General features: G+C 43.2%; 6 protein-coding genes across 6 annotated transcripts; 4 read left to right on the top strand and 2 right to left on the bottom strand.

The window, feature by feature from the left end:
• Positions 1-14193: 14193 nt before the first annotated feature.
• LOC306744313 (C-type lectin domain family 10 member A-like) lies at positions 14194-24933 on the bottom strand (the record flags this gene model as incomplete). The annotated part of the gene is made up of 8 exons (XM_079226931.1): positions 14194-14470; positions 14668-14771; positions 16852-16991; positions 17191-17358; positions 18064-18243; positions 18568-18669; positions 24481-24648; positions 24924-24933. The coding sequence occupies 8 exons, from the start codon at positions 24931-24933 to the stop codon at positions 14323-14325; spliced, it is 1020 nt and encodes a 339-aa protein (XP_079083057.1). The 3' UTR covers positions 14194-14322.
• A 16119-nt stretch (positions 24934-41052) lies between these two features.
• On the bottom strand, positions 41053-43324 carry LOC306744117 (CD209 antigen-like protein A; the record flags this gene model as incomplete). The annotated part of the gene is made up of 5 exons (XM_079226702.1): positions 41053-41160; positions 41364-41506; positions 41704-41871; positions 43081-43182; positions 43252-43324. The coding sequence occupies 5 exons, from the start codon at positions 43322-43324 to the stop codon at positions 41053-41055; spliced, it is 594 nt and encodes a 197-aa protein (XP_079082828.1).
• An 8057-nt stretch (positions 43325-51381) lies between these two features.
• On the top strand, positions 51382-57503 carry vtcn1 (V-set domain containing T cell activation inhibitor 1; the record flags this gene model as incomplete). The annotated part of the gene is made up of 5 exons (XM_079223611.1): positions 51382-51413; positions 52106-52170; positions 54737-55096; positions 56283-56534; positions 56628-57503. 5 exons carry the CDS (start codon positions 51382-51384, stop codon positions 56738-56740), a joined length of 822 nt encoding a protein of 273 aa, XP_079079737.1. The 3' UTR covers positions 56741-57503.
• A 903-nt stretch (positions 57504-58406) lies between these two features.
• Positions 58407-68638, top strand: trim45 (tripartite motif containing 45). The gene is made up of 8 exons (XM_079219563.1): positions 58407-58965; positions 60414-60702; positions 60806-60951; positions 62093-62409; positions 64941-65070; positions 65178-65292; positions 66801-66927; positions 67943-68638. The coding sequence occupies exons 1-8, from the start codon at positions 58511-58513 to the stop codon at positions 68095-68097; spliced, it is 1734 nt and encodes a 577-aa protein (XP_079075689.1). The 5' UTR covers positions 58407-58510; the 3' UTR covers positions 68098-68638.
• Positions 68639-82652: 14014 nt separating this feature from the next.
• Positions 82653-179975, top strand: man1a2 (mannosidase, alpha, class 1A, member 2; the record flags this gene model as incomplete). Its single annotated transcript, XM_079216370.1, has 13 exons — positions 82653-82966; positions 103030-103288; positions 118976-119072; positions 136975-137093; positions 143859-143939; positions 161227-161321; positions 164019-164142; positions 164620-164713; positions 173354-173469; positions 174442-174661; positions 176493-176665; positions 178640-178755; positions 179840-179975. 13 exons carry the CDS (start codon positions 82653-82655, stop codon positions 179973-179975), a joined length of 1944 nt encoding a protein of 647 aa, XP_079072496.1.
• Positions 179976-196186: 16211 nt separating this feature from the next.
• tent5c (terminal nucleotidyltransferase 5C) lies at positions 196187-198211 on the top strand. Its single transcript, XM_079228086.1, has one exon. The coding sequence runs from the start codon at positions 196251-196253 to the stop codon at positions 197403-197405; it is 1155 nt and encodes a 384-aa protein (XP_079084212.1). The 5' UTR covers positions 196187-196250; the 3' UTR covers positions 197406-198211.
• The last annotated feature ends 31622 nt before the right edge of the window (positions 198212-229833 follow it).

Raw genomic sequence — 229833 nt, 5'->3', positions numbered from 1 at the left:
GGCTGTTGTTCAGCAGGTCTCTCTCTTCAGACACGGAGGTCAGCTTGTCTTCCGCGGCCCGGAGACACTCCGTCAGGTTGTCTTTGATGCTGGAGAGTTCTGCAGCTGAGTCGTGGTCTGGAATAAATTAAGATAATAACACCTGATGTGTTCACTGGTCTAAAAGAAGCAAAGTAGCTCAAACCAGTATGAAGAGAAAACATCCAAAACACACATCCAGGTGTTTATTTTTTCTGTAGATTTCTCCTAAATTCACCAAAAGTTACCATTAGATAATACTACCTAGTTTGCATATTTAAACATAACAAACCTTTTTAGGCCCACGGCGCCCATTATCGGACAAGGAAATAAAAAAATAAGTGACGTTTCCTAGAGTATCTCCGGAACCACAACATTGATTAACTTCAGTTACATTGCTGAAATGCAGTAAAGCCTTGTGGGAAGAATTAAATGAAAATAATAGATGAAAACTTAACGTTAAGTTAATATAATTACATAAACCCCGTAACCTCGGCGTCATTTCCGGGTGGCGGCCGTAACGTTTACTAGATCGTTAATAGGTACACTTTACAAAGTCGGATTTCAATAAAAGACACCTCTTCGTAACCCTACGAGCTGGTAGGAGTCTAATAAAGCAATAGGAATCCTTGTATCTGTATCCTTGTATATTAGTACCTCTAAGATCCAAATGCAGCCGGACTGTCCCCCTCCTCCCCCTACTCTCCTTCGACTTTTACGACTCTGCAGGCTTCCGTGATCGGGGAGGTTTCTTAGAACGCGTTACACGTCTTAAGCAGAAATGTACAACTAACAAGCACTCACTCAGTTTGGACAAACGCTGAAGTCGGTCCATCTCTTCAGTCAGCTGAGTGAGGCTGGAGTTCAGCAGGTCTCTCTCTTCAGACACGGAGGTCAGCTTGTCTTCAGCGGCCCGGAGACACTCCGTCAGGTTGTCTTTGATGCTGGAGAGTTCTGCAGCTGATCCACGCGCTGAGTTGTGGTCTGGAAAAAATTACGATAATAACACCTCATGTGTTCATACTGGTTTGAGCTACTTTGCTTCTTTTAGACCAGTGGAGAGGAAACATCAAAAACACACATCCAGGTGTTTATTTTACTACTACTAAATTCACCAAAAGTTACCATGAGATAATAATGCCTCGTTTGCATATTTAAACATAACATGTAAGAATAATGCAAGAAATAATTGTGTTGAAAAATGAAGATTTGACACATCCAAACACTGTTGTGCTTCACAGACAACAAGCAAAAGGAAACAAACGACAAGAGTCAAGCAGAGGAAGGACGGATGGAGACCAGACTCACGGTGGACACCGAGGCCGACGAGTCCGGCCAGCAGGAAAACACTCAGCAGCCCCAGAGAGACAACAGCAGCTCCATGAGATCTGCTCTCTGAGCTGCTGGGACCTGAACACAGAGAACACAGTAAAGTACACCAACAGGGATCAGATGAAGACGCAGACTCATCATGCTTACCTGTGTGAGGCGTTGAAAGCCTGCAGGCATCCTCAGACTCATTATATTCAACGCTGGAATATAATCTTTCCATCGCTCTCGAGGATGCCAACAATTTCAGCGTCAGGGTCAGCGTTGCAGCACCAACTACATATAAATGAAGAAACTCTTGGTGGGGAGGATTTATTTCCGTTTGCCTCATCAAAAAGAGGAAGTCACGACTTTCAGATTCATCTGAATTTTCCACATCATTGGAAAAACAACTTGACTCACAGTACCCCAATCTTCATCCGTCCCCTCGTGTCTTAACGTAGGCCGGGAAACCCATCTCCGCATCAACATCCCATCGTCGGCATAAAATGACTGTGCCATTTTCTCATCTAGCTCAGTCGCTGCCTCAAAACATTCAGCGAGGCTAGCATCGGCTTTCTGCGCTTCGATCAGTTACTCATGTGTCGCAGGCAACGGTGACAGAGTCACTGTGGAAGAGGTTAGGCCTTGTTCAGGAGGTGCAGAGTCAAGAAGATCGAGGGTCAACTTGTCTTCGGCGAGCCTAGAGTCAGCCAGGTTACGCTTCAGGTACTAGCTCATAAGTCCTAAGTATTGCATTTTTTATTTTATTGTACCTAAGACTGTCTTCAATGGAAAGGGCTGCACATGCCTCTTGTGCCTTACCAACCAACTTGCATTGAAGTACCGTAAAAGTCGGGTTACAAGCCGCTCTTATCTCCGGTCAGTGTCCCGCTGTAGCAAGCTAGGAGCAGCGCTAGCATGAGCACCAGGTGGCTACAGCGGCGAGCAAACGGGGACACTGACCGAAGGTAGTAGTGACGCGTAACCCGACTTTTACGGTAGTAGAGCAATGTTTTTGCTAGCATCGAATGCTAAGGGAGTTGTAACTGGCTTGGTGGAACAGGGTGTTCAATCGTCTCCTTTTGAGGCTGTAACTCAAGCTGGCGGATTTTTATCGCTGCGTCAGCTTCAAGCTTACGGCAGCTCCACTGGAATTCTAGTTCCTCCTTACGTGCCCTGTCTTTTGCTTCAAGTTCAAGACGAGCTAAGCGCACTCTAAAGTGAGCACCCTTTCCTACAAAGTAGGATTGTTCACAAAGTCTTCCACACTAAACAGAGCCATATCCTGGACGAGTACCCACTTATGTTATGGCTTGCCTAGGGTGCCTCGGGGTACACAGGCCTAACACACATGTAAAGGGACAATAGCCTTGGCAAAGGTGGAACAAGGAAGGGAAACAACAAGGCGGGTGAGATTTGTAGGCACCAATAAATATAATTTATTGACAACTTTATTAGGTAAGAAATAGGGATGGGCGGATGAAGCCTTGTGAAGCATTGAGGCTTTCTTCCTATTTGTACCGAAAATTATTCGAAGCTTCGGGGCTTCACTTTGAAGAAGAACAGCGACATCTGGTGGCCGACTGGAGTCAAAGCAACCGTTTAACAGTGTGACCGAAGCACTAGAATAACACCATGAAGGAAGTGTTGATTTCATGTTTTTTTTAAGTGCTTCACGGACAACAAGCAAAAGGAAACAAATGACAAGAGTCAAGCAGAGCAAGGACGGATGGAGACCAGACTCACGGTGGACTCACACACAAACACTGCAGTACAACCTGAGACCAGCAGAGCGACAGCATCATCACAGCATCACTTCCTGCCACAGTCAGACTGATGGCAAAACAAAACTGTGAATAGGAACAGCACTCAGGACTAACCTATTTATTTATTTATCACTAATAAAAATAAAAAACTCCTTGTATGTATGACCACATTTGCACATACATACAGTGTCTTCATATTTCATATTTTGTATAGTGTTCTCATATTTTATATTTTATCTCAGTGTTTTCATATTTTCATATTTTATATTTTGACTCAGTGTTTTTATACATCATATTTTATATTTTGTATAGTGTTCTCATATTTTATATTTGTCTCTTTCCTGTATAGTGTCTTGTTCTTATTTGTATTTCTTCTTCTAAAACTGTTGACTTGGAGAGCACTGCGAAAAAGATTCCAATGAGTCTGGGCTGTTGGTCTCGGCACAAATGGCCAAATAAAGACCTTGAACTTGAGTCCGGCCAGCAGGAAAACACTCAGCAGCCCCAGAGAAACAACAGCAGCTCCATGAGATCTGCTCTCTGAGCTGCTGGGACCTGAGCACAGAGAATACAGTAAAGTATTCAGCTCCATCACTCTCACCTGTTAGACACACCCACCTCATCACTCTTACATGTTAGCCACACCCACCTCATCACTCTCACCTGCTAGCCAAACCCACCTCATCACTCTCACCTGTTAGCCACACCCACCTCATCACTCTTACCTGTTAGCCACACCCACCTCATCACTCCTACCTGTTAGCCACACCCACCTCATCACTCTCACTTGTTAGCTACAGCCACCTCATCACTCTCACCTGTTAGCCACACCCACCTCATCACTCTCACCTGTTAGCCACACCCACCTCATCACTCCTACCTGTTAGCCACACCCACCTCATCACTCCTACCTGTTAGCCACACCCACCTCATCACTCTCACCTGTTAGCCACACCCACCCACATGTTCATAGAGCTTGGTGCGTTGGTGAATGTGAGAAAAAATGACAAGTCCTCTGAATGTGAAATAAAGCATCTATACTTTATTACCCTATAAGTGCATTTCACATACAGGATCCAGACACATTTTAAAGATCCAGCTTCCCGCCCTAAAGCATTCCCTGCTGACAATGTTTTTTCCCCAGGTTGAATTTTTATTGAGAAGATGTCGGCCATATTGTCTGATTGTTTTTGTTGCTGCTGTTTACATTCCTCATGATGCCAAATTTAAAAAATAAGCGACAGGAATGCACTACTGTTTTGGGGTTTGTTGTTTCAGAAACAAGCTACAACTAGAGTGTTGTTGTTTGTTGTGCATCCCTGCATGCATAATGACAATAAATCATCCTTGAACTTTTAAATATTAAGCCAGCTTTTCACAGATCCAACGCTTTGAGTTATCACACCGCACATCATTCCAGTTTTCTTCTGCGTACCATGAATCGATCATTTCAACACAGTCCTCTTCACCGTACTGTGGATGTCCTCCCCCGTTGTCAGGTTGACCGTCCCAGTACCTAGGAGGGGATTGAGCTGTTGAATTTAAGCTTTTTTTTAGCATTTAATGCAGTTTAAAGTCTTTCTCGTGAACTAAAAATGTGGATTCATGTCTTCCAAATAAATTAGTTTAATTATCTGTGTGGTGCAGCAACACATGCAAGTAAATGATTCGGTAGCACTTTATAATAATATATAGCATTAGTAAAGCATGAGTGAACACTTAATTATCATTTATAAAGCATTGTTCCAACATTATCACTCATTAGTATGCAATTCATAAACAGTTGTAAATGTTTTATTCTTGATTAACAAGCTTGACTATCATGCATTTCATGATTGGGTTTTTATACTTTATAAATGATGGATTCCCCATTTGTAAATTAAGTAATATATATATATATATATATATATATATATATATATATATATATATATATATATATATATATATATATATATTGCAAAACAATTATTAAGGACTTATAGATGATGCACTTATGATTAACATGTGCTTTTAAAATGTGTTTTAATAATGCAATTCATGATTAATTCAGGTAGTTACTAGTCGATAGTTAAGTATTAGTTAAGTATGTTCTGTGACCTCATCTAAAGTGAGAACTATCTATGCTTTACAACGCATTTATAAATGACATTGAAAGGCCAGCAGTGCCTCAAAGCTAACAAAAGTCTCAGTTCTTCTCAACAGACAAAGGAATTAAACACAACACAAAGTGAAAAAGAACATTAATACGATGGTGATGGGGCGATGCCCGTCAGTGCACGAGTGGCGAGTATGTTTCTTAGTTTGTATGTGCCAGCAAACTATGAAACATACTCAACACTCGTGCCACTGTATGTCAGACTGTAGAGAAACATAATTTCAGGTCTTTTGTATGTTTACACAAATAGAAGAAGTGACAATATGACTGACTTTGACTTTGACTTTGACTGACGGGCATCGCCACCATCATATTAATGTTCTTTATCACTATGTTGTGTCTATTTCCCTTTTCTGTGGAGAAGATAACTGAGACTTTTGTTAGCTTTGAGGCACTGCTTATAAATACTTTGTAAAGCACAGATAGTCCTCACTTTAGTTGGGGGTCACAGAACATACTTAACTAATACTTAACTAACGAGTAGTAACTACCTGAATGACTCATAAATTGCAGTATTAAAACACGTTTATAAAGTGCATATCTAAATCATTATATGTATAAACAAATGCATGAATAAATGACAATTTCAATATTTCTTTTATCAGTTACGAACACTTTATAAATGATTTTATTAATCAATAAGTCATTAATACATAATTTACAAATTCGGAATCCATCATTTATAAAATTTGAAAACCCAATAATGAAACGCATAATAGTCAAGCTTATTAATCAAAAATAAAACATTTATAATCGTTTATGAATTGCATACTAATGAGTTACTCTAATGGATGATTTCATGTTGCAGCAATGCTTTATAAATGAAGAATTAAGTGTTTACTCATGCTTTTCTAATGCTAAATAGCGTGTAGTTATTATAAAGTGCTACCAATGTTTCAGTTAAGTCAGCTTTTGATAATAATTATTGAGAGTTTTACTAAAACTAATACTAGTAGGTGCAGCAGCAGTTGTGTGTCTTACGCCTGAGTCAGTGGAGTTCCATCAATCCATTTCCAGCTGCCCTCGTCGACTCCGTCATGCAAACCAATCCAAGTGCGCTGCTTGATGATGCTTGAGAGGAATTTCTGTTCAAGAAACAAGGACAGAAAATCTGATTCCTGCATACAGGCAGAAATTATGGTCTGTTTGACTTTAAATGACCATAATTTAATAAATGAAAAATTCTCTCTCCTGATCACCAGAGGAGTCGCCCCCTGGTGGTCAGGAGAGAGAATGCAGCTTTAACACATGAAAATAAAATATAAATACAGATAGAATGTCACACTACCTGTTCTTCAAGCGAGTCAATGACCACCAGATCTGCTCCTTTGTCTTTGCAGTCCTCTCTGCTCTGTTCCCAGGAGTCAGACCGTGAAGAGAGAAAATAACAGGAACTACTGAGCGTCTTCCATCCTGCAGGACACGTTTTCTCTGTAAAAATGCAGAAAAACAAAAAAAAGATTAAAGACCCACGCCCTTAAAATGAAGAAGTTGTGTTTTGTTGACTTCTAACTTCAGTTGACCGCTGAACTCTTGACCTGTGGAGCTCCTCCTTTAACATCACTTTAATTGAACTTCCTGTTCTACATCTCACTGTACAAGAATCAGCAGGACTAACAAGCACTCACTCGGTTTGGACAAACGCTGAAGTCGGTCCATCTCTTCAGTCAGCTGAGTGAGGCTGGAGTTCAGCAGGTCTCTCTCTTCAGACACGGAGGTCAGCTTGTCTTCAGCGGCCCGGAGACACTCCGTCAGGTTGTCTTTGATGCTGGAGAGTTCTGCAGCTGAGTCGTGGTCTGGAATAAATTAAGATAATAACACCTGATGTGTTCACTGGTCTAAAAGAAGCAAAGTAGCTCAAACCAGTATGGAGAGAAAACATCCAAAACACACATCCAGGTGTTTATTTTTTCTGTAGATTTCTCCTAAATTCACCAAAATTTCACCGACTCCTCCAGGAACTCCTCCAGGAACTCCTCCTGTATCTCCGCAAAACGGATACCGTTTCCGCCATCCACCATGGAAATAACCACTAGTTCTGCTTTATACTTGTTGTGTAAATTCCACATACGTCGGAACATCAAACTTTTGCAGTCACTGTCCTCAGCTCTGGAAGTCCCTACCTGAAGATCTGAGGTGGGGATGGAAAACAGGTCTAGCAGTGAGCGCTCTCCCAACACCTCCACGCCGTGAGCTAACTTAGCTCGGGAGCTAGCAGTGCAAGCTAAGTTAGCTCTATGGAGGTGGGAGCCAGCGGAGAGCCAAGCGGGGGGGAAAACAAACAGAAAAAGAGGAGATTACATCATGGAGGAGGGTCATATTAGCAAGGACCCAGAGAAGGTTAAAGCGGTCTCCGAGAGGCCGGTTTCCCATAACCGGAAAAAGCTCCAGCAGTTCCTCGGTTTTGCAAATTTCTACCGTCGGTTCATTTGGAACTTCAGCCAGACGGCATCACCCCTAACCAGACTTATTTCCTCAAAGGTGAACTTTGCCTGATACACCCCTTTAACACCCTCAAGGAACTGTTCACTTCAGCCCCCATCCTTGTCCAACTCGACGAGACCCGCCAGTTCGTGGTCGAGGTGGACGCCTCCGACACCGGAATAGGAGCAGTATTGTCCCAACGCTCAGCCACTGACTCTAGGCTTCATCCATGCGCTTTTTTCTCCCGCCGCCTTTCCCTGGCCGAGCGGAACTATGATGTGGGCAACCGGGAGTTACTGGCCGTCAAGCTGGCTCTGGAGGGAGGAGTGGAGACGTTGGTTGGAGGGGTGAGTCCACCCATTGATCGTATGGACCGAACACCGAAATCTTGAGTACATCCATTCCGCCCGGTGACTCAACTCCCTGTTTTTTGCCCGTTTCAATTTCTCTATCACTTACCGCCCGACGCCCTCTCTCGTCAGTTTTCCTCACCCTGTCCCTGACACGATTGTTCCATCCGCCTGTGTCCTAGGAGTCCTCACCTGGGAGATTGAGTCTGCAGTACAGGAGGCTCAGCAGACCAAGCCAGATCCTGGAGGTGGTCCTCCTGGGCGACCGATTTGTCCCCCTTTCCGTCCGTTCCCGTGTTCTGCAATGGGCTCACGACTCCCGACTCTCAGGCCACCCTGGAATAAGACGCACTATTAACTGGCTCCGGTGCTCCTTCTGGTGGCCCTCTCTGGACAATGACACCCGAGCTTACATTCTAGCCTGTACCACTTGTGCGCGTAACAAGGCCTCGCACAGAGAGATCGGTCTATTACGGCCTCTGCCTATCCCCCACACATCTTGGTCACATATGGCCTTGGACTTTGTCACTGGATTCCCTCCCTCCGAGAACAATGCAGTCATCCTGACTATCGTGGACCGTTTTTCGAAAGCGGCTTACTTCATTCCCCTTCCGAAGCTCCCATCTGCCCGCGAGATCGCAGACTTGTTGGTCCAGCATGTTTTTAGGCTCCACGGCATTCCCTGTGGACATTGTTTCCCGATCGGGGTCCCCAGTTTACCTCTCAAGCATGGAAGGCATACTGCCGCAGCCTCGGTGCCACCGCTATCATCTCATCCGGCTTTCATCCTCAAACCAATGAGCAAACCGAGAGGCTTAACCAGGAGCTAGAAGCCATGCTCCGTTGTTTAACGGCGGCCAATCCATCCTCCTGGAGTCTTCACCTAGCCTGCAATGAGTATTTACACAACAGCCATACCTCCACGGCAACGGGCCTCTCTCCCACCGAGGCCTCCATTGGCTACCAACCTCCCCTTCTACCGAGCCAAGAGGTCGAGATTTCTGTCATGTCTGTCCAGAGCTACCATCGACGATGCAGGAAAGTCTGGAAACAGACTTGTGAAGGTCTACTTCGGTCTTCCGAACAGAACAAGCGTCTGGCTGACCGCCGTCGCGCACCTGCTCCAACCTATCTCCCCGGCCAACAAGTCTGGCTTTCCACCAAGGACATAGATTTACACACTGAATCCAAGAAACTCTCCCCCAGATACATTGGCCCATTCCCCAAAGTTTCCGTTATCAACCCTGTCTCGGTGAAGCTCAAGCTCCCGCAATCTTTGAAGATCCATCCTGTTTTTCATGTTCGTTTTTACCTTCCTACCAGTGTCGAGCCTCGGGTTTCACCTGCGAGAAGAGCTCCTCCCGCTCGTTCCACGGAGATCAGCGGTGAGGCCTGAAGACCCTGCCTGCCAGTCTGCCCGTTGTAAAAAGCCACTTTCCGGCTTGGACCAGTGAGGAGTTTGTGGCCATTCAACAGCCACTTTCCAGCTCGGACTGGTACGGAGTACGCGAACGTTTAACAGCCACCTTCTGGCCCGGAGCAGAGCGTGGGCGCGCGCTTCCTTTTAACAGACAGTTTGCTGCCGTTCTCGTCAGCCGCTTGTAGGAGCGCGGGTACCTACCCCTAATTGACATTCCACCTGCTTGCTGACTGTTAGTGTCTGCACCCGGGCCTTGTTGTTTTTCCTGTTCTCATCCATGCAATGAATCACTGGTCTAAGAAAGGCTGTCCTGTCGCTGCATTTAGGTCCTTGAATGCACCACATCATAACAGCTTCAATTGATTGAATTTCTGATGATGAATAATACATACATACTGATCCGCCCATACACATATTCAAACTCCTAGTTATATGGTAATCCACACATACATGTATATACACATAGTACATGATATATACGCGCATCCAGTACATCTATCCTCATAAGTATACATTAATTTGTATACTACTGCCAGCAGTTACATTTAAATGAATATAATCTGATTGATTGGGGAGATGACGCACTTTAAATTAGCCGATACATTTTCCCAACACTGACGCATTTAACTTGTCTGATATTTTGCCATTATGTCTAGCCTTCGCAGCGGTGACAGTGTTAAGCTGCGTTCACATCAAAAGCGTTGCAAAAAAGTTGTGAATATTTTTAGTGTGAACGCAGCATTAGACTTTGCCATGATTAAGGTTTTGACTTCCTCGTATGCGTTCATGATCATCTCCTGCTCATCAGCGGAGAAAAAAGTGGCTTGTCCTTTGAGTTTATTTGCCATTGTTGCGTTAGAAGATCATGAAATTCTGTGTTTTGATTTTTTTCTCCTTCTGAAGCAGACGGGCAATTATCCAGATGACTGACGTCTGGTTTGAATTAACGAGACCGTTTGAGCACGAATCAGCCTTGGAGAAACCGAGATAGCCTGATGTCAATCATCGCGGTAATTTAAGATGTATAATAGGACATTTGATCAACTTTGTTGAACCACGTACGAGGAATGGTGCCCAGTGACGTGAGCCAGCTAGTAGGTCAAGGTAACGTCAACCACGTTAAGTTTAATTTGAAAGGACACTGTTCATGTAACAAGTGTATAGATGGCTTGAAACAGGCTAGATGGCGGCGCGCATGTACATTGTTTCGTCCTGTGTGTTTTGTGTGTACTTGTTTGTGCATCAGAGGCTCATATACAATAAGAGCAAGCTAAACTCACTGACATTAGAGGAAAGTGTAAAGTCCACATCCCTGAAATATTGGACTCTATCCCACCGGAGATCCTGCGTCTGGGAGGGCCCGGAGACATTGCCTTCATCCCACCCAGGAGATGCGGCGGCAAAGAACGCAGAAGCGGGGCAAGAGGAGCGGCCTGCAGGCTAGGCTACGAGCTAGCCCCAACCGACCAACTCTTCTGCGTCTTTTCCTGGCAAACTCCCGGTCACTTGTCAACAAGATCAACGAAATGAGGCTAAGGATTATGTCGCACAACATGAGCAGCTGTGTGATGGTAACCGAAGAGACTTGGCTGGACAGTACCGTTCCCAGCGAAGCCGGAAGAGCAGAGGAGGAGGTGTGTGCATATACGTTAACAACGACTGGTGTACAGTTACGGACATCATTGGGAAACACTGCTCCCCGGACCTAGAATACCTGGCTGTGAAATGCAGACCGTTTTACTTGCCAAGGGAACTTTCTGCCATCCTGATCACCGGCGTTTACATCCCACCACATGCTAATGCAAAGCTATCTCTGGAGGAGCTACACAGCACTGTTAGCAACCAGCTAAACGCTCATCCGGAGGGAGCTGTGATTGTGGCGGGAGACTTCAACCATCACGCAGAACTAAAAACAGTGCTGCCCAAGTTCCATAGAAATGTTTTAGATCAGGTGTACACCAACACCAGCATACAAAGCTGCACCATCTCCACACCTCGACTTATCAGACCACCTCTCTCTGAAAATGACTCCATCATATAAACCAATAATACGCAAAACGAGGACCAGTCGTCAAAACCATTCAAGTATGGTGCGAGGATGCTGCTTCTGCACAGAGACAGTGATGACCACCAAAACCTTCAAAGTGTTCCCAAATCAAAAACCCTGGCTGGACAGGAAAATGCTGCTACTGCTTGGAGCAAGAGACGCCGCTTTCAGGTCTGGTGACATACAAGACTACAAAAGTGCCCGGAGGGACCTGAAGAAGCGCATCAGGGAGGCCAAGCGCAGATACAAACAACGCATTGAGAGACACTTTGAGAACAGCGACCCCCGGAGCATGTGGAGAGGTATTAAAACCTTGACTGAGTACAAGAGCAGCACCACACAGATCAGTCAGGACAGAGACCTCCCCGACACCCTGAACCGATTCACCCACTTTGACAGACAGCACAGCGGAGCAACAGCTGACGAGACCCAGCCCAAGGAGGAGGAGCAGACACTCTTCCTCCAGCACCACCAGGTGAGGTCTGCTCTGAGGAGCATTGACATCACCAAGGCAGCGGGGCCAGACAAAGTGTCGGGCCGCACACTGAAGACCTGTGCCGACCAGCTGGCAGGGGTGTTCACTAATATCTTCAACCTCTCCCTGCAACAAGCTGTAGTTCCCACCTGCCTTAAAGCCACCACCATTGTCCCTGTCCCGAAAAAGGCCGCAGTCACCTGCCTCAACGACTAACGGCCAGTCGCCCTGACCCCAGTCATCACCAAGTGCTTCGAGAGGATGATACAATCACACATCAAGAACATCCTCCCAGCGGATCCAACAACCACCATCCTGAACACTGGTGCACCGCAGGGCTGTGTGCTCAGCCCGGCCCTCTTCACCCAGGACTGCCCGCCCATCTATTCCTCCAACACAATAGTAAAGTTCGCAGACGACACCACTGTGGTGGGACTCATGTCCATCAACGACGAGACACACAACAGACAGGAGGTCCAACATCTGGCTGAGTGGTGCTCCGACAACAACCTGGTCCTGAACACCACCAAGACCAAGGAAGTGATAGTGGACTTCAGGAGATCCAAGAGGACCACACCCTCTCCACTCTACATAAGTGGGGAGGAGGTGGTGGACAGCATCAAATTCCTGGGACTCCACACCCGGGTGGTTAGACCAGCACAGAGGGTTTCTCTGAAGGAGAGTTTTTGAAAGAATGTATGGTAGAAACAGCAGGTCTCTTATGTCCAGAGAGCAAAAACAAATTTGAAAAATTGAGTTTATCACGCAGAACAGTGACTCGGCGTGTAGAACAAATTGATGAAGATTTAACCAGCGAGTTGAACAAAAAAGCTGAGTCATTTACGTTATATTCTCACACCGCCCCCTGCCGGCCTCGCTGTCGTCCAGTGTAGAGCCACGGGACTCACACCGCCCACACAAACAATCTCCATCCATCTGATACTGGCCCGGCCCATCTGTCAAATTTTTTAATTCAATGTGGCCATGAGCCAAAAAGTTTGCCCACCCCTGGCCTAACGGCTTACTTCAGAGTGTGTGTGCTCACAACCTAGCAGCACGAAATACATTTGTATTCATGCATACTATGTTTGATAAACCACGGCTGCAGCTAAAGAAAATAGGTTGCCAGCAGCCGAGGAAATCTTTGGTTGACAACACAGCAGCCCAGACGTATTACTCATGTTCAAAGCCGTTATAAAGAAGTTTGAGATCCTGAATGAAATGAAATATGATGTCTGAATGCTAGCAGTAAATAATGAATACAATAATTTCTGTATTTATTTGACCAGGGTCGGTCGGTTTCTGTCACTTTCACCAGCCGTCTTGATGGCGGCCTGAACTACTGCAACCTCTCCAACCTGCTGACAGGTGAGTGTAAGACCGGCCCACTTCTTACACAACACGCCCCTTTGTGAGCATGAAATATTTGCACGCATCTCATTTCCCTCCGTTCTGTGTTTTGTGAATGAACGTTTGGATTCTAGCGAGCGGACTCGACGTCTCTCCGGGCTTCATGGAGATGGACAACGAGTGGGCGTGCCTCGGCTACTCGCTCTCCACCTGCAAGGCCTGACGAGCTCAGAGGATGGAATTACTCCCTGACATCTGGATTATGTTCATTTACCATTATTTAAACAGCTGTAATTCATAAAACATCACGTTCATGATTCCTGCACCCACCTCAAAAGCTACACCGCTCTCACCTGTTAGCCACACCCACCTCATCCGCTCCATCACTCTCACCTGTTAGCCACACCCACCTCAAAAGCTACACCACTCTCACCTGTTAGCCACACCCACCTTATCTGCGCCATCACTCTCACCTGTTAGCCACACCCACCTTATCTGCTCCATCACTCTCACCTGTTAGCCACACCCACCTCAAAAGCTACCTGACTCTCACCTGTTAGCCACACCCACCTCATCTGCTCCATCACACTCATCTGTTAGTCACATGTTCATAGAGCTAGGTGCGTTGGTGAATCTGAGAATAAAGTGACAAGTCCTATGAATGTAAAATAAAGCATCTATACTTTATTACCCTATAAGTGCATTTCACATACAGGATTCAGACACATTTTAAATACAGCTTCCCGCCCTAAAGCATTCCCTGCTGACAATGCTTTTCCCCAGGTTGAATTTTATGTGAATTTTATGGGAAGACGTCGGCCATATTGTCTGATTCTTTATGTTGCTGCTGTTTACATTCCTCATGATGCCAAATTAAAAAAATAAACGACAGGAATGCACTACTGTTTTGGGGTTTGTTGTTTCAGAAACGAGCTACAACTGGATTTCGTTGTGCATCCCTGTGTTGCTTAATGACAATAAGTCATCCTTGAACCTTGAAATATTAAGCCAGATTTTCACAGATCCACGGCTTTAAATCACTACACCGCACATCATTCCAGTTTCCTCCTGCGAAATCTACAAGTTCAGCACAGTCCTCTTCACCCCACTGTGGATCTCCTCCTCCGTTATCAGGTTGAGAGTCCCAGTACCTAGAAGGGAATTGAGCTGGTGAATTTTCACAGAATTTAAAGTCTTTCCAGTGAACAAAAAATGTGGATTCATATCTTCCAACCAAATTAGTTTATTTGTCCGTGTAGTGCAGCAACACATGCAAGTAAATGATTCAGTTATTGAGAGTTTTACTAAAACTAATACTAGTAGGTGCAGCAGTAGTTGTGTGTCTTACGCCTGAGTCAGTGGAGTTCCATCAATCCATTTCCAGCTGCCCTCGTCGACTCTGTCATGCAAACCAATCCAAGTGCGCTGCTTGATGATGCTTGAGAGGAATTTCTGTTCAAGATAAAAGGACAAAGTCTGTATTTATATTAATTTTGAAACATTAATATAATTAATATTGTCCTTGGTGACTTTAACAAAGGAAACCTCAGGCCTGCGTCATGGTCTGTTTGACTCTAAATGACCATAATGTACTAAATGAACATCATGCTGTATTGAAGAAGACTTGAAACTAGAGATTGAGACATAAACTCATGTTTACAATGTTTACTGAGGGAATACATCAAGAGAAGTAGAGTCATTTATATAGACTTCTATACAACCAGAGGAGTCACCCCCTGGTGGTCAGGAGAGAGAATGCAGCTTTAACACATGAAGCATATACTTCTATACAACCAGAGGAGTCGCCCCCTGGTGGTCAATCGAGAGAATACAAGTGTAAGACACATCTGCATTTGGGATTACTTTGGGTAAGAAACACAACAACAACAACAACAACAAATATATATATATATATATATATATATATATATATATATATATATATATATATATATATATATATATATATATATGTGCAGTGCATCTGGAAAATATTCACAGCACTTCACTTTGACCACTTTGATTTTGTAATGTTACAGCCTTTTTCCAAAATGGATTAAATTATTTTTTTCCCTCAACATTCTACACACAACACCACATAATGACAAGTGAAAAAAGTGTTTGGGAATTTTTTGCAAATCTATTAAAAATAAAGAAAGAAAATATAACATGTACATAAGTATTCACAGCCTTTGTTCAATACTTTGTTGAAGCACCTTTGGCAGCAATTACAGCCTCAATTCTTCTTGAGTGTGATGCTACAAGCTTGGCAAACCTATTTCTGGGCAGTTTCTCCCATTCTTCTTTGCAGAACCTCTCAAATTCCATCAGGTTGGATGGGGAGCGTCGGTGCACAGCCGTTTTCAGATCTCTCCAGAGATATTAAATCGGGTTCAAGTCAGGGCTCTGGTTGGGCCACTCAAGGACATCCACAGAGTTGTCCCAAAGCCACTCCTTTGTTGTCTTGGCTGTGTGCTTCAGGTCGTTGTCCTGTTGGAAGATGAAACATCGCCACAGTCTGAGGTCCAGAGCGTCTGGAGCAGGTTTTCATGGAGGATGTTTTTTTTGGCAAACTCCAGGCGGGCTGTCATGTGCTTTTCACCGAGGAGTGGCTTCCGTCTGGCCGCTCTACCAAACAGGCCTGATTTGTGGCGTGCTGCAAAGATGGTTGTCCTTCTGGAAGGTTCTCCTCTCTTCATAGAGCAACGCTGGAGCTCTGTCAGAGTGACCATCGGGGTCTTGGTCGCCTCCCGGACTAAGGCCCTTCTCCCCCGATCGCTCAGTTTGGCTGGGCGGCCAACTCTAGGAAGAGTCCTGGTGGTTCCAAACTTCTTCCATGTACGGATGATGGAGGCCACTGTGCTCTTTGGAACCTTCATTGCTGCAGACATTTTTATGTACCTTTCGCCAGATCTGTGCCTCGATACAATTCTGTCTCGGAGGTCTCCAGACAATTCGTTGGACTTCATGGCTTTTTTTGTGCTCTGACATGCACTGTCAACTGTGGGACCTGATATAGACAGGTGTGTGCCTTTCTAAATCATGTCAAAGCAACTGGATTTAGCACAAGTGGACTCCAATCAAGTTGTAGAAACATCTCAAGGATGAACAGTGGAAACAGGATGCACCTGAGCTACATTTTGAGTGTCATGGCAAAGGCTGTGAATACTTATGTAAAATGTTATATTTTCGTTCTTTATTTTTAATAGATTTGCAAAGATTTCCTCAAAACATTTTTCACTTTGTCATTATGGGGTGTTGTGTGTAGAATGTTGAGGAAAAAAATGAATTTAATCCATTTTGGAATAAGGCTGTAACATAACAAAATGTGGAATAAGTTAAACGCTGTGAATACTTTCCGGATGCACTGGATAGATAGATAGATAGATAGATAGATAGATAGATAGATAGATAGATAGATAGATAGATAGATAGATAGATAGATAGATAGATAGATAGATAGATAGATAGATAGATAGATAGATAGATAGATAGATAGATAGATAGATAGATAGATAGAATGTCACACTACCTGTTCTTCAAGCGAGTCAATGACCACCAGATCTGCTCCTTTGTCTCTGCAGTCCTCTCTGCTCTGTTCCCAGGAGTCAGACCGTGAAGAGAGAAAATAACAGGAACTACTGAGCGTCTTCCATCCTGCAGGACACGTCTCTAAAATTGCAGCACCCAAAAAAGATTAAAGATTAAAGACCCACGCCCTTAAAATGAAGAAGTTGTGTTTTGTTGACTTCTAACTTCAGTTGACCGCTGAACTTTTGACCTGTGGAGCTCCTCCTTTAACATCACTTTAATTGAACTTCCTGTTCTACATCTCACTGTACAAGAATCAGCAGGACTAACAAGCACTCACTCGGTTTGGACAAACGCTGAAGTCGGTCCATCTCTTCAGTCAGCTGAGTGAGGCTGGAGTTCAGCAGGTCTCTCTCTTCAGACACGGAGGTCAGCTTGTCTTCAGCGGCCCGGAGACACTCCGTCAGGTTGTCTTTGATGCTGGAGAGTTCTGCAGCTGAGTCGTGGTCTGGAATAAATTAAGATAATAACACCTGATGTGTTCACTGGTCTAAAAGAAGCAAAGTAGCTCAAACCAGTATGGAGAGAAAACATCCAAAACACACATCCAGGTGTTTATATTTTCTGTAGATTTCTCCTAAATTCACCAAAAGTTACCAGTAGATAATACTACCTAGTTTGCATATTTAAACATAACAAACCTTTTTAGGCCCACGGCGCCCATTATCGGACAAGGAAATAAAAAAATAAGTGACGTTTCCTAGAGTATCTCCGGAACCACAACATTGATTAACTTCAGTTACATTGCTGAAATGCAGTAAAGCCTTGTGGGAAGAGTTAGATGAAAATAATAGATGAAAACTTAACGTTAAGTTAATATAATTACATAAACCCCGTAACCTCGGCGTCATTTCCGGGTGGCGGCCGTAACGTTTACTAGATCATTAATAGGTACACTTTACAAAGTCGGATTTCAATAAAAGACACCTCTTCGTAACCCTACGAGCTGGTAGGAGTCTAATAAAGCAAAAGGAATCCTTGTATCTGTATCCTTGTATATTAGTACCTCTAAGATCCAAATGCAGCCGGACTGTCCCCCTCTTCCCCCTACTCTCCTTCGACTTTTACGACTCTGCAGGCTTCCGTGATCGGGGAGGTTTCTTAGAACGCGTTACACGTCTTAAGCAGAAATGTACAACTAACAAGCACTCACTCAGTTTGGACAAACGCTGAAGTCGGTCCATCTCTTCAGTCAGCTGAGTGAGGCTGGAGTTCAGCAGGTCTCTCTCTTCAGACACGGAGGTCAGCTTGTCTTCAGCGGCCCGGAGACACTCCGTCAGGTTGTCTTTGATGCTGGAGAGTTCTGCAGCTGATCCACGCGCTGAGTGGTGGTCTGGAAAAGATTACGATAATAACACCTCATGTGTTCATACTGGTTTGAGCTACTTTGCTTCTTTTAGACCAGTGGAGAGGAAACATCAAAAACACACATCCAGGTGTTTATTTTACTACTACTAAATTCACCAAAAGTTACCATGAGATAATAATGCCTCGTTTGCATATTTAAACATAACATGTAAGAATAATGCAAGAAATAATTGTGTTGAAAAATGAAGATTTGACACATCCAAACACTGTTATGCTTCACAGACAACAAGCAAAAGGAAACAAACGACAAGAGTCAAGCAGAGGAAGGACGGATGGAGATCAGACTCACGGTGGACACCGAGGCCGACGAGTCCGGCCAGCAGGAAAACACTCAGCAGCCCCAGAGAGACAACAGCAGCTCCATGAGATCTGCTCTCTGAGCTGCTGGGACCTGAACACAGAGAACACAGTAAAGTACACCAACAGGGATCAGATGAAGACGCAGACTCATCATGCTTACCTGTGTGAGGCGTTGAAAGCCTGCAGGCATCCTCAGACTCATTATATTCAACGCTGGAATATAATCTTTCCATCGCTCTCGAGGATGCCAACAATTTCAGCGTCAGGGTCAGCGTTGCAGCACCAACTACATATAAATGAAGAAACTCTTGGTGGGGAGGATTTATTTCCGTTTGCCTCATTAAAAAGAGGAAGTCACGACTTTCAGATTCATCTGAATTTTCCACATCATTGGAAAAACAACTTGACTCACAGTACCCCAATCTTCATCCGTCCCCTCGTGTCTTAACGTAGGCCGGGAAACCCATCTCCGCATCAACATCCCATCGTCGGCATAAAATGACTGTGCCATTTTCTCATCTAGCTCAGTCGCTGCCTCAAAACATTCAGCGAGGCTAGCATCGGCTTTCTGCGCTTCGATCAGTTACTCACGTGTCGCAGGCAACGGTGACAGAGTCACTGTGGAAGAGGTTAGGCCTTGTTCAGGAGGTGCAGAGTCAAGAAGATCGAGGGTCAACTTGTCTTCGGCGAGCCTAGAGTCAGCCAGGTTACGCTTCAGGTACTAGCTCATAAGTCCTAAGTATTGCATTTTTTATTTTATTGTACCTAAGACTGTCTTCAATGGAAAGGGCTGCACATGCCTCTTGTGCCTTACCAACCAACTTGCATTGAAGTACCGTACAAGTCGGGTTACAAGCCGCTCTTATCTCCGGTCAGTGTCCCGCTGTAGCAAGCTAGGAGCAGCGCTAGCATGAGCGCCAGCTGGCTACAGCGGCGAGCAAACGGGGACACTGACCGAAGGTAGTCGTGACGCGTAACCCGACTTTTACGGTAGTAGAGCAATGTTTTTGCTAGCATCGAATGCTAAGGGAGTTGTAACTGGCTTGGTGGAACAGGGTGTTCAATCGTCTCCTTTTGAGGCTGTAACTCAAGCTGGCGGATTTTTATCGCTGCGTCAGCTTCAAGCTTACGGCAGCTCCACTGGAATTCTAGTTCCTCCTTACGTGCCCTGTCTTTTGCCTCAAGTTCAAGACGAGCTAAGCGCACTCTTAAGTGAGCACCCTTTCCTACAAAGTAGGATTGTTCACAAAGTCTTCCACACTAAACAGAGCCATATCCTGGACGAGTACCCACTTATGTTATGGCTTGCCTAGGGTGCCTCGGGGTACACAGGCCTAACACACATGTAAAGGGACAATAGCCTTGGCAAAGGTGGAACAAGGAAGGGAAACAACAAGGCGGGTGAGATTTGTAGGCACCAATAAATATAATTTATTGACAACTTTATTAGGTAAGAAATAGGGATGGGCGGATGAAGCCTTGTGAAGCATTGAGGCTTTCTTCCTATTTGTACCGAAAATTATTCGAAGCTTCGGGGCTTCACTTTGAAGAAGAACAGCGACATCTGGTGGCCGACTGGAGTCAAAGCAACCGTTTAACAGTGTGACCGAAGCACTAGAATAACACCATGAAGGAAGTGTTGATTTCATGTTTTTTTTAAGTGCTTCACGGACAACAAGCAAAAGGAAACAAATGACAAGAGTCAAGCAGAGGAAGGACGGATGGAGACCAGACTCACGGTGGACTCAGACACAAACACTGCAGTACAACCTGAGACCAGCAGAGCGACAGCATCATCACAGCATCACTTCCTGCCACAGTCAGACTGATGGCAAAACAAAACTGTGAATAGGAACAGCACTCAGGACTAACCTATTTATTTATTTATCACTAATAAAAATAAAAAACTCCTTGTATGTATGACCACATTTGCACATACATACAGTGTCTTCATATTTCATATTTTGTATAGTGTTCTCATATTTTATATTTTATCTCAGTGTTTTCATATTTTCATATTTTATATTTTGACTCAGTGTTTTTATACATCATATTTTATATTTTGTATAGTGTTCTCATATTTTATATTTGTCTCTTTCCTGTATAGTGTCTTGTTCTTATTTGTATTTCTTCTTCTAAAACTGTTGACTTGGAGAGCACTGCGAAAAAGATTCCAATGAGTCTGGGCTGTTGGTCTCGGCACAAATGGCCAAATAAAGACCTTGAACTTGAGTCCGGCCAGCAGGAAAACACTCAGCAGCCCCAGAGAAACAACAGCAGCTCCATGAGATCTGCTCTCTGAGCTGCTGGGACCTGAACACAGAGAATACAGTAAAGTATTCAGCTCCATCACTCTCACCTGTTAGACACACCCACCTCATCACTCTTACCTGTTAGCCACACCCACCTCATCACTCTCACCTGCTAGCCAAACCCACCTCATCACTCTCACCTGTTAGCCACACCCACCTCATCACTCTCACCTGTTAGCCACACCCACCTCATCACTCTTACCTGTTAGCCACACCCACCTCATCACTCTCACCTGTTAGCCACACCCACCTCATCACTCTTACCTGTTAGCCACACCCACCTCATCACTCTTACCTGTTAGCCACACCCACCTCATCACTCTCACCTGTTAGCCACACCCACCTCATCACTCTTACCTGTTAGCCACACCCACCTCATCACTCTTACCTGTTAGCCACACCCACCTCATCACTCTCACCTGATAGCCACACCCACCTCATCACTCTTACCTGTTAGCCACACCCACCTCATCACTCCTACCTGTTAGCCACACCCACCTCATCACTCTCACTTGTTAGCTACAGCCACCTCATCACTCTCACCTGTTAGCTACAGCCACCTCATCACTCTCACCTGTTAGCCACACCCACCTCATCACTCTCACCTGTTAGCCACACCCACCTCATCACTCTCACCTGTTAGCCACACCCACCTCATCACTCTCACCTGTTAGCCACACCCACCTCATCACTCCTACCTGTTAGCCACACCCACCTCATCACTCCTACCTGTTAGCCACACCCACCTCATCACTCTCACCTGTTAGCCACACCCACCCACATGTTCATAGAGCTTGGTGCGTTGGTGAATGTGAGAAAAAATGACAAGTCCTCTGAATGTGAAATAAAGCATCTATACTTTATTACCCTATAAGTGCATTTCACATACAGGATCCAGACACATTTTAAAGATCCAGCTTCCCGCCCTAAAGCATTCCCTGCTGACAATGTTTTTTCCCCAGGTTGAATTTTTATTGAGAAGATGTCGGCCATATTGTCTGATTGTTTTTGTTGCTGCTGTTTACATTCCTCATGATGCCAAATTTAAAAAATAAGCGACAGGAATGCACTACTGTTTTGGGGTTTGTTGTTTCAGAAACAAGCTACAACTAGAGTGTTGTTGTTTGTTGTGCATCCCTGCATGCATAATGACAATAAATCATCCTTGAACTTTTAAATATTAAGCCAGCTTTTCACAGATCCAACGCTTTGAGTTATCACACCGCACATCATTCCAGTTTTCTTCTGCGTACCATGAATCGATCATTTCAACACAGTCCTCTTCACCGTACTGTGGATGTCCTCCCCCGTTGTCAGGTTGACCGTCCCAGTACCTAGGAGGGGATTGAGCTGTTGAATTTAAGCTTTTTTTTAGCATTTAATGCAGTTTAAAGTCTTTCTCGTGAACTAAAAATGTGGATTCATGTCTTCCAAATAAATTAGTTTAATTATCTGTGTGGTGCAGCAACACATGCAAGTAAATGATTCGGTAGCACTTTATAATAATATATAGCATTAGTAAAGCATGAGTGAACACTTAATTATCATTTATAAAGCATTGTTCCAACATTATCACTCATTAGTATGCAATTCATAAACAGTTGTAAATGTTTTATTCTTGATTAACAAGCTTGACTATCATGCATTTCATGATTGGGTTTTTATACTTTATAAATGATGGATTCCCCATTTGTAAATTAAGTAATATATATATATATATATATATATATATATATATATATATATATATATATATATATATTGCAAAACAATTATTAAGGACTTATAGATGATGCACTTATGATTAACATGTGCTTTTAAAATGTGTTTTAATAATGCAATTCATGATTAATTCAGGTAGTTACTAGTCGATAGTTAAGTATTAGTTAAGTATATTCTGTGACCTCATCTAAAGTGAGAACTATCTATGCTTTACAACGCATTTATAAATGACATTGAAAGGCCAGCAGTGCCTCAAAGCTAACAAAAGTCTCAGTTCTTCTCAACAGACAAAGGAATTAAACACAACACAAAGTGATAAAGAACATTAATACGATGGTGATGGGGCGATGCCCGTCAGTGCACGAGTGGCGAGTATGTTTCTTAGTTTGTATGTGCCAGCAAACTATGAAACATACTCAACACTCGTGCCACTGTATGTCAGACTGTAGAGAAACATAATTTCAGGTCTTTTGTATGTTTACACAAATAGAAGAAGTGACAATATGACTGACTTTGACTTTGACTTTGACTGACGGGCATCGCCACCATCATATTAATGTTCTTTATCACTATGTTGTGTCTATTTCCCTTTTCTGTGGAGAAGATAACTGAGACTTTTGTTAGCTTTGAGGCACTGCTTATAAATACTTTGTAAAGCACAGATAGTCCTCACTTTAGTTGGGGGTCACAGAACATACTTAACTAATACTTAACTAACGAGTAGTAACTACCAGAATGACTCATAAATTGCAGTATTAAAACACGTTTATAAAGTGCATATCTAAATCATTATATGTATAAACAAATGCATGAATAAATGACAATTTCAATATTTCTTTTATCAGTTACGAACACTTTATAAATGATTTTATTAATCAATAAGTCATTAATACATAATTTACAAATTCGGAATCCATCATTTATAAAATTTGAAAACCCAATAATGAAACGCATAATAGTCAAGCTTATTAATCAAAAATAAAACATTTATAATCGTTTATGAATTGCATACTAATGAGTTACTCTAATGGATGATTTCATGTTGCAGCAATGCTTTATAAATGAAGAATTAAGTGTTTACTCATGCTTTTCTAATGCTAAATAGCGTGTAGTTATTATAAAGTGCTACCAATGTTTCAGTTAAGTCAGCTTTTGATAATAATTATTGAGAGTTTTACTAAAACTAATACTAGTAGGTGCAGCAGCAGTTGTGTGTCTTACGCCTGAGTCAGTGGAGTTCCATCAATCCATTTCCAGCTGCCCTCGTCGACTCCGTCATGCAAACCAATCCAAGTGCGCTGCTTGATGATGCTTGAGAGGAATTTCTGTTCAAGAAACAAGGACAGAAAATCTGATTCCTGCATACAGGCAGAAATTATGGTCTGTTTGATTTTAAATGACCATAATTTAATAAATGAAAAATTCTCTCTCCTGATCACCAGAGGAGTCGCCCCCTGGTGGTCAGGAGAGAGAATGCAGCTTTAACACATGAAAATAAAATATAAATACAGATAGAATGTCACACTACCTGTTCTTCAAGCGAGTCAATGACCACCAGATCTGCTCCTTTGTCTCTGCAGTCCTCTCTGCTCTGTTCCCAGGAGTCAGACCGTGAAGAGAGAAAATAACAGGAACTACTGAGCGTCTTCCATCCTGCAGGACACGTTTTCTCTGTAAAAATGCAGAAAAACAAAAAAAAGATTAAAGACCCACGCCCTTAAAATGAAGAAGTTGTGTTTTGTTGACTTCTAACTTCAGTTGACCGCTGAACTCTTGACCTGTGGAGCTCCTCCTTTAACATCACTTTAATTGAACTTCCTGTTCTACATCTCACTGTACAAGAATCAGCAGGACTAACAAGCACTCACTCGGTTTGGACAAACGCTGAAGTCGGTCCATCTCTTCAGTCAGCTGAGTGAGGCTGGAGTTCAGCAGGTCTCTTTCTTCAGACACGGAGGTCAGCTTGTCTTCAGCGGCCCGGAGACACTCCGTCAGGTTGTCTTTGATGCTGGAGAGTTCTGCAGCTGAGTCGTGGTCTGGAATAAATTAAGATAATAACACCTGATGTGTTCACTGGTCTAAAAGAAGCAAAGTAGCTCGAACCAGTATGGAGAGAAAACATCCAAAACACACATCCAGGTGTTTATTTTTTCTGTAGATTTCTCCTAAATTCACCAAAATTTCACCGACTCCTCCAGGAACTCCTCCAGGAACTCCTCCTGTATCTCCGCAAAACGGATACCGTTTCCGCCATCCACCATGGAAATAACCACTAGTTCTGCTTTATACTTGTTGTGTAAATTCCACATACGTCGGAACATCAAACTTTTGCAGTCACTGTCCTCAGCTCTGGAAGTCCCTACCTGAAGATCTGAGATGGGGATGGAAAACAGGTCTAGCAGTGAGCGCTCTCCCAACACCTCCACGCCGTGAGCTAACTTAGCTCGGGAGCTAGCAGTGCAAGCTAAGTTAGCTCTATGGAGGTGGGAGCCAGCGGAGAGCCAAGCGGGGGGGGAAACAAACAGAAAAAGAGGAGATTACATCATGGAGGAGGGTCATATTAGCAAGGACCCAGAGAAGGTTAAAGCGGTCTCCGAGAGGCCGGTTTCCCATAACCGGAAAAAGCTCCAGCAGTTCCTCGGTTTTGCAAATTTCTACCGTCGGTTCATTTGGAACTTCAGCCAGACGGCATCACCCCTAACCAGACTTATTTCCTCAAAGGTGAACTTTGCCTGATACACCCCTTTAACACCCTCAAGGAACTGTTCACTTCAGCCCCCATCCTTGTCCAACTCGACGAGACCCGCCAGTTCGTGGTCGAGGTGGACGCCTCCGACACCGGAATAGGAGCAGTATTGTCCCAACGCTCAGCCACTGACTCTAGGCTTCATCCATGCGCTTTTTTCTCCCGCCGCCTTTCCCTGGCCGAGCGGAACTATGATGTGGGCAACCGGGAGTTACTGGCCGTTAAGCTGGCTCTGGAGGGAGGAGTGGAGACGTTGGTTGGAGGGGTGAGTCCACCCATTGATCGTATGGACCGAACACCGAAATCTTGAGTACATCCATTCCGCCCGGTGACTCAACTCCCTGTTTTTTGCCCGTTTCAATTTCTCTATCACTTACCGCCCGACGCCCTCTCTCGTCAGTTTTCCTCACCCTGTCCCTGACACGATTGTTCCATCCGCCTGTGTCCTAGGAGTCCTCACCTGGGAGATTGAGTCTGCAGTACAGGAGGCTCAGCAGACCAAGCCAGATCCTGGAGGTGGTCCTCCTGGGCGACCGATTTGTCCCCCTTTCCGTCCGTTCCCGTGTTCTGCAATGGGCTCACGACTCCCGACTCTCAGGCCACCCTGGAATAAGACGCACTATTAACTGGCTCCGGTGCTCCTTCTGGTGGCCCTCTCTGGACAATGACACCCGAGCTTACATTCTAGCCTGTACCACTTGTGCGCGTAACAAGGCCTCGCACAGAGAGATCGGTCTATTACGGCCTCTGCCTATCCCCCACAGATCTTGGTCACATATGGCCTTGGACTTTGTCACTGGATTCCCTCCCTCCGAGAACAATGCAGTCATCCTGACTATCGTGGACCGTTTTTCGAAAGCGGCTTACTTCATTCCCCTTCCGAAGCTCCCATCTGCCCGCGAGATCGCAGACTTGTTGGTCCAGCATGTTTTTAGGCTCCACGGCATTCCCTGTGGACATTGTTTCCCGATCGGGGTCCCCAGTTTACCTCTCAAGCATGGAAGGCATACTGCCGCAGCCTCGGTGCCACCGCTATCATCTCATCCGGCTTTCATCCTCAAACCAATGAGCAAACCGAGAGGCTTAACCAGGAGCTAGAAGCCATGCTCCGTTGTTTAACGGCGGCCAATCCATCCTCCTGGAGTCTTCACCTAGCCTGCAATGAGTATTTACACAACAGCCATACCTCCACGGCAACGGGCCTCTCTCCCACCGAGGCCTCCATTGGCTACCAACCTCCCCTTCTACCGAGCCAAGAGGTCGAGATTTCTGTCCCGTCTGTCCAGAGCTACCATCGACGATGCAGGAAAGTCTGGAAACAGACTTGTGAAGGTCTACTTCGGTCTTCCGAACAGAACAAGCGTCTGGCTGACCGCCGTCGCGCACCTGCTCCAACCTATCTCCCCGGCCAACAAGTCTGGCTTTCCACCAAGGACATAGATTTACACACTGAATCCAAGAAACTCTCCCCCAGATACATTGGCCCATTCCCCAAAGTTTCCGTTATCAACCCTGTCTCGGTGAAGCTCAAGCTCCCGCAATCTTTGAAGATCCATCCTGTTTTTCATGTTCGTTTTTACCTTCCTACCAGTGTCGAGCCTCGGGTTTCACCTGCGAGAAGAGCTCCTCCCGCTCGTTCCACGGAGATCAGCGGTGAGGCCTGAAGACCCTGCCTGCCAGTCTGCCCGTTGTAAAAAGCCACTTTCCGGCTTGGACCAGTGAGGAGTTTGTGGCCATTCAACAGCCACTTTCCAGCTCGGACTGGTACGGAGTACGCGAACGTTTAACAGCCACCTTCTGGCCCGGAGCAGAGCGTGGGCGCGCGCTTCCTTTTAACAGACAGTTTGCTGCCGTTCTCGTCAGCCGCTTGTAGGAGCGCGGGTACCTACCCCTAATTGACATTCCACCTGCTTGCTGACTGTTAGTGTCTGCACCCGGGCCTTGTTGTTTTTCCTGTTCTCATCCATGCAATGAATCACTGGTCTAAGAAAGGCTGTCCTGTCGCTGCATTTAGGTCCTTGAATGCACCACATCATAACAGCTTCAATTGATTGAATTTCTGATGATGAATAATACATACATACTGATCCGCCCATACACATATTCAAACTCCTAGTTATATGGTAATCCACACATACATGTATATACACATAGTACATGATATATACGCGCATCCAGTACATCTATCCTCATAAGTATACATTAATTTGTATACTACTGCCAGCAGTTACATTTAAATGAATATAATCTGATTGATTGGGGAGATGACGCACTTTAAATTAGCCGATACATTTTCCCAACACTGACGCATTTAACTTGTCTGATATTTTGCCATTATGTCTAGCCTTCGCAGCGGTGACGGTGTTAAGCTGCGTTCACATCAAAAGCGTTGCAAAAAAGTTGTGAATATTTTTAGTGTGAACGCAGCATTAGACTTTGCCATGATTAAGGTTTTGACTTCCTCGTATGCGTTCATGATCATCTCCTGCTCATCAGCGGAGAAAAAAGTGGCTTGTCCTTTGAGTTTATTTGCCATTGTTGCGTTAGAAGATCATGAAATTCTGTGTTTTGATTTTTTTCTCCTTCTGAAGCAGACGGGCAATTATCCAGATGACTGACGTCTGGTTTGAATTAACGAGACCGTTTGAGCACGAATCAGCCTTGGAGAAACCGAGATAGCCTGATGTCAATCATCGCGGTAATTTAAGATGTATAATAGGACATTTGATCAACTTTGTTGAACCACGTACGAGGAATGGTGCCCAGTGACGTGAGCCAGCTAGTAGGTCAAGGTAACGTCAACCACGTTAAGTTTAATTTGAAAGGACACTGTTCATGTAACAAGTGTATAGATGGCTTGAAACAGGCTAGATGGCGGCGCGCATGTACATTGTTTCGTCCTGTGTGTTTTGTGTGTACTTGTTTGTGCATCAGAGGCTCATATACAATAAGAGCAAGCTAAACTCACTGACATTAGAGGAAAGTGTAAAGTCCACATCCCTGAAATATTGGACTCTATCCCACCGGAGATCCTGCGTCTGGGAGGGCCCGGAGACATTGCCTTCATCCCACCAAGGAGATGCGGCGGCAAAGAACGCAGAAGCGGGGCAAGAGGAGCGGCCTGCAGGCTAGGCTACGAGCTAGCCCCAACCGACCAACTCTTCTGCGTCTTTTCCTGGCAAACTCCCGGTCACTCGTCAACAAGATCAACGAAATGAGGCTAAGGATTATGTCGCACAACATGAGCAGCTGTGTGATGGTAACCGAAGAGACTTGGCTGGACAGTACCGTTCCCAGCGAAGCCGGAAGAGCAGAGGAGGAGGTGTGTGCATATACGTTAACAACGACTGGTGTACAGTTACGGACATCATTGGGAAACACTGCTCCCCGGACCTAGAATACCTGGCTGTGAAATGCAGACCGTTTTACTTGCCAAGGGAACTTTCTGCCATCCTGATCACCGGCGTTTACATCCCACCACATGCTAATGCAAAGCTATCTCTGGAGGAGCTACACAGCACTGTTAGCAACCAGCTAAACGCTCATCCGGAGGGAGCTGTGATTGTGGCAGGAGACTTCAACCATCACGCAGAACTAAAAACAGTGCTGCCCAAGTTCCATAGAAATGTTTTAGATCAGGTGTACACCAACACCAGCATACAAAGCTGCACCATCTCCACACCTCGACTTATCAGACCACCTCTCTCTGAAAATGACTCCATCATATAAACCAATAATACGCGAAACGAGGACCAGTCGTCAAAACCATTCAAGTATGGTGCGAGGATGCTGCTTCTGCACAGAGACAGTGATGACCACCAAAACCTTCAAAGTGTTCCCAAATCAAAAACCCTGGCTGGACAGGAAAATGCTGCTACTGCTTGGAGCAAGAGACGCCGCTTTCAGGTCTGGTGACATACAAGACTACAAAAGTGCCCGGAGGGACCTGAAGAAGCGCATCAGGGAGGCCAAGCGCAGATACAAACAACGGATTGAGAGACACTTTGAGAACAGCGACCCCCGGAGCATGTGGAGAGGTATTAAAACCTTGACTGAGTACAAGAGCAGCACCACACAGATCAGTCAGGACAGTGACCTCCCCGACACCCTGAACCGATTCACCCACTTTGACAGACAGCACAGCGGAGCAACAGCTGACGAGACCCAGCCCAAGAAGGAGGAGCAGACACTCTTCCTCCAGCACCACCAGGTGAGGTCTGCTCTGAGGAGCATTGACATCACCAAGGCAGCGGGGCCAGACAAAGTGTCGGGCCGCACACTGAAGACCTGTGCCGACCAGCTGGCAGGGGTGTTCACTAATATCTTCAACCTCTCCCTGCAACAAGCTGTAGTTCCCACCTGCCTTAAAGCCACCACCATTGTCCCTGTCCCGAAAAAGGCCGCAGTCACCTGCCTCAACGACTAACGGCCAGTCGCCCTGACCCCAGTCATCACCAAGTGCTTCGAGAGGATGATACAATCACACATCAAGAACATCCTCCCAGCGGATCCAACAACCACCATCCTGAACACTGGTGCACCGCAGGGCTGTGTGCTCAGCCCGGCCCTCTTCACCCAGGACTGCCCGCCCATCTATTCCTCCAACACAATAGTAAAGTTCGCAGACGACACCACTGTGGTGGGACTCATGTCCATCAACGACGAGACACACAACAGACAGGAGGTCCAACATCTGGCTGAGTGGTGCTCCGACAACAACCTGGTCCTGAACACCACCAAGACCAAGGAAGTGATAGTGGACTTCAGGAGATCCAAGAGGACCACACCCTCTCCACTCTACATAAGTGGGGAGGAGGTGGTGGACAGCATCAAATTCCTGGGACTCCACACCCGGGTGGTTAGACCAGCACAGAGGGTTTCTCTGAAGGAGAGTTTTTGAAAGAATGTATGGTAGAAACAGCAGGTCTCTTATGTCCAGAGAGCAAAAACAAATTTGAAAAATTGAGTTTATCACGCAGAACAGTGACTCGGCGTGTAGAACAAATTGATGAAGATTTAACCAGCGAGTTGAACAAAAAAGCTGAGTCATTTACGTTATATTCTCACACCGCCCCCTGCCGGCCTCGCTGTCGTCCAGTGTAGAGCCACGGGACTCACACCGCCCACACAAACACTCTCCATCCATCTGATACTGGCCCGGCCCATCTGTCAAATTTTTTAATTCAATGTGGCCATGAGCCAAAAAGTTTGCCCACCCCTGGCCTAACGGCTTACTTCAGAGTGTGTGTGCTCACAACCTAGCAGCACGAAATACATTTGTATTCATGCATACTATGTTTGATAAACCACGGCTGCAGCTAAAGAAAATAGGTTGCCAGCAGCCGAGGAAATCTTTGGTTGACAACACAGCAGCCCAGACGTATTACTCATGTTCAAAGCCGTTATAAAGAAGTTTGAGATCCTGAATGAAATGAAATATGATGTCTGAATGCTAGCAGTAAATAATGAATACAATAATTTCTGTATTTATTTGACCAGGGTCGGTCGGTTTCTGTCACTTTCACCAGCCGTCTTGATGGCGGCCTGAACTACTGCAACCTCTCCAACCTGCTGACAGGTGAGTGTAAGACCGGCCCACTTCTTACACAACACGCCCCTTTGTGAGCATGAAATATTTGCACGCATCTCATTTCCCTCCGTTCTGTGTTTTGTGAATGAACGTTTGGATTCTAGCGAGCGGACTCGACGTCTCTCCGGGCTTCATGGAGATGGACAACGAGTGGGCGTGCCTCGGCTACTCGCTCTCCACCTGCAAGGCCTGACGAGCTCAGAGGATGGAATTACTCCCTGACATCTGGATTACGTTCATTTACCATTATTTAAACAGCTGTAATTCATAAAACATCACGTTCATGATTCCTGCACCCACCTCAAAAGCTACACCGCTCTCACCTGTTAGCCACACCCACCTCATCCGCTCCATCACTCTCACCTGTTAGCCACACCCACCTCAAAAGCTACACCACTCTCACCTGTTAGCCACACCCACCTTATCTGCGCCATCACTCTCACCTGTTAGCCACACCCACCTTATCTGCTCCATCACTCTCACCTGTTAGCCACACCCACCTCAAAAGCTCCATGACTCTCACCTGTTAGCCACACCCACCTCAAAAGCTCCATCACTCTCACCTGTTAGCCACACCCACCTCAAAAGCTCCATCACTCTCACCTGTTAGCCACACCCACCTTATCTGCTCCATCACTCTCACCTGTTAGCCACACCCACCTCAAAAGCTACCTGACTCTCACCTGTTAGCCACACCCACCTCATCTGCTCCATCACACTCATCTGTTAGTCACATGTTCATAGAGCTTGGTGCGTTGGTGAATTTGAGAATAAAGTGACAAGTCCTATGAATGTAAAATAAAGCATCTATACTTTATTACCCTATAAGTGCATTTCACATACAGGATTCAGACACATTTTAAATACAGCTTCCCGCCCTAAAGCATTCCCTGCTGACAATGCTTTTCCCCAGATTGAATTTTATGTGAATTTTATGGGAAGACGTCGGCCATATTGTCTGATTCTTTATGTTGCTGCTGTTTACATTCCTCATGATGCCAAATTAAAAAAATAAACGACAGGAATGCACTACTGTTTTGGGGTTTGTTGTTTCAGAAACGAGCTACAACTGGATTTCGTTGTGCATCCCTGTGTTGCTTAATGACAATAAGTCATCCTTGAACCTTGAAATATTAAGCCAGATTTTCACAGATCCACGGCTTTGAGTCACTACACCGCACATCATTCCAGTTTCCTCCTGCGAAATCTACAAGTTCAGCACAGTCCTCTTCACCCCACTGTGGATCTCCTCCTCCGTTATCAGGTTGAGAGCCCCAGTACCTAGAAGGGAATTGAGCTGGTGAATTTTCACAGAATTTAAAGTCTTTCCAGTGAACAAAAAATGTGGATTCATATCTTCCAACCAAATTAGTTTATTTGTCCGTGTAGTGCAGCAACACATGCAAGTAAATGATTCAGTTATTGAGAGTTTTACTAAAACTAATACTAGTAGGTGCAGCAGTAGTTGTGTGTCTTACGCCTGAGTCAGTGGAGTTCCATCAATCCATTTCCAGCTGCCCTCGTCGACTCTGTCATGCAAACCAATCCAAGTGCGCTGCTTGATGATGCTTGAGAGGAATTTCTGTTCAAGATAAAAGGACAAAGTCTGTATTTATATTAATTTTGAAACATTAATATAATTAATATTGTCCTTGGTGACTTTAACAAAGGAAACCTCAGGCCTGCGTCATGGTCTGTTTGACTCTAAATGACCATAATGTACTAAATGAACATCATGCTGTATTGAAGAAGACTTGAAACTAGAGATTGAGACATAAACTCATGTTTACAATGTTTACTGAGGGAATACATCAAGAGAAGTAGAGTCATTTATATAGACTTCTATACAACCAGAAGAGTCACCCCCTGGTGGTCAGGAGAGAGAATGCAGCTTTAACACATGAAGCATATACTTCTATACAACCAGAGGAGTCGCCCCCTGGTGGTCAATCGAGAGAATACAAGTGTAAGACACATCTGCATTTGGGATTACTTTGGGTAAGAAACACAACAACAACAACAACAACAACAACAACAAATATATATATATATATATATATATATATATATATATATATATATATATATATATATATATATATATATATATATATATGTGCAGTGCATCTGGAAAATATTCACAGCACTTCACTTTGACCACTTTGATTTTGTAATGTTACAGCCTTTTTCCAAAAAAAAGCCACTCCTTTGTTGTCTTGGCTGTGTGCTTCAGGTCGTTGTCCTGTTGGAAGATGAAACATCGCCACAGTCTGAGGTCCAGAGCGTCTGGAGCAGGTTTTCATGGAGGATGTTTTTTTTGGCAAACTCCAGACGGGCTGTCATGTGCTTTTCACCGAGGAGTGGCTTCCGTCTGGCCGCTCTACCAAACAGGCCTGATTTGTGGCGTGCTGCAAAGATGGTTGTCCTTCTGGAAGGTTCTCCTCTCTTCATAGAGCAACGCTGGAGCTCTGTCAGAGTGACCATCGGGGTCTTGGTCGCCTCCCGGACTAAGGCCCTTCTCCCCCGATCGCTCAGTTTGGCTGGGCGGCCAACTCTAGGAAGAGTCCTGGTGGTTCCAAACTTCTTCCATGTACGGATGATGGAGGCCACTGTGCTCTTTGGAACCTTCATTGCTGCAGACATTTTTATGTACCTTTCGCCAGATCTGTGCCTCGATACAATTCTGTCTCGGAGGTCTCCAGACAATTCGTTGGACTTCATGGCTTTTTTTGTGCTCTGACATGCACTGTCAACTGTGGGACCTGATATAGACAGGTGTGTGCCTTTCTAAATCATGTCAAAGCAACTGGATTTAGCACAAGTGGACTCCAATCAAGTTGTAGAAACATCTCAAGGATGAACAGTGGAAACAGGATGCACCTGAGCTACATTTTGAGTGTCATGGCAAAGGCTGTGAATACTTATGTAAAATGTTATATTTCCGTTCTTTATTTTTAATAGATTTGCAAAGATTTCCTCAAAAAAAATTTCACTTTGTCATTATGGGGTGTTGTGTGTAGAATGTTGAGGAAAAAAATGAATTTAATCCATTTTGGAATAAGGCTGTAACATAACAAAATGTGGAATAAGTTAAACGCTGTGAATACTTTCCGGATGCACTGGATAGATAGATAGATAGATAGATAGATAGATAGATAGATAGATAGATAGATAGATAGATAGATAGATAGACAGATAGACAGATAGATAGATAGATAGATAGATAGATAGATAGATAGATAGATAGATAGATAGATAGATAGATAGATAGACAGATAGACAGATAGATAGATAGATAGATAGATAGATAGATAGATAGATAGATAGATAGATAGATAGATAGATAGATAGATAGATAGATAGATAGATAGAATGTCACACTACCTGTTCTTCAAGCGAGTCAATGACCACCAGATCTGCTCCTTTGTCTCTGCAGTCCTCTCTGCTCTGTTCCCAGGAGTCAGACCGTGAAGAGAGAAAATAACAGGAACTACTGAGCGTCTTCCATCCTGCAGGACACGTCTCTAAAATTGCAGCACCCAAAAAAGATTAAAGATTAAAGACCCACGCCCTTAAAATGAAGAAGTTGTGTTTTGTTGACTTCCTGCTTTGACCGCTGAACTCTTGAGCTGTGGAGCTTCTCCTTTAACATCACTTTACTTGAACTTCCTGTTCTACATCTCACTGTACAAGAATCAGCAGGACTAACAAGCACTGACTCAGCTTGGACCAACGCTGAAGTCGGTCCATCTCTTCAGTCAGCTGAGTGAGGCTGGAGTTCAGCAGGTCTCTCTCTTCAGACACGGAGGTCAGCTTGTCTTCCGCGGCCCGGAGACACTCCGTCAGGTTGTCTTTGATGCTGGAGAGTTCTGCAGCTGAGTCGTGGTCTGGAATAAATTAAGACAATAACACTTCATATAACATAACATAACAATTTAGAAAATATGTAATGCAAGAAATAATTCTCTTGAAAAATGAAGATATGACAAATCCCAACACTGTTTCTTTCCAAGAACGTCCCATCATCTTTTCCATTTAATATGATGATACTGAGCAAATGTACTGAGCAACCTGAATTAAAATGAGAACCATTTGTTTGCCAGGTATGTTACACATACGAAGATATTGTCTTGGTGGGTGGTGCAGACATTAGACAAACATCAATCAACACAGTGCAATAGATACATATTACATTTACAATAGAATATACAATAAAGTGCAAAGATAACAGAAACATGGTTCAGGTCCAGTTTAAAGTTGGCAGATGCCGAAGCTCTTGATCAGCCAGAGAGGTTCATCTACATGATGCTCCCGGATGGAAATATTCATTTTCATAACAAATATATTTACAGAAGAATTACCCCAAGAAGGAAGTGTTTCATTTAATTTTGTCTTTAGTGCTTCACGGACAACAAGCAAAAGGAAACAAACGACAAGAGTCAAGCAGAGGAAGGACGGATGGAGACCAGACTCACGGTGGACACCGAGGCCGACGAGTCCGGCCAGCAGGAAAACACTCAGCAGCCCCAGAGAGACAACAGCAGCTCCATGACATCTGCTCTCTGAGCTGCTGGGACCTGAACACAGAGAACACAGTAAAGTACACCAACAGGGATCAGATGAAGACGCAGACTCATCATGCTTACCTGTGTGAGGCGTTGAAGGCCTGCAGGAAACTTGAGACTTGTCATATTCAACGTTGGCATAGATTTCCTCCATCTTCCATGAAGACGGCCAGCTATTAAACGATGAACGTGTTTTTAGTTTCAACTTCTAAATGTATGACCCTCTGAGGAAGTCAGGAGTTTCAGAAGTGCTGAAAGTAGTTTCTAGAATCCTCTTCCACAATATTATCATGTATATTCATATCCGTCTGCTTTCCTTCTATTCTCTTCAATTTAATCCACTTCAAAAGGGGCTTTATTGTTATGGGAAATATACATTTACAGTCACAGAAAGTGTGAAATACAAAGAAATAAAGAACATCAATCTACAAAAAAACTGAATTCAGAAATGTGTGACCAGATCTATGTAGCATTGCACCATTGTAATCCATCTATATATACATACATCCATACACGTATATATACACGTATATACATATATATGGCAGCTATTTCCCAGATGTTAAGCTCTGCAGCATCAACTACATGAAAATGAGGAAACGCTTGTTGGATATAATTTATTTTGTCTCATAGCTTCTAAAAATATTCCAGCAAATCTCCAACCTGCTGACAGGTGAGTGTAAGACCGGCCCACTTCTCAGCTGTGAATACTTATGTACATGTTATATTTCCGTTCTTTATTTTTTATAGATTTGCAAATATTTCCCCAAGACGTTTTTTACTTTGTCATTATGGGGTGTTGTGTGTAGAATGTTGAGGAAAAAAATTAATTTAATCCATTTTGGAATAAGGCTGTAACATAACAAAATGTGGAATAAGTTAAACGCTGTGAATACTTTCCGGATGCACTGGATAGATAGATAGATAGATAGATAGATAGATAGATAGATAGATAGATAGATAGATAGATAGATAGATAGATAGATAGATAGATAGATAGATAGATTTTTTACTTTGTCATTATGGGGTGTTGTGTGTAGAATGTTGAGGAAAAAAATGAATTTAATCCATTTTGGAATAAGGCTGTAACATAACAAAATGTGGAATAAGTTAAGCGCTGTAAATACTTTCCGGATGCACTGGATGGATGGATGGATGGATGGATGGATGGATGGATGGATGGATGGATAGATAGATCTGCTCCTTTGTCTTTGCAGTCCTCTCTGCTCTGTTCCCAGGAGTCAGACCGTGAAGAGAGAAAATAACAGGAACTACTGAGCGTCTTCCATCCTGCAAGACACGTCTCTAAAATTGCAGCACCCAAAAAAGATTAAAGATTAAAGACCCACGCCCTTAAAATGAAGAAGTTGTGTTTTGTTGACTTCCTGCTTTGACCGCTGAACTCTTGAGCTGTGGAGCTCCTCCTTTAACATCACTTTACTTGAACTTCCTGTTCTACATCTCACTGTACAAGACTCAGCAGGACTAACAAGCACTGACTCAGCTTGGACCAACGCTGAAGTCGGTCCATCTCTTCAGTCAGCTGAGTGAGGCTGGAGTTCAGCAGGTCTCTCTCTTCAGACACGGAGGTCAGCTTGTCTTCCGCGGCCCGGAGACACTCCGTCAGGTTGTCTTTGATGCTGGAGAGTTCTGCAGCTGATCCACGCGCTGAGTGGTGGTCTGGAAAAAATTAAGATAATAACACCTCAGATAACACCACACAACATTTCAGAAAATATGTAATGCAAGAAATAATTCTCTTGAAAAATGAAGATATGACAAATCCAAACACTCTTTCTTTCCAAGAACAGCCCATCATCTTTTCCATTTAATATGATGATAGTGAGCAAATGTAATGAGCAACTGGACTAAAATGGTTCAGGTCCAGTTTAAAGTTGGCAGATGTCGAAGCTCTTGAGAAATATTAATTTTCATAACAAATATAGTTACACAAGAATAACACCATGAAGGAAGTGTTGATTTCATGTTTTTTTTAAGTGCTTCACGGACAACAAGCAAAAGGAAACAAATGACAAGAGTCAAGTAGAGGAAGGACGGATGGAGACCAGACTCACGGTGGACTCAGACACAAACACTGCAGTACAACCTGAGACCAGCAGAGCGACAGCATCATCACAGCATCACTTCCTGCCACAGTCAGACTGATGGCAAAACAAAACTGTGAATAGGAACAGCACTCAGGACTAACCTATTTATTTATTTATCACTAATAAAAATAAAAAACTCCTTGTATGTATGACCACATTTGCACATACATACAGTGTCTTCATATTTCACATTTTGTATAGTGTTCTCATATTTTATATTTTATCTCAGTGTTTTCATATTTTCATATTTTATATTTTGACTCAGTGTTTTTATACATCATATTTTATATTTTGTATAGTGTTCTCATATTTTATATTTGTCTCTTTCCTGTATAGTGTCTTGTTCTTATTTGTATTTCTTCTTCTAAAACTGTTGACTTGGAGAGCACTGCGAAAAAGATTCCAATGAGTCTGGGCTGTTGGTCTCGGCACAAATGGCCAAATAAAGACCTTGAACTTGAGTCCGGCCAGCAGGAAAACACTCAGCAGCCCCAGAGAAACAACAGCAGCTCCATGAGATCTGCTCTCTGAGCTGCTGGGACCTGAACACAGAGAATACAGTAAAGTATTCAGCTCCATCACTCTCACCTGTTAGACACACCCACCTCATCACTCTTACATGTTAGCCACACCCACCTCATCACTCTCACCTGCTAGCCACACCCACCTCATCACTCTCACCTGTTAGCCACACCCACCTCATCACTCTCACCTGTTAGCCACACCCACCTCATCACTCTTACCTGTTAGCCACACCCACCTCATCACTCTCACCTGTTAGCCACACCCACCTCATCACTCTTACCTGTTAGCCACACCCACCTCATCACTCTTACCTGTTAGCCACACCCACCTCATCACTCTCACCTGTTAGCCACACCCACCTCATCACTCTTACCTGTTAGCCACACCCACCTCATCACTCTTACCTGTTAGCCACACCCACCTCATCACTCTCACCTGTTAGCCACACCCACCTCATCACTCTTACCTGTTAGCCACACCCACCTCATCACTCCTACCTGTTAGCCACACCCACCTCATCACTCTCACTTGTTAGCTACAGCCACCTCATCACTCTCACCTGTTAGCTACAGCCACCTCATCACTCTCACCTGTTAGCCACACCCACCTCATCACTCTCACCTGTTAGCCACACCCACCTCATCACTCTCACCTGTTAGCCACACCCACCTCATCACTCCTACCTGTTAGCCACACCCACCTCATCACTCCTACCTGTTAGCCACACCCACCTCATCACTCTCACCTGTTAGCCACACCCACCCACATGTTCATAGAGCTTGGTGCGTTGGTGAATGTGAGAAAAAATGACAAGTCCTCTGAATGTGAAATAAAGCATCTATACTTTATTACCCTATAAGTGCATTTCACATACAGGATCCAGACACATTTTAAAGATCCAGCTTCCCGCCCTAAAGCATTCCCTGCTGACAATGTTTTTTCCCCAGGTTGAATTTTTATTGAGAAGATGTCGGCCATATTGTCTGATTGTTTTTGTTGCTGCTGTTTACATTCCTCATGATGCCAAATTTAAAAAATAAGCGACAGGAATGCACTACTGTTTTGGGGTTTGTTGTTTCAGAAACAAGCTACAACTGGAGTGTTGTTGTTTGTTGTGCATCCCTGCATGCATAATGACAATAAATCATCCTTGAACTTTTAAATATTAAGCCAGCTTTTCACAGATCCAACGCTTTGAGTTATCACACCGCACATCATTCCAGTTTTCTTCTGCGTACCATGAATCGATCATTTCAACACAGTCCTCTTCACCGTACTGTGGATGTCCTCCCCCGTTGTCAGGTTGACCGTCCCAGTACCTAGGAGGGGATTGAGCTGTTGAATTTAAGCTTTTTTTTAGCATTTAATGCAGTTTAAAGTCTTTCTCGTGAACTAAAAATGTGGATTCATGTCTTCCAAATAAATTAGTTTAATTATCTGTGTGGTGCAGCAACACATGCAAGTAAATGATTCGGTCGCACTTTATAATAATATATAGCATTAGTAAAGCATGAGTGAACACTTAATTATCATTTATAAAGCATTGTTCCAACATTATCACTCATTAGTATGCAATTCATAAACAGTTGTAAATGTTTTATTCTTGATTAACAAGCTTGACTATCATGCATTTCATGATTGGGTTTTTATACTTTATAAATGATGGATTCCCCATTTGTAAATTAAGTAATATATATATATATATATATATATATATATATATATATATTGCAAAACAATTATTAAGGACTTATAGATGATGCACTTATGATTAACATGTGCTTTTAAAATGTGTTTTAATAATGCAATTCATGATTAATTCAGGTAGTTACTAGTCGATAGTTAAGTATTAGTTAAGTATATTCTGTGACCTCATCTAAAGTGAGAACTATCTATGCTTTACAACGCATTTATAAATGACATTGAAAGGCCAGCAGTGCCTCAAAGCTAACAAAAGTCTCAGTTCTTCTCAACAGACAAAGGAATTAAACACAACACAAAGTGATAAAGAACATTAATACGATGGTGATGGGGCGATGCCCGTCAGTGCACGAGTGGCGAGTATGTTTCTTAGTTTGTATGTGCCAGCAAACTATGAAACATACTCAACACTCGTGCCACTGTATGTCAGACTGTAGAGAAACATAATTTCAGGTCTTTTGTATGTTTACACAAATAGAAGAAGTGACAATATGACTGACTTTGACTTTGACTTTGACTGACGGGCATCGCCACCATCATATTAATGTTCTTTATCACTATGTTGTGTCTATTTCCCTTTTCTGTGGAGAAGATAACTGAGACTTTTGTTAGCTTTGAGGCACTGCTTATAAATACTTTGTAAAGCACAGATAGTCCTCACTTTAGTTGGGGGTCACAGAACATACTTAACTAATACTTAACTAACGAGTAGTAACTACCAGAATGACTCATAAATTGCAGTATTAAAACACGTTTATAAAGTGCATATCTAAATCATTATATGTATAAACAAATGCATGAATAAATGACAATTTCAATATTTCTTTTATCAGTTACGAACACTTTATAAATGATTTTATTAATCAATAAGTCATTAATACATAATTTACAAATTCGGAATCCATCATTTATAAAATTTGAAAACCCAATAATGAAACGCATAATAGTCAAGCTTATTAATCAAAAATAAAACATTTATAATCGTTTATGAATTGCATACTAATGAGTTACTCTAATGGATGATTTCATGTTGCAGCAATGCTTTATAAATGAAGAATTAAGTGTTTACTCATGCTTTTCTAATGCTAAATAGCGTGTAGTTATTATAAAGTGCTACCAATGTTTCAGTTAAGTCAGCTTTTGATAATAATTATTGAGAGTTTTACTAAAACTAATACTAGTAGGTGCAGCAGCAGTTGTGTGTCTTACGCCTGAGTCAGTGGAGTTCCATCAATCCATTTCCAGCTGCCCTCGTCGACTCCGTCATGCAAACCAATCCAAGTGCGCTGCTTGATGATGCTTGAGAGGAATTTCTGTTCAAGAAACAAGGACAGAAAATCTGATTCCTGCATACAGGCAGAAATTATGGTCTGTTTGATTTTAAATGACCATAATTTAATAAATGAAAAATTCTCTCTCCTGATCACCAGAGGAGTCGCCCCCTGGTGGTCAGGAGAGAGAATGCAGCTTTAACACATGAAAATAAAATATAAATACAGATAGAATGTCACACTACCTGTTCTTCAAGCGAGTCAATGACCACCAGATCTGCTCCTTTGTCTTTGCAGTCCTCTCTGCTCTGTTCCCAGGAGTCAGACCGTGAAGAGAGAAAATAACAGGAACTACTGAGCGTCTTCCATCCTGCAGGACACGTTTTCTCTGTAAAAATGCAGAAAAACAAAAAAAAGATTAAAGACCCACGCCCTTAAAATGAAGAAGTTGTGTTTTGTTGACTTCTAACTTCAGTTGACCGCTGAACTCTTGACCTGTGGAGCTCCTCCTTTAACATCACTTTACTTGAACTTCCTGTTCTACATCTCACTGTACAAGAATCAGCAGGACTAACAAGCACTCACTCGGTTTGGACAAACGCTGAAGTCGGTCCATCTCTTCAGTCAGCTGAGTGAGGCTGGAGTTCAGCAGGTCTCTTTCTTCAGACACGGAGGTCAGCTTGTCTTCAGCGGCCCGGAGACACTCCGTCAGGTTGTCTTTGATGCTGGAGAGTTCTGCAGCTGAGTCGTGGTCTGGAATAAATTAAGATAATAACACCTGATGTGTTCACTGGTCTAAAAGAAGCAAAGTAGCTCAAACCAGTATGGAGAGAAAACATCCAAAACACACATCCAGGTGTTTATTTTTTCTGTAGATTTCTCCTAAATTCACCAAAAGTTACCATTAGATAATAATACCTAGTTTGCATATTTAAACATAACAAACCTTTTTAGGCCCACGGCGCCCATTATCGGACAAGGAAATAAAAAAATAAGTGACGTTTCCTAGAGTATCTCCGGAACCACAACATTGATTAACTTCAGTTACATTGCTGAAATGCAGTAAAGCCTTGTGGGAAGAATTAAATGAAAATAATAGATGAAAACTTAACGTTAAGTTAATATAATTACATAAACCCCGTAACCTCGGCGTCATTTCCGGGTGGCGGCCGTAACGTTTACTAGATCGTTAATAGGTACACTTTACAAAGTCGGATTTCAATAAAAGACACCTCTTCGTAACCCTACGAGCTGGTAGGAGTCTAATAAAGCAAAAGGAATCCTTGTATCTGTATCCTTGTATATTAGTACCTCTAAGATCCAAATGCAGCCGGACTGTCCCCCTCTTCCCCCTACTCTCCTTCGACTTTTACGACTCTGCAGGCTTCCGTGATCGGGGAGGTTTCTTAGAACGCGTTACACGTCTTAAGCAGAAATGTACAACTAACAAGCACTCACTCAGTTTGGACAAACGCTGAAGTCGGTCCATCTCTTCAGTCAGCTGAGTGAGGCTGGAGTTCAGCAGGTCTCTCTCTTCAGACACGGAGGTCAGCTTGTCTTCAGCGGCCCGGAGACACTCCGTCAGGTTGTCTTTGATGCTGGAGAGTTCTGCAGCTGATCCACGCGCTGAGTGGTGGTCTGGAAAAGATTACGATAATAACACCTCATGTGTTCATACTGGTTTGAGCTACTTTGCTTCTTTTAGACCAGTGGAGAGGAAACATCAAAAACACACATCCAGGTGTTTATTTTACTACTACTAAATTCACCAAAAGTTACCATGAGATAATAATGCCTCGTTTGCATATTTAAACATAACATGTAAGAATAATGCAAGAAATAATTGTGTTGAAAAATGAAGATTTGACACATCCAAACACTGTTGTGCTTCACAGACAACAAGCAAAAGGAAACAAACGACAAGAGTCAAGCAGAGGAAGGACGGATGGAGATCAGACTCACGGTGGACACCGAGGCCGACGAGTCCGGCCAGCAGGAAAACACTCAGCAGCCCCAGAGAGACAACAGCAGCTCCATGAGATCTGCTCTCTGAGCTGCTGGGACCTGAACACAGAGAACACAGTAAAGTACACCAACAGGGATCAGATGAAGACGCAGACTCATCATGCTTACCTGTGTGAGGCGTTGAAAGCCTGCAGGCATCCTCAGACTCATTATATTCAACGCTGGAATATAATCTTTCCATCGCTCTCGAGGATGCCAACAATTTCAGCGTCAGGGTCAGCGTTGCAGCACCAACTACATATAAATGAAGAAACTCTTGGTGGGGAGGATTTATTTCCGTTTGCCTCATCAAAAAGAGGAAGTCACGACTTTCAGATTCATCTGAATTTTCCACATCATTGGAAAAACAACTTGACTCACAGTACCCCAATCTTCATCCGTCCCCTCGTGTCTTAACGTAGGCCGGGAAACCCATCTCCGCATCAACATCCCATCGTCGGCATAAAATGACTGTGCCATTTTCTCATCTAGCTCAGTCGCTGCCTCAAAACATTCAGCGAGGCTAGCATCGGCTTTCTGCGCTTCGATCAGTTACTCACGTGTCGCAGGCAACGGTGACAGAGTCACTGTGGGAGAGGTTAGGCCCTGTTCAGGAGGTGCAGAGTCAAGAAGATCGAGGGTCAACTTGTCTTCGGCGAGCCTAGAGTCAGCCAGGTTACGCTTCAGGTACTAGCTCATAAGTCCTAAGTATTGCACTTTTTATTTTATTGTACTTGAAGACTGTCTTCAATGGAAAGGGCTGCACATGCCTCTTGTGCCTTACCAACCAACTTGCATTGAAGTACCGTAAAAGTCGGGTTACAAGCCGCTCTTATCTCCGGTCAGTGTCCCGCTGTAGCAAGCTAGGAGCAGCGCTAGCATGAGCACCAGCTGGCTACAGCGGCGAGCAAACGGGGACACTGACCGAAGGTAGTCGTGACGCGTAACCCGACTTTTACGGTAGTAGAGCAATGTTTTTGCTAGCATCGAATGCTAAGGGAGTTGTAACTGGCTTGGTGGAACAGGGTGTTCAATCGTCTCCTTTTGAGGCTGTAACTCAAGCTGGCGGATTTTTATCGCTGCGTCAGCTTCAAGCTTACGGCAGCTCCACTGGAATTCTAGTTCCTCCTTACGTGCCCTGTCTTTTGCCTCAAGTTCAAGACGAGCTAAGCGCACTCTTAAGTGAGCACCCTTTCCTACAAAGTAGGATTGTTCACAAAGTCTTCCACACTAAACAGAGCCATATCCTGGACGAGTCCCCACTTATGTTATGGCTTGCCTAGGGTGCCTCGGGGTACACAGGCCTAACACACATGTAAAGGGACAATAGCCTTGGCAAAGGTGGAACAAGGAAGGGAAACAACAAGGCGGGTGAGATGTGTAGGCACCAATAAATATAATTTATTGACAACTTTATTAGGTAAGAAATAGGGATGGGCGGATGAAGCCTTGTGAAGCATTGAGGCTTTCTTCCTATTTGTACCGAAAATGATTCGAAGCTTCGGGGCTTCACTTTGAAGAAGAACAGCGACATCTGGTGGCCGACTGGAGTCAAAGCAGCCGTTTAACAGTGTGACCGAAGCACTAGAACACCTCAAAGTTTCAATCTCACATTTCTGCAGTACAAGTCAATTAAAGCTGCGTGTTCATTCACGGATTTGATGTTATATACAACCATTATCGATGTTGCTTCTGTTGTTTTTACACTGGTCAATCATATGAAAAGAGGTGTTCATGATGGATTCAATCCTCTCCACACAGAACGGAAAGGTTATTTTGCATGTGTGTAACCCACTAGACTATAGATAGACATGTATGATACATTTCTGTATGTTACTATGGCTCTAATCTTTTATACCAACAGAGTTATAAATAGTATTTGTCCTTTACAGCTCAGTTTAGTGAGGTAGGATTTCATAGAAGTGGCATTGGAACGTGCTTATGAACTCACAATTATCGCCATCTCCTCTCTCAAACATTCATTAGACCGACACAAGCTTTGGAGCTCTGGTGTTGTTTGCCCATCTCTAGTAACAAAAAAAGCAACTAACATGGAAGCAAAAGGCCAAAACAACAAACAAAACCGCCCACACACAAAGTATTTCTTGCCTATCGTAGCAAAAAGGAAAAACAATACTGACCTCCCTGTCTAGCCACAAAACAGGTGAAAACAGAAATGTCAGAGAAGCCCTACACAGCTTCCCCCAAAATGATACGAACGGTAGCCTGCACTCAGGCACCATACAACCCCAGGTCCGACCGCTCGCAGCTCAGAGAGGAAGAGAGAGAGAGGATTTAGCCTCCATACTTGCATCTTTGGCACTTGCTCTTGTCTGTTTTTTTTAAGTTTCATTGTTTTCTGCAGAGAAGCCGTTACTGCAGAATGGAGGATGTTCAGTTGTGCACAAAAGAAATATGATGAGATATTGTACACTCACACACAATCACACACATGTCAAACAGTCGTGTCACGAGACGAGTCTCAAGTCAATGTGTGTGTGAGCGACTGGAGTCCAAGTCACAAGCTCGAGTCCCTATCTTTGCCACAAATTGAAGAGATCAAACTTTTGCCATTCATCAACTTTCTAGTTGTTGAGATATTTCAACAAAGGATGCGTCCACGAACGTCTGAACCAAAAGTTGTGCTGATCCGTGTTGTTGTGACTGAGAAAAGATTCACCTGCTGGTGGCGCTAGAGGACGAGATAATCACCAGAGAGGAGAAGAGAAAGAACTATAAGAGAATGATACAATAAACAATAAAAAATAAAAAGAAGAATGATCAGCCCAAAATCCATTTAATAATTTTAATTTCCACTTTGAACCTCAAAAGTCAACCTCATGGTGGCGCTAGAGGAAACACAAAAACAGAATAAGCAGCATTTTTTTCATTTAACCTTAAGATATCATACACATTGTATTTTAATGAATAAATAAAGTTCAACGTTCTGCATTCATCATCTTGGATATTACACGTAATATTAAAACTAAATGTTGTTTTGGTCGGACTCGCCATAGAAACAGTCTGCTGACAGCTCTTTGGTGGAATGTCCTTGAATACCAACAGATGGTGCAACGCTCCTTCTAATCTCCACTCGGGAGGCTTCAACTTCAAATACACCAGAGGTCAACTTCCTGCGTGAGCAGCTGTGCTGTGTTTTCCTACCGTTCTGCCTCGCGGACTGAAACACAAGCACACAGCAGTTCTACAGCCGGTCACACTAAGTGTTGGAAACATTTACGACTCCGTCAAAGAAAAAAGAAACCCGTCTTAGTTCCTGTTATATTAAAACATGTAATAAAACATTTTAAAAAGATACTCAAGTCAGACAATCAAACTTAATGAAAATGCAAAAGTGTGCAGATGCTATTTTTCATTTTTTTAAGGCTTGATTTCATGGACATGCACATATTTCATGTGCTGCCTGATTGATTTAATCCAGCTTTTTGGCCCCTTGAAAACACAACACTACACTATTTTAACATTACATTTTTTTTTAAATGTACATCGTATCAGCAGACACAAAGCAAACATCAGCATCATCCATTAGAGTTGTGTTTGTCACTGCCTCATGACTTTTAGTGAAATATAAAAAATAAAAATATTCTTCATGAATCCTCGTGCTCTGCAGATGTACCTGGGTTTAGAGTGTACCTGGGCTCTGAATGTAGCTGGGCTAACGTCTCTGCTCCTGATTGTGGATCCTCGTGCTCTGCAGAGTCCACCCCCTCTTGTGAATGCACCTGAGCTAATGTTTCTGCTCCTGCTTGTGGATCCATGTGCTCTGCAGAGTCCACCCCCTCTTGTGAATGCACCTGAGCTAATGTTTCTGCTCCTGCTTGTGGATCCATGTGCTCTGCAGAGTCCACCCCCTCTTGTGAATGCACCTGAGCTAATGTTTTTGCTCCTGCTTGTGGATCCATGTGCTCTGCAGAGTCCACCCCCTCTTGTGAATGTACCTGGGCTAACGTCTCTGCTCCTGCTTGTGGATCCATGTGCTCTGCAGAGTCCACCCCCTCTTGTGAATGTACCTGGGCTAACGTCTCTGCTCCTGCTTGTGGATCCATGTGCTCTGCAGAGTCCACCCCCTCTTGTGAATGTACCTGGGTTAACGTCTCTGCTCCTGCTTGTGGATCCTCATGCTCTGCAGAGTCCACCCCCTCTTGTGAATGTACCTGGGTAAACGTCTCTGCTCCGTAGAAATCCGAGGCAGAAACCTGACGCCAAACATTCTGAATGTCATTTTCGACACTGTCGCTGACATCATAAGGAAGCGACTGCTCGTGGATGTGGATAGCGAGGAGGGAGGGCGCACAGATTGCCTCGGCTCTCTGTGAAGCTATTTTTGTCAGCTCGTCTTCTAAACGGATGTGCACTTGCTCTTCAAGAAGATCTTCATAAATCACTTTGTAGTAGGGTTGACTGTACCGCTCCAATAGCTTCCAGCGTTTGCATCTACTACGGAAGAGTTCACATAAAAGCCAAAGAACAAAGACCCCACAGATTACACAGAAGCCATATTCCTGTAAAACAGGAAACAAAGAGTCAACATTAATTTTAGAATTCGAGGAACACAAAGCTCAATATAATTGTTTTGGTTTGAAAGTGTTAATACTTACAAGTGATGTTGACTTATAAACGGATTTAACTAAGTTTTCTTTGTCGCTTAGTTTGTCTTTGCAAGGAATTCCCATGTGAGAGGAGTTTTGGTTTGTCATCAGGCAAAAGAACCAATCTCCATCAATCAAAACAATGGCTATCCACACGGCTGACAGACTGAAATAGCTGATCACCAACTTAAGCATCGAGCAGAAGATGTTCGTTTGACAAAGTCTTTGCCATCTGGAAATAACCCTCCTTCCGCGGAAAGACTCAATGGTGGTGACCACCCCGGTGAGGATCAGTGGAGGGATCAGCATGTACAGCACGCCATTCGGATGGATATTTGTATCTGATGTGCACGAGCAAACAAAATCGATGTCCAATACGTACTGCAGGATGTAGATGAGAACGATCAGCAGGAGCGTACTCACAGCATTAGTTATTCGTTCAAAGAGTTTTGGAAGAAAGTCATGACTAAAGTGAGTCATGACGGCGGAAACATAACGGGTCGAGTGTGAGATGCTGAGTTGAACGGCTGCTCCGGTTGAAGTATCTTCTCACTCTCAGACGTTCAGTCAGGTGATGCTCTCTCTTCCACCGACGGAGTGAAAAGGTGTCAACCAGATGAACAAAAATAAAATCGTTCATGTCCTTATACCATCAGGAAGAGGCAGTGATTGACCACTTCGCACTTTCATAATGATGGTACAGTTTGCTTTCACTTCCCAAATAACTGATGAGGATTTTCCCAGACATATGTCTTTTGGGAATATAAAGGATTTTGACACATCCAACTTTTTGTGTTTTTTTGCGGTATTTTTTGTATTTGGGGGTAAAAAAAGTTCAAAGAAATCAAGTAGCATTGGTAAAAGTAAAACTGACACCACCTGCATCAAGTGTGACGCATACATCTATAAAGACCAGCCGTGATCATGCTGCAGCTCCTAATGTGAAATATATTGAGAAAAAAAAAACTGCAAAAGTGCCCCATTGGTATAACAAATATGATGATGTGCCCTCTAGAGTGACCTTCCAGTGGAGAAAACTTGAGAGAATGCCTTTTAGGATGCCCTTCCACTGGAAACAGTGTGATAAAGTGCCATCTATGGTGCCCTTCCAAAATGTGTTTAAGTGCCCCCACCGGTACCTTCCAGTGAAGGAAACGTGATAAAGGGGCATCTTTGGTTCCCTTCCGGTGGAGCTGATGTGATAAAATGTCTTTTTGGATACCTTTCCATTGGAGAAAACTTGATGAAGTGCCTATTAAAGATCCTCTTCCAGTAGATAAAACGTGATTAAGTGCCATCTATGATGCCCATCCAGTGGAGAAAGCTTGATAAAGTGCCTTTTAAGATCTCCTTCCAGTGGAGAAAACTTGGTAAAGTGCCCTTTAAGATCTTCTTCCAGTGGAGAGAATGTGATTAAGTGCCATCTATGATGCCCATCCAGAGGAGAAAACTTGGTAAAGTGCCCTTTAAGCTCTCCTTCGAGTGGAGAAAATTTGATATAGGGCCATCTATGGTGACCATCTAGTGGAGAAAACATTATAGAGTGCCTTTTAAGATCTCCTTACAGTGGAGAAAACATGATAAAGGGCTGTTTAAGATCCCCTTCCAGTGGAGAAAACTTGATAAATGGCCTTTTAATATCTCCTTCCAGTGGAGAAAATGTGATTAAGTGCCATCTATGATGCCCATCCAGTGGAGAAAACTTGGTAAAGTGCCTTTTAAGATCTCCTTCGAGTGGAGAAAACTTGATAAAGGGCCTTTTAAGATCCCCGTCCAGTGGAGAAAATGTGATTAAGGGCCATCTATGATGCCCATCCAGTGGAGAAAACTTGATAAAGGGCCTTTTAAGATCCCTTTCTAGTGGAGAAAACGTGATAGAGTGCCTTTTAAGATCCCCTTCCAGTGGAGAACACTTAATTAAGTGCCCTTTAAGGTGGCCTTGACATTTAGAAGACAGGATGCAGTGCCATACAGCTGCCCTATAGCACCTTCTGTGGCTGGTGCCCTTTTTATTTGTTCTGCCTCTCAGACAGCCACAGTCAATGTATTTCCAGCAAAATACCTTTTAGCCATTAATATCTATGTACGCATTTGCAGTTTTGTAAACACATGTCCCACCTGCGTGTACCTGAGATTTTCTCATAGGTTTCTCGTAAACAAGTCATAATCTTGCAAATCTTGTTCATTTCTTAAGATATGAGGACAAAAATCCCCTCAGTTTCATTTTTATTTATTTCACATTCTAACACTCTACACCTATAAAGGTCAACGTGTAGGAAAAAAATGAACAGTTGAAAAATGTAATTGAAAACAAAACCAACTGACAAAAGTTGTACAATTATTGATTTCCCATGAGACTGTGTATGAGTTTACTTCTGTAAAGGCTTTATGGGAAATTAGCTTTGTGTCTGTGTGTTTGGGATTTAAGGGAACTGAAATAAATATATTTTGTTGTGTTGTATGAAGTTAATGTAGTTTTGCATCACAACATCTGACACTTGTTGGTTGGCAGAATGTTTGAGTGGTAATTGAGGGTTTGTTCACAGTGATCTCTCTCATGATGGTGGTTGTTTCACTTCTCTCCATTGTCGTGTAAAATGTTCATTATTAGGGTTCTGCAAGTCAAACTAGACTGTATTGAGTTTAAAATACTTTATTTCATATACAACATCCAAAAACTCTCTAATACATTTGTGTCCACGTGACTTTTGATCATTAAAGTCATTTTTTTATTGATTTACCAGGACATCTCTTTGGTGAAATAAATCGTGGAACCTAGGTTGTTAGAGGTAATGGACCTTCATTTTGACCATCTTAATTGTGTAATTTCCTCTATGTAATTTTATGTTCTTGTGGCATTGGACAAATACTGTATGTGGTGGGACAAGAATGTCATGATGTTTACAGGAGTAACATGCTCACATTTAAATAAGTTGACCGAACCAGCTTTTTATCACTTAAGAAACATCGCCAAAATGCAGCGATTCCTATCATGAAAAGATTTTTTTTAAATGATTCATGCTTTTATTTCAGACAGATTCGCTTATTGTGATTTTTTTTTTTTTTTTTTTTTTTACATTTTTAGTGTTTTATTGTATTGTCTACCTGCACTTTGAGCTACTTCTCTTTTGTGAGAAGTGCTCTATATTTGAAGTTATTATTATTATATTGGGTTTCACTGAGGAGTTTATATGTCAAATGCATGCTGTGGCTGAGGCTTTCCACCATGACACATTGAAATTGACTCCACCTTGAGTAAATTGTTGGAGGAAACTCGTCATTCTTTTGGCATTATGTTTATACTGCCTAGCTTCACAAAATGGTAGCTAAAACTACAGTAAATAACAACCTCACCCATTTCATAGTTGCACTAAAGTTTGCACTTCCAATGCATTTCCTGTGACGACACATTAACAAGCATGCAGCACACACCTTAAAGGTAATATTGACTCATGGCGTGGCCTTTAAAGCGCTGTGAAGGAGGCCGACCAGCACGCACCCGTCCTGAGGGAGCAGAACACGTCCGTGAGCGGCACTGTGGAGCTTTTCTGGAGGAATGGCGGGACTGGACCTCTGACTTCAGCGGTGGGATCGGATCGCCTGTTCTTTTTTCTTTTTTTAGAGAGAGCGGTGGTTTCCGGCTGCAGACATGGCGACCATCGGGCAGATCGTCTTCGGCAGGTGTGGCCTAGAGGTTTGAACGCTGATGGTGATTCAGTCTGAAGGCGTTAAGGTCCCAGCGGTTGTGGAAGTAACTCAGTACTGTGGTTAGGTGGTACTTTTAGGTACTTTTCTTGAATATTTCACAGGGCAACAGCTAGAGATACTGGTTTATTTCAACAAAGTGGCAGTTGATTTATAAAACATTTTAATTTCAGGCCCGAAGAGGTGAAATTATCCAATATTTCACCAAAGAAAAGGTAAAGAATGTCCCCAGAGGTTTATTGTGTGATCCTTTGCAGGGGCCAGTCTCTCAGGTTGGGAACCACAGGACTAAACTACCAAACTTCATGTCACAATCTAATAAAAATGTAATCTAAAATCATATATATTTGGTCATAGGTGTTTTTTCTGCAGAACTTTTGGTGCTTTAAATACATTTTGCTCATAATACTTCTGTTCTTTTATTGCAAAACTCCTTTTAATTGTTGTGTTGATACTTTTACTGAAGTAAATGAAGAGCAAACACACTTCTTTCCCCAGTGCGGATGTTTACAGCAGACAACGCTTCTTATCTTGGTTGCTGTGAAGTTGATCCACATGTTGATTTTAGCTGCTCGTCGGTCTGCTGACGCTTTCCCGTGTGTGTGTGTGTGTGTGTGTGTGTGTGTGTGTGTGTGTGTGTGTGTGTGTGTGTGTCTCTTTGCGTGCAGCATGATTACCCTCATCATCATATTCGGGGCGGCCATCATCCTCATCTTGGCCTTGTCCTTCTCAGGTAAGACCAGACGGGTTCCTGGTGAGATCCGGTCAGACTGCTTGTCTGGTTTATTGGCAGAACGTATTATATTATTATTAGTGTATAAACTCCTGAGAATCGTTGTGTTTGCTTAGAAAGAGACATCAAGGCAAGTTGGCACTCTGAGTTTCTTTTGTTCTTTTGAAAGAAAAGTGCGTTTAAAAATTAAATATATTATTATTATTATATTATTAAGTTTATAGAGCACATTTCTTCAACAAGGCGAATCAAAGTGCTTCACATAAAACCACTAAAAGTATCAAAACATAATGCAGAAGAAAAGAAGATTTAAGAACAATTAAGAACATTCGTCATTATTGCTTTTTTAATCGTTTGTTTATGTTTGGGTGTAATTTATTATCACACTGCAACGCTGAGCTCCTCCAACTACACACAAATACACACACACACACAGACACACACACAGATACAAAGACAGACACAGACACAAAGACACACAGACACACAAAGACAAAAACACACAGACACATAGACACACACACACAAATACCACAGACACAACAAGACAAAGACACACAGACACACACACACACAAATATACACACAGACACAACAAGACAAAGACACACAGACACACACACACAAATATACACACAGACACAACAAGACAAAGACACACAGACACACACACACAAATATACACACAGACACAACAACACAAAGACACAAATACCACAGACACAACAAGACAAAGACACACAGACACACACACACACAAATATACACACAGACACAACAAGACAAAGACACACAGACACACACACACAAATATACACACAGACACAACAAGACAAAGACACACAGACACACACACACAAATATACACACAGACACAACAACACAAAGACACAAATACCACAGACACAACAAGACAAAGACACACAGACACACACACAAATATACACACAGACACAACAACACAAAGACACATAGACACACAGACACAGAGACACACACACAGAGACAAAGACACACAGAGACACACACAAAGACACAAATACACACAGACACAACAACGCACAGACGCACAGAATATTAATGAATAATGAATGAATACATATTATATGTACATATATATACACTCACCTAAAGGATTATTAGGAACATTTCTCATTAATGCAATTATCTAATCAACCAATCACATGGCAGTTGCTTCAATGCATTTAGGGGTGTGGTCCTGGTCAAGACAATCTCCTGAACTCCAAACTGAATGTCAGAATGTGAAAGAAAGGTGATTTAAGCATTTAAGCGTGGCATGGTTGTTGGTGCCAGTCGGGCCGGTCTGACTATTTCACAATCTGCTCAGTTACTGGGATTTTCACGCACAACCATTTCTAGGGTTTACAAAGAATGGTGTGAAAAGGGAAAAACATCCAGTATGCGTCAGTCCTGTGGGCGAAAATGCCTTGTTGATGCTAGAGGTCAGAGGAGCACGGGCCGACTGATTCAAGCTGATAGAAGAGCAACTTTGACTGAAATAACCACTCGTTACAACCGAGGTGTGCAGCAAAGCATTTGTGAATCCACAACACACACAACCTTGAGGCGGATGGGCTACAGCAGCAGAAGACCCCACCGGGTACCACTCATCTCCATTACAAATAGGAACAAGAGGCTACAATTTGCAAGAGCTCACCAAAATTGGACAGTTGAAGACGGAAAAATGTTGCCTGGTCTGATGAGTCTCGATTTCTGTTGAGAGATTCAGATGGTAGAGTCAGAATTTGGCGTAAACAGAATGAGAACATGGATCCACCATGCCTTGTTACCACTGTGCAGGCTGGTGGTGGTGGTGGTGGTGGTGTAATGGTGTGGGGGATGTTTTCTTGGCACACTTTAGGCCCCTTAGTGCCAATTGGGCATGGTTTAAATGCCACGGCCTACCTGAGCATTGTTTCTGACCATGTCCATCCCTTTATGGCCACCATGTACCCATCCTCTGATGGCTACTTCCAGCAGGATAATGCACCATGTCACAAAGCTTGAATCATTTCTAATTGGTTTCTTGAACATGACAATGAGTTCACTGTACTAAAATGGCCCCCACAGTCACCAGATCTCAACCCAATAGAGCATCTTTGGGATGTGGTGGAACGGGAGCTTTGTGCCCTGGATGTGCATCCCACAAATCTCCATCAACTGCAAGATGCCATCCTATCAGTATTGGCCAACATTTCTAAAGAATGCTTTCAGCACCTTGTTGAATCAATGCCACGTAGAATTAAGGCAGTTCTGAAGGCGAAAGGGGGTCAAACACAGTATTAGTATGGTGTTCCTAATAATCCTTTAGCTGAGTGTATACATCCTTACCTGAAGGCGACCGTACTTTGCTTTGAAAGTGAGGGCTGAGCGGAGGGATATTTAGTTGGTTGCAATCTGCCACCTCACCACTAGATGGCACTAAATCTCCTTTAAAAGATCTCACATTTCCACCAAAAGAGGGCCTAGAATAGCGTAACGCTCACCTCAAAGCGGATCACGCGTCCTCCATCGTGCGTTCGATAACTCGGTGCCGGTCCCACAGGACAGGCGTCCGAGGTGTCGAGCAACAACGTGACGCCCATCGCCAACCTCGGCGAGGACGAGCTGCTCAGCTGCTACCTGAACGCGGAGAACCAACCGGCCCGGATCACGGCCGTGTCGGTCACCTGGGCGAAGGCGGGGCTGACGGGACCCGTTTACCGGTACCGGGACGGAGCTCCGGCTCTCGCCGACCAGGACCCGCAGTTCAAAGGCAGGACCCAGCTCTTCCCAGAGGCTCTGGTGACGGGGAACGCCTCTCTGCTGCTGAGGAGCGTGAGGCAGAGCGACGGGGGCGAGTACACCTGCAGCATCGAATCCTCTGGCGGCGGCGGGGAGGTCAAGGTTCAGCTCAAAACCGCAGGTAGATAAATGACTCGCCTTTCCAGTTTCACTGTGTGTTTGCTTTGACAGCGAATTAGCATTTACAAGCAGACATGAGGACACATGTATAACTTCAGCTATCATTAATAAACACTTAGATCTGATGTGTACAACTGCATTTTAGTGTGTTTTTATCAAATATTGATGTACTTCTAATTAATAAGAACCAAGACTGAGCGGTTGTTATATAAAACTGTAAAATCATAGCTTGTTTTATGAAAAAAAAAAGCCCAAAACTGCTGTATTTGGATGTATTGAACACCATAAGTAATATACGGGTGAAATATATGGTTTGGTACATGAACACAATTCAAATGTCACAAATGCAAATGTTCTAGACCTCACCTGTATGTTCCCTGTTCTAAACCCTCTCTTTGTTCTGCTTCATTTTATCAAAGTCAACCTTTGCAGAGAGAATGTTCACATATTGTGTTATGATTTGGGTTAGAGAATGTTCACATATTGTGTTATGATTTGGGTTAGAGAATGTTCACATATTGAGCTATGATTTGGGTTAGAGAATGTTCACATATTGAGCTATGATTTAGGTTAGAGAATGTTCACATACTGAGCTATGATTTGGGTTAGAGAATGTTCACATATTGTGTTATGATTTGGGTTAGAGAATGTTCACATATTGAGCTATGATTTAGGTTAGAGAATGTTCACATATTGAGCTATGATTTGGGTTAGAGAATGTTCACATATTGAGCTATGATTTGGGTTAGAGAATGTTCACATATTGAGCTCTGATTTGGGTTAGAGAATGTTCACATATTGAGCTATGATTTGGGTTAGAGAATGTTCACATATTGAGCTCTGATTTGGGTTAGAGTTGGACCTTACAGCTGCATCATTTCAAATAAATAATCATCCTGAAAGTGATTTTTTTTACTGGCGGACCTGAAACCTTTAAATTTTTTTCTGTGTGTCATCTTCATTTACTCTTAACCAGTAACATATGAACTGATATTTACACATCTGAACACAATCTCACATGTGTACCTTTTATTATAACACCAACATTATTCAAATAGCCCTAGTGGTTGGAGAGATACACCCTTTTTAGTTTGGGGATGCAATTTTCGAGGAAAGGGCCTAAAAATAGGTTATTTAACACTTCATTTATTTCCCTGTTTTATGACCCTTTGCTGTTATTGTCTCAGCCTTCTCGGTCCCCACGTTTACGTTCACTAACGGCGTCCTGGCGGCCGAGGCCCCCCGGTGGTTCCCCAAACCTAACGTGACGTGGTCGGACTTCGCCGGGACCGTCCTGAGCGGCAGCACCAGCTCCGTCCTGAACTCCGTGGGCACGTTCAGCATCGTCAGCACGCTGCAGCCGGTCAACGTCAGCGACACGTACAGCTGCAGCATCCACAACGACCTGGTGACCGCCAACTCCAGGGTCACCGTGACAGGTAGGCTGAGGTCAAAGGTCAAATCCAAACACCTCAAATGAAATTAACAACTGATTATATATATATGTATATACTATTTATCTTATTTTGCAGGTTCTGGTGTTACAGGGAACACATACTTCACCTTCAGCTCTGCATCTTCCCCGCTGGCGTCAACACAGCTGAGCATTACGGCCTGTGTCCTCTGCATCTATTGTCTCACCTAATTACACACACACACACACACACACACACATACACGCATGCACACACATACACACACACACGCACGCACACACACACACACACGCACACACATACACACGCACGCACGCACACACATACACACACGCACGCACACACACACACACGCACGCACACACACACACACACACGCACGCACACACATACACACACACGCACGCACACACACACACACGCACGCACACACACACACACACACACACACACACACATACACACGCACAGGCGCGCACACACATACATACGCACGCACACACGCACGCAAACACGCACACACACACGCACACACATACACACGCACAGGCGCGCACACACACATACATACGCACACACACACGCACACAAACACGCACACACACATACATACGCAAACGCACACACACAGACACACACAGGCACACAGACACACACACGCACACACACACACACACACACACACAGACACACACATGCACACACACACACACAGGCACACACACACACAGACACACACACGCACGCAAACACACAGACACAAACACACACACACACACACACACACACACACACAGACACACACACGCACATGCACATGCATACACACACACCATCTGCTTAATTTATTATAGTGGGCGTTATTATAGTGTAACTGAATTTTCTCATTTAAACTTTTCTATTTTTAAGTTCTCAGATAAAATATATAAATATATATATATAATATTATAATTATTTATACTGGCTGTACAACATAAAATAGGATGAATTGTCACATATGTGTAGAAACTGCAGAAAAATAATATCATAAGTATTTGAAACAATAGATTACATTTCAACGTGTACAATCATCTTATGAAATAAGTATTCTACCGTTTTTGTATTACTGAGTTAATTAATAAATACATTGTTCTGAAGTGGATTTATTTCAAAAGTTGTGATGTCAATGGAGAAAATGGAGCTTTACAAAACATATACAGTACATAGCAATTAATATATAAATATACATTGTATAAATAATAGGAATTACTAATAGGTGCAGGTGTGCATAGATAGATAGATAGATAGATAGATAGATAGATAGATAGATAGATAGATAGATAGATACTTTATTCAAACCCAGAGGTACATTTTTTAGTAGCAGCAAGCACAGTTACATAGTAAACATACAAATATTAAGTATGAAAAATACTCTATATATACAATACAATAAAATTGCAGAGCGTGTTCAATTTAAGAAAATTAAATACTATAGAAAGTGCAAAAATGCAAAGTCTCTAGTGTATATCAAGTATGTACAGTTAAATATAAGCATATACAGTGACAACAACAACAACAACAAAAGCGGTGCTGTGGTTATTGATGTTGATGTAGATAAAATGTTCATATTCATCAGTTTAAACATCTGCCATCATAACTATTATTACCATGAACTGTGTGGCTCTGTCCTACCGGTAGAGGGCGACACTCAGAGCCCCAGACGGGCAGTAAAGAGTCCTGGGACGTCTTTGGACCCGCCCCTCGATGGGTCGAGAGAGGCTTCCTGTTGGTCCAGTGGGGAGGGAGGTGTCTGTCATATGTCCGAGGGAGCCTGAACACAGCCAGCTCCTCCCGAGGAAACTTGAGACTTCCCGGTGGGTTTTGAGGTGTAATTAGTGTGTGTGTTGTGTTCACCGTGGTGCTGGTTCTCTCGGGCCTGACGGGTTCGTGGAGCTCGGTGGGTCTCGCGCTCGGTCGTTGTGGCACCAGAAAGTCTCCAAATGTCAGAGGAGTCAAAGTTGAGCTCGGCGCAGCGAAACGGGGTCCCGGAGAACCCGAGGGCGGTGTGTAACGGGTGCAAGCGCCTGTACCGCGACCCCAAGATCCTGCCGTGTCTGCACACCTTCTGCTCGGACTGCATCGGCCAGCTGGAGCCCTTCTCGGTGGCCTCGCGCAAGGGTCCGGGTCCGGGGAGCGGCGCGCGCGCAGAGGCGCTGGACGCAGACCGAGCCGCCGCCGTCACGGTGCTCTGCCCGGACTGCGACTCCGAGGTGGAGCTCCCCGCGTCGGGACCGGGGGGCCTGAGCACCGACCACCTGGCGCTGGACCAGGTGTTCCTGCGGACCCTGCAGACGGACGGCCCGCTGGGGTGCGACCTGTGCGGCGAAGGAGGCGCCGAGAGCCGCTGCGACGTCTGCTGCGTCAACCTGTGCGGCTTCTGCTGCCAGGCGCACAGGTCTATATGAATATGTTATATTATATTATGTTATGTTATATTATAATGTCAGGCGCACAGGTCTATGATTATGTTATATTATGTTATGTTATGTTATATTATAATGTCAGGCGCACAGGTCTATGATTATGTTATATTATGTTATGTTATGTTATATTATAATGTCAGGCGCACAGGTCTATATGAATATGTTATATTATGTTATGTTATATTATAATGTCAGGCGCACAGGTATATATTATTATGTTATATTATGTTATGTTATATTATAATGTCAGGCGCACAGGTATATATTATTATGTTGTATTATATTATGTTATGTTATATTATAATGTCAGGCGCACAGGTCTATGATTATGTTATATTATATTATGTTATGTTATATTATAGTGTCAGGCGCACAGGTATTTATTATTTTGTTATATTATGTTATGTTATATTATAGTGTCAGGCGCACAATTACTATATTATATTATTATTATTATTATATTATATTCTGCTGCCAGGCGCACAGTTACTATATTATATTATTATTATTATTATTATTATTATTATTATTATTATTATTATTATATTATATTCTGCTGCCAGGCGCACAGGTTGGGTAGACTATTGTATTATATAGTATTATGTTATGTTATATTATATAGTGCCAGGCGCACATGTAGGCTATTATAATATAATAATAGATAATATAATATAATACATTATAGTGTCAGGGCGGCGCACATGTAGGCTGTTGTATTATATATTATGTTATGTTATATTATAGTGTAGTATATTATATTATGCTGCCAGGCGCACATGTAGGCTATTGTATTATATATTATTATGTTATATTATATTCTGCTGCCAGGCGCACATAGTATAGTATAGTGTCAGGGCGGCGCACATGTAGGCTGTTGTTATATTATGTTATAGTATAGTATTGTATAGTATATTATATTCTGCTGCCAGGTGCACAGCAAGGGTCATTTCTAGTCGTCTATTCTAGTCTATAATATTATATTATATTCTAGTGCCAGGCGTACAGTTATGTTCACTAGTCTTCTATTATAGTATATTCTATTGCATGAGGTTGCCAGGTCCGCAGGCAGAATCTGTTCTCGTCTCTTTTCATTCTTCATTGCATATTCTGTTGCTTTCTGTTGTCTCATGGCCAACTGAAGCTTGATAATCTACTGATATAAACTTGAAGCCACTATACTGTTCTAATGTGTTTTATTCTGAGCTGTCACACTAACAGACTAACAAAGGCGAACTCTTATTTTATTCCCTCCTATTCTCCGCTCCTATCTTTTGTCCAGCTCCGAGGTAAGTTCTCTTCCACATCTCATTATTCTGTATATTTCACGTTGTCGTCTCGTCTCCTGCCGTATTCGTCTGATCTCCAGCCGTATTCTCCGCCAGGTGTGACGTCGCCCCTTTTCCTCTGTTTCTCTCTGCAGGCGGCAGAAGCGAACGGCGTCTCACTCCGTCCAGCGTCTGGAGGAGCTGAGGTCCGGAGGTCGCCTGCGCCGCCCGGTCCTCTGCTCGCTGCACCCCGGCCAGGAGCTCCGGCTCTTCTGCCCGGCCTGCGACCTGCCCGTCTGCCTGGAGTGCGCCGCCACGCTGCACCGCGACCACGGCTGCTGCCCCACCCGGGACGTCATCGGTCGCCACGGGGGCCGCATCCGAGAGCTGGTGGCGGGGGGCCTGCGACCTCGCATGGAGCGCCTGAGGGAGTCGCTGCAGAAGGTCTCATTTAGACTTCCAGTTGCAGGTCCACTTCATGTCGCTTTAGGGGAAGATACAAATCCAGTATTTTCTAACAAAATCTTCTCTGTCCGCTCTGCTACAGGTGGATGTTTCCCAGGAGGCGTTGCAGTCCCGCGTGGACGCGACAGCGGGCGCGGTGAGGGTGTTTGCTGCAGGGTACGCCAGCGCTGTGGAGACGCACTGCCTCTCTCTGCTGCGCCGCCTGGAAGAGCTCCGAGTGCAGCGCAGGTAACACAGCCGGCATGCTCACGGGAAGATGATGCAGTATAGATTATTATTTAAACAACGCAGCAGTATTAAGCATTTTACGGAATAATCTTTTAAGTTAAAGATACTACCTCATAGTGGGACTACTATTCCTAACCTTCAACAGGAAAAAAGGAAAGGATGGAGAATTCTGAATATTGTCATATTCCACTATTATATATATATATATATATATATATATATATATTATTTTAATGTTTTATTTAATTATTTTAATTGTAATTTAGTACTATTATTTTATTACTATTATTATTAATTTATTTATTTTAATTATTATTATTTTATTATTTTACTCTTTTAATCTATTTTATTATTTTACTCTTATTCTTTTATTATTGTAATCTATTTTATAATTTTACTCTTTTATTATTTTACTCTTTTAATCTTATTATTTTATTCTTTTAATCTCTTATTTTACTTTTTTATTATTATACTCTTTTAATCTATCTACTCTTTTATTATTTTACTATTTTAATCTATTATTTTACTCTTTTATTATTTTACTCTTTTAATCTATTTTATTATTTTGCTCTTTTATTATTTTATTTTAATCTATTATTTTATTATTTGACTCTTTTAACCTATTTTATTATTTTACTTTTTGTTATTTTACTCTTTTAATCTATTTTATTATTTTACTCTTATTCTTTTATTATTGTAATCTATTTTATAATTTTACTCTTTTATTATTTTACTCTTTTAATCTTATTATTTTATTCTTTTAATCTCTTATTTTACTTTTTTATTATTATACTCTTTTAATCTATCTACTCTTTTATTATTTTACTATTTTAATCTATTATTTTACTCTTTTATTATTTTACTCTTTTAATCTATTTTATTATTTTGCTCTTTTATTATTTTATTTTAATCTATTATTTTATTATTTGACTCTTTTAACCTATTTTATTATTTTACTTTTTGTTATTTTACTCTTTTAATCTATTTTTTAATTTTACTCTTTTATTATTTTATTTTCATCTATTATTTTATAATTTTACTCTTTCATTATTTTACTCTTAATCTATTATTTTATTATTTTACTCTTTTAATCTATTTTTTTTATATCATTTAATAATTTTATTATTGATTTGTCCTACAGGAACCAGCTCCACCTGCAGGGGGCGCAGCTGCAGCAGGCTCTGCTGGACGTGGGCGGCGCCGTGGAGTTTGCGGAGCGGCTGCTGAGCTGCGGCTCGGACGCCGAGATCCTGAGCGCCAAAGGAGTGACCCTGAGGAGGCTGACCGGCCTGGCGGAGACGGGCTACGACCCACACCCGGCTAACGTCGCCCCCGACGACGGCGGCGGCATCCGCTTCATGGCCGGCGAGCCGGCGGGCGACGTGGAGGGATACCCGCTGGTCGGGGTGATCCACTCCAAGACGCTGGACCTCAGCAAGTGCACCACGGAAGGGGAAGGTAGACCTCAGCTTCTCCTCACAAAATACATATCCTAGAGAATACACCATATACTAGAGAAATACCCTCAAAGAGACATATTATTACTGCAAAGATACTCAAATACCCTCAAAGAGACACAACATTACTACAGAGAGACTCAAATAAACTCAAAGAGACACAACATTACTACAGAGAGACATAAACAACCATAAAAACACAAAACTAATACAAATAGACAGAAAATGACAAAAAAAATGACCACAAAGAGACAAAATGACAACTACTACAAATAGAAAGAAGATTACCAAGAAAAAAGACTAAATGACTACAAGGAGACACATAACGACTACACATAGTCAGCTTCTCCTCATGTTCCTACATCCCTGCAGATGAAAGTGTCTTCAAATGTGAATCATGCGTTCCAAAGCTGCCGGTGTATCATTCATCCAGAGCACCAATTATTGTAGATATTTATTTTCTATTTAGTCAAGAATGCCAGAACTATTTCCAGAGCTGCTGGCGGGGTCTCTGGAGAAGTTAAAGACTGTTGTTAACCTTCCCGGTGCTTCGGCTCAAAGAGGGAAAGAATTCCTGCGAGGCCGAAGGAATGTGGAGGCGACCCGACAGGCCTGAAGGCAGCGGGACGTCTACACTCACACAGACACACAAACAGGGGGAGGGGGAGGGGAACGCCTCCGGGTGACGGAGCACCAAAAAATCCGTAGAAAAGATGGCGGCCGGCTCCGTGACAATGGACCCGCTCTGTACATCAGCCTCTTTTCCACGGCAGAGAAAGGCCAGATGTGTGTGTCCAGGATGGCGATTAGAGAAGCAGAAGCCCCGCAGGCTTACCGGCGATTATCCGCCTCCTCTCCGTGTGATCGGAGGCTTTAGGAGTGGTGGAATTGCACCGGCTGAGTCCGTAACGCCGACAGCTGCCTGGAGCTCGGCTTAGCGGGCACATCGGTGAATTCACCGATAATCCACGCGCATTAGAAGGGGCAGACGGGCTGTCCGGATGAAGGTCGCCGAGGTCGCAGCAGGAGGTTTTAGCGGCGCAGTGGAAGTTATGACTGCACTCAGTCCTCCATCACACACACAGGTGTACAAGGAGGAGAAACAGAAGTAGAAGGAGTTTGATCAGCGACGGCATCCAATCAGATCTCCCTGCTGCTCCTGGGAAAACAACTAAGTCCAAAGCGACGTAAATCGCTGACATGAACACAAACAACAACAACGCCACTGATGAATATCCTCAGTTAGCAAGTTAACACAACACTAAGTATTGAAGCCCAGCTGGACCCGAGTCACTGGGGGTTGTTTTACAGACTCAAATAACCTCAGAGACACAACATTACTACAGAGAGAGTAAACGACTACAAAAAGACAGAAAATTACCACAAAAAAAAGACTAGAATTACTACAAAGAGACAAAAACGACCACTAAAAGACCCCAAACTACTGCAAATAGACAGAACATGACCCAAAAAAATACAATATAACTACAAAGAGACACAAAACTACTACAAATAGACCCAAAACTACTACAAAGAGACAGACAATTACCTAAAAAAATTACAAAATTGCCTAAAAAAAAGAAAATATTTCTACAAAGAGACACTAAACGACCACAAAAAGACACAACTACTTCAAATAGACAGATAAAATGACAAAATTATGGAAGCCCGTTTCCGCCACAAAAAGAAACACATTTGAGAAACACATGCAACAGCTACATTAATAGCAATGCTATTATTTGTTGAGCTAAAACGTCAACAGTGACGCTTGCATATCGTTTGCATGGTTAGACCGGCGAGGGGATGAAGAGACCTGTGAAGACAGCGCAGATAACAGGAAGGAGAAAAGCCAACGTCACTGAAGCACATGCGCACTTACTATCTCATAATTTCGACTTTTTATCTCATTTTTATGACTTTTTATCTCATTATTATGACTTTTTATCTCATAATTATGACTTTTTATCTCATAATTTCGACTTTATTATCTCATTATTATGACTTTTTATCTCATTATTATGACTTTTTATCTCATAATTATGACTTTCTATCTCATAATTATGACTTTTTATCTCATTATTATGACTTTTTATCTCATAATTTCGACTTTATTATCTCATAATTATGACTTTTTATCTCAGAATTATGACTTTCTATCTCATAATTACGACTTTTTATCTCATTATTATGACTTTTTATCTCATAATTATGACTTTCTATCTCATAATTATGACTTTTTATCTCAATATTATGACTTTTTATCTCATAATTATGACTTTCTATCTCATAATTATGACTTTTTATCTCAATATTATGACTTTATTATCTCATGATTATGAGATATGATAATTTTTTTTTTTTTTGTTGTTTTTTTTTTATTTGAGCGGAAACGGGCTTCCATACAAAAATGACTACAAAGAGAGACAAAACAGCGGTGAGACGGTGGGAGACGAAGCGGTCTGAGTGATGCTTGAGCTGAAGTACTGTATGTGTTTGTATCTGCCTGTGACCTTTGACCCCTCCGGCTCACAGGGCTCCAGAGGGCCGTGGAGGGCCAGCAGGGCCACTTCACCCTGGTGTGCCGAGACTCTGCCGGGGAGCAGGTGGAGCGTGGCGGAGAGCACGTCCTGGTCAGCATCGTCCACAAGGAGGCCGAGAACTGGTGAGAGTGTTGGAACAGTGGAAAGGCCGAACAATTTGTTTTTATTTGTATTTGTTGTCCTGCTGGTCCTCTGAGTTCTTGTCTCTGATGTCGTTTCTGTCCTTCAGCACGTTGGAGACGACGGTGGACGATAACAGAGACGGATCCTACAGAGTTACATACACACCTGGAGAGACGGGAGCTTACTCAGTGTGGGTCTGTGTCCGAGCGCAGCACGTCAAGGTACCACGCCAAATATATATCAATATATATATCTATATCTATATCTATATATATATATATATATATATATATATATATATATATATATATATCCCTGCGTATGTAAATAATGATGTGCTGCAGCTGTGCAGCCTCACATTAAATCAACGTGGACAAAATTCTCTTCAGGCAAAACAAACAGGCTGCTTATGACATCACTGATCACATTATATTTAATAATAAATACATTCATAAATAAATATGGCTTTGTAATATATATAAATATATAATGATTTTTTTTATAAATGGATGTTTTTCAAAGGACTACTTTAAAAAAAAAAAAAAGTATTGTGAATGTATTCTTTAAATCCCGGGTGATCATGGGAAGTAATAGTCCGGAATTCGATGAGGTATAATTAAAAAGTATTTAATAAAAGGTTCATCACAAAAACAGCTTATGCATTCTCGCTTGAGGCCTTCTCTTGCTCACAGATTCAGTCTGTCCCCCAGTTACCTGCCGCCTCTGTGGTTCAAGAGCCCCTTCCAGTCTTGCGTGTTAGTTTATCTCAATTACAGAGCTTAAGCTCACTCATTGGTTAGTTCTACGGCATGCGATTGGCTAAAAGTCCCACAGGGGCGGAGTCTCTCTTTGGCGCAGGTTTTGAAAATGGCTCCATAACATTCATGTTTTCCGGTACCTGAAGTCCTCACTCCGCCCTCCTGTGTTTACTAACGCAATATTTGACCTAGAAGGAGTTGTTATTCAGTTCTATATGTTACAACTGATGAGACTACAGCTTTCAGTCATCCTTCCACAGACTCTTTACCTCCCCCCACTGTGCCTGATAAGAACAGTCGAGATTCCCCAGACCACAGGTGGGCCAGTCCCCTTTGTTCTTAAAACCAAATGCTCCATGGTAAAACCCCCAACCACATTATATGTGTAAATTACCATGTGACCCTCAGCATACTAGTGGCTCTGTGACCTGATAAACAATCATTCATCCTAAGCATTGCAATGTACACATGGACATCACTACACAGTAATAAAAATGACCTTAATATGCATACAATTACAAATCCCTCATAATAATATCCCTTATTAATTATCATATTTCATGCATTGTAATCTACACATAAACATCTCATTTTTCATAGATGTGCAAGTCCACATGTGACAAAGTAAGCTTAAAAAAACACGACAGTATGCATCCACAATTCCACATTTATTTGTTTTCGGGGACTTTTATTTTCCTTTTTTACAGATGTGGTGATATATTCATTTATCACCTCACTTATTTATTTCATAGGCATTTTTTGCATTTATTTCTTTAATATTGAATAGAATGTCACTCCTTAATATTTGCCTCCTGGGATGCTAGAAAAGTAAAAGACCGTTTGAGCTCCCGAACTGCAGTTAATGTTTTGGTTTACAGACACACACACACACACACACACGCACACACACACACACACACGCACACACACACACACACACCCCGGCTGACCATCCCCGTCCCGTCCTGCAGGGTTCTCCGTTCCTGCTGCAGGTGAAGAGGAGGCTGAGGCGTCACGGCGGGACGTTCCACTGCTGCTCGTTCTGCTCCAGCGGAGGAGCCAAAGAGGCTCGCTGTGGCTGCACAGGAACCATGCCAGGTACTGAAGAGGGCTCCACCAATAGGAGGGCTTAGTTCATTAAGAGGGCTCCACCAATAGGAGGGCTTTAATTAAGAGGGCTCCACCAATAGGAGGGCTTAGTTCATTAAGAGGGCTCCACCAATAGGAGGGCTTTAATTAAGAGGGCTCCACCAATAGGAGGGCTTTAATTAAGAGGGCTCCACCAATAGGAGGGCTTTAATTAAGAGGGCTCCACCAATAGGAGGGCTTTAATTAAGAGGGCTCCACCAATAGGAGGGCTTTAATTAAGAGGGCTCCACCAATAGGAGGGCTTAGTTCATTAAGAGGGCTCCACCAATAGGAGGGCTTTAATTAAGAGGGCTCCACCAATAGGAGGGCTTAGTTCATTAAGAGGGCTCCACCAATAGGAGGGCTTTAATTAAGAGGGGTGTTTTGAGGGTTTAGTTATCAAGCAATAATCTGATCTTTTTCCTGTCTGTCTGCTCTTCTATCTGTCTGTCTGTTCTTTTGTCTGTCTGTTCTTCTCCGTGTCTCCCTGTCCTTCTCCCTCCCTGTCTGTCTGTCTGTCTGTCCCTCTCCCTGTCTGTCCTTCTCCCTGTCTGTCTGTCTGTCTGTCTGTCTGTCTGTCCTTCTCCCTGTCTGTCTGTCTGTCTGTCTGTCTGTCTGTCCTTCTCCCTGCCTGTCCTTCTCCCTGTCTGTCTGTCCTTCTCCCTGTCTGTCTATCCTTCTCCCTGTCTGTCTGTCCTTCTCCCTGTCTGTCTATCCTTCTCCCTGTCTGTCTGTCCTTCTCCCTGTCTGTCTGTCTGTCTGTCTGTCTGTCCTTCTCCCTGTCTGTCTGTCCTTCTCCCTGCCTGTCCTTCTCCCTGTCTGTCCTTCTCCCTGTCTGTCCTTCTCCCTGTCTGTCTGTCCTTCTCCCTGTCTGTCCTTCTCCCTGTCTGTCCTTCTCCCTGCCTGTCCTTCTCCCTGTCTGTCCTTCTCCCTGTCTGTCCTTCTCCCTGTCTGTCCTTCTCCCTGCCTGTCTGTCCGTCTGCAGGCGGGTTCTTGGGTTGTGGTCACAGTCACAGAGGACACCCCGGTAAGCCTCACTGGTCGTGTTGCGGCAGCACAGAGGAGCGGTCTGAGTGTTTGCCTCCCAGCGTGCTGGCTGCCGTCTCTCCCCGAGGACACCTGCGCACCTGTGAGCTCTGAGGAGGCGAGGAGACGAGGAGATGAGGAGGCGAGGAGATGAGGAGGCGAGGAGACAAGGAGACTCTCTAGGTCGGGCGCCGTGACTTAGTGTGAGCTTTCAGCGAAAAGCTCTGACTTTCACTGTTCACAATTTAAAAACATGTTAACCAACATCCGTCGTGTTCATCACTACCAAATATTAATTATTTGACAGAATGTTGACCTTTTTGTTTTTCATGATGACACTGTTTTTGTTTTTTTTAAACAAACAAATGGAGATAGATCTGTTTATTAATATCTTCTGGTCTCAAGCTGATATTTTAAACCTTAAAGCTGCTGTCGATTTCAAAAGGTGCTGAAATCAATGTGTTATATCTTTTCATGTCAAACCTGTTTAAATAGAAACATTTAGGATCACAGAACTGCTCATTACTTTTGTATTTTTATATTTTTCAGTCAAGGAGAATATATATATTTTGTAATGTAAGTGCCTAAAAAACTATTGTAATGCTGAAATATATAAACAACTATACTTAATATTCCACACTGACCGCTGTTGTACACTGGAGAAGATATTATCATTAAAGATGATCACCTGCACTCATCTGAGAACCTTTACGGAGACGTTGAAGCCTAATAAACACTGTTCATGGAACTGTATGAAAGGAATACTTGTATATCAATTTCTCCCATAATATCCATCTCATGATGACTACAAAACATCATGAATGTACAACTTTCCTCTAAATGTAAATGAATTCATGATTTATTTTCCAGAAGAACTCAAATTGAAATGATGTTTATTTTTACAAAAGGATTACATGCAATGATTTTCCTTCCATCTTTCATACATATGTAAATATAAAACGCTTTGAGAGATTTCAGCGAGTAAATTAAAACATTTCTCTCATTTCTCTCTAGAAAAGACACTTTTCTTTGTTTGAGAGAAAAACATTATTTTCCTCAAGAATTCCAGGTGACTGATGTGCAAAACGATATGATCCATTTAAATGGATTTTTATTAAATAATACTATTTTTAGAAAAGAAGATACACACTATGAATGTCTTCATTTTGCTGTTGAAGCTGATTATTAATGTGAATTATTTTTCCTCTAGCCATTACAACCCTTCATTTCCATGTAGCCAGTTTTTCATAAATATGGAGATATGTAAGTGAATAAATTAAAACCCCGGTAGAAATCACACTGGCATTAATTTACTGACGTAACTCGTCCAGTATTTTGCATAAATCATGATTTATTGAGCGTGACATTCTCTCTTTAAACCACCGGGCAGCAGCAGAGAGCTGCTCTTTATTCTTTAATTCAACACTCGTGTCCTTCTCCTGCACTTCTTCCTACAAATCATTCATAATCGTCGTTCTCACGGCCGCGCCGAGCAAAGAGGCTGCTGATGAATTCTGCATCGTCATGGAGACAGAAAAAAAAAAAAGCATCTTAAGCGGCTCGAGATCGACTCTTAATATGAATGTTTGATGAACGGGGACCTGCTCCACTCAAAGAATCCATCGCTGAGGAAGTTACATCATCAGCGGTGTGGCACTGCTTAGTCACACACACACACACACACACACACACACACACACACACGAGGGCAGACGGGGGTTAAAGATGATGGAGTGGTTTAAAACCTGCCTTTAGTATTGATTTCTCCCTCCCTCCTTTCAGTGAAGTCAATCCAGCGGGAATCACACACACACACACACACACACACACACACACACACACACACGTCAGCTGTGACGCCAGACCTCAGAAGCCCCTGAGCTCTCGACTAAAAGCACCTCGTCGATGTGATATTGTCTCACAGGCGTCTTTTGTTTTTAATCTTTTTACATTACTGCTTCTTGTTGTTTTTTTAATTATGCAAACAGAAAACCAAAAGGAAAGCGAAGCGTGTGACAGCATCTTTTAAGTAGAGAGGATCTTCGCCAGGTGTGTCTGCAAACCACCACGATTAGCTCAAACTATCGGATGCGTTGCAGATCTAACACAACGACAATTCTCAATTTCTTCCCTGAAATTTGTTCTAGAAACAGATTTTGTCTGCTGAGGTGAACGAACAGGACAGGACGTGTGTTGCAGTAACCGCGACTTTACGCTTCAAGTCTATCTTTTTGTATGTGCAGAAGTCGGGTTGATGGCCAACACCTGGCCAACACACGGAATACCTGTTGGTGTTTCTCAAAGTCCAGGAAGGATCCTTCACCGTCGAAACATTTCAAGGACACGTCATTGAATCTCGTCAAAGGACTCTTCCGAATGTCCGAGGTCCTTCGAGTCCGACCCGTGGCCACGAATGGCAAACAGGGGAAATATGCTCATCAACTTTTGGTATTTCACCTCAAAAGTCCACCGAAGTCTGTTTCCGGACCAATGTAGAGCCAGATTTTTCTCTGCATTTTTAAAAAATGTAATTAATAGGTCGTTTTAAAAAGGGTCAGACATCCTTCATCCTCTCTGAGCTGCAAGAGAGCAGCACGACTTCCATCATCATCAAGACCACACACACACACACACGCACACACACACACACACACACACACACGCACACACACACACACACGCTGTACATTGAAGGTCATCTGAAATGCTCTGACGAGATGAACATGCTGCTACAGAACTCCCGTTGGAGGTTCCCTGTGTGTCGAGTTGTGAATAATTCATCTTGATTTGTTAAAATGAGCGTGGTGTCAATAATTCATGAGCGTCACAGAATCTAGTTTCCAGAGCGAGTTATGTAACAAAGGTAGCAAAACCCACCAGACACCAAGAGCTCCCAAGCTTCTATAGATATGATATATTACTGCTGATCAGTGCTGGAAGGATACCGAGTACAAAGGTACTTATATACATGTGTGTAAAAACAATTCAATCATTGTAGTATGTTATTGTTTGACTACTCCATACTTTTAAAAGTTTTAAGTACATTTTCCTGAATAAACTTTTCATGCAGGATTATTTTATTTTCATTTTATTGTATTGGTTTCTTTGGTAGGAACAGTGCACATTAATAAAACATCACGGCAAATGCGCCAAAAGGCTATTTTTCATCCCTAGTTCCTGGACAGAGGATACAAAAATCCCCCGAAAAAAACTGAATAGAAGATTAAAATTACAAAGTTCTGCATCATTTATACTTTTTAAGCATGCAGCAACAATAATATTAGAAGAGAGAATATTCCGGGACATTCAGGACACCCTTATACTGCATTACTAAGTATATGCAACATAGAGGCTCATAAAACAACTCATGCAAATACATTAAGGATGGTTATATTAAATAGAAACATGGACGAGAGACAAAACAATGCTGCATTGTCAGACACTAAAAAATAAACATAAAAAGCATGAAGAGTGTGCAAAATATATGCATCAGTCTGACACAGCAGAACTACCAAAAAAAAGACATGCAGGTGAATGAGGATCAAAAGACACGAAAAGAAAACACATGCCTGCTGTTTTGGACGCATTTCCTAAAAGGTATTTAGTTAATTTGCAACTTGTGTCATATTGCTCCCATCTAAGTAAATTACAGCGTCATCTGCATACATTTGGATGTTGCTGTAAGGACATGCTTATGAAAGATCATTGATATACAAAGAAAATACCAGTGGGCCCAGGATATATCCCTGTGGGACACCTGTGGAGGGCAGCTGATGGATAGTCCTGTACTTGGACACACTGGGATGTGTTGAGCGAATATGATTTAATCCATTTAAGTGTACCTGAAGAAACATTGTAGCTGGGTAACTTAGACATGAGAATGCTATGATTGACAGCTCCAACAGCGCCCCCTTTGTCCAATAGAAATCAGTTAAATAATCGTCTCTGATGGCGATTTGCATTGGGTTGAGGGCAAAATAACTGCTATTTAAATAGCAGATAATTAGCTCAACTACTTGTCATGGAGTATTGTGGAGGTGGTGTTAGTACTTTCACTAAAGTAAAGACTCTGAATACTTCCTCCACTGCTGCTGACACTGAAATGCCTTTAAAACACCAGCGGTTATGTCTTCAGAATGAGTGTGTTTTTACATGCTCGGCTGTGATCAACAGACTGCAGGTCTTTCAGGTTGAACACTGTGTAACCTGATTATAGACGGAGAGGTTAGGCCTCAGTCATGACAGTAATAAACTTACAGGGCTCTAAATGGAGCCTAACCAGCTCCCACTGGAAAATAGTGGAGTTGGTAAAAGCCAATGAAACCTGTTTGTTTGGAGCGGCTGTCTTTGAGTTCAAGGACGCTCTGCCGATGGAGCGAAATGAATCCATATCCAGCGTTTAAAAAAAGATGACAGCTGCGTGAAATTGGCGGAGATGCTTTGTATGCAACAGGAAAGGCATTTTAGAAGCACTTGTTATTTTGGAAAGAGCACATTTATTGCTGAGCAATAAAGTGCAATCCTTAAAACACAGCGTCAGAAGCAACCTTCACCTCGGCCGTGAATTCAGATTTTAACATTTCAATTTGACATAAATGTTGTGAAAATGCCTGGGGACAACAACACAGACACTTGTCATCAATCAGTGCCGCTGCTGTGTGTCTTTTATTTGTAGCTGTACTGTGGCTTGTGTATTGACGCAACACAAGCTACAATTCATTTAGTTTTGGTTACTGTGATAAAGGTTTCATTCTTTTCTGTCACATTTTCAATTATTAAGCTTTCAAACCTATTTACAAAGTCAACATTTTAAAGAATCATCAGGAGTTGTCAAGCATAAAGAAACAAAACTTAATAAACTACAAACAACATAAATCCATTAAAGTAATACGCTGTGAACTAAAATGCCAGGTGGGTTTTTAGTGGCACTGACCTCGTTTCACACGTTGAAGCTAAAACACTGAAACACTAAAACACTCACTGCCTTTGAGCCTCGACTGGGAAGCTTTTAGCAGCAGTCGGACGAGGACCCGAGGAGCCTTAGTGCAGGTAGAAGACGGGGTTAAAAGATCAGAATTGTCAGAATGAGCCAAACCACAGAGGGTTTAACAGTTCTACAAAGAGCCTTATCGTGTTGCACAGAGGATAAGAACCCTTCTCTAATGCTGTTACTAATTATGACTTCATTCAGTCTATAATAAACATATCTCTCTTACATCCAGGTTTCCTAAGTGATTACTTTATGTCACATTTACCTCAAAAGTTCAACAAAGAGACTGTTTTGCTGCCAAAACCTACATTTTTAAGTGAATAAAAAATTATACAAATATAGAAAATACACTTTTAAGTGTCTGGAGTTGAACTATTTTTATTTTGCATAAAAAAGCCAAAATGAATCTTGATTGGTAAAGGAACTAAAAATGTAAACAAGTAAAAAGTACAATATTTCTAAATGTAGTGTAGTTTCTTTTAACTTAAAGCATTAATCCTTCAGATTTTAGTTCTGGTTGTTTTAAAATTTCTATTTGGGTTAAAAGTTTGGAATTATGCTCAGAGCATATCAGTTTGGAGTATTATATAAACATATATAATGACATTAACAGTTTACACTTTGTGTTTGTCTGCAAAGGAGAAAAACTGTATTTCTTGTGTTTTGCTGTGCAGCGAAATGTGAAGCAATCTGCATTTAATTGTGCAACCCTGTTGTAGAATGACAATAAAATAACCTTATAACCTCAAGTACAGAGTCAATGCATTACTGGATTTCAACAAAATGATGAATATTTGATGGAATGCAAAGTGAACTCGCTGACTCACTTAAAACAACTCCAAAAAAGTGCAAGTAAACAAAAAGTCCGGCAGGTAAACGAGATGAAGTGTAATTTGCCGCTCCACCTTCGCCGCCTGTAGAGCCAAACATCACTGACAGCGGGATCACTTTATGCTTTTTAAAGACGTTGGGAAGGTGACATCATGGGTGAGGATGTGTCCTCCGATGGATCTGTATCGGTTTCCAATACAACGGGAGTGATGGATCACACCGGCTTGGAGCCCAAAACAGCAACGCGAAGAACACAATGATGCAATGAGAGGATTTGTGTGCAGGGACTTGGAGCGATCAATACACTGCAGATCAAAGACGGAGGCGAGCAAACTGATCGGGAAGGGAGGATGTCTGTGCTGCTGAATTCATTGCCCTCCGTCTGATGTATATGTGTAATGAATGCTGCATTTTGGGGTTTCTTTCACCTGAATCTCTGCATGTTTCTCTCCGTTTTATTTCAGGGCGGAGGTGTGCAGGCAAAGACACTTTGAGGTGTCTCGCCTTCACACTTTGCATTGGAGGAGTTTCATTGCATAATGACAAACCTACTCTCAGTTTAATTTCGCTTGTAACCGAATCAGGGACGTTCTGGAGCTGTGAGACGATAAAACTGCACCAAATGTACAAAGTTTCTTCAGCTTTTACGCCTTCATCAATACTTTGGAAAGAAGCATGTGTACAAAATGATGCACAAGACATCTAGCATTGTTCATTCAATGCTACATTTCAGTGAAATGTACTCTTTGACTACATCTCCAGTTCATAAAGGCCCCGTTAGAACTCTTTAATGTGCTGCGAGTCGTGACAGCCAACAGTCTCAGTGTTGTGTTTCCTGGTGGTGAACGATTCAAAGCTGATTTAGATGCAGAGAAGCACTCTGGTATCTGGAGGATACAAGCCGGGCCTCAGTAAAACTAATCAGTATGAAACTAAATTATAATCAGAGGAAACTTACAGCACTAATCAACGAGATCTGGAGAACAAACTCAATAAGTGTTCGCTGACCGTTTACAGGACCGACGGACAAACTCTGACAAGAAGATTCATTAATTACAAATTACACAAAGACGTTGTAGAAGCAGAGGAAAACTCCAGATGACAAAAGAATGACTTTCTCTCTTCCATCAACTTTTCATTTTGCACTCACCTGGTCTGACTTGTTCGCTAGATTATATTCCATATTACGAGTTTTTTTTCTCCTTTAGACACAGTTAAAATAAAAAATGTTGCACCACACACCAATAATAAAACGTCAATACTATACTTCACTTAAAAGTATGAACAAATAGGACTTGAATCACTGAGTGAACTGGTAAATGTGGGATCCCCATCCTTCAGTATTACTTGTGAGGTACGCTGATGCATAACGAAGACGTGGACAGAGCTCTGTTTATCTACCCATCATGCCGTGCTGCCCGGCACGGACTCCCGATCGCTGGCTCTAGGCGTCGCGCCATTAACTGGAAAGTCGAAAATCAACAGTGCGTTGCAGAAAACCCTTTCTCAGCACTATACGCAGTTATCTCCGCCGGAGCGTGGGATTGACACTTCTCACACTATTTCCCTCCATGGACCAGCATACAAATGCCGCTTGTCCACCAGAGCGAGAGGTTGCCGTTTGACCTTGCCGTTTGACCTTGACCCCGGCGCTCTGACAGACGGGACCCCTCAGGTGTCACAATTCAACCGCTTTTGGTGAAATACAGCATCTCATGACACACGAGGCTAAAGAATGTGTTTTTGTCTTTTGCAGCATTGTATTTTGTGGGAGTGAAATGTGCCACACACCCTCTGCAACTTGGCTGTGATTTGGAAGCTGTCAGTCTTTTTGTGTCTGCTCAGCTCTTTTTGTGTGTGTGTGTGTGTGTGTGTGTGTGTGTGTGTGTGTCTCTCCTCGCGTCCACACCGGCGTCACACCCCCAAGCGGCTGACTCATAGTGATGATTCCTCTCCGAAGAGAGGACTTCACAGCGATTACGGCGCCGCACGCCGTATCACACCGCCGCTAATTCCCTCAGCGAGGGGCGCCCCCGTAAATCACACGCGTCCCGGTGGTCCAACGGTTGTTGCCGCAGAGAGCGAGGCTGCAGCCGGTGTGAGCTCAAGGACCAGCTGATGGACTCTCGCACACTCAGCACAAAAAAACACGTAACACTGGGACTGTCTTTATGGTTGAACTTTGTGCACGGATGGATTAGCTGTCAGGGAAAAAGCTCACTTTGGGATGCGGGCTGACATTGTCACAGTGAGGACTAACTGCCGCTGAGCTCTTCTTCAACATGGAGCGCTCACAGTGAGAGACAAAGAAAAGTCAAGTGAGCGGCTGTGGAGTATTTTCGTGAGTTATAGTCTCACTTCTTGAGACGCAGGGAGATATCTATCTATCTTACCCGGACCCGAACCAATCTATCTCTTCATTCCTAAACCAATGCAACCAAATACGATCCAATCAGAGGCAGATCGGCTGGGTCTGGCCTTTTGTAGCAGGGATGATGTATTTATTGTAGGCCAACCCAAAAGCTAGCATCGCTAGCATTAAGCAATGGGAGCAACAATGTAACCAACAATGCAACCAACAACGTAAAGCAATAATGTAGTGTAACAACGTAGCGCAACAACATAACGCAACAACGTAACCAACAACATAACGCAACAATGTAACGCAACAACGTAACGCAACAATGTAACGCAACAACGTAACCAACAACATAACGCAACAATGTAACGCAACAACGTAACGCAACAATGTAACGCAACAACGTAACGCAACAATGTAACGCAACAACGTAACCAACAACATAACGCAACAATGTAACGCAACAACGTAACGCAACAACGTAACGCAACAACGTAACGCAACAACGTTATGTAGCAACCGTAGTGTTGAACATTACATAATAAGTGTAAACTCAACATTTTCACGGGGGACATGAACAGCAGCCTCCTGGGTGAAGGTCCTGTGTTAGTTTGACCTCTGTGTGGACTTTCTCGCTCTTTAGTTTTAGTGTACCATGGAAGGTACAGGCTATCCCATCTTCAGCATCTTGGGGGTTCAGTGTCTTCCTCAAGGAAAGTTCAACATATACATACAAAGTTGATGGGAATGTCTTTAGTTTCAGGTATTTGGTTATAACCCAAACTAATTGACCTGGACGTCAGAGGATCACCAACGTTTTTATGAATCCTCCTCTGGACACCATGGTTTCTTGTTCCATGTTCCAAGTTCATCCTAGCAATCCTTCCAACACACTTCAGCCTTCACCAAAGCAGTGGACTGAACCACGCTGCCCTTTCCAGAGCCACGATGAATGCACGGCTTACTGAAATACTAAATCTCCTTTTTCAGAAACGGTATCCAAGCTTTTCTGGATGATCACAAGAAGGACTTTCCACCAACGAACCGGTCCCTTTCAAAGCGGTTCAAAGACCATCACAGTGGTGCTACTACAGTACACACACTTAACAGCGCCTGCAGACCTTCTCCTGCCTTCAGTCGTCCACATCTGTGGAACATGTACTTCTGTTTAAATGGTGGGTTGTATGTTTATGTGGCCGTCTTGTTCTAGCGGAGCGAGAGACTAAAGTTTGGTGCTCCCTGACTCCCGCGGTCACCTTTTGTCTTTGAGAGTTTGTGGTCCTCACCCAAGTGCCGCTACAGGAAAGCCAGCCATTCAACAGCGGGAGAAGTGTCATCGCGGAGGTTTCTGACAAATTACACCCTTCACTTGTGGCGAAAAGCCGAACAAGCTTTTTGGCCCAGGAGTTTGTTCTTGGCCGGGGCGAAGGGGGGGGGGAACGCTGCTCAAAGCAAAGTGACACCTGTCTCAATATTCGGCGGTGTCTCTCTGCAGAGACAGAAGACGGAGCACCTGTTGTCAGCGCCAAAAGAATATAAAATGACTCTGCATACATCAGGGGGCTGATATATGATAAACTGTGTCCTTCTGGGCAACACGGCTCCGGCTGCTTTTGATAAAGGAGAGTGCCTTCAATCAAATTTTTCAATTTTATGCGGCAGCCATTTATGATGTGTATGTCCAGGCTGTGTAGTGAATGGAGCTGCTGCTGCTGCACAAAGCTGCCAAAACACAACGAAGACATCAGCTGAACGTCTCTCTCCGATGTCTCCTTTTAAATTAATCTGGTTATTTAAATTATTGTGTATGAGGATTACATCCAAGCGGGTCTCAAGACCATCGTGTGGTCAACTGTCTTTTGAGACGTCTTCACTCATGGTGTATCCTGGTGGTAAAGGTTGAAGGGTAACTTTGGTATTTTTCAACCTGGATCTTGTGTTAAAGTGACGGGAACAACAGTTGTTGAAACTTTTCAAAAACGTTGCAAGGACATGAGAAAATACTGCACAGGTTTAAAAAAAATACAAAAGTTACTCTAAACTAAGTAAGTAGACTGCATTAGAAAGTTATGTATTTAGTCAGGAAAACCTGTTGTTGCTCTCTGCTAAATAAATAACTTTGCAATTAAAACATCGGGTTTTATGCTACTTCCTCATCCTGAAATGATCCGGGTCATTCCTTTTGCTTGTTCTGGACTTGATTCTTACAAATGGAATGACTTGGCAAAACAATGTTAGAACTTAAAGGCCTACTCATTGTGATTTAGCATTGCATTTTAACAAAGTTGGACAACTCACAAAATTCAAATTTAAATTTAAAAATAGATATTTTGACTTTTTGTCCACAGGGTTTAAGCTCTGAAAACACTGCATTCCACATCTCCCAGAATGCAATTTGATAACATATTTTCACCCCAGTCTCCCAGCCTGGTAAATCTTTCAAACTCCAGTTGTAACCCAGACTTTCTGTTGGGAACTTGCAGTCTGCTGAGAAGACCCCAATAACCAAACACAATGATGTCATCGGGGATATCGCTCACGACGACGAAGATCCTCAAGAGCCAGAAGACACGATTCAGCTGTTGAATAGGCAACAAAGACCTCTTTAGTTTAATGTGCTCCTGTTTTGCTCTTGAACCGGAGATGTTGCGGGTTTGCTGCCAAATGTGAGCTCATCTGTTCTATTTTTTGTCTTAATAATAGTAGCATAAGAAATAAACAGACAAAATGAACTCGCTAGAACCAGCTAAGATTTGGGAATTTTGCTTGAAAATATAGTAATTAATCATTATACATTTTCTGCCGGTTAGTTTTATGTTTATCTATCTATTGTTTACACTAGTTTGACTGTAGTCATGCACAACGTTCCAGACATCAATGATTATAGTGCAGGAAAGAAGTATTTTAACTGGCACAAGTGAATGGAATAACAATATTAGAACAAAATACATCAGCAATACTCAATTAATATAATATATATTCTTGTATTACTGACAGGGATCAATACGCTTCTGCCTTTTATTAGTGCTTTTAGTTTCAGCACTTTTTCGATTTTTGCTTAAATTGAACTTTGAATGCAGAATTATTATTTCGAACAGTACTTTACCTGATGTTTTAAGTATAGTATCTGACTTTTCAACCACAACATTGAGTGGGAGCCTACTTGTACTTTACTTGAGTATGTTCTTCTCAAGTTTCTACTCCTACATCTCAGAAGGATACATGGCATTTTTTAACTCAACAACATTTAATTAACAGCTGCAGTTATACTTTCCAAGGATTTTTCCCCCATTAATAATATATAGAAATATAGCTACAAATACAACTGAAATAATAAGTTGATTAACCGATTGACAGAGTATTAGTTGGCAACTATTCGTATAATCTTACTTGTAACGAGGTTTGGACTGTTGGTGGGACGAAACCAAAAAGATCTGGGTCATTGTGACGGCATCTCTCACTATTTTGAGAATATTTACAAACAAAACAATCCATCGATTAACGGCGAAAACAATCAGCAGATTAATTCAGAATGAAAATGATCTTTATGATGTTTACAAAATGAGCTACAGCTCAAACAACAACTGTAAAATACAGCTTTTTATTACATTAATGCATGAGTAATAATAATGTAATAAACAGTCAGAATGAACATTTTTCTTTTATCACTTTAAATGCATTTTTTTAATGAATTATCCTTACATACTTTTACTTAAGTAACAGATTCAATGAGTACTTTTTTTTTTTAACTGTGGCAGCCTATTGGTACTTTAGCAAAGGATGTGAATACTAGGGAGTGGCAACTAATTTGAGCTAATTAAGTGAAATAACGCATCGCACAGCTGGCTTCCACTATTATATTATATATATATTTGTACTACTAATTAAATGGGAAGAGCAGTTTATCCCTAGGCAAGTTGGGGCTGTGACATTTATAACGTTAATTTCTTATAAATCATTAAAAAAACATGATTTTTTGTCAACGGGAATTGTCAGACGGTCCCTAAAGGAGTCGACGCCGGATCCCCCGAGCAGCGGCAGCAGCAGTCCGCCAGTCCGCCGCTGCAGTCCGACAGAGCGGCCAGTCATCAACATCCTCCCCGCCCCCTCCTCCTCCTCCTCCCTCTCCTCCTTCTTCAACGTCCGCCGGTTGCTGCTGTAACGCTATGTGGCTCGCGAGCTACGACGGTTGAGGAAAAAAACAAACGGTTTTCATCGGAGCAGGCTTTACAACGGTCTTTGGAAAACCCGTGGACATGAGGACGCCCGCTGCAGCGACTTCTTCCAACCGGGAGGACCGGGAATCTTGACTGGGATCAGTTCTTATCCCTCCGAGCATGAAAAAAGGTGGTGATGCAGCTCGAAGGACCAACGTCTGTCAGTTGGTAACCAGCTAGCTAGCTTAGCTCGGAAACTAGCTAAAATAGCTAGCCCTTATATATATATATATATATATATTGATATATACATATACTTACAGCTAATTCTTTTCCATCCACAGGCTAGCTAAAACATCCGTGATGTGTCGGAATATTTTTTAATTTTTGTAATCCACGTTTATTAATTTTTTTTTGGCCGACGTTAGCTGGAGAAGTTAGCCGCTCGTTAGCACGTCGTGTCGGCTAATCACCTCACACAAGACGGGCTCTGTGAGGATGAACTTGGTATTCTGTGCGGAGACATCGTAGCTCCGCACTGACCCGTTGGAATAAAATATATATATATATATATATATATATATATACACAATTTACGTTGCCATTAGCTGGCTCGACCCTCCCCTCCTCTCTGGCTTTAATAGGACCGCTTTTACTGGCGTTTAAAGGGTCTGTTTCCATCCATATGTGCACTTCGAGCAGTAGCCGGTGTTACGGTTTAACGGGCGACTTTCAACCGAACGCGTCCGTTGTTGTCGTAGTTACTACAGCCGTTGGAAAAATAGGAAGGGGAACGCGTAGCTGTCCTCGTGAATGCCGCATTGTTTAATTTTATACGCTGTATTGAAGAATTAAACAATACGGCACTCACGAGGACAGCTACGTGTTCTCTCTCCTATCTTTCCAACGGCTGTAGTAACTACGTCAACAACGGACGCGCTCGGCTGCAAGTCGCCAGTTAACGGGGTCGCCTGTTAAACCGTAACACCGTCTTCTTCGTCTTCTTTTGCATATGTGGTCACGTGGAAGGGCTTTTTTCTTCTACTCCAACACAGCAACTTGGATATTTGCTGTAAGGATTTAGGGGAGTTGAGATGCAAGATAACATTACGTGCCTGCAAAATGCACTTGGCTTGCATGTCCTGCCCCTTCTCAAGCAAAAATTAAATAAATAAAAAAAGAAAGAAGGGGGGGGTTGTCACACACACAACTGTGAATTGTCATTCTGGTCGACTCCAGGTGGATTCGAGGAGGATTTGCGATGTTTGCTTCTTCATCTCTGTCGTTCTTTGTCATTTTGATTTGCTCATCATGATCTATGGCAAGCTGTGATCAGCTGGGTTCAGCCTGGTTGCAGGTGTGTTAGCTTGAGCAAGGGGGGGGGATGGTTTCATAGACGTGGCACATTGTCTCTTGATACCTTAAGCCTCTGGAGAATATGTTCACGGCCAAAGGATTAACTGTTTTGTGTGAGAGAGATTCTGAGGTATTTATTTTTTGACATGGAATGTGATTAAATTCACCGAAAGCATGCGAGAGGATTGTTTACGACTCTTTATATTTCAGCTATCCCCTTGATATGTGACCCGTTCTAGATTTGTCACCACGTGTTCGATCGTATTTTCAGTGCCGTTAGGCTGTCGGGGAGTGTTTGGCGAGAGGATGCCGGTGGTTTATGAGGGACAATGCTGGAGGGGGAACGACGACTTAAGGAAAAACATGAAGACTATCCGCTCTTCCATCCTGATAGAATCCTGACTGCGTGGAGGAAAGATGATATTTTAAAATGGTTATATTTATATTCATGTGTTCATGACGTTCATTTGCGCTGAGTTTGAAATAATTAATATGCTTGTATGCTTTGGAATTCTCATTGTTAGTTTAAATACTAAATTTTTGCACCTTTTCATGTTTAAACTGAGATTTCACAACATGTTTGGTCATGGAAATTTGGTTTAAAGTCATAGAAGTCCATTGGTCAGAATGTGTACGAACCCTGGTGAAGGAGAGGAAAACGGCGGCACCTTATCGATGGCCGTCTGTGACTTAATTGTAATTCTCCATGTCTGCATTGGACGCTAACTCTTTCCCCTTTTTCTCCCGCCAGAATCATCATGACCGATTCCCCGCCGCCCAGTCGCTCCTTCACTCTGGGACCTCGGCCCCTTTTGGTTTCTGGATTTATCGACGCAGGGATGAGATAATAACGTGGACCAGCTCGTGCATGCCGCTACGACAACACCTGTAGCACCTGTGAACCCGCCCTACCTGCCCCTCCCCCACTCTAACCCGTAACCTTGCCCCCGGCCAAGTCCAAGTCAACGCTCCAAACATGACGACGCCGGCTCTCCTGCCGCTGTCGGGCCGCAGGATACCCACGCTGTCGCCGGGCGCCTCCTCTTTCCCGCACCACAGGGCGACGCTGAGGCTCTCCGAGAAGTTCATCCTCCTCCTCATCCTCAGTGCCTTCATCACCTTGTGCTTCGGGGCCTTCTTCTTCCTCCCGGACAACTCCAAGCACAAGCGCTTCGACCTGGGCCTGGAGGACGTGCTCATCCCGCACATCGACTCGCCCAAAGAGGGGAAGCACGCTTCTGGTCAGGTCGTCATCCACGGACAGGGAGGACACGACGAGCACAGGCACAGGTAAGGACCGAGTTTTTATCATCATCTGGTATGTGTCGCATCTTAAAGGAGATTATTTGTTTTCTCATGAGGGATTAAGAGGAGACATTTCTTATTTATTTATAGGTTTATTTTTGGTTCTTTGCCCGAGTTACATCACACTCAGCCGTTTCCTCTCGGCCATGAAAGATGAAAGCGTGTGTACCGACGTCGCTTCTTCAGAGCGCTGCAGCTCTGAATACCTCCACCTTTTGTGTCTCCGCCGGGTGTGATAGTTTACGATGCATCTTCATCACCGCGGACACAGCGTTCTCCTCTTGCCTCTCGGGCAGAAGGGGTTGAACTCGATGAGCTCGACTGCTTAAACGAGCCAGATGCTGGTGACTGTGGCCTGCAGCTTCTGCATTAGTTGGTGGTTTTTCCCGCCCCTGTGGCTGCTAGCCAGTCGTCGCTTTGAGGCTGTACTCCTTCTCCTAAATCAAATTAATATTGTGTTTCGTGCTATTTGGGATCTGCTGTGCTGGACAAGTTTCACGCCCTGCCAGCAAATGTTATTCTCAACGGACTCGAGTTATCTTAAAGTGCATTCTGTCATATTTACATTTCAGTAAATGTTTAATTACTTACTGTAAGCTACTACATCGGCACTGGGGGATATTTTGTTATGTAAAAGCCACATCGCTTCAATTTGTTGGATTATCTAACAATATGGTAGCTTCATATTGGAGAATCCCAAAGTGTTGATTTCAATTTTATTTTTTTGGCAAGTTGAGCTGTTAATATTTAGCACCAATAGTTTTTCTGATTATTTTGCATCAGGCTCAGTGTGTGTTCAGAGGTGATCAAACGGCACGTTACGCTTGTTTTATTTTGTGATGACAAACTGCTTTCTAGCGGAAACGAAAATGCCAAACAGTAGGTGGAAAGCATAATTTCACAGGAAAGGTCTCCTCCGTGCTGCTAGCAGGTCATTAGCTGAGGCTCGCCTCCTCGTCCCCTGTGGTGCCGCTCATTTTCCCATCCTGTAAGCCTTCGGGAACTCTGGATTCTGCTTCAAATAACGTAATTATATTTGAGTCCAGCGACTGGGAAGAGCAGACATGGCCTCCAGTGGGCTGTGTGTCACGGGAGGATGCTCCAGGTAAAAGCTGGGATGGTTGATGCTCGTCCACAGGTGGCAGTTCATAGCAGTGATGGAAAACGGGAGCATTAGGAGGAAAATGTCACCCGGCTGCATTTATGGGCTCAAATATTTTGCTCGTTCGTCTGTTGTCATGAATCCCAGACGGATCTTTTTAAGTGAGCGGTCGTCGTTGCTGCCTGAAGCGTTTCTATTTGTCTACATGATGAACCAATAGGTTTTAGCTCGGAGGTGTTTCTCAGGTGGGCAGGAAGAGATGGAAACATGTATTTCTTCCTTTTTAAATAGGCTGAATCTAATTAATTGTATTGCCCCTTTTAGGCTTTGGGATCTACTTTATGCATTTTTAATTGCAGGTTACAGGCAAAGCTGATTTGTCATGAAATTCAATTGATTTGAAAAAAAATTAATATGCCTCTTTAAAGATATTACAATGAAGTTCAGTTTTCAGGAATGCAACGTGCATATCTCGGTTCACGTCTGTTTTAAGAGCTGTGACTTGTGGGATAAAAGAAGAACCACGAGATGTCCCTGGGATCACAATAATGTAAGCGTTTGAGGAGGGAGAATAAAACCTTTTTGAGGTCTCCTGAAATTAGTTTTATGCAAATGTGATCCATTTAACCGTACATAAGCAGTCATATGTTTTTGTTTTCCTCTCCTATGGAGACCTGTGTTTTGGTACGGCTGCCTCAGCTGTTCCTAAAGTCCTCATTTGGTGCTCCAGGGTTCAAACCGCCGCTAGGAAATGAGGCACGCTAGCATTGAAAGAGACCCTCAGGAGCTCAGACCGGCTCGTAATAATTTCACCTTTTACTTTACTTTGCTTCAGAAAAGCCCACAGAACCAGTTCTGTTCACTGGTTCACCCAGTTCATGGTCTCATGGACGCTTTTGAGGGAGCAGAGGTTATTATTCTAATTGCCATGAGCTAATCCATCTCTTCTAGTTAATTCTCAACATATTGGCATTCATTTAAAATGGCTTGGATTATTGTTAAAGGGTTTTTGTGCCGTTTGGCAGTACTGTGCTATGTTTTAATTTCGTAGTTCACCATCTTTTTACCGTGTGAGTGGTTGTTTTTAACAAAGATTCAAGGCGGAAAATCATAATACAGAAAGCTGTCTCAAAATACACAAGTTGATCCTTAAACTCTGCAGTTGAGAATGCATATTTATCTAGTCCTCAAATATCAAAGTATCCCCAATATTTCAAACCTAATTTCAAGTAAACAACATTCTATATTTGTGCCAATACAGACGGGTAAATATAAATATCAGCCTTTTCAACTTGCAAAAGAAGTATCGTTTCCCCAGTAGCTTTTAGCATCCTCTAAAAGTTTCTTTCCGTTTCTTTGGGGAGGTTTTGAGATCCAATCAAACAAAAGTTTGATGTTATTTGATTTGCACATTTGGTATAATCTCCATTTACTCTGGATATTCCTCAGACCTTCATGCCAACCATCCTCATTGAGAACCATTTTCTACTTCATTATAACTGCCAACAGGGTATGTCTGCACAGCAGGAGGTGTAGGAGGAGTCTGGCAGAGGGCTGAGTGCCAGAAAGTGATCTGCTGTGCAGAGATTATCACCCTTCATTGCCCGAATCTCCTTCTTTTGAGATGGTGAGAGAACTCTCTGCTTGAGAGACCTCAACACCTCATTACACCAAGCTGAAACTAATCTGCATGGCTCGGTAACACGAGGAGTAAGTGAGGGAAAGTATACACGCAGATTGATGAGCATCACCAGATTGCAATACAGGAACAATCGAGCCGTGATGCTTCCTCAGACTTGAACACGCGGAGCGTCCATTGTTGCAGCGCAACCGGTTCACAGGCAAGATTTCAATAGCAATATCGTTCTGGCAAACTATTAAAGTTACGGATTAAATGCATACTGCTGCATTTTTATAAATTCTTCGCCCCATATGTCACAAGAAATGTACGTTTTATCTCACAGATTGTGTGATTGGATTGGTGCAACCATCAAGCAAATGGTTTGCATTCGGACTGTGTGTGTATATGTGTATATATATATATATATATATATATAGTAATCATGTATGGAGGCACTTGCATTATACCATGGCTGCATCTGATTGTTAGAAGGATATGGAGCCAGCATCCCATAGTGGAGCATGTACAAGGTGAACTGGAATGAAACACCTTCTATATCGCTGTCCAGTGTGCTAGAAATCACTTGAGTGGAACGCTCTGTCGAGCTCAACGTAACCGTGAGGCCGTTAAAGAGCGGGCCTCGGCTTTTGTTTTGGTCTGACTCGAAGAATAAAGAGGTAGCCGGGAGCGGTCCTCTTCCTCTGAGAGTGGTGACATTTCAGTCACGGCATAGCTTCAGGCGGTGGCAATAATAGCAATAAACAATGCTTATCTTATTTGCCTGCAGCTGAGACGATTAGCAGATTTTTAAATGAGTAGTTGCTCGACAGAAAAATAAACTTGTGTTCTATTTTTCAAGCAAAAAAACCCCCCAAAAAAACATAATTCTCCAGCTCCTCCGAATGCGATGATTTGCTGCCTTTCTCTGTTTAACATCGCCGTACATTAAACATCTGTGGACTTTGGACTAAAAATCTATTTGCAGACGTCACCTTGGGCTGTGAGAAACCGTGAAGACTTTTTAATGGACTAAAAGATTAATAGAAAAAGTAATTATCCGATTAATTGTTAGTTGTAGCCCCATATTTGACATATTGCACGTCTACATTATAAATAAATTCATGCCAATTCCAACCAAATCTTCTTCCCTTGCAGTGATCCTGACGCGTCCTGTGTAAAGCATTGTTTCTGCTCCTCTCTGACAACAGTTACTTGTCCATTCAGCTCAAACGAAGACGTCTGAATTGTTATTCTGTCCAGGTTTGGAAATTACAACGTGAGCATTCGCTCTGGGCTCTTGCCAAAGTGCTCACGAGGTTCGACAGGCTCTCCATCTGCCACCAAAATTAATCACAATTTGGCTGTTTTGGTCGGCCTTTTTAGTGAGTCAGTCAGTGCTGCAGCGTAATCCTGAGGAAAATATAAAGAACGGGTGCTTGTTTTCTTTCACGAGCACAAGAAAACATGCAGTTTTCATTGTGATGTTTGACATTTTTACATTTAAAACCCAGCCTCCTACGGCTCAAGTCAATGCTGCAATATCCTGTTTTCTGAATGACTATTTTGCCTCCTGGTCCAGTAAATCTCACATCACCCCACCAATATGGCTCTTCAAGTGAACTTGAGTATGACTTGATGTAATAATATTCTTTCTGTCTGAAATATAAAAAGCCAATGAGGGAGACTGTCGCTTCTGGAAGGTGTAAAAATTTGACAAAAAAACTACTTTTACCATCCGTCATGAGGCTTTCAACTTACCCACCCCTAAAAAAAATAAAACCTTTGTAGAAAGGTGTTACTGTGTCTTCACCCCTCACATCGTTTGACACCCAACTCTTAGCTACTGGCCAGAAGGACTGTGGAAGGCCGGGCCTTGTGCTATTACATGAGCAATTTGAAGGAAACTGTCTTTGAGCACTCTGACATTTCATACTGGAAAAGAAGATAAGAGGTTTTTTACATTTTTTTTCATAAAAGCTGACGGCACTCTTCACTTCAGTAGACAATTTGACATTACTGCCAGTGAGCCTTATTGAGAGCGAGACAAGTGGAACCATGGCTGATGACATTCATAGCCGTTACATTGATTGTTTCACCGCATCCTTGTTAGCAGCACATTAAGTGGCATCGCACAACATCTGCAGCACTCGCACCCATACCGTGGGTATTATATGGGCTCAATGCTCTGCTGTTTTAAAGTGTTTGCTTGTTGTTGTGTGACTGTGATGAGAAGTGAGTCATGGTCGCTTCGAACACAGCAAAAAGGTGGAGGAAAATGTACCGGCTCAACCTTTTCACACCGCATCGCTCCCAGAATGGAGTTTAGTGCTGTGACCGCGAGTAACCTGGTTCCACCGCTTATTGCCCTGCCAGTTATTGTTAGCGTGGCCGTAGCGTTGCTTTGGCGCTCTGATGTGGACCACAAATCAGCATCAAAGCACCCACAGATCGTATTTAAAGCCTGGGCCGACATCAAAGCGCTTATTTATCACATTCAGTGTGATCTTTGATATCATTTCTGTGTCTTCGTTCACTCCGTTCGCCTGTCGGCTGCAAAGTAAATCTAGGTTGTGTGTGTGTGTGTGTGTGTGTGTGTGTGTTTATCTCTCGATGTGCTAATAAAGGAGCAGCTCGGCCCGAGTACACACACGGTCAAGCTAATGCAACATGGAAAGAAAACATCGAGGGTGCAGAGAGTTCATGAAATACCGGTTTGTCGATTCAGCAGAGGCTTTTGGGTCAGTATGGAAACCCAAAGGTGACGTCAAACGGCTCTATTTTCAATCGGTCGAGGGTAAATAAGTCCAACACTTTGAACCACTGTCTTTTATTGTGAAAATCAAAAGGCGCCTGTTGATTTCTCCCCCCAAAAATGATTAAAATCACCCCACCTCTGGCCTTAACACGTCATGTTGACCCGCATCATATTAAACATGCTGCCAGTTCTGATTGCTGCTTCAACTCCAAACACACATTTGTAGTTCGGGCCGTCCATGAAACTAATATATTCTTCTCACTTGGATGGTAAATTATGAACGCCATTGTCCGTGTTGCGCTGTTTTACCTGCTAGCTGGAGGTTTAGAGGCTCCAAATAATGTCTGGCTGCTTTCCCAAGCGGCTGGCAGGGTGCTCTGAGTATTCCAGCTGCAACATCGGGTAGTTGCTGTTTTCTTTTCTGGTGTTATGTGTGATGCTGACTCCATCTTTCAATAGCAGGGTTCACTGTAGTAGTTTCTAGCTCGCGGCCAGTGTGTTGATTTCCAATATATATCAAATATCTCGAAATTTTCACTTGTTAAGAGTCCAAGAAATGTGAATTATACGAGTAATGTTTCATTTTCGTGACTCTGTCTTCAGATAAACGTCTAAACGGATTGTCTTGGTGCATAAGAAGTGATATTACAAAACGTAGCTGCCGAGTTTATAACTTAAAGCATCATGTGTATCTTAAAGAGGAATTAAAAAAGAAGAAACATTCACAATTACCCCCAAGGCCTCTTCTCTAATTTGGTAAGATCCAGACAGTATTACTGCTGGCGCCACAATACATATCATGCAGAATCAAATATCAATAAAATTGAATCTCTCAGATCCACGTTCATAGTAATTTCACCAAGACTCATCCTAATGAATTTGTCTGTTGTCGGGAGATTTCATCTCGTGTAGTCGGCATTAGAGCGAGCAGCCGGCAGAATGAGGACTGGACTTCATAATCTCCTCATTAACACTGCTGCTCTTTTTATTTATTTCATTCATTTTATATCAGATCTGCTCTCCGTGTGTTTCATTTCCCGTCTTTCTGTCTCGTGTTTTGTTTCCATCTTTTTCATGTGATCACAATGTTGTTCTCTGCTGTCGCACACAGTAGTGTGTGTGTGTGTGGAGATAAGGGTGCATGACACGTAGTTGAGTTCTTGAACCGGAGTGTTTACTCGTGCTGACGATGCACACTGGCGGCGCCGCCGTACAGGTTTTCATTCATTCTGGTTTCCTCAGCTGGTCTTCATGAAGTAGAACAGGAGGAACAAGTCTGTTAAAACCCTGCAGGAGTGTTCTGCTCAAACAAAAGCCTGCATGGTCACACCTCAATGCTGACCCTTAGTCCTGGTGTTATGTCATCAGATATCACCCATCTGAGTCTGAATGTTGTTTGTTTTTACCCTAAATCATGTTTACATTTAGACAGATAGATGTATACTTTATTCATCCCCAAAGGGAAATTAGTTTAAATGTTTAGTTTATGCACATTTTAAAGTATCACATTTGAAAATCAGTATAGAAACATTTGATAGACTTTTTTATTACATTCACTTAAAAAGAGTCTAGTGTCTGGATAATATATTCGCTTCTGCTGATTGAAGTTTTCTGCTTTTACTTTTAACACTGATACTTTTTGGAAGTTGGACTTGGATACTAGTATTAAAAAGGACCTTGAGTATCATTTTGGAATGAATTTTGGGGAAAAAAGCTGTGCTGTCCTCCACGTAGTGCTGATGTATGTATGATGTCATCAAGGTGAAGCCGCAATGCCAATGTTATAGGTGATTATTTAACAGTGTACTTTTTGAAACGTAGCCATTAGCCAGAGTGATAAAACACGTCTCTTACCCTTGTTTGAGGACGGAGCGGCTAAACGACGAGCTGTTCAAATACAAAACCAAAACATTAGAACCGGGGAGTAAAAAGCAAAACGAAGCCTTTGTCACTTTGGCAAACAAACAAGCAGCCATCATGTGGAGGTTCTCGTTCGGTTACAAATACATTATCCCTCATCTCAATTAATGAAAGGCATCAAACGGCAGTAACAGATGGTGGTAATGTTTTGTTTTTTTGGGATGGTATTTATCACCGTTTCAGATCAAGTCGGGCTGCTCAATGAGGACATTGATGTTATTGTGTTAATCCTCATTTGGCTTAATTCTCTCCTCTTGAAATTATGCACCAATAGAATCCCATTTACGAACAACAAAACAATAATTGGACTACAATAATGCACGATACGTAACGGCATGCTTTCTCAACATGTTTAAAATATATATTCATTCCATGCTATTTATTCCATTGACAAACCAATCTGATCTGTGTTTTTGATATTTATAAGTGCAGTATAAAGGCATGTTTTTTTTAATGAATTGACACTCACTAATGAAATGTTGTCTATCAATTCTTTTAGTGTGATAATATACAAGCAGAGCTGGCATATTATGTATCTGTTTTGCATTACGTTACATTTAGAGAAATAACGAGGCAGAAAATGACCAAGGCCAGAGTGGAGCGAGCAGGGAAAGGTCACGCCGCCTCGTTATATCTCCAGAACGCCGTTCCTTCAGAGGCTGCATGTGCTGCTGTGTGTCACAGTTCATTATCCACGGAGAGTCACAAGGTCGGGTCGTGTTTACCACACATTGTGGAGGAGATCAGATGTCCGTCTGCTTTTCCAGAAGAAAAAGAATATTCAAAAGCCAAATGTCACAACAGGATACGAGATACTGCAAAATAGACGCATGATATTTATACACAACAAAACTCCTCTCTGGAATCCCAGTCAAAGAGAATGTACATTGTCAATCAATGAGAATGATTCGTTGTGGTGGCCGTCGTGGTGGTTGCTGCCGCCGTGGTGGTGGTCGCCGCCGCGTTGGTGGTGGTGGTCGCCGCCGCCGCGTTGGTAGTGGTGGCGGTGGTCGTCGTTGTCGTGGTGGTCGTCGTTGTCGTGGTGGTTGCCGCCGTGGTGGTGGTGGTGGTGGTGGTCGTGGTGGTGGTTGTCGTTGTCGTTGTGGCGGTCGTCGTTGTCGTCGTCGCTGTCGCCGTGTCCGTGGTCGTCGTCGTGGTTAATAAGATGCTCATTGAGAAAGTAGCTTTGACAGGGATGACTGGAGGCGTAATGAAAACCACAGTTCCTCCAGCAGCACCGCGTATGTTAAATGACAAAAAGAAAAGCTTTGAATGGAAGGGGTTGAATTAATTCAGTTGGAGGTTTGTTTAATCTAATCTGGAGCGAACAGAAAATGCACAAGTTGTTTTCTAAACTACAGATGGGTTAAATGTGCGTTGAGTGAACGAGTCCCCTCTCAATCTCATCCGATCTCTTGACGCCGCTCTGCGATCGCTCAGAGGGAGACGGACCCCGACTTCTGAAGGTAATTGCAAGATTTTGCAAAGCGTAACCGGATGGAGGAAGACGTAATGAATCACTGCTCCCGGGGAAATTACTTTTATAATGAGTCGCCACTAGTGGAGAGAAAGGGAACTGCATGGTCATCGTGGTGTGGGATGAGTGGGAACAAAATCCAGATTAGTTATTGGTATCAAGCCCAAAGCCACCATCCATCAGGCTAATAACCCCTGCAGGACTGATAATAATAATAATAATAAGAAGAATAATAAGAATAATAACTTTATATAGCACCTTTTTTCAAAAACAAAGTTTACAAGGTGCTCTACAGAGAAGCAAAGCATAGTCATACATAACGTCAATACAGGACCATACCATAAAGGCAATGAATACAACAAAACCAAACAAAGAGAGCAAATGGAATAGAAAACAAACGATTAAATAAACAAACAAAAACAGGGGAACAAAAGAACTGCATAAAAGGACGACATCACGATAAAAATAACTCCAGGAAATAAGTGAAGGCAGATGGATGAATGGAAACAAAGGAGTATGGGCAATTACATGTTTATTTGGCATCATTTTTATCACCCAAATGAATTGCTGAGCGTCATCTTTGGTGGTAGCTTTTTTCTTTTTGGTTGTGCGCTTGAGAGTAAGTCAAACAAACCAGTCGAGCCCACTGGGTGTGTGTCTCTCCCATTTACAATCTCCCTGAAGTGACGAGCTCTTGAAGGCCAGAGAGAAGAGAAAGCATAAAGAGACTCTTGTTTGAATTGGCATGAGGAGCCTCGCGTACGTTCTTAGTGACGGGCGACAAGAATTGACCCCCAACGAGAAGAGACAAAGTCCAGACGGTGAAGAGGGAATCGTGGAGCGGTAAAGCGAGCGAGAGCGGCCCTCGGTCCTCGGGGACGACGTGACCGCGGTTAACCACCAAGCTGCTCGCCAAATCCCCGCCGCTGCCAAACGCCGGAGCTGCAGCCTCGCTCCACAATGCCGCCCTGTCACGGGATCAAAGCGAGGTCGCTCAACGGCAAATTAAGAATCGGTTCGGGTTCAGGTTTCCGAGGCTTGAATATCAAATGATCTGAATTCTCAGGCAAGTTCAGCCCCCGATCTCCTCCATCTTGTCCATAACCGGCGCCGCCACACAGGCGGCATTAGAGGCCCGATGATAAACGGGCCTTGTAGAGCTGAAACGGGATCTCTGTTATCTGACGAGGATTCTTTCTCTTTTTGAGGCGATGGAGATTGAGTGCCGGGATTCGGCTCGACGTTGTGTCTGTTATCTCGACCTTTGTTGATCCCTACTGAACCCCCATCCCCGCGGTTCAGCACGCATGTGAACCGCGGATCAATCGCACAGTTAAGCCATCAAGGCGTGAAATTACGTTTTTACCGACGATCGCCATCAGTGAAAATATGTGATCGACATTCATGCCTTTTTTTAAAATTTTGTATTCATCACCTCTGATGTTGTTTCTTTGTAAACAACCAATCAGTGTTTAAATCAACATGAAGAGAGCTAGCTTCAGTAGCAGCATCGCTAACGACTAACGGACCAAGCTTCTGTTCATCTACGTTGTGATGCGTTCAGGTTCTGTTCAGGGAAAGTGATTATTGGGGGAATGTAAAATGTTTTCACAGTAACATAAAGTATATATTATAGGTGAATTATGAGCTGTTTAACTTCCTAGCAATAGCTCTAAGCAGCCTATAATTCATCATTAAAACTACTAAGATTTGTTTTTAATCAATACAAATACATACATTTCCTAATATTTGAAATGAGTGTTTTTACACACATAACTACTATAGATGACTAAGAAAATAAATTCACAACACTTACAGTTTGTGATGGTTTACTGACTTCGGAGGGGTGGAAATTATTTCCAGAAGTTCAGCAGTCAGGAAAACGGAATCTCTTATGACTTTTATTGTTGACAAAATTTGCTCTTGCGCCGTTTTTTTGTCGCAGTGAAATTGTGAGCAGCTTCCAGGATGTTTCTCTCCAGGGGTTTGGTAATTGAACCTCTCAATCAGACTCGTTTCTACATATGGAAAACAAAAACTCATCCAGGCGTGAAGCAAGCAGCTGCTTATTAGTTTTACGCTCGTCCTGCGCTCGCTGCAGGAGATGGACTCCTGCGTTTTAGTATGAAAGCATTAGTCAGCCATCCGGGATGTGGGTCAGGAGGGCTGGAGTGGGATCATGAGTACAGACTGTCAGGATCAGGTGTGCACCTGAAACACACTGAGAAAGATGGAGGGAATCTGTATGTGAGAGAGATGGAGTTTCTGCTTTCACTCCTAAACATACTGAGTATCTCCTGTTCCCACATGGGCTCGCTTCGAAGACGGACCCTGTAGGGTAGGTGACCCTGTAGGTGATGACCCAGTAGTTGATGAACCAGTAGGTGATGGCCCAGTAGTTAATGCCCCAGTTGACGGCCCAGTAGTTGACGGCCCAGTAGTTGACGGCCCAGTAGGTGAACCAGTAGACGGTGGCCCAGTAGGTGAACCAGTAGACGGTGAACCAGTAGACGGTGGCCCAGTAGGCAATGTAGGTGATGGCCCAGTAGGCAATGTAGGTGATGGCCCAGTAGGTGACGTAGGTGATGGCCCAGTAGGTGACGTAGATGATGGCCCAGTAGGTGACGTAGATGATGGCCCAGTAGGTGATGGCCCAGTAAGTGATGGCCCAGTAGTTGATGAACCAGTAGGTGATGGCCCAGTAGGCAATGTAGGTGATGGCCCAGTAGGTGATGGCCCAGTAGGTGATGGCCCAGTAGGTGACGTAGGTGATGGCCCAGTAGGTGACGTAGATGATGGCCCAGTAGGTGATGTAGATGATGGCCCAGTAGGTGATGGCCCAGTAAGTGATGGCCCAGTAGTTGATGAACCAGTAGGTGATGGCCCAGTAGGCAATGTAGGTGATGGCCCAGTAGGCGATGGCCCAGTAGGCGATGGCCCAGTAGGTGATGTAGGTGATGGCCCAGTAGGTGATGTAGGTGATGGCCCAGTAGGTGATGTAGGTGATGGCCCAGTAGGTGATGGCCCAGTAGGTGATGTAGGTGATGGCCCAGTAAGTGATGGCCCAGTAGGTGATGTAGGTGATGGCCCAGTAGGTGATGTAGGTGATGGCCCAGTAGGTGATGGCCCAGTAGGTGATGTAGGTGATGGCCCAGTAGGTGATGTAGGTGATGGCCCAGTAGGCGACGGCCCTGTAGGTGAAAGGAAGAGGCGGTTGTCGTAACTCTGCAGTCATGTGCCGAGGAACAACCAATCACAGCTGGCAGATATCTTTTTTTCTTCTTATTCTTCTCTTCCTTGAGTAACAGTCCGGGTAAATGGACGGAGAGGTTCAGGACCACCTGGACTCTACTGTCCGTCTCACAGGGTATGTTACTTTGCTCTGAAAGGTCGGCCAAAGACATCAAGCAGTAAAGTGAAGGATTCCATGTCTCTGTGTTTTAGCTCAGGCCGTGAGGCCGACTGCTAAATCGCCGTAATTCATTATCATCCTCACAGCGTCCTCACAGTCGTGGTTGCTTAGTACCGGCAGGCGCGACAGTAACGTGACCACCCGAGCACCCTGGGTAATGTGATGGAAGCGCCGTGTTTCTGGACTCAACATGCGAGTGGCCCCTCGGGGTGTTTACGGTCGGCGGCAGTGGTTCTACGAGCCTGACGTCATGCTTTAATCCTGCAGTAAGACCTGCTGTTCTGTTCTGAATAAGAGGGCAACAGACTACTGCTTTGTTCTGATATACATGTAGAAAAACGCTTCTTAGGTTGCCATGAATGTTTTATTTGTATACATTCAGGTTGAACGTGGCAGACCAAAGCAGTTTGATTGACTGTCATTTTCTCGATTTCTTAAATTCACCTTTTAAAGGCACTTGCATATGATACATACTCATGTGTTGTATATCAAAATGTCAGCTCTCTATATAATGAGGCACCATTGTCCTAAGGCCTTTGTGCCTTAGGACAATGATGATAATATGGCCCTAAAGCTGAAAAACGGAATCTCGATTTTTGAAATTCTTCCTATCTCTTATGAAAACATAACTTTACTCATGTGGACGAACTGTTTTGGTGCTTTTAAATTGGTTTAGCAAAGGTCTTAGGTTCACACAAGTAGTGGAATATATGAATAAAATGGTAGATAAATATAAATTTATGTCTAATACCAAATCTTGTACCATCGTTTTTTGAGTAGAAGTGTTGTCTGTCACTACTTTCATCAAAATGAGAGACTGAGATGAAATGGGACTGAGGAATGACTTCATACTACAGACCAAGCTTCAAGGGCTGCGTGCAAATGAAAAATTCATATTACAACAGTTTTGTTTTCAAACTAAATATTGCCGCAGCCGATCGTTTTGTGTGGCACGTCGTTGTTTGCAGTGCCGCTTTATTAAAAATATGAAATCTGCACGTTGTCGCGTTAGTCGAGCTAAATAGGTCGTTAATCTAATCTGGAAACGTTTTGCCTTTGATGTCTCATCTGTAATAGAGTTCTACTATAAAGAGGAAAGCTATCAGTCATTCTCTCACATCCAGCCTTTACGTTTCTGTCAGAGAGCTCCACACGAGTAAGAGAAAGAAACCGTGAGGTTATCTGGTAGCTGAGCAGCGAAGACACTTGTTTGGATGTTGCTTTTAGGTTTTTAGGATTGGTTCATCATCTCTGTCTGCATGGTGTGGATTCTGCTTCAGCAGATATAATAAGTGAGATGTTTTATCTCGACGGCGGGACACAATCTGTTTGAATTAGCTCCTGAGTTCCGTGTGAAAAAAGGATTTCAGTCCACAGATTTATAAAATCATTCCTGTTTTTTCTCTCCACTATGTGACGTCTTTGCACCATTCCGCTCCGCCCTAATTTCCATCTGCTGAAAAGTGTCCGTCGATTATCCCGCAGAGCGCCTCTCGGCATGAAAAACACTTCATTCATTTGTTCTCCTTAAGAGGAGACGCGGCTTTCTGAGCAGGAAGAGCTACGACGGTGAAACCCTCCGATGAGGAAATCAGTTGTTGGTTCACTTTCTCGCGACTTTATTTATTCAATGTCGTGCTCGAGCCTTTGAGATCCTCCAGGAACGTGTGGAACATGTGCTTCATGCTGCTCATGTTTCCACAGCTTGGTGTGTGAATTATGTTCTTTCTTTTCACACACAAGGCTATTAAAACACATTTAATTTAATCAGCTCTTTATCGTTATCCAAGCTGTTTTGACAGTATTCTTATTGTTTTGGCATCTCACAATACCTCCATAATGAGATGCCTGCGATAATAACCGAGCTCTGCGTGACATTTTGCAATTATCTCTGATGCATTCTGAATAGAGAGGAAATCACACCCCCTAGAATGGATAAATATATCGTCCGTCAGCAAAATCAGTCGTGTGTCGGCAGATTTTTGTCTCTTTTAAGGAAGACGGTGGCTCGAAGAAGAGGAGGAGGAGGGGTGTGTGTGTGTGTATATGTGTGTGTGTGTGTGTATATATATATATATATTTATATATATATATATATATCGCATGCAACAAGGACACAAGCAGCTGCTGAAGAGAGAATGACCTTTTGTGATATGATCGTGACGACAGTCGGCTGTGGTCGAGGCATAACTTACAAGATTGTGTCCCCGATGTTCCTCACGAATTTGGTTTTGCATTTTATTTAAATGCCAAGGTTCCAATCTGGTTCCGGTGCTTTGATTCTGACTTCTGTAGATGTTTTTAATGTTGCCTCTGTCACCACAATGCTTAGTGCAAGATATATCTTTTATCTTTCATAGAGCCGCCCCCGAGAAGTCCCGAGTTGAATCATTGTTACAGGTTTACAAACCTGTGTGAAATATGTATTTATCTGTGCTGCATAAGTGTCAGGTCACTGCTCTGGCCTCATTGTTTGCATGTGTTGCAGCTGCTCTCTCCGCTTTAATTACTTAAATGCAAATGAACATCAAATGGAGGACTCGATGGAATCCACTTTATTGCTTTCCGGATTCATTTTCCGTTTTTAATCTTTCTAATTCCCGTGGTTTCCGTTTTAAAGGGTATTTTCTCATCAGGAAAAGTGTCAAAACAAACAATTATCAGAAAATATTCCATATATTTTTAATGAGTTTGTAGGAATTTGATGTAACACATTATTTTTTTAATCAAAGATGGTGATTTAAAGCGGTCATAAAACAAAACATTCCATTAATTTGTAAGATAAAGCGCTCAAAGTCTCCTCTTGACGCGTGACCGGTGTCCTGCGCTCTGATTGGCTGTCGCTGCCCAACAGTTTAGCTTCATGGATGCATGGAAAGATCAGGCTACATATTTATATTAGTATTATTCTATTTGGAGGATTTGTGATCCAAACAGTTCCAATATTCCAGAGTGTTGTAGAGAGAAGAGTTAAGAAAAGGAACAACATGTTTTTATCTGTTAATATTCTGCTTCAATCCGTTTTCTCTGCTGATGAGTTACATTTATGAAAGAAAGTCGATTTAATGAATACACAATGACTGGGGGTTATTTTAAATTGAATTCATAAGGGTGACGACAGATATTTTAATCTTCTTTCATTTAAAACCAAATCCACAGACGCTTCGGTTCGACACAGAATGACATTCGGCACTGTGTGTGTGTGTGTGTGTGTGTGTGTGTGTGTGTGTGTGTGTGTGTGTGTGTGTGTGTGTGTGTGTGTGTGTGTTGCCATGGTTACGTGGCATCTCGCCCGCGCTGCTCTCCCGGGAGCCTCGTTTCCACGGCCTCAGAAAAAAAAATAAAATAAAGAGCTTCTCACCAGGCAGACGGACAGCCGCTGCTTCTTCTCTCCAGTTGCCATGGAAAGGGAATATGAAGTCGTATTATGCTGAGCAGCAGGTTTCATGACACCACAGAAGAAGAAGAGAGATTCCAGTGGCAGGGTGGGATGGGGGGGATGTGAGAGGGTGCAAGGTGTGGGCGTGGTCACCCGGGTGCTCGTCCTCGTGGAGGAATGGAGTCGCCCGTTGAGGCGGCTAATTGAGCGTTTCACATTATGTGAGACTCAGAGGGAATCCTCGACGGAGTGAGTACGGTAACGGGACGAGAGATTAGAGGAGGGAGGGGTGTGTGTGTGTGTGTGTGTGTGTGTGTGTGTGTGTGTGTGTGTGCGTGTGTGCGCAGTTTTGAAAACCTGCACATTTTGCGTGATTATCATGTATGACGATGTTTCCGTTACTTCCTGCGTACGCGGTTCACACGGAGCATCAGCACACGCTAGAGGACACGGAATAACTTCATTTTGTTTTGTCACGCGCGCGCGCACACACGCGCACGTGTATCTGAACGCACACACACCTGTATCTGAATGCACACACACGTATATCTGAACACACAAACACACGTATATCTGAACACACACACACACACACACACACACACACACACACACACGTATATCTGAACACACACACACACACGTGTATCTGAATACACACACGTATATCTGAACGCACACACACACACACACACACGTATATTTGAACACACACACACACACGTGTAAATATCACATTTAAATGCACGTTGCTGAGGGTACTCTCTCAAGGAGGCGCAGAGGATGGCATACAGAGGAGGCGTGACAGCCACTGGGTCTAGACACACACACACACACACACACACACACACACACACACACACACACACACACACACACACACACACACACACACACAAACAAGCGATACACAAATTGCAATTGCAGAAATCTCATCAGCCCTCGAGGCAGAAGACACAGATATACGAGTTCACGCGACGCAGAACGGAAAGACGTGTTCACACGCAAGCCGGGGAAGTACAGTTCACACGCATGTACTACACACACACATGAAATTACCACCCCCCCACACACACACACACACACAGAAAATACAGCACATTTAAAAAACAGACGCACGCATCCACCGGCTGCACGGTAATTGCCGTCTTGGTGTTGCAAAATATGTTTTCCATCAATTAAAGTCAGACGCGATTTGAATATTCATGAGTTGTTTCCAGGGCGATGTTGTGTAACTCGGACGCTGTTTTATTTTGGTCCCCGTTGGCGCCGCGTCAGCGTTATAAAATGGATGCTCGTTGCGTCGCGTGAAGGATAATTAGTCTGGAGCGTCTGTCTTTGCACGCTCGTTCCTCTCTCTCTCTCTCTCTCTCTCTCTCACCATATTCCCTCGCTTTCTGCACACCTGTCACATCTCTCACATGCTTGTGATGAACAGGAGGGCGTGGCCAGTGCAGTGCATGCTGGGAAAGGCGTCAGCCCCAGTTGAACCCGAACCGAATAAGCTGTCACAGCAAAATAGATGGTTGATGCTTTTTTCTCTACTCCTCTCTTTCCTTTGCAGCCGATCTTCGTCGTCGTATCTCTGTCTTCATCTCTCACCTCTTCACCTCCAGTTCTCTCGCTCCACTACGTCCTCAGTCCTGCATCAACTGGAGTGGCGATGCGTGCGCTCACACACCTGCACTTAAATGTTGTCACACACACGCGTGTGGCTGCGCTCTGAAGCCCTGATGTTCCTCTGCAGGCCTATTTAATCCTCTCATTAGCTTTTATTGTGGCGGGGCGGCTTCGACACTTGTCTGGAGCTCCAGCGAATGGATGGTTGAGTAATCGATGACAACGTCCCACGTCAATATTTAAAATGTTGCATGTTTAAAAAAGAAAAGAAAGGTTTGTCCTGAATATACACTCATAACTCCATAAAGTCGTGCATTTCATTGAGTGTTTGATGGGAAACTTGATGGTCTCTTTGTTCGTGACTACGTCCACTTCCTCTACACACACACACACACACTGTGGGTCTACACACCAGCTCTGAACACATTAACACGTATTAAATGAATGAAACAAACACCCACAATGCCATTGTTTTTTTTAAATGTTTTAATGGAATTATATTGCAAGCTTCCTCCGAACAACTTTTCTTTCTTTTGGATAAGGACAGAGATTCACAAGCACCTCAAAGAACACACACACACACACACACACACACACACACACACCCCCCTCAGTGTTGTTTTCTCAGACGTGGAGCTGCAGCTGAGTCCACACGGATCCCAGCGGGTCGCTGGCTCCGCCCACGTTTCCTCCAGAAGGTCGTTAATAAACGAGCTCACATGTTCGCTCTCGGACGACACGCAGTCAGTCTCAAGATTGATGGAGCTCGTTGTACTCGCCGACTCACGCTTTGAGCTTCACATGGAGGTCGTTCTGCAGCTCGTGCGGTTGATGAGAACTTTAGGGGCCGACGTGTTGGTGTCTTTCCTCGTCCGCTCATACCTGGGCGATGTTCGCTGATTTAGGACGTTGCCTCGCAAAAGACTTCGAGCACAGGTTGCAACTTGGAGGCAGAAATCATTCACGTTCATTTAAATGGTATTTAAAGCCTCGAATGATGATTTCAAATGTGAAACAGCTTCTCTGACCTTGAGCAACACGCGTCATGTTTAAATTCATGTCCTCCTACCCACGCTGCTGCATCTCCTGAATGTGATTATACAAAGGCTACGACCGCTACATGATGACTAGTTAAAGGTACAGGGTCCCTCTCGCAGATTCATCCTCTCATAAGGATGTTTAACTCACAATTATGACCATTTAGCTCTTGATTTAGACTTTTAACTCACGATTATGACTTTATCTCATGATTTAGTCTTTTAACTCACAATTATGACCATTTAGCTCTTGATTTAGACTTTTAACTTATGATTATGACTTTATCTCATGATTTAATCTTTTAACTCATAATTATGACTATTTATCTTTTGATTTAATCTTTTAACTCATAATTATGACCATTTAGCTCTTGATTTAGACTTTTAACTCATGATTATGACTATTTATCTCATGATTTAGATTTTTAACTCATGATTATGACTATTTATCTCTTGATTTAGATTTTTAACTCATGATTATGACTATTTATCTCATGATTTAGACTTTTAACTCATAATTATGACTATTTATCTCTTGATTTAATCTTTTAACTCATAATTATGACTATTTATCTCTTGATTTAATCTTTTAACTCATAATTATGACCATTTAGCTCTTGATTTAGACTTTTAACTCATAATTATGACCATTTATCTCTTGATTTAATCTTTTAACTCATAATTATGACCATTTAGCTCTTGATTTAGACTACTTATCTCATAATTATGACCATTTATCTCTTGATTTAATGAAGGGTACGACCTCTACATGCATGAAGACTAGTTAAAGGGACAGGATCCCTCTAGTAGATCCTTTAACGTTTGGTCTTGATGTCACAGACGTGTCGGCCCCTAACCATGAGCCCGTCTCAGCTGCCTGGTTGTATTATTATTATTATTATTATTGGTAGAGGCCTCTCTTCCTTCAGTAAGAACAGAACCGTGTGGCGTCGCCCTCCGCTGTTTGTTTTCCATTCCTGACCCTCGTCCTCATGAGGAAGAGTCGTGTCCACACTCAGGACTGCCATGTGGACATTGTGCTGTCCTACAAAAACTTTTTAGCTCATAGCTTTGACTTTTTTGTCTCATAACTGATTTTATCTCTATCTATTATTATCTATTCTATCTATTTTTGACTTATCAAATAACTGATCTTTTTAATCTCATAATAATGAATTTCTATCTAATAACTTTGACCTTTTTTTCTCATAGTTATGACTTTTTACCTCATTTATCCCATCATTATGACTTACCATGGGGATTTTCATTATTATGAAGGCTGGGTTTAGATCGTATTTGTTTCTTTTGCTGGTGGAAACCCATAGATTTCCCCAAAGAGACGGATGGCTTTATTGTTTCCAACATGATCTGAAAGAGTGAGCTGCTTATTGACCGGCTTTACTCACATCCTAACAATTAGATTTTCTTTACACCTTCAGGGTGAAAAAGGTTCTTTTTAACACGGCAAAATCGTGTAACCCAGTTTTCCTCTCCAACACGGTCTATCACGCGTTTCCCAGAGGTTCAATGTTTGTTGTCGGAGTTAATTTTTGATTTATTTTTACAAAAGATAGCAACGTTGTTTTTCTCGTGTCAGACTTGGTTACAATAACACTTTGATGTTCGACACGGGGAAGACGAGTAACCTCTTTGTGGAAGCTATTGAGGGACCTCAACATAAGACTCTGAAAATAATAATAATAATAACCAAACTTCCTCCGACAGAGAGGAGGAGGAGAGCCTGCGGGACAAGATCCGGGCCGACCACGAGCGAGCGCTGCAGGAGGCCAAGGAGAAGCTGAGGAAGTCCCGCGAGGAGCTGCAGGCGGAGATCCAGACGGAGAAGAACAAAGTGATGGAGGACCTGAAGAAGAAGAAGGAGCCCAAACCGCTGCCCCCCGTCCCGATGCCCAAAGTGGTGGGCGTCAACGACGGAGAGCCGCCGGAGCCCGACGCCAAAGAGAAGCGCGACAAGATCAGAGAGGTAAGAGGATTTAAAGGGGAAATATTAAATAATAAATGTATTTAAATAAAATTATTATATTATTTTTTATTATATATATATATATATATATATATATATATATATATATTAGTATTTATCTATATTATAAATAAATGTATTTAAATAAAAGTATTATATTATTCATATTATATTATTTATTACCTATTTAATTATATTATATTTAAATAAAATAACTTAAAGTGGTGGAGTTTGATTTGCCTCCATGGTGTCACTTTGGCTCATGTACCCATCATGCATTGCTGCAGGTTCCTGAAGGGGTTGATTTCACACGATGGGAACTAGACGTGCAGCAGAGCGATCAATGATAAAACTGCACTTTTACTGCAAATTATACAAAAGCTGGAGCTCGTCTTTCACATTTATTTTATTGTTGTCTTTAGATATATTAGTGTGTGTCTTTCTATGAAAAGGAGCTCCTTCTTCAGACCTTTTTTAAATCTCTAAGCTTCTGTTGAGCAAAATATCTGATTTGGTAAAGAATGAATGGCTTTTAATAAAGAAACTGGTTTAAAACCAGTGCCATCAGCTCCTCCCATTCACATGTAATTCAATGATGGCATCGGACAATAGAGGGGTGAAAACCTGTAGCCCTGCGGTTTGTGCTGCGTGATATTTAATCCCTGTGTGTGTGTGTGTGTGTGTGAGACACACTGTACGTTTGAATACCTTTCTGCTGCCTGTTGTCTCAGCGCCAGCTCGTATTGAAGGCCACGGCGAGCCAGACGCACAGAGCCTGAGCAGAATGCAGATGGTGCTATCTGGTCCGGCTCTCTATAGACAGAGCCAACCCGGCCTATCGCTGCCTCGCTCTGCATAATTACCTCGCATCATCTCTTGAAACAGCACTTGGAGTCAGAACACTCGCCGGCCCATTCTCTCCAAACCAGGCCTTTTGTCTCTAAATGCCCCCTTTTGTTTCTATTCATAATTACCTTTCGGAGAGAATGCCATGAACTCCCCGACGAGCCGCTGTAAATGGCCGCCGCTCGGCGTAGCACACTTCCCTGAATGCCTTGTGGTTCCAGGTGGAAACCACAACGATTGTGAGTGAAGAAGCGTTTCTTCTGCTCGACGCCGTGAAGTCGGAGAGGAGTATCGGCATCCGTGGTCGTCATTCATGTTTCATGGAGACGGTGAGCTGTAATTCAGCCACTGTACTCTCTGTGGGATTACACCATCTGTCTGCCACCCATTTCCTGCATCTCTTTTCTTTATTTTTTGGGTGCGTTATTTAGTTTCTGCTACAAATTGGGCCCCGTGTGCGCACACAGCTCATCTCTGTGAAGGATCAATGATGGCAATCGTTGCTTCTGCTTGTAATGATTGGACTCGGGTTAAATGACTACACTCTGATTATTTTTTTCTAGCTGCGAGGACAGTTATTTACTCGTTAAATAACAGCTTTTGACTAAATGATAGAACAAATTGTAAAAAAAAAAAACTTTCACACATCAACTTTCGATATGAATATTGATTGTTTATTTTATTTATATAATCACAATTACAAAAACTACATATTTTCTATTTTTTAAGGTGAAAATATGATTACAGACTTTCAAAGCTTAATCCAAAAAAACTCAACAGAAGCTTGAAATGGATTTTTTTTTAAAGACATTTGATAAAGCCCAACTGTTGGTCGACAGTCGTAGAAATAAAAAAAAGTCACAGTGAAACAGACTAGCGTATTTTTCTAAGTTCTTTATTCTTTTCTCATACCCTTTTATCCGGCGTTCACGATCAGTGACGTAATAACGTTATTTCACGACACCTTTGCGTCTCTATATCAGCATCGTTGTGGTCTTCATCCGCGCTTCTGTAAAGGAAATGACTGCCGCAGGGAAATCAGTGAAATCAGTCCGATCAGCAGGAAGCTGCTCTGTGGGCCGGCCACTCGGGCCGTTGTTCCTCCAGGAGGAGAAAATACGTCTTTCATAGACTGTGGAACACACAAACCTTCCATCAACCCCACCACTTCCACTTCCATCACCACTTCCACCTCCACCTTCACTTCCATCACCACTTCCACCTCCACTTCCATCACCCCCACCATTTCCTTCATTACTTCTATCATTACTTCCATCACCACTTCCATTAACAGTTCCATAACCACTTCCACCAACACTTCCATCACCCCCACCACTTCCATCACCACCTCCACTTCCATCATCACCTCCACTTCCATCACCACTTCCATTAACAGTTCCATAACCACTTCCACCAACACTTCCATCACCCCCACCACCTCCACTTCCATCACCACCTCCACTTCCATCACCACTTGCACTTCAAACACCACTTCCATCACCACTTCCACCTTCACTTCCACTTCCACCACCACTTCCAACACCCCCACCATTTCCTTCATTACTTCAATCATTACTTCCATCACCACTTCCATCAACAGTTCCATAACCACTTCCACCAACACTTCCATCACCACCTCCACTTCCATCACCACTTCCACTTCATCACCCCCACCACTTCCATCACCACTTCCACCACCAACACTTCCACCACCACTTCCACTTCAATTACAACTTCCATCACCACTTCCATCACCACTTCAGCTCCCCACTCTGCGCTACTCTGCTCTCCTGCTAATTACGTGACCCGAGCGTTAGCGCCCATTAGCGCTCCGTCTGGAGAAGGAGCTTTAGGGCAATAAAGGAAAAGGAATGGAATGCATTCCACTATGAACGCTGCGATGCTATTCAGCTGTCACGCGGTGAAGGATTGCCGGCCCAGAGCTGTTGAAACAAGCCGGCTGTTGCGGTTAATGGGCCGTGGAGGAAAGGCACAGTTCACTTTCAATAAGGTTCGTTCATCAATAATGTTGGAAAAACACTAGTTAGTCTCTAATCCCAGGAGCAATGAATCTAATGGTGGAAGGTAACGTCCAGGTGTTCACTGCTTGTGTTTTATGAAGAATTCTTAATGTAACGTCATTGTTTATGTTCTATCCCGGTGTTCTAAAAATATGCCGTGTTCCTGCTTTTAGATGAATGGAAAACCTCCCAAAATGAAACGTTTGATGCTTTAAACGATTGACGTCACGATGACTCCGTCCACTCCTATTCTCGTCTGTGGTCGTAACATTATGCGCCAAAAATAATTTTAGACGGGCGTGAGAAACCAGCTTTTTATTTCCTACAAAGAAAAGCAGCAGAGGAGGAGGTTTTTATGAGCAGATCCAATAAACAGATCAAATAAAGACTTGAAATTGAGGCAATCATTGCTGACTCTGCATTTTATATGAACGTCCATGAACATACACACTACAGGCGTAAGTTATGAGACCAGTAACCTTTAAATAGATCATTTTTATTATTAAAGTAATGTGAAAAGAACTTTTTTTTTGTTGGTACCTCTGGACATTGGCTAAAATAATACAGCTATCATTAATTATTAATATTTCGCATGAGCAGAAGCAGTAGCATTGCCTGTATATTATAAATAACAAAAATATTATGCAATAATAAAGATTTATGCAAAAAAATAAAGATTTTTCTCTGATACTTTACATAGTTATAATAATAGTTACAATAGTTGGCATACATACTTTGAATTAACGCACCTGTTGCACACCTGTAACGGCAATGTTTTAATATTTAATATTTATATTGGGATGCACATTTTGCCGTTTACGCTCCTATTTCTAATACGCTAAGGCCGAGAATCGGTAGCCGATGTCTCTGAAATGTCTGAAATGACGCAGCGTACGAACACGCGTGTTCAATGGCGTGTTCCAGGGTGGCTGCAGCTGCAGGAGCGGAGGAACGCAGGAACGCAGGAGCGCAGGCCTCTCTCTGGGAACTCGAGTCTCGTGACCTACTTTTGGGCGTTTGGTCCCGGAGGCGACGAAACGCACGAAAATACGCAGAGAAACTGCCGCCGGCTCGGCTCGGCCCCGTCGCTCAGCTACGACTGAGTCAAGCAAACGATGACTGATCTGTGGCTGGCATCGGGAAGAGAGGGAGGGAGAAGGGAGAGAGAGAACAAGCCATGGACTGTGGCTGTAAAACCAGATAAATCGATGACAAAGCAGCGCTCCTTAAGTGCGATCTAAATGGTTTTCAACGAATACGTGGACTATCTGCAGTACTTCACTCTCTCTTTCCTCTTGAGCAGCCTCCATCATTCTCTCTCTCTCTGTGTCTCTTCCTCTTTCTCTGTCCTCTCCGCCTTGGCGGTGCTTGGCAGATGGCCTTGTATGTTGATGGCACACCAGTCTCTCTCTGTGTGTGTGTGTGTGTGTGTGTGTGTGTGTGTGTGTGTGTGTGTGTGTGTGTGTGTGTGTGTGTCGCCTCTCCTCCGGGGTAGGGCACAGCTCAGCTTTCATCATTCCCCTGCTCTCTCTCTCTTTTTACTCCTCTCTCTCTCTCTCCTGCTTTGTCTCCTATCTTTCTATTCAACCCTTTTCTCTCCCGTTTGCTGGATCTTTGTGTGTGTGTGTGTGTGTGTGTGTGTGTGCTGAATCTATCCTTCCGACCATCTCCTCCTCTCGCTCTCTGCAGTCATTTTGCAGGCTCCTGAATCCCTCTGTTCTTTTTGCCGTGTAGATGTGTGTGGAACCATAAGCGTCTCATCAACACAAAGCGGGGAGGAGTCAACATGTCCGCTCCGGCTTTGTGTTTCTGCTCCATGTCCTTTCCAACATGGATCTCGGCCCAGCGATCATGTTTTGGTCGCGTCTCGCTCGCCGGTCTCTCGTAAGCCAGCGAGGTGACATTTGAAAACCAATTCCCTTCTGCGAAAAAGCCATTATGTGTTTCTATACATTATGTATGATGTCATATGTCAGCCGGCTCCCTGCTGCTAAATGTATTCCTGAACACAGGAATGAACCTTTTTCAAGGAAGTGGACCGGTGCTGTGGTCTCATCACTGGTGCCTATATTGTTCATTTAAAAAGGACTGCTCACATCGTAGGGAATGATGATCACGGTAATGATGCGTTCGAGTCGTTGTTCGCGCCGTTATTATGAGAGAAAATGTTCTTGGTCCAAAGCTACATTTTTGTGTCTTCTATGTAACTTTTCTATCTATCTATCTATCATCTATCTATCTATCATCTATCTATCTATCTATCTATCTATCTATCTATCTATCATCTATCTATCATCTATCTATCTAACATCTATCTATCTATCTATCCAAAAAGGCAACAAAAACAACCAATATTTCCACAAAAACAATAAATACAGATCATTTATAGAGAGCTGTTTCTGTGGCTGTTTGTCCCATTTTCGTGAACATGATATATTTAGGAATGCGTGGAGGAAATTGTTACCAAATATCAGCACAAACGTCTACTTTCAGGGATGAACTGTGATCAAAGGTCACTGATCTCTACAAAACACTTTGTTTTAACCACTTCTTTATAAGCTAGATCTGACCATTTTCTAGCAAAAAGTCTAATAAGATAAAACGAGGATTATATAATAATAATAATAATAATAATAATAATAATGCACGTAGCACTGATGAGATTCTGGAGGGCCGTCGATGTAAAAGCACCTGATAGCTGCCGAGTGCAAACAGCCGCTAGGCGATAATTGTTCCGTAAACACTGGACACTAAATGTAGTTCTAGAGGCTATTTACCAGCGGAGGCAACCATCTTGGAATAATGCATGGATCTAGCTGGAGCGGCCGCAGGGGGTCCTCTTTCTTCCCGCTCCGCCCCTGCTGCTTGAAGGCAGCATTAGGGCACAATACGGTTTTTAAGGACTATTGTCCTGAACGTTTCATACTTATTGCGTAACGGACTTAAAGCGCACATTCTGGAGGCCACGCTTCTTTTAATCTCACCTTATTTCCCCTTGTTTCCTATTCGATAGACACTATTAAAGCATAGGAAACTCACTTACTTGAGCACTTATGTTCATAAACCGAACTGACTGTTGTGGAAATGCTTTAAATTGTGACTTTTATTTCACAAGGATGTTGTCATTTCCAGATCCTCGGCATTGTTTTGGTATCGGACCGCGCATACATCGAGATGTCGAGATACATAATGAATCTTCTTGGAATTGTTTAATTCCTTCTTATACTGGCTGCTTAGTTAAAGGAAGTGGTTTGTGGGTCGAGATCTTAAAAAACATTTCTAACACTAAACCCGACGCACACAAACCAACTATTCAGTGACGACGCACGGCGTGATGACTCGGCCTCCACTTCTCCAATTGGCTCACTGGGAGTTTTATGTTATTTTAGGTTGCAGGCGAGTTAATTGTGTGAACTTACGCAGAGGCCTTTTCATCCGAGACAAACAGGATGGAGGGATCTGTAATGAAATCCTTTGAGACGCCGCAGATTCTTTGATGACCGGAGAGCTTCAATACACTGAGAGGAACGCGTTGCTGGAAGAACCAGAACCAGAACCATCAGGCCCTGCTGCAGGAAAACAAGAGGTTTTCTAGAGACCACTTTAGTCCACAAAGACCAAATACATCAACACAAAGGGAAAGTTCCTTGTGTTGTGTAGTTTTTTTATTCTTTTTAAATCTTTGGCCATTGTCCATCAGTAATCATTTATGTATTAGAAACATTCATGGTTTCAGTTTTTGCACGTAAATGAGGTGTCTGAATAAGGAATAGCTCGGCCTGTCTGCCCGTTAACAAGAAATAAATCAAAATGTCTGCGTTGATAACCAGCTTTACAGGAGGACATCAGTTAGAAAGGGACTGAACAAGCTGGACAGAGTTTATATAAACAATAAGAATATTGGTTTTCAATACTCAACAAACAAACAGAATGCCAACAAATGGATACAACAAATCCACTTAACCCACTATAATCATGGTCCTGCTCACTGATTTGACCTAAATCCACGATAGCAGGGAGACTTCACCTATAAACCGACTGGCGTTGACATGCTTACTCTAGATTTTGGGAAAAACGTGTGAAAACGCTCGCTGCCCGCCGACCTATCCCAACCTCGATCATCTGGTGAGAGCGTCACCGATCCAGATCTTTTCTTTGGACGTGGTCCTCTCCTCCTGACATGTAAACATACCGCTGACCCAGAATCAGTTTGAGCTCTCGTCTTCGGAGCCGCCCATCCAGACTTCTTTCTGCTGCCTCGACTTCACGGGGGATTTATTGGCACCCTTCTTGCCGAAGTGCAGTGAATTTATTTACTGCCAGGAGCGACCCAGACGAGGCCCTCCTCCGTCAGAGCAGATAGGAGGCCTCCACGGGGGGATGTGGAAGGAGACGAGAAAGACGAGGCCGGGCGGAAAACGTGTGCCTCGAATCAGTCAAACTGACTCCGGAGGTCAGTCGGAGCAGCGAGTGACTGCAGCTCAGCTCCCCGGACCTCCAAAAAGCTCCTCACTGTGCGGGAACTAAGCGGAGTTTTGACGAAAGTAATGGCCTTGCTCTCGGCTGCTGGCTCGTAAGGGGATTGATGAAAAATGCAGTGCCCTGTGGTTGCATGCGTCTGAAATGTGTCGCCATTGAGAAGGTCACGCCTCCTGCTGGGCATCTAGAGGGAGGGGCCTGGAGAAAGTCAGCAGATCTGAGCGCTGTGCATTAAAGTCCTCGGAGAAAGCCGTGTTTAAATGAACATTTATCAGGGTTCTTACAGTCATGGAGAACCTGGAAAAGTCATGGAGTTTTGAAATGATTATTTCCAGGCCTGGAAAAGTCCTTGGAAAAAAATACAATCCCAAAGGTTTAGTTAAAGTCATGTAAATGTGTTATATTCATGTGTTCATGACGTTCATTTACGCTGAGTTTAAAATAATTAATATGCTTTTAAAAGAAAGACTCAAAAATATAAGCAGGCATACATACAGGCATCTATATAAATGTTTATTCTTTTAATCAAACTATTGTCTCATTCATTTGAGTCATTTAAGGTTTACTGTATGCTTTGTGTTCTCATTGTTAGTTTAAATACTACATTTACTCACTTTTTACTGTTTACACCCAGATTTCACTAAATGTTTGTCATGGAAATTTGGTTTTAAGTCATGGAAAAGTAATGGAAATTTGGTTAAAAGTCATGGAAATGTGGTTAAAAGTCATGGAAATGTGGTTTAAAGTCATGGAAATGTGGTTTAAAGTCATGGAAATGTGGTTAAAAGTCATGGAAATGTGGTTAAAAGTCATGGAAATGTGGTTAAAAGTCATGGAAATGTGGTTAAAAGTCATGGAAATTTGGTTAAAAGTCATGGAAATGTGGTTTAAAGTCATGGAAATTTGGTTAAAAGTCATGGAAAAGTCCTGTAATCCATTGGTCAGAATGTGTGTGAACCCTGATGAATGCACAACTTCAGCTACAGCTTCTTGTTCATATCCGAACGCGTCCTGGACCAATTGGAGCCGTCTTAATGATCCCTGCCTCGAGGGTTCTATTTGTTAGCATCATGAAGCATCGGCGGCTCATCCTGGCAGCCGCTTTAAACCCGTCTGGACCACGCTCTGACCTTCTGGAGCCACTGAAATGGAAATGGAAACAAATGTTTTGGCTCTTCCCTTTAACATAAAAAGCCAGCAGCATATTTTAGGGCTTCACTTTATCACTCTTCAGCTTAAGTCAGTCGCCGGGGAAAGTGAGGGAAGAAAGTTTTTCATCTCCCTCAGACTCTGACCTTAATAACACAATAACACAATAACACAGTCCTGGGCGGCGGTTTGTACCAAAGCCAGCTGGAGCGAATAATGTGGCACGATTAATACATTCAACAATATTTTCTCATTTATTCATCAACTTTGGTGCAGAATAATCACGTTTTTGGAGAAATTGCAGTTTACATGTGCTTGTTATTAACAATTTAAACAAGGTAGTTATATCACAATATCTGCATTTATGATTTCATCTCAATAGGATTCCATTAAAGACAATAAACTATCGTACTTAATTATCGCCCAGCCTTTTTAATGACGGCATGACATTTAAAACAGCAAGGATCCACCTTGATTCTCTATCGCCACCATTTTATATCTGTGTAAAAAGAAGCTAATCATCACTAAAACAAACCCACGGACAAAGAGGCAGAAAAGCTGCGCTACATGGAGCTAATTACACCCGCAGAGGGCCGGGTTCACTACAACGGGCAATCCAAACCTCTGCTGTCGCCGCACAGCAAAATATGTCAACGAATAGGAACAATGTTTTGACTGTGTGGCTCGGCTTGTCTAAATACTGTGTGAGTGAGTGAGTGAGTGAGTGTGTGTGTGTGTGTGTGTGTGAGTGAGTGAGTCTCATTGTGCCCTGAAAAGGGAAAAAAAGCCATTTTTCTATGACGCTAACTTTAAATTCCAGGCAATAAATAAAGAGACTTTTTCACATTTTGTTGAATTTATGAGGGGAAATGTACAACAAGAGATATATAGAATATATTAAAATACAATATTCAAAATATACTGCTATGTAGAATTTAGGCCACAGCTCCTTTGTATTAAATACTTGGCATCATTTTGAACAACTTTTTTTTTTTTTTTTTTTTGCTGTTTTAACTTTTCTAAAACTTTAGTACAACTCAACATCACAGACGTTTGACAAAGTTAATGTGACTTGTTTCTGCGTCTGAAGCCGTCTGCGCCTCAGGGACCGCAGGCGCTTTGCAACCGCCGGCTTTGTTTTAGTAAATCAGAACAAGAAGAAGTTTGCAGGAGTTCGGCTGCTGAGACTCGGCTTACGTTGAGATTTTATACGCTTTAAGATTCTATACTTTCTTTGCAATTTCCCAGTTTATTTATTTTTTTAACCACACTTCTGGAGGCAAACGAGGCTTTCCGTCTGGAATAAAGATGTGTACTGTTCACCTTAATTAATATAACGGTATTCAAAGGATGTGAAAACATGTATTTTTTTTAAAAGAGCATCTTATAAAGTATCCGGAGGATTACAGTGACTCCCAGAAAAGATGATGAGTCACGCAAAGGAACAGATGCCGCTTGTCTGCGTGTTGCTGCTCTGGGATAGACAGGCGGTCTTCATCCTCCACCTCTTCATCCTCCACCTCTTCATCCTACACCTCTTCATCCTCCACCTCTTCATCCTCCACCTCTTCATCCTCCACCTCTTCATCCTCCACCGCTTCATCCTCCACCTCTTCATCCTCCACCGCTTCATCCTCCACCGCTTCATCCTCCACCTCTTCATCCTCCACCTCTTCATCCTCCACCTCTTCATCCTCCACCTCTTCATCCTCCACCGCTTCATCCTCCACCTCTTCATCCTCCACCTCTTCATCCTCCACCTCTTCATCCTCCACCTCTTCATCCTCCACCGCTTCATCCTCCACCGCTTCATCCTCCACCTCTTCATCCTCCACCTCTTCATCCTCCACCTCTTCATCCTCCACCGCTTCATCCTCCACCTCTTCATCCTCCACCTCTTCATCCTACACATCTTCATCCTCCACCTCTTCATCCTCCACCGCTTCATCCTCCACCTCTTCATCCTCCACCTCTTCATCCTCCACCGCTTCATCCTACACCGCTTCATCCTCCACCGCTTCATCCTCCACCTCTTCATCCTCCACCTCTTCATCCTCCACCGCTTCATCCTCCACCGCTTCATCCTCCACCGCTTCATCCTCCACCTCTTCATCCTCCACCGCTTCATCCTCCACCGCTTCATCCTCCACCGCTTCATCCTACACCGCTTCATCCTCCACATCTTCATCCTCCACCTCTTCATCCTCCACCTCTTCATCCTACACCTCTTCATCCTACACCTCTTCATCCTCCACCTCTTCATCCTCGACCGCTTCATCCTCCACCTCTTCATCCTCCACCTCTTCATCCTCCACCGCTTCATCCTCCACCGCTTCATCCTCCACCTCTTCATCCTCCACCGCTTCATCCTCCACCTCTTCATCCTCCACCTCTTCATCCTCCACCGCTTCATCCTCCACCGCTTCATCCTCCACCGCTTCATCCTCCACCGCTTCATCCTCCACCGCTTCATCCTCCACCGCTTCATCCACCTCCTCTTCATCCACCTCCTCTTCATCCTCCACCGCTTCATCCTCCACCTCTTCATCCTCCACCTCCTCTTCATCCTCCACCGCTTCATCCTCCACCGCTTCATCCTCCACCGCTTCATCCTCCACCGCTTCATCCTCTACCGCTTCATCCACCTCCTCTTCATCCACCTCCTCTTCATCCTCCACCGCTTCATCCTCCACCTCTTCATCCTCCACCTCCTCTTCATCCTCCACCGCTTCATCCTCCACCGCTTCATCCTCCACCTCTTCATCCTCCACCTCTTCATCCTCCACCGCTTCATCCTCCACCGCTTCATCCTCCACCGCTTCATCCTCCACCTCTTCATCCTCCACCTCTTCATCCTCCACCGCTTCATCCTCCACCGCTTCATCGCACCGCAAGCTGCCACTTGTCCCAGCCGCCCGGAGGCCGGACCACCGGCAGGGACTCGTAGTCAACGTGAGCGTAATGGTTGACCTCTGACCCCACGTGTGTGGAACGCCGCAGACACCCGTCCTGCTCTGGCTTTGATCGGTTTAGTTGAAAGACGGCGCTTGAGATGTGTTATCTGTTGGTTGCACAGTCCCATGGGAGACGTCGATTAACGCACTGGTGAAACATGATGTCAGTGTCTCTGGGGAAAGAGGCCGGTGAGTGACGGTCGGCAGATTCACCGACTAAAACAATGCACACGAAAGGGTAACTTTGGCTCACCTGGAGTCTATTTACCCGTGTTTTTGTATCCAAGTGGCTAATGGGGGCAGCAATTTTAGAAAGTGGTCCATTATGCTGCCGATTGCAGAATTAAATCATGGCATTTCCGCAAAGTGCTTGATTTGGCCTCAAATGGGCTTAATTTGCACTCGTGCCAACCAGCTCGTCGATGTCATTACTGATTATTTCTCTCACATATCTGTCACAGGGGAGTAGTCCAACCTGTTTTAAGACGGACGGCATCGTCCTTGTCCCAAAAAGTCTGCAGCGTAGCTTAGTTTTATCTTCAAGAGGCTCAATGTCTTTGAATATTTACGCAACACGAGATTCCAGAGTCGAGAAACACAACAACAAGAGAAAGGTTAAAGAAAAGGGGTTTTATTTCTCCGTCGGGTTCTTCCCATAATGTTGTCCCACACTAATAATAACAATCTGAGCAGAAACAATAACTTTGAGTTGCCCTACATTGCCGGTGAGAAGTTTCCCCGAGTGATTACATTGCATCCCGTTCAGCTGCTTCCGGCTGCAGCTCCTTCAATACCGGACCAATTTAAAAAGTGTTGTCGTCCTCCAGTCATTAAGACTCACACACATGGGAAAGCAGGGTCCAGGTTGAGAAGATAGTTATTCCCACTCTGTGAATGCAGCACTAACAAGTAAATTAAAGCAAAGCGTTGCCATAAAACAGTGTTTTTGTCTGGGAACCGATACGGCCCAAACAGGCCTCATCTATAAATCATGAGAATAGTGAATGTGTGTGTATTGTTACTGCTACTTCCACATTTTGAATGGTTCTGTCATGATATTGTGATATTTCATCAGAAACGTCTCATTTAAAATTAATTTACAATTAAACCGTTCTCTTTAACCAAATTCGGTAAAAAACATAAAATTCTGAGCTCCTGAGACCAACAGTCACGTGACAACAATTCAGGAAAAGAGAGAGTAGAGGTTGTAAAAGAATGTGAATAGCTCAATGTATATCTTTAATGACTCATGGCACGGTTCAGAGGGTTAATATGAGAATACATTCTTACTGCAACTTTCCTTGCCAGAGACCACAAAAATGTTGGGTTTGGCTCCTGCCTTTATTCTCTCATTGCCGATGAATAAACCGGCCAATGTAAACCAGCCTCTCTCTCTCTTTGTGGCTCCAAAGAGGCTGTGATGGCGAGCGGTAGCTGTCGGAATCAATCACAGCATTTTGTAGCTTAATGCCCAATTAGTATTCCAAGGTCCTTTTTTTAAATAAGCAGTTTGTCAACATGGCGGAGGACCCGGCACTGTCGCTCGTCCTTGGCATACGGGCCAATCAGAGTTTGATGAAGCATCCAATCAACGCGGATCAAGGGGAGCACGGCAGCACTTAAGTGTCTGTGTCATGGTGTGTATTCATTTGATTTACACTCCTCCTGTGTGTGTGTGTGTGTGTGTGTGTGTGTGTGTGTGTGTGTGTGTGGACTGCGTCATGGAGGGCCAGGAACACAATGAAGCTCCTGGCCCTGGTCTTTATGAGCTTGGCAGCCGGCCGGCTCCAAGGAGAGGAGCTCTGGATGCTGAACCTCACATGGCGGCATGTAGAGGCAGCAGTTAGTGCTGCGCTGGCATGTAAAGACACAGGAGTGATATCCAGTGTGTGTGTGTGTGTACAGGCATAGAGTTATCTGCTACAGAGATGCTCTACTTCCTGCTCCAATGTTCCAAATGGAGTCTAATCAGATTTTAAATGCTAACTCAAATGCATTCAGATGACGTCATGGGAAGTATTTTCTGTCTGGAGTGTTTTACTGCAGGTAAGGGAGTATTGATGAAGCTTAACGCTACTGGGAGGAGCTTTTAACTGGTCCTGAACCAGCTTCAGTCTAGTCCTGGTCCTCTCTAGACCTCAGTCTAGTCCTGGTCCTCTCTAGACCTCAGTCTAGTCCTGGTCCTCTCTAGACCTCAGTCTAGTCCTGGTCCTCTATAGACCTCAGTCTAGCCCTGGTCCTCTATAGACCTCAGTGTAGTCCTGGTCCTCTATAGTCTCAGTCTAGTCCTGGTCCTCTATAGACCTCAGTCTAGTCCTGGTCCTCTATAGACCTCAGTCTAGTCCTGGTCCTCTATAGACCTCAGTGTAGTCCTGATCCTCTATAGACCTCAGTCTAGTCCTGGTCCTCTATAGACCTCAGTGTAGTCCTGGTCCTCTATAGACCTCATTGTAGTCCTGGTCCTCTATAGACCTCAGTGTAGTCCTGGTCCTCTATAGACCTCATTGTAGTCCTGGTCCTCTATAGACCTCAGTGTAGTCCTGGTCCTCTATAGACCTCAGTCTAGTCCTGGTCCTCTATAGACCTCAGTCTAGTCCTGGTCCTCTATAGACCTCAGTCTAGTCCTGGTCCTCTATAGACTCAGTGTAGTCCTGGTCCCCTATAGACCTCAGTCTAGTCCTGGTCCTCTATAGACCTCAGTCTAGTCCTGGTCCTCTATAGACCTCAGTGTAGTCCTGGTCCTCTATAGACCTCAGTGTAGTCCTGGTCCTCTATAGACCTCAGTGTATTCCTGGTCCTCTATAGTCCTCAGTGTATTCCTGGTCCTCTATAGACTCAGTCTAGTCCTGGTCCTCTATAGACTCAGTGTATTCCTGGTCCTCTATAGTCTCAGTGTAGTCCTGGTCCTCTATAGATTCAGTCTAGTCCTGGTCCTCTATAGACTCAGTCTAGTCCTGATCCTCTATAGACTCAGTGTATTCCTGGTCCTCTATAGACTCAGTCTAGTCCTGGTCCTCTATAGACTCAGTCTAGTCCTGATCCTCTATAGACTCAGTGTATTCCTGGTCCTCTCTAGACCTCAGAAACGCACTTCTCCGAGGCCGTCGATGCCATTTGAGGAACGGGGCAGTGGAGGAGGAGAAAGGGTCTGAAATTGAAAGAGAGCAGTAAAAGCTGGCGCTCTTTCCTCTCCTCGGCTGTGTCATCCTCTCTGTTTGCCCCGGAGCGCCTCTTCTCAGCGTCAGCCTCCATGTCAGGGCTCATCTCACAATCTCCCGCTCTTCATCCTCCTCCTCTTCCTCCTCCTCCTCCCGGAGCCGTTCTCTTTCAGCCTCACATGAAGAATAGATTCATTTTCCATCCGGCAGACGCACGTCTACAGATACAGAATAATGCACTGAAACAAAATACAAAGAGGCAGCTTCAAACACATCCTCAGCTTGTGTTAAATGGGTCATTGTCGTGTGTGTGTGTGTGTGTGTGTGTGTGTGTGTGTGTGTGTGTGTGTGTGTGTGTGGACCTGCTGTTCAGTCTTCTGGGGTCATGACCTCCCTCCAGCGCTGCTAAACCTCCACCTCGTGTCTTCAGTCTTTGTTTTCTAACGTCTATCGGTTCAGTCGTTGGAGGCAACAGGGGTCCCGTTTTACACGATCAAGTATGTGCGAGACGTGGAGCGGCTTATTGATGAATGGATGAATTAATAGCTCTGCCCGGAGGTTTAATACTGAAAGAAAGCAAAGGCCTTAATCAAAGTACATTTCTTTTCTACTTGTCCCAGTAATGGTTAATGATTTTGCCTGTCGAAGGGCGACGTCCCTCATATCTTTAAAGAATCTGTGGTAGTCAAACTGTGACATGAATTTCACATATGATGAGGTTTGTCATTTGAAAAGTCTGCTGTTTTTTTGTCGTATCATTTGATCTGTGAACTAAAAGGGGCGGGACTTTACCTCTCTGGTTGTACTATCTGTGTAATTTGGCAATAATCGCATATAAACCTCCATTAATCGTGATGATTAATGATTTGTTTTTTGCTCTGCAGTGTATTTTTCTGTTGGTGTCTCAACTGGTTTTATTGACTACTCGACTGCCGCCAGAAACTTCTGTTCTCATGACACCAAAATCCCAATTATGTCAACGTTGAGTCCAATTACGCGGCAGATTCAGACGCCGTCGTCCGGAGCGGAGGCGCCACATCTTCTAACGGGACGTTTGCTCTTGCCGTTTCCCCCCCCCAGATGATGAAGCACGCGTGGGACAGCTACCGGCAGTACGGCTGGGGACACAACGAGCTGAAGCCGCTCGCCAAGAAGGGACACTCCACTAATATCTTCGGTAAGTCTCTCCCACTGCTGTCTGCGCCCATTGGCAGTTTGCTCACACGATTGTAAATCACACATGGATGCATGGGTGCACACACACTTCGTCTCTCTCACACACACACACACACACACACACACACACACACACACACACACACACACAAGCTGCTTTTCCCCTTGTGGACAAGGTTATGTGATAATGCCTCCGGCAGAATGCATACCACTTCGGGGGAAGCGTGTTTTTGCGAATTGAAATACAAGCTCAAGCAGATAACTTGCATCACTGATATCGGATGTCAGAAATGAGAGAGATTGCATCCGAAGCGTTGGTAATATTCCACGAGTCCATACCCCATAGATTGTTGTTTTGCATTAGAAAGTGGGAGTGCAAACACTTTCTGTCAGGGTCCGGTCTTCAGGGAGCTTCCTGTTTGTAGAGAGCAGAACGTTGCCACTGGCGCTGATTATTTCTCCCACAGAGGTCAGTGCGGCGCCGCTTCTCTTCATCATCGTTGGCGTATTGGAAGCTGTTTTCTTTCTGGTTTCCGCCTCTGCAGCTGCCGTGTGCGATAGCTCGGGTCGCTGCACTCGCGCTGCACTCGTTGCGGCGGGAGAACTCGCAGGCTGTCGCAGAAAAACGCACATCTTTTCAGAAGCTGTTAAGAGGATCACAATTAAATTGGAATAAATAGACTCTGAATATCGTGTGACTTAGTTACAGAACCTCGGTCAACTCGTGCTACGTGCTCGACTCAAAGAGAAAAGAAGCTGATGCTACGATGTAAAGCAACATCTTAAGCTAACTAGCGAGCTAACGCATTGCTAGCCTGTCTGTGGTAACGTTAAGAGAGATGTGGGAAGTACAGATTTTTAGGTCGGTTGTTGACGTGACCATCGTTAGCAAGACAAAGCTATTGGTGTTATTGATTAGGAGATATACAACGTCTAAAGCTAGACTTTCATCAATACACCCGTTCAACAAGCATAAAAACATCATGAGAACATGTTGAAAAGCGATTTTTAATCAGTGTCTCATCCGCCGCAGCTATGTTTACACACCCACGGGGCGCTAACTGTTTCGCTTAGTTCGCCTCGTATCTTAACATGATTGGAAACTTGTGTGGGACATGACACTGGTTTAATTGTAGCAGGAGTTATCATCAGATGGCCACAACCCGCTAAGATTCACAGAGAAGGAAAGGAAAGAAGCCGTTGATCCTCATGAATACACACAATGGCGCCTCCCCATTAATCTCCTGTTTCCTATTTGAGAGGTACACATTGCCACTGGTTGACACGACACACACGCACAAAAAACACCACTTTCTTTTCCCCCAGCTTTTTTATTGACACAGCCAATATTTCAGAGAAGCGGCGTTATATCTCTTCACACCTGCTCGTGTCCTTGGCGTTCTCTGCCTCAACACCTTCCTCTTTGTGAGGCGACAGTCTTCCTCTGTGGTCTTGGAGCTTCTTCAGTAGAGAAGGAAAAATACCCAGGAATCTCCAGTCCCAGCTTGAGGAAGATAACATTAATAAACACATTTCACCGTGAGCAAAAGCTGGATAAGATGGCTGCGTGCTGCAGGCATCCTTTGTGTGCCAATTATTTAAATGATGATCAATACGTCCGTATCAATAGATGCATTGGTTGTTTCTGCGTGATCAGTGCTGCTGATAGATGCTCGAAATGCCACATCGGTCTTTGCTTAGTGTGAATTTATGCATGTGAAGACGTTGCTTTATGCGCGTTTATCTGAGTGTTTCGGTTGCCAGATGGATTTGTGCGTTTTTAATGGATTTCTGTGTGTGTGTTTTGACGTGTGTGTTTTGCCGTGTGTGTGTGAGAGAGAGGATGCTTGCTTATTGCTTATGAGCCTTTTTTTTTTGTCAAATTTGAACACTCCGTCTGGCAAACTGACCGGAGGCCTCTGTGTTATTTTACGAGCTGCTGCTAAATGGCCGATAAATGCCGTTTGTGTGTGTTTCCAATGTCTGAAACCGGAACAAATAGTTGTCAGTGGCGGGTAAAGTTGTCAGGCCGTATGAATGCTGGGTCGTATTTCAGTTAGTTTGTGGGGCAGAGCCACGGCGGAGGCGATGAAACACTCAAAAGCATCTTAAACCTGAGGGGACGCACCCAGTTTTACCTCGTGATGCTACTTTGTGATCAACAAAACTGTTGACGTTGTCAGGAGGAGCGCTACTTAGCGTTAGCTGTTAGCTTTCAGCAGCCGGTGGGCCGCACAGTCCTGCTTGACTGAGCTAACCGCTAACGTTTCCTTCAGTTACATCATTGAGCTCTATTCATAAAAGATTTGTAGTTTTGCGAAGATAATCCTGATTTTTGTTCTGTTGAGTTTACTGCGATATATAATATATATTAGAGGAGGTATTATGACCTATTATACTTGCTAACTCTAGCTCTAAGCAGCTTATAATATATAATTAAATAAAAAAATGTGTTTTAACCATTTTAATTGTTTGTTTTTATGCATATAACCACTATAGATGACAATACAGTAAAGTATAAAGTACGAAAAATAAGGCTTCTCCGAAAGGTACTTTGTTATTCTAACACTGGAATTTACCGTGCATGTGATGAAATATATCAGACGGTGAATCACACCAGATCTCAAATGTTGTTCAGAGGGGCAGATGGAGCAATAACACTGTTTCCTCTCCTCGGTATCTGCAGGTTATCAGTCACAGGGTGGCCAAAGAGTCAAGCCTCACACTCCTCACATAACACACTTCCATTATTGATGAGGCGTATCTTGTCCTCCTACAGAAGTCGGCTGTATTGATTATGTGTGTGTGTGTGTGTGTGTGTGTGTGAGAAAGCTGCGTATTGGAGATGCAGCAGGCTCTCGTTTCTGTCACTATTGGGACGCTGACAGCTCGTACCGTGGGGAGACACACACACACACACACACACACACACACACACTGAGCGATTGGATGGAAACAGCGATTGATGATTGACTTTGAGTTGTGGCTTTAAATCACTCTGATGTTGTGTTATTCCACATGAAACCCCACCACACACACACACACACACGTTAACGGTGAAGGCAACGACACATGATCCGCATTTTAACTCGCGTTCTGAATCTAACCTCAAGGTAGAAGTAAAATGTGGAATGCTGTCCTTCAGCTGGTTCAGTATTGGCCTTTAAAAATAAATATGTCCACTTAGATATAGACAACAAAAGCAGCAGCAGTTGAACGTCCAGCTTTTATGAAGTACGTCACTTGCTCCGACTGTTGCTGAGCGGCATGTATTTAATGTGTGTGTTGGCCATGAATGAGGCTCTTCGTGGACTTTTTATTGGCATTGATGACATCTATACAGCCGTCTGCGTACATTTACTTCTATTAAAGAAGCTTCTGTTGTTAGCGTGTGTCAATTATTGGATGCCTGGTGTAGCGTCCGGAAGAACTCAGTCAAACAACTTCTCTCGTTCTCTGAATGTATTTTCCTTGATCACAAGTGAAGTAACAAATGCTGCGATCGCGATAGCAGGGAGTCGTCCAAAAACACCCGAACAGCCGGAAGGTCGGCTCTTTAATACACGGTTTTCCGTCATGAACATCCAACATTTCTATTGGCCCTAACTTGTCTCAGAGGAGGAGAATCACGTTCTCATCTTTTCTCTCAAGACTGGACCGTGCAACGACCCGTCTGCTTCTCTAATGTCAACACACTGATAACGGGTGTGAGTGTTGAAGTGCGCAGGCGTGTGACTGACTTCCCTTGAACTGGACATTTCATAGACACAACCAACTCCAGCTGCATAGCTGTGTTATACTGACCTCGCTGACCTGAACTTTAATAACATGAAGAGTAATGGAGAATATCTGCAGATTATAAGGATTTATCAATCAAAGTTGTTAAAGGCACAAGAGAACGAGAGGCCTGCTTTTTTTCTGTTTTATATCATTGTTGAATATTTAGATTGGACTAAATAACATTGAATGACATACAAATGACAATAATCATTATTTGCAGCCCAAAACGTAACCTGACTAAGATATAATGAACGATAACAGAGAGAGCAGCTCGCTGAGGAGGAGGTGAAGCTCAGTTTAGTGCTACTACTTGTTATTCAGAGGACGGAGGATGACTTGAAGTTCTGCTTCAGAAACAGTTTCCAGCCACCAATGGAGGATCGGAAGTGTTTTAATTTTCCCAAGTGCCTTCTCCAGACTTCATTTGGCTTTCAGTGACTTTTATTGGATCTGTTTTAGTGGATTTAATCTGCACACGAGGGAATCCACCGGCACTCGACTGTGGCTGCCTTATTGGTTTCCCCTGAAGCTCGTTGTCTGATGATTTTAATCTAAACTTGTGGAGAACCTCTCGCTTCTCCGCCTCATGGCTTATGACGGCTCATAATGATCATCACGGACCGCCTCAGGCGTCCGGCTGCCGGAGGCGAGATGAGGCCAAACTGGGCCGAGGTTGGGACGCCTGGACCCTCCGTCGGCCCGGTTCTGGTCCCGGCTTTGTGCGTCATAAAATCACTTGTCTGTGCATCGTTTTGCCGATGGAGGCGAGAGTTGTTTGGATGGATATGGCTCAGATACGACCGACTATGCTAATGTTGTATCATCGAGTACGTGAGGAACAACAACAACAACATGTCCCTCGCTACCTGATCCGTACATCCTGCCTGAGCGTTACTGAGCATGTGCAATCTAGTGCTACACACCTGTGGTTAAACACTGTCGTGGCGCCATATTGTTCTCTCTGATAATCTTACATTGTGAACAAGGAATCCGTGTTGAAATCTGCTGGAGGAGAGCTAGCTAACGTTAGCCGTTAGCGGATAGCAGCTAACGGCTAACGGAGGTTGCATTTAGTTCAAACTCCAATCAGTAAAAATGAAGTAAATCGAGAAGGAACAAGTATCCTTCGTATGCTTTTCAGAAACGCTATTATGTGCTTTAAATGTCCTCTATTTACGTCTAAAAGTCACCATGTTGGATCAGAAATACTGTTTTCATTCAGTTTTTTTTGGAAAGTTTTGACCTCCGTCTGATCGGCCACACGACGCTATAGATTCTGTTTAAACCCTCATCCAGAATCCCACAAAACCACAATGCTAGATCAAATGCTGCTTTGATCTCCCGGCTTCTCTAATCGATAGACACTGAGGAGTGTAATCGTCTGTGGAGCGAATGGATATTCGTTCTCATGGCGATATCTCTGCAGGGTGCATGTGGATGCCGTGATAACCGTGAAGTCAGAAGTCTGCTCTCGCTCGCAGCCGTGTAGCTTTACTCTAATCTAGGTCATGTCTTCACATGGACGGCTCCCAGGGAGAAGCTGAGCCACTGCCATGGCAATGCACCCATGGGTGTGAAGACCAATGAAAACAGAAGTGTTACAGAAATGAAACAGAAATTACATGTGGAGCTAGGCAAGGATCCAATTTTGGTGCCATAAAAATATGTTTTATATGGTCCTGCAGCACCAGTATGTATTATGTAACTCTGAGTTGAGTGTGTTAAAGCTGCATTCTCTCTCCTGACCACCAGGGGGTGACTCCTCTGGTTGTATAGAAGTCTATATAAATTCCCTCAGTAAACATTGTAAACATGAGTTTATGTCTCAATCTCTAGTTTCAAGTCTTCTTCAATACAGCATGATGTTCATTTAGTAGATTATGGTACGCTTTAGGGCGGGGCTACAAGGTGATTGACAGGTCGATGATAGAGACCTATACGGCGTCTCTACCTCACTCCTCCTTATTTCAAACACAGTAACTTCCGTTCATTGATTGCAAAAAGCCAAGATGACGACGAACAAATCTGCAAAGTGGCAGTTAAAGTCTGAATCCGGCCGAAGCATCCAGACTCACTTTCTCTCACTTTTATTATTATGTGAGGAAGAGGAGGAAGCGAGGAAACGGGTGGAGTCAAATTCTTAAAAGGCAAAATGTGCCAATTGTCAAAAGTCTACATTGAATAAAATGCTGACTGTGCGAGATATTAAATGAGCTGCAGACAGACATCCTGGAGTACTTCAGTGATTCTCCTAAACTTTATGAACACTGCACGCTGTCAGCTGGATGCTTTTATCCAAAGCACTTTACACTTACATTAATGCATACAGGGATTTTATACCACCGTGGATTCCAGTAAGGAATACATTTTTGTCTTTTTTTCACACGATGAGTTGATGAAAGTAGGACGTAAAGAAGTCGAACAATCTACATTCAGGACTTTTGTCTCTGAAGACGTGTCACATGACGATGAAGGTTTTGTTGAAAGACTGTATTCATGATATTGTTCCTTCAGTTTGTTCTTACACTACTAGTTTATTTATTTTCTTTGAGGTTTGCATAAAAACAAAACAAGGTTATGTTGTTTTTTCCTCCTACCTTTGGGGATGTTGGCTCAGTGAAGCTGAAAGGGATCCTCGAAGGTCAGGGTTCTACTACAGTAGATGGAGAACCAGCACGGGAGCAACAGCAAAACTTATTTAGACGCCTTTAAAAAAACAACAACACTGTATTTAGAGTATTTTCGCCACTTAGCCTTCCCATCAGAAAGCTCTTTACGCCACGAGACTCCATTGAGAAAAACAGTAATTGTACCTCTCAGAACACAGGAGCTGCTGGTCTGCTGTGTCCTCCGTCGGTTACTTAGTTAGTGTTCTGGTGAGACTTTGGTGAATATGAACTAACCCTTTTAAACACAAACGTCACACAATAACACAAACTATCTAACTGAAGCAGCGGTAGAGTCTGGTTGGTGTGAAGAGAACGTAGTTCTGTCAGACATCAAGGTAAAGAGGTGGAAATATTCTAAATATAGCGTACATTTAAACGGATATAGATGAGTTTAGGAGTCTAACATGCGTCCACAGTAGAACATTGTTCTGGTTCTCCAAACTCCACCTACTGCATGTTCACTATGGAGACAAACATGTCTTAACCTCCTTCATATTCATGACCGCCAGTTAATATCTACGCCGTGAACACGATGATTTCCCTCGTTGGCCGAGAGACAAAGCGGCGTTCTTGGAAACAGAAAACAATGAGCTGCTTGAAGGCGCCACACGTCAAGCTTTTGCTTTTTCTACCCCTGAGGTGGAGACTCGGGTGACTTGAATGAAGTATTCACGCCGCCGCCGGTCCGTCTGGGACGAAGGTCTTTCATTCGCATCGAGAGTCTGAGGACGGAGGATGTGATCTGTTCTACAGAAAAACTCATGAAGATCCAGAAAAATGGTCTTGAATATCAATTTGCAGGGAACAGACATGTTATTATGATTACTCAGCGCCAGGTAATAATGTTAAAACTTCAATAATCCAATGAAGAGAAAGAAAACAGTTTCACACAAAGCAGATTGTGTTCGAGTATAAAAAGAAAACCCACCTGGGAAAACAAACACAAGCTGTCTTACTTTCCTCAAAGGGTTTCATGACGGATGAGGATTTCTCTTCTAATTGAAATGGAAGCGGCCATTAAATGTGCAATAATTGCATCGACACAGCGATGGACCATAACAATACATTTGTTCATATGTTGGCGTATAGACGGATGAATAAATAAATAAATAGACTTCAGTATGTCATGTTCAATAGATCTCCTCCGCTGCATTTCAGCACCTGGGACAGCGACACACACCCACACACACAGTAGTATTACATACATTACATGTATATTCAACATATATATATATATATATATATATATATATATATATATATATATATATATATATATACCATATTCTGATGGTTGTGTTTGTGATTTATATATCAAACTCGTACATTTTTATACGATGCATTCAAGCGCTGATTTGGACGTTGATTTCCACCGGCAGCGGTCAAACCTTTTCTTTTTTTGATCTGCTTTTTCTGACACGTGTGTGACGTAGACGTTTATTCCCTTTGTCGGGTATTCTTCCCTCCGTCATGGCTCTGCAGACTTTAGTCGGCACATTTGCGGCTCGAAAAGAAAAGGAGGAGGAGGAGGAGGAGGAGAGAATTGATTTCTGGTCCCAACAAGACGTCAAAATTTCCCTCGTAGCTGCTCGACTCGGCCCTCGCTCCCTCCTTTCAGATTAAACTTTCAGCAGGGCTGCCGCTGCCAAATTGGACCGGAGGAAACGGGAGGATTTGCCCGCTGCTGAGTCCAGCAGGAATGTGAATAAGCCTTCAAACAAAGGAAAGGGGAAGATTTAGGAAAAACATGACCGTGTAAGTTCAGACCCACAGGCTTTAGTTTTTACTTTTTAGTTTTTGTTCTCCGTCTATGCGACTGTGTGATTGTAAAAGCTGCAGCCTGCAAAGTAGCGCCGCTTAATAATTGGGTGAGTCATTTTGGACCCATTACCCACAATGCAGCTGTGCATAACGCCGAGGTTGTGAGGGTATAACTAGCGCGTTTCAGACTCAAGGGAGCGAAGGAAGAGGAAGAAAAGGGAGATTCCTCGTTCACTTGTGGAGTCCCGACTACTTTCTTCATGTTTAGGGACGAATAGAGATGGTTTAGTTATATTAATACACTTTTATTTATAAAACCAGGGTTACATGAAACATAGCGGGGTATTATATCTGGGGAAAACATGGATGTTAGTCAATGGTGGGTGACAAATAATGATTTGATCTGTTTGAGCCATGACGTTTGCCAATTTTAAAGGTAATTTTGCACGATAAAAGCATCGTAAATGTGACTTATAAAAATATAATGTTGCAAATAGTTAGTCAAATATTTAATATTTGTAAGAAAACACATTGTATATTAAACAACTGCACTGATAGTGGTTCAAGGTTGCATATTTAAAGTACAAAAAGGTACAAATAGATGATCATTGTATGTAAAGGAACATACCAAGGTTGAAATTAATAAATATATTTGAGTTAACATCCTACTAGAACACACTTTAACATCCACATAGAACCACTTTAACATCCTAATAGAACCACTTTAACATCCACATAGAACCACTTTAACATCCACATAGAACCACTTCAACATCCTAATAGAACACACTTTAACATCCACATAGAACCACTTCAACATCCACATAGAACCACTTCAACATCCACATAGAACACACTTTTAACATCTTAATAGAACCACTTTAACATCCTAATAGAACCACTTTAACATCCACATAGAACACACTTTAACATCTTAATAGAACCACTTTAACATCCTAATAGAACACACTTTAACATCCACATAGAACCACTTTAACATCCACATAGAACACACTTTAACATCTTATTATAACTCACTTTAACATCCTAATAGAACCACTTTAACATCCACATAGAACACACTTTAACATCCTATTATAACTCACTTTAACATCCACATAGAACTCACTTTAACATCCTAATAGAACCACTTTAACATCCACATAGAACCACTTTAACATCCACATAGAACACACTTTAACATCCACATAGAACACACTTTAACATCCTATTATAACTCACTTTAACATCCTAATAGAACCACTTCAACATCCACACAGAACACACTTTAACATCCACATAGAACCACTTCAACATCCACATAGAACCACTTCAACATCCACATAGAACACACTTTAACATCCACATAGAACCACTTCAACATCCACATAGAACACACTTTAACATCCACATAGAACCACTTCAACATCCACATAGAACACACTTTAACATCCACATAGAACCACTTCAACATCCACATAGAACACACTTTAACATCCACATAGAACACACTTTAACATCCACATAGAACACACTTTAACATCCACATAGAACCACTTTAACATCCACATAGAACCACTTCAACATCCACATAGAACACACTTTAACATCCACATAGAACACACTTTAACATCCTAATAGAACACACTTTAACATCCTAATAGAACACACTTTAACATCCTAATAGAACACACTTTAACATCCTAATAGAACACACTTTAACATCCACATAGAACCACTTCAACATCCACATAGAACACACTTTAACATCCACATAGAACCACTTTAACATCCTAATAGAACACACTTTAACATCCACATAGAACCACTTTAACATCCACATAGAACACACTTTAACATCTTAATAGAACCACTTTAACATCCACATAGAACACACTTTAACATCCACATAGAACCACTTTAACATCCACATAGAACACACTTTAACATCTTAATAGAACCACTTTAACATCCTAATAGAACACACTTTAACATCTTATTATAACTCACTTTAACATCCTAATAGAACCACTTTAACATCCACATAGAACACACTTTAACATCTTATTATAACTCACTTTAACATCCTAATAGAACCACTTTAACATCCACATAGAACACACTTTAACATCCACATAGAACACACTTTAACATCCACATAGAACACACTTTAACATCCACATAGAACACACTTTAACATCCTAATAGAACACACTTTAACATCCACATAGAACCACTTTAACATCCTAATAGAACACACTTTAACATCCACATAGAACCACTTCAACATCCACATAGAACACACTTTAACATCCACATAGAACCACTTTAACATCCTAATAGAACACACTTTAACATCCACATAGAACCACTTTAACATCCTAATAGAACACACTTTAACATCCACATAGAACCACTTTAACATCCACATAGAACCACTTTAACATCTTATTATAACTCACTTTAACATCCTAATAGAACCACTTTAACATCCACATAGAACACACTTTAACATCCTAATAGAACACACTTTAACATCCACATAGAACCACTTTAACATCCTAATAGAACACACTTTAACATCCACATAGAACCACTTTAACATCCACATAGAACCACTTTAACATCTTATTATAACTCACTTTAACATCCTAATAGAACCACTTTAACATCCACATAGAACACACTTTAACATCCTATTATAACTCACTTTAACATCCACATAGAACCACTTCAACATCCACATAGAACCACTTCAACATCCACATAGAACACACTTTAACATCCACATAGAACCACTTCAACATCCACATAGAACACACTTTAACATCCTAATAGAACCACTTTAACATCCACATAGAACCACTTTAACATCCACATAGAACCACTTCAACATCCACATAGAACCACTTTAACATCTTATTATAACTCACTTTAACATCCACATAGAACCACTTCAACATCCACATAGAACCACTTCAACATCCACATAGAACACACTTTAACATCCTAATAGAACCACTTTAACATCCACATAGAACCACTTTAACATCCACATAGAACACACTTTAACATCCTAATAGAACCACTTTAACATCCACATAGAACCACTTTAACATCCACATAGAACACACTTTAACATCCTATTATAACTCACTTTAACATCCACATAGAACCACTTCAACATCCACATAGAACACACTTCAACATCCACATAGAACCACTTCAACATCCACATAGAACCACTTCAACATCCACATAGAACACACTTTAACATCCACATAGAACACACTTTAACATCCACATAGAACCACTTCAACATCCACATAGAACACACTTTAACATCCACATAGAACCACTTCAACATCCACATAGAACACACTTTAACATCCTAATAGAACCACTTTAACATCCACATAGAACACACTTTAACATCCACATAGAACACACTTTAACATCCACATAGAACCACTTTAACATCCACATAGAACCACTTTAGCGTCGGCCACCGGATATGTTTTCATCGAAGCCGACCGGCTGCACACATTGTGCGTTTCAAAGAGCGGACCGCCGTAACACGGCGTGCAAAAAGGAAACGCGGAGGCCAATTCCTCCTCCGTTACCGCCTCAAAGCCACCGTGTGCTCCGTCACAGTTGGGCAGGTTGATCATTTGGAAGGTGTTTTAGGTGTTTTAGGTTTCTTTTTGCAGGAAGAATCTTTGTAGATGTCAGCTCTGATTCTCTTCAAGGAGAGTGACTTTCCAGTGCTGCCGGTCCTCGTTAAAATCCACTCTGCATCCACTCTGCGTTAAAGTCCACGTGTTTACGGCAGAGGTGTTTCCTCTTGTGGTTTGCTGCTCAAAATATATACCGGGAATCAAATTAGGAGAATAGGTTTTTGTTGGATATTCTCCCGAAGGCCCCATTTTAACCAACCTTTATTTTGGTGATTCGGCTACTAAGTGCTGAGTGGACAAGTGGACTGGTTATACTGGGACAGAGAGGCTGAGAGGACCCGTCATATTAAGCTTTAAGATGCTTTCACAACCTTTTATTTTGGGGATTTTGGGCTATTCATTTCCGTTGTCCAGACAAGTGAAAGCCAGCGGCTCTACAGTAAGACTGAGGCCCTTTGGCGCGGGGCCCGGAGACGGCGTCCGGCTGAAGGCCCGGCCAGAGGACTGAACACGGCAGATGTTTGGGTTTTGGTGCCAGAGAAGTTGGTAACCAGTCGGCCGCTGCCAGCCAGACGGGTCTTAGAAAGCCCGGGGGCTTGATTATCGTCTCGGTTACTGAGCGGGCTGAAGGGCCACGGAGGACCGGAGGAGGAGGCTGAAGCAAAGGCGGAAAGTTTGGGGCTAAAAACAACAGAACTTAGTCATCTTCTGTTCTTTCTTTCCCCTTCATGATTATTCATGTTTATAATTAATGTGTGTGACTTTGAGAGCAAAGTTGTTTTAATTTCCAGCCCAACTGGAGTCAGATGGCAGCAGATGTTATGTTCTTACAAATACCTTTAAAAGAAGTGAGGTTATGTCACAATGTTGGTCTGCATGGACTTTATAGTTTACAAGAATCCGCTGGTGCAGAGGATGCTACTGAAACAGTTAAAAAGTCATCCATCGTGACTCCATTCAGAGCTTCAACTACATTACTAAAAAGTGTATTTTCTCACTTCCCTCTTGTTGTAACATCGTCATGAGATATCCATCTGTGAGAGTTTTGCCGACGTGAATGGAACGTCATTGTGAACCCAATTCATCCAAACTATAAAAACCTGTGGCCTGCTTGTGGAATGATGCGTACTGTTGTCGACGGACACTTGTATGATTCTGTCAACTCGCCGATTAGTTGAATAATAAGTCAACTTCATATTAAAGGATCACACAAAAGCAACTTTTTTTAAAGCTTGTGTTCGACGCAATCTTCTGATTGCGTCGAACACAAGCAGAGGGTCGTGTGGAGGCGTCGGAAGGAGCTCAGCGGAGGAGGAGGAGGAGGAGGAGGAGGAGGAGGAGGAGGAGAAGGAGAAGGAGAAGAAGAAGAAGAAGAAGAAGTAGTGATGGAGGAGGAAAACCTGAGAGGACGCTAGCGAGGTGTGAAGGGAATTCAAGAGGGAGTCCCTGAGATGCAACAACTCCTGAGCTCAGTGTCTCTTTGTCGAGGAAAAACCTTCACTTCCAGCCAGGCGCCTGAATCTGATCCTGCTGACACACACATTCACACACACACACACACACACACACTCCCAGAGCCGACAGTTTCACGAGACCGAGCGAACGGGAGACTGACTTATGACATCACACCTCGTGTGAATTCAGACTCCGAGAACCTCTGAAACCCGTCGTCTAATGAAAGCGGCTCGAGAAGAGGGAGACGAGATGGAAAGGTGTGTGAGTGTGAGAGAGTGTGTGTGTGTGTGTGTGTGTGTGTGTGTGTGTGTGTGTGTGTGTGTGTGTGAGTGTGAGAGTGTGAGTGCGTAAGAGAGATTGTGATAGATGGAGGGAGGAAGTTGGAGCGTGTGAAAGAGTTCAGGTGAGGTAGAAGGACGGTTGTGTGCGCTGTGAATTCAATCAGAGTGTGTGTGTGTGTGTGTGTGTGTGTGTGTGTGTGTGTGTACACATGATGCTGTGCTAATAATTCCCCAAATAAATAAACATCATCCCGGCCAATTTGTCTCGGATAAGCAGCACCTGGCAACCCTAAACCACCTTCTAAAGAGCGCCGACTCAGCTTCATTTGATGCAGTTGGCGTCGCATGAAAGGGAGGACTCTGCTGCAGGGAGGAGGTGATGGTGGAGATGGAGGTGATGGTGGAGATGGAGGTGATGGTACTGGTGTCCAAGAAGGACTCAGAAACAATACAAGCCCAGGTATGAAGGCCGGAGACGTGGCTATAAAGGCACGGGGGGTTGAATAAATGTTGGTGCGTCAGGGTTTGAAAGGAGGAAAGCGCAGAAAGATCAGGGAGAAAACCCGGCAAGACGCTGATGAATGAGAGCAGATGGTGAGGAGGGAGAGGAGGGAGAGGAGGAGGAGGAGGAGGAGGAGGAGGAGGAGGAGGAGGAGGAGGAGGAGGAGGAGGAGGAGAGGAGCAGGCCGTAAAGGTGGAATCACAAGGTCGATCTCCAAACACGGACGTGAGCTGAAGCTGAAACAAAGACGCCAGAGAAACTCCAGTAAACCACAAATTCAGATTCTCTTTGGCTTTGAAGATGAATGTCCAGACGGAGGGCGATAAATAACGGAGGGATGAAAATGTTCTGAGTCGGCTGAATCGTATTGGTGGATCGGTGGGGGACTTTTTTTTTTTTTAAGGACGTTGTTAAACCCAAACTGTGTTTAAAATACGACATGAGCTCAAATGAGCTGAAGTCACTCAGCTCATTTGACTGAGTCAATAATTAAATAAATGTTAGCTGCAGCCCTAACATGTTTATTTTAATGAACTAATGATCTATTCATGTTGAGGATAATCTAATAAAAGTAATATCATTTATATCAGATATTCTTTAAGTGTCACACTCTAAAAGTTCAGTAAACACAACGTCTCTACAACGTCTAGCGTTACCAAACTTATTGTGAATTCAACTGAACAACAAACAATGCAGATATGAAAGTGGTATCATGTTAACATGTATATCAGCACCGCAAAGAGAAATCATTCCTGCCTTTTACACTCCGCCTCCTCCCAGTATTTCTTCATCTAATCTCAAAGAATCGTGTCGTATGGAGATTATTTTTGTCCGTATTATTATTCTTTGAGGCTTTAGAGATCAGTTTAAAGCCTTCAAAATAAAAGCATGTTTAGACCGTAAACATCAAGCTTGTTTTTTCACATATTAAGGAAAAACGTTGTAAAGAACATGTTAATACTCGACTGGATATGTGTTTCCTCTTTGTGGACACGGGGAGCTTTGCTCCCACAAAGCCGGGACGTCAGTGACATGTTTTCTGCCTGGAGGACTTTGACCGGCCTCCATCTTTTGCCTCTTTGGTGCCTCAGCGTTTACCTGCAGGCGATGAAAGCGGCAGCCGGGATGGGCGGGGCGCCGCTCCAGCAACACTCGGCCAATCTGTCGAGACCCGGCGGGCGGCCAGAGCCTCTCGCTCTCAGCCGGGTATTTTTAGAGTGATTTAGAGGTTCCTGTCTGTAACGATGATAACGCTCTGCTTCTGAAGCGATGTGGAACAGGGACGGACTTAAAGGGCGGCGCCGCGGACCTTTATCACCGGGAGAAAGGAACCGGGACGATCCGCCGAGATCCCAGAATACCTTGCTGCATTGTTTTACATATTAATGAGGAGATTGACTCCTTGAGATATGCAAATGTTTCGCTTTGTGCACAGAGTTTGTGTTGACATGAAATAGTTATTTTCTTGATCAAAAAGGAAATACATGTGCGTTTAATGTTTAATTTTCAGCAGTTGTCAGTGTAGAATCAAGACTAATAATATTTAGTATTATTATCAGACGATTATCATTTAGGGATGTTACAAGAACCGGTACTAGTGAGAACGCAAGTCTACGATCCGATATGTCCTCATATCGTTTACCAGCTCCTTTACGCCTCACGGGAACAACAACAACACAAGTGACCCTTTTTTATATCCACACAGGGAAGTATAAAACAATATAGATACAAAAGCTGCCCAGGCTTAAGAACAAGGACCGACTGACTACTGTTTGTGTTTGTAATTATTCCGCTCAAATCCTCGAGAGACTGAAGATAAAGACACAACATTCAACGCCTTGAGGCTTAAGGAGCGCAGCATGAACGGCTGCAGATAACAGTCGTGACCTCGGCTGGAGGAAAACTGCTGATGAACCGTTATGCCGCGTTCACACCGGACGCGACGCGACCAGTTTACATGTAAAGTCAATCCACAGACGCGCTGCGCCGCGAATTTGCGAATGTGTGGCGAGATAGACGCATTTGAGGCGGCGCGAACAGAACGTTTGACCTGCGGCGAACAAAGAGAAGGACGCGGCGCGAATTCGCGTGAGTTGAATTCTCCCAACTCTGGCGGAGAAATCGCGTGACGCAAAGTTGCGGCAGCCAATCAGCGTTGAGAATCAGCGTTGAGAAGCTCCGCCCGTCACCACCGCCGCCTCCCCGGTTCTGAATGAAACTGCTGCTGCTCCGCCTGAACCAGCGCTGACAGCGGCTTCATTGAGACGCTGTTGTGGGACTACGGATAATATTATGAACCCAGACACCGTGGAGTTTCATGTTCCGACATATGTGGAATTTACACAAAAAGTATAAAGCAGAACTGGTGGTTATTTCCATGGTGGATGGCATAATCGGTATCGTTTTACGGAGATACGCGAGACGCAGTTCCTGGAGGAGTCGGTGAAATTCACCGAGCTGTGTGCGGCTACGGATGATGTTATGAACCCAAATACGAGGGCGTTTCATGTTCCGACATGTTTGGGACTTCCACAACCAATATAAAGCAGAACTAGTGGTTATTTATTCCATGGTCGATAGCGGAAATGAAAGCTTCGTCGCTTGTCTCTCACAGAGGCAAGCAACAGAGCTAAGCCACGCCCCTTTGGTCGTGCCGCAAATTCGCGTTTGGTGTGAACACCCTCTTTCTACTCGCGCGAGTAAACTTCCGCGGTGGACGCGGCGCCGCAAATTTGCGTCGCGTCCGGTGTGAACACGGCATGAGGAGTGAAAGTACAACTTACTGAAAGGGGCCTTAAGTAACGTTTTATTTCTCTGGGTCACGGACACGTGAGCCGGATCGCCCGAGACATCCCAAACTCAAGAGCATGAGTTTAAATGCTGTGTTTTTTAGTTGTTTTTTTTAGCACGATTACATGTTCACAACTGACCAAAACGAACAACAATAGAGTTAAATTAGAACTCACTTAACCTCAGCTTGTGAAAGTGCTTTTAGAGGACGGGCATTTCCATTGATTAGACTAATTATACAAGTGCTGGTGAATGAATGACTATAATTACAGTCAGCAACTGTTGTGTGCTCGGCTTTCTCCCTACAATTCACATTCACCTTCTTTTCTGTCTACAACCACCACCTTCTTCTTCTTCTTCTTCTTCTTCTTCTTCTACATTCTTCTCACCTTTACGTTCACCCACCAGTATTTCTCTCTGGTTTCGCCAAAACCTCCCGCTGGCCTGTTCGTCCAGCAGCTCCTCTTCCTGCCGTCCCTCGAGGATGCTGAGGAGGGGAGTGGTAGTCTGGACAGCTGTAACTTAATAAAGCATCCAAACACCAGTGTGTCTTTCTCCTCCTTTGTACAGCCGAGAGGAAGAGAGAATAAACGGAAACTAGAAACAAGAGAGTCAGAAATAGCATAGAACGTTTGCAAGAAAAACATGGATGCCCAGGTTTTTTGTTCAATACAGCATGATGTTCATTTAGTAAATGATGGTATTTTAGAGTCAAACAGACCATAAAGCAGGGGACGCTTTAGGGCGGGGCTACAAGGTGATTGACAGGTCGACACCAGAGACGTATACGCCGTCTCTGTCACTTCCTGTTCACTGGTTGCAAAAATCCAAGATGGCGACGACCAAATTACTGAACTCAAGTCTTCAAATCTTCAGTCCACAAACCAACGGGTGACGTCATGATTTGAGATTAGTTGTCCTCTCGTCATTCATAGTTTTTCTACTGAATCTCATGTTCCTGTTTGTTTGCACTGTGTGTTTTCTGCAGGCAACTCCCAGCTGGGCGCGACCATCGTGGACGCCCTGGACACGCTCTACATCATGGGTCTGCACGACGAGTTCAAGGACGGCCAGGAGTGGATCGAGCAGAATCTGGACTTCGGAGTGGTGGGTACCCAAACTTCCTTTTCACACGCTAAGCGTTTGACGGACTTCGGATTGGGACGAATCTCAGTGTCTCTTCAGGGGCTTTGTTTGATCACCCGCCCCTGCTGTGAAATCACACTTAGACAAAATCATCTCATCGAGGTCAATAGCCGAGAGCGTCGTCTGGCCAATCACTTTGATCGTCCGGCCGCTGATGACGGCAAAGGGGTCGCATTTATTTAATCAGTTTGTTTTGGTTGCGGTACTTCTTTGAGTTGCTATCTGAATAATCCACCCTTTTTTAAAAAGCTTGAAAGTTCTCCACCGTTGACTTTGGACCAGGTCTTTGATGGTCAACAGCTTTTTTTATATGCAGCGCACCAATGATTGGGCGACCCGCACATCGTCTCAAGGCCACGACGGGACCGTTTGGGCTTCAAACGTGCCATCGGACCTTAAACAGTCCAGTATGCAGGAGCACATCATCAGTGAGATGATCCAGATCAGTCAAATCTCATAAATGATTCGCCTCCATTTCTTCCCCTTCGATGTCTTTTCCTCTTCTTCTGCGCCATAACGTGTAGGTGAGGTGTTGCTCGAAGGAGGCGTCACATGTTCATCTCTTCAGTATTGGCGAGCGTCCTCGTCCTCTTCCTCTGAATCATTAAACCAATGACATTCAAATATGAGCCTCCACATCTGGGCTTGCTTCCCTCCTCGTCCTCTTCCTTCTACCTTTCACTCCTTTCGGTAACAAGCTCGTCTCTTCTCAAGCATTCCTCTGTTCCTGTCCTCCTTTCCTGTTACCAGCCTCCCTACCTTCTGTCAATCACCTCTCTTCCCCTCTGTTGTGCTTCTTCTGTGGTTACGACCCCCTTCTTCTTCCCTCCTTACCGGTTTTATTATCTTATTTTCCTCTTTACTGTCACTCCTTCCCTCTGTTTTCTTTCATAACCTCTTTGTAGTGTTTGGACGTGACGCTTTATTGTCTTCTCCTTTCATTACATTTGACAATCGCACTGTTTTCATCTCTCCCTCTATCCATCATCTGCTGTGTCTCTTCATCTATTTACCTTCTGTCCATCCTCCATCTTGCTTTTTCCTTTATCCTCCGTAGTTATCAGTGTTTTCCTTTCAGTTAATTTCTTGCCCTCTCTCTTCATCCACCCCTCCGTCATCTTCTGTTCACCTTTTATGTCTCTCCTTTATTCACCGCTAACCATGCTTCCCTCGTTCCCTGTCCTCCTCTCTTCTTCTCCTTTTTTCTACGTTCCCTCTCTGCTGAGCTGCTATCCCTCCTTTCCTTTCTCCCCTAAAAAACATTCCTCTGGAATCATTATTCTCTCTGAGCCTCCTCTATTTTTTCTTCCTTCCTTTCTGACTCCTGAGCCCGTTAGTCCTCCTACAGAAGCAATCACAGGTAGCAGAGGGGATCAAACCGCCGACACTTGGAGGGCTAATTAACCTCAGGATCACTGTGATCGAGCGGCGGGAAAAAGAGAGGGATGCCGTGAGGAATTTGGGATGGAGGACAGAGAGAGAGACAAAAGGTTAGATTGGATGAAGGGAGAGATGGACGGTAGAGAACGGAGGAGGCGCCAGAGATAGAGGAGGAAGAAGGAAAGAGGAAGATTAATCAGACGGAGGACGGAGGGGTTTGGATGGACGGATTGAGGGGAATGCAAATGGGAGAAAAGACTTTTCTTTTATTAAAAGGCTTTTAAAGGAGACGTAGCCAGACAAACAGTATGGAGTAAGATGGGCGACATAGAAACGTTCTGTGAAGCTTTTATCTGTCCAGCAGAGAACGTTCTTACAAATCAACCTTTTGACCTTTTTGTTTTCAACTGGATTCCCGTTAGCTAATCTCCCACAGAGCGGACAGAACACGAGACATTCATTACACACGACGTAAAACACACAGAATAGTTGAAATAGAGTACATTAAAAGGCGAGGATGGAGAGAATCAGAGCCGACCGGATGCATTATGCGTCCATAACCGCTTCAAAGAAAGATCACAGACTAGTCCTTTACTACCTCACCCGACTGCCTGCTTCCCACCACACTCCTCAGGACCTTTGAGACGCTCGTGAAAAGGTCATCGCCCGTTAAACAGAGATTTATACAAAGATAACGACCCACCCGGAGTTCAGAAAAAGTCCCAATAAGGAGACGACGCAGAAGGGAGGGACTCTGATCGGAGACGTTGGGTGAGAATGACGTTCATCCAGGTTCACAGTACGTGTTGATTGGAATATATATCACTTTTATACTTGGTACGAAAGCTGGGAACACGTTTTGGGAAGTGTTAGTCACGCTGAATGTAAACTGTGTTCAGTTACACAAAGCAAAGGTGTAAACCAGGAAATGGGCTACAAGGTGTTGAAAGAGTCTTCCTGTGCAGGAATACAGGTGCAATCTTTTACACATCGGATAGGACAGTTTTCAATATTGTTCTGCTGAAATTCTGAGATGAAGAACGGTTGAGTGGCTAATTAAAAGAGATGAAATGCATTGTGGGATGAAGGAATGAGAGCAGAAAAAGAGTGATATTTTGATGTGAGTGGGAAGGGAGCGATACAAGTGGATGTTACTGGGAACGTGGGCCGCTGTGTAGTTATCAGACCAGATTGGCCTTTTGTGTGTGTGTGTGTGCGCGCGTGTGTTTGTGTGTGTGTGTGTCTGTCAGAGCCAGATTGACCTTTTGTGTGTGTGTGTGTGTGCGCGCGTGTGTTTTTGTGTGTGTGTGTGTCTGTCAGAGCCAGATTGACCTTTTGTGTGTGTGTGTTTGTGTGTCAGAGCCAGATTTACCCCTTTTTGTGTGACCGTGTTTGTGTGTCCGTCAAAGCCAGATTTACCTTTTTTGTGTGCGTGTGCGTGTGTGTGTGTGTGTGTGTGTGTGTGCGTCCGTCCGTCCGTCCATCAGAGCCAGATTGACCAACCGACTTATTGGATCACGGCCACGTCCTCCTTTTTCTTTCGCTCTGGGACAAAGTTTCCCTTCAACCTCGGGTTCTTTTCCTCTGCGCATTTGGTTTTTACTTGTCTTCACCCGTCATTAACTTCAATGTGCTCACACCGCCAACCTCAGGGAGCCCGGAGGAGAGCCGACGGGGGGCCGCGAGGCAAGGCATCAAGGGAGGGAAGTGGAGAGTAAATACCCGTGACTTCATCTTCTTTTTCCACAAGTTGTCATGTCTGAAAAGACCCAGAATGAACACTGGAAGTGAACGACTTTAAACCGGAGGGGGGCGGGGGTGTGTGTGTGTGTGTGTGTGTGTGTGTGTGTGTTCTGTCTTGACAAGTCATTGCAGATTTTAATATTTCAGCCGGTGTCGCCTGGATTACAAGTTTTCTTTTTTCGGTCTTCAACCTTCAAGCGCTTTCAGCGTTTTTATTCCTGCTCTGGTGAAATATTTAAGCCGCACACACACACACACACACACACACACACACACACACACACACGCACACACACCACAGACTGATGCAGGGTTTACCGTGTACAACAGAAGGGACTAATACTGCTGTATTAGGGCCGGATGTCTTTTTATATGTGTTGGTCTCAATAGGTTTTTATTAATAATACGTTTCAATAACTTTACCTCAATCGTCGGCCATTTAAAATGCCATAAAATAGATTAAAATGCTATTTTCCAAAGCCCACGGGGAACTTCTTTAAATGTCACACTATGTCAAACTGTCCAAAATATCATCGAACCAATTGATTCTGTCTGGCGCACTGAAGGCAGCTTTAACACATGAAGCATAGACTTCTATACAACCAGAGGAGTCGCCCCCTGGTGGCCAGGAGAGAGAATGCAGCTTTAATACATGAAGCATAGACTTCTATACAACCATAGGAGTCGCCCCCTGGTGGTCAGGAGAGAGAATGCAGCTTTAATACATGAAGCATATACTTCTATGCAACCAGAGGAGTCACCCCCTGGTGGTCAGGAGAGAATGCAGCTTTAACACATGAAGCATAGACTTCTATACAACCAGAGGAGTCACCCCCTGGTGGCCAGGAGAGAGAATGCAGCTTTAACACATGAAGCATAGACTTCTATACAACCAAAGGAGTCGCCCCCTGGTGGCCAGGAGAGAGAATGCAGCTTTAAGACATGAAGCATATACTTCTATACAACCAGAGGAGTTTCACCTCATACACAATCTTTGGGTGACACGTCCTTCAGAAAGCTCCATGTCAGTAATGCAGTTCACCCTCATGAGTGACAGTCGACGCGACACACCACCAGAGACGTTTGTCGTTTTCAAGAGTGAAAGCAGTAGTAATATCAATAATGCATAATTCATTTCTTTCATAATTGATTGTCCTCGGGGGGACCATAGCTTATTTTATTCCTTTTAGCTCTCTCCAAACAGAAGACGTCTGTAGTGGCTGCCTCCTCATCCGACGGAAACGAGGTCGGAGTCGAGTCCTCAAAGCATCTTTTTGCTGCGCGTTCGCCCGTTTCTGACAGAATGTGTACTTCAAACACACGCGTGTGTACTTCAAACACACGCGTGTGTACTTCAAACACACGCGTGTGTACTTCAAACACACGCGTGTGTACTTCAAACACACGCGTGTGTACTTCAAACACACGCGTGTGTACTTCAAACACACGCGTGTCGGATCCACAGTCGACCACGCGCTCCAAGTGACACGAGCCGGTGGAAATAAATGAATGATAATCGGTGACGGGAAGCCGCGCACAAATAAATGTTGTGTCGACAGAGCACCGTTTGCTCTGGATATTAATAGATGTAGATTGATAACGTAGGAAAAGGTGTGTGAAATGGATGTGATCAGAGTACAATTTGCCATAATCTAAAGTTTGATATTTAAAGGAAACGTCTGAAAAAGAGGTTTTTATGGCGGCTTACACTGTGACAATGGTGGCTGAACAGTGTCTGCAGTCGTCCATCACTGCTACATAAATATATTTCTATGATTCCTCTAATGAAGCTGTTTAATTAGATGCTTTAACTTTGATAACATGCTGTGAAAAATTGCAGTGAGAATTTAAGATGAATACAAGTTTAATGCCTTGTCTCCTAAAAAGGACGAAAAACTGTTACGTTCATATTTAAGACTTTTATAAGTCGAGTCAAAGCGACTCAGACACAGACTTCTCTTTCTCCTTCTCTTCTCTTTCTCCTCCTCTTCTCTTTCTCCTCATCGTCCTCTTTCTCCTCCTCTACTCTTTCTCCTCTCATCGTCTTCTTTCTCCTCCTCTCATCATCCTCGTTCTCCTCATCATCCTCGTTCTCCTCCTCTCCTCTTTCTCCTCCTCTCATCCGTCCTTTACTTTCTCCTCCTCTCATCCGTCCTTTACTTTCTCCTCCTCTCATCGTCCTCCTCTTTCTCCTCCTCTCATCGTCCTCCTCTTTCTCCTCCTCTCATCCATCCTCCTCTTTCTCCTCCTCTCATCGTCCTCCTCTTTCTCCTCCTCTCATCCATCCTCTCCTCTTTCTCCTCCTCTCATCCGTCCTCTCCTCTTTCTCCTCCTCTCATCTGTCCTCTCCTCTTTCTCCTCCTCTCATCTGTCCTTTACTTTCTCCTCCTCTCATCATCCTCCTCTTTCTCCTCCTCTCATTCGTCCTCCTCTCATCCGTCCTTTACTTTCTCCTCCTCTCATCATCCTCCTCTTTCTCCTCCTCTCATCTGTCCTCTTCTCTTTCTCCTCCTCATCGTCCTCTTTCTCCTCCTCATCGCCCTCTTTCTTCTCCTCTCATCTGTCCTCTCCTCTTTCTCCTCCTCTCATCCGTCCTCTCCTCTTTCTCCTCCTCTCATTCGTCCTCTTCTTTCTCCTCCTCTCATCCATCCTCCTCTCATCCGTCCTTTACTTTCTCCTCCTCTCATCCGTCCTCTTCTCTCTCGCCTCCTCTCATCCGTCCTCTTCTCTCTCGCCTCCTCTCATCCGTCCTCTTCTCTCTCTCCTCCTCTCATCCGTCCTCTTCTTTCTCCTCCTCTCATCCGTCCTCTTCTTTCTCCTCCTCTCATCCGTCCTCTTCTCTCTCGCCTCCTCTCCTCTTCTTTCTCATCCATCCTCTTCTCTTTCTCCTCCTCTCTTTCTCCTCCTCTCATCATCCGTCCTCTCCTCTTTCTCCTCCTCTCATCCGTCCTCTTCTCTCTCGCCTCCTCTCCTCTTCTTTCTCATCCATCCTCTTCTCTTTCTCCTCCTCTCTTTCTCCTCCTCATGCTAGCACACATTAGTTAGAAGTCAAGGGCACATAGGTCACCATCACTCACCTGAAACTGGAAGGTGTTATGAATAATAATAATAATAACTTTACTTATTTAGCACCTTTAAAAACAGTTCCCAGAGTGCTTTGACATTAAAAGCGAGGCAGTATCACAGAAACATAATAAAATCTAAAGAGGCTCAAATGATAAAACAGCTCGACAGTGAAACAATAAAACCAACCAATTCATTAAGAAACACATTAAGAAATGAAATAAATAAAAGCGTAATAACCGTAATAAAACTGAAGCTGACGTCCCATAAAGAGACGGTCTGTCTCCTCAGGCCGATGTGAAAAGATGGGTTCCCTTCGAGTCCGGAGTGTCAAGCGATGTGCTTTATTGAATGATTTATGATGACAGTCTGAGTTGTTGTCGGTGTTTTGCTCCCTCATATTTGTGTTCCTCGTCTCCACCTGGAATCCAGATTCAGGTTTTGCAGGGAATAATATCAACCAACAGGAAGTCCATTTGAAAATGTGAAAATACAAAGGTAGTAATTTGTCTGTTTGTTTGTGCTCCCTTGTTTTCCCAGAATGCCGAGGTGTCCGTGTTTGAGGTCAACATTCGTTTCATAGGAGGACTGCTGGCCGCCTACTACCTCTCTGGACAGGAAGTGAGTCTCACCTGTGTTGTTACCTGAGCAGAGCAAGGAGGGATGAGGAAAGTCTCTCCTCTCCTCCGTCCTCTCCTCTTCTCATCCATCTTCTCCTCTTCTTTTTCATCTCCTCTTCTCTGTCCTCTTCTCTTTTTTCCACCCTTCTCACCTCCGTCCTCTTCTTTTTCATCTTCTCTCCTCTCTTTTTCTCCTCCTCACATCTGTCCTCCCCTCTTCTCTTACTCATCTCCTCCGTCCTCTCGTCTCTTTTTTTTTCTCCTCTCCTCCATCCTGGCCTCTTCTCTTTCTCCTCCTCTCCTCAGTCCTCTCCTCTTCTTTTTCCTCTCCTCTCTTTTTCTACTCCTCTCCTCCGTCCTCTCCTCTTCTTTTTCTTCTCCTCCATCCTCTCCTCCTTCCTCTCCTCTTCTCTTTCTCCTCCTTCCTCTCCTCTTCTCTTTCTCCACCGTCCTGGCCTCTTCTCTTTCTCCTCCTCTCCTTCGTCCTCTCCTCTTCTTTTTTCCTCCCCTCTCTCTTTATCCTCCTCTCCTCCGTCCTCTCCTTCTTTTTCCTCTCCTCTCTTTTTCTCTGCCTCTCCTCCGTCCTCTCCTCTTCTTTTTTCCTCTCCTCTCTCTTTCTCCTCCTCTCCTCCGTCATCTCCTCTTCTTTTTCCTCTCCTCTTCTTTTTCTTCTCCTCCATCCTCTCCTCTCCTCTTCTTTTTCCTCTCCTCTCTCTTTCTCCTCCGTCCTAGCCTCTTCTCTTTCTCCTCCTCTCCTCCGTCCTCTCCTCTTCTTTTTTCCTCTCCTCTCTCTTTCTCCTCCTCTTCTTTTTCCTCTCCTCTCTTTTTCTCTGCCTCTCCTCCATCCTCTCTTTTTCTCCTCCGTCCTCTCCTCTTCTTTTTCTTCTCCTCCATCCTCTCCTCTCCTCTTCTTTTTCCTCTCCTCTCTCTTTCTCCTCCGTCCTAGCCTCTTCTCTTTCTCCTCCTCTCCTCCGTCCTCTCCTCTTCTTTTTTCCTCTCCTCTCTCTTTCTCCTCCTCTTCTTTTTCCTCTCCTCTCTTTTTCTCTGCCTCTCCTCCATCCTCTCTTTTTCTCCTCCGTCCTCTCCTCTTCTTTTTCTTCTCCTCCATCCTCTCCTCTCTTCTTCTTTTTCCTCTCCTCTCTCTTTCTCCTCCGTCCTAGCCTCTTCTCTTTCTCCTCCTCTCCTTCGTCCTCTCCTCTTCTTTTTTCCTCTCTCTTTCTCCTCCTCTCCTCCGTCCTCTCCTCTTCTTTTTCCTCTCCTCTCTTTTTCTCTGCCTCTCCTCCATGCTCTCTTTTTCTCCTCCGTCCTCTCCTCTCTTTTTCTCCTCCGTCCTCTCCTCTTCTTTTTCTTCTCCTCCATCCTCTCCTCTCCTCTTCTTTTTCCTCTCCTCTCTCTTTCTCCTCCGTCCTAGCCTCTTCTCTTTCTCCTCCTCTCCTTCGTCATCTCCTCTTCTTTTTTCCTCTCCTCTCTCTTTTTCTCTGCCTCTCCTCCATCCTCTCTTTTTCTCCTCCGTCCTCTCCTCTGTTCCCCAGCAGTCATACTTTGGCTCTTGTTTGAGGAGCTGGTTGAAGTTGAATCCCTCCTTTTCTCTTTTCCTCTCCATCTCTTCCGCTCTATCTTTCACAGTTCCTCTGTAATGTGTTCAGTGTAACGTCCGCTGGTCTCATCGCCATGTTGTGGTTTCTGTACCGACTGAGGAGTTAACACACAGAAGTTCATGTCTGTGAAGCGGATCAGTTCCTGTCTTTGTTTGTTAGTTCTTGTTTCCACAGCGGTGAAAATACTGGAAACATACAAATGTGATTCATGTAATATAAGCAAGACCATGTCAGTGTGTGAGGAAGTCTGGTTGAAGGACTTTAAACGTGGTGGAAAACAGACGGCCAGTTAAATTACTGTGGAAAAGCAAACGTGGAACAAGAAGCCCGACAAGCTGTCTGATCCTCTTTTTAAATATTCATAAAACTCCTGGAAGAAGTTTTTAAAGTTTTAAAAGAACAAGATCATTCACACTTCAGTGCTATTTATTGTGACTCAATATGTCTTTTAACCAACCTGTGAAGCATAAAGATTATTATTATTTTAACAGCGTTTAACCTTTTGGTTCAAACCGCATTAGAAAGTTGAGGAAGCAGTTTTTTATTAATTCTTTTTCAGCTTCATTTCAGTGAAGCAGAATAAATAAAAGCTTAAAAGCAGGTATCTTCATGCCACATTTATTTAAAAAAGAAGGTCATTAGAAAGTGCAGACTTGAACAGTGTTTCCTAGGAAACAGGAATATAGAACACATCAAAGTGTAAAATGACTATAAATTCAGTTAGTTCAGAAGAGACTCAGTGGTTCCTTTGTTCCGACGAATGAATTTACAGCTGGATTTCAGATTTTCATTCTAATGAATAGCTGTAATGTTGTTATTATAATGTGTTATGGGTTCATAAATGTCCTCATCAGCCGATGTAACGAAGCAGAGGAGTTATTAGTATTATCTGTAGGTGAAAGCAGTAAAAACCTGATCATCTACAAGTTGCCTCTCTCCCACGATGACGAGAACAAAGGAAAGGTCGTGGGTTTGGAACTGAATCCTTATGAAAGAGAAACTTAAAGTCGCTCCTCTTCTCCACTCTTTCACTCCAAATCCCTCGCTCCAAGAAGAAGAAAAATAAATCCTGCTCAGTCACTCATTGGAGAGCAGTCGTGTGGTTAATAGAAGCAGTGGGGGGGGGAGAGAGAGAGAGAGACACGGTGAGGGTGAGCGGAAGGTGGGTGAAGGTGATGCTCAGGGATAAAGAGATGGGAGTGAAGGATGAGGAAGATGAACGTGTGAGGGCGCAGACTTCTCCTCCTCCTCCTCATTCCCTTGTAACTGTAAAGATGAAGCCACTCTGCAGAGATACTCAGTCAGACGTCAGCATGTTCCAGGGAGGGAGGGGCTTAGTGGCAGAGGGCGGGGCTTAGTGACAGAGGGAGGGGCTTAGTGGCAGAGCAAGGGGAAAAAACAAGAGAAGAAGAAACAGCTGATGTAGGTAGTGTCTCTGAGCACCAGGGTCCCTTTAGAAAACCTCATTCTACTGCAGCAGGTCTGACAGTCTGTCCTCTCAGTCCTGGTTCTGGTTCTCCTGTTGACCCCCTTCCCTCCAGCGGGTCCAGCAACACAATCTGGGTCTGTCCACGGTGGACTGGTCTCTGCTGGAGTCTGAGCGGAAAGAGGTTCTGGTGAACCTGCATGACGTCATCTGATTTCATCAGAACTCTCTAGAACCAGATGCTGATGGAGGTCTATAGAGGACCAGGACTACATGAGGTCTATAGAGGACCAGGACTACATGAGGTCTATAGAGGACCAGGACTACATGAGGTCTATAGAGGACCAGGACTACATGAGGTCTATAGAGGACCAGGACTACACTGAGGTCTATGAGGACCAGGACTACATGAGGTCTATAGAGGACCAGGACTACATGAGGTCTATAGAGGACCAGGACTACATGAGGTCTATGAGGACCAGGACTACACTGAGGTCTATGAGGACCAGGACTACACTGAGGTCTATGAGGACCAGGACTACACTGAGGTCTATGAGGACCAGGACTAGACTGAGACTATAGAGGACCAGGACTACATGAGGTCTATGAGGACCAGGACTACACTGAGGTCTATGAGGACCAGGACTACACTGAGGTCTATGAGGACCAGGACTAGACTGAGACTATAGAGGACCAGGACTACACTGAGGTCTATGAGGACCAGGACTACATGAGGTCTATAAGGACCAGGACTACACTGAGGTCTATAGAGGACCAGGACTACACTGAGGTCTATGAGGACCAGGACTACATGAGGTCTATAAGGACCAGGACTACACTGAGGTCTATGAGGACCAGGACTACACTGAGGTCTATGAGGACCAGGACTACACTGAGGTCTATAGAGGACCAGGACTACACTGAGGTCTATGAGGACCAGGACTACACTGAGGTCTATGAGGACCAGGACTAGACTAAGACTATAGAGGACCAGGACTAGACTAAGACTATAGAGGACCAGGACTACACTGAGGTCTATAAGGACCAGGACTAGACTAAGACTATAGAGGACCAGGACTACACTGAGGTCTATAAGGACCAGGACTAGACTAAGACTATAGAGGACCAGGACTACACTGAGGTCTATGAGGACCAGGACTACACTGAGGTCTATAGAGGACCAGGACTACATGAGACTGGTTCAGGACCAGTTAGACGTTCTTAACAGTTTCTCTAATAGTTTCCCAGCTATACACACCGACACTAGAGGCTGCTGTGAACGTCAAAACAGAAGTGACAAAAGATCTTCTCACCAAACCGATAGAAAGGAGGAGGAGGAGGTTGAGGGGGAGGAAGGAGGAGGACAACATGAGGCAGAACACAAGCGAGGAAGAAAGGCGGAAACAGACAGGGAAGTCCAGACGGAGGAACGAGATAAAAACACAACAAAAAGAGAGAAAAGACAAACTGTGATTCAGAGAGTCTGATATCAGCATTCAGGCGGAGGAGGAGGAAGAGGAGGAGGAGGAGGAGTGATGGATTGTGTTTCTACCTCTTCCTCTGACATCCTCTTCATCCCCGCGCTGCTATTTCTATTGTTTTGTATTTTATTTGTATTTAGTATCTTCTCCCTTCAGTGTCTCCACCTCCTTCCTGATCTGTTCATCTTGTCCTCTCATCTGCACCCGTTATCTTGTTTTCTCAGCTCTGCCCTCCTCGTTTTCTCAGCTCTGCCCTCCTCCTCCTCTCGCCGCCTCCTTTCTTTTTAATCTCTTTTTTCTTTCGTCTCCTTCCTATTAATTTTCTTTCTCCTAATTACCTTCTGTCTTAATTCCCTCTCTTTTCCTTCCTCGTTTTCTCTCTCTACCTCGAAGCGTTTCAGACGTTCCTGAGTTAGTTTCCTCTCCTCTCTTTCATCTGTTTTCCTTCTCTTTCACTTCCTCTCCTTTATGTCATCTCTCCGCTCTTACAGCCTTTAATCCTTCACCTCCTTTAATCTCCTCCTTCTCTTACTGGTCTGGTTTCCTGCTCCTCGTCTCCTCTCCTCGCGCCACAAAATGAAAAGTGAAATGTGTTTTTCGGCTCGTGAGCTTCTTCTGCGTCGTGACCCAGAAGACGAGCTGCAGCTGATTGGTCAGCAATGTACATTTTAAGCGCTTAAGATCTTGAAAACTTTCAGAAACGAAACAGGACGCTCGAGGAAGAATCTACAAAGTCGTCGGCTACTTTTACCGGCAGATAGAGAAACGACAAACTCTTTCGATCAAACTCAAATGTTTTGTCCGCTGTTTCTTCTTGCAGCTCATTAGCACACCGCCGTGTTTACCTTCCCGCTTTTATTTTAGACACAGGAGCTGTAGTCTGGTTGCTGCTTTTCCTTCCAGCCTCACACACTTTCCTCTGGTCGTTACAACAGACTTCAGAGTCCTGTTTTCAGACCGTAATCTGGCCTCCAGCGTCCATGAAGCCCTCTTGACATGGAAGCTGCAACTAAGAAACTACCACTCTTGTTTGCTGTCTTTACAACAGTCGGATAAGAAGATGAAGATCATCTTAATCTCTGTGAAGCTCGTGCAGGAAGTTTCGTCCTGAACATCTTTAGCCTAGCTTAGCACAAAACCCTCTTGTGTCCCTTCTGGTTCCTAAAGAAAAACAAGATGTCGACGGATCAGGACTCAGTGCTTGAAGTTTGTAGTCCACAAATGTGTCACGTCATGGGGACTACAACCCCTTCTTATAACCAGTCAGTGGTCCCATCAGGAGTAGGATAACGGGAGGAGGAGGCCGGGCCCTGTAATGTAGGATAACGGGATGAGGAGGCCCTGTAATGTAGGATAACGGGATGAGGAGGCCCTGTAATGTAGGATAACGGGAGGAGGAGGCCCTGTAATGTAGGATAACGGGACGAGAAGGTTGGGCCCTGTAATGTAGGATAACGGGACGAGGAGGCCCTGTAATGTAGGATAACGGGAGGAGGAGGCCCTGTAATGTAGGATAACGGGACGAGGAGGCCCTGTAATGTAGGATAACGGGACGAGGAGGCCCTGTAATGTAGGATAACGGGAGGAGGAGGCCGGGCCCTGTAATGTAGGATAACGGGAGGAGGAGGCCCTGTAATGTAGGATAACGGGAGGAGGAGGCCCTGTAATGTAGGATAACGGGACGAGGAGGCCCTGTAATGTAGGATAACGGGAGGAGGAGGCCCTGTAATGTAGGATAACGGGATGAGGAGGCCCTGTAATGTAGGATAACGGGAGGAGGAGGCCCTGTAATGTAGGATAACGGGACGAGAAGGTTGGGCCCTGTAATGTAGGATAACGGGACGAGGAGGTTGGGCCCTGTAATGTAGGATAACGGGAGGAGGAGGCCCTGTAATGTAGGATAACGGGATGAGGAGGCCCTGTAATGTAGGATAACGGGATGAGGAGGCCCTGTAATGTAGGATAACGGGAGGAGGAGGCCCTGTAATGTAGGATAACGGGACGAGGAGGCCCTGTAATGTAGGATAACGGGAGGAGGAGGCCCTGTAATGTAGGATAACGGGACGAGGAGGCCCTGTAATGTAGGATAACGGGAGGAGGAGGCCGGGCCCTGTAATGTAGGATAACGGGAGGAGGAGGCCCTGTAATGTAGGATAACGGGACGAGGAGGCCCTGTAATGTAGGATAACAGGATGAGGAGGCCCTGTAATGTAGGATAACAGGAAGGAGATGAAGAGATTGTAGAATGACAGAAATGGAGGATGGAGGGGTTAAGATAATGATGGTGGTGGGTGAAGGATAACTAGAGGAAATTAGAGGGAGAGAGAGGGTAAAACAGAAAGAAGTGGGAGGCGGAGACAAAGGGAGAAAAGAGAGATGGAGGCAGGTGAGAGGAGACAAAAGAAGTAGTGATAAACGGATAGAACACACCTTTTGTTTCCGGCCACGAGGAACTGTGATCTACTCCCTCGCTCTTCCTCTCAGATTCCTGTCTCACTCCCTTTTAGTCTGAAGCCTCGCCGTCGCCATCTTGGTTTTTCTCTTTCGCAACCAGTGAACTTAAGTTGCCTCATCTGGAATGTGGAGGAGCGACGTAGAGAGGAGATGAGTCGAGTCAAAGAGATGAGGAATCATTAGGAAAATAAGTCTTCTTCAAAACAGCACGACGTTCATTTAGTAAATTATGCTCCCGCCTCGAATAAAATGCGCCATAAAGCCGAGTTTATTTTAGTCACGGTGCAAAAAACTTTATCTTCCGTAAACATTGTCACCGTTGTTTCCAGCGCCAGACGTCTACTTCCCCTGGGAGGCCCAGATATTGCTGTGATGACATGCTCAGTAAGTGGCTGCTGCTGTGCCAGCAGGCACACACACACACACACACACACACACACTGGAAGATGGTGGAACAAACGAGGGAGAAATTTTAATTTCATCGCAGCTTTTATGAATTCCGCTCCGTAAACAAAGCGGCTTACAGACCGGAGGGACTTCAGCGCCTCTCTTCCTGGAGATCGTCTCACAGGGAGCAGAGGAAGACGGCGAGGTTCAAAAGAGCAGACGAGGTGAAGCCGGAGAGGTGTGGAGAAGAGACGGGAAGAGGACGGACGGAGGAGCGAGAGGGTTTAGAAATGGAGATGACGAGCGGGAAGATGTGGGGAAATGGAGTGAAAAAGAGAAGGTGGAGAATGAATGAAGGAGACTGTGTGTGTTACTGTATTTGTGTCGTTCTGCTGGACGTCCACGAGAGGAAGCGCTCCGGGAAGACGCTCGCGTTGCTTCAGTGGATGTCCCACATTTAGATTTTACTCTTGCATTCAGCTTTGTTCTATTTCCAGCGGTCCTCTGGGGGGAAGCGGTAACGTTCCAGACGTTAGGATCGTCTGCAGCACGAGCTCACGCAAAAATAAAACAAGAAGTTTCACTTTTCAAGAGGTAACTTCAGACCCTCTGAGCCACAAAAACCCGGCGGCGGGTTGAAAAGCATGTTTTGCCCAAAAGTACACTGTAAAAAAACGTTGTTATCATCGGTCCCTGAACACATCGTGTGTGTGTGTGTGATAAATGCTACCGTCAGAGAAAAACAACCAAAATGAAGCTTCAAAATGTGACAATTCATCCAAAACATTCGTCTCTCAGACTCATTTCAAATCTCACCCCCGAGTAAACCGTTTAAACTTTACAGTAACCAGATACATAGCATTCAGAGCTCAGTGTTCATGGCACATAGATTTATTGTGTCCAACATTGGAAACACTCGAGAAACGTTGTAAAATAAAAGATCGCAGTAAAACTTCAACTTCCATTGTTTTTGTCTTTCTTATTGATTTACGGCATTGTAGCAGAGTTTCTCAGTCCTCTCCCTCGAGCCGCGGCTGTTCGGTTTCCATCCAGGACTTAATGGATGTTGCAGTGAAGATGAAGGGAAACGGAGTCATGGCCGACGGCGTCATGCAGCAGCTGATGTGACGTCGCCTCCATGGCGGCTCGTCTTTTGGCCTCTGATGAGACAATATGAGAAAAGTGGATCAGCTGATGGCAAAGTGGCACGACACACACACACACACACACACACACACACACACACACACCCCGTCTCTCCTGCCGGCCCCTTGGGGCCCTTCTTACCAAGCCAGTGCTTTCAGCCCCTTTCACAGTCTCTCCCTTTAATCCCTTTAGGAGGCTCCATTACATGTTAACAGTGACCCGCTGCTTTCACCAGGGTGTGTGTGTGTGTGTGTGTGTGTGTGTGTGTGTGTGTGTGTGTGTGTGTGTGAGAGATCCTCTTCTATGCATTGCGTTGTTGAGAATGTGTGTCGTACAATAGAGTCTCTCTTTCTCTCAATTCAAATTCTTTAGAGAGCCGGTCTAACAGGCCATAGTATAATAGTAACTTTATTTGCATAGCACCTTTTTAAAAACAAAGTTTATAAATTGTTCTACAGAGAATCAAAGAATAGACATAACTTAAATACCAGTAAACAAAAAGGACAATACCATAAAGGCAATGAATACTAATATAATAGTAAAGAATGTACTTAATTTTTCAACATTTTATTGGGGGTTCAGCTTTCTAAGTTAAGTGAGAAAGCTAACTGACTTAAATCTAAAAACTCTAAAACATAGACTTTTATTACTAGAAAAAATACTAGACTTCCGAAAATGACGTAATCGCAGCGTCCAGGAAACTAAATGTGTTCATCCATTAACTCAGGTCCTGTTTATTCTTCAACAAGTCAACAATTCTGATTGAAATCATTGAATCAACAGTTCAGCACATCAGTGCATCAACATGTCGAGAGAAAAAAATCTACATTTGTCTTTCAGTCTACTTGTGTCTTTCTGTCGTTTCTACATGTGACTGTTTGTCCTCCCGTGGGACGCTTCGTGCTCTCGTCCCGTCAGGGCCTCGTCTGCTGCACAGCCATTGCCACCTCTCAGCCTCTCAGCCTCTCCAGCTTAACCAGCGCCCTCCCCGTGTGTAATAACGGATCATTGGCCGAGTTTAGGACGCGTTTGAGTGGCGGATTACAGCGCGGCCCCAACCCCGGGACCCGAACCCAAAAGCTCCTTACAGCGCCGACGCACGCGTTTTTATTTAAACGTTCGGCAGCTCCGCCGGTCCCAGCAGGAGTCCGTCCTCTCTAACCTCCGCTCTGAAGTCTGGGCCGCCTGGGAATCCGGCCCAACGGCCTCCAGGGCAGCGCTAATCCTGAAAGAGAGAGAAAGCAGAAGAGATTAATCAGGGGAAATGGGGGAGTAAAGAAAGCAGAGAAGAAGAAGAACTAGGGCTCGGTGAATACTGCATTTATCACAAATACGGTTTATTTTTTCACGTGTATTCAGTGAACAAACGCACAACATCAACCCTTTTTGACAGAGAATCCTTAAACTCGACAAAAAAGAAGCGTGTCAGCACTTTCTGGTGGAAAAACGGTGTAAAAGATACGAGTTATTATTGGTTAATAATATCATCCCAGCTTGTGTTTGTGCGTTCTCAAACGTGATGCCCAACCTTCCCGTGTGTGTGTGTGTGTGTGTGTGTGTGTGTGTGTGTGTGTGTGTTCACAGAGAGCGTGCATCGATTTTTGAAGTGTGCTGTAATGCATTTTAAAAAGCTGAACAGTGGCGCTGTCAGAGTGATGGAGAGGAGTCGCCCTCCCACAGGGATTCTCTTCCTTTGCCTCCGAGCTTCTAATATCACGTCTCGTCTTCCTCCTCTTCTTCCTCTTCTTCTTCCTCTTCAGTGGAAGTGATGTGAACGGGACACACGGTTGTTTTCGACTGCAACGATTTGGGAGATGTGAGAAGTTGAGAGGAACGACTTCCATCAGCTCCAGGAGCTTAAAAACCTGGATCTGGAACCGGAACAGGAGATCACATCTTCATATATTTCACATTATTTGAGGAGGATTGGATCTTAAAGTAGAATTATTTACGTTTGGTACACATGGAAATCTAATTTCTGACATCTTTAACGTCTAAAGAGATTCAAATAACTTCAACAATGGTCTGGTTGCTCTCAGCAGACGCTGGTACCTACATCTCTGTGGCGTTGCCGTTGGCTCCATGAGTGAATAGTGTGATTCTTAATAATAATTAATTAATCTAATTAAAGCAGACGGTTTCCTCTCCGTCTCTCAGCACGTTCACTTCCTGTGACGACCAACAATAGCTTGTTTCTTTATACGGTCCTGGAGAGCTGCCTCCTCTTTCATCCCCTGGGGGGAGTGGAGGGGGGAGGAGGAGGAGGAGGAGGAGGATTGTCGTAAACGGTGGAGTCTCTCCTCCGTTGTTGGATCCCGTCTCGCTCGACGACGTCAGCAGCCGGATTGCCAATAAAACCGCAGTGAAGCTTTGTAGCGGGGCCAGAAATCAATGGAGGGGTTTATGATGATTAGACAGGACTACACACACACACACACACACACACACACACTACAAGTTGTATTTTCTCCCCAACCCTCGTCATTCTCGCTCGACAGGTTTCCATCGAAATGTAGCTCAAATCTGTAATTGAAAATTCAGAAAATCGGTAAAGGAAATTGCTTTAGGGGCGGGACTACAAGGTGATTGACAGGTCGCTACGTCTCAGTCCAGATTTGATCACTTCCTGTTCACTGGTTGTAAAAAACAAGATGGCGACAGCAGTCCACAAAGAAGCGAGTGACGTTAAACCTCAAGAGAACGTGTGGAACGTGACAGAATCACGTGAGTCTGTGATGTTTCCGACCGCCGACTATCGTTGTGTCCCCTCAGCAGACGTTTAAGTGAAGTCAGCTTTATTTACACGGCACCAAATCACAACCGACTCTTTTCATCTATCGGATCCATCCCTGAGCTTCCTGTAGGCCGTTAATCACCTGTGAGCACGGCTTCCTCTCCTCCGTTCCTGTCTCACGTTTCTTTATCCCTCCTGAATGTTTGGCCTTTCCACTGTTTCTTTAATTACTGCTAATGGAAAATAAGGTAGAGGAAAACACACCGATTGTGTTTTTGATGACATCATCATCCTCACATCTCTCCTATGTCTGCTCTCACATTCATGTGTTGCTCTCTCTCTCTCTTTCTGCCTCTTTCTCTCTCCCTCCCTCTCTCTGCCCATTGTTCTCTCTCTCTCCTCTCTCTCCTCCTCTCTCTGTCCATTGTTCTCTCTCTCTCCCTCCCTCTCTCTGCCCATTGTTCTCTCTCTCTCCTCTCTCTCCTCCTCTCTCTGTCCATTGTTCTCTCTCTCCCTCTCTCCTCTCCCTCTCTCTCTCTGCCTCTCTCTCTCCTCCTCTCTCTGCCCATTGTTCTCTTTCTCCCTCTCTCCTCCCTCCCTCTCCTCTCCCTCTCTCTCTTTCTGCCTCTTTCTCTCTCCCTCCCTCTCTCTGCCCATTGTTGTCTCTCTCTCCTCTCTCTCCTCCTCTCTCTGCCCATTGTTGTCTCTCTCTCCTCCTCTCTCTGCCCATTGTTCTCTCTCTCTCCTCTCTCTGCCCATTGTTCTCTCTCTCCTCTCTCTGCCCATTGTTCTCTCTCTCTCCCTCCCTCTCTCTGCCCATTGTTCTCTCTCTCCCTCTTTCTCCCTCTCTCCTCCCTCCCTCTCCTCTCCCTCTCTCTCTCTGCCTCTCTTTCTCTCTCCCTCCCTCTCTCTGCCCATTGTTCTCTATCTCCCTCCCCTCTCTCTCTCTCTCTGCCCATTGTTCTCTGCCTCTCTTTCTCTGTATCCTTCCTCTCTCTATCCCTCTGTATCTCTGCCCATTTCCCTCTCCCTCCCTCCCTCCCTCCCCCTCGTCTAGTCTATGTGTTCCTTGTGTAGCTCCTCAGTTTGACCTCCAGTCCTCCATAAGATGTTCCTCTGGCAGCTTCAGCATTCTGCAGACAGAACATCGTCACGTTATCTCTCTCCGTACTTTGAGAGGCGGCAGTATTCCTCCCATAGATCTGGCCTCTGCATAAAACTGTACTTTGAGAGGCGGCAGTATTCCTCCCATAGATCTGGCCTCTGCATAAAACTGCTGGGCCTGACAGAGTGTTGATGAATCAGCCGTCTGGTGAAGTGCTTTCCTCCGCGGCGCCGCCGGATGCCGTCTGCGACTTGTACAACGGCCTCTTTGTGCATTTATTCCACCACTGCCCTTCAGAAGTACAATGCCGAAGTAGAAATAGAGCTGTTTGCAAAGTGGGAGGAGCTTTTGAAAGCCGCTCTCTGTCATCGTCCCTCAAGCCGCTCACGCCGTTTTTAAGTAACACCAGATTCTTTGACAGAATATTGGATTGAAATGTCATTTCTTGCAAAAAAAGACAAATAGCCGAGTAAAACTTTTTCTCTCCCCCTTTTTAAGTCTGTGTTTCTCAACCTTTTTTCAGCCGCGGCACATTTTCTACAATAAAATCCTGTGATAGACCAACAACCTAAACAGTTACAAAATGTCACACAGCATGCAGGGTTCTTACGCTTATGGAAAACCTGGAAAAGTCATGTCATTTTAAAATGGTTATTTCCAGGCCTGGAAAAGTCCTTGAAAAAAATAAAATCCCCAAAGTTTAGTAAAAGTCATGTAAATGTGTTATATTCATGTGTTCATGTCGTTCATTTACGCTGAGTTTAAAATAATGAATATGCTTTTAAAAGAAAGACTCAAAATATAAGCAGGCATACATACAGGCATCTATATAAATGTTTATTCTTTTAATCAAACTATTGTCTCATTCATTTGAGTCATTTAAGGTTTACTGTATGCTTTGTGTTCTCATTGTTAGTTTAAATACTACATTTACTCACTTTTTACTGTTTACACCCAGATTTCACTAAATGTTTGTCATGGACATTTGGTCTAAAGTCATGGAAATTGGTAAAAAAATGCGTATGAACCCTTAGCATATATGGTAGGTATTTATTGCGCTACCTACTGGCATTGAGGAGTATTTAATTCCTCGGCCACTATATTGCAGCTCAGACGCTCAACAATGGCAAATTATTCGCGGCAACTAAATCATATTTTGGCACACTGGTTGAAAATCACTGTAATTCATGCCCAATATTGTTTTACACAACTACTGGTTCAGCTCTTTGTGGATTTTTGTCGTCATATCTTTTCATGTCAGTTTGCTGGACGTGTTTGTCGCCTCCGTCTTTTGTCTCTTAGTCGTGTTCATGAAAGGCCGTGTTTTTTTTGTGCCTGAATGCAGCTCTTACAGTTTGTGTCCCGCTGTGAGTGTTTACTTTTTTTAAATGAAGGTTTGAAATTCATGCTGTTAATAATTTAATTATCATTCCATAAGCTTTCATGTTTTGTTTGGGCATTGATGTGACACCTTTTGTAACGAGGCGTCGTGTTTTTGTGGGATTGTATCGCTCGCCAGGTGTCCCTCAAAGGAACGTTTGCCTTGAATGACACAAATAGTCAATAAATTCAGTATTTTTAAATAAAACATCACTTCATAAAGGATTTACTGAAGACTCATGGAGGCTGATCTCCTGTCCTCTGTAAGGCAAGTTGAGTTTTAAGAAGCAACATTAAAGTGGTAAGAAGACAAGTGTTTTGGCTTTCACTTGTCATTGTGAAGTATACTTAAATGAAATGGATGTACAAAAAGGTTGCGATCTCCCGGAAAAAGGAAGGCTGGAGGGCTGCAGAATGTTTCTAACGTGTATCGTAGCACGGACAATGTTTCTAACGTGTGTCGTAGCACGGACAATGTTTCTAACGTGTGTCGTAGCACGGACAATGTTTCTAACGTGTATCGTAGCACGGACAATGTTTCTAACGTGTGTGTCGTAGCACGGACAATGTTTCTAACGTGTGTGTCGTAGCACGGACAATGTTTCTAACGTGTGTCGTAGCACGGACAATGTTTCTAACGTGTGTCGTAGCACGGACAATGTTTCTAACGTGTATCGTAGCACCGACAATGTTTCTAACGTGTATCGTAGCACGGACAATGTTTCTAACGTGTATCGTAGCACGGACAATGTTTCTAACGTGTATCGTAGCACGGACAATGTTTCTGACGTGTGTATCGTAGCACGGACAATGTTTCTAACGTGTGTCGTAGCACGGACAATGTTTCTAATGTGTATCGTAGCACGGACAATGTTTCTAACGTGTGTCGTAGCACGGACAATGTTTCTAACGTGTATCGTAGCACGGACAATGTTTCTAACGTGTATCGTAGCACGGACAATGTTTCTAACGTGTGTGTCGTAGCACGGACAATGTTTCTAACGTGTGTCGTAGCACGGACAATGTTTCTAACGTGTGTCGTAGCACGGACAATGTTTCTAACGTGTATCGTAGCACCGACAATGTTTCTAACGTGTATCGTAGCACGGACAATGTTTCTAACGTGTATCGTAGCACGGACAATGTTTCTAACGTGTATCGTAGCACGGACAATGTTTCTGACGTGTGTATCGTAGCACGGACAATGTTTCTAACGTGTGTCGTAGCACGGACAATGTTTCTAATGTGTATCGTAGCACAGACAATGTTTCTAACGTGTATCGTAGCACGGATAATGTTTCTAACGTGTGTCGTAGCACGGACAATGTTTCTAACGTGTGTCGTAGCACGGACAATGTTTCTAACGTGTGTCGTAGCACGGACAATGTTTCTAACGTGTGTGTCGTAGCACGGACAATGTTTCTAGCGTGTGTGTCGTAGCACGGACAATGTTTCTAACGTGTGTGTCGTAGCACGGACAATGTTTCTAACGTGTATCGTAGCACGGACAATGTTTCTAACGTGTATCGTAGCACGGACAATGTTTCTAACGTGTATCGTAGCACGGACAATGTTTCTAACGTGTGTGTCGTAGCACGGACAATGTTTCTAACGTGTGTGTCGCAATACGGACAATGTTTCTAACGTGTATCGTAGCACGGACAATGTTTCTAACGTGTATCGTAGCACGGACAATGTTTCTAACGTGTGTGTCGTAGCACGGACAATGTTTCTAACGTGTGTGTCGTAGCACGGACAATGTTTCTAACGTGTGTGTCGTAGCACGGACAATGTTTCTAACGTGTGTCGTAGCACGGACAATGTTTCTAACGTGTGTCGTAGCACGGACAATGTTTCTAACGTGTGTCGTAGCACGGACAATGTTTCTAACGTGTGTCGTAGCACGGACAATGTTTCTAACGTGTGTGTCGTAGCACGGACAATGTTTCTAACGTGTATCGTAGCACGGACAATGTTTCTAACGTGTGTATCGTAGCACGGACAATGTTTCTAACGTGTATCGTAGCACACAGGTTTCTAACGTGTGTATCGTAGCACGCAGGTTTCTAACGTGTGTATCGTAGCACGCAGAATGTTTCTAACGTGTATCGTAGCGCGCAGAACGTTTCTAACGTGTATCGTAGCACGCAGAACGTTTCTAACATGTATCGTAGCACGCAGAACGTTTCTAGCGTGTATCGTAGCACGCAGAAGGTTTCTAACATGTATCGTAGCACGCAGAACGTTTCTAGCGTGTATCGTAGCACGCAGAAGGTTTCTAACATGTATCGTAGCACGCAGAAGGTTTCTAACATGTATCGTAGCACGCAGAAGGTTTCTAACATGTATCGTAGCACGCAGAAGGTTTCTAACATGTATCGTAGCACGCAGAAGGTTTCTAACATGTATCGTAGCACGCAGAAAGTTTCTAACGTGTATCGTAGCACGCAGAAAGTTTCTAACGTGTATCGTAGCACGCAGAAAGTGTCTAGCGTGTATCGTAGCACGCAGAAAGTGTCTAGCGTGTATCGTAGCACGCAGAAAGTGTCTAACATGTATCGTAGCACGCAGAACGTTTCTAACATGTATCGTAGCACGCAGAACGTTTCTAGCGTGTATCGTAGCACGCAGAAGGTTTCTAACGTGTGTATTGTAGCACGGACAATGCAATGTCTTGTTTAAATTGGGACTTCACGGTTGTTTCTTGCTTTGGATCGGCCATGTTGCCATAAACACCAACCAGGAGCTACAAGGAGGCGCTCAGCATTAGCTAGCGTTAGCCATGTTCCTAATGCTGGCTATGCTAACTAATGCTAACCGTAGCAGCCGAAACCATCTGGTTTATAATCAAAACAAAGGTTGTCTTTCGACAGCGGCGTCAGGACTGATACGTCTTATAAACGCTATGAGGGAAGTTATCCCTTGGCTCTTTAAGATAAATGAATCTTCGCCTCTTGTTTGTCTTCTGAGCAGTTTTCCCGGCGTCCACAGAAACGTCTTTCGGCATCCTGCTGGTGTGCAGCAACACTACGTGGGTTTCTCTTCATCTCTCTGATTGGCACATTGAGAAAAGAACAAGGGCAGCAGATATTCTGCTGAGCCTTCATGTGTCTGGCGGGTGCCAGAAGCTGTGTAATCTCAAACCGAACACATGTCCGCTTCCTTCCATCGCTCCGTCTGAATTAGACGGTCCGATTGTAGAAGCTCTGGCGTCTCACGCTGCTCAGTCGCTGGGGTTTGAACTCCGAGCGTTTCTTCTCGAGATGCAGTAACATTTCAGGCGACTGCGGCTCAGCGTGAAAGAGAAGGTGTTCGCACACATTAGTCTGCCGTCTCCACCATAAATCTGTTCGGCTCCGACAAGCCGAGGCCATCACTTAGCGATCGTTTGTCTCCTGACGTCTCACTCGCCTCCATCCCGGCATTTGTTTTGCTGGTTGGCAGTTGTTTTAATGCTCGTACCCGTCAGCGGTGAGCAGAATATGAAGCAGGGAAGGTTGATGGACCGCGGAACACTTCCAAGTGAACGTGGACCAAACTCAGAGTTAACCCTCGCCTTTTTGTTTCTTCTCTCCAGGTGTTCAAGCTGAAGGCCGTCCAGCTGGCAGAGAAGCTGCTTCCTGCCTTCAACACGCCCACAGGGATCCCCTGGGCCATGGTCAACCTCAAGAGGTCAGCGACCATCACTCTCAAACTTGTCTAATCCATTGACACAATGTCTCACTATGAATTATCAAAATGTAAACTTTTATTTGTAGATGTTTTGCGGCCATTTTGGGTAAACTAGGCTACACCTCCAGCAGAGAAACTTGACTCATTTATAGATGGACAGCGACGCATTCTGTCGTATATCTGAAACACAACATTACATTCACTATTGCTATTTACTTTATATGTTAACTTCTCACCATTGTTCTTTGTGTGCGATGACGTCAGTCGGCCAATTCCCTGCAAAAGCTCCTAAAATATGTTTACGATCTTTTAGTCCAGTATTTAAATGGTTTACATTCGGGAGCGATTAGTTTGAGTGGATCCTGAACCCATCAGTAACGGTTTGTGAATTTTCTTTATTGGCTGAAAGAGTCGATATCATTTCCATCTCTGTTGTTTTTCCCTTCAACCCAAAGATGCACGTTCTGGTTCTTTAGATCAGCCTCCGTTAGATATCTGGTAAACAAGCTCAGTAATGGTGTTTGGTGTCAATTCAAACATTCAAATGATTATTCTCAGTATTATCTTGCCAAGATCTTCCTCGCTGCCGGTGTTTTGCTACGTTTTATTATAAAAAAAGAAAAAAAAAGAGGTTTATGAAATCTTAAGTAAAGAGGTGAAAATGAAACATCAAAGTACGGTTTACATTTAGTACGACCTTATCATTCAACGATTCAAGTGTTGATTGCACAAAGAAACTTGAGTCAATGCAACAGCTCCTATAATCCATGAAGGATCTTTAGATCCAGTATTTCAGCCGCTTTGAAACTAAATCACGACCGACAGCAGCTCGACTTGAATCTCCCCCGTGAAATAAATGAGTGTTTGTCCCAAAAACAACATGTAAAAAACAGACTTTTTTTCATACGTCAGCGTATTCATACTGGAAATGAAGACAACAACTGGCGGAAGGACAAGTAGACCAGTGGTAGAGGAAGTATTACGATCTTTACTACTAATACTGTGTAACTATACTCTGTTAGAAGTCAAAACAAATGTACTTGAGTAAAAAGTATCAGTATCAAGAGTGAAAGTGGCCCATTTCAGATTAAAATATTATATTATTGGATGTGTTTAATGTCGCATCTGTTAAATGATGGGATGCTTTCTTTATAGCTTTGTAACTTAATATATTATAATACATCATGATTTAATAATTCTAAGCATCTTTGAGTACTTTGAGAAAAGCGCTATATAAAATGAAGGTATTATAATGTATAGGAATGTATAGTTGATTTATATTTTCTTAACTAAATCTATCAAAAATAAATGTAGTGGATTAAAAAGTACAATATTGGCTTCCAAATTGTCGTGGAAGTAGCATAACTTAAGTACTTCAACTTTATATTATTTTTAGCGCATAACTACTTTACTAAGTAAAGTACAAGTACCTTAAAATGTAGATAGATTTAGTTTCACTCCTTCTCTCCTCCCTTTCTGCGTATTGAAATGTCCTAAACACAAAGTGTGCTTCACCGCTCTTCTGTTGCTACACATTGAGGTTAGTAGTCGACACTCAAAGTCCCTCAGCGAATACGCTTATGAGCTTCATCTGATTTTCCTGCTGCAACAAATCCATCCGGAAAAGTCTTTTGGTGAAAGACTGAACGTTCCCACGCAGGTGTTCCTCCTCTCAATGGGTTTGACCCACTGCTCTGCCACCGGTATTACGCAACGCGACTCCCAACGGGGCTGCACTCGCCTTCAGCCTGACGAGGAGTTTTGAATAGCTGCAAATGTGTGTGTGTGTGTGTGTGTGTTCAGCATCCTTTCCTGTGCATTGCGTTGTTGAGGATGTGCGTTTCAAATTCATTAGAGAGCCGGCGCTTAACGTTTTGTCTCAATCGCCCAACAGACAAACGCACAAAACGCAGCTACACACGTTCAAGCAAACTCAAACACCCACAGGAATAATTACACACACACACTCTCACTCACACACACTCGAGTAGCATCCCATTAATGGTACATGCACTCATGTAAAATGTAAGCGGTTGCAGACGCCTCCTGTAAAATGAGACAAACGCTGAACCGGTGATGAAGATGGAGTCCTGCAGTGGAAATATCCATGTATATCCATATATAATATTATGTATATATATACTGTAATTTCATTATTTCGTTTTCTGAACATCATTTATTAGAAAATCAAACCACAGATGAATTCAAGTTGCATTCAAGATGTCTTCTTTTAAATGGTTTTAATCCTTTTTAGAAGCTCGTATTTGTGGAATTCTTTATCTTTGTTAGCACTTCATAATAACCATCGCTAATAAATGGCAAACTTTATTTAATATTTATTTGACTGATAGCAGACAGTGAAATTAGCATTTGTATTGCAAACTAATTATTAGTATTGCTATAATTATTTTATTATTTATATAAAATAATTAGTTTTTTACAATTATCTGAACCTTAATATTAAAGCTGTTTTGCTAATTATTTCTTAAAACAGTTGTCAGTGTATTAATGATGGTTATTATGAAGGGTTTTCTCCACAGACTTTATTTCGGGTCTCGACAGCTGGAAGGAGTTTGTTATGAGACGTCCGCAGACACAATGTGGTCATTTTGTTCTATGAGCCCCGTAAAAACATTGTTATTCTTTTATATGGTGTGTGTAGAGTTATAAAAGTCTTTATTTGCTCTCCTCCTCCAGCGGCGTGGGGCGTAACTGGGGCTGGGCGTCGGCGGGCAGCAGCATCCTGGCTGAGTTCGGGACTCTCCACATGGAGTTCGTCCACCTCACCTACCTGACGGGGAACCCGGCCTACTACCAGAAGGTACCGCTGGGATTCAACTGGTTTTACTGCATCCACTTTTTGGCACCAGGTGCTTTCCTGTATTTCGTGGCAGAGATTTAAAATCTGTCTCCAGAGAATAAAAGCTCCACCTTCTGGTTCTCTCTGGAGCCTCGACCCGAAGTGGTACCAAAACAAAGTACCATGAACTAGAAGAAGAGCCGTGTCGAACAAATGCTTTCTCTACTTTGTTATATTTTTTAAATATAGCTGTATTTCAGCCAAATAAATGGAAACGTTCATTTGTTTCTTTCATTTTTGTTGTATAAATGGGGGCTGCTTCCACTTATCTTGTACTTTTAAGAGATAAAATGTCATAAAAACGAAGAAAATTGTATGAAAAGACAACAATTACAGAAATGTCCAGAAACAGACTTGATAACGACTGTAATCATCTTCTTTCCCACATGAATATTCCCCGTTTGGATTAAAACCCTCGTCTCTGGTGTTGATTGTCAGGTGATGCACATCCGGAAGCTGCTCGCCAAAATGGACCGACCCAACGGGCTGTACCCGAACTACCTGAACCCTCGGACGGGTCGCTGGGGCCAACGTGAGTACCTCTGGAGCCCAAAGCAGCCGCTTTACATCATCACGTGTAGGGAGAGATTATTGATTTCCAAGCAGCCGGATTGAGAGACGTGTCCTCAGAAGTGCGACTCCACGGAGCGACAGCATGGATCGTCTTTAACGAGAACAAATTGAAGCGAGTAGAAGAAGATAAAAGAAGGGAGCGAACTCTTCCCGGCGCTCTGATTTCATTCTGGCGGTTTGCCCGGAGGAATTAACAGATCGCTGAGTGAAGTTAGACGTGCAGTTAAAAACTCTTCTGGCCCCGAAAACTGTCATTGCTGGTTCAAGTCACTTACGACAAGTGTGTAATTAAAGCTGATGGAGCGACACCGACGATTATTCAGTGTTTCCCCTTCGGCGGGACAAACAAACGGCTCCATCGTGGTCACAATGATTTAAAAGAGACCGAAACAAAAGTCAAGACGTCCTCGTTCCCTCTGGGTAGGAAGGTGGGCAGGTAGGGAGGAAGGTGGGTAGGAAGGTGGGTAGGGAGGTAGGTAGGAAGGTGGGTGGTAAGGAGGTAAGGAGGTAGGTAGGAAGGTGGGTGGTAAGGAGGTAGGTAGGTAGGTAGGTAGTTGGGTGGGTAGGTAGGTAGGGAGGTGGGTGGTAAGGAGGTAGGTAGGTAGGTAGTTGGGTGGGTAGGTAGGTAGGGAGGTGGGTGGTAAGGAGGTAGGTAGGTAGGTAGTTGGGTGGGTAGGTAGGTAGGTAGGTAGGGAGGTAGTTGGGTGGGTAGGTCGGTCAGTAGGTAGGTAGGTAGGTGGGTCGGGAGGTAGGTAGGTAGGGAGGTAGGTAGGTAGTTGGGTAGGTCGGTAGGTAGGTAGGTAGGTGGGTCGGTTGGTGGGTAGGGAGGGAGGTAGGTATGGAGGTAGGTATGTAGGGAGGTATGGAGGTAGGTAGGGGGGTATGTATGTAGGTAGGGAGGTATGTAGGGAGGTATGGAGGTAGGTAGGGAGGTAGGTTAGTTGGTAGGGAGGTAGGTTAGTTGGTAGGGAGGTTAGTTGGTAGGGAGGTAGGTTAGTTGGTAGGGAGGTATGTAGGGAGGTAGGGAGGGAGGTTAGTTGGTAGGGAGGGAGGTAGGGAGGTAGGTAGGTAGGGAGGTTAGTTGGTAGGGAGGTTAGTTGGTAGGTTAGTTGGTAGGGAGGGTAGTTGGTAGGGAGGGTAGTTGGTTGGTAGGTTAGTTGGTTGGGAGGTTAGTTGGTAGGGAGGGTAGTTGGTAGGGAGGGTAGTTGGTAGGTTAGTTGGTTGGGAGGTTAGTTGATAGGGAGGGTAGTTGGTAGGGAGGTAGGGAGGTAGGTTGGTAGGGAGGTTAGTTGGTAGGGAAGGTAGTTGGTATGGAGGGTAGTTGGTAGGTTAGTTGGTTGGGAGGGTAGTTGGTAGGAAGGGTAGTTGGTAGGTTAGTTGGTTGGGAGGTTAGTTGATAGGGAGGGTAGTTGGTAGGTTAGTTGGTTGGGAGGTTAGTTGATAGAGAGGGTAGTTGGTAGGTTAGTTGGTAGGGAGGGTAGTTAGTATGGAGGGTAGTTGGTAGGTTAGTTGGTAGGGAGGGTAGTTGGTAGGTTAGTTGGTTGGGAGGTTAGTTGGTAGGGAGGGTAGTTGGGAGGTTAGTTGGTAGGGAGGGTAGTTGGTAGGGAGGGTAGTTGGTAGGAAGGGTAGTTGGTAGGTTAGTTGGTTGGGAGGTTAGTTGATAGGGAGGGTAGTTGGTAGGTTAGTTGGTAGGGAGGGTAGTTAGTATGGAGGGTAGTTGGTAGGTTAGTTGGTAGGGAGGGTAGTTGGTAGGTTAGTTAGTAGGTTAGTTAGTAGGGAGGGTAGTTGGTAGGTTAGTTGGTAGGGAGGGTAGTTGGTAGGTTAGTTGGTAGGGAGGGTAGTTGGTAGGTTAGTTGGTAGGGAGGGTAGTTGGTAGGGTAGTTGGTAGGGAGGGTAGTTGGTAGGGTAGTTGGTAGGGAGGGTAGTTGGTAGGTTAGTTGGTAGGGAGGGTAGTTGGTAGGGTAGTTGGTAGGGAGGGTAGTTGGTAGGGTAGTTGGTAGGGAGGGTGGTTGGTAGGGTAGTTGGTAGGGAGGGTCGTTGGTAGGTTAGTTGGTAGGTTAGTTGGTAGGGAGGGTAGTTGGTAGGGAGGGTAGTTGGTAGGGAGGGTAGTTGGTAGGGTAGTTGGTAGGGAGGGTAGTTGGTAGGGTAGTTGGTAGGGTAGTTAGTAGGGAGGGTAGTTGGTAGGTCGATTGGTCGATCGATCGGTAGAAAGGGCGGTAGGTTAAATTTGCTTATGGCAGCAGCAAGCAAAATTACATAGACAATATTAGATATGAAAAATACTCAATATATACAACAAAACAGAACAATAGAGCGTATAAAATTTAAGAGAATTAAACAATAAAGAAAGTACAAAAATGCAAAGTATATGAAGTGAAATAGAAGTATGAAAGATAGATGATGACAAACAGTCGTTGGCTTGATATAGATGAATATAAGTGTAGTGTGTAAAAAGAAATTAATGCATGTAGCTGTCAGAATATAGGGATGAAAAACATGTTTAACATAGAATAATGTATATTTGTTGCAAAAAAGTAAACCTATTTAAACAGGGATGTAGATGTATATACGTAATGAGAAGTAATACATATTATATACAGAGATGTAAACAGGTAGTTGAACCGTAAGTAAAATTATATTAAGTAAAAATATAAAGTTAGAGTTCATGACGTTCCACAATCTCTCTTTTTTGTCTAGTGAACAAATAATAATAAAAACTCACATGTCAAGAAAGTAAACAATTGTACATGCTTATTAAAGTGTTTTCTTCTTTCACTCGTCGTAAAACACTTGATTGAAACTCCACAAACAAAGTAAAACCCTGGAAAGGTTTTTGTTTTGCTGAAGTAAACCTTTAATTCACGAGTCAGGTGTGAAAACATCTTCAGCTCTAAACGCAGTTTTTCTTCACCGTCTCTCTGCCGGCTTTCGTTCTTCCATTTCTACATATTTACATGTTGCAGTTAAGATTTTAAAACCAATAAGACCTTTTATTTATTCATTTACTTCTGCAATTCTATCTTTGTTTACCTATATGCTATATTATCATTAATCTTCCACATAATCAAAGTGTGTTACAAATAAAACCTTTGAGATCCCGACGTTCATCCCCAAACATTTACTCCACGTTTCCACTTCTCCCATAATGCTTTGCTCTCTTTCCTCTCTGAGTGTTTGCATTTCTTTCCTCAGCAGGGAGTATTAAATATTCCTTTTTGTTTGTTTTTCCACATTTCAGTTGGGTTCTGAACCTGAGAGGGCATTTTAAAACAGGTCTAACCCGCTGGATGACGTGTAGGATTCATGGTTTATTACCAACAGAATATTAAAACAACGTGGATGTTTAAATATTCCCTTTTCAAACTGAGCGCTTTGGGTTTTCTCTTCTCCCCGTTGCTCCGATACGACCGTCCGCTCGGGTTCCGTGAGAGGAAATTAAAACATGAAAGCCGTTTTTAAATGTAATATATTGTCGTTCCCGGGAAATGATGAACTTCACACCAGTCTGAATGAGGAAGAAACGACACCAGATACTGATGTTGTCGAGCTCCGCAAGACGGAACCTGTGTTTTCTTTGTCGTTTATTTGTTTGTTCGTCTCGCTTGTCGACGAAACAAATGGAGGGCGCTCAGGGACGGGGTGGGTAAATGGAGCGCCCCCATTAGTGGACGGATCGGTGGCTCGGCGGGCTGACTGATGCATTCTGGGCCGTCTGAGATGCGACGCGGACGCGCAGAGACGGATGGAAGGCGGGCTGATCGATGAGAGCATGAGAACATTAACAGATGGATGGTTAGCCGGCTGCAGGAGGGGATGACAGGTGTGTGTGTGTGTGTGTGTGGGAGAGTGTGTGGGAGAGTGTGTGTGTGTGTGTGTGTGTGTGTCGGGGTTTGGTCCAAACCTCGGTGAAGGAGTCTCGGTTTATTACGGCGCGAGAAAATGGATGAAAATGTGTTTCTTTTCATTTATTTTGCGCGTTAAAGACGGAGTCCGTCTTCCCGCTCTGGGCTGAAGTCGCCCGCTGGAACTTTAATAAACCGTTATGAACCGTTATGAAATAAAGAACATTGCAATGCATCACATTCTTCTGCACCGCCGTCTTCCTCCAGTGGGCCGGACATTTACACGCACACTAACATCCCAGCGTTATTCCAAAGAGGTCAATAATCCACATTTTATATTGTTATATCGGATATTCAGGATTATGAATGGAGCATTTTTCTGATTCAGACACAATGATAACAGATAACGATCAGAGAAAATACAACAATAATTGATATTCTGCTCTTTTCTCCCAAACGTTCTTTCTATCTTACATTTCTACTGCGACACAACAAAGCATCTAATAAATATATAATAATATAGTATGATAAAGTCAAACTGAGACGTGGTCTTGCAGGTTTTCGTTTAGTTTGTTGTTGTAATACTTATTTCAGCCACAAGAGGCTTCAAACTACAGGGAGACGAACCTCACGACAACATAATCAACAATACACAACATCTATGACACAGGGATGCTCCTACGTTAATATTAGGGGTGTGTGTGTGTGTGTGTGTGTGTGTGTGTGTGTGTGTGTGTCGTGTCGTGTTGTGCGTGTATGTAGGTGTGTAGACAGTAGTTAAGCCAGACTAATGAGGCTGAGCTCCTCTGTCTTAATGAGATCCTGCTGTGACTGACAGCCTTATTACCACACACTCCTCTTCCCACACACACCACCCACTCCTCTTCTTCACCTGCTCACGACAGCCTGTCAAACACTCCTTTCTTCATCAGGACGTCCATAAAGTAAAGGAAGTGGTCGTTGCTGAGCAGATAGAATGTGACTCGTGACTTCCAGATGCATGAAGTTCTAGTTTCACATTCAGTCTGTGAAGTACGTTTAAGGCCAAAGTCATTTTTTACTTGTGGTTTCACTTTAAACGACGTCGCCGATCATCTGTGCGTCTCTTAAACAGACTAAAGATGGCCGACCTGGTCGGGTTGTATTGATACTTGTATTCATTGTTTCTGCTCATCGGTTCCTCAGCGATACTCTATCGGCTATTTGGGGTTATTTTGTGAGAGAAAGAAAAAGACATCCAAGAAAAATAATCAGCATTTTTTCTGACCAGCAACAAAAGAAGAGAGAGACAGAGAGGGGTGGAGAGAGAGAGAGAGGGAGAGAGAGAGAGAGGGGGAGAGAGAGAGAGAGGGGGAGAGACAGGTGGAGAGAGAGAGGGAGAGAGAGAGAGAGAGAGGGAGAGAGACAAAGAGAGAGGGAGAGAGAGAGAGGGAGAGGGAGGGAGAGAGAGAGAGAGAGAAAGACAAAGAGACAAGGAGAGAGAGAGAGAGAGACAAGGAGAGAGAGGTAGGGAGAGAGGGAGAGAGAGAGGGGGAGGGAGGGAGGGAGAGAGAGAGAGAGAGGGAGGGAGGGAGAGAGAGAGAGACAAAGAGACAAGGAGAGAGAGGGAGAGAGAGGTAGGGAGAGAGAGAGAGGGAGGGAGAGAGAGAGAGAGAGAGAGAGAGAGAGAGAGAGAGACGAGGACGTCTCTCTCCAGGACGAATAAAGAACTGATAGCAGATCCATTAATTCTGGACCGCATCGATACTCATTTAGAAAGTATCCGTACAACCTCAGTGCTCTTGACCTGTGTGTGTGTGTGTGTGTGTGTGTGTGTGTGTGTGTGTGTGTGTGTGTGTGTGTGTGTGTGTGTGTGTGTGTGAGTGAGTGTGAGAAGCCGCCTCCTCAGCACCCGGATCCCTTTTGATCGGCAAAGCTGATGGAGAGGTAGAAGAGTTGAGCTGTGTGTGTGTGTGTGTGTATATATATGTGTGTGTGTGTGTGTGGGCGCTAAGTTGAAAGCGTGTGAGAGGTGATTGTGAAACACAGAAAAGGTTGTAGAAAAATAAAAAAGAGCAGCCAGAACTCCCTGACCCCAACATGGACCTCCTCTCTGGGTCAAAGGTCAGCTGGAGCTGTATGCAGCGCCGCCTCCTCTCTGGGTCAAAGGTCAGCTGGAGCTGTATGCAGCGCCGCCTCCTCTCTGGGTCAAAGGTCAGCTGGAGCTGTATGCAGCGCCGCCTCCTCTCTGGGTCAAAGGTCAGCTGGAGCTGTATGCAGCGCCGCCTCCTCTCTGACCTGAGCTCAGATTCCTCTCTCTTCTTGTTTGGCGTCGTCCTCCCTGTGACGTTCCTGGTCCTGTCTTTCATGTGCCGATCCTCAGATGTGCTTTCACATATTCTACTGTCAAAAAACTAAAAAACAACGACGACGTCGGTCACAGCGATAAACAAGTTTATTTCAATGTAAAGCTCGTTTGTAGGAAGAAGAGTCTCACATTTCAAAGGCTGTTGAATCCTGATGTTGCAGTGAAATAATCCGACTGTATTATAGTTTTCATCTTCTCTGCTGCTCATGAATTAATTATTCTGTGCACCAACAGACGAGTATTGACTTCCGATCCAAATCCGTCCTCAAGGAAAATGCTAATTAACTTTTTCCACTATTATCTACAGTATCATCAGAGTCATCTCCAAAGTTTGCTCAAGCAAGTTCACGTTTTTAATTTTAAACGAGCTTCAGACGTTCATTTGTGTTATTTGGTGAGAGGTGCCAGGTGTTTTTAATGTTGTATATAAAATCAAAATGCACGCGCTTCAATGTTCAGCCCAACAAGAGCAACACAAACACAAAGTATCTGTGCAAAAACACACAAAGTCCACGAAATAAAACGCATAATTCCACTTTTCTTTAACTCATGTCTTTATTCATCGCAGCCAGAAGCTGTAAAAACTGTCATCGTCACATTTTCATCTTTCCGACGGTCCTTGAACACAACATGTGTGACGGAATTTGACATTTTAAATGTCGCCCCCGAATAAACCGTTTAAAATAACCAGATTCTGTAAAATGCATAACATTCAGATCTCCTCAGTTCAACTATGAAGCCACGATTGACTCGTCTGAGACCAACCGTCACGTGACGACACCTCTGTAAAACATGTACTGAATATATCTGCGTATAAGTATCAAAGTTAGATATTTTGGCGTGAAGCAGGTCTGCTGCTTGTTTCAGGAGAGAAGAGCGTCACATTCAGAGGAGGGAGGCGTTATTGAAACGGGAATTATGTTTTTAATTCTACGTTTTATTTTTTGCACATGTTAAACTGCCAAATAAAGTGCTTTAGTGCTGCATGAGCACTCTGCATAAAACATGTGGAGAGCTCGAATGACTTTAAAGAACAGGTTTGATATTGCCGTCATAATTACACGAGGCTCTCTCTGATTGGCTAACCGATAATAAATGATGTCATTCCTCCAAATTTACTCATTTACAGAACAAGTTCAAGAGAATTTCTACTCATTTTGTTTCCAAAATGGGAGTAAATATGTACCAATCTGCCTCTCAATGTCCTGCCACGCCGTGGTAACGACCTGTCAATCACCTTGTAGCCCCGCCCTAAAGCTGCTTTATGGTCTGTTTGACTCTACATGACCATAATGTACTAAATGAACATCATGCTGTATTGAAGAAGACTTGAAACTAGAGATTGAGACATAAACTCATGTTTACAATGTTTACTGAGGGAATACATCAAGAGAAGTAGAGTCATTTATATAGACTTCTATACAATCAGAGGAGTCACCCCCTGGTGGTCAGGAGAGAGAATGCAGCTTTAACACATGAAGCATATACTTCTATACAACCAGAGGAGTCGCCCCCTGGTGGTCAGGAGAGAATGTAGCTTTAACACATGAAGCATATACTTCTATACAACCAGAGGAGTCGCCCCCTGGTGGTCAGGAGAGAGAATGCAGCTTTAACACATGAAGCATATACTTCTATACAACCAGAGGAGTCACCTGCATAATGAGTACTTTTGCTTTTGGTAATTAATTTTTAACGCTGATACTTTTGTAGTTTTTGTACTTTTGCACGACTTTTACTTGCAAGAGATTATTTCTCCACTGATATTAGATATCGCTACTTCCGTAAATGATCTGAGTGCTTCTATGTACTAAGAGGAGAATTAGTTTTATTTCTTCAGTTTAAAGTAACTTTGAAAAACTGTACAACCAACAAAAAACTCTTTGTACTATTGCAATGATTTCGCTGTCATTCACAAAAACAAATGAACATCAAGTCAAACTAATCCTAAATGCACACTTTACTTTGCGTGTATATTATAAAAGCATAGTTTATGGGTCAGTGAAATGGACCAAAGTGGCTGAAAGCTCCTCTGGAGGAAACAGATTATTTCTCTGGCGGCGCCCCGGCCTCTCTGTGTACGGCCATGAAAGCTGTGTAAACCTGGACATGGAAATGTGAGCGCATCAGGGAAACAGTAAACAAAGGGAGGAGAGAGAAACGCTGCCAATACAGTGTGTGTGTGTGTGTGTGTGTGTGTGTGTGTGTGTGTGTGTGTGTGTGTGTGTGTGGAAGGAAAACCACCCCGGGTTTCGATGGACGCTTCTGATGCCATATGTTGCTCTCTGCCAATAAAGAATGAATAATTCACTTTTCTTCTCCGTCCGTCTCTCACTGTTTATCCTCTCCTCCTCTTTTTAACCCTTTTTTAATTCTCTCTCTCTCTCTCTCTCCCCCTCTCTCTCTCCAGACCACACCTCTGTTGGAGGACTTGGGGACAGTTTTTACGAGTACCTGCTGAAAGCGTGGCTCATGTCGGACAAGACCGACACTGAAGCTCGCAAGACCTACGATGACGCCATCGAGGTAAAATGCAATCAGAAATTATTATTATTATTTACCACAGCTTCTGACCAGTCACCTCTGAGACACTCCTTTTAAACCCAGTGTGAATAATATGAAGAAAACTAATATAGTTATGCATTTATTTTTCCAACTATGATTATTATCGTTTCCTTCAAGTAAAAAGAAAAAAAACGTTATATTTACACAAATGCTTACGCAGCTACGCATATATACATACATATGAATAAATACAAAATTATAATATAATAATAATGTGTATATACAAATAAAGTAATGAATCAATAGATAAAAAAACACAATAGCAGAGATATAAACAGGATGGAGTACTAATGGCTACGTTGACCATAACAAATACACCAAAAGAATAGCTAACAGAAACAATATTAGTAATAATACTATAGATACTCTTTATGCACATACACATATTTATGTATTTCTAAAAGGCTCATTTCCTGCCACCAGTGTTTACATCAAAGCGTGGTGGAATTAGCAAGCTAGCTAACGAGCTAACTAGCCAGCCGCCCGCTAGTTAGCTCGTCGCTGCAAAACCTCAATGTAAACATGGCCGCCGCTCTGCCCCACGTCCTTCAGGAAAGGGAGGTTTGTGATTCGTCAGAAAACAGAGGCGTGCTTTTGTTTCTGTGGTCGTGAAGCGAGAGAAGATTCAGAGGGAGGTGTGAAGACGTCCGTCATGAAGAGAGAGCGGAGGCTGCGGGGGCGGATTTAAACATTCTGTTTTCTTCTGTTTGACCCTCATGCACTCGACTTAACTCCCACACACACACACACACACACACACACTTAATATTCCATTCATGACCTTCACCCACGTTCCTGCTGTAATATAAACTGTGTCGACCTTTTCTCTTCGTTCTCACCCAAAAATGTTACTGCTGCAATCACTTCCTGCATATAAATTCACTCACTCACTCACTCACTCACTCACTCACTCACTCACTCACTCCCCTGCAGGCCATCGAGCGCCACCTGATTCGTAAGTCCAACGGCGGCCTGACGTTCATCGGCGAGTGGAAGAACGGCCACCTGGAGAGGAAGATGGGTCACCTGGCCTGCTTCGCCGGCGGCATGTTCGCGCTGGGGGCCGACGGCTCGCCCGACGACAAGGCCGGACACTACCTGCAGCTGGGGGCGGAGATCGCACACACCTGCCACGAGTCCTACGACCGGACAGGTGAGGGGAGAGCACACACACACACACACACACACACACACACACACCTGCCACGAGTCCTACGACCGGACAGGTGAGGGGAGAGCACACACACACACACACACACACACACACACACACACACCTGCCACGAGTCCTACGACCGGACAGGTGAGGGGAGAGCACACACACACACACACACACACACACACACACACACACACACACACACACACACACCTGCCACGAGTCCTACGACCGGACAGGTGAGGGGAGAGCACACACACACACACACACACACACACACACACACACCTGCCACGAGTCCTACGACCGGACAGGTGAGGGGAGAGCACACACACACACACACACACACACACACACACACCTGCCACGAGTCCTACGACCGGACAGGTGAGGGGAGAGCACACACACACACACACACACACACCTACACACACACACACACACACACCTGCCACGAGTCCTACGACCGGACAGGTGAGGGGAGAGCACACACACACACACACACCTACACACACACACACACACACACACACCTGCCACGAGTCCTACAACCGGACAGGTGAGGGAGTAGCACACACACACACACACACCTACACGCACACACACACACACACACCTGCCATGAGTCCTACGACCGGACAGGTGTGTGTGTGTGTGTGTGTGTGTGTGTGTGTGTGTGTGTGTGTGTGTGTGTGTGTGTGTGTGTGGCCTAAATTAGTATTACAACAACAACACACTCGTTTAAACACAATTCTAAACCTGAAAGCACTCACCGTATCTGTGTTATAAATTATAAGACAATTAGTATTGTCTTATAAGTGAGGAGGAGGAGAGAGGGAACAGATGAAGAGGAGGAGGAGAGAGAGAACAGATGAAGAGGAGGGAGAGAGAGAACAGATGAAGAGGAGAGAGAGAGAGAGAACAGATGAAGAGGAGGGAGAGAGAGAACAGATGAAGAAGAGGGAGAGAGAGAACAGATGAAGAAGAGGGAGAGAGAGAACAGATGAAGAAGAGGAAGAGAGAGAACAGATGAAGAAGAGGGAGAGAGAGAACAGATGAAGAAGAGGGAGAGAGAGGGAAACTTCCTGGTTAAGTGACAGTCAGTCCGTCTAAAATTGCCCTGTTAGTTCTTAATGAGCACTCATTTACATCAATGTGTGTGTGTGTGTGTGTGTGTGTGTGTGTGTGTGTGTGTGTGTGTGTGTGTGTGTGTGTGTGAGTGAGTGAGTGAGTGAGTGAGTGAGTGAGTGAGAGTGTGAGTGCGTAAGAGAGATTGTGATAGATGGAGGGAGGAAGTTGGAGCGTGTGAAAGAGTTCAGGTGAGGTAGAAGGACGGTTGTGTGCGCTGTGAATTCAATCAGAGTGTGTGTGTGTGTGTGTGTGTGTGTGTGTGTGTGTGTGTGTGTGTCCTGTCACCACCTCCTTCAACTTCTCAGTAATCTCCCACTCAGTCGTAATGCCGTCACACTTAATTGGTGGTTGTAAGAGATGAAAATGCAGTGAATGATTAACGAGGAGCAGCATTTGTATTGCTTCATCACACACACACACACACACACACACACACACACACACACACACACACACACACACACCACATCAGAAAGAGATGTTTATATCATCTCCTGTTTTCCTCCCGTAATCATTGTTTTACTGTTTTACTCTCCTGACTTTCTTGCTTTTACATCTTTCTCTTCTTTCCTTCTCTTCCTTTCCTCGTCATCCTCAATTTCTTTTTCTATTCTTCATCTTTCTTGTTTTTCCCTCCCTCAACCCCACTTGTTTTACTTGTCTCCCCCCTTCTCCCCCCCCCCCCCCCCCCCAGTGCTGAAGCTCGGCCCGGAGGCCTTTAAGTTCGACAGCGGCCTGGAGGCGGTGGCCGTGCGGCAGAACGAGAAGTACTACATCCTGCGGCCGGAGGTCATCGAGACGTACTGGTACATGTGGAGGTTCACCCACGACCCCAAATACCGGCAGTGGGGCTGGGAGGCGGCGCAGGTAAACAACAACAACACCAACAACAACAACACCAACAACAACAACAACACCAAGAGCCTAATCAACACCTCAGCATCAGTTAAAGAAGCCCACATTCATGTTGTGTTGCTTTTATACAATATAATATATGAGAGGGAGATGGAGAGAGGGAGGGAGAGAGTGAGAGGGAGAGATGGGAGGGAGAGAGGGAGAGAAAGGGAGGGAGGGAGAGAGAGAGGGAGAGAGATGGAGAGAGAGAGAAAGAGGGAGGGAGAGAGAAAGAGGGAGAGAGAATATGAGTGAGGATGATGACGTCAAAAACACAATCGGTGCGTTTTCTTCTACCTTATTTTCAATTAGCACACATACAAGAGAGAGAACAAATACAGAGGGGGCTTATGGGAAATGTAGTCTAATGCTACAAATTCAACCTACAATAGAGTCAATAAGGACCGTGAGCTATTGTGACGAGCAGTTTAATAAATGACTTTTTAATGCTGTGTTTCCTGAGCTCTAATTCTTTTATTCATGAAGTTTAGCTTCAGTTTCTTTTCAGTTTAGTTTGGCGCGAGAAAGCAAAACGACTTCAGCGGTTTCCGTGGTCATCAGGATCAGGCGAAATGGAAAATGGACGATGGTTTGAACACGAGGACGTTCTATTTGTGTTACGGTGTATTTTGGGGGGATTTCCCGTTTAATGTTCTCCAAAGCTGGACAGTAAACACATCTACATGTTCCTTAGGTTCTTCTCCAGGTTTAGCTTCTATCTTCATGGTTTCCTCCTCTCGGCTTCAGCTCTGAAAATCCCTCTCTAGTATTAAAAAAAAGAAAGAAAAGAGTTTCTTCAGGGAGTGCCGTTGGTGACAGTTTGGGCGCCATGGTAACGTCGCTCTTGACAGCTGGAAGGTGGGGGCGGGGCTTAGCCGAGTGTTGATAGCGTGAGTTCAGTGCTTTGGAGGCTTCAAGGACCGCTTATTGTCATAAGGAAAAAGATTTTAAAAAAGGGACCAACAATAAAACAAGCAGTGTTTTTATATTTTCAGCATCAGGAAAGGATGAAAAGTACAGTTTTTGGTGAAGTTCTTGGATATAAAGAAACGGTTTTCTTTGAGGCTCGAGTCGACGTTTTAGGAAGAGGAGACGTTCTGAGCAGGAAGATCAAAACATGATTTCCCTTCATCGCTAAACTCTGTGCTCTGGTTGCAAAGCAGTGATGTGAGACACTTCTTTATTTGGGCTGTTGTCCTCACACACACATACTGTACATATATATTTATATATGCATACACAGTACATTTGCATTCTTGTATTGGGTCATCTGTAGTTTCATTTCTTTTAGCACGAGCTAAGTTTTTATAATAACATTTCAAACTCAACAGAAAGATGAACCCTGTTATTGTTGTATTATTTCTGCAGATTTAAGATGCTGCAACTGTTTGTTTTTTATTATTGATCATAAACAATGAGGTCGGTATTTTAGTTAAATAAAGGTAAATGTGTTTAATTATTTACTTTTACTTTTACCGTAACATTGAAAACATACATAATTTCATTTTTTTAGCACCGTTCACTTTAATTACAGTAAAAGAGACGATCCCACATTAGAAGAAGCGTACTGACTTTTATTTAGTTCAAACACTCAGAGTGAGTCTTTATTTTGGATTTGAGGCCTAAAGAAACTCAGACGTGACGTTCCACGGGATTCAAACGCCCGGTATGAAGCAGGAGGACGATGAAGGAGCGTTTTAGGGGATGAAGAGTGAAAGCAGGCGAAGCGTTGCTGGTAATCTTCCTCCTGCTTCCTGTGTCTCTCCTCAGGACTCTAGTCTGTCGCTCGCAAAGACATTAATTAAAGTTGTAAGCTCATTAAAATGTTCCCTTTTCTCCTCGTCCTTTTATTTCCCGCCACTCGCTCCGTTCTTTTCCTCTCCTGTGTTCTCACCTTCCTCCTCCCTTGTCTCCTTGCCTCCTTCCCTCTCTCCTCGCCCCCTGCAGGCCATCGATAAGTACTGCCGGGTGAGCGGAGGGTTCTCCGGGGTGAAGGACGTCTACTCCTCCAACCCGACGTACGACGACGTGCAGCAGAGCTTCTTCCTGGCCGAGACGCTCAAGTAGGTTTAGACCGGGAATTAAATAAAAACATTACGTTAAAAACATAAAAAACGTGATTGCAACAACTACTTGCTCATATTTTGTAGAATGAATTTAAAATAAACGAGCATAAGATGAACTTGTGAAGATGAAAGCGGCAGCGTGTCGGTCAACACGTTGTTTCTTTCTTTAACAGGTAATGAAAAGTCAAACTACTCACAAAAAAAAAGCTCCGAACACTAAAGTCTAAAAGTAGGAAAAGCATCCAGTATCAGAAACCATAGAAGAAGAAACGCACGCTCCTGTTTGAACACAAACTATTTTCAGTGTTTTTAAAGGCTGCATCATCATCATCATCATCCTCCTCTTCGTCTTGGTTGGTGGATGAAGAGGAGGGAGACTCTAATGTGGCTCTCTGGCTCCCCCTGCTGGCAGCGCTTTGGATGTCTGCTCCTGGCGGTGCAGATATTATTCAGTGTGCTGTCAATCAAACTTATCACCAAACAGAGAGGGTGTGTGTGTGTGTGTGTGTGTGTGTGTGTGTGTGTGTGTGTGTGTGTGTGTGTGTGTGTGTGTGTGTGTGTGTGTGTGTGTGTGTGTGTGTGTGTGTGTGTGTGTGTGTGTGTGTTCCAAGTGATTCCAAGACCAAGTGAGCAGGTTTTCAATTAAATCTGAAAGTTATTGTGTTTTTCATCCGCTGTAATGGAGCCGGCCTCTTTTAGTTAATTAGTGGAGGATTTATTTTGTTGAATATTTTTATTTATTTTTTATATATGGGCACATAAACCACCAGATTTAAAGTTGTGCTTTTGTGAGTTTCTTTGTGGAGAAACTGTTTGATTAAATCAACCAATGGAATAACAAACTCTTCATCAGGGGATAAAATGAGAAGTATTTAATCCACAGGAGTACAAAACATGCTATATTGTGTGTGTGTGTGTGTGTGTGTGTGTGTGTGTGTGTGTGTGTGTGTATATGTATATATGGAGTTTTTCATGGTGACTTTTGCCGTTCATGTTAAAACCTGTTTTTGAGTTTCTTTTCTTTTTCTCGGCCACTCACTTCTTCTTCCTCTTCCTCCTCTTCTTCCTCTTCCTCCCCCAGGTATCTGTACCTGTTGTTCTCCAGCGACGACCTGATGCCGTTTGAGAGTTGGGTCTTCAACACGGAGGCTCACCCGCTGCCCGTCCTCCACCTGGGCAACATCACCCTGCCGGGCAGCGAGCCGGCCCAGCGGTAGACTGACAGAGGGGGGGGCGGGGCGGGGGGAGGAGTCTGTTCTCCTCAGCGCCACCAGGAGGCGCCACCTGGACGCCCGCTTACCCTCCAAAAATAGGGTTAAAAACCCACCAACACTGGATAAACTTACATTCAGCTCTACAGACACTCGCCTGCTTTGTGGACTGCAGACGTCACCGGAGGAGCCGGAGGGCGGAGCCTCCACTAGAGGGCGGAGCCTCCACCAGAGGGCGACGCCTCCACTAGAGGGTCCGTGTTCTTCTTCTATGTTTTACTCTCTGACTGTCCATCTCTCCGTCTTCTCTGCTTCAACCAGGAAGTCGTTGCTGCTCGGCTTCTCTCTCGACCGGCTGGAATTGACTCTGAAGGACTCGACTCTCCGAAAGGAGGCGTGATCTACATTTTTTTGGGTGCGGGGGGGTTGTGATTATTATTCTGAGTATTGATTTGAGATTTGACCAAACCCGTACAGACTTGGAGCTGCGGCACTCGGAGTGCATTCTGGGGTTTCTGTGAAGGATTACGCCGTCGGTGGAAGTGTCTTCTGTCACTTTGTTCTCTCCTGCAGACGGACGCGAGCTTGATGACGCGTTTCTGTTTCGGACAAATCACTGCTGGGGACACGGGGAACCGAAGCCCCTCCCCTTTCCACTTCCTGTCAACTTTGACCTTCCGTTGTGAGGGCAGTCCCCTCCTCTTCCTCATCCTCCTCCTCCTCCTTTATCAGAAAGTGGAGCAGTAGCCACTCGGTGACAGCAGCCTCCTCCTCTTCACTCTCCTCCTCTTCCTCCAGCTCCTCCTCCAGTTAAGAGACGACTCGTTTCTTCTCTCCATCATGACAAAAAGAATAGTTTCCCCCCTGCTTCTTCTCCTCTCCTGTTCCCTCCTTCATCCTTGTAAATCATTGATCGGTGCACTTTGTAGGAGGTTCATGAAGGAGGAGGCAGACAGAAGTGTAGCACTGAGCTGAATAAATGACGTCATCCTGCTGAGCTCCCATCCCACTTTTGCTCTGTTTCGACCATCATCTTCATCATCATCATCATCATCATCACCGGTCGGACCTCCTCTAACTGTAAGTTGCATGAACTCTTCATCGTGTTAATGTTTCACGCCTCCTCCTCCTCCTCCTCTTTGACCTCGACCTCTAAGAGAAGACAAAGCACTTCTTGCAAACTCCCTTTTTTTATTTTATTTTTTTTAAATGTCCACGTTTTGGATTATTTCTCGATCCCAAAACTATTTGTCGCCTCGAGATAAAACGGGAGATGGCGGATAGCTGCTGTCCAGCTGCTGAAGGCCGACACCATATCATCCAAATCCTCAAATCTGTGAAGAAGTGAAACATGCGGACATTTTTTTAAATTTCCTTATCATTTAAAATCCGTTGCCGAGTCTTTTTGACTTCCTTTAGTGTCGTCAAGTATAAAACCCTTCATTTCAAAAGGCCCACGCTGTTGATGATCTCTAAATCCCAAAACTATTTTGGACCCAGACATTACATTGACAGCTGCAAACCTGATCGTTTAGTCAACAATCATGACCGGTAACGCATTCTATCCAACATTATATCGCCTTTTTTTTAAATATACCTCAGTAATTCCTAATAGAAAACTCTAAAACTTCTTCACCGACTCTCAACCCAAAGTCTGAACCCAACTTGAGTCCCGAAATGTAGCGACTCAAACGTTCATTTTAAGAATTGGACTTTTCTTTTAAAAGTGAAAAGAAGTGAAGCGGATCTAAAGAAGCGAGGAGGAGATGATCTGGCAGCGGAGGGGAGGAAGTCCGCTGACAACAACTTAGAGGTGGAGTTATCAGTCAACACGCTTTTGTGTTGTCGCTGTAATAAAAATAAAGTAAAGAGTAAAAACTACTTCCTGCATCAGCATCAAGCTTTTAGTTAAAATCCGTCAGAAAGGTCACTTTGTTTTCAAAAAGCAGAAGCAAAGCTTAATGATGGGCTGTGTGTGTGTGTGTGTGTGTGTGTGTGTGTGTGTGTGTGTGTGTGTGTGTGTGTGTGTGTGTGTGTGTGTGTGTGAGAGCTCATCAATACGCCTGCCTATGTGACGTGAATCTGAAATGTTAAATATCAACCGACTGGTTTGGATGAAGAGGAACAGCCGGATTCGTCTCCAAAAGATAATTTCTTTAGTCGGATTTGCACAAAACCAGCAAGATTCTGTTTGTTTGTTTGTTTTATTCTTTTCAAGCCTTATTGTCAGACGCGACGCCTTGGCCGACCGACACTGTGCTCTTTACTCGCCCTCTGCTCTGTCTTTTGTAACGCGTCATTTGCTTGTTGTTGTTGTTGTTGTTGTTGTTGTTGTTTGCACAAACGTTGCCTGTCCTCTGAGGTGAGAGAGATGCAGGACAGTGATGGAGAAGAAACGAGAGACAGCAGTTTTGTTTACGGCCTCGCGGCGACAGACTCCCATGAAGCGTATCAATGAGCTGACCATGCTTTAGACTCACAACGTTGATCTTTATCCTCAAAACGCTGCTCATCTCAAGTGAAGACCGAAAGAAAGAAAGAAAAGATTTAAAGGAGGAGGCTGGAGATGTTCTCTCCTTTTTCTTATTCATGATAAAATTATTTATACGACGACTTCCAGACTTCAGGTGGTGGAAACGGGGATAAAATAACATTTCAGAACTGCAGTGAGATCAAATAAAACCATAAGAGTTAAATGGAAATATAAATAATAGAAGGCAATGAAAAGATAACACATGTTGGAAATAAGATCATTTAAAAGAAATTAGTGATGTAAAAGAAGCTCCAGAGCCAGAGGACCCGCCTGTAAACCTGATCACTTCATTTATTGTCAGTAATTCGTGAAAAGACCAAAACCAACAACCCTCTGAGCCGAAGAGCTCCATCATCGCCCACAAACTATTAAAAACACCACATATTCTTAATTTTGACTCAAAATACTCACGAGACATCAACTGTGTATTAATCCACCTCAGAAAATAGTCCGCAACAAATGTGCTAAGAACTCCCCTTTGAGTGACGTTTGCTAAAAACGACACCGCTGCTTTTGATGATTTTTTTTTTCTTAATGAAACAATATATCCGTGAACTGTCTTTAAATATGTTCGTCTTTATTAGAAATTAATAGATTTTGGGCTTCAAAGACAGACGAAAAGTAAAGAGACTTTTTTTTTTCATGGAATTAGATAGTAATATAGAATAAAAAAATAAATACATTAAATATTATCTGCCTTACATTGTTGTCACCTGCTTTCAGAAATATGTCGGTGGAGGCAGACGTTATATTTTGATAGGTAATATTAAAGTGTTGAGGCCAAAACTTCAGACCAACGTTCAAATCAAAGTTGAGCTGAGTTTATATTGAATTAATCCCTTTTCTTTACGGCGTTTCTACGCCCATTCTCACGTTATTCCCTCCATACTTTCCTCTCCATCATCCATCTGGTGTCATCTTCTCGCTGCAGTACAGTCATGGCTCTCAGTCTCTATCCTCCGGTCTCTGACATCACGATGACATCATCAACACCTATATCTTATTTAGGGGGGGGGGGGTGTTCCCCAGAATAAAACCTGGGCCGTCGAGTCGCTGGGAGCAACGTTGATTTTGAAAATTGAGTGTTCTGTATTTGTATTTTTACTGAACTAAAAAAAAAAATGATAAAATTAAAGTATCTGTAAATATGTTTAAAACTGAGACACAAATTCAATAAAGATGTTATGAAAAGTGATCAGAAGTGAAGAGTGTATTCCGTGTTGTTTTTAACCTCAATATGTGATGTTTTATGTGACCAGACTCCTCTGGTTGTATAGAAGTCTATGCTTCATGTGTTAAAGCTGCATTCTCTCTCCTGACCACCAGGGGGCGACTCCTCTGGTTGTATAGAAGTCTATGCTTCATGTGTTAAAGCTGCATTCTCTCTCCTGACCACCAGGGGGCGACTCCTCTGGTTGTATAGAAGTCTATGCTTCATGTGTTAAAGCTGCATTCTCTCTCCTCACCACCAGGGGGCGACTCCTCTGGTTGTATAGAAGTCTATGCTTCATGTGTTAAAGCTGCATTCTCTCCTGACCACCAGGGGGCGACTCCTCTGGTTGTATAGAAGTCTATGCTTCATGTGTTAAAGCTGCATTCTCTCTCCTGACCACCAGGGGGCGACTCCTCTGGTTGTATAGAAGTCTATGCTTCATGTGTTAAAGCTGCATTCTCTCTCCTGACCACCAGGGGGCGGCGACTCTGGTAAATGATGGTAATTTAAAGTCAAACAGACCATAAAGCAGGGGATGCTTTAGGGGCGGGGCTACAAGGTGATTGACAGGTCGACACCAGAAACGTTTACTGCGTCCTGTTCACTGGTTAAAAAAAAACAAGATGGCGACGACCAAAATGCCAACCTTAAGGCTTCAAAGACGTGACATTGACCACTTCTTCTTCTTCTTCTTCTACATCTATGATCAGGTCTTTCTGGTTCGTTTCAAATTGTCCTGATTGAACAAAGTCCGGTCCCGAGGACGGCTCCTAAAAATGTACCAAAACTGTGAATTCAGCCACTTAAACATGCTTATGATCCTCCGTGTATAAAGATGATTAAAGGTTAGTTCAGACGTGTTTTAAAGAACAAGAGTTTGTGTTTTTCTGCTCCTGCTGCATCGGATCCACACAACGTTCCCACTCGGGTTGTACAGAGTTGGATCTGTTCCAAGTCCATGCAAAGTATTGTTAAATCAACTTTTTAAATTGTTTATGCCAATTTTTTTTTATAGTTTTCGTCTGTGTGAAAGATTATTTTGCACATTTAGAAATTTTTCTTAAACCCTTTTTATGGTATTCGAGGCGTGTGGCTCTTAAATATGAGTATTTCATTTTAATTTTTTTTGAAAAACCCGTTTTCCACATGTGGTGAGCTGTAAATGAACTGGCTTTAGATCAATACATTGTTCTCTCGCCATTAAGTTTATGAGAGTTTGCATCATAGTCGGTTGTTAGAAAATAAGCAATTAAAAAAAGGGTCGGGGTCCAAGATGATAGAAGTGTTTGGTGGTGTTGCACTTTTTAATAGAAGATCACGTTCTAGAACGATTGTTCTTCAAATCTTCACTACAGGAGTTTTAGGATGAATCCTGCCAGTATGAACGCGTCCTGATTTAAACTGCACGTCCTGGAGTCTCCGCTGCTGACGGCTTTTCATTTTAATATTGGTTTAACAAGCACATTATTAAGCTTGTACATCTCCCAGAGCTAGTGTGTGTGTGTGTGTGTGTGTGTGTGTGTGTGTGTGTGTGTGTGTGTGTGTGTGTGTGTGTGTGTGTGTGTGTGTGTGTGTGTGTGTGTGTGTGTGAGACCTTAGTTTAGAGGATGGTTCCTGGCCCCGTGTGTGTTTGTGTGAGATAGTCGGAGGGAAAGTGAGCAGGTGCTTCCTGCTGCGGACTGGAAAGTCGTGATCCCAGTAAACGCTCACGTCTGATAGGTTCACGCGTATCGGGAGCACAATATTGATCGTTCCGTATGTGTGTGTGTGTGTGTGTGTGTGGGGTTTTATAATGTGTGTGTCAGCACAAAGCCAACACTTAACTTAGTAAACACGAGTAAAATATATTCATGTGCCGCCTGCAGCTTCAACAAATGTTAATATTGTTATTTGTCATCGGTGTGTCTACAGGTTAAAAGTTTAAAAAGTCAACACTTGAGTTCAGATGAGAAGTAAAGAACCCGTGTCTAAAAGCATGAAGCGTTCGAGAAGAGCGCCCTGAAAGGTTTAAGGTTTAAGGAAAGGAATAAAAACAAAACTTCACTTTGAGGTTCGATATGTTTTATTTCCAATAAGGCAAACTTCTCAAACGCTGAACACGAGCAGCCATGATGGGTTTAAATCAATAATAATAAAGAAGGTCACCTGATGACTCCTGCTGCTCTGCTTGAAGCGTTCGTCTTAACACTTGTGAGGTTTGTATAGCGACGGTTCAATTATTTAGGAATCCGCAGACATTTGATGGCCGAAAACCAAATCAATTATGACCTTTTTTGTATTAATCATCGACAGACCACCACTTTACACGACTGTGCAACACCACGTTGTTGTTGTGTTGTTGTTGTTGTGTTGTTGTTGTTGCCTACACAGTGATGCTTTTCCTAAGTGGTTTTTTCCTAAGTGGTTTTCTTGCTTCAACACAACATTTGTATTTTCTTGCCTTGAGCTCATGTTTGTCTTGTTGCCTCAACTGTTTTTTGTTGCATAAACGCAAACTCAAAGCATAACTTTGTACTCATTTGAAGCTCAACCAGGATGTTTTTCCTTAACTTAACCTTTTAAGCCCCACGCTCCCCAGCGCTTGATCCCCTCCCTCCCAACAACAACAAAGAAAGTTTTCCTTTGATGTTTCCTTCATTTTCACCACATTTCAACCACATCGTTGTTTAGCTTCATTTAAAGTTCTGCAATACCCCAACCCTTGTGAGAAGATACATCTTGTGTAAAACATAATTAAAGTAACCGTTAACTTTAAGTACTTACGAACTTAACTTACTATTCGAACGACTCGCCGTCAGTCCGTCCATTTTTCGCGCTGCCCGTAAGGTTTCACAAAAACCCTCATAAGTACCCTTACAACATCGGATTTCACTAATAAAGACGTCTCTGTGAGTCTAACGAAGCAATCCAGATCCTTAGTGGTCCACTATTAGTACCTTGAAGTTCCCAAAACGTCCAGAGAGTTTTTTCATTTTACGCAACCTCCTGTTTTGTTATCTTGGAACCACGTCAGCCGGTAGACAGAGCCTACTGAAGAGAGCGCATCCGGGCATGCGTATGGGGAATGTAGTTTCTCATAAAACATTTAACTTTTCCATTTCTATTTTTCTATAAAACCTTCGATTCACCCCAACACTCTGTGTTATCTGGGTTCTTTAGGGCCGGTTCTTTCCAAAAAGGTGTGTATTAGTATGTGGGCCTTGGTAAGGGTCTGAAAGCACACTTTTTGAACAGAAACCGCTCGAAAAGCATCTTCGGCCAATCTTGCTTAGATCATGCTGGTTATTCATAGTTATGATCAAAATATAAAAGTGATTTTTTCTTTGTGAAAATGTATATTTTCACAAAGAAATTCTGAAAAAAATTATATAAAATAATAAAGTATTAGAACTAATTTGGGGTTTATACGACTACTTGAACTACTTGAACATGGTGAACCTCAAAAAAAGGACCTCTTTATCTTTAACAGGCTAAACCTTTAATGCCAGCTTTCGCTTATCCATCTTTAAAAATAAAATGAGGTAGAAAGAAAACATTGAGGTAGATCTTTGCACTCCGTTTACAGTATTACAGTATTTTGTATTTTCCATTTCCCTCTCGTTAGCTTTAAGCGCTCCAGGAGTGTGTTGGACATGTGTGACCGTCTTCCTCGTCTGCAGACGGACGTGTCTACAGGGTGGCGTCCATCATCATCATCATCATCATCATCACTGTGTTGCATCGCTTCTCATCTCGACCACAAACCAGACGCCGCTCCGCTCCCCTCAACTCGTTGGACGTCACAAAGTCACTTCCTCTCTTCTCTTTCATTTCCTAAATGAGAGCAGTGACACGGAAGATGCACGCAGATCATTAAACTGTGGTTTTATTTATTCTTTGCCGACACGTTTGCACCAAAGCCGCTGAATGAAATCACTCGTTTTATTTGAACCCCGGTATGTTCTTCAATAGAGGCGACGGGAGGAAGACGGAGGTTGTGGTCATCCTGGATTAGCTGAACTGTTTGCATGAGGACAGAAAGCAGGAAAGGAACTATCAGCCGATGAAGTGATGAGTCGCCTCCACGGACGTCTGGGTTAGAAAAAGTGCGCCTTTTAAAAACCGACCCATGTGACCGAGTTCTCAAGAAGACACTAAAGGTCTCACTCAACTCAGAGGTCGTCTATCAGAACGTAGTTAGAACAACTCATTCGTGCTTTTATATCCAGAAGGGTTGCGAGAGTTCTTACAAGAAAACTAAAGACCAACATGTTGGTCCGAATGGTCTTGTTCATGAGTCTTGAGATGGAGTCGGACCAAAATACCTCTCGGATACGTTGCAGCCGCCAGACCTCTCAGATCACTGGAGAGAAATCTGTTACCTCGAACTAAACACTTCGCTCTGGATCCAAATCCCCTTTATGATGGACTTAAACCCCACTGATAGAAGGCACTCTGCTGGAGTGAAGGGGTCTGGGTAATCTTCCCTCTGGTAAACAGTTGGGTTGTTTATGTCTGGGGCTTTTATTGTGAAAGGTAAGAACAGAAGGAGTGGATCTGGTCTTTCTCCCAGACTCCATCAAACGAGCTCTCTTTGCCAATTTCATCCCAAGCTGTTGACCTTCTCTCTTTTCCTCTGGCACCCTGACAAACACGCTAAACCCTGAAAGACAGACGGGGGAGACTTCTTCCTCCAATGAGAAACAGTCTGTTTCAACAACATGGAGGAGGAGGAGAAACAGAAGGAGAAGAAGAAAACGAAGGAGGAGAAGGAACAGGAGGAGGAGAAGAAGAAACGGAAGAAGTAGAAGAAGAAACAGGAGAAGTAGAAGAAACAGGAGAAGAAGAAACGGAAGAAGTAGAAGAAGAAGAAGAAACAGAAGAAGTAGAAGAAGAAGAAGAAACGGAAGAAGAAGAAGAAGAAGAAGAAACGGAAGAAGAAGAAGAAGAAACGGAAGAAGAAGAAGAAGAAGAAACGGAAGAAGAAGAAGAAGAAGAAACGGAAGAAGAAGAAGAAGAAGAAACGGAAGAAGAAGAAGAAGAAACGGAAGAAGAAGAAGAAGAAACGAAAGAAGTAGAAGAAGAAGAAGAAGAAGAAACGGAAGAAGAAGAAGAAGAAACGGAAGAAGAAGAAGAAGAAACGGAAGAAGAAGAAGAAGAAACGGAAGAAGAAGAAGAAGAAGAAACGGAAGAAGAAGAAGAAGAAGAAGAAGAAGAAACGGAAGAAGTAGAAGAAGAAGAAGAAACAGAAGAAGTAGAAGAAGAAGAAGAAGAAGAAACGGAAGAAGTAGAAGAAGAAGAAGAAACAGAAGAAGTAGAAGAAGAAGAAGAAACGGAAGAAGAAGAAGAAGAAGAAGAAACGGAAGAAGAAGAAGAAGAAACGGAAGAAGAAGAAGAAGAAGAAACGGAAGAAGAAGAAGAAGAAGAAACGGAAGAAGAAGAAGAAGAAACGAAAGAAGTAGAAGAAGAAGAAGAAGAAGAAACGGAAGAAGAAGAAGAAGAAACGGAAGAAGAAGAAGAAGAAACGGAAGAAGAAGAAGAAGAAACGGAAGAAGAAGAAGAAGAAACGGAAGAAGAAGAAGAAGAAGAAACGGAAGAAGAAGAAGAAGAAACGGAAGAAGTAGAAGAAGAAGAAGAAACGGAAGAAGAAGAAGAAGAAACAGAAGAAGAAGAAGAAACAGAAGAAGAAGAAGAAACGGAAGAAGTAGAAGAAGAAGAAGAAGAAACGAAAGAAGTAGAAGAAGAAGAAGAAGAAGAAACGGAAGAAGAAGAAGAAGAAGAAGAAGAAGAAACGGAAGAAGAAGAAGAAGAAGAAACGGAAGAAGAAGAAGAAACGGAAGAAGTAGAAGAAGAAGAAGAAACGGAAGAAGAAGAAGAAGAAACGGAAGAAGAAGAAGAAGAAACGGAAGAAGAAGAAGAAGAAACGGAAGAAGAAGAAGAAGAAGAAACAGAAGAAGAAGAAGAAACGGAAGAAGTAGAAGAAGTAGAAGAAGAAGAAGAAACAGAAGAAGAAGAAGAAACGGAAGAAGTAGAAGAAACAGAAGAAGAAGAAGAAACGGAAGAAGTAGAAGAAGAAGAAGAAACAGAAGTAGAAGAAGAAACGGAAGAAGTAGAAGAAGAAGAAGAAGAAGAAGAAACGGAAGAAGTAGAAGAAGAAGAAGAAACGGAAGAAGAAGAAACGGAAGAAGTAGAAGAAGAAGAAGAAACGGAAGAAGAAGAAGAAGAAACGGAAGAAGAAGAAGAAGAAACGGAAGAAGAAGAAGAAGAAACGGAAGAAGAAGAAGAAGAAGAAACGGAAGAAGAAGAAGAAGAAACGGAAGAAGTAGAAGAAGAAGAAGAAACGGAAGAAGAAGAAGAAGAAACAGAAGAAGAAGAAGAAACAGAAGAAGAAGAAGAAACGGAAGAAGTAGAAGAAGAAGAAGAAGAAACGAAAGAAGTAGAAGAAGAAGAAGAAGAAGAAACGGAAGAAGAAGAAGAAACGGAAGAAGAAGAAGAAGAAGAAACGGAAGAAGAAGAAGAAGAAACGGAAGAAGTAGAAGAAGAAGAAGAAACGGAAGAAGAAGAAGAAGAAACGGAAGAAGAAGAAGAAGAAGAAACAGAAGAAGAAGAAGAAACGGAAGAAGTAGAAGAAGTAGAAGAAGAAGAAGAAACAGAAGAAGAAGAAGAAACGGAAGAAGTAGAAGAAGAAGAAGAAACAGAAGTAGAAGAAGAAACGGAAGAAGTAGAAGAAGAAGAAGAAGAAGAAGAAACGGAAGAAGTAGAAGAAGAAGAAGAAACGGAAGAAGAAGAAACGGAAGAAGTAGAAGAAGAAGAAGAAACGGAAGAAGAAGAAGAAGAAACGGAAGAAGAAGAAGAAGAAACGGAAGAAGAAGAAGAAGAAACGGAAGAAGAAGAAGAAGAAGAAACGGAAGAAGAAGAAGAAACGGAAGAAGAAGAAGAAACGGAAGAAGTAGAAGAAACGGAAGAATTAGAAGAAGAAGAAGAAACGGAAGAAGAAGAAACGGAAGAAGTAGAAGAAGAAGAAACGGAAGAAGAAGAAGAAACGGAAGAAGTAGAAGAAGAAGAAACGGAAGAAGAAGAAGAAGAAGAAACGGAAGAAGAAGAAGAAACGGAAGAAGTAGAAGAAGAAACAGAAGAAGAAGAAGAAACGGAAGAAGTAGAAGAAGAAGAAGAAACAGAAGAAGAAGAAACGGAAGAAGAAGAAGAAGAAACTGAAGTAGAAGTAGAAGAAGAAACAGGAGAAGAAACAGGAGAAGTAGAAGAAGAAACGGAAGAAGTAGAAGAAGAAGAAGAAACAGGAGAAGAAACGGACTCCTCTGCATGAATCTCTGCTAAAGGAGGGAAAGTGGGGAGAAGTTCCTCTATTTCTCTTCAGAGCAAAGAGCAGCAGCTGGATGTGAACATGAAGCAGGACTTGACCTTCAGATGAGGGTCGATCATGTAATGACGAATGTTGTTGGGGGGCGTGGTCAACGATCACCAGGGGCGTGGTCAACGATCACCAAGGGGCGTGGCCAACGATCACCAACAACAACGACATGATGTCAGAGGAAGCGCAGAGCTTTTAACCGACAAAGCCATTCCAAAGAGATTAGCAGATTTTCATCAGCAGACGCAGTGGAACCTTTAATGGTGTGTGTGTGTGTGTGTGTGTGTGTGTGTGTGTGTGTGTGTGTGTGTGTGTGTGTGTGTGTGTGTGTGTCACATCCAGATACATGCAAATCAATCGTGTCTGTGTGTCTCGGTGTGTGTTTAGTGTGTTAATGGCAGGGGCTGCCTACCCATCCGTGTCCTGGACACACTGAGTCACTTCTCAGATGGCAGAGCTACACACACACACACACACACACACACAGAGAAACGAACCCGCCGGCGTTCATCCCTAAACAAGAGCCGTGGCCTGTTCCCGATGCTTTATTCAGGTCTCTGCACACTGGATGTCTCCTCGGAGAGGGAGCAGATGGCACAAACAATAACAACACCTTCACAACACGGGAATGTTTTTGTTCCAGCAAACACGTGTTGCGTCACGGAGGTCCAAACGGGACAAACACATTGGTGTGTGTGAAAAAGAGTTCATGTGAACGTGTGTTCAGCAGTTTAGACTTTTCTTGAATCACTCCGAGTCACAAGTAAAGCCAAAACTATCTGTGTTTTTAAAGTTCTGGCAATCTAAACGGGACTTTTTAAAGCTTAAAACTCTCCATCGGCATGAAGACGTGTGTCCCCTTTAAAAGTGTAAAGTTCAGCTTAAAGTAAGTGTGATGCACAGGAGGAGGGATTCCCCTCTCTGCTCTAGTTTCCTCTCATGCTGCTGACTCACTGAAACTGATGTGCAACCTTTTCCCTCAACCAACAGCCACATCCGTGCAGCTGCTTTCATCTTCTGTTTCTCCTCCAGTGGTGCAGCAGAGAGAAGTCTGAACTATTGTGTGTTTGTTTCCTGCAGCTATCGGAGAAAACACACTTCAGGATAAACAAAGTGTGTGAGAGATGATGCTACACACTGATGGTTGACTTTTAACTCGCTAAACAAACATATTTGATCCCTGCAGGAGCTCATTTCCATGTGTTAAAGCTGCATTCTCTCTCCTGACCACCAGGGGACGACTCCTTTGGTTGTATAGAAGTATATGCTTCATATATTAAAGCTGCATTCTCTCTCCTGACCATCAGGGGGCGACTCCTCTGGTTGTATGGAAGTATATGCTTCATATATTAAAGCTGCATTCTCTCTCCTGACCACTAGGGGACGACTCCTTTGGTTGTATAGAAGTATATGCTTCATATATTAAAGCTGCATTCTCTCTCCTGACCATCAGGGGGCGACTCCTCTGGTTGTATGGAAGTATATGCTTCATATATTAAAGCTGCATTCTCTCTCCTGACCACTAGGGGACAACTCCTTTGGTTGTATAGAAGTATATGCTTCATATATTAAAGCTGCATTCTCTCTCCTGACCATCAGGGGGCGACTCCTCTGGTTGTATAGAAGTATATGCTTCATATATTAAAGCTGCATTCTCTCTCCTGACCACCAGGGGGTGGCTCCTCTGGTTGTATAGAAGTCTATATAAATGACTCTACTTCTCTTGATGTATTCCCTCAGTAAACATTGTAAACATGAGTTTATGTCTCAATCTCTAGTTTCAAGTCTTCTCCAATACAGCATGATGTTCATTTAGTAAATTATGGTCATTTAGAGTCAAACAGACCATAAAGCAGAGTAATTACAAAAATAGGATTTTAATGTTTGGAAATAAAGCGGTCTTTTTTCACTTTCTACTCTGTTGTTTGTGCTTTAATTATTTGATTACCTGCTTTGTTTCACATCAACTTCAAGCTGTTTTCTGTTCATCATCTCAAATGTCCCGCTTAAAAATAAAAACAAGCTCTTATTGTGGCGGGGGGCAATTCTGTGACATTTGTCGCACTTTCCAAGGAATCATCACACTTGTGTACCTTCTGTGGTTTCCTTGAATCATTCACTGCGTGTGTGAGAGAGAGAGGAATGTTCTGGTGACTTCCACAGCAATAGGGAGGTTCCACCCTGCTGTGTTGTTGGCTTCCATCCAGGGAATATCTGGCTGCCATGTTTCCTGTGTAGTAAAACGCTTCTTCTGCGATTACACAACAGCCTGTCCTTCCATTTCCTAAAACGACGAAGTTTAATGTGTGTGTTTTGAGACGTTTCAGGTGATGATGAGCACGGAGCGAAACCACTTTTTCTACCAAGAAGTCACATAAATAAACCAGTTGAGAGAGAAATCTTGTAATAAAACACATTACATCAAGACAATAACTTCTGTTTGTTCTTTTGTTGTTGTTGCAGTTTGTGTATATTGTTTGTCTGATGTTCTAGATAAATGGAATATATATATATATATATATATATATATATATATATATATATATATATATAAAAACTGTATTTTAGCTTCACCGGGTAAAAACATGTCGCCTCTCCAGATTGTTGATGTTGAGTTTGGTTGAAACTGAAGCAGGATTATTAAAGAGGTGTTTCTATTATATGTTGTCCTCATTGGAGATCAGTGCACGACTGATCAATACAATAAACGGACTACTGATTGAGATGAGTGTTGAGAATCGATTAATATTCATCGTTGGTGTGTAAAAATCAATTTCTCCAAATGTCATGTCATTAACCTTGCTTTACATTTTAGTTGCTTTTTCTAATTTTTATTTTACAGATTTTAGTTGTTTTGCCCTTTTATTTAAATTATCCTTCATTTATACATATTTGTGTCATGTTGGGACATTTTAAAGTGAATTTACAATCTCAAATAAGCATTAACATTCAATCTTTATTGAAAAAAAAACAATCATTGAAGCTACTCAAACAAATAGATTTAATAAATATTTATATATATATATATATATATATATATATATATATATATATATATATATATATAAAATTAGGATAGTGTGTGTCGTGTTTCAAAGAGTGTTGATATAGTCTTAAAATTCCTTCAATTAATTGTATTTAAATCCAGAAAAATTGGGGATGTATATCAAATTGACCACATAATAAATACATTAACAATGAATACAATGTTGTATTTATCATGTTTGAAATGTTAACTCAATTTTGATACGATATATATAATATTTAATTTATCTTCAAAACGTTGCTGATTCAGGGGTTACTTTTGAATAAATTACATTTTTCAATTATTGTAGATATCTTTTTTTAATTTATTTGTGGCAATAAAGATTTCATGAGTGTGTAAATATATTACATTTAAATATATAAATAAATATATCAAAAAATATATATAAAGTTTAATTGTATGTGCACTTTTCAACTGAACGCCGCCTGCCTGGAGACGAGCATTGGTTACTATGGCAACGCAAAACACCTCGTCGACCAATCAGATGCGTCGCTCGGCGCATTGGTACAAAACAAAACTCCACGATCTTTACGCCGACGTGACCTGCCGCCGATGAAAGTTTGGACTTCTTTTATTTTTATTTTTTTCAAGGGTAATTGTACACATTTTATATTGTATTCTGACCCCACGACGCTTCATAACGTTTAATATTGTACTTTTAAATCGTAAACGCTGCGCAGACACGCGGGAACTGTATCGTGCCACGGCTGTGCACCTTATTTCGACGGGTCGTGCTGCGGCTGTATAAAGCAGGCGTGTCTCCGCGTGCAGTTCAATCACTGACTCTGCAGCGTCTCAGCGTCTCGTCTCCCGGACCGTGGATTATGTGGAGACCGCTGCACGTTAACATCTTCTCTTTCTGACTTTGAACGCTTTCAGAGGACGCTTTTTTGGGGGGGGGGGGAGAAAATGTATGTACTGCTTTCATTGCTCTTATTTTATTACTGTGTTGTTTGTACATGCTTGTACGTTAATGTCAGAAAGTTATGTCAGAAAACACTCGCTAAATTAAAGTTCACCACACCGGGTTTACTGGCCATTATTTCAAAAAAATAAGAATCGGTTGATATATTATGACGTCAGACGCAAGGATTCACGTTATATTTCTTTATTTCCAACGTACGCTGCGTGACTTTGCTGCATTCACAGATGGATTCGTCGCCATATGGGTTGAATTTCTTTTTAGTTCAAAATGTGACGTTAATCCGCGTTAACCGTCGTGACAGTAACGTACGGAAATTAAAGTCCGGAGGTGTTTTTAAGTATATTTAATGTATTTTTTAAAGCAGTTGGCATAATAGTAAAGTTACCGGTTCCTGTCGCATTCGTCACCGGAAACTTTTTTAACGGACTTTACTTAACCTCGTACACGAGCGCTCGTGCACTTTACGGTCGCGTGGTGCCTCTCACCGGTTCTGGAATGAAACGGCCGGGCTCGCGCGCTGAGCTGTTCTAGAAGCCTCACGCGCTCTGGCCACTTCTTTCTCCCCTGCGCGTGCCTGCGTGTAGCGGAGCAGCTTGTCTCGTGCTCACGATGCTACTGCAGTTTCACGAGCCGTTTGAACCTCTAAAAGCGCCATTTTTATTACGTTGATTTGTGTTCATGTTTGATGTTCATTGCTACATCTGAGCTAAATATAGGGTTCTTACGGTCATTGAAAACCGGGAAAAGTCATGTAAATGTGTTATATTCATGTGTTCATGTAAATGTGTTATATTCATGTGTTCATGTCGTTCATTTACGCTGAGTTTGAAATAATTAATATGCTTTTAAAAAGACTCAAAATATAAGCAGGCATACATACAGGCATCTATATAAATGTTTATTCTTTTAATCAAACTATTGTCTCATTCATTTGTGTCATTTAAGGTTTACTGTATGCTTTGTGTTCTCATTGTTAGTTTAAATACTACATTTACTCACTTGGTTTGGTCATGTAAATTTGGTTTAAAGTCCTGGAAAAGTCTTGGTTCATACACATTTTGACCAATGGATGTCCATGACTTTTCACCAAATTTAAAAGTCATTTTAAGTGTTTTATATTGCTGTGAAAAATCCTGTTAAAGTGTGATTTGTAGCCTTAAACTCGTCTGTTTTCTCTCCCGTCGCAGTTGATTTGAGCGCTCTTTCCCGTGAGAAGATGGATAACAAAGAGGAGCCAAAGAGCTGTTCGGTCAGTGTCCTTACCTGGGAGCAGGTGAGCCGCCTAAACGAGGTCCTGACGGAGGTGGTGCCCGTCCACGGGCGCGGGAACTTCCCGACCTTGGCGGTGCGCCTGAAGGACATCGTGGCCCGCGTGCGCGCCCGCCTGGAGCGCAGCGGCATCGCCGTGAAGGACGTGCGGCTCAACGGGTCCACGGCGAGCCACGTGCTGGTGCAGGACGTGGGCTGGAGCTACAAGGACCTGGACGTCATCTTCCGGGTGGACCTGCCGCACGAGGCCGAGTTCCGGCTGGTGAAGGACGTGGTGCTGGGCACGCTGCTGGACTTCCTGCCCGAGGGCGTGAACAAGGACAAGATCACGCCGGTGACCCTGAAGGAGGCGTACGTGCAGAAGCTGGTGAAGGTCAACACGGAGCAGGACCGCTGGAGCCTCATCTCGCTCTCCAACAACGACGGCCGCAACGTGGAGCTGAAGTTCGTGGACTCGATCCGCCGGCAGTTCGAGTTCAGCGTGGACTCGTTCCAGATCGTGCTGGACTCGGTGCTCGCCTACTACGAGCTGGCGGAGGCGCCGCCGATGACGCCGGCCTTCCACCCGACGGTGCGCGGCGAGAGCGTGTACGGCGACTTCCGCACGGCGCTGGGCCACCTGGAGGGCCGGCTCATCGCCACCAAGCGGCCCGAGGAGATCCGCGGCGGCGGCCTGCTGAAGTACTGCAACCTGCTGGTGCGCGACTTCCGGCCCGCCAGCGAGGAGGAGTTCAAGGCCCTGGAGCGCTACATGTGCTCGCGCTTCTTCATCGACTTCCCGGACATCGGCGAGCAGCAGCGCAAGGTGGAGGCCTACCTGCAGAGCCACTTTGTCGGCGAGGAGAAGAGCAAGTACGACTACCTCACCATCCTGCGGCGCGTCATCGACGAGAGCACGGTGTGCCTCATGGGCCACGAGCGGCGGCAGACGCTGCACCTCGTGTCGCTGATGGCGTTCCGGGTGCTGGCGGAGCAGAACGCCATCCCCGACGCGTCCTGCGTCACCTGCTACTACCAGCCGGCGCCGTACGTCCGCGACCACAACTTCAGCAACTACTACGTGGCCAACCAGAACATTCCAACATGGCTGCCGTGTAACTGACACGAGTAGAAGAAGAAAAAAGAAGCAAAGCAAAACTTTAAAAAAAAAAAAAAACACACACACACAAGTGGACGTACTGCTGCTTTTGAGAAGAGAAAAGGAATAAAAAGAATAAACGAGAACTCTCACCGAACGCCCCGCCCCCCCTGGAAGAAACATATATTATTGAGGCAATAAATACTTTGTTCCTCTCAAGGCACAATTATATACAAGTGGACGTGTTTTTGTTTTTGGGATCCTTTCTCATTCCTCCTCTGCAGAGTTGTCAAGGTCGTAGAATAGAAAGTGATATTTTTAAGTGTTTTTGTTTCCTCATCATGTTTACCTGTTTATTAGTTTTGTGCCTTAACTGCCAGGTGTTATCCCCTCCCCCAAAAAAAGATTTAAGTATGGGCTATATTTTGCAAAAAAGAAATGAGGGGAGAAGAACATGTTGTAGCCTTAAAGTTAGGTTCCCCACAACTGTTTAGGAAAAAAATATGTATAAATGTGAAAAGAAAAAAAAGAAGTGTAAAATATTGAAAAGTATTATTGGGAGGAAAAGGGTAATATAAAAAAAAGCAGGACCAGTGTTAAAGCAGTTCACTGGGGAGGGAAGTCAGGTGGCACTAATGACGCTGAAGACAAGTCAACTTGTTTTAATTCATCTTGACGGGACGTTAGCGGTCCTTTGATGCGCCGCTCGGTGCTGCCATTTTGTAAAACGATGCAAAAAGAGAAGTAAATGTGCGTATTTTTATTCCCCCCCCCCCCCCAAACTGTGAAAGTCGGTAGACGGGGCGCCCAAATGTGGGACGCCGACTGGGCCCCGCTGGTCCGGAGGGGACCTCCCCTTACAAGGCAGCGCGTGGCGGACCCCGCCAGGGGAGTCGCCCTGTAATGGGATTCCTTCTGACGCAGCTAGCCGGCTATAATTATCCTTTTTTTTTTTTTTTTGGAGGGAGGACGAGTGTGTGACGAGCAGCCAACCGCCTTACGTACGTGTGTGTGTGTGTGTGTGTGTGCCGAGTCACTTCCTGTCCTCTGCTATCCGGGGAACCAGGAAGTGAAGCGTTTGAACCCCTTCTGTGGGCATCGGGCCGCCGGTGTGTCGAGAGGTCCCCCCCCCGTCCCTCTACAACCCGAAAGAATTACTATTTCCAGCCCGGCCTATTATTAGCCGCTGGGTTTGGAACACGTCCCAGCATGCCGTCTGTTATCTGTCAGGATTGACACGTGGAAGACGTTTCTCTTTGACGTTGTCCAGCAGCTGCTGCGTCTCTGCTCCTTTATTCCGGCTCGTCTGGTGGTTTTATTATTTGACCAGATGCCCGTGAGTCAGTTTGGCCTCTGCAGGTCACGCTCTGCTCTGCTGCTGAACTTTGGGTTTTGTAGTTTTATTTTGAACTAGTGAGGAGCCTCTGGACCAAAGTCACAACAACCAGCAGCGGAAGCACTCAAGTGCCTTGTGTTTTTTTTTTTTTTTTTTTTTGGGAGAGCTTTTTTAAAGCGTTTTTTAATAATAATCCGGAGGGATCAGTGGTTTACATCTTGAGAAACTTGCATACTTACAGTTCTGGTTTGAGTTTTGGTCGTTTTTCTTTTCCTTTCAGGACTCATTTCTCATGTCGGCCATGTTGAATTCTGTCTTTTCTAAACATTCACACCTTCATCCCTTCTTTATATTTTATTTTACTGCCGAGCGTTTGTAGCTCCGGCGCAGAACCACTGACGCGCTGGTCCACATCCACGCCAACGCGTCGCCCGCCGGCCATGCGTTTGGCCCTGTAGCTTGGGGGTGGAGACCCCGTACGAACAGAAGCACTTTAAAGAGGCCTTGTTTGACTCCAAAACCCAGCCACCTTGTGAGGAATGTAAATAAGCTAAGTGGTCTCTTGCTGGTTCTCAGGGACACGGTGCGCTTGAGGACTTTGTTTCTTCCCCGGGTCTCGTCGTCGTCTATCCTTTATTGTGTCCTTTCTTTTCTGTGGTTTAACCTTAACGCTCTTCTTAAACTGCAGGATCTTATTGGAGTAGATGGGCTCCTGAAGGAGGAAGACTTCCGCTCTGGTTCACGGTTTCGTGCTTCGTCATCACTCTTGTGTTAAAGCCACAGGGACAAAACATTGATTTTTCTTTTTTTTTAAAGGGAACAGCAGCACAGAATCTCAAATCATTCCCCAGTTTGTTTATCCCCTCTGAGTGGTGACGAGCTCGGAGACACTTACAAACCAGAAGTCTCCTTCTTGGGCCTTTTTTTGTTTGTTTTGTTTGATGTCGCTCGCTTAAAAGGAGGAAAAAAAAGTGTTTTTGAGCGACGTCAAAGAAAACGCAACGATGCGTTTTTCTCGATGGTGAACGCAGCCTGCAGAGTGAATCCTCTTCTGTGTGTTTACGTTGTTGTTGTTGACTGAATGCATGCTGGTTAAATGAAAGCGTTACCCCCACGCCTAGAGGGCGGGGTGCAGCAGGCCTTCAGCCGGTCCATGTGCCAACGTTTTGTGAAAAAAGTCAAAAAGATGAAGTGTATTTTGCCTTTTTTTTTGCCCCCACTTTTTCCTTTTTTCTTTCTGCTGTAAAGTGTTTATCGATCCCCTTGCTTCTCTCGCCCTCTTTGTTTATTAGTACAGCGTGTTTTTTCTTTTTTTTGCTTCATGACGCCTGTAGATGTGTTTTTGGGGGAAGCTGTGGAGGAGAGATGTTCAGTGTGACGCTTGTTTAAAAGTACAAGTGTTCCTCACAGGGAGGAGGTGGAGGCTCCTCCTGCCTGTCTGTAGGTGTTTTACAGCTGTGTGTGGGTGTGTGTGTGTGTGTGTGTGTGTGTGTGTGTATGAAGGAATGCTTGTTGCTATATTGAAAATAGAAAAAAAAGTTGGGGACAATATGAAATGTCGCACTATATATATATATTTTTGAAATAGTTGATGCAAAAGAGCTTTTTTTTTTTTTTTTTTGTCGGCTTCGTCAGTTTGATGGTTACAACCAAGATACTATTTCATTTTTCAGGACTTTTACCTCACTTGAGTTTTGTTTTCTCTTTTGAATGGAAATGCACATGTACATCAGGAAAATGTGTTTGAAGAGGGAAAAATGAATAAAGAGTATTAAATGCAAACAATGCTTCAGCCGTTTCTGTTGACTGAAATCTGTCTTGGAGCTTTTGCTTTATTTTCCCCTTAATAGATTTAGTTTAAATAGTATTTAAAGGGTTTTTAACATGTTTTAATCTCTGGTAGTATACAAGTAAAGATGATTTTCAAGCTATTTTATCCATGTTCTTAAATGCTACTTATTATTAAATAATTATAAATAAACTATTTTTACTTTAAACAAACGTTAACATTGTGCTACGTTCTTACAAAATACAACTTAAACTGAGGTTTTTCTTTACCTGAATTCAATGCATTCAGTATATAACTCTTAAAATACATTTTGGTTTCATTATTCATCCTTTAAAGTGAAGCCGCATCAGTTAGCTGCACCGCTCGGAAGAGATTGTAAAAGCGCACAATGTTTAAGTTTCTGTCCCGTCAACTAGATGTTTCTATAATTGTTGTTGTGCGTTTATTCCCATACTGCTCCTGTGTCGCTGACCTGGAGCACGAGCAGCAGGACCTAAAGGATGAAGCTCCTGACTATAAAGCAGAGCCAAGTACACAGCAGCATCCTGAAGAGGAGAAACGGCTGACAGCAGCTGAACGGGAGGTCAGGGGTCGTATGAGCCTTCAGGCTTTGAGGCCTCTGGACTCGGGGCCCATCTTCCTCCGTTTGTCTCCTTGTAGACATTGTGTTTCTTTGGTCATTTTGCGTTGTCTCTTTGTCGTTATTTTAAATCTCTTTTGACGTCATTTTGAGATTTAGTTTTGAGCGTTTTTAGTCCTTTTGTAGTTTTGAGTCTGTCGTCAATTTGTGTCTTTTGCGTCTCTTTGTAGTTGTCTTGCGTCTCTTTGTAGTATTGTGTCTGTGGTTTTGCGCCTTTGTAGTTGTCTTGCATCTCTTTGTAGTTGTTTTGTATCTCTTTGTAGTTGTTTTACGTCTCTGTAGTCTTGTGTTTCTTTGTAGTTTTACGTCTTTGTAGTTGCTTTGAGTCTCTTTGTAGTTGTCTTGCGTCTCTTTGTAGTTGTCTTGCGTCTCTTTGTAGTTGTTTTGTATCTCGTTGTAGTTGTTTTACGTCTCTGTAGTCTTGTGTTTCTTTGTAGTTTTACGTCTTTGTAGTTGCTTTGAGTCTCTTTGTAGTTGTCTTGCGTCTCTTTGTAGTTGTTTTACGTCTCTTTGTGGCGCTGTTAAATCTCTGTAGTTTTGTCTCTATAGTTAACTTGTGTGTCTTTTGAATCTTCAGTTGTGTCTCTTTAAATTGTTAGTTTTCCTTTTTATTAGTTTGGGGTCAATCTGTAATGTCTCTTAGACCCCGAAATAATGAAACTATAGGCCAATATCAAACCTCCCATTTTTAAGTATAATAATGGAAAAAGTGGTTTTTCAACAGCTGAACAACTTCTTGGCCGAAAATAACTGATGTCTTCCAGTCCGGCTTTCGTCAGCACCACAGTACTGAAACTGCTCTTGTTAAGGTTTTCAACAACATCCACTTAAACGCAGACAGTGGCAGAATCTCAGTCTTAGTATTACTGGATCTCAGTGCTGCATTCGACACGGTCGATCATGACATACTACTAGACAGACTGAAAGTCTGGGTAGGACTCTCTGGCGCAGCACTTAACTGGTTTGAATCCTACTTGAAGGACCGACAATACTTTGTGTCGGTAGCTAATTACACATCAGAGGTGACTAGGATGACGTGTGGTGTTCCCCAAGGTTCAATACTGGGGCCTCTTCTGTTCAACATCTACATGCTTCCACTGGCTCAGATTATGAAAAACAACAAAGTGTGTTATCATAATTATGCAGATGACACACAACTCTACATATCTATATCACCAGGGGACTATAGTCCCATACAAGGGCTGGCTAAATGCATTGAAGAAATCAATAACTGGATGTGCCAGAATTTTCCTCAATTAAATCAAGATAAAACAGAAGTAATTGTTTTTGGTCCCAAGGACGAACGATTGAAAGTCAGCGCTCAGCTTCAATCACTGATGTTAAAAACCTCAAACCAAGCCAGAATTCTAGGTGTAGTTATGGATTCAGACCTCAACCTGAACAGCCATATCAAGACAATTATGAAATCAGCCTACTACCACCTGAAGAATATATGAAGGGTTAGAGGACTTATGTCTCAACAGGATCTGGAGAAACTTGTCCATGACTTTATCTTCAGGAGACTTGACTACTGTAACGGTGTGTTCACAGGTCATTTATCTTCAGGAGACTTGACTGCTGTAACGGTGTGTTCACAGGTCATTTATCTTCAGGAGACTTGACTACTGTAACGGTGTGTTCACAGGTCATTTATCTTCAGTAGACTTGACTACTGTAACGGTGTGTTCACAGGTCATTTATCTTCAGGAGACTTGACTACTGTAACGGTGTGTTCACAGGTCATTTATCTTCAGGAGACTTGACTACTGTAATGGTGTGTTCACAGGTCATTTATCTTCAGGAGACTTGACTGCTGTAACGGTGTGTTCACAGGTCATTTATCTTCAGGAGACTTGACTACTGTAACGGTGTGTTCACAGGTCATTTATCTTCAGGAGACTTGACTACTGTAACGGTGTGTTCACAGGTCATTTATCTTCAGGAGACTTGACTACTGTAACGGTGTGTTCACAGGTCATTGATCTTCAGGAGACTTGACTACTGTAACGGTGTGTTCACAGGCCTCTGTAAAAAGTCAATCAGAAAGCTGCAGCTCGAGTTCTGGTCTACTTTCTGTTCCAAGAGTCAGAACTAAACATGAAGAAGCAGCGTTCAGCTTTTCTGCTCCACACATCTGGAACAAGGTTTTTTATTGCACCTTTTTTACTGCGACTTTTATTCAATTTTTAATGTTTTCTTAACTGTTTTTAAATCCTGTCTTCTCTGCATTATGTTTTGATGCTTCCAATGGTTTCATGTGAAGCACTTTGAATGGCCTTGTTGATAAAAGGTTGTGTTGCATCTCTTTGTCGTCATTTTGAGTCCTTGTAGCCTTTTTTTAATCTCTTGGTTTTATGGTCATTTTGAGGTCATTCGGTATGTTTCTCTCTAAGTGACATTTGGTGGGTGACATTCTGGGGCACCTGGACCTGTTCCTGGTTCAGTAATCATCCGTGACCTTTAGGAAGAATAAATATTGAATCTTTGAATGCACTGACTCAGAGTAGCATGAACTTGTTTCTGCTCCTGACTTCTTCTCTTCGGTGTTTGTGGTAACTTTGATGACGACTTTTAACCAGACATGTTTTTCCATCTTCATCAACTCCTAGGCATTGCTTTTGTGAAGAGGAGTCCTTCAAAGCCCTTGAGCCTATAAGCTCAATGCATTTTAGCTTCAACGTGTCACGTGTGTTTGTGTTAATCATTCATTTAACCTTGCTGTAAAAGTGAGTGTGCGTTTTCCCTTTCCTTCTGATGCTGCTCGTCATCTGCCGTGTCATTTTCTCTCCTTCTGCACCCCCTCCCTCCTTTGCGTCCCGAGCTGCCATTCATAAAACGCACAGCCTCTTATCTGCAGGGAGTGACTCAGTGTTGACTTGGTGACGCAGCAATGCTCCGCGAACGACCTCTCAGATGCTTTAAAGAGCGTATTAACCTTTAATGTGATCATCAAGGCCTCACTTTGTGGTTTTCATGTGAGTAAAGCTGCAGTCTTGAAGAATTCAGGGCCATAGTTTACAGGACCTGAAAGGGAGGTCAAGAGGTCGTTACGGACCTGTAAAGGCATCTATACACAGAGCGCCATCATCCTCTTTCACTTTTGTTGTTGTTTTGTCTTTTTGTAGACATTTTGTGTTTCTTTGTGGTCATTTTGCGTCTCTTTGTAGTTGTTTTGTGTCTTTGTTGACCTTTTTTAAATATTTTGTGTCTGTAGTTGAGTTGAGTTTTAAGCCATTTAGCGTGTTTAGTGTCTGTTTAGAGTCTCTTTGTAATTGCTTTGCGTCTCTTTGTAGTTGCTTTGCGTCTCTTTGTAGTTGCTTTGCGTCTCTTTGTAGTTGCTTTGAGTCTCTTTGTAGTTGTTTTGTGTCTCTTTGTAGTTGCTTTGCGTCTCTTTGTAGTTGCTTTGAAACTCTTTGTAGTTGCTTTGTGTCTCTTTGTAGTTGCTTTGTGTCTCTTTGTAGTTGCTTTGAGTCTCTTTGTAGTTGCTTTGTGTCTCTTTGTAGTTGCTTTGAGTCTCTTTGTAGTTGCTTTGTGTCTCTTTGTAGTTGCTTTGAGTCTCTTTGTAGTTGCTTTGTGTCTCTTTGTAGTTGCTTTGTGTCTCTTTGTAGTTGCTTTGAGTCTCTTTGTAGTTGCTTTGTGTCTCTTTGTAGTTGCTTTGTGTCTCTTTGTAGTTGCTTTGTGTCTCTTTGTAGTTGCTTTGAGTCTCTTTGTAGTTGTTTTGTGTCTCTTTGTAGTTGCTTTGTGTCTCTTTGTAGCTGCTTTGTGTCTCTTTGTAGTTGCTTTGCGTCTCTTTGTAGTTGCTTTGAGTCTCTTTGTAGTTGTTTTGTGTCTCTTTGTAGTTGCTTTGAGTCTCTTTGTAGTTGCTTTGTGTCTCTTTTTTAGTTGTTTTGTGTCTCTTTGTAGTTGCTTTGTGTCTCTTTGTAGTTGTTTTGAGTCTCTTTGTAGTTGCTTTGAGTTTCTTTTTTAGTTGCTTTGTGTCTCTTTGTAGTTGCTTTGTGTCTCTTTGTAGTTGTTTTGTGTCTCTTTGTAGTTGCTTTGTGTCTCTTTGTAGTTGTTTTGAGTCTCTTTGTAGTTGCTTTGTGTCTCTTTATAGTTGCTTTGTGTCTCTTTGTAGTTGTTTTGTGTCTTTGTAGTTGCTTTGTGTCTCTTTGTAGTTGTTTTGAGTTTCTTTGCAGTTGTTTTGTGTCTCTTTGTATTTGCTTTGTGTCTCTTTGTAGTTATTTTGAGTCTCTTTGTAGTTGCTTTGTGTCTCTTTATAGTTGCTTTGTGTCTCTTTGTAGTTGTTTTGTGTCTCTTTGTAGTTGCTTTGTGTCCCTTTGTAGTTGTTTTGAGTCTCTTTGTAGTTGCTTTGAGTTTCTTTGTAGTTGCTTTGTGTCTTTGTAGTTGCTTTGCGTCTCTTTGTAGTTGTTTTGAGTTTCTTTGTAGTTGTTTTGTGTCTCTTTGTAGTTGCTTTGTGTCTCTTTGTAGTTGTTTTGAGTCTCTTTGTAGTTGCTTTGAGTCTCTTTGTAGTTGCTTTGAGTTTCTTTTTTAGTTGCTTTGTGTCTCTTTGTAGTTGCTTTGTGTCTCTTTGTAGTTGCTTTGTGTCTCTTTATAGTTGCTTTGTGTCTCTTTGTAGTTGTTTTGTGTCTTTGTAGTTGCTTTGTGTCTCTTTGTAGTTGTTTTGAGTTTCTTTGCAGTTGTTTTGTGTCTCTTTGTAGTTGCTTTGTGTCTCTTTGTAGTTGTTTTGAGTTTCTTTGCAGTTGTGTTGTGTCTCTTTGTAGTTATTTTGAGTCTCTTTGTAGTTGCTTTGTGTCTCTTTATAGTTGCTTTGTGTCTCTTTGTAGTTGTTTTGTGTCTCTTTGTAGTTGCTTTGTGTCCCTTTGTAGTTGTTTTGAGTCTCTTTGTAGTTGCTTTGAGTTTCTTTGTAGTTGCTTTGTGTCTTTGTAGTTGCTTTGCGTCTCTTTGTAGTTGTTTTGTGTCTCTTTGTAGTTGCTTTGTGTCTCTTTGTAGTTGTTTTGAGTCTCTTTGTAGTTGCTTTGAGTCTCTTTGTAGTTGCTTTGAGTCTCTTTGTAGTTGCTTTGTGTCTCTTTGTAGTTGTTTGGAGCCACAGCCACTCACAACTCACCTTGGTCCTCCGAAAGCCACACAAACACCGGCAGTTTCAACGCTTGCAAACGTTGAAATGCTTTCTAATTGTTATTTGACAATGAAAACAATAAATTTCACATGAGGTTTAAATGTGATCCAACCTGTTCGCCTGAACTGTTAATCTCGTGTTCATCTTCAAGGAATCTGTTGTTTCCGTGAGAGACAGATGTCTTTACTCAAACCGGTCTTCTTTTCCATTGTTCCCGTTCACTCTGGAGAATTCACAGAGCGCACTGTCAACATATTTCATTGGAAATACAATTAATAAAAGAAAAGAAGGAATCAATTACCCCTCATGTGTCCAAGCTTATCTTTATCACCATTAGACAACCGAGGACAAAACGGGGGTCCAAAGCTCTTTGGATACTATTGTTTATCGAGTTGTTTTGCATGAAGAATGCCGTTGCTGAAAGCTTTTCGTATAACGAGAAGCCCAATCAACATTCTCTTGGGCTTCTATTTCCTCTATCAAATATGCATCAAAGTAATCCTTTAAGTCCTTTAAGTAGTGGGGATGGTGTAAACAGACTGGTATTTTAAGACGTGCAGGAAATATTTGTACACTTGCAGTAAAGGGCGTAATTCTTCCTGGTCGGCATTTTGATTTGGGGCGAAATTTCTGTCCCGCAGGTTTTTCATGTTCGACGAGTCGATTTCTGAAACCCAGGTTTGATTTCTTGTCAGGTTTATTTTTGAGACTACTTCCTCCTTTCCTTATGGTAGTTGCTCATGGACAACACTGTCTGAGTCCAGTCTAGTTTGTTCTTAATTATTACCTTCTTTCCATTACATTGATATTTCTCCACCACTCACTTCCTTTTCCTTTTACTGAGTTGTCACCTTTTCTCAGTCACAGTTCAATGACTCGTTTCCTGAGTTTCGGAGGCGCAAACACCGAGTGAAGAGACGACTGAGGGAGTTTCAGGGCCTCGACAAAACCACACAACCGCCCACAAAAACCCCTCCAGCAGTGTCCGGCCAGGTCAAACAATGCTCGATTTCTGGAAAAATACTGATGCAAGTATGCGGGGGAGAAAGAGACAATGGACAGTTAACACAGAGCATAGAGAATGTGTGTGTGTGTGTGTGTGTGTGTGTGTGTGTGTGTGGGGGGGGGGGGGGGAGGTTCACCATCCATCTCTCTGTGAGTCACACACCTGCCACATGGTCTCTGATAGCTGTGAGCGCTGCAGGCCGTTCACGAGGAAGTCTAATAAGTACGTAAAAAAAATCAGAAAGGGTGAGGGGGGTTTCTACCTGCGCATTTAAATAAAAATGTAAATGATGAAATAAAATAGCTATAACTTTGAAGGCTTAGGCCCTGTCTCAGTTCAACATTAAAACACCGGTCTGACATCATGACTTTCCTTCCCTCAGTGAACCACATTACTTTTTCCTTGCAAGCTTATCTGACGAAACTCATTTATGGATTTTAAAGCGATGTTTAACAATAAATATTAGCACAGAAGGGTAAAGGGACAGAAGGTCCATACATACGTTCAGCAGCAGAACACTGATCGTTTATAAAATACCAAACATACATTTCCTAAACGTATGTTTGCAGCTTGGCCTACAGCTCCATGCAGCTACTGGCTTATACTGTTTGTTTATTTGACTTTATTGACAACATTCCTCTGGAAAATACCACAAAAAGCTCCTGTTGTGTGTCTGACAGATCTTTGAATGATACGTTTTCTGTCCGTGTAGCAGGCAGCAATATTTACTGAGGGGGCGATTTATCTTTCTGTTTTACAACGCCTACTGCTGTGTACCTGTGTGGGACAGGAGGGATTATCATGATTAGTCATTACCAGAACCGACTGGCTTCCAGGATCTATCACTATTACCGTGATGCCACAGCCAAGCAGGAACCATGTGGTGCAGTTATAGCTGAGCATCGGTCCAATACTGAACGGTACCAACCTGGAAGAGATGACGAACGACCACAAACAAACATGTAATAACTACAAAAAGACCAAAACATCTACAAAGAGAAACTTTACAGCTGCAAAGAGACACAAAGAGAATAACAATGACTATGAAAAGGGGTAAAACAACTACAAAGAGACTCAAAATAACTCAAATGAGTCAGAAAACAGCTTCAAAGAGACACATACAGACATACAACTATGAACAGGGATAAAACAACCACAAACAGACTCAACGTGACAATAAAGAGACACAAAACTACAGCAAAAAGACAGACTATAAAACGACAAAACAAAACTACAGAGGGAGAAAAAGAGACGATAAACACAACAACAAAGAGACTCTCCATGACGGGGAAACGACTACAAAGAGACACAAAGAGACATAAAGAAACACAAAAAGACGACAAAGAGACACAAAACAACTACAAAGAGACACAAACCAGCTGCAAAGAGACACAAAACAACTACAAAGAGACACAAACCAGCTGCAAAGAGACACAAAACAACTACAAAGAGACACAAAACAACTACAAAGAGACACAAACCAGCTGCAAAGAGACACAAAACAACTACAAAGAGACACAAAACAACTACAAAGAGACACAAAACAACTACAAAGAGACACAAACCAGCTGCAAAGAGACACAAAACAACTACAAAGAGACACAAAACAACTACAAAGAGACACAAAACAACTACAAAGAGACACAAACCAGCTGCAAAGAGACACAAAGAGACACACAACAACTGTTAAAACGGGTAAAACCACCACAAAGAGACTCAACATTTTAAAGAGATTTAAAACAACCATAAAGAGGGTTGAACCCCTCCAGAGATGCGTAACGACTACAAAGACACACCAAACAACACCAAAGAGCTAATCAGCAGAATCCTCTGGTCTCGCTGGAGGAGAGGCGGCTCGGACCTTTTTCATCTGCGTGTCCAGCAGCTCGTTGGCTCACAATCTGCAGCTGAGGAGTGTGTTGACACGAGTTAAAAAGGAACTCATTTCTGCAGTAATTAACTTTGTAAACTCGTCCTGTGTGCAGTGTGGTGACCTCGGGGTCAGGGCGGATTAATTAAATCTGACGAGCAGAGCAGGAGGTCCCAGAGAAACCTCATCAGCAGCCAGGCGGCCCATCCAACGGTAATGATCTGTGGCACCGATACATCTGTTTTCTTCCTCGTGGTTTTGCTGATTTGTGTGTGTTTGTGTGTTTTATTTGTTCATGTAAGTGAGCAACTGCAGCGCAGACGGACCGACCCGACTGCTCATGTCTGGTTCTGCTGGCAGAGGACGAGCTGCAGCGGCTGCTTCACGCCTGAATCATCCAGTACAATGTTCTACTTTACTTGAAACGTTGCACTTTTTACTCCACAACATTAGTCGATAGTCATGACTAACGTTGCCGTGCAGATTTAGATAATAAATAACAAATAAAAAAAATATTTTAAATGCTGATGTATTGTTATTATTTTAGGTCCAAATACCCAGCTGTCACCTGTCTGATCTTCTGCAAAGAGAAGAGCATCACGTCTCCACCAACGGGAACTAGATTCACTGTGTGTGCTCAAATTAAGTTGAGGTGTTAAGATATGTAAAGTTATTTACCCACGTAAAAACACTGGTCGTCAAAACAACCACAAGGAGACACAAAACAACCACAAAGAGACACAACACAACCACAAAGAGACACAAAACCATCACAAAGAGACACAAACAACCACAAAGAGACACAAAACCACCACAAAGAGACACAAAACAACCACAAGTAGACACAAAACCACCACAAAGAGACACAAAACAACCACAAAGAGACACAAAACAACCACAAAGAGACACAAATAACCACAAAGAGACACAAAACGACCACAAAGAGACACAAAACAACTACAAAGAGACACAAAACAACCACAAAGAGACACAAAACAACTACAAAGAGACACAAAACAACCACAAAGAGACACAAAACAACTACAAAGAGACACAAAACAACTACAAAGAGACAAAAAACAACCACAAAGAGACACAAATAACGACAAAGAGACACAGAACAACCACAAAGAGACACAAATAACGACAAAGAGACACAGAACAACCACAAAGAGACACAAATAACCACAAAGAGACACAAATAACCACAAAGACACAAAACAACCACAAAAAAAAGTGTATTTATATTTACTCACTGCTACACAGCGTATGCAGACAGATATGACGGCCACGTGCGGCATCAATATGTCACTATAACAGCCCCAACTTTTCTGAGCATTTCAAAAAGAGATCTAACAATATGATTGTACAGTACAACTGAAGGTTCAACAGAACAGTGAACACAGTGTGTGTGCAGAGCAGCTCCTCCTCCAGCATCCATCACAGCCTGAAGCACCACTAGACGCCCAGCTTCCTCTTCTGTGTGCCGAATGCCCGGACTTTGACTTGTGAAGGAAACAAATGATTGTAGGAAAAAGAAAAAAGTAAAGCGCGTGAGAAGTTGAGCAGCTCGTTTAAACTGCACACACGACTCAGGAATCAAGCAAGCTGCGCAAACATCAACCCCCTCCCCCCCGACACCACACACACCACACACACCACGCAGAGCCCCGGAGGACGCCTCGAAAACAGGAGGACGAGGCCCGAGAAACAGGTGATGGGTGGCGACCTGTGGCTGAAACAGAGAAAGACAGAAAAAGAGAGAGAGAGAGGATTCGGCATGTTTACATGTACCTTTCCACGCACCATTGGCTTGTTTCCCAGAAGGACATGCAATAAACCCCAGCAGACAAACACACACCCACACTGGTGGATTACTAGTGTCAGTGTCCAACATTAAACACCACAAAGAGACACGAAACAACTACAAAGAGACACAACACAACTACAAAGAGACACAAAACAACCACAAAGAGACTCAAAACAACTACAAAGAGACACAAACCAACTACAAAGAGACACAAAACAACCACAAAGAGACTCAAAACAACTACAAAGAGACACAAAACAACCACAAAGAGACTCAAAACAACTACAAAGAGACACAAAAGAACCACAAAGTGACACAAGACAACCACAGTGACACAAAATGACTACAAAGAGACACAAAACAACCACAGAGACACACAATGACCACAAAGAGACACACAATATTAATAATAATTCTGTCTCATATGTTCTGTCTCATGTTCTGTCTCATATGTTCTGTCTCATGTTCTGTCTTATATGTTCTGTCTCATGTTCTGTCTCATATCTTCTGTCTTATATGTTCTGTCTCATGTTCTGTCTCATGTTCTGTCTTATATGTTCTGTCTCATGTTTTGTCTCATGGTTCTGTCTCATATGTTCTGTCTCATGGTTCTGTCTCATGTTCTGTCTCATGGTTCTGTCTCATGTTCTGTCTCATATGTTCTGTCTCATGGCTCTGTCTCATGTTCTGTCTTATATGTTCTGTCTCATGTTCTGTCTTATATGTTCTGTCTCATGGTTCTGTCTCATGGTTCTGTCTCATGTTCTGTCTCATATGTTCTGTCTCATGTTCTGTCTCATGGTTCTGTCTCATTTGTTCTGTCTCATGTTTTGTCTCATGGTTCTGTCTCATATGTTCTGTCTCATGGTTCTGTCTCATATGTTCTCTCTCATAGGTTCTGTCTCATATGTTCTGTCTCATATGTCTTGTCTCATGTCTTGTCTCATATGTTCTGTCTCATGGTTCTGTCTCATGGTTCTGTCTCATATGTCCTGTTTCATATGTTCTGTCTCATGGTTCTGTCTCATGGTTCTGTCTCATCATTTTGTCTCATGGTTCTGTCTCATGGTTCTGTCTCATATGTTCTGTCTCATATGTTCTGTCTCATGGTTCTGTCTCATATGTTCTGTCTCATGGTTCTGTCTCATATGTCCTGTCTCATATGTTCTGTCTCATGGTTCTGTCTCATATGTCCTGTCTCATATGTTCTGTCTCATGGTTCTGTCTCATATGTTCTGTCTCATGGTTCTGTCTCATATGTTCTGTCTCATATGTCCTGTCTCATATGTTCTGTCTCATGGTTCTGTCTCATGGTTCTGTCTTTTATGTTCTGTCTCATATGTTCTGTCTCATATGTCCTGTCTCATATGTCCTGTCTCATGGTTCTGTCTCATGGTTCTGTCTTTTATGTTCTGTCTCATATGTCCTGTCTCATGGTTCTGTCTCATGGTTCTGTTTCATATGTTCTGTCTCATATGTCTTGTCTCATATGTTCTGTCTCATATGTTCTGTCTCATATGTCCTGTCTCATATGTTCTGTCTCATATGTCTTGTCTCATATGTCCTGTCTCATGGTTCTGTCTAATATGTTCTGTCTCATGGTTCTGTTTCATATGTTCTGTCTCATATGTCTTGTCTCATATGTTCTGTCCCATATGTTCTGTCTCATATGTCTTGTCTCATATGTCTTGTCTCATGGTTCTGTTTCATATGTTCTGTCTCATATGTTCTGTCTCATATGTTCTGTCTCATATGTCCTGTCTCATATGTTCTGTCTCATATGTCTTGTCTCATATGTCCTGTCTCATGGTTCTGTCTCATATGTTCTGTCTCATATGTCCTGTCTCATATGTCTTGTCTCATATGTCTTGTCTCATATGTTCTGTCTCATGGTTCTGTCTCATATGTTCTGTCTCATAGGTTCTGTCTCATATGTTCTGTCTCATGGTTCTGTCTCATATGTCCTGTCTCATATGTCCTGTCTCATGGTTCTGTCTCATGGTTCTGTCTTTTATGTTCTGTCTCATATGTCCTGTCTCATGGTTCTGTCTCATGGTTCTGTTTCATATGTTCTGTCTCATATGTCTTGTCTGATATGTTCTGTCTCATATGTTCTGTCTCATATGTCCTGTCTCATATGTTCTGTCTCATATGTCTTGTCTCATATGTCCTGTCTCATGGTTCTGTCTCATATGTCCTGTCTCATATGTTCTGTCTCATATGTCTTGTCTCATATGTTCTGTCTCATGGTTCTGTCTCATATGTTCTGTCTCATATGTTCTGTCTCATAGGTTCTGTCTCATATGTTCTGTCTCATATGTTCTGTCTCATAGGTTCTGTCTCATATGTTCTGTTTCATATGTTCTGTCTCATATGTCTTGTCTCATATGTTCTGTCTCATGGTTCTGTCTCATATGTTCTGTCTCATAGGTTCTGTCTCATATGTTCTGTCTCATATGTCTTGTCTCATATGTCTTGTCTCATAAGTCTTGTCTCATGGTTCTGTTTCATATGTTCTGTCTCATGGTTCTGTTTCATATGTTCTGTCTCATGGTTCTGTTTCATATGTTCTGTCTCATATGTCTTGTCTCATATGTTCTGTCTCATATGTTCTGTCTCATATGTCTTGTCTCATATGTTCTGTCTCATGGTTCTGTCTCATATGTTCTCTCTCATAGGTTCTGTCTCATATGTTCTGTCTCATATGTCTTGTCTCATGTCTTGTCTCATATGTTCTCTCTCATAGGTTCTGTCTCATAGGTTCTGTCTCATATGTCTTGTCTCATGTCTTGTCTCATATGTTCTGTCTCATGGTTCTGTCTCATAGGTTCTGTCTCATGTTCTGTCTCATATGTTCTGTCTCATGGTTCTGTCTCATTTGTTCTGTCTCATGTTTTGTCTCATGGTTCTGTCTCATATGTCCTGTTTCATATGTTCTGTCTCATGGTTCTGTCTCATGGTTCTGTCTCATCGTTCTGTCTCATGGTTCTGTCTCATGTTCTGTCTCATATGTTCTTTCTCATGGTTCTGTCTCATGGTTCTGTCTCATATGTCCTGTCTCATGGTCCTGTCTCATGGTTCTGTCTCATATGTCCTGTCTCATATGTTCTGTCTCATATGTTCTGTCTCATATGTTCTGTCTCATGGTTCTGTCTCATGGTTCTGTCTCATATGTCCTGTCTCATATGTTCTGTCTCATGGTTCTGTCTCATATGTTCTGTCTCATGGTTCTGTCTCATATGTCCTTTCTCATATGTTCTGTCTCATGGTTCTGTCTCATGGTTCTGTCTCATATGTCCTGTCTCATATGTCCTGTCTCATGGTTCTGTCTTTTATGTTCTGTCTCATATGTTCTGTCTCATGGTTCTGTCTCATATGTCCTGTCTCATATGTCCTGTCTCATGGTTCTGTCTCATGGTTCTGTCTTTTATGTTCTGTCTCATATGTCTTGTCTCATATGTTCTGTCTCATATGTTCTGTCTCATATGTCCTGTCTCATATGTTCTGTCTCATATGTCTTGTCTCATATGTCCTGTCTCATGGTTCTGTCTCATATGTCCTGTCTCATATGTTCTGTCTCATATGTCTTGTCTCATATGTTCTGTCTCATGGTTCTGTCTCATATGTTCTGTCTCATAGGTTCTGTCTCATGGTTCTGTCTTTTATGTTCTGTCTCATATGTTCTGTCTCATGGTTCTGTCTCATATGTCCTGTCTCATATGTCCTGTCTCATGGTTTTGTCTCATGGTTCTGTCTTTTATGTTCTGTCTCATATGTCCTGTCTCATGGTTCTGTCTCATGGTTCTGTTTCATATGTTCTGTCTCATATGTCTTGTCTCATATGTTCTGTCTCATATGTCCTGTCTCATATGTTCTGTCTCATATGTCTTGTCTCATATGTTCTGTCCCAAGGTTCTGTCTCATATGTTCTGTCTCATAGGTTCTGTCTCATATGTTCTGTCTCATAGGTTCTGTCTCATATGTTCTGTCTCATATGTTCTGTCTCATAGGTTCTGTCTCATATGTTCTGTTTCATATGTTCTGTCTCATATGTCTTGTCTCATATGTTCTGTCTCATGGTTCTGTCTCATATGTTCTGTCTCATAGGTCCTGTCTCATATGTCTTGTCTCATATGTCTTGTCTCATATGTCTTGTCTCATGGTTCTGTTTCATATGTTCTGTCTCATGGTTCTGTTTCATATGTTCTGTCTCATATGTCTTGTCTCATATGTTCTGTCTCATATGTTCTGTCTCATATGTCCTGTTTCATATGTTCTGTCTCATGGTTCTGTCTCATGGTTCTGTCTCATCGTTCTGTCTCATGGTTCTGTCTCATGTTCTGTCTCATATGTCCTGTCTCATATGTTCTGTCTCATGGTTCTGTCTCATATGTTCTGTCTCATGGTTCTGTCTCATATGTTCTGTCTCATATGTCCTGTCTCATATGTTCTGTCTCATGGTTCTGTCTCATGGTTCTGTCTTTTATGTTCTGTCTCATATGTTCTGTCTCATATGTCCTGTCTCATATGTCCTGTCTCATGGTTCTGTCTCATGGTTCTGTCTTTTATGTTCTGTCTCATATGTCCTGTCTCATGGTTCTGTCTCATGGTTCTGTTTCATATGTTCTGTCTCATATGTCTTGTCTCATATGTTCTGTCTCATATGTTCTGTCTCATATGTCCTGTCTCATATGTTCTGTCTCATATGTCTTGTCTCATATGTCCTGTCTCATGGTTCTGTCTAATATGTTCTGTCTCATGGTTCTGTTTCATATGTTCTGTCTCATATGTCTTGTCTCATATGTTCTGTCCCATATGTTCTGTCTCATATGTCTTGTCTCATATGTCTTGTCTCATGGTTCTGTTTCATATGTTCTGTCTCATATGTTCTGTCTCATATGTTCTGTCTCATATGTCTTGTCTCATATGTCCTGTCTCATGGTTCTGTCTCATATGTTCTGTCTCATATGTCCTGTCTCATATGTCTTGTCTCATATGTCTTGTCTCATATGTTCTGTCTCATGGTTCTGTCTCATATGTTCTGTCTCATAGGTTCTGTCTCATATGTTCTGTCTCATGGTTCTGTCTCATATGTCCTGTCTCATATGTCCTGTCTCATGGTTCTGTCTCATGGTTCTGTCTTTTATGTTCTGTCTCATATGTCCTGTCTCATGGTTCTGTCTCATGGTTCTGTTTCATATGTTCTGTCTCATATGTCTTGTCTGATATGTTCTGTCTCATATGTTCTGTCTCATATGTCCTGTCTCATATGTTCTGTCTCATATGTCTTGTCTCATATGTCCTGTCTCATGGTTCTGTCTCATATGTCCTGTCTCATATGTTCTGTCTCATATGTCTTGTCTCATATGTTCTGTCTCATGGTTCTGTCTCATATGTTCTGTCTCATATGTTCTGTCTCATAGGTTCTGTCTCATATGTTCTGTCTCATATGTTCTGTCTCATAGGTTCTGTCTCATATGTTCTGTTTCATATGTTCTGTCTCATATGTCTTGTCTCATATGTTCTGTCTCATGGTTCTGTCTCATATGTTCTGTCTCATAGGTTCTGTCTCATATGTTCTGTCTCATATGTCTTGTCTCATATGTCTTGTCTCATAAGTCTTGTCTCATGGTTCTGTTTCATATGTTCTGTCTCATGGTTCTGTTTCATATGTTCTGTCTCATGGTTCTGTTTCATATGTTCTGTCTCATATGTCTTGTCTCATATGTTCTGTCTCATATGTTCTGTCTCATATGTCTTGTCTCATATGTTCTGTCTCATGGTTCTGTCTCATATGTTCTCTCTCATAGGTTCTGTCTCATATGTTCTGTCTCATATGTCTTGTCTCATGTCTTGTCTCATATGTTCTCTCTCATAGGTTCTGTCTCATAGGTTCTGTCTCATATGTCTTGTCTCATGTCTTGTCTCATATGTTCTGTCTCATGGTTCTGTCTCATAGGTTCTGTCTCATGTTCTGTCTCATATGTTCTGTCTCATGGTTCTGTCTCATTTGTTCTGTCTCATGTTTTGTCTCATGGTTCTGTCTCATATGTCCTGTTTCATATGTTCTGTCTCATGGTTCTGTCTCATGGTTCTGTCTCATCGTTCTGTCTCATGGTTCTGTCTCATGTTCTGTCTCATATGTTCTTTCTCATGGTTCTGTCTCATGGTTCTGTCTCATATGTCCTGTCTCATGGTCCTGTCTCATGGTTCTGTCTCATATGTCCTGTCTCATATGTTCTGTCTCATATGTTCTGTCTCATATGTTCTGTCTCATGGTTCTGTCTCATGGTTCTGTCTCATATGTCCTGTCTCATATGTTCTGTCTCATGGTTCTGTCTCATATGTTCTGTCTCATGGTTCTGTCTCATATGTCCTTTCTCATATGTTCTGTCTCATGGTTCTGTCTCATGGTTCTGTCTCATATGTCCTGTCTCATATGTCCTGTCTCATGGTTCTGTCTTTTATGTTCTGTCTCATATGTTCTGTCTCATGGTTCTGTCTCATATGTCCTGTCTCATATGTCCTGTCTCATGGTTCTGTCTCATGGTTCTGTCTTTTATGTTCTGTCTCATATGTCTTGTCTCATATGTTCTGTCTCATATGTTCTGTCTCATATGTCCTGTCTCATATGTTCTGTCTCATATGTCTTGTCTCATATGTCCTGTCTCATGGTTCTGTCTCATATGTCCTGTCTCATATGTTCTGTCTCATATGTCTTGTCTCATATGTTCTGTCTCATGGTTCTGTCTCATATGTTCTGTCTCATAGGTTCTGTCTCATGGTTCTGTCTTTTATGTTCTGTCTCATATGTTCTGTCTCATGGTTCTGTCTCATATGTCCTGTCTCATATGTCCTGTCTCATGGTTTTGTCTCATGGTTCTGTCTTTTATGTTCTGTCTCATATGTCCTGTCTCATGGTTCTGTCTCATGGTTCTGTTTCATATGTTCTGTCTCATATGTCTTGTCTCATATGTTCTGTCTCATATGTCCTGTCTCATATGTTCTGTCTCATATGTCTTGTCTCATATGTTCTGTCCCAAGGTTCTGTCTCATATGTTCTGTCTCATAGGTTCTGTCTCATATGTTCTGTCTCATAGGTTCTGTCTCATATGTTCTGTCTCATATGTTCTGTCTCATAGGTTCTGTCTCATATGTTCTGTTTCATATGTTCTGTCTCATATGTCTTGTCTCATATGTTCTGTCTCATGGTTCTGTCTCATATGTTCTGTCTCATAGGTCCTGTCTCATATGTCTTGTCTCATATGTCTTGTCTCATATGTCTTGTCTCATGGTTCTGTTTCATATGTTCTGTCTCATGGTTCTGTTTCATATGTTCTGTCTCATATGTCTTGTCTCATATGTTCTGTCTCATATGTTCTGTCTCATATGTCCTGTTTCATATGTTCTGTCTCATGGTTCTGTCTCATGGTTCTGTCTCATCGTTCTGTCTCATGGTTCTGTCTCATGTTCTGTCTCATATGTTCTGTCTCATGGTTCTGTCTCATGGTTCTGTCTCATATGTCCTGTCTCATGGTCCTGTCTCATGGTTCTGTCTCATATGTCCTGTCTCATATGTTCTGTCTCATATGTTCTGTCTCATATGTTCTGTCTCATGGTTCTGTCTCATGGTTCTGTCTCATATGTCCTGTCTCATATGTTCTGTCTCATGGTTCTGTCTCATATGTTCTGTCTCATGGTTCTGTCTCATATGTCCTTTCTCATATGTTCTGTCTCATGGTTCTGTCTCATGGTTCTGTCTCATATGTTCTGTCTCATATGTCCTGTCTCATGGTTCTGTCTTTTATGTTCTGTCTCATATGTTCTGTCTCATGGTTCTGTCTCATTTGTCCTGTCTCATATGTCCTGTCTCATGGTTCTGTCTCATGGTTCTGTCTTTTATGTTCTGTCTCATATGTCTTGTCTCATATGTTCTGTCTCATATGTTCTGTCTCATATGTCCTGTCTCATATGTTCTGTCTCATATGTCTTGTCTCATATGTCCTGTCTCATGGTTCTGTCTCATATGTCCTGTCTCATATGTTCTGTCTCATATGTCTTGTCTCATATGTTCTGTCTCATGGTTCTGTCTCATATGTTCTGTCTCATAGGTTCTGTCTCATGGTTCTGTCTTTTATGTTCTGTCTCATATGTTCTGTCTCATGGTTCTGTCTCATATGTCCTGTCTCATATGTCCTGTCTCATGGTTTTGTCTCATGGTTCTGTCTTTTATGTTCTGTCTCATATGTCCTGTCTCATGGTTCTGTCTCATGGTTCTGTTTCATATGTTCTGTCTCATATATCTTGTCTCATATGTTCTGTCTCATATGTCCTGTCTCATATGTTCTGTCTCATATGTCTTGTCTCATATGTTCTGTCCCAAGGTTCTGTCTCATATGTTCTGTCTCATAGGTTCTGTCTCATATGTTCTGTCTCATAGGTTCTGTCTCATATGTTCTGTCTCATAGGTTCTGTCTCATATGTTCTGTTTCATATGTTCTGTCTCATATGTCTTGTCTCATATGTTCTGTCTCATGGTTCTGTCTCATATGTTCTGTCTCATAGGTCCTGTCTCATATGTCTTGTCTCATATGTCTTGTCTCATATGTCTTGTCTCATGGTTCTGTTTCATATGTTCTGTCTCATGGTTCTGTTTCATATGTTCTGTCTCATATGTCTTGTCTCATATGTTCTGTCTCATATGTTCTGTCTCATATGTCTTGTCTCATATGTTCTGTCTCATGGTTCTGTCTCATATGTTCTCTCTCATAGGTTCTGTCTCATATGTTCTGTCTCATATGTCTTGTCTCATGTCTTGTCTCATATGTTCTGTCTCATGGTTCTGTCTCATAGGTCCTGTCTCATGTTCTGTCTCATATGTTCTGTCTCATGGTTCTGTCTCATTTGTTCTGTCTCATGTTTTGTCTCATGGTTCTGTCTCATATGTCCTGTTTCATATGTTCTGTCTCATGGTTCTGTCTCATGGTTCTGTCTCATCGTTCTGTCTCATGGTTCTGTCTCATGTTCTGTCTCATATGTTCTGTCTCATGGTTCTGTCTCATGGTTCTGTCTCATATGTCCTGTCTCATGGTCCTGTCTCATGGTTCTGTCTCATATGTCCTGTCTCATATGTTCTGTCTCATGGTTCTGTCTCATATGTTCTGTCTCATATGTTCTGTCTCATGGTTCTGTCTCATGGTTCTGTCTCATATGTCCTGTCTCATTTGTTCTGTCTCATATGTCTTGTCTCATATGTCCTGTCTCATGGTTCTGTCTCATATGTCCTGTCTCATGGTTCTGTCTCATAGGTTCTGTCTCATGGTTCTGTCTTTTATGTTCTGTCTCATATGTTCTGTCTCATGGTTCTGTCTCATATGTCCTGTCTCATATGTCCTGTCTCATGGTTTTGTCTCATGGTTCTGTCTTTTATGTTCTGTCTCATATGTCCTGTCTCATGGTTCTGTTTCATATGTTCTGTCTCATATGTCTTGTCTCATATGTTCTGTCTCATATGTCCTGTCTCATATGTTCTGTCTCATATGTCTTGTCTCATATGTCCTGTCTCATGGTTCTGTCTCATATGTTCTGTCTCATATGTCCTGTCTCATATGTTCTGTCTCATATGTTCTGTCTCATATGTCCTGTCTCATATGTTCTGTCTCATATGTCTTGTCTCATATGTTCTGTCTCAAGGTTCTGTCTCATATGTTCTGTCTCATAGGTTCTGTCTCATATGTTCTGTCTCATAGGTTCTGTCTCATAGGTTCTGTCTCATATGTTCTGTTTCATATGTTCTGTCTCATATGTCTTGTCTCATATGTTCTGTCTCATGGTTCTGTCTCATATGTTCTGTCTCATAGGTCCTGTCTCATATGTTCTGTCTCATATGTCTTGTCTCATATGTCTTGTCTCATATGTCTTGTCTCATGGTTCTGTTTCATATGTTCTGTCTCATGGTTCTGTTTCATATGTTCTGTCTCATGGTTCTGTTTCATATGTTCTGTCTCATGGTTCTGTTTCATATGTTCTGTCTCATATGTCTTGTCTCATATGTTCTGTCTCATATGTTCTGTCTCATATGTCTTGTCTCATATGTTCTGTCTCATGGTTCTGTCTCATATGTTCTCTCTCATAGGTTCTGTCTCATATGTTCTGTCTCATATGTCTTGTCTCATGTCTTGTCTCATATGTTCTGTCTCATGGTTCTGTCTCATAGGTTCTGTCTCATGTTCTGTCTCATATGTTCTGTCTCATGGTTCTGTCTCATATGTTCTGTCTCATATGTTCTGTCTCATAGGTTCTGTCTCATATGTTCTGTTTCATATGTTCTGTCTCATATGTCTTGTCTCATATGTTCTGTCTCATGGTTCTGTCTCATATGTTCTGTCTCATAGGTCCTGTCTCATATGTTCTGTCTCATATGTCTTGTCTCATATGTCTTGTCTCATATGTCTTGTCTCATGGTTCTGTTTCATATGTTCTGTCTCATGGTTCTGTTTCATATGTTCTGTCTCATGGTTCTGTTTCATATGTTCTGTCTCATATGTCTTGTCTCATATGTTCTGTCTCATATGTTCTGTCTCATATGTCTTGTCTCATATGTTCTGTCTCATGGTTCTGTCTCATATGTTCTCTCTCATAGGTTCTGTCTCATATGTTCTGTCTCATATGTCTTGTCTCATGTCTTGTCTCATATGTTCTGTCTCATGGTTCTGTCTCATAGGTTCTGTCTCATGTTCTGTCTCATATGTTCTGTCTCATGGTTCTGTCTCATTTGTTCTGTCTCATGTTTTGTCTCATGGTTCTGTCTCATCTGTCCTGTTTCATATGTTCTGTCTCATGGTTCTGTCTCATCGTTCTGTCTCATGTTCTGTCTCATGGTTCTGTCTCATCGTTCTGTCTCATGGTTCTGTCTCATGGTTCTGTCTCATGTTCTGTCTCATATGTTCTGTCTCATGGTTCTGTCTCATGGTTCTGTCTCATATGTCCTGTCTCATGGTCCTGTCTCATGGTTCTGTCTCATATGTCCTGTCTCATATGTTCTGTCTCATATGTTCTGTCTCATGGTTCTGTCTCATATGTCCTGTCTCATATGTTCTGTCTCATGGTTCTGTCTCATATGTCCTGTCTCATATGTTCTGTCTCATGGTTCTGTCTCATGGTTCTGTCTTTTATGTTCTGTCTCATATGTTCTGTCTCATATGTCCTGTCTCATATGTCCTGTCTCATATGTTCTGTCTCATATGTTCTGTCTCATATGTTCTGTCTCATATGTTCTGTCTCATGGTTCTGTCTCATATGTTCTGTCTCATAGGTTCTGTCTCATATGTTCTGTCTCATAGGTTCTGTCTCATATATTCTGTCTCATATGTCCTGTCTCATAGGTTCTGCGTCCGTCATCCCTCCAGTGCAGGAAGAAGAGAAGAGCATCCCCTAAACCCTGAGAACACGTGTTGGATGAGAGCTCGGTTGGATGAGAGCTCGGTTCTGTGCCTCCACTGTACTTCACATGCGGTTCCCAATACGTTCCTCAGAGAACTCTTCTTCAGGCCGTGTGATCGGTTCCAGAAGCATCTTCCTGTGAGCTGTCAGGAGTAGAAACTACAGGAAGAAACTTCTCGGCTCCTCAGTTGATTATTTACATTTAGAACTTTTTTTTGTAGCACTTTCATATTTCAATAAATTGCTGACATTCTTTTGCTAAAGTACAAATCTTTACATCAGAAACCTTTCCCCCTCCAATTAAATCAAAGTTACTTTCACGCTGTGTACATTCCTGCTAATAAACAAAATAATGATAATAAAATGAGGTTCTTCTTCAGCTGGATTCACTGCATTTTTCGTATTTTTACAGTTAAATATGCAGACCTTTTTTTTCTGGAAAAATATTTAAAAAAAGATAATTTTGCTCGTCAAGCAAGTTGCATTTTCTTGTAAAACCAGCAAAGTACAAAACTGTGAAAATACGAAATAAGAAAGACAACACATAAAAGTGACGTCTCTCTCTGTGGATTTAGAAAACAAATAATGATGTTAGTATTTTCATTACAGACAGGAAAGCCGGCTGAGTTCACTTTGATTTAAACACTGAACTACGAGGAAGAACGTCGTCTCTGTTTGAGTTTCTTTTCACCTCCCACTCGCACACTCTGTGTTTTCTTTGTTCTTTTAAAACAAAGGGACAAAGCTGAGGCGTGTTCTCTGCCGATGAGAATAAAACTAAACTAAACTTGGATGAATGTTCGTGTAAACGTTCTCCACACTTCAGGAAGTTGACTTGCTGTGCAGCTGGAGGCTCACTTTTCTTTCTCACACACACTTTGTGAGCTTTCACTTAGTCAAAATATGCAATAATTCTTACGTTTTTAGGTTTTGAAACTCTCGTCTGGAGGAAGATAAAGATGCTGCTGCAGTGAAATCCAGAGGTTGACATGTTTTGCATGTTGCACTTGCTTCACCACAATCAGCTGTTAGACCAGCTGCTCGGACATAAAGTACATCAAAATCTAAGTAAAGATGGGAGACGTGCCCGAGACAGATTTATAAGGAATCCAAATTAAAAAAGGAGCTTTAGCCAACCAGGATCCTACATTTCCCATGATGCAACTGGACCGTGTCTTCCCTTAACCCTTTTTTTCCGTCTTTTTCATCTTATTTATTTAGTGGGGATTTACATTTTTTTGCCACTTTATATATATTTATATAAATATAAATATTCCAAACGTGACTGGACCGCCGCATTCCTTCCAAACAGACGTTTTTAGGGCCGAGGTTTCCGTGTCTCGGGGACTATCAGCGCGCCACAAATGGACCGTAGCTTCAGACCGACGGCTTATCTGCTCTGTTGATGCTGCCGCTGCATGTGTGCTTCTCTCAGATACTAAATGCCTGAGTAACCTGAGAGAACATCATCATGTGGACACAGTCGACCTTTTAATTCGTACGCGTATCCCGGCTCGGTCCCCTAGTGGCCACTTCTCTTCACTGCGCTCAGACATTACACACCACTCAGAGGCGACGGGCGTTTAGTTTAAATCAAGCGAGCACATGCTCACTTTGAAACGCTGCCACATATCTGGGCTGTTGATATGATACAGACCGGACAACCAAGGCACACGTACACACACACACTCACACACACACTCACACACACAGCCAAATGCCAGTTGAACTCCCTGACTCGTGTGTTCCATGAAATGTTATTTTTGTGATAAGATATTGCCTCCAGACGCAGCTTCAACAGCATCTGTTTGGCTTCATTTTCCAACACGTAATCGGTGTTTGATGCTGAGGCGAATCGTAGCAGATTGGAGGCCCTCGGCTGGAAGGTGGGGCTATTTTCATATTTTTCGTTGAAGCGCTACCTTTCTCCTGAGCGGCCAGATTTTGTATTAGTTTGGTGTCGACTGAAATGTTTTCACCGCTATCAGATGGTTTGTTATGATATACGGTATGTTGTAGATACTCATGGTTTTAGAGGATTCATTCTCCTGACTTTTACTCAAGTCAGGGGCAACTCCTGTTTCTTAAAAGTGAAGTGTCTAAAAGCTGCATTATCTCTAGTGACCACCAGGGGGCGACTCCCTTGGTTGTATAGAAGTATATGCTTCATGTGTTAAAGCTGCATTCTCTCTACTGACCACCAGGGGGCGACTCCTCTGGTTGTATAGAAGTCTATGCTTCATGTGTTAAAAGCTGTGTTCTCTCTACTCACCACCAGGGGGCGACTCCTCTGGTTGTATATAAGTCAATGCTTCATGTGATAAAAGCTGTGTTCTCTCTACTCATCACCAGGGGCGACTCATCTGGTTGTATAGAAGTCTATGCTTCATGTGTTAAAGCTGCATTCTCTCTACTGACCACCAGGGGGCGACTCCTCTGGTTGTATAGAAGTCTATGCTTCATGTGTTAAAAGCTGTGTTCTCTCTACTGACCACCAAGGGGCGACTCCTCTGGTTGTATAGAAGTCTATGCTTCATGTGTTAAAAGCTGTGTTCTCTCTACTGACCACCAGAGGGCGACTCCTCTGGTTGTATAGAAGTCTATGCCTCATGTGTTAAAGCTGCATTATCTCTACTCACCACCAGGGGCGACTCATCAGGTTGTATAGAAGTCTATGCTTCATGTGTTAAAGCTGTATTCTCTCTACTCACCACCAGGGGCGACTCATCTGGTTGTATAGAAGTCTATGCTTCATGTGTTAAACGCTGTGTTCTCTCTACTCACCACCAGGGGGTGACTCCTCTGGTTGTATAGAAGTCTATGCTTCATGTGATAAAAACTGTGTTCTCTCTACTCACCACCAGGGGGTGACTCCTCTGGTTGTATAGAAGTCAAAGCTTCATGTGTTAAAAGCTGTGTTCGCTCTACTCACCACCAGGGGGCGACTCCTCTGGTTGTATAGAAGTCAAAGCTTCATGTGTTAAAAGCTGTGTTCGCTCTACTCACCACCAGGGGGCGACTCCTCTGGTTGTATAGAAGTCTAAGCTTCATGTGTTAAAGCTGCATTCTCTCTCCTGACCACCAGGGGGCGACTCCTCTGGTTGTATAGAAGTCAAAGCTTCATGTGTTAAAGCTGCATTCTCTTTCCTGACCACCAGGGGGTGACTCCTCTGTTTGAGTTCCCCATGTGAATACATTCTAATGGCTTTAGTCATCCTTGCCCCTTGACGTTGCCTCTAGCGCCACCAGCAGGTTAAAAAGTAATCGTCTAAAAACATGGATAGACTCAAAAGTTCGTACAGACATGTATGATTCCCAGAACTTGATTCCTACTGAGTTCGGTGACGTTTTCCTCCAACACGACCGTGAGGTTGTCATATTTCACTCAAAGCGACATTCGTGTTCCACAGAGGATGAATCCTAATGGTTCTCATTCTTTTTTCAGTGATGTACCCCTTGTGAAATATTAGTTTTTGCGCAGGATTTTTTCTACCCAGTGCATGGTATTTTTGGTTGAAAAAAAGATGTAATACACAGCGCTGTGCTATCAGTGTCTGATTTAACTATTTTTAAAGGATTTTTGAATGGTTGCTAATTTTAAATATATTTTTTTGAAAATCTGGGGTACACGTAACCCCATTTGAGAACCACTGACTTAGGGGATCCCGTTGGCGGTTCCTCCAGTGCCACCATGCGGTTACTGAACTCGATGGATGACTGTGAAACTTGGTCCGGACATTCGTGGTCCCCTCAGGACGAACGAAGGCGTCATCAGGTCAACATTTCAGATCGTGGGTTTGGTTTCTTGCCAAATATTTGTAAAACTAATAACATTCCCATCAGCTTCAACTGTACTTTGAGTCCAGTGCTAATCAGCAATTGCTATGTGCTGACGTGGCACTTTTTCTTTGCCTCAAAGAGCCAGTGTATGGCTGATGTCTTGTTTGTCTCTGAACCTTTGTTTCACTTTTCACTTCCATGTGCAACAGATTTGCCTCCATAGACATTCAAGTTTTTTTTTTTTTTTTTTAATCTTTCAAACCCTGTGTTGCTGCTTCTTCCCATATAATCTATTGAAAACATGAACGATTGGAATTTGGTGACTGGTGGTTAAAAGGGACACACAACCACAACCATAAGACCCCCCCCCCCCCCCAAAACAATGACTCATTCTCAGCATTGGTTGAAAGTAGGGAAACATATCAACAGCTTTTGGAACTTCTCCACATCCCCTTTAAAGTCTCATTAGTGCATCCACACACCTTTTATGGGTTTGACCGTGACCGTGACCGAACACACAACTAGAACAGACCGGTCACACAACTTCCACAAGCTCTGCAACATTCCCTCTGGTTTCATGCACTGCTACTAATCACTGCTTACGGACAGTTTTTAATTCTCTATCATCTGGACGTCTGACTTTGTTTGATTGCTTGAGGGGTCATTCAATGCTGTCTGAATCTGAGCTTCAAAGGACATGTTGAGATCCCAAAGCCATGAGCTCATTCCAGTCATGAAAACTCTCATTGTATCCACACATGCGGTGCTGACTGTTGTGCTTAAAAGTGTATTTATTTGTTAATCTCCAGTGCACTGTTGAAGTCTTTCATTTCATTTGATGTTCAGCAAATTTGTCATCAGTTTGTATGTGCAAATGTGTGAACCTTCTGTTGTACACGAAACCTGCCGATGAGTCATTGTGATTCACGGCCTTTTTTCCCTTTCTGTCATACTCCCTACAGGTGCCCACATCGGCCTGAAGTCATTATGGGAAACATCATCATCATCATGTAAAACAGCTGCACATCACGGTCAGTTCCAGCCAAGACGCTGAGATGAGTCATGGGGGCTCTGCACATGTGGCCACGCCAAGAAGCCGTGGACGGGTTTGTTTTGACCAGGCCAGAGCAGATCATGCTTTCTGAACTGTAGTTCAACATTTTAGTGAAATGTGGAGCTGAATATGAAGCTACAGCTGCGTATCTTAGCATGAAGACAGGGCAAAGAAGGGATGGCCTTGATCTGTTCAAAGGACAACAAACACAACCTTCTAACATCTCTATAACTAGCAAATTAAAGGAGAGAGAATGCAGCTTTAACACATGAAGCATAGACTTCTATACAACCAGAGGAGTCACCCCCTGGTGGTCAGTAGAGAGAATGCAGCTTTAACACATGAAGCGTAGACTTCTATACAACCAGAGGAGTCACCCCCTGGTGGTCAGGAGAGAGAATGCAGCTTTAACACATGAAGCATAGACTTCTATACAACCAGAGGAGTGGCCTCTTGATGGTCAGTAGAGAGAACACAGCTTTTAACACATGAAGCATATACTTCTATACAACCAATGGAGTCGCCCCCTGGTGGTCACTAGAGATAATGCAGCTTTAAGATACTTCACTTTTAAGAAACAGGAGTTGCTCCTGACTTGAGTAAAAGTCAGGAGAATGAATCCTCTGAAAACCATGAGTATCTACAACATACCGTATATCAAAACAAACCATCTGATAGCGGTGAAAACATTTCAGTCTACACCAAACTAATACAAAATCTGGCCGCTCAGGAGAAAGGTAGCGCTTCAACGAAAAATATAAAAATAGCCCCACTTTCTATACAATCAGAGGAGTCGCCCCCTGGTGGTCAGGAGAGAGAATGCAGCTTTAACACATGAAGCATATACTTCTATACAACCAGAGAAGTCACCCCCTGGTGGACATTAGAGAGAATGCAGCATTAACACATGAAGTATAGACTTCTATACAACCAGAGGAGTCGCCCCCTGGTGGCCGGGAGAGAATGCAGCTTTAACACATGAAGCTTAGACTTCTATACAACCAGAAGAGTTACCCCCTGGTGATCAGTAGAGAGAATGCAAGTTTTAAGACATGGAGCATTGACTTGGTTTGTGAGTATTACTTGAATAGTTTAAAATGCACCATGAGCTGCCACCTGCTCCCAGTAGTAACCAGTTGAGCATGTACGCATGGTGGAATTAGCACGGTAGCGGCTAAATTAGTACAATTTCCTCCACTGTTGTCATAGTGTAGGAAAGCACATTGCTACCAGAGAGATGCAATCTTTGTTCGGATCATTTTCTTTGACCAGTGTTGCGTGGAAGCATGAGAATTAGCAGAATTAACAACATTTCACCCCATCGCTCTAATAGTTTAGCCGGCTGTGGAGGAGGTTATCAGGAGGCTAAGCTTAACTTTTATCTCCAATCTTTCCTTTGTGTTTCCTCCAGCTAACGCTGAGATGTCTGCTGTAGAAGGGTCCATTTCTTGGCTCTTAGCAGTTAGCAGAAGTCAACCAACAGAGATAACATGTGCTTGGCCAAGAAATAATCCTGCGTGTACTCAAACATGAAAAGGCAAATTGTCGCTTTTGCATTTGTGTTGTTGTTTTTATGATCAAACGGGATGTTGTGTGTTATGAAGTGAGCTTTAGAGCTGCTGGGAGGAAGATCTTGTGACCATTGGACGGAGCCAGAATAGACGTTTCCCTCAGCCAAGTTACCAGCTGCTGGACCGAGCTCCATATTTCATGTTTAGATATTAAAGTGATCAAGTCCAGGTGCAGCAAATGACAAGTCTATTGCAAGTCTTTCAGTTTGTTGTGACCTTTGAAATGACATATTTGGACATTTGCTTCTCAAAGCATCGATTTGTTTATGTTGGCCTACAATTATTTCATTAATAGGCTGAATAATTAAAAAATGTAATAATTAAACAATTAAACAATTCAATAATTCAATTATTACATAGTTTATTCTATGGAAGCCACCCTCTCATGACTATAATTTAATTGATGAGTCATAGCTAAGTTTTTTGTTTTCATGATGTGCTAAACTGACTCTTCTTTAATTAATAAGCCATGCATGTATGTTGACCTCTCACATTTTACATGTAAAAATATACCAGAAGTACAGAACAGTGGATCCCAGACATTAAAAAACAATCCGCTGTAATTTCTAACAACTTTGCATAGAAAAAGCAGTTGTATAGCTCTGTGTGTGTGTTGTTTTGTCACATATTTTAGTTCTGTGAATCTGGTGTCTGGACTCTCGGCCTCCATGTTGTGACCAGCTAATCCCTGCCGGTCACACAGGGAGTCCGTAAAAGATGGATTTGCTCCTCCGCTCTCCTCAGCTTTCATTTCTTTTCACAGAACAGACGACAGCATCCTGCTCATCCCTCTGCTCACTTCTTTAATCCAGGTAGAGCGAATGGAGAGATTAGAAAGAGGAAGAGGGCAGCAGGAGGCGGGCAGGTGAAGAGACGGCAGGTGTTGAGGACCACTGATGTGCAGGTTGAAGGTTTTTAATCAGCACAGGGCCACTTCTTCACATCCGGTTGTGTAAGTGCAACACCTGGTGTTCATCCTTCTTATTCAGACACTCATGTGTCTCCTTCTTTCCTGTGTCCTTAAAGGGGAAACGCACA

Source organism: Taurulus bubalis (assembly GCF_910589615.1).
Source record: "Taurulus bubalis genome assembly, chromosome: 1".
Lineage (NCBI taxonomy): Eukaryota > Metazoa > Chordata > Actinopteri > Perciformes > Cottidae > Taurulus > Taurulus bubalis.
The sequence above is the reverse complement of the archived record's forward strand: the minus strand, read 5'-3'. Positions and strand labels throughout refer to the sequence as shown.

What these genes read in the sequence shown, in the direction of transcription:
- trim45 (XM_079219563.1), top strand. Translation starts at nt 58,511, where the DNA reads ATGTCAGAGGAGTCAAAGTTGAGCTCGGCGCAGCGAAACGGGGTCCCG. An exon ending in GAGCTCCGAGTGCAGCGCAG is followed by an intron (nt 60,952 to 62,092) that starts GTAACACAGCCG and finishes TTTGTCCTACAG; the next exon opens with GAACCAGCTCCACCTGCAGG. An exon ending in GTGCACCACGGAAGGGGAAG is followed by an intron (nt 62,410 to 64,940) that starts GTAGACCTCAGC and finishes TCCGGCTCACAG; the next exon opens with GGCTCCAGAGGGCCGTGGAG.
- tent5c (XM_079228086.1), top strand. Translation starts at nt 196,251, where the DNA reads ATGGATAACAAAGAGGAGCCAAAGAGCTGTTCGGTCAGTGTCCTTACC.